At 48.3% G+C, this 278,305-nt stretch overlaps 2 protein-coding genes across 4 annotated transcripts; one reads left to right on the top strand and one right to left on the bottom strand.

Annotated features, from left to right (window-relative positions):
- Positions 1–4,727: 4,727 nt before the first annotated feature.
- On the top strand, positions 4,728–140,555 carry LOXHD1 (lipoxygenase homology PLAT domains 1; the record flags this gene model as incomplete). Of its 3 annotated transcripts, XM_081150176.1 has the most annotated exons (41): positions 4,728–4,857; positions 8,887–9,001; positions 15,286–15,366; positions 17,216–17,400; positions 38,146–38,244; positions 43,807–43,955; positions 51,379–51,502; positions 53,828–54,078; positions 55,162–55,297; positions 55,869–56,029; positions 57,038–57,124; positions 57,550–57,685; positions 63,760–63,914; positions 65,365–65,525; positions 71,127–71,203; positions 72,057–72,253; positions 74,633–74,825; positions 78,558–78,718; positions 80,938–81,400; positions 81,870–82,024; positions 83,380–83,513; positions 87,630–87,799; positions 88,552–88,656; positions 92,302–92,430; positions 93,570–93,734; positions 96,597–96,778; positions 101,397–101,513; positions 102,196–102,358; positions 105,680–105,834; positions 109,893–110,102; positions 110,223–110,358; positions 112,593–112,801; positions 113,607–113,792; positions 117,181–117,308; positions 118,467–118,584; positions 119,508–119,682; positions 121,321–121,506; positions 129,251–129,421; positions 133,400–133,532; positions 134,870–135,028; positions 140,075–140,555. In XM_081150176.1, 41 exons carry the CDS (start codon positions 4,728–4,730, stop codon positions 140,553–140,555), a joined length of 6,828 nt encoding a protein of 2,275 aa, XP_081006302.1. The 3 variants fall into 3 exon arrangements, with proteins under 3 accessions (XP_081006302.1, XP_081006303.1, XP_081006304.1); XM_081150177.1 differs by lacking the exon at positions 113,607–113,792; XM_081150178.1 differs by lacking the exons at positions 80,938–81,400; positions 81,870–82,024.
- A 5,735-nt stretch (positions 140,556–146,290) lies between these two features.
- Positions 146,291–236,079, bottom strand: ARK2C (arkadia (RNF111) C-terminal like ring finger ubiquitin ligase 2C). Its single transcript, XM_081150179.1, has 8 exons — positions 235,927–236,079; positions 165,434–165,749; positions 164,381–164,491; positions 160,117–160,246; positions 158,246–158,350; positions 157,818–157,913; positions 153,113–153,219; positions 146,291–152,606 (listed from the first exon to the last, which is right to left on the bottom strand). Exons 1-8 carry the CDS (start codon positions 235,985–235,987, stop codon positions 152,489–152,491), a joined length of 1,044 nt encoding a protein of 347 aa, XP_081006305.1. The 5' UTR covers positions 235,988–236,079; the 3' UTR covers positions 146,291–152,488.
- Positions 236,080–278,305: the final 42,226 nt, after the last annotated feature.

Below are 278,305 nucleotides of genomic sequence, written 5' to 3' on the forward strand. Positions count from 1 at the left end.
TTTCTTGGGCCCCTACTCTAGGCCAGGTTACTTTTGGCAGTACAAGGATGAGGAAGCACATGTCCTCTCTGCATTCACAGGACAGAGAGTCTGGCAGAGGCACAGAGGTAATCAAAAAAGCTCACAGCTCAATGTTTAATTGTAGACTGTGCTACAAAAGAGCATACAAGTGTGGCCGACCTGAGATTGAGCCCCGGAGAGCATTCCCATGGAAAAGGGACAGTGGAGATGACAGCAGAAGGGCGAGGAAGGTCAAGTTGTGGGGAAGCAAGTTCAGGCAGAGGGCCCTGTTTGGGGCGATAACTTTGGGACCCCAGAGGAAGAATAGAATGGAAAATAGATCGGGAGGGCTGGACAGAAGCAAGACCCTGTGGGAGAGGTGGGCCTTGTTAACAATTAAAATTTTTATTCTAATAGAATCAGGTAGCCCTTGAAGGAATTTTAAGGACAAGGAATTAGGTTTACATTGAAAAAGCTTCCCCTGGCTTTGATGTGGAGTGTGAGATATCTAGGGACCAGTTAGGAGGCTACTGGCGGTGACAGGACAGGATACGGTGTGGTGGAGAGGGAGCAGAGGGGACAGAGTTGGGAGCTCCCAGGAGGTAGAGTAAGTGGACAAAGGAGCAGATTCAGAGGTGTTCAGAATGGCCGTCAGGGAGTAAAGGGAGGTGTCCAGGATGACACTTTCTTAGCAGAGACACAGAAGGCTGAGACACCAGCCCCGCTCTGAGGATGGAATTGCTCAATGAAAGACATCAGAAAATACCAAATTGGAAGTTTCATTCAAGGCACAAAGCTGCAACGGATGCTGTTTCCCAAAGGAGGTGCTAGACCATGCACAAAATTTTCAGACAAATTAGCCGAAAACTAGGTAAACTGTTCTTGGGCCCTTCATGCAGATCAAAGATTATGAAGATTTGTCAGAGACTTGATAGAGTAGTAGATTTTTTGAAAAGGATTCCCAGCGCAGAGACCTGTGAGCCCCATCCTCAAGGTAGAGGGGTGGGGCTCAGTGCTACCTCTCCAACCCCAGGCTTAGTGGGACCACCCAGTGCGCATGCAGTTGGGGCAAAATGGTTATTTCCTGGTAATTAAAGTCTCCTGAAGAACCTAAATGTTTAATTAACAGAGGTCAAACCACATGATGCCAGTAGGGGGCGTGCGTCACCCACAGTTAAACTTGACTGGCATATTGTCCCTCAGCAGAACAGGGGAGGATCTTTTCTAGGTGAGGATGTTTAAGGTCAGAGATGCTTGCCCATGATGGGAACCTGTGTGGCTCCAAAGAACGAAGCTGCCCTAGGGATGTGAGTGCCAACTGCTGCCCAGATGTCCTGCATCTTCTGGGAGTTTTGAAAACTCCCTGTGCCCAGGCTCCATCCCAGATCAAGTGAATATGGATCTCCGGGGGTGGGGCCCAGGTATCAGCATTTTTGGGGGGTGGGGAATATCTTAATATCTTAATAGTGAACATTTATTTCTTTTATTTTTTGCATTATATAAACTTTTCTTTTAAACTAGCTATTTTTAAATCCTTACCTGAGGATATTTTTTCCATTGCTTTTCAGAGAGAGTGGAAGGGGGAGAGAGAGAAGAACATCGATGTGAGAGAGACACATCAGTTGGTTGCCTCCTGCACGCCCAGGGCCAGGGATCCAGCCTGAAATCAAGGTACATGCCCTTGACTGGAATCGAACCTAAGACCCTTCAGTCCCTGGGCTGACACTCTAACCACTGAGCCAAACCAGCTAGAGCTATATGCTATATGATCCAGCAGTTACACATCTAGGGATTTATCCAAAGAAAACAAAAACACTAATTCAAAACGATATATGCACTACTATGTTCATTGCAGCATTACTAGCAATAGATAAAATATGGAAGCAACCCAGGTGTCCATCATTAGACGAATGGATAAAGAAGATGTGGTACATATATACAAGGGAGTATTATTCAGCAATAAAAAAGAATGAAGCCCTAGTGTGTCTCAGTTGGTTGGAGCATTGTCCAGTGCACCAAAGGGTTGCAGGTTTGATTACCAGCCAGAGCACATGCCCAGGTTGTGGGTACAATTCCTGTTTGGGGCTTGTATGGGGAGGCAACTGACAGATGTTTCTCTCCCACATCGATATTTCTCTCTCTCTCTTTCACTCTCCCTTCCTCTCTCTGTCACGGGTGGTGAACGTCGGGCCCACTGTATATAGCCTTTGAAGTCATTTGAACTGGCCCTACCAAGGCAACCACAGGCAGGATTCGAAATTCAATAAATCTAGGAGTTTTTTTAATAGCTAATTTTAAGTTGATAATTTTGTATGGCCCGTGAATAATGTTATAAATACCCAAATGGCCTTTGGCGGAAAAATGGTTCCCCACCCCTGTGAGTGTAGATTAAAAAAACAAACATTCTCAGATGAAGATTAAAAAAAGAATTGAGTCTTGCCATTTGTGACAACATGGATAAACCTAGAGTGTATTATGCTAAGTAAAAAAGGCAGTGCATGTGGACTCCCGAAATGTCCTCTGCTCCAGGCCAATGGGCTCAGAATGGTATGGTTCTGGAACTCACTTTCCCAGTATATCATTTAAAGTGTGGTGTCTTGCCCGGCCGGGCGTGGCTCAGCGGTTGAGCGTCTACCTAGGATCCAGGCGATCGAGGTTTGATTCCCGGTCAGGGCACATGCCCAGGTTGTGGGCTCAATCAATGACTCTCTCATCATTGATGTTTCAATCTCTCTCTCTCCCTCTCCTTCCCTCTCTCTGAAATCAATAAAGATATATTTTAAAAAATAAATAAATAATAAAGTATGGTGTCTTCTCAGCGCATACTGTTTTTCTTGTGGACACAGCATGCTTTGTTTTAATGGCTGCTTTATAGATCTGCCGACCCTTCCTTCCTTCCTTCCTTCCTTCCTTCCTTCCTTCCTTCCTTCCTTCCTTCCTTCCTTCCTTCCTTCCTTCCTTCCTTCCTTCCTTCCTTCCTTCCTTCCTCCCTTCACTGAACAAATGCATATGGAGACTCTCTGTGTGCCAGGTGTGTTGTAGGTGCTGAGAGCCTTACATCGAGCCTGGGGCCGTGGTCCTTGCCCCTAGGGAGCTCATGGCTGGGAGAGCAGGGGGAAGGTGACAAGTAAACAGGCCCTTACAAGACAGTCCTCCCAGGAAATTGGGAGGATGCAGATGTTTCAGTCTGTCCACTTGTGGCCTCTTATGTGCTATTGTGGGCTGCGTCCCAGAGAGGAAGGAGGGCACAGAGGCTTGTCCTTGCATACGGGAGCTGAAGGAGGGTTTCTGGAACAATCTGAGATAACACTCATTAGCCCCTTGCACCCCCATTAGAAATAGCCATTAGAAGTCATAAGCATTTAGTAAGCCCCTATTGTGTTCCAAAGGCTCTCACTTCCTGATCACTTTTTCCAAGTGCTCAATATGCTTTACTGGGTCATTAGTATCCCCCTTTATGGGTGGGAGAAAGGCCTTGTCCAGGCCACACATCCAAGAGGTGGCAGTCAGACCCAGTTCTCTCCAATGAACTCATACCACCAGGACAGAGGGATGAGAGTTGCAAGTGGTTTACATAAAAATCTTACAACTCAGGTTGTAAGAAATCTTAATAAAATCCTAATTAAGTGTCTTAATAAAATCTTAATAAAGTAAAATAAGCAAGGAAGAGGAGTCTAGTGACCCTAAGGGAAGTGAGTGTCTCTTGCTGATTGAGGGTGGAGAGGGGCCTCTTGCTCTGACTCAGAATCCCCCCCTGGAACCACAGTGGCTCTGAGGGTTTTTACTATCTCATGTGAGGGGGCAACTGACAAAGGGGGAGCTCTTGTTGAAACAAATGCTGATTGATCTTGCCCGCCCTGTCTGGGCATTGTGGGGTCACCTAGGAGGAGGCAGGCTTCTCCTGCAAACTTGGCTCTGGCCTGGCAATGCTGTAACTCACAACTCAGTATATGCTTCGTAGGTGGTCTGAGTGCTGGTCAGAGCGGCACCTCTAAAGGGTAGCAGGTGTCCCCTGGCTGAATGGCCACTTCCAGAGGCACCAGTCTTCAGATGGAAGCAGAGAGAAAGAGAAAGAAGGAGCTGGTAAGAACCTCGCCTGCTCGGTAAGATGATCAGAGGTCATGAATAATGGAGAGAAATGGATGCCTCTGAGTCTTGGCAGCTTGGCTGACCTGGGGCACTGCCCTCCTCAAGAAGGTCCCAGGCCCGGGGACATCTTTCACAGCCTTTGAGGCCTGTGAGGCTAGGGGAATCTTTGTGGGGAGGGGCCACCATCTGCCTTTGGGGCTTCCGGAGGATTCCCAGGGGGCCCCCTTGCTGGGAGGCCAGGTGGGAAACTGATGCCAAGAGCTCGGTGTTACCTGATTCTCCATGAAGGGGGGAGAGGGGACTGGTGGGAGGGGCTGGGAGGAAGGAGGGCAGCCTGCTCTCAGTGCCCATGAATAAGTGATGAAGCCCAAGGAGAAACCCCAGGGCAGGTGCAGGAGGAGGTGGCCAGCCAGAGGGTGGCAAGAGAGGGGCGAGGGACAGGAAGGGCAGAGGCGAGACACTGAGGTTCGGCTCAGAGGCCAGCGTGAGGGGAACAGGAACAGCACTGTGGACACGGGGGTGGGGGGCCCAGCCAGACGTGGGCACCGGAGCTCAGGGAGAGAGGGCTGCGGGTCTGAGGAGGCGCAGCGAGGTGGCCACAGTGAGCCGACGAGCGCCAGGAAAGGGCAGCCGCCAAAATGATGCCCCAGAAGAAAAAGAGGAGAAAGAAAGACATTGACTTCATCGCCCTGTACGAGGAGGAGCTGCTGAACTACGACTCCGAGGACAACGAGGACGAGCTGGAGCACGAGTACTACAAGGCCCGAGGTGCGGGGGCCCGGCCCGCGGGCCAGGGCGGGCGGCATGGCACCCAGGGGCGTGGCCGGTGCTCTGTGGGAGGAATTGGAGGTTCCAGACCACCCCCTTTCTCACGGATTATCCTGCTGCCCCTGTGTCCTGGCCCTTGGAGCAGATGGCGCAGGCGTTACACCAGGCCCCCACTGCATGACAGGCAAGGTGACCTGCCCTTTGTCACAGCTTTAGTGGCACAGAATACACTAGAACTGCAGTGCCCACCTCTCCAGGTCATACAATCCCAGGAGCCCTTTTCCAGCCTGGCCTCCGTGCTTCATGCAGAGCCTGATCTGACCAGGCTGTGAAGGGGTATGGTGGGGAGGAGGCCTGACCCCTCATCGGATGCCCAGCAGGGATTGGGGACTTCTTTCCACTGTGGCTAGTGGAGATGGGGCCTCAGGCTTTTTCAGAGAGAGGCTATGGTTCATGGGTGAAGGCAGTTCCTCCAGACCCCAGGGCTTTGTCCTTTCAGTCTCATGGGGCGCATGGGAGCTGCTTTGAAACGCTCCACCTTCTTTCCAGGTAAACTCGAGAAGGCACATCAATCTGTCTCCTGAGACAGGGCACATGAGGGCAAGAAGATGACTCATTCCAGCATCTGAGATCAAAAGGGAACTCGGAGGCCCTTAGCAGCATTTCCAAGGCGGCCTCCTTGGAAATGTTGCTAATGGAGATGACGCAGTGGTGATGATGGGGATATTGATGTTGATGATGAAACAGTGTGGATGATGATGGTGGTGGTGATGGTGATGATGTGATGTTAGTGATGACGGTGTTGGCGATAATGATGATTTTGATGATGATATACCTACTATTTATAGAATGCATATCTTTCATCCAACTGTGGAAGTGTCTGCGAGATCAGTTATCAGAAGTGGAAATGCTAAGTCAGTGAATATGATTTTTGAAGACTTTGCTTTTATTTGATTTAATCCCTACCATAATCTTTCAAGGAAGAAATTATCCCTCTTTCAGAGATGAGGAAATTGAGGTTCAGTAAGAAATGTAGTTGAAACCACATAGCCAGGAATAGTAGAATTGGAATTTAAATACTGGTCCATTTAGTCCCATAGTTCATATTCATTTCATTGATTGCTTTGTTCACTCACTTATTTCCTTATTCATCCACCTAGGCAGTTACTTATTGGGCATCTGCCACTTACCAGGCTCTGTACTAGGAGCAACTAACTCTATGTTGCTGTTGACAGTTCTTTGTGCAGATGAGGGGACTTTATGAGTTGGGGTCTTCCCTCTGGAGTCAAACAGAATTTTGTGTTTTGCACAATATATTTGTCTTCCACAAGGTAGTTCTTTAGCTATCTAAATTTTTAATTTTTTAATTAAAATTTTAAAATTGAGAAATAATATATATGAAGCACAAAACTCATAAAGGTACAATGTGATGAATTTTTACATATGTGCATGCTTGTGTAGCTAACCACCACTCAGAACAGGACACAGAACACTTCCAACTTCCAGAAAGCTCCTTCCTTGTCCTTCCCAGAGGCACCAGCTTTCCTGATTCTATCACCACAGATTAGTTTTTTCTGTTCTTGAACTTCATATAAATGGAATCATGCAGTATACTTTTTGTGTATGTCTAGCTTCTCTTTCACTCAACATTACATCTGAGAGATTTATCCATGTTGTGACATTTTATATAGTTTGTTCTTTTTGCTGTTGTAGTTGTGTACTATTGCATTTTGTAAATGCATCACCATTGATTTAATGGTGATGAACTTGGGTAATTTCCAGTTTTTTAGCTATTATGAACAAAGCTGCTACAGATCTTGTATACATCTTTTGATGGACACATGCACTAATTTCTCTTGGATTTATAATTGGAATTAGAATTTCTGGGTCATAGGGTAGATATTATGTTTAGCAACCAGGGCTTATAACAATTTACACTCTCACCAGCAATGTATGAGAGTGCCAATGGCTCCACATTCTTGCCAATATTGTCAGCCTTTTTAATTTTAACCATTCTGGTGGGTATCTAGTACCATCTCATTGTAATTGTAATTTGTATTTCCCTGATGAATAGTGATGCTGAGCACTTTTCCACATGTTTAAGGCCATTTGGATAGCCTCTTTTATAACATGCCTGTTTAAGTCTTTTGTCCATTTTCCAACTTTATTGAAATATAATTTACTTTACAATGAAATGCCTCTATTTTTTTTTATTAAAAAAAATATCTTTATTGATTTCAGAGAGAGGGAAGGAGAGGGAGAGGGAAAGATAGAAACATCAATGATGAGAGAGTCATTGATCGAAATGCCTCTATTTTAAATGTGCTGTTTGATGAGTGTTGACACATGTATATATCTGCACAACCATTAGCACAATCTATATATAGAACATTTAAATGATCCCCCCAAATTTCCCTGTGCCCTCTCAGTCAATTCCTCTACTCCCAACCCCAGAAAACCATATTCTGCTTTTTGTTAAATAGATTAGATTAGTCTTTTCTAGACTTTCATATAAATGGTATTATAGTGTGTAATGTTTTGTGTCTGACTTCTTTGCTTAGCATAATGTGCTTAAGATTCATCCATATTGCACATGTCAGTAGTTCTTTCCTTTTTATTGTTGAGTAGTATTCCACTGTATGTTTATACCACAGTCTGCCTATTCATTCACCTGTTGATGGACACTTACGTTGTTTTCAGTTTAGGGTTTATGAATAAAGCTGCTGTAAACATTTGTGTGCAGGTCTCTGTGTAGACATGTTTTGATTTCTCTTGGGTATATACCTAAAAGTGGAGTTTCTAGGTTGCATGGTAAGTATATGTTTATTTTTTAAACAAATTGTTGCCCATTAAAAAATTGTATGGTCCTTTTTTCTTCTAGATTTGTGTGAATTCTTTATATCTTCTGAGTATGAGTCCTTTGTTGGATACATTCCAAGTATCTTCTAGTCTGTGGCTTACCTTTTCATTCTCATGATGGTCTTAATTTTAGTTAAGTCCAATTTATCAATTTTTTTTATGATTAGTGTCCTATTGAAGAAATAGCTGTGTACCCCTAAATCAACTATTAAGATAGTTTCTTCATCCCTCTCCTGTACCTCAGACTCTTTTTTCTCCAAACCAAGCATCTCCAGGCCTCTATATCTCCTCTTATGTAATGTGGTTCTAGAATTTTGGCCATGCTGGTCATTCTCCTGTGGACACTTGGCTTGGAAATGCCCTTGTGCATATGTAAGCCATGTGGCTAACACTTCAGGTCCCAGAGTTATCCAAGGGAGGGATCCAGGAGTTGTTTGCAGATCAGGCACCCCTGTGGTGTAGACTATGAAGAATTAAGGCTTTGGTTACCACAAGAGACAGAGAATCATGCAAACATACTGCTTCCTTTCTCCCCTTCACTGTGCCTTGATGTAGACCTTCATTAGAACTCAGGGCATAAAAGGAAAGGCATCCACAGCCAACACAACAAGCTTCAAGGGAACAAAGAGAGAAGAAATCAGTTCCCTTGCCAAAGAGAGAGACCCCCTTGGCAAAGCTCTGCACCACAGAGCCTTGGGTTGGAGTATCCTGAGATTAATGACAATGCCCAGGAGGTCATGGGAGGTGAGGGCTGGCAAGGCAACTGCATTGTGCAGAGGGCAAAGAGGAAGGTGAGAGATAGGTATAGGCTCTGAAGGTCATGTCTAGAAGGGCATCTGTATGCTGAGCTGGAAAGACCACAGACTGGGCATCTGGAGGCCTTGGGCTGGACTCCGGTATTGACACTGTATAATGTGTGACCTGGGTTGTCCCCTGCCCTACCTGTAAAATGAGTGTGCAGCATTAAGTGGAAGATTTGGGTCTCATAATAGGACTTGGTGTTGGTCTCACCCTGGCTCAGAAGATTGCAAGTTGTAGCAGGAGTTCATAGAGTTTTTTGTGGCTGGGCATCCCCTACAGGGCTGGCAGGATCTTTGGCTACTCCAAGCCCACATAAGATTCAGGCTGTTTTTCTGAGCTTGCCATCTGTCTTCTCCTTTCCTCCTCCAGTGTATGAGGTGGTCACAGCCACAGGAGATGTTCGTGGTGCAGGGACAGATGCCAATGTCTTCATCACCATTTTCGGAGAGAATGGGCTCTCCCCCAAACTCCATCTCACCAGCAAGTGAGTACCAATGGAGCCTGGGTCCTGGGCCGGTAGTCAAGGTTGATGTGATTCTGGAAGCCAGGGGAGAAGACAAGTGAGTCCACAGGCATATTAGTGGTGCGAGCCTCTGCTAACGACATACCATGTGTCAGCTGGGTCTCTACCATTGACTTCCTGTCAACCTTCCTTAGCTCCTGTCCTGATTTTTTGTGTACAGTAGTGCCTACTTTGGATTGTAGAATTCCCAAAAATTCATATTAGTTGTCCCTTGATGTGGGAGAATGAACACTCATGATCCAGAAGCCTGGGTCTACTTCCAGCTTTACCACTTAGTTGCCATGTAACTTTGGCCAAATCTTTTGCATCCAAGGCTTTGGCTTTCTCGTATATCATTGGACCTTTGGGGAGAGGATACAAGATCATGCATATGAGGGAGCCATGAGCTTAAACTCTGCACCTACATCTCACCCAGGCAGATTAAACCTGCCTGCCACTCGAGTCAGCACATGCATTACTCATGTGTGTATTTGTGCAGATGTGCTTGTGTGCACATCTGTGTCCTCTATTTCACTGTAACCCATTGAGGGCAGGGGATGTTCTCTTTTCTATTTGGTCCTTCCCCCACCACACATGTGCACACACAGACATACACAGTAACACTTAGCAGAATCGCTGAATTCCAGAGACGTCTAGGGCCTTACGGATGGTCTGGACAGCTGGCGCTCAGTCTGTGCTGAATGGCACAAGGGACTGATCATCTGGTCCTGGGCCCTCCCTATCCTTCCTTCCGCTGGGGCAGCTCAACTTTGAGTTGTTCTATCCACTGAGTTTCTGAGTCAGACTCTGTTTGCACCAAGAGCTCCACAGCCAAGAGAAATTTGAAAACCACTAGATCTAATTCAACCATCATGGGGAATCTGAGGCCTAGAGAGGAGCAGGGAGCAGCTCAAAGTCATGGAGCTTGTTGGTGGTAAAGCTGGTCCTCAAACCCAGGTTCTTGATGTAGACACTCTCCTTCAGCACGTGGCCTCGTGGCCCTGGCAGGTATGTGGGAGGCTCCCCTGAAGGCCTCCTGGGGCTCCAGGCTGTGACCTCTGGGGTTTATGGCTTGGCACCTCCAGGGGTGCCAGGGGAAGCTGTAGAGGGGTGGGGTCCACAGGCCAGGACATCCCCAAATTCTGGGCTTAGCAGACTGACCAGGCCCTTGTTGCGTGCTTACCTGAGTGTGGGCTGTGGGGTAAAGGCTACAGCGTCGAGGTTGGTGTAACATCCTGTTCTATCTGTTCCTGCAGAACAGGGTACGCTCCCCTGCAGAGTGACGCTCGTGTGGAGCCTTTCCCTCCAGTGACGGGGGCCCGGTAAAGAGCATACATGAAATGCCCATCCTCTTTGCCATGTGACCTCCCGGAGGGCTCTCCTCTAGGGAGAAGCCACTAGACCTTGGGGAGTAGGCTGAGTTGGTTTTGAGAGTCCCCAGCCTATCTTTTTTAAACAAAAAGAACCATTTTCTTCGTTCATGGTGGCTCCTTACTGTCTTTCGTTCTTTCACGCATCCAGTATCCTCAGACTCTTCTCCCTCCCCTTTTTCATTTGTCAAAATTACTCTCAGAAAGGGCCCCCGGGCCACCTTTTAGAACCTGGTGTAAAGGTTGGTCACTGGGAGTCTGAGTTCCACCTTCCTTCTCGCAAGTGTGTGGTGGGGAAGGAGAAAAGGCCTCATGGCAAAGGGGCCTCAAGCATGAGACCTCATGTAGGCAGCCAGCCTCTCCGGGCTAGCCCCACATGCAGGAATCAACAACCCACCCCGCAATTACCCCGCAGGTCTGCTGATGGTATCTCACATGTCTGCATCATGCTCCAGGTAGGGAAGCAGGGCTCCAATCTGGCTGGTCCTGAGGGCTCTGCAGAGCCATGGGGAGTGGTGGTTTCAGGGATGTGAGCATGTTTTGCAATATCAGTTGTATGCCCCGGAGAGGTGAGAGGTGATGGGTAGAGATGCCAGGCAGAGCCAGAGGATAAGGAGAGGCCTGCTTTATGCCTCCAATGTCTATCCGTTCTTTATAAATAGCCAGAGCTCAATGAATGATTTGGGATCAGTGTGGCTAGAGCAGAACTGTAATCTGGGCCTTGCATGGTTAAAAGGATTCAGATAAGAGAGGAACAGAAAGAGGGTACTTTAGAAGGAAAACAGCTTACAAAAATCTGAAGGCTTCAGGGCCAACAGCACAGGCCTGTGGGGGCTGGGAGGGGACCTACTGGCTACAAGGAGAGGCAGAGAGGAGGCAGGTCAGAAAGGCAGAGAGGACCAGACTGTAGAAGGTCTTGCTTGAAAGCTGATCAGTGGAGGCTCAACTTACTATGTGTCCAAGAAAGATTAATCTGACCCTGGTAAGCAGATAAATGAAGGAGGAGACCAGAGTCTGGATGCTGCAAGATCAGAGAAAATGTCTACAAAGAGAATTGCATAGATAAAATCCTCACCAAGACCCTTTCCGTTCAGGATGGAGACTTCCGGTCTGGGAGGGGAGCATTGTTTTCCAAGGAATTCCAGGTCACCCATCTAACCCAGATGCAGATGGCCACGGAGGTCACCGTGCTCTGTGAGACGTAGACACAGTTAGCTCAGACCAGCCCGCTGGTTCCCAAATCTCTCATCTCACTGTCTACTGCTGTTTCCTCCTCACTACACAGTGCCATCCCCAAACAAAGCCATGTGTCAACTGGAACCAAGCTTACACACACACACACACACACACACACACACACACACACACACACAGACTACCAGGCTTTTTGGAGCATTAGATTTCACTGATCGCTCGGGTCACCAGAGAGAGTTCACATGGCAGCAGGGTAAACAACTTGCAATGGAATATCATGCCCCTTAGTCTCAAAATTAAGCCACCACCTTTCCTGAAATTTCTCCCTGACCCGTTTCTCCACAGCCTCTGGCCATGTCTCTCACTCTTTCTTTCTCTCCTGCTTCTCCCACGTTCTTTTCTCTCTCTTCCCTCAATTCCTGCTCTCTCTTGCACCTTTTTTCCTAGGCCCCAGGAACTTTCACCTTCCAACTCCCAAATGGCTTATCAGAATATATTTTCAACACAAAATAATTCCTGCTGCAAGAACTTTGGTGCCTGTTGGTGGCAAAGGGTGTGACATGTTCATTTTGATTCCCCATAAGCTGACCTGCACCCTGACCCCCACATCAGTTAAGTTCCAACAGCCATGGCTCAGGGGTTTCCTTCTTCATCACCCAGGACTCCCCCAATTTTGGGTCACATGTTCAGAATATGGCAAAAGGATGGGATCTCATGTATCTTCTGCAGCATGGTTCTCTTGTTGAGAATTCACCCTCTGAGAGTGTCAGAGAATGCCTGGTATTTCAGCCTGCTGGCTCTGCCCGGTTGGTGGCTAAAATGCCCTGTGCAACTTGTAAAGGCTCCCCTGGGTGGGGACCCTTGCTGGGGGGGGGGAGGGGGGCTGTGTTCTGCCTTAGCCTTCACTTGCAGATCTACCAGGAGCCTTGGAGAAGACGCAGTCTCCCAGCAGGAGATCTGAAGTAGTCTATTTCAAATGTTTCCTTTGACCAGGTACCCCCTGTCCTTCGCTCTTTCCACCCCACCCCCAGTCAGTTTTCTGAAACCCACAGGCACTTGCATCTGATTCACCAGAAGGAGGAATTCGGAATCTGATCCCCAGTGGGCAGAGGTTGGGCCTTGTTAGGGATTATCCCGGCCCGTTCCCAAGAGAAGGGAGTCTGTATAGCCCTGCCTGAGTCCTTTCCTCTCCCTCCTCAAAAGAGAGAGACCCCGGGATGCAGAAGGCCTACCTCTTGTCTGCCAAGACAATGTAGGTCTCCATGAACACCGTGGACAATTGCTTTGTCCCCATGATCACCTGGATGGCTGCAGTGTGGTCCCAAGATGGTGTGGAGCCCCCGCCCGCCCCCAAAAAAACCCCATCCTCGATCTTTCTCCCCTGGTCTCCCCTCTTCCACCTTGCTTTCTAAAATTTGTTTTCCAAGTGATTATAAAGCACCATGGCCAAGCATTTAACAAACAAGCTGGGATGTACAAATCCACATTCCCTTTGGTCGGTGCACAGGGAATTCTGAAGGCATGGAGCCCCTTCACCAAGTGCAGCTATGGGTGCCTCTCTTCCAAGAGACTTGTCAGAGGTTCCTCAGAAAGCCGGCTGCTTTCCTTCCAAAGCCACACCTCATCCTTTCCTTTCCAAATCAGCCTCCTCTTCCCTTAATCATCTGCATTGGCTGTTTCCCAGATTCCACTCACCCTGAGAGCATGAAGCCAGCAAACCTCAAACTCACTCCAAAGACTTCACCGCAGGCAGCCGCACACTGGGTGGAGAGGGGGCTGCTGAGACAGGGGCTGTGCTTTCTTCATAATTACAAAAACAAGACCTGCTCCCTTTGGAAAACTAAAGAATATGTACAGGCCAGAATGAATAGCCAGCCCTTCACGTAGCCTTACCACCTAAACATGATATTTCTGTAGAGATCCCTCAGTCTGTACTGTTTTTAAATGAAGTTGGTGTCCTGTTTTATTGATTCTGTTTGTACATTCTATTTTAACCTGCCTTTTTTTAAAAGACTCCATCATAAACTTGTTTCTGTTTTGTGAAATCTTCTTTTATAACAGGATTTTTAATGGTTGCATAATATTCCATCATATGGCTTCCCAGGGTGACTGTTTCTTAGGGTATTTATTTGAGGTAAAGACTGTTGTCTATTTAGTCTAAAAATCAATTTTCTTGTTTCATATTTTATAACAGAAAACACCTAGTATTAATTTCCTTGTTTCCTACTCACATAATTCTGGTGCACAGGTTTGGTGTTCACATGTTTGTCCCAGTCATTTAACCACTGCTTTGACTGTGAAATAAAACACAATGTGTTATTATTTACCCCTGGACACGAGAGTCTGACAGGTGCACTCAGCCATCCTAGGAGTGGCCCCTGGTACTCAAGTGAAACTGAGGAGGCTCTGCCATTCTCTCCTCCTCCCCCTCTGTGCCCAGATTGCACCTTTGGGGGCTCTTTTTTCTCACAGGGTCACCTCAGTGTCCATTTCCATCTGATTGCATGAGTTCTGCACTGCTTTAGGGGAGCCATAGGCCCAGGTCGCATGAGGTTCCCACCACCGTAAGGAAACCTCTCCCCAGGGCAGAGTGTTTGCCTAAGTGGGTCTATTTTCAGAGTCACAGCTTCTGAGTCTCTAGAACCTTAAAAGCCTCTGTTACTGAGAGAGTTGGAGCCTTGTTGCCTTGGGGAGAAGACCCTCGACCTCTCTCTTTACTTGGAAACACATTAATGGCCAATAAACAGGCATGTATCTCTGTGCCTTTCTTTCCCCATGGGCTGTGCTGGTGCGAGATCCCTGGCCTGGAGTACGGAGGGAGGTCTGCAGCTCTCAGCCCCCTGTGGCGGCCTTACCGTGGGGGCAGGAGGAGCTTCGAGCAGGCCCTGGCTGGAACGCTGGGGTCCTGGCCCGCACAGAAGACGGAGCAGATGTCCACGTGAGATTCAGGCTTTCACTCCTGAAGGACTCCATGGTGAGGCTGCAAAAGCCCTCCTGTGTCTAAGCTGATCGAATCTAGGATGCTCCCGAGGCTGGACTCTCCTGAGCACCTCACTGGGGAACGTCTCAGGTGTACTTCCTTCTGTTCACACGATCTGCAGGATGCCAGATACACACTTCCTCACCGCCCCACTTCCCTGGTTATTGCCTTGGGTTGAGTATTCCCTTTCTTGTTGGAATGGCAGGACCATGGACCCCCACCCAAGGCCCGCATCCACTGGGGGCTGCCATTGCAACTCTCCCCAGCAAGAGTAAGGCAAGAAAGGAAAGGCCAGGAGGCCTGCAGACCTGAGAGCACCATGGCATCCATCACTCCTTCTTTCTTCCTCCACTGTCCCAGCCCAGAGCATCCAGAGGGCACTGGATCATGGCTTTGGAGAGCCAGGGTCTGGTCCCAACTCTGCAATCAACTAGCAGTTCAACTGTTTGTAACAAGGGGCTAATATTGCCCGTTATGCTTGCCTTACTGGTACATGACAAGGATCATGCTAACCTGGTGTGACATCAAGGAATGAATACTAACCTTCCTTGCCCCCTGCCTCTCCAAATCACATCAGAAAGGAATCTCAGAATGGGATCGGATGCTTATAGCACATCTCAGGAGGGGAACAGTGGAGGAAGAAGGGGAATGCCAGCTCTCGGCTTTCCTCCCGGGCCTGTGAGTCAAGTGCTGATTCTATGCTATGTACCTGTTCATTGCAGGAGCAAATCTGCCTTCAAGAAGGCCAACGTCGATGTGTTCCGGGTGAGAACCAACAATGTAGGCCTCATCTACAAAATCAGGTGAGAGTCTGGTGCCTGGTGAGGCTGGGATGAGATGGGGGCAAGTAGATTAGGAACTGACTTCCTTATTGACACTTGTGTCAATGACACTTGTGTTGATGACTCTCCTGGTGTCATCTGAAGAGAGACCAAAGGCCCAAATCTTTTCCTTCCACCCTGAGTAACAGTTTTCTAAACTTCTCCATTAGAGATTCAATTCTGAGTTAAGACAAGTTGAGACAATTTTTCACAAACTTGGGAAACGTGCTCCTAGAGACACTAGCACAGTGATTAGGAAGAGGCCGAGTCTAGACTGCCTCAGTTCAGATTCCTGCCCTGACATTTACTAGCTGCGGGACTTTGGACAAATTTAGTCTCCAAACCTCAGTTTCCTCATCTGTAACAGTGGTGAGTACTTGGTGAGTTGTACTTAGAACAGTAACTGGTGCACGGTGAACACTGGGTGAGTGTCAGAGATGCCAGGATGTCAGAGTGTTAGTAGGAAGATTCAAGATGTTGCAGGATGGTTTCTGACAGAGAGGGCCCCCAATCTTGTCTTGTGAGTGTGTTGGGAGGGATAACTCTCTCAGCCTGGTTGCAGAGGAAGAAGCTTCCATTAATCCTTTTTACACCCTCCCTGGACCCACCCCCACTCAAGTTCATGCCCATTTGTCAGAATGTCAAGATCATCTGTGGTCTGATTGCACCCAGACTAGGGCCTGTACAGGAGTCAGATGCCACCTCAGTTCAGCCTTGATTTTCATTCCTCCCACTAGGAAACATAAGACCATAAACTCTCTTTACTGGTAAAATAGGGACACATGAGGCCACTGGTACTGGTTGTGTGGGGAAGGGGTTACCAGCAAGGAAGAGGCTCTTACGGGGAGGGGGTTAGGAATAGGGTGTTAGTGTGTGGGGAAAGGCCACCACTAAGTTGAGGTCTTACTATGTGCCAGGCAGAGGCATGCATCCTGTGTATGTCATGTGTGTCATTCATCTGTTGGGGTTGTGGGCTGGCATGATCTGTGCTTGTCCCATTAAGACCTATAAGAGTAAGTAAGGTCTCACTGTGATGGGTAGGGATGAGATGCTTGTTGCAAAGTGAGATCATCCAGGGGTCACGTTCTGGGGAGGAAACTGGGACTGACAAGGATTGGGGGACTATAGGAAGTGAGGGAAATCATTGGGGACTTGTTTTGAAGAGTCTGGATCTATGCTGTCCTATATCGCAGTCTCTGGGCCACAGGTGGCTGTTGAGCAAATGAAAGGTGGCTGGTCCACATGTGTTGTGCGTATAAAAGTCACCAGGTTTTTGAAAACGTGGTACAAGAAAAAGAATGTAAAATGTCTCATTAATACATATGTACATGGTTACATGTTGAAATGATAAATGGATTAAATAAAAAGTATTATTAAAATTAATTTCACCAGTTTCTTTTTCAGTGTGACTACCAGAAAATACAAAGCTACATGTGTGGCTTGAACATGCAGCTCATGTGATATTTCTATGGGACAACACCAGTCTAGATGGCTATGGGGGATCGTCTGGTGGTGGGATTAAGGAGAATATCTGGGGAGTCCAGGGGTCTGGGAGAGGGGGAAAGCTCAAGACGGTGCTGCTGCAAGCACTGGCAATCCTGGGTGTTTTTTAATGGGAGGTAATATTTCCTTGCATGCGATGTAACAATGTAACATTCATTAATAAGCACATCTACCTTGCAAAGTATCCCCATTTGGTAGATGAGGAAACTGGGGTTTCAGAGGTAAAATGATTGACCCTTTCTTTGGAGTAAACATTTGCGTATTCCAGCACGGAAGGAGAGTCATCTCTGATCTGCCAATGATGGTGTGGGTGTCTGCTTCTGCCCAGGATCGAGCATGACAACACAGGCTCAAACTCCAGCTGGTACCTAGACCGTGTGATTTTGACGGACACGAAGCGGCCTCACCTCCGTTACTACTTCAACTGCAATAACTGGCTGAGCAAGGTGGAAGGCGACCGCCAGTGGTGCCGTGACCTGTTGGCTAGCTTCAGTCCCATGGACATACCCAGAGGTCAGTGTCAGGCTGACTCGCCCGCTGTCCCTTCCTGCTGGGGCTGGGCTCACCCAGGCCTCTGTCTTGCTCTGGGCAGGCCCATCTCCCCTTGCCACCCTCCAGGGTCTTCCTGTTGGCTAGGGCCCAGGTGAAGCCCCATCTCTTCCTTGTGGCCTTCTCAAGAGCAAGCTTACATGGGAAGTGGGGAAATGTAAGAGGACCTAGAAGCACAATAGAGGGATGGGAGGAGCCCTGAACACATCCTGTTGTTGATGGGTATCTACTGAGAGTCCCCTTGAGTTCAACGGCAGCGTTCCCTACCTTCCTATTCTGTTACCTTCCTTCTGGTGTCCAAGGAAGGTGAGTTACAGCCAGGGCATGGTGGATGGGAATCAGAACTTGCTGCTTCCAGCGCTCCACCATGCTGCTCCTGACTCCTGATTTTTATGAGTGAAACAACTTATTTCAAGTGCATATATGGCCAAAGGCCTTAAACTCAGTCATATTAGCTGAAGAGGAGGCAGAGGAACAAAGCATGTCCTATTTTATCTCCCCTATACCCCTTAAAGCTCTGACCTCACCTCACTCCATTGTTGAACATGCTTTTCCAAAAAGAGAATAGCACACATGAGTATATTCATCATCAAATAGAGTCATGCGCCATCGGAGGGAAAGGCACTTGGCAGCCAGAAGTGACTTTCCCAAGGTCACAACAGAAGGCTGACACGCCCCTTGGATTCTTCTTTCCAGCATGTACCCTTGGTCTCCAAGTTCTACCCTCTCTTGCAGCCCAGCTGGGCAGAAACAGACATATCCTCTGTCCCAATGGGCTTCAGCCCTGTTTCTCTTTCTGCCTCTGATTTCCTACCTATCAGCTGACCTTGAACACTTGCCTTGTTCTCTTTGATTACCATCATAACAACTTGCAAATTTATTCTTTTTTTTAAAAAAAGATATGTTATTGGTCTTTTATTATAAAAGCCAAATTTGATCATTGCAGAAAAATGAGAAAATAGAGACACAAACATGAAAAAAGAATACTTGTAATTCTATCACCTGGAAGAACATCTGGTAAAACAGGTGACATTTTTGTGCACTCATTTCTAGTCTTCTCTATGCATATATAGTTCGAAAGAATAAGCCGTAAGGAGGAGAACTTCGGAAAAAATCACCATTGAGAAAGAATTAATGTAATTCAGTGGTTCTTCAATTTTCCACAAGAATCATTCAGGGTAGTGTTTTCTTGTCTCTTAAAGGGAAGACAAAGACACCTGTTGATGCTGGGCCCCTATGCCTTTATAAGCTGGGGGGCACTAGGTTTTTAGTGTTTCCAAGATGGGTTCTGGAAAAAGGAATACAAAATGGGATACTGAAGTATTCAAATGACTGCATTGGTAAACAAAAGGCTAAGTTTCTTTGCTTTTCACCTGGAATTATATGAACTTGGTTTTTGATTGCTACCAGAGATCTTTGATGATCAAAACGGGAAAGACAATTATTTCTTTATCCATGCAGTTTGATAGGTAAAAATATTTCAAAACATGAGATGTGGGCAATAATAGAAGGAGAAGAGAGGAAAAGGGACATTTCAGTGTATATTCTACCCCCTTCCCAGCCTCCCAAGGGAGGGTGGATCCTTAGGTGGCCTTGTTCCTTCTCCCCACCTCCAAGGGCATCTCCTGACATTCTGGCTGAAATCAGCTGGAACTTTCTCTCATGCCTGCTCCTCAGGGAAGGTAGGTGTTCTAGGCTGACCGACTGACCCTTTGACCGAGATGATCAGCAGATAGCAGTGGAGGTGGAGGGGACTGGACCTTGATCAGGTTTCTAGATGGTTCATCCACAGGGAATCTCACATATCCTGCTTAAAGACACAGGCATGTGGGGAACTGACCCTACTTGGTGCAGAAGGTGAGCTCAGGAGCACTAAGACTGCTCCCTGGACCAGGACATCACCCTTACTCATGGCACATGCCTCACATTTACTATGGAGGTTACTTTTTCCTCTCTAGGCTTCTCTTTAAATGTAGTTTTTGGGAGAGGCACCCAACATATTTCTAGCATTTTGAGGTCAATGGCCTGGTCAAGACCCCCTCTTCCTTCATGGAGCCCACTGGGGAGAAGGTAGGCATGAGGAGTTTCCCAAAAAAGGAGGTAGAAGTTGATTAACTCCCAGTTGTATGGATGGAGGAAGCTGGAACCAAGTTAAATTTCTTAGTTGTCCTCAACTGGCTGGTAAAATTGCTGCCTCTGGTACCAGGATCAACTCAAATACTTCACCGTTTGGTTTTCTTTGGGGCTGATTGCCTGGCCTTGGGGATCTGTTGCTAGGGCCTGGGGAGCAGGGTTCGTGTGTCCCCTCAATCCATTGGAGGTTCCCATACCTCAGCCACTCACATTCTACCTTCAAGATTTTTGCATTATTTAAGACCACTCCCCTTATTATTTATTCTTCTTTAACTCACTTGTTGCAACTTTGTTAACTTGTACTTTTTATTTTATTTATTTTATTTTTAATTTTATCTTTATTGTTCAAAGTATTACAGGTGTCCCATTTTCTTCCCCAATTGACCCCCTCCACCTCACTACCACTGCTCCCCAGGCCTTCACCCCGCTATTGTCTGTGTTCATGGGTTACACATATATGCATATAACTTCTTTGGTTAATCTCTTCCCACCCTCCATCCCCTTCCCTCTTCCCTCTGAAATATGATCATCTGTTGCATGTGTCAGTGTCTCTGGATCTATTTAGTTTGTCAGATTCTTTTGTTAATTAGCTTCTTCTTAACAAAGACCCTTCAATATTTCGTGTAGTGCTGGTCTGGTGGTGATGAACTCCTTTAGCTTTTCCTTGTCTGAGAAGCTCTTTATCTGACCTTCAGTTCTAGATGATAGTTTTGCTGGGTAGAGTGATCTTGGTTGTAGGTTCTTGTTTTTCATCACTTTGAATATTTCTTGCCACTCCCTTCAGGCCTGCAAAGTTTCTGTTGAGAAATCAGCTGATAGTCTTATGGGTGCTCCCTTGTAGGTAACTAACTGCTTTTCTCTTGCTGCTTTTAAGATTCTCTCTTTGTCTTTAACCTTTGGCATTTTAATGATGATGTGTCTTGCTGTGGGCTTCTTTGGGTTCCTCTTGTTTGGGACTCTCTGTGCTTCCTGGACTTGTAAGTCTGTTTCATTCACCAGGTAGGGGAAGTTTTCTGTCATTATTTTTTCAAATAGGTTTTCAATTTCTTGCTCTTTTTCTCCCCCTGGTACCCCAATAATATGAATGTTGGGCCGCTTGTAGTTGTCCCAAAGACTCCTTATACTATCTTCATATTTCTGAATTCTTTTTCTTTTTGCTCTTTTGGTTGGGTGTTTTTGTTTCCTCATGTTCCAAATTGCTGATTTCATTCTCAGCATCCTCTACTCTTGATTCCCTGTCAATTATTTTTCATTTCAGTTAGTGTATCCTCCATTTCTGATTGGTACTTTATTATGTCACTGATGGTCTCACTTGTTTTCTTAATAGCTGTACTAATATCCTTGAGTATCCTTATAACCATAATTCTGAACTCTCTATCTAGTAGCTTGCTTGGTTCTATTTCATTTAGTTCCTTTTTTGGAGATTTCTTCTGTTCTTCCTTTGTAACATGTTTCTTTGCCTCCACATTTTGGCTGCTTCCAGGTGTTTGTTTCTAGGTATTAGGTAGAGCTGCTATTTCTCCTGGAATTTGTAGAGTGGCTTTGTATAGTAGGTGTCCCGTAGGGTCCAGTGGCCCAGCCTCCCCAGTCACCTGAGCTGGGCCTTCTAGGTGCTCCCCTGTGTGGGCTGTGTGCACTGTCCTGTTGTAGGTGAGCCTTGGTTGCTATTGGCGTCACTGGGAGGAATTGACCCCCAGGCCAATCGGCTGTGAGGACCAGCTGCAACGACAGCCAGAGAGCTGCTGTGCTGGAGACACCCCTATGGAGCAGGATTTATTTCAGTGGAGCTTTGGTGTTCACTGAGTGTGCCCCTTGAGTGTGTCACTCGTGGATGTGGTAGGGTTGTAATCCAGCGTGGTGGAGTCTGACCACCAGGTGCACTGTCTCTGGGGCCTCCTTGGAGGTGCAAAGTCAGCCTCTGCCAGTGCGTTGCCGAGGGTCACCCAGCGTGAGCTACACAGCAAACAGTAGTTGGCTGCTACTTGTGCTGGGCCTGCAGGTGCCCAGGAGAGGCCAAGCTATGAGCCAGTGCAGGCTGCCGCTAGTGCCAGGCCTGGGGCCACTTATCAAGCCGTATGGGGCATGCTGCTGCTTGTTTGAGAGATTTTAGGAAAGTCCTAAGCATGAGGCTAGAGAGACCACTAGAATAGAAAAGCCCCTGGAAATGGCCTGGATGAGCTGCAGGTGGGGAGGGGCGGGGCCTCTGGGAATCACAGGGCGGGGCCAAAGGTGGGAGTCACGTGCTGGCGATTCAAACATGGCGCCTGCCTGCCGGCTGTGTGCGGGGAGGATTCGCCAAAGGAGCCTTGGCCTCTGCCAGCCCTTCTGCCTGGGAGGAAGCTGCCCCTTCACCTCTTGCCCGGATCTCAGGCAGGTTAGTTCCCCCCCGAGTGTCCCGGGTCCTTTCCGACTGCTGCCCGGCGCTGGGCTCAGAGGGAGCGTCCGAGTGAGTCCGTGCCGGGCCCTTTAGAGGAGCTGCTGGGGCTCCCGCAGCCTCTGCGACCCTTAGAGACAGTTCCCGCTGGTTTCACAGCCCAAGGTTGTGGGGACGTCTCTTCCAGGCCCTGGAGCCCTGGGCTGGGGGCCTGCTGTGGGGCTGCGACCCCTCACTCCTCCGGGAAACCTCTGCCACCAAGATTCCCTCCTGGATTTAAACCGCGGCACCGGCTGTGGGCCCGCCGCCACGTCTCGGCGATTCAGCCCCGATCCGCCCGCGTCTCCACCCCTCCTCCGGTCTCGTTGCTCCTTCAGTTCCCTGGTTGTGGGGTTCCTGTTCAGCCAGATCTCAGGAGGCTCTGAGTGATGGTTGCTTTGCATTTTAGTTGTAATTTTGATGTGGCTGCGGGAGGCGGCGGGTGCAGCGGTTACTTACGCCGCCATCTTGTTCAAGGATCCTGTACGTTTATTTTTAAAGAACGTGATATCACTACCAAAAAAACCCTGTTATCATTTGCTCTAAATATCAGGTTTACATTTGTACATATTAAAATGAATATGGAACTCGAGATAACCCTTCTGTATCACCAGAAACATCCAGCATACTGCCAGGGGTGTGCAAACTGGCCTCGGGGAAAAGCTACCAGCCTTGATTTGGGAGGAAGGGAAAGCAGAGACCAGGAGGGACAGGAGGAGGGCTGGGAAGATACCTGGGCTCTCCTCTTCAAGAGTCCTTCCTTCACTTGCCACACCCCTGGGTGTGAGGAGGTGAGAAAGGGCCAGTAGAGGTTAATTACACAGATGAGTAAACTGAGGCCCAGGGAGGTGGTGACTCATTCAAGATCAACCAACCAGTCACTGATGGAGCTGGGACTACAATTGGAGTCTCCTAATCCTTGGTCGAATGTGCTTTTTACCTGCCTCTTGGGCAGGGCAAGACTAAGGGCGGACAGTCCAGCACCTCGGAGATGAGAGCCTGAAGGATCATGCCTAGGGATCATGGAGATCAGTTGGACCAATCTCCTACTGTCACAGGAATCCTTTCCATGATATCTCCACTGGTGGCCTCTCCAGCCTTGGTTTGAATCCAGCCTTTCTTGAGCGGTGGACAGCCCCAACCTCTCAGTGCAACCCATTCCACTATTAAGTAGCACTGGTTGTCAGAAAGATTGGCCTGAATATAAACCCCAGGCAGTCTCCCCAAGACTTCTGCTTGTCTGCTCCAGTCTCCCCTGTCACAACACAATGTACGCTTTCATGTCAGCCCCTCGGCTGTGTGAAGACAGGCTTCTCCCCTCTCAGCATCACATCCCCAGGTTCCTCAGCCTTGCCTCTTGTAGCATATGTCCAGTCTGCCTCCTGCGTAGTTCTGGTTCGTCATTGACTCTCAGGAACATGCCTCCTAGGTTAGAACCCTGTGTTCTGATGGGGCTCATCAGATCAGAGGGCAAGGCCACCCTGATTCCACTGTCCTGCTTTTTATTTTTATTATTGTAAAATACACATATTATTACATTCACCATCTTAGCATTTTTATGTGCACAGTTCAGTGGCACTAAGTAAATTCACAACGTGCACCATCCCCACCATCCATCTCCAGAACTTTTTCATCTTCCCAACTGAAATTCTGTACTTATTAAACAATCACTTCATATTCCTCTTCTTCTAAGCCCCCAGTAACCTTTATTCTACTTCAGGAGCCACATAGAAGCGGAATCATGCAGTATTTATCTTATTGTGACTGGCTTATTTCACTTAGCATAATGTCTTCAAGATTCATCCACATTGTAGTATGTTTCAGAATTGTATTTTCTTGTAAGCCTAAGTCATATTCCATTGTATGTATATAGCATATTTTATTTATTCACTCATCAGTCAGTGGACATTGGATTGTTTCTACCTTTTAGCTATTATGAATAATGCTGCTATGAACACTGGTGTAAAAATATCTCTTTGGGTTCTTACTTTCAGTTCTTTTGAATTTATACCCAGAAGTGGAATCACTGGGTTGTATAGTAATTCTATGTTTCACTTTTTGAGGAACTGTCGTATTGTTTTCCACAGCAGCTGCATCATTTTACATTCCCACTGGCAATGCACAGAGGTTCCAATTTCTCTACATACTTGCCAGTACTTGTTATTTTCTATTTTTTTAAAAAATAATAGCTATCCTAATAGGTGTGAGGTGGTATCTCATTGTGGTTTTGATTTGCATTTCTATGATTAGTGATGATGAGCATCTCTTCATGTGCTTATTGGTCATTTGTATGTCTTCTTTGGAGAAGTGTCCTTTTTAATCTTGGTTGTTTTTGAGTTTTAGGCATTTATCCAGTATATATTTATGAATATTAACCCTTCATTACATATGATTTACAAATATTTTCTATTATTCCATGGGCTGCCTTTTTACTCTGGTGATAGTTTGTGTTGATGCACGAAAGTTTTTAATTTTTATGAAGTCCAGTGTATCTAATTTTTCTTTCATTGCCTGTGCCTTTGGTGTCACATCCAAGAAATCATTGCCAAATCCAATTTCATGAAGCTTTTGCCCCATGATAAGAGTTTTCTCCTTGAGTGTTTTAGTTTTAGCTCTTATACGTATATCACTGATCCATTTTGAGATAATTTTTTATATGATATAAGGTAAAGTTTCAATTGAAGTCTTTTGCATGTGGATATCCAGCTTTCCCAGAATCACTTGTTGAAAAGACTGTCCTTTACCCATTGAGTGGTGTTGGCACCCTTGTTGAAAATCATTTGACCATATATATGAGTGTTTGTTTTTGGGCTCTCCGTTTTTTTCCATTGGTCTAAATGTCTGCCCTTATGCCAGTATGACACTGTGATTATTGTAGATTTGTAGGAAGTTTCGAAATTAGGATGTATGAGACCTTCAACTTTGTTCTTCCTTTTTAAAAGATTGTTTTGGTTGTTCAGGGCTCCCTGATGTCCTGCTTCTTTTAATGCAGCCTAAATTTTCATGAACTGTTTTTAACAGTGGCAATATACCATACTGACTTTGCAGTCAAAGGGCTCTTATTTACCTGGAAGAAAAGATGAAAATGCTGCCTGCACCCCAAGTCTTCAGTTCTTGCTAAGGACCTCAGGCTGCTGGAGAAACCTCTTGGATTCTCCTGACATTCCCGCTTGAGTCAGCAGGAGTGGGTATCCCAGTCTTGACTCGCTGGCTTCCTCTCCACATTTCAATGGAATGGTCCAGACAGACATCACACTTCCTAATTAAGACTCTCAGGCATACGTGCACACGAACAGGAAGTTAGCAGCCGTCCCTATGCTCGTCTCCTCTTAGAATGGTATCAGGGGTCCTGGCACTTTCTGGGGGCTGGGGATGTTGGTAGCCACTTTTTCAGAATGACAGCAATGGTTATCCCTGGGTATCAAACTGCTCTAGATGTGTAGTGAATTTTCTCTCCTGCCACCTGCCTCTTGGCATTCCCTCTATTCCCACAAATGCCTGACTTCCTTCCTGGAGGATTTCTTCCATCCTGTCTGGAATGGCTCACCCTCTTGACAACCCAGAATCCAGAGGAGCAGGATAGCTACATTGACATCTACACATGGATGTCAGCTCCTGGACAGAATCTAAGCACTGTCTCCAGGCCTTGAATTGGCCCATGATCACTAAGAGCTGCCGTTGGTGATGCCCCCCTGAGCTGCTCTTAGAGGCTGAGTCTGGGTAAGGACATGGTCCTTGTCCTCAGGATGCTCACAGTCCAGTGGAGGACACAGATTGCCATATACTAGGCACCATAAAGATAGTAGAGGGCATCACAGTTCAGAGCTCCATATCTCAAGTCATAGAGTCCTAGGTTCAAATCCCAACAATGCCATTTACTAGCTACATGACCTTCGGACAAAATATTTCTGTAGCCTGTCTTCATGTGCATATGCTTTATAATTAGTGTCTTATTTAAACTCCAGGGGACCCCTAGGTGGTAAGGTCTATTATTATCTCCACTTTGCACCTATGATGGAGATTGAAGTAAGTATGCACAGACAACCTCTCACCTCCTCTGTCGCCTCATCTCAGGCTAGCAGCTCCCATTTCTCTACCTGTTCGCTCAGATTGTGTTGGCTCCGGTGTCTGGCAGGCGGTGGCTCTGAACGCTGTTCTCTCCAGCACAAACCAACCATGAGGAGGTTTCAAGGGAAATGGGACTGAGGCTTGAGGGACAGGATGAGATACCGTCTCCCCACCTACTCCCAGATGGTGGAGCAGAAGCCAGATCACTGACAGCAGTTTCTGGAGTTCAGGCCTTGTCTCATCAAACCCAGCAAGGACCCAGTAGGGCCCTCTCTCAGGAGCCCCAAGGGCCTGCCTGACCTCTTCCTGGGTGGGTTCTCCTTGCTCCCAGACTTCTGTCTCAAGTCAGTTACAGAGAAAACCTACATTAATACATATGCTAGGAATATGCTAGGAATATGCAGAGGAAATATCAGGGCCAGCACCTCTTCCCCTTATCTGCTCTTTTTTATACTTTCCTTCAGTTTTCTCCATGCCACCCAAACCCACTGGGTTTAAAGTGCAGCCTCTCTAGAAAGCATCGCCTGCTCCCTCACCTTGGCTTCCCTTGCCCCTGAAAACTGAGAAATTGAAATCTGTAGCATCCACTGTAGTGCAGTGACTCTCAGTGAGGCTTCCCCACCCTAACCGTAGTCAGGGATGTGCAAGGAATCTCCTGGGCAGAGAAGAACTTTCTATCCTGCTCCCTGAGATTCAGACTCTCTCTGGCTGAATCACTGCCAGAATGAGTTACCGTGGCTGATGGGCTGGGTTGTAGCCCAGGTACTTTGAGATGGATAAATGGCTGAGAAACACCAGATCTCAGGGACTGCTATTTGCCTCTTTGGGTGCTAGCTACTTAATGTGTCTATCTGGTCTCCCCAGCTAGTGCAGACTCCTATGAGGGTAACACTTTCACTGGTACTTGCCAACTTGGTCATTGGGACTTAGGGACCTGGGTGAAGATGGGTAAGAAACAGGTTCGTGTGTGTATGGTGGAGGTCACGTGTAGACACACCCACTTATGAAGATCAGTAGAGAGCTGAATGGAATAAGCTGTACTGGAGGGAGGAGAGCTGACCTCTAGTCTCACCCCTCGATCACTGTGTGTCTTAGGTAAGTTACTCGTCCTCTCCAGGCTGCTCCTCATCTTACCAGAAGGTTGTAGTGGATGTTCTCTGAGGTCCTCATCTCACTAGCTTTCTCTGGTCTTCTGCTAGCTAAGCGTCTTCTCATCTCTACTGCTTGGCTCTAGGTGTCTCCTGTCCACTGAGTTCACTCCCCCTACCTTGATGTTGTCACTTTTGGTGTGACATTCATGGGGCAAAGCTCCTAGGTGCAATTGATAACCACTCTGCAAGTTGCACCAGCTGAGAGCACAGGATTACCCATCCCTTTCTTACCCGAGGGAGGCTCAGGGCACATTCTTGAGGCTGGGAGTGGGGCAGGGGTAGTATTGAAGGATGGGGGGATGGGAAGGAGAAGGTGGGGATGATATCTGAGTTAGACAAGGCAGGATAAGATGGTGTGATCTCTCTGGGTAGATTTGAAATGACCTGGTATTGGGTCTTGAAGGAGCTTGGGCCAGGGGCTGTCACCTGGTAGTAGGTGTGGGTTAGGCTTGTTTAGGGAAGACCCTGCCTGGCCTTCTCACTGTTGATATGATGTCATTTCCTGCCTTCTGGCCAAGTAATTGTCCCCATCCCAGAGCCAACCCACAAACCCTCCCACCTTGAAAAGCATTGAGATGATCACGTGGCTTAAATTAGTACTGAGCCCACACCACATTGCTCAGGGAAAGCTCTGCCAACTTGGCAATGAGACAAGCCTCTGAAGCCAAGAGCTGAGTTCCAGCTGGCCTGGGGGCTGTTCACACCCCAGGGCTGTCAGTTCCCAGGCACAACAGCTCATCAATGTTTCAAACCCAGATTCTGCCAACAGCAGAGAGGGCCTTTGCTCTCAGAAGGGCCCAGTTTGTGGTGGGTCCTGTTTCCTCCCCTGCCAGCTGGGACCTGCTCCCTAGGCCTCCTTAGGGATAAGCTTTTTTCTAAGAAGCATTTATCTTCTTTGGTGGATTAATAATAAATATGGCTGCGGCCAGTTTTATGTTATGCTCCAAAGAGATCGAGGGGCTGGTTGTTGGAGAAAAGAGAACTGTATACCAAATGGTATAGCCAGTGCTGGGGCCGAAAGCTGCCTGGAGCCTGGGAACAGGTAGAAATGGGATTGTGTTTGTCCGACACAATCACTGTTTCCATTCCTGGTTGTTTGATCAGGGTTATAATTTCATTGCAGCCGACACTGTGCTACACAGTGATTATCACACAGCTCCAGATGTGCACCAAAACTTAGCAAGACGATGTTGGGCACAGTGCCCAGGGTGCATTTGAAGAAAGGAAGGGACAAGAAAGAAATTGTGATTAATGTATTAGGGGCATGGGCAAATTGTGTTACCTGCAGTGGATTGCAGACCTGCCAGAGGACTGCATGGTGCAGAAGCAAATGCAGATTGAAAGCATCCTGGGTGATTGATGCAGAAAACTCCCATCACAAGGGCTCTGCCAAGTAAACTGACAGGCCTTAGGAAGAGGACTTGTTCCCAGATTTACTGGATAATACCAGAGAGTAATTAAATCATTAATTTAAAAATATAGCTCTCCAGGTCACAAAGCACATGGGACTATGCACCCTGAGTTGTAGTTCTGGATTTCCCACCCAATAGTCATGGGACCTAGGGCAGATCTCAGTTCTTCTCACAGTCTCAGTTTCTTCCTCTATACAGTGGGTGCACCAGCTGGCCTGTTGGGTCTTTTCAGGACTAGTAGAGTGTTTATCTTCACAACCAAGCAGAAAAGGATGGGTTTGGGGCCAGCCCTCCTCCACAGGACAAGAGGAGGATGGCTTTTGGTGCCCTCCCTTATGTTGTGGATATGCCTTCCCCATTTTGTCCCTCACCCACCCCAAACGTTATATTCTTCTGCATGAGCTCAGTCTCTGGACCCTGTACTCTGTGGTCAAATCCTGACTCTGCCACTCTACCAGTTATGCAAGCATGAGCCGATGCCTTAAGCTCTTTGCCTCTATTTCCTCATCTGCAAAATGGGGATAACGTTAATTCTCACTCATAAAGTGGTTGAGCTGATTAAATGGGGTAATAAATATAGAGGACTTAGTGCAGTGCTGGGCATGGAGTAAGTGCTCAGTAAATGATGTAAGTATCACGGTGGTTGTTGCTATTCTGATGTTTCCTCGTCTTCTACACTCAGGCTTGCTCTGACTCTGAGATGCACAGACTCAGGATTCTGGCTTCTCAGAATGGGAAAGGACTTTGGGACTACTTAGTGCCAGGCTCAGCCTCTAGAATCTGGCAGGCTCGTCTAGACAACTGGGAATAGACTCATGACCTTGATTGCAGTTGAAGCCTGCAGGAAACCTTCCTTCCCAATCCTATTCCCTCTCCCTGATATTTCTCCTTAATCCAGCTTGAGTGTTATCCAGGGCTCCCTGAGCTCTGGTTGCTGTGGGTGAGCTAGGAATCATTGTTTCTTAGAACCCTACGAGGTGGTCCTGGGCCCACGGACTCACAGCGGTGAGGGCTTCAGGGTGGGAAGAGCCGGGCCAGGATGCAACGCTCTCCTTCTCTGAACTTCACAGCAGCTTCCCGCCCACCCCATCTGCTCCCACGTAGCACTGCAGAAAATCATCACCGGAAAGAGTGGGAAGAAGAGATCTGCTTTGAATGAGGCCCCAGTGAAGAGTATCAGAGAATTTTAGAACCAAAAGGGACCTTATCTACCCCACCTCCATTTTATGGAGGAGAAAACGGAAGCCCAGGGAAGTTAAGGGACCCGCTCTTGGTCACCTGGGCTCAATATGCCAGCTCACGCTCCTCCAATGTCATTCAATGATTCATTGGGTGTTTACTGGAAATCTTCTATGCACCAGACCATATGTTCAAGGTAAATATGTAGGAACCTAGATTATACAGGGGAGAGAGTCAGGCCAATAAGTAATCACAGTGCAAAGGGAGAGAATGTTCTAAGTGAGGGATGACCAATGGAAGCCAATGGAAGCATAGAGGAAGGGGAACTAGGAGGGCTTCATAGATGAGGTGATGCCCAAGCTAAGACTTCACAGTTGAGAAGGAGTTTGCTAGGCTTCCATACAGAATGAAGGCACTTGGGGAACTGAGGGCTTTGATGGCACAGTATCTCATTCACACAGCTAGAAATAGGCCCTCCAACTCACAGCTTCACTGTGGCCTCAGCAGCCCGCTGCCCCCCTGAGACCGCTGCCTGTCACGTTCTCTTTTAACCCAGCAGCCAGGACCTTTGGGGAATGCATGAAATTGTATATTTGCCCTATACTTGGTTATTTTGATTTTCAAATATGTGTTTATAATAACCTTTTTTTTTTTCTATTTGTGGAAGCAGCACTTTCTCATTGCTGCTTTTGTATGTTGAAAACCCAAACATATAATACAGACATTGCCTTGGTCCTGATCCAGCTGTTGGTATCCATTCCAGCCACCTATGGTTTCCTACTTGACCCCTCCCTTGAGCTCTAAGTGTTGGCCAGAATGAGCCAAGTGAGAGTCACAGAAGGGGTTCCCACCTGCCTGGGGCTGGATGTCCACCTGGTGGCTCGTGAGCCTTTTTAATCTTCCTCCATTTAACCTCAGCTCTCCCTCCAGCCTTATAGCCACTTTGACCAGGTCAGAGGTTCCTGCTGCCAAAGCCAGCTTGAGGGTGTAAGAGTGGCTATTATGTGCACAGATTTTCCTTAGGTGTGTCTTATAGGCTAGCAAGAGTTCCAACAGCTTCTGGACTACAGAGAGCTTGATTTACTCAAGCACTGACTTTGGGTGACTTCAATATTCAGTTTTCAAGTACAAGGGAAAACATGGCTGTTGTTAAAAAAGATTTAAGTATAAATAAGCAATAATAATAAAAATAATAAAAAATTTCTGTAATCCCATCACCCAAAGATGATAATAGCTAATTTTTATTGGTCACTTAATCTAAGTCAGGCTTCTTTCTTTTCTGTCTTTCTTTCTTTCTTTCTTTCTTTCTTTCTTTCTTTCTTTCTTTCTTTCTTTCTTTCTTTCTTTCTTTCTTTCTTTCTTTCTTTCTTCCTTCCTTCCTTCCTTCCTTCCTTCCTTCCTTCCTTCCTTCCTTCCTTCCTTCCTTCCTTCCTTCCTTCCTCTCTCTCTCTCTCTCTCTCTTTCTTTCTTTCTTTCTCTATCTATCATCTATCTATCTACCTACCTATCTATCCAGCATCTATCTAGTCTTCACAACAACTCCAGGAGGGAGGTATTATTTCAATTTTATAGACAAAGGAAACTGAGGGATAAGGAGGATAAGAAATTTGCATATAATTGATGGAGCCAAGAGTAAACATAGAACCTTGAACTTAGTGACTATTTAGGCTAGCCTTGGAGACACTCCTGTTAACATTTTGGTAAATTTCCTTCCTGTTTTTTTGGGTGTGCATGAATGTGTTCAACACTACATATTGATTTTAAATGGTATTGTATTACAGTCAACTTTGTGACAAGGTTTTTTCACTTAATGCTATATTATAGCATTGAATAATCTTCTAAACCATTATTTTAAATGACTGCATGGTATTCCATAATTGGGTGAATATCATAATCCACCCCAGCAATTCCCCATTTTGGATAGTTTTAGGTTGTTCTTAAATTTTTTTTATTAACAATGCTCTGATAGACATCTTTTTTTTTAAAAAAAAATATATACCTTTATTGATTTTAGAAAGAGGAAGGGAGAGGGAGAGAGAGATAGAAACATCAATGATGAGAGAGTCATTGATCGGCTGCCTCCTACAAGCCCCCTACTGGGGATCGAGCCCAAAACCCAGGCATGTGCCCTGACCAGGAATAGAACCATGACCTCGAGGCCTATCAACCACTGAGCCACACAGGCCGGGCTGTGATAGACATCTTTATAGCTAATCTGTGAACACAGTTACTTCCTAGCCCAAACTAATTGTTATGCACAGAGATTGAATTGTTGGTTCAAGGGGTTTGCAGAATGTTAAGGCTTTTGACACATTACGTACCAGCCTCCAGGAAGGCTGCATGAAGCTCTGTTACTCAATGAGCGTATGAGAAGTGCTGGTTTTCCAGCACTATGGGAGGGTAAACTCCAGCAGCGGAGTGGACCCTGGGTAGAAAAGGGAAGAAATGGACTCAAAGAGGCCGGGGTGCAGGTGGAAGGGAAGGCTCTTCTGCAGAACGGCAGGAGTGGGAGCCAAGGAGAATGACTGAGGGGCCTGCAGAAATAGCTTGTGGGCTTGGTGATGAATTGGATGAGGGGGGTGAGCATGATGGGCTGAAAGGAGTGAAAGCTTATCTACTCCATGCTATGTTTCAACACCTGAGAACATCAGGCTTGCCTTGAATAGTTTCTTAGGAAAATACTAGCTGTATATTTATTTGGGGGTGATCAAGGAATAGAATGTTTTTTCTTGATTACCTCTTATGAGCAACTATTTAATGACTAAATGATGTTTTAATGGCGTTGTGTAACCGGGCTCAGTTGAGGTCAACCCATGGTCTGTTTGAGCACCTGTTAAGTGCCAAGTAAATGACACAGACCCCAGGAGCTCTGGAGTCAAACACTGCAGGCTTGGAAGGTGGGGTTCAAGCTAGACCCAGACAGTGGCAGTGTGGGTGAAATGACAGCTGAGAACCTTCGTGTCCAGTCCCTTGAGTCCAAGTTTGGGCTTCATCTTTTCTAACTGTGGGGACTTGGTTGACTTTCTTAGCCTCCTGCTTCCATTGCCTCATCAGTAAATGGTGACATTGGTAGCAATCAGGTCCGTGATGCTGAGGATTAAATGAGATAATAGGTGTGACTGGCCCATAGTAGGTCTTCAGTAACGATCAGAGGCTCTTATTATTTTTATAAGAGAGATTTGGGCCTCTGGACCTGAGAGAAGGAAGAGGAACTTTTGGGGGACAGTATGGTGGAAGGGTCATTGGTCAGTGCAGCATGTAGCATTGCTGCTCATCCTTGGGTTCCTCTGACCACCCCGTCCCCATACCTAGGTAGGCTTGAGTAGTCTTCCCCTGGCTAGGGGAAGCCAATTCCCCTCATCCTCCATCCCCAGGGCAGTCCCACTGAATTTCTCTCCTCCCACGAAGCACCTGTGATATCTCACTTCTCTGCGTCTGGCTCTCAGTGAGCGGAAGTGATGGGTGTCAGGGTGTGAGCCATTGCAGATTGGAGGGGGGAGGTGTAAAATCCAGCCCAGTCATCTCCTTCCTCTCTCTCCCCACTCCTCACCTGCCAAAATAAATAAAGCCACGATCTAATTACACAGGATCTGAGAATGGGTGAAAGGCAAGGGAAAGAAACTCCGTGAATCAGTTCACCACCAGTTCATTCATGATTCTCTGCTTCTTAAAAAAGCCCGGACCACGTGAGCTTCTTTCTCTGAGGCTCGAATGCTGGTGGTTGTGGGATGGTCCCTTCCTTGGCAAGTGGGATGGAGGCTTAGCTAACACAGTGTTTGCTTGACTTCTGTTGTCACGAACACGATGAACAGCTCAGCTGGCTCATCTGTGCATGTGGTACCGGGATTTGGGGGCTCCAGCCCCCTCATGGCTGTGCCTCCCCCCGCCCCAAGGTGGCTCTGTGGAGATGTGTCTTGTCGCTACTGTGTGCTGACTGTTCCAGACAGTGCAAGGGAGGCTGTGGGGGCGGCTGGCGCACCAGACGCAAGAGGCAGCTCGGGCCTGCCATTGCCTGTCTTTTCTGGAAGCCCACGCAGGCAGTTTCCGGCTGGCCTGCAGGGGACAGATTTCTTCTTTGGTAGGAGCAGCCTGTGCTTTGCCATGGGGCTGGCAAAGAAAAAATATAGGCAAGGTTGGGCTTGTGTATCCCTTGGACAGGGCAAGAAGGACACAGACCACCCTCTGCTGTGGCCTTGAGGCCGGCAATCTGTCTTTTTAAAATTTATTAATTTTTAAAAAAAATATGTTTTTATTGATTTCAGAGAGAGGAAGGGAGAGGGACATCAATGATGAGAGAGAGTCATTGATTGGATGCCTCCTGCACCCCCCATTGGGGTTCGAGCCCACAACCCAGGCATGTGCCCTGACCAGGAATCAAACTGTGACCTCCTGGTTCATAGGCTGATGCTCAACCACTGAGCTTCAATCTGTCATTAGGCTGCAACTAACTCTACCAGCACAGAACCTCAGCCCAGTTCTGGTGTTTGGAAGGCACCACATGATTAACCTAATCTCTGGTCTATATCCCTTATTGTATACTTTTCAGATCAATGCTCAAATTAGGTTGGCCTCTCTGAGCTCACACTGACCTTTAGTACAAGAAGGCCACTGCCTGAAAGGTAGGGTTGCTGGGTTTAGCTGTGCAGGCTGTGCACTGCACAAGTGTGTCTATGTAAGGAGATAGTTGTAGATTTTTGCATTTATTATGACAATTATCCAACAGATGGCAGTAAAGTGTCTTGAGGAGGGGATACTTTTTTCTCATTTGCACAGAGGCACTGTGTGGGCTAATGCTGGTCCTTCTGAAAGGCGAGAGAAAAATCAGTTCTAGGGAGGATTTTGTAACAGATAATATGCCAGATGGGTAAATCATAGGCCAACATTGGCTTGGGCAACAATTCCCATGATCCATTGTGAGGCTCTGTTTCTCCCATGCTTGCTCAGGAAGAGTGATGACCTCCTTGCTAGCCCCTCCTCCAAGTTGACCTTCCTTCTTCTCCTCATCTCTGCTCCTTGCCTGCTCTCAGCTAAGCAGTGAGTTGAAGGAACAATGCCTCAAGTTGAAGGACTGGTGCTTCCATCTGTCCCCACCTTCAGGAAACTCCAGCCCAGGGGCCTTCTCACTGGACTCGGGAACTACAGGCTCAGCTGAGGCACATAACATCATGGACTCAGGGAAAGCTGGCCCTACCTGCCCACACTAGGCACAGAACATGCTCTTCTCACCCCCTGCACCTCGACAGAGAAAGGGCAATAGTTCCCCAATCTTTGGAGCCTTGCACTGCTTAGCTAGTGGTTAGGATGTGCTGTGATGATCCTGCAACCAGCTGCTGACCACCCCTGCACCAGGAGGCTCTGCTCCCATTCCAGGCCACAGGCACTGAGTTGCCCACAGTATTCTACCTAGAAACACACACACCAATGCCTGAGAGCACAAGAGAGCTTAGGGCAGGGGCCGGCCAATTTGGCCATGGGCCAGACATCGCCTGCTGCCTGTCTTTGTGTGCACCTCAAGCTAAGAAAGGTTTTTACATTTTTAAAGGTTGAAAAAAAAAAATCAAAACAAGAATATGTCATGACACAGGAAAGTTATATGAAGTTTAAATGTCTGTGTCCATAAAGTTTTATTGGGACACAGCCATGTCCATGTGATTTTATGTAGAGTGTGTATGGCTGCTTTGGTGATACAATGGTAGAGCTCAGTAGTTGAGGCAGAGACCACATGGCCTGTAAGGCCTAAAATATTTACTATCAGGTACTTTACAGGAAAAGTTTGCTGACCCCCGGCATAGGGCATGGGAGGCCATGAGGTATTTGGGAAAGAGCCCTGGATTGGGAAACAAGAGACCTGGCTTTGAGCCCCTCTTGCATCTTTTAGCAGTTGTGTGACCTCGGGCAAGCCACCTTGCCCTCTGAGCCTCGGTTTCCTCATCTGTAAATGAGAATATCAACAGTACCTGCCCTCCTGTATCTTGTGGCCATTGTGTGGATCAGGGGACTTCAAGGACATGCTAGTGCCCTGTGAGCTGCAAGGCTTATGCGAATGTTTAGCATTATTTGCCCTAGAAGGTGGGTCAGCCCTGGCTTTCAACTATTCTTTCTTCTCCTCTTTCTCCCTTCTGGCCTCGGGGCAGGGCAGGGATTTTTTAAATCCTCATCAGAGGATATGTTTATGGATTTTAGAGAGAGAGGAAGGCGGGGGGGGGGGGGGGGGGGTTCGGGAAAGAAACACTGATCAACTGCCTCCCATATACACCTTGACCGGGGATCAAACCTGCAATCTAGGTATGTGCCCTGACTGGGAATCTGCCCCACAACATTTTGGCTCACGGGACAATGTTCCAGCCAACTGAGCCGCCCGGCCAGGGCAGGGCAGGGATTTTACTGGCCCTCCACCTCTCCCTCTCATTACCAAGTTCCTGTTACCAGGAGGGCATTTTACCCTCTCACCGATCATCAGATCTGGGGTAGATTCAACATATCAAGGCCCACTTGCCCTCATTGAAATTCTGACCACAGGAAATCGTGGGGCCCTCGCATGACCCGTGGGGAGGGAGGTTTGATGCACTGTGCTGACAGTTTGCCAACCGGAGAGAAGGGAGCCCTACTTTTATTCAGCTTGCTCTTTCATCGATATATGCACTTAATTGCAATTTAAGGTTGGCACGGGGCCCTAGGCTTTGCTTGGAAAATGGCAAATCAGATAGTGAGACAGTCTGGGGTTCTGCTTGAAGAGGAAATGTAAAAAAAAAAAGGGAGGGAGAGCAGTAATTTCATCAGCTTCATTGTCACTCTATGGGACCTTCTAAAGAGCAGCTGTGAGGTGTGGTACCCCGCCCCCAGTATGATTGAAGGTCATCTGACCTATGGGGATCCTGCCTTCTGCTCTCTACTCAGCCAACTACATGGGGACCTAGGGCCCCATTTTGCCATGGAAACATCTGAGAGTTTAGAAGACAGTCATTCTTCTGCCAGAATTGACTTCCTCCTGCACTGTGTTCACCTGTATTTCTGATCCCTGGGCACAGCCTTAGCCAGAAAGGCCTGGAACCTCCTTCCCACCTCAGCACTGTCTGGCCTCTTGATCCCTGACCTTGGCCATCTCCACATTTCCTCACTCTGTCCCTGATGCTCTGCTTCTCCGCATTTTCCCAGTACAAGGTTGCTGTGTGTTCCCAAAGCCCTGTGTGGGATCCTGCTTCCCAGGCCTCATCTGCACAGGCCTTGGGTACCTCCCCCATCTTCTAAGATGCCTCCTTCATCTCCTGGTTTCCCTCCTCAGTCTGCAGGGCTGCCTTTCCCAGTCAAACATCTTGGAATTGCAGATTCAAAAGGACCCTTAGTGTTCTCACATTCTCTCACCACTGGCGTTTTCTCTACAGTGACCCTGACAGATGGCTGTCCACCATGCGCTTGGCACATAATGACCATCTACGTGTCTCTAGGGACAGGAAACTCATTTCCCCAAGGGCACCCCATTCCTTGTTGCATAGCCTTAGCCACGAGAAGTGTTGCTTTTTGTGAGCTAAAATATCCTTCTTTATCATTCAACCTGCTAATTCAAATTCTGCCTTCTGGAATGATTCAGAATGTCTGCCACTCCTTCCACAAATGCTTCCCAGCCCCCTCATCCGTTCTCCTGCTTCCCTGTGCTCAGTGCCCTCTGGAGTCCTATTGTCCCTTCTAACTGATCGATGTTCAGCAGTGGCCTTCAGAGACTCCCCTGGTCCCCACCCCACTGTGGAATTACTGGCCATGGGACCCTGGGCATCTTACCACCCTGCAGAGGGATCTTGCCTCTATGTGAAGTTGAGCCCCGGACTGGTCCTTAGGATGTGAACCAAAACAAATGGTTCTCAGTGGCCCTGCCAGCAAAGGGAAGAAAGAATCTATCTTTCCCCTTAACCCTGTGGGAGGCCTCTGCAACATGGAAGACCATCAAGAGCAGGATCAACTCAACATGGTCAAGGTCTCCTGGTTATTTATTTATTTATTTATTTAGGTTTTTAAATATATCTTTATTGATTTCAGAGAGAGGAAGGGAGAGGGAGAGAGATAGAAACATCAGTGATGAGAGAGTCATTGATCGGCTGCCTCCTGAAGGCCCCCCACTGGGTATCAAGCCCCCAACCTGGGCATGTGCCCCTACTGGAAATTAGCAGTGACCGCTTGGAACCAATGTCAGACAACCTCTTTCTCGCTCAGTTATTGACAGTGATCATGACAATTCATGTATTACTAGAAGGAAGGGGTGTGTGTGTGTGTGTGTGTGTGTGTGTGGTAGTTACTTTGGGGCCTCTGTTCTCTCCTTAGGATCCTAATGAGCTGAGGCTTTCTCTGTTCTCATTCTCAGGTAACAGGTATGAAATTAAAGTATACACTGGTGATGTTATTGGTGCGGGAACCGATGCTGATGTCTTCATCAATATCTTTGGAGAATATGGAGACACAGGTAATGAGTTTGAAATTCTTTCTTCACAAACCACACCCAGAATTGCTTCTTAGGTGGGCTGTTTCCTACCTTCCTTGCAGAGGAAGGCAGCCCCAGTCTTCTCTAGGTTCTTCTGTGGAGGGTCTCTCTTCTTGCGATGTGGTTTGTCATGGGCTTTCCTGGGCAACAAAGTGCTCATTTTGTAAAATTTAAGTGTGTGATGTGTTTTCAGAATAAGGTGTGCTTGGGTTTTGGCTTGATTTAAAATTGTCCTGCATCCTAGAACAGATCCAGGTTCCACGTCATCAAGGAACTCATTCTTACTTACCCTCTTTCTCTCCCTAAGCTCCATGTCCATCTTGAGTTATATTTCAGGATGTGGCATGGCCTAATTCAGTGCAGTGGTTTGGGGCAGACCAGAATGGGGCCAGACATAGGATTAGACTTGGCCTCATAGATGGAGTAGGAACTGAGGACACAGACACAGCTACAGGTGCTGGGAGGAAATTCAGGGCAGAGGAACTGAGACAGGTGGCTCTGCCCTGCTTCTGCCAATTTAATGGAAGGCCATAGGGGTCATTAAAACAACTGAGACTTGTAAATTCTGGACACAATATATTAAAAAATTCAAAGTGCATTGCTGAGTGTATAAGGAAAAAAGAGAAGTCTCCAGGTGCTTGAAAAGAAGAGGGAACTTAAAATATTAGCTATGAATTGACTCTGTGGCTCTTGGAAAGAGGGAGCTTTCACATTCAACAATCTACATGGTGGATTTTATACCCATTTGAGGTCAGAAAATGAGATATTGGCCCTTCATGAGGCATGATATGCAAAATAAGAACCACACATAAAGCCAGGAGTCTTGGAGGTTCACAGGAACATCTTCAGTGAAAAAAGACCAGGAAAAAATTGCTTATCAGTACAGTAAACTTACCTCTGCAAGAGCTCTAAATTAAAAAGATAATTGTTGAGAAATTGATACCTTAGGCTTGCATCACATGTGGACTTGAGCTTTGATTTTACACTACAAGTGTGCTTTGGGGACTTCCTCTCCCCCAAATACAGAAAATTGGCTCCATGCTAGTAATACCCTTGAGAGCTTAGCAGAAGAATTGAGGTTCGTACAGATAAAGTACTGAAGATGAGTTCAGTTTCCAAAATCACAAAACACGCGCACAATTCAACATAGCTAAGCATCAATAGACACAACAAACAATGAGATTAGCAACACTCCCCACCCCCTTCTGAATTTCAGATAATAGAGTAACTTGAACAAAGCTATACCTTAAGTATTTTAAGCTGACTGTCAACATGAAAGATACAATTGAAGAAAATAACAGGCACTGTGAGAAATACAGCAAACAAATACAGGAAATGAAAATATAGTGAATAAATATGGTTTCTTAATGGATGGCTTAACCAACACAATTAGAAACTATTGAATAGAGAATTTGTAAACTTTAAGAGAAATATGAGCAAAATATTCAGATGTAGCAAAGAGAAAAGAGGTTGGAAAATATAAATGAGAGGTCATGAGACATAGAGAAGGGAGTAAGTTCTGATAGATGCTAAGCAAGAATTCCAGAAACAGATAGAATATGTAATAGGTGAGAGAAAATACTTGGAGAAAGAATGGTTGAAACTTCAAAACTGAGCAAAGATATGAATCTTCAGGTTAAAGTAAGAAAATGAGTCATTAAACAGGATAAATAAAAACATCCACATTTAGACACATCGTGGTGAAAACAAAGGCAAGAGAACAGAGTTTGATTCTGGCCAAGGGCTTATACCTCAGCTGCAGGCTCAATCCCTGGCCCCAGTGAGGGCACGTGCAGGAGGCAACCAATCTATGTTTCTCTATCACATTGATGTTTCTCTCTCTCTCTCCCGCTCTCTCCGAAAAGCAATGGAAAAAATATCCTCTGGTAAGGATTAAAAAAACAAAACAAAAAACCCCTCAATCCACCCAATAGAAGTCAGGAAACGAGGAAATAGAAGCAAAGAAAAGGCATGGCTGAAAGCAAAAAGTAAGATAAATGTATAAATAATCACAATAAGTAGAAATAAACTAAAACAATCAGTTAAAGGATATATACTCTCATATTAAATGAAAATAAATAAACCCAGTTTAAATATGTGATATAGAAGGGCTAAGAATAAATAAGATGGAATAAAGTATTCCAGGAACATATCAGCAACAGGGAAGAAGCTGGCATAGCTATATTAGCATCCATCAAATTAATCTTTAAGGGAAAACACCTTGTTAAATATAAAAGTATATTAGGCAATGACAAAAAAACCCAATAAACTTGGAAGATATAATAACTCTGAACTTGTATAAACTTAACAGCATATTCCAAAAATATGTGAAGCTAAAATTAACAAAATTATTGGAGAAACTTGATAATCATAGTGAAAGATTTTAATACAACACTCAATAATTAATAAGTTAAATGGATAAAAATTTAATATGGGTGCAGAAGACTTTAACTACACAGTTAATAAGCTTGATTTAATGGAAGTATGTAGATTCTTGCATCCAACTGTTGAGAACACACATTTTTTTCAAGCACATAATGATCAGATACTAAACCACAAAGCAAGTCTTAACAAACTCAAATGAGTCAGTATCATAGAGACAACATTCTTTGATTAGAAATAAATAAAATTAGAAGAAACTCTAACCTCTTACTCCATTTAGAAGCAAACTTTATTTTTCATCAAAAATAACCATCATTTACAAAATCCAGGAGAATATTCAAATCATTAGATCCAATGAGACAGAAAGTTTAACAAAGGTACTGGGTATCAGATTAATATGCAAAAATTAATAAAAACAAGTGAACATTTAATTTAAAAATATGTGATTTATAACAGCAATTATAGGTACATAAGAATAATTCTAACAAATGAGTTTTCTGGAAAAATATAAAATTTTATTTAAGGATATTCAAAAATACCTAAACAAATGGAGAAATATATTATTATGTTCATTCATGAGAAAAGACTCAAATTCATTACGAAGTCAAATTTTCCCAGGCTGTTCTATAAATACAATGCAATTTTAATCACACTCCAAAGGGCAATATCCTACAACTTAAGCTGCTATTAAAATTTATGTTCTTAAAGGACTATGTATTGCCAAGACAATTTTGAACATTGAAAAGTATATTAACAATATTAATAATATGGGGATATTTACCCTGCCAGATATTAAGACATTGCAGATCTCTAAAAACTGGAACAGTGTGATATGGATAGAGGACAAACAAATAAACCAATGGAACAGAATAAAGAATCTAGAAACACTCACAGAGGCAGTATTACAAATCACTGGGAAAAGAATGAAACAGCCAGTTACTGGTGTGCGAACAATTGTCTTACCGTATGACAAAAGATAAAGTTAGATTTTTTTTACCTTTCATCACATACAAAAATAACTTCCAGATGGGCTAAAGACTTAAATGTGAAACAACAGCTCCATGAAATTTTTAGAAGAAACTTTAAGACAGAGCCTTTTTTTAAATCTCATTTCAGGATGGAGTTTCTCGAACTATTCACTAAAAGGAAAATATTAATAAAGTCCATTAGAACAAGAAAAATGTTTGCAGGATAAAAGACACCATAGACAATGGAACAACCAGAGAAAGGCAACAAAATATATGAACAAAAAAATTACAGAACAAGATCTAAATTATATATACATATACCAATCTCTCAATAGATATGTGAACTATACATGCACACATATATGTTCAATCTCTCGAAATAATCAAGGGAATGCAAATTAAAACCACAATGAGATACACTGTACACACACTAAAAGAAAATTTAAACATATACATGTTAATAATAGTTGTAGAGAATGGGAACCCTCAAGCACTGCTGGTGGTAACTGATGCAGTACAACCATTTTGAAGGACAATTCTGCAATACCTAATACACTGAAGGTGAGGACACCCCAGGGCCCAGCAACTCTGTAGGTGTCTACTCAGAGCAGTTCTTACAAACGTGCAGCAGAAGGTAGGGACAAAAGAGCCTATTTCAGTGTTATTTACAATAGCAAAAAACTAGAAACAACCTAAATGTCCACCAGTACAAGAATGCTTCCATAGTAAAGTTTGCTTCATTCAATCACTAGCAGTTGGACTAATGAACCAAAGTTTCTAGCATCAACAGGGAAATCTCAAAAGCATAATATTAGCTGAACAAAAGCAAGCTGCACAAGGGTATGTGATGATGATGTGATGATGATAACGGGAACACTAGCAACAACCCCAGTCACTAACATAGCACTTGCTATAAGTGCTTCATTTATATAAATTCAGTTAATCCGCATGGTAGACCCTGTGAGCTGGTGCTATTTTATCGTCTCTATTGCATAGCTGAGGAACTTGGAATGGAGAAGTGCACTATGACACATTTGTGTAAAATTCTAAAACATAATAAATAGTATATTTTCTTTATGGATACACACATGTGTAATAAAAATGTATGGGCTAATGCATGCCAACTGAAGACAGTGTTTGAGGGAGCGAGTGGGGAACAGGGATGGACAGTGAGACTAGATCTATCTGTCATGATTTATTTCCTTTAAAAAAGAGAAAGGTCTAAGCAAATTAGACAAAATGTTAGCAACTGTATTAATTCTTAAATCTGGGTGGTAGGTATGTGGAAGTCATGTTATTTTCTATATGGTTGAATTGTTGCAATTTAAAATTTAGAAAAATTTAAAGAACTAAATTTTAGAAAAGAAGGGAGGCAGGATGGCATAAGCAGAAAGTTGGTGCTTAGATGGGGCTGGAAGGGTTCATATGACCTTCGACTTGGAACATAATAATGGAAAATTGCAAAGTAGAAAGAACAAGTTAGAATGAGTCCTAACTTAACTGTGTGACTTTCTGCAAGGTGCTCGACTTCTCTAAGTCTCAGTTTCTTCACCTGCAAGACAGAATTAATAGTACCTCCTTCTTGGATTATGGAAAAGAATAAGTGAGGAGGAAAAAATCCATGTTAAACAAACAGCCAAAAATCCATGATGATAGTTCTTATGGCTGTTTTCCAGAAAAGGAATCAGACATAAGGAAGTCCCCTGGCTGCTGTCAGGGCCCCTGCCACAGCACCTACACCCACTACTATGGCTGTGCTCCCAATTCAGAAGAAGCAAGGCGGGGCCTCAGTCTAGGGGTGGGGGTGCTGGTTGGTTTACTAGGATGGGGACTCCGAACTAAGACAAAAATCAGAAACTCAGTTATGGGCCCTGGCACCAGCCACACACCAGGCAGGTCTCTGCCTTGACTGGAAGTTGGACGGCTTTAAGGAGCACATAGATCTTAGAGTGAAGTTAGCCTTGTTGACTTTCAAAAACATTTAACTTTACTTTTAGAGCAGTTTTAGGTTCATAGCAAAACTGAGTGGAAGCTCAGAAAATGCCCACATGCCACCTGCCCTCCCACTACAAACCCTCCTCCCCTAGTTGACTTCTGAGACCATCCTTCAGTGGACAGATCGCTAAGGCGTGGAGCTGGCTCTTTCTGCTCCTCTGATCTCCTTTGTAATTTTCTTGCGTGTCTGTGCGTGCAGGGGAGCGGAGGCTGGAAAGCGAAAAGAACAACTTTGAAAAGGGAGCTGAAGACAAGTTCACGCTGGATGCCCCTGATTTGGGGCAACTGATGAAGATCACTGTTGGCCACAACAACAAGGGGAAGTCTGCAGGTTGGTTCCTGTCCAAGGTGGGTTCAGCTGCCTGTCTGTGATCCCTGTGCCCTGGGAGGGGGGATTCTGGCTCTTCAGAAGGTTATATTTCAGCCCTAACTTCCTTCTCATGGTCTATCTGCCTCCACTCTTCTGCCTTAGCCCGCTGGCCAACCATGCTGCCCTCCTCATATTGCCAAGACTTTGCCCATGTTACCGCCATCCTGGAAAGCCCAGTTCTCTCATTTGAAGCCTGATCATCCTTCAAGGCTCTGCCATGAAGCTTTCCCTGCCTCTGACCCACCAGAACCTCTCCCTCCTGCGACTGTTTATAACACTCCCTGCTTAGAGCATTCATTTGGCCCTAATCATAGGCGTTCTTGTGACTTATTTTGGGCTATTGCTTTATACCTCAAATTTCTGAATCTCAGGTTTTTCACAAAGTTACAAATCAAAAAGATGACAAAAAGGCTTCTGAGAAGCTAAAACATATCTGGTCCAACGTTTGTAAGGAAAGCTCATGCCCTTGGCTCTATATTGCTCTGCCCTCATTTTGAAGGAAAGAACCCTTAGACTCCCATGCACAGCCTAGCAGGGGTGGGGAACCTTTTTTCTGCCAAGGGCCATTTGGATATTTATAACATCATTCGCAGGCCATACAATATTATTAACTACCTGCATTTAAACCTATGGCAGAAAATTAGAGCTGTAAAGAGGCACTATAATAGGTAGGACCATTGAGAATTGTAATAAGGAGTCATAGAAGATATAAAAAGCCCAAAGAATATTAAAAATTGATGGAAGTTTGAGGTCATTTAGAAAATGGGCTACCAGCCCTTTGCATATATTTCCCTTAGTCACAAGGCTATCAGTATATTTCAGCTCATCACAGAATGATAGGAAAAGGTTAATGTATAATATATTTTTCAAAAAGATCTTATTTCTTGAAACAGAAAACCCTCAGATTTTTAACAATTTGACTACAGAGAATGAAGCTATCTGATAGTTGAGTTTTTGTTACTACTCAACTTCATTTATCTTCTTGTGTCAGTTAGAAAGGTATTTGGCTGTGAGTATCAGAAAATCAAAGTGCAATGTTAAACAATTAGGGGCTTATTTTCTCATCTCACATGAAACCAGCTGTGGTCAGCTCAGGGCTGGTGCAGCTGCTTCCTTTCTAAGACACCTGCTCTCTTGCTGCATCACCATTCTCAGCCCTGTGGCTTTCATCCTCCAACTTGTTGCCTCATGGTCACATGATGGCTGCTGAACCTCTAGCCATCTTATTCATATTCAAGGCAAGAAGAGAAGGGGAGACCAAAAGAGAAAAATATTTTTTTTCTGGTAAGCCTTTCCTTATTGTGAGAGAAACAAAACTCATCTTGAAATTTCTGCCTGCATTTCATTGGCCAGGAATATGTCATGTCACCACCCTGGCTGCAATGGAAACTGGGACATCAGGAGCTTAGCTTTCCAGTCTTTATAATAGAAATAGGCTATGAAAATGGTTATTGTCATGGATGTTGAGTGAACATCCTAGAGTGTTCTCTCCAAAACTAGCTTGAAAGTTCCTTAAGGGCACCTCCTCAGCGCTTGGTATGGGACAGGGCACTGAATCAGTGAAGCGAGGAATGGCCAAGTCTCCTTTGGAAAGGGGAGGGCTTGTCTGGCCCTTGCAGCAGCCATCCTGGTGCTGCACAGGATGGCAGGAGGCTAAATGCTGGTTGGACTGGAGAAGAAATGGAGCAGGAGTCTAGACTCCAAACACCCAGTGCACAGACAGAGGTGTGTCTTCAGGGAGGTTTCCTGTTCATCTGGGCAGAGGCGGGAGAGGAGGCAGGTGCGTTTTGTGACCTCAGCCAGGATGGGGCACAGAGCAGGTACCTGGAAGCCCAGTTCCTTCACCCTGGGGAGGAAGACAGTCTGGGTGAAAAACCAAGGTTTAGTGGAAAGAGCAACAAGGTGCACTTGAAGTCCAGGTGTGACCATGACACTGTCATTGCAGCTGCACTTCATGAGGCCAGGTTCCTTCTTGGTCACATGGGCCCACTCAGCCAGTGTGGCAGGTTCACAGCCCAGAACAGGACCTTTTGTTATCTTCATGCTCAAGGAAAGGGCAGCTTGGCAAAGTGTGACGTGTGGGGGTGAGAACATTTTTGCCCTCTGCAGCTTAAATCTTGTTTTATTGCTTTCTGAAATTTGACATTGAGGCCAAGCAGACTGTTGTTTCTTTCTGGACAACCTGTTTTATGGTTTGTTTGTTTGTTTGTTTTTTCAGCCAGGAGGCCTGCGGGACTTTTTCTTGATATTTTTCATTCTAAAGTCTTGCCAGAAAATGCCCAGGAGTAGGGCCGTTGGTTCATTCACCCCCCTCCCTCCCCATTAGAGAGCTCTGCTCTTCTGATTCTTTGGAATGGCATTTTCTCCCTCCCTCCCCTTTTCCTTTCTTTCCCCCTAATTACTGTTTGCTGTTCAGGAACTATTTGAAACCCAAAGGCCAAGCACACTGCTTTCAGTGCAAGATTGGTTATTCAATTTGGGGCCATAGTATGTACGTGGGTGAGTTCAGGGCCTGGTAGGCAGGTCCCCATCTGTCCCCCCAGAGTCAAGGGGGATGCTCCTCTCAAAGGTTCACTGGCTTTTCAGAAAAAGCCCTAACAGCCTATATTTCTTTAACTTAACCAAACCAAAATGCTCCCTGGGGATAAGACAAAAATAATTCAAGCATTTTGCAGGTCAGCGTGCCTGGATTTACTAGATATTTTCCTGAGGGAAAATTGTAATGAGAAAGGGGGAATGAGAGTCCTAGGTCTCAGGCAGGGTGTGGACAGGCTGAAAACCAGGGACTGGGGGAGACTCAGGGCCACCTCTGGCCACTTTCTGACTGTGCCAGGGGCAGCCATTGGAAGCTCCTGCCTCCCCCCATCGGGTATCCAGGCTGTCCCTCCCCTCGGTTCACTCTGATTGATCTGCTTGCCCTCAGCTCCCCAGAGACACCAATTAAAGAGGCTGTTAAATTGACTGCATTTCCAGATTTCACACGTGCTCAGAAAATGCTCCCATCTTCCAGGTTACCAGGCTGGACTTCACATGACAACCACTCCTGTGGTATTTGTGTTTAAGGCTTTGGTGGGACAATTCTAAAAGCCAGTATAATTAACCCCTTCATAGGTCGTCTCCCTCCTCTTCTGTCTAGTCAATGGCCTTTGTGTGTTTCTCAGCTGGGGCTGATAGGCCTCGGTGTGACTGACACATTCCTTCCCCCCCCCCCCCCCCCCCCCCCGCTCTTGGCCTGTTCCCCGGCTGACATCCTCCTTTCCCCAGGCCTTACACATGGCTTTGGTCCCCACATCTGGTTAACCCCACAGCTGTGACCAACTCAAATGGTCAGTTCAGTTCAATAATCACGTCAAGAGATCAACAATCACAAGATGGAACATTATGCTGCCAGTGGGCTTGCCCTTGGCCCATCAGCTTCAGTAAAGAGACTTGCTCAGGACCCCACAGCCTTTCTGTGGCAGGACTGGTACCTACCCCAGGCCCCTGGACTCCCAGTTGGATTTGTCTATTATGCCATGTGTTACAAAGTCCAGAATCGGGTGGACGGCCTGCTGCTTGCTGTGGGGAGTGTTAGTTAAACTGGCACCACTGGCTCTGATAGGAAGAGAGACAGAGGCTCATGGAGTGGAGTGCAGGGACCTTGAGAAGCCCAGTGTGCCCTCATGTTACCAATTAATATGCGATATTCAACAAACATTTACTGGGTGACTCTTATAGCCCAGGCCCCATGTTACCAACTGCAGCTGTTGCAATAAACATGGTCCTGCTTCTAGAGATAAGGCAGGTCCTTAAATCATTGCTTACTTGCTGTAAGGCAGGTTCTTACTGTAACCTCATACTTCAAAATTTCATGGGAAGTCTAGTTTTCAATGAACAAAAATTCTGTCCTTGGGGGTCCCACAAGTGCTGATCAGACCACGTTTCCCAGTTTGAAGGTCAGAATACAGAATGGCCTGACTTTAAGGCAAAGCAGGATGAGATGGGAGCCTTGAATACAAACAGATGTTGTGGGGGTGAGTCATATTCTGACTGGGCATCAGAAGAGACTTCAGGGAGGGTCCACTGGAGTTGGGCCATGAAGATGGGTAGCAGGGGCTGGGATGTTGAATAGATCTGGGCTGGGGACAGGGCTCAGAGAACTGAGAAGTGGTGTTAGAGGGCTGGGTGAGGGCAGGTCTTTACTGAATGAGGTAGCCTGAGGTGGTAATGAGGGAGTGGGTATATGGGTGGGTTTAGAGGAGAGGAAGAAAGTGTAGAGGAAGAAACGTGGGTATTAGGGATGTCACCAAATGCTGCCACTTACAGTTACTTCTATTTATGGTATGTTACAAATTATGTGACAGTATTTTGGTGTGTTGAGTCAAACTCAAAACATGTGGGGAAGGGCAACCCTGTGACAGGGAGGATAAGAAGATCCTACCTTCCTTTGCTGCCTCAGTTTCCCCCATAGAACATGCCCTCGTTCTTCCACAAGCCCAAGTCTCTTCTGCTAACTCCTGGATATTGAGATTTATTTCAAAGTGGGTTTGTAAGTTTCAGACGTTTCTCACTTTTTATCCTGTGTCAAAAGTCACCTGTCCTTTGTCCCCTGGTCTTAGAGCTCTAAAAGGTAACCACGATTCAATAGTGGTCCTCGGAAGGTGGCAATGGTTGCTTACAAGAGAATGCACCTGCGTTTTTAAGGGGAAGAGTTAAAACTTGAACACAGAGACTTGTTTTACATTCCTTTCCTGCCCCCGTGGCTGGTTCATGGAGGGCACACTGTGGGTCACTCGGGCTGCTCTCATCCCAGGGGCTTTGGCACACAGCGGGCAGGAAGACCCTTCAACCACCCAAGCTGCTCTGTGTGAGGGAGGAGTTTATTTCTTGTGCACAGAATGGGCCTCCCCCCAACCAGATTATTTATGTAAAATTGGTGGAAGTTATTCCAACATAGAGGAGGGAGAGCTGACATTCCACAAGAACTGAGAACTTACTGACTCCAAGGCCAATTCTATGTATTGGAGATGTGTTTACTCCCCGTCAGGGAGGGCACAAAGGTCCTGAGGCCCTGGGTCTGTTTGGATGTATCTGTGAACCATCTGGAAAGAAGTAGCCCCTGCTTAGCTCCATCTTTTGTTCCTCTTGTCCTGGGGTAGTTTATCCTTCTTGGCTTTTTGTTTTTGGTGGTCTTGCCTTGTGACTCAGCTGTGTCCCTGCTGCTGCACAGTACTGTGGCTGTCACCAAGGACAGGCTCCTTCCCTGCTGCCATCTCACCTCGAGGGGCTCATGACCCCTGGTCTCTCGCCTCAGGAAAGGCAGTGCTGTCTGTGGGCTGGTCTGCAGTCTGCAGGTGGGGAATGTTCCTCCGGGGGGAAAATAGCTCTTGTTTTGTTATTAGCTTATTGCTTCAGTCTGTCTGTCTGTCTGCCTGGTGCGTGCGTCCATTCTCTCTCTCTCTCTCTCTCTCTCTCTCTCTCTCTCTTCAGGTGTGCCTTGCTATCATTCATGGTGAAGGGTGCTTCTGCAATTGTCTTTGCCGTAACGACAGAATCCATGGAACAGTGGTCTGGAGGGAGCACCACCATTTCATTCCGTTAGCAAAAGCATGTCTTGAATTCTTAAAAGGGACTCCATGAAAACCCAGAGATGTCTGGGCAACTTGTGAGCAGAAGTGGGAAAGCTGCTCGCTCCTCCCTCAGAAGGGGCCCTTGGTAATGCCCTTTTAAGCAACGGGCTGAGCCGTGACCCCTACCTATCAGCAGAGGCCAGAATGCCCTTGAGAGAGCTCTCTGTCCCCTTCTCCCTGTACAGTCTCGATACCTGAGTGCCTGCGCCAGTTCCCACCTCATCCCACTTCTCTGCTCCTTCCCACTGTACCAGTCACCATTTGCCACTAGATATGCTCCAAAATGTTCCACCCTCCAGGAGCCAGCTTCCTCCAGCCTCGTCTTGCAGACTTTGAGACCAAGAGATGTCATAAATAATTGTCCCCATGTTTCAACATGCATCTGGAAAATTTCTGGAACTGTTCACAGACTTCTCTACTTTCTGCATCAATATTTAAGCTGTTCTTTTCTCCCTCGGCCTTTCTTGGCTTTTTGGTACTTTGGAAAGTCTAATTTGTAGAGTCTTGGTTGTTATTCAAGTATTCATTCCAGCGCCTCTTCCCTTTGTGGTCAGGCTATGCAAGCTAGTTTTGTCCTATAGAGGTAATTTAGTGGTACATTTATTCCTCAGATTAGCTGAACTTCTCAATCAGGAATTTCCATCAGAAACCAGACCAGTAGAAGCCCTTGACTGATGACATCTCTGTGAGCTGTGAGGGAGTTTCCTTTGCTCTTCAAACCTTGGCTGGTACCCTAGTCTGTGAACATTTGAAGACAGAGACGGTGAGTCTGTATTAGGCATATTAGTAGACTTGACAGCTCATCTGATAAACTAAGCCCTGTCTTTCTTTACCTCGCTTTTCCAACTCTGTGAGAGTCTGTAAGGGGGGTTAGGAAGCAGGCTGAAACCTGGCTCAGACCCTCAGTGACTCCCTGATCTAGCCTCAACCCTGGGAGATGAAAGCCATGAAAATGTGCAGATTGATGAGTTGGGAGAGGCTGGACTTCCATTGCAGAACCCCATGGGCTGTGCCGCAGCGGTCTCCAGGCACTCAGCTTTAAAAGTACAAACATTTTTACTTTCCCACTCCTGTCTGTCACCAGATCTTCTGCCTGCACAGTGCTATGACTGGAGGACACATTCTAGTTATTGACAATTTCACTTATTTTAGAGGGAATTTTCAGCTGGCTCTTTCTGGAACATTTTGGGAGGGCCCCTCAGCTCCTTGGTTATCTCTAGAGGACACCTGATCTCACCCTGCCAACTCAGCTCACCTGTGAGTGCCCCACAGGAAGCCTCATAGATGGCCGATTCCACCAGCCTCACTGTCAATGGCTGGCATTTTTTGACCCGATCACCAGATCCTAGGATTCTGGGTGCCTGATTTCAGGCTTGCAGTTCCCTTTGCATAGGCTCTACTTGTCACCAAGGTTAGAATCCAACCTTCATCAGGTAAGGAAGGTGACTATCTTGCTGTCTGCAAATCCAGGCTTACAGTTCTCACACCCCAGTCTCACAAGGCACATCCTGCCAAGTGTTTTGCATTCAATTTCAAAAAATGATCTGCAGCAGAAGAGGAAGCAATGGCTCAGAAATTCAAGTAGGGGGTAGTTGCCAGTCAGCCCTGTGTGACTCTCAATGTTTCGCAAGGTTTTCTTGGCAACAGGTGTGTCCTTGTGATGAGTTTTCCGTGGACCACTGAGAAGATGAGAGTGTATTCTTAGAGTACACTCAAGGAATGGAGGGTTTGAATTGGCTTGCCAGGTGCATCCTCAATGACACTTAACATTCCTTTCCTCTCTTTTTCTTAGATTATGATTGAAGATATTGCAAACAAAAGAAAATATGACTTTCCTCTGAACCGCTGGCTGGCCTTGGATGAAGATGATGGCAAAATCCAAAGGAATATCTTAGTGGGCGGAGCTGAGACCACAGGTAGAGCCAAAGAAAGAGGAAGCCCCACTGGCTAATATTTCACTTTCCGCCTGAGGCTCAGTGTTCTTATCTGTGGGCCTGGAGGCCTGCAATCAAGTGGGAGCCAACTGTGTCTTCAGACAACATTCCTCCTGCTTTTGAACTTGTTCTGTTTCTCTGAGCTGCAGTCTGGGGCTCAGTTGATGCCAGGGGAGAAGGGGAGATGCCCCTGAGCAGACACTAACTGCCCAGGGTAAAAGAAGTCATCAGTGGAATGAAGCCAGAGCTCCTGATACATGTGGGCATTTATGAGGACATTATTTTAACTCCTCCCAATATTGAGTACTTACTATATGCCAACCCTCTGCTAGGCACTTGACCCATTTCATCTCCTTTAATCCTCACAGAAGCCCTATAATATAGGAACTATTATCGTTACCATTTCACAGATGAGGAAACTGAGTCACACAGAAGTTAAAAGACCTGCCCAAGGTCCTAAGCTAGACTAGGCCTGCCTCCTAAATCTCTATGCTGTGTGAATTCCATGGCAAACCTGCAACTCTCAGCATGGAAGTTTATGGAAGTTCCAGAAAAACCTATGTAAATTAATGCACATATGAGAATGTGCTGTTACAGAACCTCCCATGGCTTCCACTGCATAGAGGATATGTCCAGTTCTGGGGCATAGTATACAAATTATTCCACAATTTGGCTCCAGCTCACCATATCAACAGGATCTTTCAACGCCATCTCCCACCACTTCCACACACTGTCCCTCTCCAGCCACCTCATCACACACCCTTCACTCTTTCCTTTACCTATACCCCCTCCTCATTCCCCCCTCACCCACCCACGTGCCTTCTCTCTCCCCTCCCTTCTTTGCTTGCCTGACTCCTGCTCTCTAACTTCGGAACATGCCTTCTTCTCAGCCTGTAATGCCATTTCTCTTCTTCATGTTTCCCAAATCCCTGCTTGCAGTCACTTCCTCTGAACCCTCCCCTACCTCCTCTAGACAGGACAATTCCTCCCTTCTCTTGTTCCGGGCATTCTGGGCAGACCCTGGCTGCTATGGTTCAGGACACCAAGAGTTCCTCTGCTCCAGTGCTGTGGCATCTTGGCCTGGCCTTACCTTCATTAGGTGTAGCACAAGTCATTTGTAACTAGAGTTTGCAAATTATTTTCCTAAAAACACACCCTAGAATGGATTTAACATAGCCCATTTCACCACGATGCCATTACTTGCCTCCAGTGGTAGAGGGAAGGGAGAAATGGCAGCCAGAGACTGGGAACTGCTGGGCGCTGAGGCCACAGGAGTATGTCTTGTGTGAGAACACAGTTTGTGTGTTTTGGAGAATAAGCTGGAGACCCACTCATTTAGGGCAGGGGCCTCTCCTTTTCACCTCACATTCTCCCAATACCTGGCATATCATAAGTGCTCAGTAAATGTTTGCTGACCAAAAGAAGATATAAAACTGTGAATGAATGATGCATCTATGTGCTATGCACGTGGTTAGCTTCTCAAAGAAGTTTGGGATCTTTATTTCTCTGGGGCCCAGAGGTGAAGATGGAGGTGGGGTAGGGCCAGGGGTAAGTAGGAGGAATGAACAAGGACCAATGTGCCATTGTCTTATACTCTAGGACAGAATGAAAGAATGAGGCCAGACCTTAGCAGAGGTTCCTGTCCAGTTGTCTGTCTTGGCGTTTTCTCTTACTCTGTCACATCTCAGAGTTTCACCTTCCCTTGCTGGCTCTCCCCCAGAGCTCCATCTCCTCATAGTGCCTCCTGACTGCCCCACACCCCACAGTGTTCTCTCCCTCCCCCAGTCTTCCCTCATGCCAGCACGTCAGCAAGTGAAAGAAGACATTAGTGCCCTCTATTCAAAGTTATATTTTTAAGTTATGAGCCAAAGAGCAAACTAAATGAATCAGATAGCCCTGAATATAAATCTCTATTAATGGAGTTGACTATTACAATTAAATTAGACATAACAGAGTTTATCCGGCAGCTATTAATAATAAGCACATGATAATTAACATTAATAATCAGTACTATTCTTAGCTAAGCCAAGTTCCTCCTCCCCTTTGTTAGCTTCCTGTGATTAGGCCCAGCAGCTTCCTGTAATAAGACCTGCCGTTTATCCCCAGAGGCAGATGCACTGACACACAAACTCTGAAAAAGATAAAGTGAGGTCAAGAGGCTGTCGTCTAGGGGAAGGGGACATGGAAATTGAGGATGTTTGGAGCAGGGAGACCCGGGAGGTGGCGGCCAGGTAGGGGGAAGGTGGGCACAATGTTGTCATCAGCTGGCACTGAACCCTCTTCTTCCCCCTCTTGTTTCCACACCAGCTGTCTCCTACATTGTCACCATCTTCACTGGGGATTTACCGGGGGCTGGGACCAAATCCAAGATCTACTTGGTCATGTACGGAGCCAAGGGGAATAAGAACAGTGGGAAAATCTTCCTGGAGGGCGGCGTGTTCGCCCGCGCCCGCACGGACATCTTCCACATCGAGCTGGCTGTGCTGCTCAGCCCGCTGAGCCGGGTCTCCATCGGGCACGGCAACGTTGGCTCCAACAGGGGCTGGTACTGCGAGAAGGTAAGGGATGCGCCCTCTCTTCCCGAACGTCTAACTACAAACTCGAACCCGCTTCCTGCTTCCTACTTCCTTTGGATCAGTCACTGAGCACGGGGCAATCCCTTTCACTGGGCCTTTTGGATGGCAACATGCCCATCCACCTTGTCTTGCTAGTGGTCAGGAATGGGGGCTGCTCTGTACGTGCACCCAAGGGCCAGACACGGAGCAGGCCATCCAGATGTGCTCGGCCGGTGGTTGTAGACTCTCCTCATTCCTGATGTGGTATTTTGCTTCAGTTTATAAATCTCTCAATCAAGTATTTTTAAATATATATTTGTATTGTGGTTACTTATGGTTTAAAGAATATACATAACAAAAGTGAGATACAATACAGAGAATTATAAAAAGAACAAAAGTCAATTTTGTCTACCACTGGACTTAAGAAATAGAATATTCCCAATGCTCTTGAAACTCCTCTGTGTCCTTCCTCAGTCATATAATTCTCTCTCTCCCAAAAAATCATACACTATTATGAATTTTGTCTAAGTGGATGTCGAGAGAAGATTTTATGGTGTTCCAGGAACTTTCCTTGGGACATCTATAATATGAGTGGCCTGGGCTAGACAGACTTCCATGTTCTAACCCATGAGTTTGGGACTCAGGTTCAGATGGAGAGGTTTAAGAGAGAAGGTTGGGTGAGGCTCAAGTCCAGAAAAGGGCAGTTTGTTTTTGTATTAAATTCCAGATATTAAATACCTTTCATGTGATTGGCCTTTTTTTACAAGACAAATATAGGGAATTAATTTAGTGTCCTAGTTAATTTGGTTCAGGTTGAGATTTTACAATGCGCATAAAGAAATACTGTGTTTGAAGAGGTTATTGACTATAGAGGAAAACGTTTGCAATCTGGGCTGGTAAATTGGAGGACGGGTGATACCTGTCTGGGAAGATTTCTTGGAGGAGGTATTTCTTGATCTAAAATGAGACAAGCAATGGGAAGAAAGTGTCATTCTTTCAGGGCCCTAATGCAGATGACCCTAAACGTGGGGCTGAGGAGGCTGCTGAGCATTGCAGGGTGTCCCAGCTTGTGGTCTGCTCCCCCAGGTGGTGATTCTGTGTCCCTTCACCGGCATCCAGCAGACCTTCCCTTGCAGCAACTGGCTGGACGAGAAGAAGATGGATGGGCTGATTGAGAGGCAGCTCTATGAGATGGTGTCTCTCAGGAAGAAGAGGCTGAAAAGTAGGTGGAAGGGGCCCAGAACCTGGTGACCTCTCAGACAGGGCCAGGAAAGGCCAGGATGTCAGGCCACTGGGAAAGAGCTTCAAGGGGGACCCACTCTTGCTTCTCAAGTCTCCTCTGGAAAGGAAGAGAGAGGTCCCCCCAGGGAGCTTAGTTCTCCAGGGTCTAGGCCACACACCTGGCCCCAAGGTTTATGCTCCAGTGTCCCCAAGTTGAATTAGCTGCCGTGATGGGCTAGATGTTAAACTAAAATGGTTCAACCCAGTGCGTTCTGAATGCACCAGACACAGGGTGGTTGGACTCAACCCTTCTCCCTATGTAAACACATGAACATGCTTTCTCCATTAAAAGAAACATTTGGCACCCTCTTTCAAATAGCAAGGAATCCTTGGCTGCCTAAAATTGGCACTTGTTATAACGGGCTCCTGAGAGTGGGACACACCTGTGTATAACCTGATCACCTTTCTTTGCTTCAGTCCTGATCACCTTTATTTGCTCTGCTTCCCCACCAGTACCATGAAAATCTCTTTACTTATTAAAGTTTTTGGTGAAACTTGACCTGTCTCTGCAGAATTCTCTTGGTCCCTGTGGGTCTGGACGACTGACTTAAAGAAAGCTGGTACCAACTCTCCCATCTACATCCAGATTTATGGGAAGAAGGGGCGGACGGATGAGATTCTCCTGAACCCCAACAACAAGTGGTTAAGACCGGGCATAATTGAGAAGTTTAGGGTAGGAGAGAAGTGTGACAGGGTGGGAGGGAGGAAGGAAGAAGGGGCATAAGAGGCATTGGCCATTCGGGTTTTCTGAGCCAGGGTTGCATGAGGTTTGAAGACAAGAAGGTACAATGGAGACTTAAGGTCCCTGTAAGGAGGGCCACCTTTGATCTATAGATAATGTATTAAATGGGGCGTGGTTTAGCTCTGGCCCTTCATCTGAATCAGACAGTCCAGAGCTAAGCCTGGGGGAAGCCAGTGTGGAATGGCTGTGAGCACCTGGGAGCCCAGCCACTTGGGGAATCATCGTAGCCCAGAGATCCTGAAGACAGTGTCAAACTGCCCGATCTGAACTGAATTAGAGAGTGAAGAGCAAATGTACGGGAAAGTGTAAATTTTAGAACATTTTAAAAGAAATTCAGCTTTAAAATTTCGGTATATATATATATAACTAGAGCAAGGCTTGTTTTGCCAACAGAAGTGCGGCACTGACCTTTAGGTAAGAATAATTTGTAATTTGCTGCTCTCTTCTCAGAGCACCCCACTGGTGCCTCTATTATACCACTCAGTTCATTGCTCTTTCTGTATTTGTCTTCCTGGCTAGACTGCAAGCCCCTAGGGAAAGGGCATGACTGCTATATTGATCTTTTTGTCTGTTTCAATGCCCAGCAGAGCTCTGCGGCTGTGGGCTTGTACTAATTTGCAGGGCTGCCATCTGGATTTTGTTCCTGGAAGTTTATTGCTTGGAAGATTTTCTTTAGTCTGGAACCTACTGTGGGTCAGTTATTTTTGTTCGATTTCATTAGCTCAGACTGAACCCTAGCTCTATCCGGCTAGTCGCCCTCACATGCCACTGGTTACAAGGGCATAAGAGGATATGGTATATGAGGATGGCTTGAAACAAACTCATCTTCATTGCTAAAGAAATAGCCCAAAGCAGGCAACCTCCAGCAGGGGGTCAGCTATGAGGATAAACATACTTCACTTGCTATGCTCACTCAAACCTTGTTATTTCTCACCGTAGTTTGAGCTCCCGGATCTCGGGATGTTTTACAAGATTCGGGCATGGCATGATAGGATGAGTCCTGGCTCTGGATGGCATTTAGAAAAGGTGAGATGCACCATCTTGGGGGTTGGGAGGTGGTTAGGAGAGAAGCCAGAATGGTCCATTTCTGATGAACCTGTCACATAAGTTTGCTTTGTATTTGTTTGGAGTGAGGTTGGGAAAGGGTTACAGTGAGACATGAATTTGGACACTGGACACAGGGACTTCCTGATGGGGAGGAGACCTCCAAAGTTGACTAAGAAAAGGCTCAGGTGTTCAGTTTTGACTTGCACTCTGCCCCAGCACCTGACTGCTAGGCAAATGTGAGGCTCAGGGGACCAGAGGGATAAGTATTAGTCTGGCACCTACCTTCCATAAGACTCTTCTCTAGGGAATGGCCTTGGCCTCCTTGAGATAGCAGAATGAGGACCACAGGGCATGGATGAATATCTTTGGTACACCCACTTGCTCATCCCAGGACTTCATTCCAGATGACCTTGATGAACACTCTGACCAAGGACAAATATAACTTCAACTGCAATCGCTGGCTGGATGCCTTTGAGGATGACAATGAGATCGTGAGGGAGATAACTGCAGAGGGTCCAACAGTGCGGAGGATAATGGGCAGTAAGTGCTTACCAACTCTCCATCCTGGGGGAGGCAGCAGAACACCTACTTGGTGCGCCAATGGGGGTCTGGCCAGTGAGCTGATAGTCTTGGCCACTGTGATCATCAGGCTTGCTGTGAGTGCCAGGGTGGCCTTAGAGTCCAGCCTCAAGACCATCTTGAAGGAGCCATCTCCAAAGCATGATGCCAGAGCTCTATTGTGATGGATGTGAGGGATGGAAGGGAGATTCGTGGGCCTTCGCATAGTTATGAGGGAATGAGAAGAATCTGCACTGAACGGTATTTCTCTAGAGCATCCCTGAAATAAAGGAAACATCCTCTTCAAATTATGCCTGAGATGTTCCCCGAAATAGAAGGCTGGATCTGGTAGCAATGCTTGGCTGCTCCTGATGGGTCCTCTATTTCTATTTAAGGCCAGTAGGAGAGGGACAAAGCTGTTAATCTGTAGTTCAGTATCCACATTCAAAGAGGTAAAGGGAGATCATTTTGCTTCTAGGTTATAGTAACAGAGTGTTGGCAAATACACAGCACATGTCCTGTCCTTTTTCTTGGCAGACATTACTGAGTGATCGCAGCATTCTCTGCCATTGAGTCTGAAATGAGCTTCATAGCCCTCAAAGAGCACACCAAGCAGACATTAGCAATTGATCAGAATTGGCACTTAATATAATTAACTTGTTTGTTATCCTCATGGTAGTTCTGAATTTGTTTAGTAGTAAAATAACATTGCAAATTTATGGAGTTAAGAATATATAGACAATGATGTCACTCATAGTTCTAGTAGCTCTTATAAATATTTCCATGGTGTCACTTAGGTGTTTACACATCAGTAGAAACTCTGTATATATTTGGTGAAATGATTTGAACAGAGTTAAATACTCAATAACAGAAATCCCAAGCAACAAATATCTAAAAAGAGATCAACCAGTCTGTTTATCTAATTAGGCAATGCTCGCAGTTAGCACTACTTTATGGTTCCTCTTTATTTTTAATTAAAACATATAGCTATAGAATATTTGTGCTCAAGGGCCCTTAAAATAGCCTGATGCAGATAAGGAAATTCTTGTCCCAGATTCTCAGTTAGTTAGAGATGGAGTTGGACAAAGAACAAGGTCTCTTGCCCTCCTGGGTTAGTGACTTTACCTTGCCTGTTCTCTTTCAGTAGTATTTTCTTAGAAACAAGGCAATTATCTCTGCGTAAATAACATGATTCTGCCCCAAATTGGGACTTTATGTAATACGTAGTCCACCAAGTCAAAAGTGCATCTGCTCTTACTTGATCTGTCCCCTTTCTGTGTCAGAATTGAGCCCACAGATATAAACAATGGGGAGGGAGTCTTGGAACCTAACCACTTTCTAAACCCTTCTAACCAACTGTCATGAATTTAGGACCCACGCATATCACTTTATTTTACTTTAATTATCCTTTAAAGGCCCTACCTTCCAAACACAGTCACATTCTGAGGTACTGGGGGTTAGGACTTCAACATGAGTTTGAAGGGGAACACAATTCAGCCAGCCTATAACAGATATTATCTCTCAAAGTGTGGTCAGGGACCCACCATATATCAAAATTGCCTAGAGTGTTTGCTAAAATGAAGATTCCTAGGCCCAACTCCAGATTTGCTGATTAGACTCTCCAAGGGTTATACCTGGTAATCTATGTTTTTAATCAAGCATACCAAGTAATTTATATGCATATCAAAACTTCAGAGCCTTTTTCCTGCTTCTTTCATCTGTATCCTGGTCCTTACCTATGGGGTTCATCTCCACCTCCCACCGAACCAGCCACTTCCCACTGCCTCACTCAGGATCACCCCACAAAGCTGTACCTTCTCTGAACTCCATGACCCTGCCTCTGACCCAAGATCCTGCCCTCCCAGCCCTCCCATGACCTTGGTGACACTACATATCACCCTTGAACTCTTTCCAGCCCCTTATTCCCCACATTGCTCCTCATCTGCCAGGAGCTGACCCGCCTGTGGGTGTGTGGAAGATGGGTTTTAGGGGCAAACCTATAAACAGTCATCCAGGGGGGAAAAAAAGAGGTTCTGAAATTGGGCAGGGATCAGATAGACTAGAGAGAAGATAAATTCAAGAACTATTTGGTAGCCTGGCTGCGTGTGGCTCAGCAGTTGAGCATCGGCCTAGGATACAGGAGATCACGGTTTGATTCCTGACCAGGGCACATGACCGGGTTGCAGGCTCGATCCCCAGTTAGGGGTGTGCAGGAGGCAGCCGATCAATGACTCTCTCATCATTGATGTTTCTATCTCTCTCTCTCCCTCTCCCTTCCTCTCTCTGAAATCAATAAAGATATATTAAAAAGAAAAGAAAAGAACTATTTGGTAGGACTTGGTGAGTGAATGCTGTGGAAACACAGTGGTGAGATAGCTTCCTGGTCTGGAAGTTGGGAGAGCTTGGAAGATGAAGTGGCATCTGAGCTAGGTCTTCATTGGGTAGGGGTTTGACCATGTGCCGGTTGCCTTCGAGGGTGCTTAGCAGTACTTTGGAGCCCATACCAACTTGGATTTCTTTCTCTCAACTGCTCTTTCTGATCCACATAAATTTCTCTGTTTGGAACACACCCCTGTCCCCACTTACCTCTACAGGAACTCAGATCTCCTTCCTTGGTCTGGATGCTTCTTTGTAACAGTAAGTAGAGCTGGTGGCAACATGCCACTTCCCCAGTTGATACCAGGGTATAAGGAATAAGGTGCAGGGCTTCCTGGGAATCCCTTAAGTGGAGTCTCACACTCATGTAACATGAGTAAAAACCAATTTAAAACCAATTCTCTAAGTTTGAAATTGTGTGTTCCTAGTTTACTTAAAAAATAAGGGCCAGTCAGAAAAACAATTAATGCTGAGTCTGAGAACCAAGGAGCTCTGAACTGATGAACGCAGACAGGGAGACATGGACAAAACATGCACAGGCTCATGATTTATTTCCTCCTTGCCGGTCCCTCAGGGGCTATGTGAGATGGTAAAATCAATGAGATCAGCTCTCGCCTGTGCGTATCTAGCAGAAGTGATTACATAGCACTGATGAGTGGGCAAGAGACAGCTGGACTGGAGTGCTGCAAGTCATAGTTTCTTGTTAATCAGGCTGAGCTGTAATTTTTAAATTAAAGTACAAGAGTCTGGTACTTTAAAGCCTTTTACTACTGATGGTTAGCAATATAATTTTTAAAAAATATGTTTTTATTGGTTTTTAGAGAGAGAGGAAGGGAGTGGGAGAGAGAGATGGAAACATCAACGAGAGAGAAACATATATCGGCTGCCTCCTGCATGCCCCCTACTGGTGATTGAGCCCTAAACCCAGGCATGTGCCCCAACCAGGAATCAAACCAGTGACCTCTTGGTGCATGGGCTGATGCTCAACCACTGAGCCACACCGGCTAGGCCAATATAATTTTTAATTGTCCACAGACTTCTTGCCAGTAAGGAGCTTAGGATCTCAGTGGCTTGTGGGCTGGGAGGGACCCCTAGAGAGGATTGGGACCCCTGAGAACATCCAACTGAACGAACCTTAGAGTTCTAAATGAGGAGGGCTGGAATTCATAGGCAAAGGGATTTCTCCATTCCCTCATCAGTTTGCTTCTGGAAATTGCTCAAAAGTTCCAGCTAAAAAGGCAAAACCGACTTTCATCAAAATTAAGATGGAAGCGAGGCTGATGTTCTCTTTTCCCTTCTGTGCTCCGATGTTTCACTCCAGTTAATGCCATTCATTCCTCTTACTGTCATTCTTTGCCTTTCCTTCTAACAAGTACTTTTGCTATAGACACTGTATCTTCATAGACCCACATGTTTAATGGTCAAATTTCTTTTCAGCTGTCTTTGTATCTCCAAATAAAAGTACATGTACTACTGGGGGGAAAAACACACACCTCATTTGTACATTGAATTAAACTTCCTGCTGATTTGTCTTTTTCTGGCTGTACTCCATCTTCATTTCGATGGATCATCAATGAGTAGTGTCCATTTTCAAAAAACTACAGCTTTATTGAGTTGCAATTTATGTACAATGCAATCCTCCCATTTAAGTATACAATTCAGTGGCTTTTAGTATATTGATAAAATCATGCACCCATCAGCACTATCAGATTTCAGAATGTTTTCATTGCCCCCAAAAGGTACCCTATTCCATTAGCAGTCACACCCATCTCCCACCTCACTCCTCAGTCTCTGACAGCCGACAATCTATTTTTTGTCTCTATAGGTTTGTCTATTCTGGACATTTTATATAAATGGAATCAGACAATATGTAACCTTTTGTGTCTGGTTTCTTTCACTTGGCGTGTTTTCAAGGTTCATTAACATTGTAGCATAGGTCAGTGTTTCGTTGTTTTATTGTTGAATAATATTTCATTGTATGGATATACCACTGTTGGTGGACATTTGGGTTATTTCCACTTTCTGACTATTATGAATAATGCTGCTATGAACATTGAGCACACATTTTTGTGTGGACATATGTTTCCGGTTCTCTTGGGTATATACCTAGAAGTGGAATTGCTGGCTCCAAGGTAACTTTTTGTTTAACTTTTTGCCCAAACCAAAAACCTAGGAATCATCCTTGATTCTGCTCTTTCCCTCAGTCACCTGTCCAATCCATCACCAAGTACTGTTGCTTCTATCTCAAAAATGCATGTCTAATCTATCTCCACCTTCACCACATCCCTAGTCCTAGGCACCCTCCTCTCCTTTCTAGACTACTGTAACTATTCCGCTAACTGGCCTCTCCGATTCACTCCTTCTTGCCCTACAATCAGCTTTCCACATGGCAGCCAGAATGCTCTTTAAAACATAGATCAGACACTGCCTTGCTTAAACCCCTCTAATGGCTTCCTGTTGCATGAAAAAAGCAAAACAAAACCAAAAAAAACAAGGAAGCCATACTTCTTACCTTGACCTGTCCCACATCACACGTCCGGCCCTTGTCCGCCTCTGGGCCTCATCTCAGCCCACTCTCACTCCCTCTTCTCTAGTCGCACTGCCCTTCCTCTGCTCCTGGTGGGCACACTGCTCATCCAGCACCAGGGCTTCGCACCTACGCGCACTCTCTCCTCAGAGCTCCCCGCAGCTGACTCCTGTCATTACCATCGAAACATTACCAGTTCAAACTTTATTTCCTTTACCAAGCTTCTCTGCACCTCTCAATCACCTTCCCCCCTCGCCGCACTCCCCACTTCTGTTGCACTCTGTCATCACTCCACAGATGTAACCCAGACATTTCCCCGCTCATAATTCGTTTCCGATTTTCCTGTCCATCCCTCCTCTCCACTCTTCCACTCTCGTGGAAGCTCCATGGGAGAGGAGTCTGTCTGTCTTGCTCACTGCTGAATTTCTGTACTTATTACGGCGACTCCCACCTACTAGGCTTCAGCAAACAGATTATTTTAGGTGAAAGATAAGGCTGGGATGTGCAAAGATGCGGGTCCACCTCCTTCGCGGTACATTTTCAACATAGGAAGAAACTGCCGCCCATCCCCATGGTGGCTGCATTTTGTGCCTCTTCTCTCTGCTTGTCTTCCTGACATGTCCTTAGCACTGGAGAGTTCTTAAGAGAAGCGGAGGCTCAGTTCTGGTTCACAGAGTAAAGATATCTTACTTGGGAAGACAGGACACACACAAATTGGAGAGAAACCTAAGGCAAAAAGGTCTACTGAGCTGGATGGAATCAAATGCCAAAATGTCTGAATTAGACCTGTGGTCCCCAAACACTGACAACTCCAGTCCCCTGGGGGAGCTTGTAAACAATGCAGTTTTAGGGGTTCCCACCTCTGGAAACTAAGACTTGGGAGGTCTGGAGTGGGGCTCGGGAATCTGAATTTGTATAAGTTTCCCAGGGGATTCTGATGATGGACTAGAATTGGGAATCTCCTGTCTGTCTAGGACAAGGATTTGCAGATATGCAGGGACTTGGGTGTAGGAGATGGGATTTGATAGCTGGGGAAGAAGCAAGTGAGCCCAGATGAGAGCTGGGGGAGGCCAGGCTTAGAGGTGGGGAGCAGCAGGGCCAGTGCTGGGGAACAGGGGCTGTCAGACAGTGGTGCCCTCTCTCTGCCTGCCAGTGGCCCGGTACCGTGTGACTGTCTGCACGGGGGAGTTTCCAGGCGCGGGAACAGATGCCAGCGTCTACCTCTGCCTTTATGGTGATGTGGGGGACACAGGGGAGCGGCTGCTATACAACTGCAAGAATAACGACGACATGTTTCAGAAAGGCAATGTAAGTTACAGCAATGAGCCACCCCCCACCCCCAACCCCACCCCATTCCTGAGCCCTGCTCTTCACTGCTCTGTTGAGCAGAGCTGACAACTGGAACTGAGCCATCAAAGAGGCTTGCTCTGGGTGAGGGGAGTGGGAACTAACATGCCTGACACCCACTGGGCTCCTAGGACTATCCAGCTGGGAGCTGGAGAGCCACCCTGGTGGGGTCGTGGTCCCCTCCCCACCCCTGAGCTCTGGGAAGAGGGCAGAGCAGAAGGACACTGGGGAGGTAGGAACAACATCTGTCTTTCCTCAGGGGTGAGCAGGCAGGGAAGGAAGCCGGGCACCTCGCCTGTGGACTGGCGGACACAGGCTAGCGGAAAGCTGGGGCATCTGAGGGCCAATGCAGGAACTTTGCACCCTCCACGAGGCATGGCCACTGGGAGCACCTTTTTTGTTTCCTTTTTGAAAAAGAAACCAGGAAAGACACTATACGTAGGGTGGAAGAACAGGATTCTGCTCCTGCCTCGTTCCAAATATACTGGGCAGTCCCCTTTGTTTTCTTAACTATTAAATGGGTTTACTGGGAGGCCGCGGGAGGTAAGGGGGCAGGAAGATCTGGGGGCAAAGCCAGCCTGTGGCCAATCATTCCATTCTTCTGAGCCTCAGTTTCCTCATTTCTAAAATGTGAGAAGAGATACCTGCCTGTGGCTGGCTGTTGTGAGGATTAGGGATGACAGATGCACTGCCCTGCCCTGCCAGCAGACCTGGCCCAGAACACATAGTAGGTGCACAGTAAGGAGTTGTTGCATGAGGCTCAGGTTGCGTGCCAGGTGAAGGGGATTTGCAGGCCTGTCCTCTCCTTCCTCTGATGCTCTTTTCTTGGCAAGGACAGGGCAAGGCCTGGAATGTGGGTGTAGGTCTCTCTCCACACTTTTATATTCTTTCCTTCTGTATCTCCTGACCCCTTTGTCCATTAACCCTGCCCTCCATGTTCCTGTCCCTGGAGGCCCTCAGGTATGCTCATGTAGACTTGGCACCTCTCTAGCTCCTACTGCCTTTCTGCTGCCTCACCGGCAGGCAAAGCTTGTAAAATACACAAGACCACCGGTCCCCCTCCCCACTCAATTCTAATCACTCCCCTTCTCGAAAGGGGATCAGTATCCTCCTATAGCAGGGAGTCTGAGGAGATTAGCCAAGGAATCAATTCATAATAAATGGTTAGTGCCTTCTGACAGCTTAACGTGTTCTTCCTCCAGGGGGATCTGCCTCTTAGGGGATCTTAGGGAAGAGTCATCTTTTATCCAAAAAATACAAATCTCAGTTGTTGAACTTGACATCGAATGATATTCCAGTGGGAGAAACTGGGGCTCTGGCTTTGCTGATTTCTGGGCCTGTTTCTTCCCTTGGCGTTTGGGTCCCAGGGGAGCCACTGTTTCACTGGCTTCGCTCTCCTCCCTCTTTGAAGGCCGATGAGTTCACCATTGAGTCCGTCACCATGCGGAAGGTGAGGCGGGTGAGAATCAGACACAACGGTAAAGGTGGGGGCAGTGGCTGGTTCCTGGATCGGGTGCTGGTGAGAGAGGAGGGACAGCCTGAGAGTGACAACGTGGAGTTCCCATGTCTCAGGTACGCGAGTCCTGCCTGCTTTTAATTTCCCAGCTTAGGTTATGGGCCCTAGTTTTGGGAAAACCTAGCCCTACGACCAGGACCAGGGAGCAAAATAGTGGCTTAGGGATGTAGTTGGTGCAGAAGAGAGATGGCCCTGCTGGTGGTGCTAGACCCCCCCCCACACACACACAGGTGATGACAGAGCAGTGTCCCTGTGTGGTGCCACTGTGTGTATTTAAGTTCCAAAATGTCAGCATTTTTTCATGATGAAATGTGACAATTTCAGAATTTAACTGAGAGTTACCTCAGAGAGTAACACTCTGAATCAGACTTCTGAGTCAAAGGTGTTTTCTACTTATATAGACTTCCAACCACATCTCTTCCCTGTTAGTATCTTTTAAGACACCTTACTCTGTTTTCATTACCTTTCCCCAGCTTACTAGTGAGGTAAAGTTTCTTTTCTTATTCCTCAAGTATTTGGATTTTTTTTTCATAGCCAGTTTGGGCTCCTCCTGACTTCTAGAAGTTCCTGATAGAGATTAATTTAATTTAATTATTTTAATATTTTTTAATCATTTTTTAATGCTCACCCAAAGAGTGAAGATATTTTTTCCACTGCCTTTTAGAGAAAGTGGAAGGGAGGGGGAAGGGGGGAGAGAGAGAAACATCAATGTGAGAGAGACACATCGATTGGTTGCCTCCCACAGGCACCCCGACTGGGGGCAGGGATCAAACCTGGAACCCAAGGTACATGCCCTTGTCCAGGAATCGAACACCTGACTCTCTAGTGCGTAAGCCAATGCTCTTACCACTGTGCCACCCCAGCCAGAGCTCATAGAGATACTTTAAAAATGAGGAGCAATATTCGTGGTTTTGTGTGCTGTCAAGTTGGCCCCCCACATTCACCTGTAGCAGCGTCTGGGAGGTGTACGCAATGTGCTTAATTTGAGGCTCAGGAGTGCTAGTCTCTGCAAATTCCAGGTCCAGGCTGGTCCTGCACCGGTGGATGAGGTGCTGTGTGTCCAAGCTCACTTCATTAGGGCTGGCCCAGGCTTCCTGACCGTGGCTGTGCTAAGACAGCCCAGCCATGAATACATTACTCTTTCTCCATCCACGTACACAAATGCGCTCAGGTGCACACACATGTAGTCAGACACACATTTGCCACAGCTGAATTGCTTACCACCCTGTGAGCCCAAGAAGAGCAGTTTCCATGCCAGGGAGGGCCATTGATGATCCCATGTGAAACTTTTGTGTCCATCACAAAGGTCTCTAAAGTCTTTTAAGTTTAACCACTCTTAATATCACAAGGGATTACATTGACTAGATAAGTAATGATGCACGCGGTTCCAAATAAGGGGAACTAATAGAAAGAGGCTCAGAGTTAGGGTTGGGGAGACCAGGGAAGGCTTCCAGGAAGAGGTAAAACTGGACCTGGGCCTGAAAGGAAGACCAGAGTGTGGATGGAAGGTGAGGAGAAGGGAGAGTGGGCCATCTAGGCCGGAGGAGTGGCATTTGGCACGGGGCTGAAGGGGGAGTTGAGGGGTGCCCTGACACAAGGAGAAAGCAAGAGGAGAAGGGTGGGGTAGGAGAGTTTGGTCTCTCCTTGGATCAATCACTGACTAGTCTGCCCCCTCCTGGACCTGGACGCTGCCTGGCTGGGATGCTGGATGGAGCTGCATTCATTGCTTTATTTCCATCCACTAAAAAGATATTTCTTAAGCACTTACTATACACCTGCTTCCTGTTCTCATAAAGTTTCTAGCCTAAAACATAAACTAAACAGTTGAATTTTAAAAACACCATAATTACAAACTGAGAAATGGGATGAGGGCAGTGCACAATGGTGGCGGAGCCTGGTGAGAGTGGCCACACTGAGACAGGGTGGGTTAGAGGTGGAGATGGTGGGTGAGGTCTGTCTGCAGAGGGGACATCTAGGCTGACTTCCTGAGGGACAAAAAGAAGAGTGTCAGAGGAAAGAGCTTGAGGGTTCTAGAACTCCAGTCAGACCAAAGCAGGTGGACAAAGGAAAGGGCCTCCAGGTGAGGTCAGAGGTGGACAGAGGCCAGTGTCAGGCAGGGCTTGGTGGGGATGTACCATTTTGGGAAGTTCCCTCTGGTTTCTGGGTGGAGGACAGGCTGTAGTGGGTCCAGCGAGGAAATAGGGAGACTGCTAGGAGCTTCTGAGGGGTCCATAATGATCTGTACTATTTTGCTAGAGCTGCAGCAACAACATACCACAAGTTGAGGCTTAAAGAACGGAATTGTTGTCTCACAGTTCTGGAAGCAAGAAGCCCAAAATCAAGGTGTTGGCAGGGCCATGCTCTATCTGAAGGAGCTCTGAGCAGGTTCTGCTCTGGACCTCTCTCCTAGCTTCTGGTAGCCACAGGTGTTCCTTGGCTTGTAGATGGCCACCTTTTCCCTGTGTCTCTTCACATTGTCTTCCCTCTGTACACATCTGTCTCTCTGTCCAAATTTCTCCTTTTTATAAGGACACCAGTCATTTTAGGTTAGGGTCCTACCTAAGTACCTCATTTTAACTTGATTCCCTCTGTAAAGACACTAATTCCAAATACTATCACATTCTAAAATGCTAGAGGTTAAGATTTTAATTTATTTGCTGGGGGGACACAATTCAACCCATACCATGGCAGCTTGGCCCTTGTTGGTGGCAGTGAAGGTGGGGAAAGAGCTACACCAAAGATGGAATCTAGAGGTAGGGTTCATAGGACTTGCTAATGGGAGAGAGGGGAATCGGAGGGCCCAGGCGCCTGCCTTTGGTAAGTGGGTAGATGTAGTGCTCTTTCCTGGAAAGGGAAGCCTGGACAGGAAGGGTCGAGAGGCGGGGCTGGCCTGGACTCTTGAGGTCTAGTTGAGGTGTGTTAGGTTTGAGAGGCCTGTGAGGTGAGTAGGTAGTCGGCCTTGAGAAATAAATTCAAGAAATGAGAGCTTAGAGATGAAATTTAAAGCCAGAGAAATGGGTGAGATCCTTTAGGAAGAATGTAGATAAAGGACATGGTGAGGATTAAGCCCTGGGATAGGTCAGGAAGAGGAGGGGGAACCTGGGAAGGGGATGAGGGGTGAAATTGTAGTGTCCACGCTGCCACATGCATGGTGCAGGGGGAGCTTAGGACCAGGAGTCCAGCCGCCTACCTGCTGTGTGTCTTTGGGAAAATGTCTTAACTTCTCTGGTATTCTGTGCCTTCTCAACCAGCATGTGTGTTATGGTGATGGTGAGGGTGAAATGGGGTTGCACTTTGAAAGGACCCAAGTCTGCTGCCGGTGATGCCGATGATGTTGACTGCAGGGCAGAACACGAGCTGAGGCCCCCCAAACACCCCAGAGCTCTCCCTTCCCCGAAATACTCCATGCACCTTTTAAAAAATGGATTCTTATATCTTGCTGGGGCATGTGGTGATGGCATTTGCTGACTCAGGACCCAGGAGAACTTTGAAGAGCCTGCGCTCACACATTGCTTCTTTTTTACCTGAGCTATTATTTTAACTGCCTGGGAGAGGGAAACAAACCAGGCCAATTTACCGAAATCTCCCTGCCAGGATCAGGGAGTGTTTTAGCTATGGCAGGTGTGTGTTGTGTGTGCATTTGTGTGTGTGACTGCAGACACATGCATACTGGCACATTCTTGTGAGCCCAGGGAGAGTCACAAAACCACCAGCGACTGGCTTGTCCATTTAGCAACAGTTGACTCTGAAACCAGGCTGAAGTGTTCGAAGCTGAAAGAAAAGGCTACATGTGGGAATATATATTAGTATCCTGCAAGTATTGAGGTGGAAACTGAAATGACAAGTCATGGTTTCCTTTGACAGCTGGGGATGGCCTGGGGATGGATAGGTGGTGGAGAGAATGGAGAGAGGTGGGATGTTCCTATGGCTGAGGGCTGGTTGATTTTCCATCCTTTCTGTCCCTCGGAATGCGTGGCCAGGGCTGCTTTCCACCCTTCTCTGCAGTCTCCATGTGTGTGGGAGATGCCAGCATGACTTCAGCAGCAGAGACAGAGGGGGAGGCTCCTAATGGGTTGATTTGAGGGGCTCTTGCCAGCAGTCTCCTGCTCCCAAATATCTCTCCCTTTCCCTTTGGTGCTGTCATCAATGCCTAGAATTCCCCAACTAGATCTTCATGTCTTAGAATAGCAAATGTTTTTTGATGTTCTAGATTCACAGCACCAAAACCCATGGGAAGTGTATCAACTTGGTTGTCAGCTAACATTTTAATGCTAGCTAACAACCAGCTGACAGCAAGGTCCGTGGGAATATAAGATAATGTGCTTGGGGAGGGAGGGAGGGAGGGAGGGAGGGAGGGAGGGAGGGAGGGAGGGAGGGAGGGAGGGAGGGAGGGAGGGAAGGCATGGGGCAACCACAGTACTGCCTGCATTGACCCCTGGGAGGGGGCAGTACATTGACCCTGAGAACTGTGGTTCGGTGCAACCTGAGCTCCGTATCAAGAGGGCAGGTGAGGAGGCAGTGCCTGGGCTCCCTTAGATACTCCTATGGCCTTGGAATTGCCCCCCTCTCAAAAGTATAACAGGAATGGGCTGCAAAAATAAGCACCAAGGCATAGGCAAATGGGGAGACAGTTGGTCAAGATGCAAGTATCTTGGTTTCCTCATTGCCCTGGAGAGCAACAAGGGTGTTTCTTCCACTCATCACCCCATATCATAGACCATCTTGAGTACGGGGGCTGAGACAACTTGTGCTTGTATGATTGATTTCTCAGACTGGGTCTCTGAGCTCACTGGGAACGGTGCTTTTCAGGTGAATTCGTCCAGTGTCTTTGCTGGGGGATGACCAGCAGAGAGCTGGGTCCATGGCCCACTACAGCAGATTGATTAGTCAGCTATCCAACTGCAGCCCTGCAGGGTCCACGCCAGCTCCTCCGTGTTGGCAAATCTCACGCATCCTTGAGGATTCAGATCAAAGCCCCTTCACCACAACCCTTTCTCCTTTCTCTAAATTCCTGTTGCACCTACTCTGGTCTAACATCCATCCCCATCTTGGTCTTCAGTGCCCTGGTCAGTCTATCCTGTCTTCTTAGCCAGACCGTAGGCCCTCTAAGGGCTGGGCCGTGTCTCATTTATCTTAGTGTATCTCCTCTGTGTTCTCCCCACCCCAGGGCGCTTAGCTCAGTGCCCTCACAAGGTGGGCTTTTGGGGAAAAGGTGGTTGTTTTGATGATAACGATGTCCCAGGTGTTCGTGGTGTTTAGGACAAGCTTGTTTACCATGATGGCCAAGGTCCTACATCGAGTGATCCTTCTACCTCTCCGGGCTCATCTGCCAGCACCTACCCTTTACTCACTGCAGTCCATCCACACTGGCGTTTGGCCAACTTACCCCAGCCTACATTGTTCCTTCCAGAATACGCCTCCCCTGCCCCTAGTTAACTCCTTGTCACCCTTCCAATCTCAGCCAAACATCACCTCCTCAGGGCAGTCCTCCCTCCCCAGACTGGGTTGGGATCCTCTGTTCTGTGCTCTAGTGGAACAATTTTCCTTTGCTTGAATCCCAAGTGCTGGTCTCCCTGGCGACTCTGCACAAACTGTGTGATGGTTGGTTGTCTGCCTGCCCCTCTCAAAGAGCTAACAGCCCCTCATTTGCCCACCAGGTGGCTGGACAAAGATAAGGATGATGGGCAGTTGGTCCGAGAGCTGCTGCCCAGCGACAGCAATGCAACACTGAAGAGTAAGTTGTCCGGATGCCCGGTGATGGCTGGGCCCTGGGCGCGACAGGCACCCCCCTTGGCTGCACAGAAGCAAGCCCTAGAGAAAGTTCCTGCTCTTCACTTCGTCCCTGGAGAGGGTGGGGAGGAAGAGGCTCTGAGGGAGGGTCTGGAAATCTCCTGTCTCTCCGAGCTGTGCACACAGACTCTGTGGCCCTGGGGCTGGGGCCGTGAGAGCATTTGGCCCTCTGTTGATTAGATCAACAGGAGCAATAACGCTAAAGCTAACCGGCTTCTCCTTTCCCTAGAGGTTTTGTCCTTCCTTGTGCACAGATGATGCAAACCTCCCTGGGTAGCGTCAGGGCAGTGTCCCACTTAACAACGGGGGGCTTTAGGTCCACATTAGGACTTCACTCCTGGCTGGCTACTGGCCAGCTGTTGACATCTTGAGCCAAACGCATAAGCTTCTGAGGCTTCGAACCCTCACTTATAAAGCCGAGGTCAGAACACTTAGCAATAATACTGTGTATAAAATGCACTAAATACTGTTGGCAAAGGTCGACGCTCCCTTTTCCTCAGGTACCTCGTCCATTAGACAAGAATTGCGTCCAGTCCTTTGTCTCGTCCATGTTAGTACTGCATGCTTTCCCGCTCTGACACGCTCACACGTGGGGGGCAGGCCAAGCAGGTGTCAGAATCTGATGTCGCAGATGAGGGGACTCCACAGGGATGAAGGGAGCCCTGTCCCAAGTCACAGGGCTACTTAGAGAAAGCAAGAGTCCCCCCTGGTTGCAGACCACCTTCCTGCTCCACGCTGCTTCCCGACAGCCCTGCACTAACCCCCTCCCTTCCTGCCTCCTGCCTCGAACTGTTCAGACTACCGCTATCACATCAGCTTAAAGACGGGGGACCTTCCTGGGGCCAGCACCGACTCCACAGTCTACATCAAGCTCTATGGGGATAAATCTGACACCATCAAGCAAGACCTTCTTGTCTCTGACAACAACTTGAAGGACTATTTTGAACGTGGCCGAGTGGACGAGTTTACCCTTGAGACCTTGAACATTGGAACTGTAAGTCTTCCGAGGAGCACATGGCAGCATCTCACCTGTTCCCCTGCATATATCTACCTACATGTGGATACACACACATACACGCACAGACACACACAATCACACCACACTTGTACACACAGATGAACTTATTTTGAAGGGGGAAAAAAGCCCATGTGGGAGTTAATGAGGTATATTATTTTCCAGCTATGCCCTAGAGCAGCAGAAGATATGTGAACAGTGGTTAAGCTTCCCGAGTACTCACTCTTTGGGGATGGGATGCATGTATTTAGTGGCTGTAGACCCACCATTTCCTTTACCTCTGTAGCCAGGACCAGTGAACCTAGGTTCCAGACACTGGAGAAGGGGACACTGGTGTGCAGGGAAGGAAAGAGGAGGACTGAAGAAAGGAGCTGAACACACTTCCTAGTTGCAAGCCTGAGTGTGGGTCAGTGTCATTCCCAGGAAGCGTGTTTCTGTGTACACCCCCAGGCCACATCTGAGAGATTCTGCCTTGGGAGAGGGGACCCGGGAGTCTCTCTCTGTCAGGGCTCCGGGAGGCCCTGCTGCAAGGGGTCTGAGTGCTTCATCTGGAGAAGCATGGGCCTAACTCCCTGGACCTGAGGTTGGAAATATTTCTAGAAACATCTGAGCTGGGCTTCGTGCTGCCACCTGCCCCTCTCAGGGTGTGGCTTGTGGAAATTCAGATGGCAACAAGGTTCCCATCTACAGCTCCACCTCTCCTGCTCCCTCCCCTCTGGGCAACCTCACCCTATTTCAGGTGCTTCATCAGAATACTCGCTGGGAAATGACCTCAGGTCAGTTGTGTATACCTTGAAGGCAATGAGCTTCTATCAAAAATTTTAAAATCAAAATGTATTTACATTTTAAGCTGAGTTAATAATTGTAGAGTGAAATGCTATTCCCTATTCTTAGGATTTCTAGCAGCAGCTGGAAGATAAATTGGACATCCAAGGGAAGGGGGAGGGCATCTGGGCCCTTCCTTGTATTTCTGAACCTCCCCCACTCAACAAGCAGTGTGACCAAGAGGTTAAGAGTGTGGGCCTGGGTCTACAGCCCAAGGTTTCCATTTACCCACCATGCGTAAATTACACCCACATGCATATAGTAAGTGCTCAGTAAACACTAGCTGTTATTCACTAGTGCTCCACGTCAATAACTATTGCTCCAAGTCAGGTGCTAGGTGTGGAATTGAAAGACAGTCCCTGCCCTTATTGAGCTTCCTGTCATATCAGGTAGAAGACACTTATCTCTGTCTTTATTCTTTCAGCAGTCCCTCCCCAGGACTGTCACAGTCCCAGCACCACCGAAAGACAATGAGGCTCTCCATGTCCCTTGGCATGCACCCAAAAAGCTCTCAGGCTGTTTGTACACAGTTGGTTTCCTCCCAATGATTGCAGGGGACCTGGCTACATGCACTCAGTTATGACAGTGTTTCCACTACCAGCTGCAAAGAGGCACTGGGTACTCATAACAGTGAGATCAGGTCTGACATGGCCAATTTTCTAAATCTGGTGTTTTGGCACCAGACTCATAGCTAACATTACCTCTCCAAACCATCCCAGGGTGAATCTGGGGGGCTGGAAGGGATCTCAAAGGCTATCTGATAATTCCGTCTGACATTAGAATTGCCCAGTAAACAACATTTCAAAAAAATGTAAAAGCAATTTGAACACTGAAGAGCCAAGTACATATAAGGATGGTAACCTGATCATCTATGTGATCATCTATGTTGCCTGTGGGCAAAGCTGTTACAATGTAAAATAGCAAAGCAAGTGAAGAACTGAGTGTTATTGGAAAGAAGAAAATGTTCCTCCGGTCCAAGAGGGAGAGGAGGAATTGGACAGAGAATGACAGCACCCTGAGAGGCTGTCCACATATTCTGTCACCTATAGGATGGATGTGTCAAAGAAGAAATGCAGAAGCACATGCACCAGTGTATTGTTTAAAACAAAACTAAGCCACATCAGTAACATGGCTACCAGACACAGATGGCTAATATTTGGCATGTTTGCTTTCTTTTGAAGTCACCTCATTATTATTAAGTGCATATTAAGTACCTGCCTAACATTACTAAGTATATACCTGAGCTTTCAAAGTTCATGCCACACCTCTTCCCCCACTTGCTTCTCACACCTTTCCTGGGAGGTGAGCTGGACTAAAGAGGAAGGAAAGGAGACTTGGGCAGGAGAGGTGGTGCTCTAGCCCACCAGCTGGCTGATGGCAGACAGGACTCAGACCCAGCTTCTTCCCTCACCTGAGGAACTGGAGGTGGGGCTGAGTCACAGTTTGTGCAGGTGTTTGGGAAGGTAGGGATGGAGGCATGGAGGTTTCTGGGCACCGACTCCTTGCTCACCTGAAGCTTGGGTTTCCTTCCAGATCAACCGGCTGGTGATCGGGCACGACGGCGCGGGCAGGGGTGCCAGCTGGTTCCTGGGCAGTGTGCAGATCCGCGTGCCCCGCCAAGGCAAGCAGTACACCTTCCCTGCCAACCGCTGGCTGGACAAGAACCAGGCTGACGGGCGCCTGCAGGTGGAGCTCTATCCCAGTGAGGTCGTGGAGATCCAGAAATGTATGGAGGTGGCAGGGGTGGGGATATCAGCATTATTTCTCTGTGAGGTGGGGTAGGGTAGAGGAAGGACTATGTGGCAACTTGGGTCTTGTCTTCAAGGGGGAGTCCGAGGGGAGAAAATGGGGGCTTCCAGTTGCCACTGGTACCATTTTCTGGGAGGGAAGAGGGCTCATTGTACAGATGGGGAAACTGAGGACTCATAGGATGAAACATTCTGTTCTTGGCTAAAGGCAGCAAGTGACTTCATAAGAAATGTACATTCTCAACCCTGTGTACAAGAGGACATAGTCCATGTCTTCCCCTGGGAAGACTGGCTGAGGAGATTAAGCTGTTTATTTATTCAATAAATATATATCAATGTTTCTCTGAGCCAGCACTGCCCTGGGCTCTGTCGGGGCAGCCATGAGAAAAATAAAATCCTGTCCTCATGGATTTTACATTCCACCAGGGGAAACAAACAATAAATATACACAACAATGCCAAGTAAGAGCTATGATGAAGAAAATGAAGCAGGCTGAGGGGGTTAGCAATGGCATGGGGGGGGGGGCCTTGATGGACAGGGTGGTGACATCTGTGAATGAAGGTGAAGTTCAGGATGATCAGCCACTCATTGCACATAATGCAAGAGCCATAGATTATGGTAGGGCTCAGAGAAACAAGAGGTTTTCTAGAGGGTCAGGAAGACAGTGGAACCAAAACCAGGCACAAAGAAGGTCACTTTCCTCAGCTCTGCATCTCTACATCTACCCTGAAACAACTTGCCCAAGGCTCACTTCCATAGGAAGCTCCCCCGAGAAGGAGCCCCAATCCAAACTCACCTCCTCTTCCGGACCCTTTGTGTCTTTTGTGTGTGCATTTTCTGTCCCCAACTAACCTGTGGGTTCCTTGAGGGCTGTGTCACATCACATTTTGTAGTGGTACCTGCCAGTGTGAAGAATCAACTCCTTCCCTCTTTTTATGAATTAGAACTCGATTTCCAACAGAGTAATACAGGTACTAGTTAACAGCAAAAAGGTGAAAGAGCAGGAGTTCCCTTCCCCCTACCTCATCCCCCTTCTTCAGAGGTAACGACTTTTAAACTGCTTTAGCTTTTTCTTCTGAAATTTATCTCCACACTTTAAATAATCTGCTTGTCAATTTCCTGATTTTTCAGCCATAGATTAGCTACTGACTCCCTACTTTGGGAGAGGAGGATTTAGGTCTTTCAGCACGTATGCATGTACATGAGTGCACGTGTACGCCTACACACTTCCCCTCCTTCAACCTTCAGTAAAATTAAATCAATATTCAATTTTTACCTTATTATGACTATGCAAATATCATTCACTGCTGAGATAGCTTCTATACAATGATTGTATTTCATCTTTTGTACAACTTTCTGGGTTTTTTCCTGGAGTTGGTGATAGCCTCGTTTTTTCATTTGCGTAGTTTTCTATACACCCATCTGTATTTCTATATACCCATCTATATGCCCACCTATCTATGTAAGTGTGCTTGGTCTGCCATAACAAAATAACACAGTCTAGGTGGCTTAAACAACAGACATTTATTTTCTCAGTTCCGGAGGCTGGCAGTCCAAGATCAAGGTGTGAATAGTTTGGGTTTCTTGTGAGGCCTTTCTCTTGCTTTGCAGATGGCTGCCTTCTTACTATGTGTTCACATGGTCTTCCCTCTGTGCTTGGGCATGTCTGTGTCCTAGGTTCCTCCTCTTATAAAGTCACCCATCATGTTGGATTAGGCTTTAACCCTAATAGCCCATTTTAACTTAATCACCTCTTTAAAGGCCCTATCTCCAAATACAGTCCCATTCTGAGATACTAAAGATTAGGGTTTCAACATATGACTTTGGGGAGACACAGTTCTCCCATAACACCACCTTATCTCCATGGCTCTAACAAAACTAAAAACTTGTGCATATGTTCAAACCCAACAGGAATCCTGTTGATTTCCTCTCTACCTCTTTCCTCCCCAACCCCTGTCTTAAGACATTTCTTTAGGAGCCTCTGTCCTGCTCTCTAGGCTGCCACAAAGCTGTCCTTTGGGGAATTCCTTTTTGCCATCTTTTTGGAAATTCCTCTTTTTTGGTTTCCCACTTCCTGGGTTTCATGTCTTCCTCTTCTTTGGTTTATTTCCTCATGTCAGTAGAACACTTTCTCCTGAGAAAAGGTGCATGGGAGAGAAATGTTGAGACTTTGCTGGTCTGCAAATGTCTTTCATCTACTCTCATAGTTGATCAATAGTTTGACTTGCTACGGAATCCTGAGTTGAACTCATTTTTCCCTTAGAGTTTAGAAGAAAATTTTCTACCATCTCCTAGCTCCCTGTGTTGCAATTGAGAAGTCTGATGCCATCCTGTGATCCAACACTTTGGGGCTTTTTTCCTCTCTAAGAGCTTATAGGATCCTATTTCTATCTCTGGCATTCTAAAATTTCATGATGTCTTCACTGCCTTTTGTGATTTTAGTTTCATCCATTGCTCTTGGAACTCATGGGCTTTTTCAATTGAGACACATTTTTTAGTTTGGGGACTTATTTTGTATTATTTCTTTGATGATCACCAACTCTCTGTTCCCTTTGTTTTCATTAGAACTGAACTCTTAGTAAGATATTGGACTTCCTCTGATTTTCTAGCCTTTCTAAAATTTGTCATTTTGTTCTTGGGAACAGATTTCCTTTTTGTTCTTCAGAGCTGTTCTTGACTTTATCCTTGCTGTGGAATATTCTATTTCAGCGACCCCATATTAATTTCCAATAGCGGGTTCTTGTTCTCTGATTGCTCATTTTGATTTGTCCTAATTTTGTATCATCCTGGCTGCCTATTGTTCTGAGAACCAAGGGACAGAATGGGGTTGGGGGTTCTCTCCATTCAGAATGTCATCTTTTACCGTACCCCCTATTGTCCATGTGCTAGCCCACCCTCACTCCCAGCTGAGCCTGGTATTTCTAGTTCAACTTCTTCAAACTCACAGCTAGTCCTGTTGTTTTCAGCCCCAAATTTCACACATTGCTATGGTAATGGAAGATCATCTTGCTGAAAATAAAAATCTTCACTTGAAAAAGAATATCATGTTATTGTCTTACAGCACTGCTGAGAGGGCAAGTCTTGTAACAGTCACTTTGAAATTTTATGGCCTCATAGTTCTGGAAGGCATTTCCCTCTCCACTGGGAGGTGCCCTCTAGTGCTGTGTACCTATAACACATTTTCACCCTCTAACAACTTGGTAAAGCCATCCTGAAAAATATAGACAACTCTGTGTGTGTGGATGTACCTGTTGGTATCATCTGAAACGTATATATATTTAAATAATAATTATAATTCCAAACCCTTGCCCTGTACTGAAAAAAGAAACAAACAAACAGCCTTTGCTTCCTTCTGCCCCATGGTGTGTATCCAGGGGGAGGCACACAACCGAGAGTGCCAGCTGGTGTATTGACTACTCCGCATTTCTGGTTCTGGAGGACACATGTGGTGCGGTGGATGACTCAGTTTTAGAGTCTGATTGCTTGGGTTTGCCATTCCTGCCACCTACTCAGTTCCTCTATGCCTCTGTTTGTCCACCTGTAAAATGGGGATCATAGTACTTACGCGTGATATTGATGAGAGAATTAGATGAGATGATGTCTATGAAGCACCAGACACAAGTACTGGCTTGGGAAATAATTTTTGTTACTATCGTTGCTATTGTAATGATTACTAAATGTTCTATTTCTCTCCCCACATGCCCACCCAGTGGTCCACTATGAGGTTGAGGTTTGGACGGGAGATGTGGGCGGCGCCACCACCACTGCCCAAGTCTACATACAGATCTATGGCGAGAAAGGCAAGACAGAAGTGCTGTTCCTCTCCAGCCGCTCGAAAGTTTTTGAGCGGGCATCCAAGGACACGTTCCAGGTGTGTGGGGGGAAGGCCAACAGAGGGCCCGGTGAACACCTGAAATGGAAGGGATTGGACTAGATCAGTGGTTCTCTGGCTTCTTATTAGAATCACCTGGAGAGCTTTAAGAAAAAATTGCTCCATACCCCGATCAGCGAAGTGAGAAATTTCTGGGGATGCTTTGAAAAGCTCTACCAATGATACTAATGTGCTGCCAGTTCTGAGAAGCGATGGAGTAGATAAATCTACTTTAGCAAATTTTGGCACTAGGCCTCTGGTTCTACAGCTCTGTTGGCCTGAGGACAGGGCCATGCGTCCCAGGCAGGATACTAGGAGGCCATGGGGTCTCGTGGTGGTGCTTTGAGTGCCCCTGGGCCCCAACACTCCCCTTTGAGTAGAGGAGAAAGGAGATGAGGATATGGGCATATCGTTAACAGGAGAGGAAGATGCAAGGATGGTGCTCTTTGGGGGACACATGAATATTTGATACAGAATATGAGAGAGTGTGTGTGTGTGTGTGTGTGTGTGTGTGTGTGTGCGCGCGCACATGCATTTGTATAGGGAGCATGTTCAGGCTGGTGCTCTGTGTGTATTTGTGTGACACAAGCAGCTGGGCCCTCAGCAAAAAGTCCTAACCCAGTGCCCAGTAGAGAAGGTCTGGGCTGAGCTGGGCCAGCGTTGCCGGTGTACAGAACGCTAGTGCTGGATGGGGCCTCACTGAGTCAACCCCTCCATGCACTGCTGAGGAGGTGGAGGAGGCCCTCGCCTTGTACCTCTGTGAGCCTCAGATTCTTCCTGGTTCAAACCTGGCTTTATAATACCTGCCTGGAAGGATCGAAATAGTCAGCGTCAGGCAAAGTGTTTGGGAAACAGTAACCAGTCATGGAGATGTAACAGAGCGGCACATCTAGATGCTGACCGACTGGCTGGGTATGGTGGATGCTTTCACAGCTGGGCAGACAGATGGGGGAGAGGGGACAGGAGCAGGTCTCCCTGGGCAGGCTGACCACAGGGACACTGTGACCTGGAAAAAGCTGGAAAGGAGATCCAATGTGCTGGGAAGGGACTCAGTAGGTCAGGAGCCCATCCCCTAAGTAGCTGAGAAGAAGAAATTCCTCTTTCCCAGGGATCCTGGGCTCCACTTGGGCTGGTAATTTTCTCACAAAGGTGGTTTTGGCTGCATTGTGGCTTTATTAACAGAGAATCAGAAGATCTGAGTTTTCGTTTTGGTCTGGGCTCCAATTATGGGACACTGTGCAACTCATGGGACAGTCCCGGGCCTTGGTTTCCCTGGCATGTAATTGGGAGAACTGGTGAAACTGGACTTTGAGGAGTGTCAAACACTGAGAAGAGGGCAGGTCAGCAGGATGCTGACAGACTGATGAGACTGGCAGGGGCTCCCTGAGTTTTGCAGGAGCCAGACCTCACCTCATTGTGAGGCTTAGAATTGAGCGGCTGATGGAAGGCCTAGGACCTGGTCCCCTGAAGAAAAGCTAAACTCACCCACACTGCCCTTTGAGCCTGTGCTGGGCCCAGTGGGGGAGAGAAGCGAGAACAAACGGCCCCTGCTCTTAGGAATTCCCACTTGGGAGGACAGAGGGCAGCTCATGTGGATAAAAAGGATGTCCATTCAGGCCAGGCCAGACCAGGCCAGGAGCTCGGCTAAGCTCTGGGCTCCTTCCGAGCTCTCCTTGGCCTCTGGCAGCATGGGTGAGATTTTTGTCTTTCAAAAATAACATTTTTGTGTGTGTGTCTTACAAAAGTCATATATGATTTTTAGGTCACTGAAAAGCACCAACTGACAAGTATGTAAAAGTTAAGCTCAGGAGCCTGAGCGAATAGGTTTTAGTTAGAGGTTGGAATAAAGGCACTCTGGTGAGGGAACTGTACAAATAAAGATGTGGAAACAGGAATAATAGGAGAGAGTGAGATGTGCGTGATTAGTGTGATGTGTGAGTGTTTGGGGGGGTGGGGGGGGAGGGAGAGAAGCAGGGAGATCACCTCAACCACCACAGGGGTTTAGAAGGAAATAAATGTGGGAAGGGGGGGCTAGGCAAGAGGTCCTGGAAGGCGGGCGGAGAAAGCAGGCTGGGTGTGCCCGAGTGGGAGCCGTGGAAGCCTCCGAGCTTGGAGGCCCCGAGCCTCTCTCCCCGTGACCCCGCACACCAGCCGGGCCTGGCCGTGCGGGGCGCGCGGGGAGGACGCCGGGCCACCGCAGTCACCCCCTCTGTGCGCAGCTGGAGGCGGCCGACGTCGGGGAGGTGTTCAAGGTGCGGCTGGGGCACACGGGCGAGGGCTTCTCGCCCGGCTGGTTCGTGGACATGCTGTGGCTGCGGCACCTGATGGTGCGGGAGGAGGAGCTCACGCCCGAGGAGGAGGCCCGCAGGCAGAAGGAGAAAGACAAGCTGCGGCAGCTGCTCCGGAAGGAGCGCCTGAAGGCCAAGCTGCAGAGGAAGAAGAAGAAGAAGAAGGGCAGCGACGAGGAGGGTGAGAGCGAGGAGGAGTCCTCGTCGGAGGAGTCCTCGTCGGAAGAGGAGGAGGAGGAGGAGAGCGAGGAGGAGGAGGAGGAGGAGCTGGAGCCGGGCATGGAGGAGGTGATTGAGGAGTACAAGTTCGCTCCCAACCGCTGGCTGGCGCGGGGCAAGGAGGACAGTGAAATTGTCGTGGAGCTGGCGCCCTCCGGCCGGTCGGGTCCTGAGCGTAAGCCTGAGCGGGGGTCAGGCAGCCCCCCCAAGGACCCCGGGGACCGGGCGCCACCTAGCTGTCCTCTCACAGGGAAGCCCCAGGGGCGGGCTCCCATCGTGGGTCCCAAATAGCTCTCCCGACACGGGTCTTAAACGCCACCATGGACAGGTCCCCGTCGGGGGTGAGCATTGCTCTTGTCCCAGGGCTCTCGGGAGGAGCCCTGATATAACTCAGCGATAGGGACATGCGGTAGGAGGGCTGATGAGGGTGAATTTCCCCAAGACTCATGACCTCTTGGGCTTTACCGCAAAAAAGAAAAAGTCTTGGGTAGAGAGGAGGGGCAAATTCGGTTCCAGGTCAGTGTAGATGGGGGGTATCTGTAGATACTTCCAGCTTCCACCACCCACCTGGGTCCCGGAGACTGAGTCTCAGGTGCACTCAGAGGCCTGGGTGTCCTCAATGTTTCATCTTTCTCTGTCTCCAGCCAACACCTACCAGGTGCAGGTTATCACGGGGAATATACCCAAGGCTGGCACCAGTGCCAACGTCTTCCTGACCATCTATGGCGAGGAGTACGGGGACACAGGCGAGCGTCCCCTGAGGATTTCAGACAAGTCCAGCAAGTTTCAGCCGGGGCAGGTAGGGTATGGACTTTCTGGCCCTTGGGTAAGTGATTGGGACTCAGAGAGAGGGAGCCCTCTGGTGGTTCCCACAATGACTGCTGTGTCCAGCAGTGAGCTTCGTCCAACCCAACCAGCTGTGGAAGTACCAACACTTTTGGTGGAGAGCATAAGAAAGGTACAGGTGGGGGTCCAGCTCCACGAAGCCCACAGGGACTCCCTCACTGGAGGTAGTTTGGGCAGCAGACACTCAGGTGCTGAGTAGGTGGAGCAGGGGTTCAGGAAGGAAGTGTGACCATAAGATGGTGCTTTGGTGGAAGGAGAGATGTAAATGGATGGCCTTGGTGGATGAGTATGGTGTAGATGTCCAAAGATGGCAGTGAGAGGTGTTCTCCGAAGACAGGACCTCAGGACAAAGATGTGAGAGTAGAAATGTGGAAGGCCAGTGTAGGACAGTGAGTCTTTGCTACTGGCTGCGGTTAATGCTGAGCCATGGTGGGTGCTGCCTCTAGGAAGCTTGATGGAACCAACCTAAGGGGTGTGGGGAATGAGGGCCTTGAAAAACTGGCTGAGGAACCTGACTGTATCCTGAGGCAATGAAGCCACAAAAGCTTTTGAGCACTGAAAGAAATGCACCCACTCCCTCTTCCTAGTGTAGTGGGAAAAGCATGAAAAATAAAGCTGTCATCTTTATCCTTAGAAATTGCACAATATCCTCTGGACAGAAGACTATACCTCATCTCACCTTTTCCATTCCTGCCCTCATCCTAAAGCCAGGTTCCTTCATCAACACAGAGGAAGAAAGAACTAAACCAAATTCCTTAAAATACTTCTGGCCTTATTACTAATTTATTTCAGAGACCCCTGGTTCTTCTTTCAACTCCCTTCCCATGACTTGAAGATCATGGTTTATTTCTGTTTCAGTACTTTCCTTGAAAAAGTATAGCTACTATGATCTGGGGTCAAAGAGTTTAAAAAGTTATAGCTAAGAAGATCTCATTCACTTATAGGGTCCTAGTGCCATCTGTTTCCTGTTTCCTCCAGTGCATATACATCCACTCGCACACATTCTGTCTTCCCACCTCAATAGCGAGCAAACCCAGTACTTCTGTTTCTGTAAGTCTCTTTGGACTTACACTTTAGCTCATAGTAGGTACTTGATTAAAATCTGTGGTCGAAGGGGTTTATGCACACATGTGCACACACAGCACGCACCCATGCAACAGCCCCCCCTCACACACATATCTCACAACATAAATCTGGGCGCCTCTTGCTGGTTTGGGTCTTACAGCAGCCTTAGGTCCTGGGAGGGTGAAGCTCGTGGCCAGGTGGGGAGGGTGCCACCCCTCTGAGTGCTACCTTGGCCCTTCCCAGACAGACACCTTCACTGTCTATGCCATTGACCTGGGGCCCCTGACCAAGATTCGGATTCGCCATGACAATGCGGGCAATAAAGCAGGATGGTTCCTGGACAGAGTGGACATCACCGACATGAACAACGAGATCACGTGAGTGGGGCTGGAGGGAAGGAGGGTAGGCCATGCCTGACACTAAGATAGTCTTGGAATGAGGGTTGAGGGTGGGGTGGCTGTGGTGTCTGAGGGTGGGGTGGGGAGGGCTGTGATGCCTGAGGGTGGATGTAGCAGGGGGCGTTGTAATGTGGGTTTGGCCCAATAACTAGCTAGGTGGGCATTGCCTCCCTCCCTTCCCTCTCATTGGGCAGCCCCCTGGAGCTCCTTGCCTTCTCAGGTAACAGTCTGGTAGAATGTCCAATCTGGTTCTCGAGGTCCATCAACTCAGAAGGTTAGGTTTTCCTTCCCTGCTAGACCTTCACTGGCCCATTCTCCATGCCCAGACTTAGTCACCCATACGTCCCTCCATGTATAAAGTGACTTCCAGAGCATTGTTCTAATATTTTAGACCAGGGACAAGCAAACTTTTTCTGTAAAGGCCAGATAGTAAATATTTTAGGCTTGAGGGCCACTTGGTCTCTGTCACAACTACTCTACCTGACCTTTGCAAAAGGAAAGCACCTGTAGATGACACCTAAGTGAGTGACTGTAGTTGTTCAAGTAAAACGCTATGGACACCAAAACTTGAATTTCATGTAATTTTCACATGTCACAAAATATTATTGTTCTTTAGATTTTTTCCCAACCATTTAATAATGTAAAATCCATGCTTAGTGTGTGGGATGCACATAAGCAGGTGGTGGGCAGCTTTAGCCCACAGGCCACAGTTTGCTGGCTCCTGCTCAGGAGTTACAGCACCTACCGGGAGCTAGGTTGGGATGGGGGTACTGTTCTCCCAACAAGTAAAGGAATCACCACCAAAGGAAGTGAAACTGCAGCCCCAGAATCAAATTGTGTCAGAACCAGGACCAGGACTCCAGCCCATCAATGATGAATCTGCTATACAGTATTTCTACCAATAGGTCACATTGCCTCTTGGTCAAAAGGAGCCAAGGGGCAATAGACATGAAAGAAGGCTCTGAGATGTGGTAGGGGGTGGGATGGGGAAGCAGAAGGGAAAGCAAAAAAGATCCTAAGTGGGTTGTGGTGCTGCCCAGGGCCTGCCAGTGCCTGGAAGGTAGTGGGCACCCAATAAATACATATTTGTTTAATTAAACAACTTCTTGGCCTTTAGCCTGTTGGAGCATGCCCTCTTCCTGGGCTCTCCTCTATGCAGGGCAGGGAGTGATGAAGCTCAGCCCATCTCCCACCTCCATCCTGCCCCAATAGCCCAAGATTGCTCCAGATGGGGACACTGAGGCACAGCTCACACATGGCCTGATGTCATGGATTTCCATGAGGTCATCGTGATGGTGCCAAAGAGCCATAAGACAACCCCAGAGCTGGGATCCAGGGTCCTGGCCTGGGGTAGATCCTCTGCCAGGAACTTGCCAGGTCAGCCTGGACAAGTTGCTCCATCCTCATGGACTTTCATTTGCTCTTCTGATAAATGGGCTTAATGATGCCAGCCCAGCTTACTTCCCAAGATGTTCTGAAAATCTAAGGCATTTAAGCCGAAAAGGATAAAGTGTTGCCAAAAACGTAAGGACAGGGACAAGCTGTGAACACCGCTGCTTCCCCTTGCAGCTCTGTTAGGGTCAGTTAAGTCTGCTCCATTGATTTAGCATTTCTGGGCCAGCCCAACAATTTTTAAGTTATTGCAGTTTTATAATCTATTTTTAATACCTGTCATTACCTGGCTTCTTTTTATTATTCTTTAAAAATATTAGCTATTCTTACCTTTTCAAATCAAGACATTAAGTGATTTTAAAAAAAACTCCTATTGGAATTTTTATTGTTATGCCATTAAATGTATGTATGGAGAACTGCATATTTAGAATATTAAGTGCTACCCCCAAGGTACACGTTTCCATTTACCCAAGAATTCCTTTAGGTATCTCAGTAATGCTTTATAGTAGTCTACACACAGCCGCTACACATTCCTGTTAAGTTTACAACCAAGTATTTTATATTTTTATCACTCTTGTGAATGGAACCTCCTCATTACTCATCTCTCCTTCTCTCCATCCTTTCTTTTTCCTTCCTTCCTCCACTCCTTTCTCCCCTCACCTCCTCCTCTTCCTCGCCTCCCTTTCTTGCTGGTGTTGTGGGTTTACATGTCTTTGTTTCCTTAGTATTGAAGCAACAGTAGGGGCTCTGTGATGAGCCGGCTCCAACCATTTGCAAGCCAAGGGGGACCCCAAGCAAAGCCTGCTCTGGGAGACAGACAAAATTATGGAAGTCCAGGGCCACAAAATCGGAGTAGCCAATCTCCTCTTTCTATTTTGGAGGGGTGCCATCTTCCCTGACAGTGACTCAGGCCTCCCATGACCTTGATTAGCTGATGATAAGGGTAAGTGAACATTACTTCATACCACTGCTGCCCTGGACCCAGTCACCTCCCTCCATGCAAACTGGATGGCCTTGACCTTCTCTGCCTCTTCAGAAGAGCATGAGTCAGATCCCCATCTCCCACCGTTACACCCCCTGGTCAAAGCCTCGTGATGGTCCCTCTGCTTCACCCAGGCCCTCCCGTTATCTACAGCAGTTTAGCCCTCAGGGTCATGTCCCTTCTCCTCTCAACTACCTGCTGAGGCTCCCATTTCCCTCAGGGAAAGACCAGAGCACTTCCGGTGGCTGCCTCACGTCCCCTTCTTATCTCTCAGTCCTGGGCCCCTCTCGCTCACTCCTCACTGTGCCTTGAACCCAACAGACATGGTCCTACCTCAGTGCCTTTTCATGTGCTAACCCCTCTCTCTGGCACTCTTTCCCCCAATGGCTCACTCTCATACTTCCCTAGGTAGGTCTCTGTTCAGGTGTCACCTGCTCAGTGAGCACCCCCACCCTGGACCTTTTATTCCTCCTCTCTGTTTTTCTCCATATCTCTTATCATTTAACCTACAATAAACTGCTATATTTGGTTACTGCTCCTCTCCTCTCCCCACAATAGAATAGAAGGTCTGTGCATAAGGTAATAACTCCATCTGTGAGTTTATTGCTGTATTCTCCCCAGTACTTAGAATCTTCTGAGTGCTTGGCACACGATAGGCATACCACAAATACTTATTAAATCAACTTATGAATAAAAGTTATACGTGATGTATTGAGTCACTCATTAATTCAACAAATATGCCATGCTAAGTGCGGGGGTGAGGCACAGGCTCAGACTCCCTCTCTGGAAAGCTGTGTCGATGCAGGAGGCAGATGCATTAGGGTGAATTCCCTTCTCTCCTACTCTTGACGTGTGTAGCTTTGGGGAAGTCACTCTGAACCCCAGTTTTTTAGATAAGCAATGATTAATATTTTACTACAAGTATGTCCCAGTGTTATGTAAGACATACTTATACTAAAACATTATTCATTGCTTATCTAAAATTCAAATTTCACTGGGAGCCCTGTGATTTTATTGGTTAAATCTGGCAACTCTTTAACACAGAAGGTAAAGAAACTTGTTCAAAGTCACATGACTCTAAGTGGCAGAGCCAGGATTCGAGCCCAGTCTGGCTCCAGAGGCGAGTGAGTCCTTAATTACCCCACTCTGCTGCCTCTCTCAGGCCTGGTCTGCCTTCTCTTCCACCCGGGCACCTCCACTGCCCTAGGCCTGGCCTCTACATAAGAAATCTTACTTGGACCTCCCTTCCTCACATGCCCCAGCCCTCTAGGGTGCCAGTTCCTTAGCCACATTCTTCGTACCTTCCAAAAGCAAAATTGGGTTGTTGCATTCAAATTCAACACTTCTGAGCACCTTCTATGTGCAACCCTCTCTGCTAAAGTAGTTCTGGCTAGCACGTTAGCTCCAGAAGGGGTTGGAACAGCCCCCTCTTCTTCTAGACACCTCCAATGTGACCCTGCTTGCGGGTCTGCTATGCTCCAGGCTCTGTTACACAGCCATTTTCAGTGGGCTGACTGGAGACGCGTCCCCATGTTTATTCTCTGCTAGAGGCAAGTGACATTACTGGGGTGACTACCAGGCTAGGTAGGATGGGGGGCTACGCCGTGGAGGGCAGACAGGGGAGCATTTGCCCTCCCGAGGGCCTCATTTCTCAGCCGTGACTACTCCTTCGGGGGACCTTTCCTCGGAGATGTTCCCAACCTCTCCTCATTCCCCCGCAGGTACTACTTTCCCTGCCAGCGCTGGCTGGCAGTGGAGGAAGATGATGGCCAGCTGTCCAGGGAGCTGTTGTCAGTGGATGAGTCCTACGTGCTGCCACCGAGCGAGGAGGATGAGGAGGGGGGCGGTGGTGAAAACAGCCCCCTCGACAGCATGGGCCTGGAGCAGAAAGGTTTCCTCAACTTGGGCTGATTTCTTCCCCCCAACACCCCTCCCCCTCTGCCTCTCCCCCATCCTAGGCCTCCCTCCCCTGTGAGCTCTGGGCACTTCTTCCTCTGGCATTCTACCTATACCGGCCTCTCACTCCCCCGTGGCAAGAAGGGGGGGGGTGAGCATATTCCCACATATCTAGCACAAGGCTGGGTATATACAATGCAAGGCATGGGGTGGGGTGGGGTGAGATGGGATGGGATGGGATAGGATAGGATAGGATAGGATAGGATAGGATAGGATAGGATAGGATAGGATAGTTGTAGCTGGTCCTGACATGACCTTGTATTCTCCCTTCCACGCATATTAGAGGATCTCAATACATTTTTGTCAAGACAAAGAATGAACTTTCAAGAGTTCTATGATGCTTGTGCTCCCTTCCTTGAAATTCAAATCCCTAAAAGTCTTTCAAACCTTGAGGAATCAGGCTAGGGCTCCTGGAGGATGAGCCTCTGACCCTCACAGTCACCCCAAGTCTCTCTTACAACTCTATTGGTTGAGGGCTTCCTGTGTGACTTGGAGGTGGGGGAGACCTCATCTCTACCTTCAGGAAGCTTCCAGACTAAAGGCAACTGCAGAGCAACACATCCTGCAAGTAAAGCGATTCATAAGAATGGTGAACATGAACATAGAAACAAACTCAGTATGTTTCTCTCTCCTTCCTTCATGGGAGGAGCAATCTGCCACTCACTTCTCCACACTTCTCTCCTGCAGACAAATCTACCACATTCCAAGTGACCATAAAGACCGGGGACAAGAAGAACGCGGGCACAGATGCCAATGTCTTCATCACGCTCTTTGGCACAAACGACGACACTGGTGAGAAAACAGTGCAGGTCTGAGGTTCACCCACATTGTCCCCAGGGAGACTGGAAGACTTGGCCAAAGGTTCCAAGGAAATCCTGGCCTTGTGTCTCTGTCTCTCTTAAAAAAGATCACCTTACCCTTTATTGTTTTATTGTAGTTTATCATGGGAAGTACACTTAACATGAGATCTATCCTCTTAGTGTGTACAATACATTATTGTTGGCAATAGGTATGTGTTGTACGGCAGATCTCCAGAGCTCATTAAACTGAAACTTTATGCTTGTTGATTAATAATTCCCCATCCCCCCTATCCCCAGCTCCTGGTAACCACCATTCTAGTCCTTGATTTTATGAATTTGACCATTTAGGATACCTCCTGTAAGTGGAATTAATGTTGTATTTGTCTTTCTGTGCCTGACATATTTCACTTAACATAATGTCCTTAAAGATGTTGCATACTGCAGCATGTCCTTGTTAAGGGCTGACTAGTATTCCATTGTATGTATATACCATATTTTCTTTTTTTTTTTTTTTTAAATATATCTTTATTGATTTCAGAGAGAGGAAAGCAGAGGGAGAGAGAGAGATAGAAACATCAATGATGAGAGAGTCACTGATCGGCCGCCTCCTGCACGCCCCTGACTGGGGATCGAGCCCGCAACCCGGGCATGTGCCCTGACCGGGAATCGAACCCCGATCACCTGGATCCTAGGTTGATGCTCAACCGCCGAGCCACACCCAGCCAGGCTATACCACATTTTCTTTATCTATTCATCTGTCAATGGACATTTAGGTTTTTTCCCACATCTTAGCTATTGTGAACAGGGCTGCAATGAACACAGGAGTGCTAATATCTTTTTAAGATCCTGATTTCAATTCTTTTGGATCTATACCCAGAAGAGGGATTACTGAATCATACGGTAGTTCTATTTTTAATTTTTAAAAGAACTTTTATACTATTTCCCATAGCAACTGTAGCATTTCACATTTGTCCACATTCCCACCAACACTTGTCTTTTGTTTTTTTTGATAGCAGCCATCCTGACAGGGTGAGGTGATATCTCATTGTGGTTTTGATTTGAATCCCCCTAATGATTGGTGACAGTGAGCACTTTTTCATTTACTGTTGGCCATTTGTATGTCTTCTTTGGAGAAATGTCTATTTAAGTCCTTAGCCCATTTTATAAGTTGGGTTATTAGTTTTTTGTTATTGAGTTGTAGGAGTATCTTATATATTTTGGAGATTAGCCCCTTATCTGATACATGGTTTGCAAATATTTTCTCCCATCCTGTAGGTTGCCTTTTCACCCTGTTGAGTGTTTCTTTTGCTGTGCAGAAACGTCTTAGTTTGATGTAGTCCCCCTTGTTAAATTAGTTTATGTTGTCTGTGCTTTTCGTGTCATATCCATGAAATCATTGCTAGGCTGATGTCATGAAGCTTTTGCCCTATGTTTTTTCTTAGTTTTACAGTTAGCTTCAGGGGTTATGTTTAAATCTTTAATCCACTTTGAATCAATTTTTGTGTATGGTGTAAAATAAGTGTCCAAATAAATTCTTTTACCTGTGAATATTCAGTTTTCCCAGAGGATACTGTCCTTCTCCCGTTGTGTATTCTTGCAGGCCTCTGACTCATGACAGATAGCGCACAACTAGCCTCATCAGAGAAAGGCAGTTCCTTTTTCCTTAAAAATCTCTGCGTGAGGTGGCTTGTCCACTTGGGTGGTGAGTGTTGCTTTCTTTGGAAAAGTGTGGCTTTCTTCCTAAACCTTACTAAGGCAGTCCTACTGCACCTCAGGGCAGAGAGCCCCCTGCCCTTTCTCCTGTCCTTCTTGCTGCCTCTCCAGCCCTAGATGTATGTGGAAGCCATGTGAATCATCTTCCAGGTAATGTCCTCACCCCAGGTAATGGTGACTGATCCTATGCTCAGTCTTTTTCCAGGTCTTTCTTAATGTTTTTACCATTTCCTGTGTCCTTCCTAGAGACATCACTCTATTTGCTTTTTAAAAGCATAACAAAGGGGTTTCCCAATCCAAACAGTGAGGGGTCTCTTCTCTGTGTCTTCTGCCAACTTTCTCTTTCTGTTCTAATGGTAGCGGTAACCCTAAATCTAACTCCACTCCAATAAGGAAAATGCTGGCTCTTTCCAACATCACAGCCAGTGGGGTCCATGCTACTCTTAATATGAGATGCTCAGGGAATTTAGAGTCATTCGATAGCCTCTGCCTAGGTACTCAGAGAAGGTGGCATTTAGTGCTGGGGTCAGCCATACACTTGGGCTACCTGTCCAGCCATTCTGTATGAGTTCAGAGTCAGTACCTCAAGTAATCATTATATTTTCTCAAAACCTTGTGGGTCCAGAGCCTTGTGCCAAACACCACTGAATAATGAATTCAGGGACCTATCCATGATCTTGGGGTGCTCATATTCTAATACAATGGTGTGGTGGTAGAGCATGGACTCAAGCTTGACTGATTGGCTTAAATGTCTGCCGTACCACTTACTATCTGTGTGACCTTGGGAAAGTTGCTTAACCTCTCTGTCCCCTAGACCTCCATTTGTAAAATGGAGATTAAATTAGTATGTGTCTTGTAGAGTTGTGGATTTAATGAAATTTAACATGCAAAATATTTGATACACAATGACACTCATAAACATTCATTATTCTTATTTAATAGATTAGGTAACGTACAATAAATGAATTAGGTCATAACTTACAAATGTATGTCATTGTGATAGTTACTGAACCATAGGCCATGGAATTGAGGCTCTCTAATAACTACTTTTATTTACCAAGGGATTTCTATGTGTTAGGAGCATTCTTGAGCACTCAGCAGTCTTCATCTTATTTAATCCTCACAATAGTTCCGTGGGAAGGCATCAAGACCACCCCTTTTGACATTTGAGGAGATCAAGTCTCAGAGAGTTAAGTAGTTTGCCCAAGGCCACCCAGATGTTAAATGGCAAAGCCAGGCATTGAACCAAGGTCTGGCTCATTTCTATGCTCTGTCTGTAATGAGTCTGTGAGTATCAGAAGACTTTCTACCTGGGGTGGGCTCAGAGCTGGGCTCGGGGGTAAGGGAGCTTGAAGACAATGTAGTGCATGTTGAGGCACGAAGGGATGGCAATGACATTGGGACTACTTCAAATTTCAAATTGATGCCACGGCAAGGTCCCAGGACAGGTTGCATATGTGAGATGGCTGGTGGGGGGGGGGATTGGAAGCCATCCCTTCCACATACCCCATCCTTCAGGGGACCCCCTGTTTCCCAGGGAGCGGGGGGAGGGGGATTTGTCACTGGCTCCTCCCCATGTGTAGAAATGTGAGGGGTATGGAAGGTGAGCAGACATGAACTTAGGGCCCCACCACTTTCTCCTGTATGATCTTGGATAAGGCACTTGGCCTCTTGGTGTGTCTCCTTTTCTTTAGATACAAACTGGAAGTAAAAATACATACGTCAGAGGGTTATTGCGAAGTTCAATAAAAAGATACACACCAAAATAAAATATGCCAAAGGTACCCAATGGATGGTAATTGCAGTCTAAAATTGATGAAAATTCAAAATTTGGTCATTATGAGGAAAGACTAAAAGGGATGAACAGACTGGGTTTGAAAGGTCTCAGCGCCAGCCAGTCATGTTGACGTCACTTGGTCGGCAGGAATGACCCTCCTGAAATCCTCCAAGACCAACAGCGACAAGTTTGAGAGGGACAGCATTGACATCTTCACAGTGGAGACGCTGGACCTGGGAGATCTATGGAAAGTCAGGATTGGCCATGACAACACAGGTCTGACTCCCTCCCCTCTGTTCCCCGCTAAGAACACAAGGACTACAGACAGGTCCCAATGGGTGTCCGGGAAAGAAGCTGGGGGAAATTTGGATGTCATCTGTCTTTCATAATGACACAACTTCTTAAATCCCCTCAGCCCAGTGGAGCCCTGGCTGCATACAGAGATTCTGATCTAATTGGTCTCGGGTGGGGCCTGGACACTGGTAATTTAAAAAACTTTTCTTAAATCCCTACTCCCAGTAATTTTAATGAACAGTCAGATCTGAGAATCCCTAATCTAGCCCAGTGGTTCTCAAATCTGAGTGTGTATCAGAACCATCTAGGGGACTTATTAAAACACAGATTTCTAGGTCCCATCGCCAGAGTCTTTGATTCAGTAAGTGTGAGTGGCACCCAAGAGTTTATATTGCTCACAAGTGAGGCTGAGGCTGCTGGTCTGGGGACCCCACTTTGAGAACCACTGATCTAGCTAATCCTTTCTAGAACCCACGGACACTATTGCCAAAGGATGTGCCCAAGTTTGTTTTCTCTGGGTAAAATTGGACTCATTCACTTGGTCTCTAAACCATGCCTTCTAAGCCTGTGAAAGGAGGCCCTCCTCCTTGCACCTGGAACTGAGGGACAGGGTGCTCTGCCTGGCTTCTGTTGCCTTTTTTAAGCCTGAGTTCTCCTTTACCTAGGAAAACATTGGTCCTTCACTGATTTCCCCTCTGCTTATGAATCACAGACTGAAGCCAGGGGGCTGGGAGTATCATCCCTGCCCTGGGGTGAAATTAGGGTCTTTGTTAACAGTCTCTCTTTGGCATCTCGGGGCTTCCTGTTTGGAGCGCCTTTCACTCTGGACAGTGTCCTCGCTTTCCTCCCCTCAGACTCTGCCCTCCTGCCATCTCTTCTCCACGCTCCTTTGCTCTTGCTAATTTCACTGACAGCAGCCTGCAGTGCAATCCAGCATTAGCTGGGTGCATGTTTCTACAGGAATCATTTTAACAACGCTGTGAGCAAAAGGGATGGCATGTTCATGGTGGAGCTGTAGGCATTGGCTGTTGAGTAGAGAAGGGCGCTTGGAGTCCCTGACGTTACCCATAGGAAGCCACCCTGTAGAAGTCCTTGATGGGTTGTGTCTCCTCTCTCTCCAGGCAAGGCTCCAGGCTGGTTTGTAGAGTGGGTAGAGGTGGATGCCCCATGTCTTGGAAAGTGCATGACGTTCCCCTGTGGCCGCTGGCTAGCCAAGAATGAAGAAGATGGGGCCATTGTCAGGGACCTCTTCCATGAGGAGCTTCAGACGAGGCTGTACACGCCATGTAAGAATCGTACACGGCAAGGCTGACCCTGTTTCCAGATCCTATCACCCGCCACTGCAACTCAGTTCCAATCCCTCCGCCAGTGTCCACTCTGAGCCAGGCCACCTTGGAGACCTGAGTCTCCCCAGGAAAGAAAATGTGGGACTTAATCTAAAGTCTACCAAAAAGTAGCTGGTGACAGCAAGCAGAGAGCCTGGGGCTCAGTTTCCCTGCCTGCAAAACAGAGATATTAAAGCAGCATGGTTGTAAGACCCCAAAAGGAAGGAAGATAGAGGTCTAACTGTGAGGAATCATTATCAGCCCCATCACCTGTCCCCATTTCAGCCATTACATGCTAGAGAAATCACCACTATAGATTTTATCCTGATTGGGGACAATTTAAAAAGAAGGCAAATTTAATTCATTTACCAGCTAAGGCAAAAGAGGAAGGGGAATAATTGGGTGAAGTTTTGGCACTTTCCCTCCTCTATCATCATCAGAAAGAATGCATTAAGTGTTTCTATACATACAGGTAAATACTAGATGCTGGAACTCAGCTGAAGTCAACCAAACTATACAAACCTGTCTGGATATGCTAAAAGCTAAACTAAACTCAGGGAGTACAATTTTTTTAAACAAAATAATCAGAGATATAAAAATATTTTCTCCAAGCAACTCATACTTAGTATAAATCAGTGATCAACTGGATTTTTAAATTTTTATTTTTTTGCCTACAGCAATTAAACTGGCAATGGCCAGATCGTCAAAATACTTTCTGGTAAAAGCCTAAAATAAAGAGACATTTTCTTCTAGTGAAGTCTTTGCATATACAAGGCAAATTATAGACCCAGCCTCTGCCCCTGGGATTGGCCTGCTGTCTAGGATGTGCTCTCAGGCTTGAGAGGTGCACACAGAGCTGGCGGTGGGATTGGGTGGGAACCTTCAGGATAAAAGTGCTTGTTTCTCCCTCCATTCCCTAGGACAGATCTTGCTCTTTACAGGAAAAAAAAAAAAAAGAATTTGTATGGTTTGACTTGTAATATATTCAGTTTCAGCCTAATATTAAAATTAATCCATCTACTCTTTGTCTTACACTCACATTTGTCAAAAAGGAAAAAAGGGAGCGGGCAGGAAAGACCTGACTTTTCGACTGATGAGCTATAGAGGCACCTTCAAAGTGCAGCTCTCCCCAGGCGGGAGCACAGAGAGCAGGGGTCTGCTCCTCAGAACCTACCTCCCTGATAGGAAAATGTCCTGGGGGCCCAAAGCCAGGGAGCTCCAGGGGCTCGGGGGCTGCAGTTCAGGAATGGTGGGAACAGGGCCCAGCCATCATCATTGGGGACCTAGAAGGAATCAAGGCAGTGCATCAAGGCTGCCCGATACACGTGAAACCACACAGTAGAGACATATAAATAAGGAGGGGGCTGCTGTAATGTCTGAACTTACAGGCTTCATGGGGGAGGTGGGACAGAGCATGGAGGCCTGAATGTCAGCATCATGTCATGTCAGGGCTGGGAGGAACCTTCGTCCTCAACCTATGTTCTGAGGATCCCAGGTAGTTGAAATGGGTGTTTGAAGGCAGTTGGTAGGAGGAGGGGAAGGACTGAGAAAGGTCATCCCCTACCTGCCAATTCATCCAGAGAAGCATCTTAGCTTTAAAAAGTCAAGTTTTTCCCCCAAACATTCTTTATAAATGTATTAATAAGAATTCTGCAGTTAAGGAAACTAAAAACCGCAGATCTGGTTAAACCCCCTCATTTTATAGGCAAGGAAACTGAGGCCCAGAGAAGTATAGTCACTTGCCCAAGGACACACAGCAGCAACTCAATGGCAAAGGCAGAACTAGAAAACAGGTAGCAAATTGGAGCCCAGACCAAGGACAATGCGGATGAAGGGTGGGCTGTTCCCGCCCAGATATTTCCAGGGCTTCTCCCACTGCCAACTAGTTCCAGGAAAGCTCAAATCCATTGCCAACTTCTCTGCTCAAGGCCTCACAGGCCGTAGACCATGGAGAAACCAAAGAGGACTGAGAAGAAGGGACCCTGCATGCTGCGGAGGGGCATCATGCCTGAGGGCCTGGAAGAGTCGGGACTGTGTTCCCCCTTGACCCACTGGGGAGGGCCCTGTTCAGGCCCTCGTGGGACCAGCAGTCACCTGCATAGGCGGTCCTCCCTGTGGCTTGTGGGTAGGCAGCCGTAGTCACCTCCAGGTCATGACAACAGCTCCCAGGGAGGTTGGCCACGCAGGATGTGGGGTCAGACACGTCTGGGTTCAAGTTCAAGTTCCACCACTGGCCGGCCCTATGATGTTCTGGGCCTTGGTTTTCTCACTTGTAAAACTGAGCACAACAGTACCTACTCCGTGGGGCCACTCTGAAGGCGAAAGGAGATAAGGAATGGACAGTGTTTAGTACGGAGCCTGGCGTGTAGCAAGTGCTCAGTGCATGAGAACTATCACTATCACAAGTGTCGGTACAGCAGTTCTATAGAAAGGTAACTATGATAATAAATGAAAAGCAAACTCTTTCTTGGGACAAGGCTGTGGCCACCTGTGGGGAAGCAACTTCTAAAGTGACTCCTTTCAAGGGTCAAGATCACAGGAGAGGGTACGTTTTCTCCTGAACTGTTCTCTATGTTTTCCTTTTTTTTTTTTTTATTGTGACCCATAGTAAGTATACACACTTATATACAAATACAACAAGTTAAAATGGCACAAAACATTTTACCTCACTGTGAAGTAACCACGTGAAGGCCCAGGTCCCTGGGCAGCAGCATCTCCCTGGGAAGCAGTCTGGGTGGTGGTGCTGTGAAGAGCTTGACCTTGTCCATGTTTGTTTTCTATTCTCACATCCCCTCTGGTTTTCCCTCTGTCCCCCACCCCCAGTTGTTCCTTACGAGATCACCCTCTACACCAGTGATGTCTTTGCTGCTGGGACAGACGCCAACATCTTCATCGTCATCTATGGCTGTGACGGCCTCTGCACCGAGCAGAAATTCCTGTGCACCAACAAGAGGGAGCAGAAGATGTTCTTTGAGAGGAAGTCTGCCTCCCGCTTCATTATGGAGGTATTTGGGTTCAGCAGGCTGCTGGGGAGCCAGGAATTGGGGGGATGAAGTGGGTCCAGAAGACCGGTAAGGAGGAGGAGCCCTGCGTCCAGAGGCAGACACATCTTTCACCTTGATGGACTGCTGTTAGTGAGGAAGACAGGCAGTCATCAATCTCTCTGGGCCTCAGTACATCTGAGAAACCAGAAGGATGGTGAGCCTCACCCTGTCCCTTCTGATTTGATGTCAGGATCAAAGGCCATAAGGAGTGGACAGGGCTTGGGGAGACTCCAGGCACAATTCCAAATCCACCAGGGCCGTCTCCAGTGCTACCAACAACAACAGACATGTATCCATGGGGAGAGCCTGGCTTCCAGACTTGCTCATTACATACTTGAGTCTCCCACTCATCCGCCAAGCTACAGCCAAACAACCTGATACAGAACACTCCATATGCTTCTCGGGGCTCTGGTTGGTTGATGTTTAATATGGACATAGGTCAAGGCACCTTGGTGTCCTGTACACTTCAACTCAGTGCCTTCCCTGTGCACTCGGTGTGTTAGATTGGGTGGGAGAGACAAGAGAAGGGGAGGACCCGAACTCTGCCTGTGAGGGTCTTGCGCTCCAGCTGGGGAACCCCTGCGCTCCACACAAAGCTAATGAGAGAGTCTGGTGATCATCATGATAACTGCTCCTGTGGGTTAGAAGGCACTGTCATAGGGCTTTTCCCAGATTAACTCAACCCTCACAGCAACTCTGGGCTGTGACTATCCCTGTTTGAAGACGGAGAGACGGAGACACAGAGTTTAGTAGCTCACGTAAAATCACACAATGAAGGCACAGAGGAAGCAGGATTCCAACCCAGGAAGACTGGCTCAGAATATGTGCTCTTAGCCCCTGCAGGACACTAGTCCATGGGGCGGAGGGCACAGGTGGGGCTGAAGGAGCCTGCTGTGGGTGTTCAGGGAAGGGAGAAGCTTCCTGGATGTGGCGGCTTTGAGCTGGACATGAAACTGGGCATCAGCAGGGACAAGGAGGGGAGATATTCCAAGCCAGGGGAACATGGTGGCCAAGGACCACAGGTCAAAATAACCACAGCATGTGTTTTGAGGTTTGGCCAGAGTGGACAGGAGGAGAGTGACATGACTAGGGTAGAGGACCAGATGAAGCAGGATTTAAAGGACACAACTCTAAGGGAGAAGAGCTGGAGCCTCAGGAGCCTGGACTCTCATCACCTTTGGAGATGTGGCTCTTATTTTCTGATGGGAAACAAAGTCCAGAGCCCCTTCCTTCTTCCCTGGCCGGTGTCTGTCCCCGGGGACTCCCTGCTCCCTCCCCACCTCCTCTGGGAGCAGACAGCACTTGTGGGAAGGTTGCCACCCTGGCGGAATCTCTTAACTAGGGAACTTCAAGGCTGATTCATTTATCCACACAGAACCACATCTCACCCACCCAAGATGTCGCGGTGCGTGAGTCATCCCAGCCTGCTGCCGTCAGTGGCTGGGCTGTGATGACACCTCAGCATGACTTCCGGGGAGTTTTATCAATGAAGTCCTCAGGAACAGGCAGCTATAATTTACCAGTCATTTGCTGCTATTTTTTTTTTTTTCTTTTTTCTTTCAAACCTACCTGGGTGTTGGGGGTGTACGAGAATTTGGACACACATGAAAAAGCTTTGCATCCCTTTCTCTCCATTTCTCTTTTTTGACTGATCTTCAGGTTAAGAGGATGAGCACTGGATTGCGAGCCCATAGACCTGGGTTCTGGTTCTGGCTTCACATCAGCCACTAGCTCATGAGCGAGCCACCCCGTCTCCCTGTGGCCTTATCCTAAGACATGGGAATTGGCTGGGAAAGTGGCAATAACAGCTCACACTTGTTGAGCCCTTCCCATGTGCCAGCCTTGTTCTAAGCACTTGATGTGTATCAACTCAATTAATCGTCATCGCCGCTCCAAGAGTTAGGTGGTATGATTATCCCATTCTACAGCTGAAACGGCACAGGAAGGTTAAGTAACTTTCTCATGGTGTCAGAATTACAGAACATCCGAGCCAGGGTTTCGACTCAAGCAGTTCAGTTCTAGAGCCTCCTCTGCTTAACTCTTTCACCCCTTGGAAGAATGCTAGGGTCTCTTCTGATTCTGGCGTATCTGAGTTATCCCTGAGCCCACCATCCATGGCCAATGGTCCCCTAAAGGCTTCCTTGCTCTCTGAGGGGTCATGGTGGAGATGGCCTCCCAGGCACAGCATGTGTGACTGGGTAGCTGAATGATTAAGGCTACAAAATACCGTCAAAGCAGAGGTCCACACATCTCACAGCTCAGAGATGGATGGGAAGGAGGAACAGGGGCCCCTGGACAGAGGGAGGGCAAATGAGTCTTCACCTCCCGGTTCTGCCAGGCAGCTCAGTGTCCTCAAGTGGAGATTCTGTGAGCCAAGGATTTCACCCATAGCCTCTGTGTTCCTCCCCGCTATGAAAGAACAAGGCCCCACTTTAAAATGTCCACTGATCTTTATTTAATGATTCAGAACGCCCCTAGGGGGCTTCCAGGTGACTCCGCTTCTCTGATGAAGCTGGGTGAGTTGGCAGGCGGGGAGCTGGGGCCTGAGGCAGGGTAGCAGAGGCAACAGCAGCTGGAACGCTTGTTAATTCATGGTTTCCAGCAATGTGGTGCCATGCTGGTCACCTAGAAGGACAGAATGGTTGACAAAAGAACCATGCCTGCAATCTTAGACCTAGAAGTGACCTCCAGGGGTTACCCTGCCCATGCCCCTTCCTTCAGCTGACATTAGCCCCCCCCCCCCCATTTTATAGATGAGGAACTTGAGGTCCTGAAGGTCAAGCAGTTTGCCTCGGATTACACAGCTCATAGGTGGCAGAGCCAGGGTTGCAATTGAGAAGGATGAGGGTGGGGTAAGAGTGGAGGAGCTTCTTCAGAAGGTGCTGACGGGCATCATCTGTGGGTGGATGTGTGAGGAGGGAGGAACCTGAGTGGAGGCTGCACCAGTTCATTCAGAGGTCACTTCTGTCTAGGGCTATAGAGGCCTCACATTTGATGAATGACTCAATCATTCAGATGCCACTCACTCACCAAGAGCCCTCACTCCCCCAGAGCTGACTATGCCATTTCCTGGTAGCACTGAGAGCTTGGTGGAGCAGGCCAGGCAGGCAGCTCTGCAGAGGGGCTCCCAGGAAACTCAAGTCTGCACACACACACACACACACACCCCTCAACACCCCCCACCACCACCACCAATTGTTGAATCAAACCTCAAGGCATGAATTCCATGGCCCAACCGTGAGCCAAGACACCTGGGTATTTCCTTTTCCCCCTATTTCCTCATCTATTTCTTACCGTTATTGCCCAGATGCTCATAAGGGTGAGGCAGGGTGTGGATGGATATATATAGCACCATTTCAGAGGAGAACATGACTCGGGAGGCTTGGGGGAGACCCAAGAGGCTCCTGGAGGCCCTGAGGTAGCAGCATGGTAGAGAGAGAGCCAGGGAGGCAGAGGCCAGCTGACGGGATGACTTTGCCTTGCCCTCGCTGCCTCCTTAGAGGGCTCCGAGAGAAGTATCAGTCATTCCCACTGAGTCCCTGCCCCGTACCCTGTGACATAGGCTCCAGGCAGGAGAGAGGAGAGATGAAAGCTCTTGAATTTCAGGGACTCACTATGGACCACACGTGTCAACAGTCAGTGGGGCTTTCACGCACCATCGTGGTTAATGTTCAACGCTGCATGTGAGAGAACCTGGCTGACTTTATCACACCCATTTTGCAGATGAGGAAATACTCATTCTTTCATCCTTTCAGTTAATACTTATTCAGTACCTGGGTCACAGGCTATTTCTAGGTTTTAGGGAGCCTGTCCTGTGACTTTCAGTGGTGGAGGAGAGGATATCACACAAATAAATGCCAGCTTCCAACTGTGGGAGTGCTCTGGGTTGGGCGGGGGGGGGGGGCAGTCTGTAGAATGCTGTAAGAACCTATTATGAAGAGATCTGACTTTCTCGAGGTGGTCAGGGGGCTTCCTTGAGGAAGTGATCCTAAAGCTGAGACCTGAATGAAAAGGTGGAGCAGACACTGGTTTAGGTAAACAAGAGGAGGGGTAGGTAAAGCATGTGCAAGGGCCCTGTGGTAAGAAAATGTAGTTTGAGGGACTGGAATTTGAGGGATGTAGAAGAGGAGTGGCTAGAGAAGGAAGGGGTTCTTAGGGGGCCAAGGAGAAGGTCAGGCTGGCAAGATAGGACATGGGCAGAACCAGAACTCATCTTCTGAAACCCAAGTCAAGTTCTCAAGCAGGAAATGAGCTGCTACAATGATAAGTCATGAAAGGCAGAGAGATGGGCTCCATCATGAAAAGAGGGGACAGCTTCCCAGAGGTTGATTGAACTGAGATGATTGAACTGAGACTAGGCTGATTTTACGTGGGGAGAGGGGAAGGGAAGCATGAACATGGCATGTGTAGAGGAGAGTGAGGTCTGGCTTGGCTGGACAATGGGGACATACTGGGAGAAAGTGACCCCTGGAAGTTCAAAAAGACTCAAGGCTAATGCCTTGGGGAGGCACGTTTTTGCTCAGGTTGTTCTTTCCTTGACCTGTCAGCCAACATCTGATGCATTTTCTCCTTTCCAAAGCTAGAAGATGTGGGAGAAATCATTGAAAAAATTCGGATTGGTCATGACAATACAGGCATAAATCCTGGGTGGCACTGCGCCTACGTGGAAATCCGCAGGCTCCTTCCAGATAAAGATGTGAGTGTCTGATTGATCTGTCCTCCTGTTTCTTTTGTCCCTTTCCAGAAGAGATTCAAGGCAGATTCATTATAAGAACCTACAGCCTTGCTAAATTAAAATAAAAATCTTCTGAGAAAAATTCCCCCATTTCACTCAGAGTGCAGAAGCCAACTCAAGTCTCGGGCAGAATCTTTTAGAACTTGGTTTAGGGGTCAAGGAGGAGAGTCTGGGCAGCTATGTCTCTGCTCCCCACCCCAAGGCCATACAGGCGTGCCCTTTCTGCTACTCAAGGTCAACCCACAGGAAGAAGTCCACCTGAACAACTTGGAAAGCATTCTGAAACTGCCGAATTCTAAATCTAGGAGGCAGCCCTCAGCCATGGCTATGGATATGAGTGACTTGGGAGCAATTTAAAAATACAGATCCCCTCCCCCTACCATTTGAATCTGAGTCTCCAGGATGGGGTTCAGGTATTTATCATTCAGTGACTCTGGGAAGCCTGGCCTTCAAGAACCAAACCCTGATGTGGTTGTGTAAGACTTGATCTGCTAGAATTAGGGCAGAGCTGTGGCTTTTGCATTATTTATGGGGCTCCATGACCCTTGTCCTTGGTCCCCAAGAGTGTTGGCATGCTGATGAACCACTGAAGTTGGTAGTTTCCACATTAAGGGCTAATTTTTCTCTTGTCTCCTCACCCCAGGGTACAGAGACTTTTACTTTTGCTTGTGATCGATGGCTTGCCACCTCGGAGGATGACAAGAAGACCGTTCGAGAACTGGTTCCTTTTGACATCTTCACTGAGAAATACATGAAAGATGGGTCCTTAAGGCAAATCTACAAGGAAGTGGAGGAGCCACTGGACAGTAAGTGTGTTGCCATTGCTTTCATCACCTCCCTTGTAGGGCACCTGCCCTGTGCCAGGCAGAGCCTTTGCACCCAAGGGGAAGAATCTATTATTATTATTATTTTTAAATATGTCTTTATGGATTTCACAGAGAAAAGAAGGGAGAGAGAGAGAGAGAGAGAAACATCAATGGTGAGAGGGTCATTGATTGGCTTCCTTCTGCATGCCCCCCACTGGGGATCAAACCCGCAACCTGGGCATGTGTCCTGACCAGGAATCGAACCTCGAGCTCCTGGATCCTAGGTCGATGCTCAACCGCTGAGCCATGCCAGCCGGGCGGAGGAGTCTATTATTATCTTCATTCCGTGGAGGGTGCAACTGAGGTTCACAGAGGTTGCATAACCTGCCAAACTTCACACAGCTAATAAATGGCAGGGCTATTCTTCAAAGTCTCGGCTGTCTCATTGCAAGGTTTGTATTCAAATCTTTCCTGGTCTGACAGTGTGATGATACATCCAGATATGTGTTCTCCTGTGCCTGCATTATCCTGGTCCTGGCTCTCTCTTTCCTCTTGGTTTATTTGGCTACGATCTGTGTGGCTGGTCCTCTCTGCTCTTGCTGGATCCAAGTGTTGCAACCAAGGATGAATCCGGAAGCATCTTGGATGAATCTGTGACTGGAGCTGCTGTGTATTTGTTCTCAGGGACTGGGTGCAGCTTCAGAGTGTCCAAGGTCATGGGCTTCTTTTCTGCTTGTGCCAGTTAACCTTGCCCATTCCTTAGGACTGTGGCTTTCTCTGCAGGATTTGCATCAGCCAGATCACACACTCTGTACTTCTTCCTTTGCTGTCATACCACCATTTTCTGGTTCTCTTCCTACCTCTCTCATGCCAAGTGGCATTGCTCCAGGCTCAGTCCTCAGCCTTCTCTTCTTTCTTTTTACACTGTGTGAGTGTGAGTGAGCACATGCACACACACATTCTTCCTGGACCACATGGATAGACTCACACCTCTGTTTGGACCAGCAATGTTATTGTCCATGTCCACCCCCATGTTATTTGCTGCTGGTCAGCTGTGACTAAGCTTTAACTATGTCAGAAATCAAATTCACCTGCAAAAAACAGACTTTGTGCCACTGATGACATACAAAAGAATACTTTTGTATTTTATCTTGGATACAAGATCTGAGATGCTCTGAAACCTTGGAAATCCAGCTTATATTTGTTGCACTGTCTTCTTGAAAAAAAAAAAAAAAAAAAAAAAAAACTGGAGTAAAGCCCAAGATTCCAGACCCCATATGGAGCCAGGGGGAAATAAAATAGCTCTAACATTTCCTTTAATCTGAGTTGCCACACTTAGAGATAAAAAAAAAAACACAAAAAAACAAGTGTTGCCTCAGTAATGTGCCTTTCCCTATGTATATCTTTTTCTCTGAATTTTCTTTGTTATTAAACCTGGGGGATCATTCCCTTTTTACTTGCATCCCAGAGGACACCCTGGAAAGCCGTCCCAGCGGCATCCTTGGGCTGCTCCGTATTAGCAGCATGCCGCAAACCTACTCTGTGCTTGGCCGTGTTTCTAGGGAAACATCTTCCCTCCGAGAGCTGTGTGGCCTGGGTGGGACGGGGAGGGAGGACGATCCAGAAATAGCCAGATTTGACTGCACAGCCGCATTGCTCAGCACCCAGAAGCTGAATCAGTTTTCCTAATTCCCAAAAGACGGAGAGAGCAGTGGGGGTGGAAGAGGAGGAGCAGGAAGGCCATTTAATCACAGTTCCTGGTGACGTGGCACCCCGCTCTGGGACAAGGGCTCCTAGAGAATATCCTGCCCAGATGCGGAGCAGGGCTGAATGCATAGCCAGGAAACAGATGGAGAGAAACATTGGGGTGCGGGGAGGGAAGGACAGTCAACTGTTAATGTCTAAACTGAGACAAAATTCCTAATGTTGCTCATGTCAGTATTAACCAGTCAGGCTTGGGTAACATTGACTTTTAAACACCAGAGAAGATTTTATTTTGTAAGGCAACCCGTGAAATGCTGATGGGATTCTGCACAGAGCTGAGTGAGGTGGGTGTGGGGGGCAGTGTGACTAGTCCTGGTTCCTGTCCTTGGGGGTGCAGCAGGCCTCTGAGAGCCGTTCTCACAGTGCACCTATGAGGTTCAGAGAGCAGAGTGCTGGGTGGGGCTATGGAGACAGGGAGGATGGGCAGGGAGAGGCTTGGAAAAGGGGGTGCAAGAAGGGTGGACCTCAAGTTCAGGTGTAAGTGTGTGACTGTGGTCTAGTCCAGGTGGACGTGTCCCCTAGGTGACAGGTGTGGATCCAGAGCACAGGAGGGCACTGGGATGGAGATACGGACTCAGGGAACTCACAGAAGTCAGCACCTAGCACTTGTAGGGCCAGAGCTGAAGGAAGTGGACAGAACCTGGCAATAGTGGCATGGGGTGGGGGGCAAAAGATCAGGAACCATAGAGCTGCTCAAGAAGGAGCCTCCAGAGACGCAGAAGGAGAGCAGGGGAGAAAATGCTGTGGAATCCAAGGGAAAATGAAAATAATAGGAGCCATTTGTGGGCATCAGTGTGTTCCATAACCATGGGTGTGAGCAATTCACATTCCTTCTTTTCTTCTTTTTTTCTTTTTGTTAATCTTCACCCGAGCATGTTTTTTCTATTGATTTTTAGAGAGAGTGGAATGGAGGGAGAGAGGAGGAGAGAGAGAAACATCAATGGGAGAGAGACACCCTGATTGGTTGCCTCCCGATCAAACCTGCAACCCAGGCATGTGCCTTTGACCGGGAATCGAATCTGGGCCGCTTCAGTGCTCTGGTCAATGCTCTAACCACTGGGCAACACTGATCAGGGCATAACCTTACTTTTCTAAATTTAATTAAATGTGGTTCTGAGCCCACTTGCAAGGTTGGTAAGAAAGTCCATCTCAGTTCCTACAGGGAGGGGGCTCCCTTTCCTAGGGTCTTGTCAGAATCCGAAGCTAGTGACTACGAAGTACACACAGGTCAGGCAGCTCCTGGGTCTTTCCCCCTGGAAGCCATGGGTGACTGGGTGGCTCCTGGTTGAGGGGTGCTGGGAGAAACCTCCATCCTTTGGGTCTTAGAGGCCTCCTGTGTCCAGATCAGATAGGTGAACTTCCTACTGGCGAATTCACGTGGAACTATAGCAGAATGTGTGTCATTGAGCAAATAAGAGGAAAACATTAACTCCTCCTAGAGGCCTGGCCCAGAAGCCTGATACCTCCTACAAATCCAGTTCCCCTAAACCTAAAGCGATGCCTTCCTTTTCTTCCCTTTGTCTGTTCCTCTGTCTGTCTGTCCATGTGCCCGCCCAGTTGTGCTGTACTCGGTGCAGATCTTCACAGGAAATGTTCCTGGGGCAGGAACAGATGCCAAGGTCTACATCACCATCTATGGAGACCTGGGGGACACCGGGGAGCGGTACCTCGGCAAGTCGGAGAACCGTACCAACAAGTTTGAGAGAGGAACGGTAGGAGGGGCACTCGGAGTTGAACCCCTTCTCTTCTCCTCCCTGGAGCCAGCTCTTCTTGGTCCCAAGGCTGTCTCAGAACTTTGTGGGGGTGTCAGGCACCCTTATGAAGGCATTTGCCCTTGCCTTTCCCCCTGCAGAGGGCTGGTCCTCTCTTTCAGACCTGGGTCCTGCATGTGGGGTGTGGGTGGGGCTTGAGCAAGCAAGAGGCCTGATTGAGCCCTGGGTCACTGGCTGTAAGGGACTGGGTCATCTTCAGAGCCTGCGGCCCACTGTAGGCGGGTCCTGAGTGTGGAGGTGGTACGTCCAGGGTAGTGAGGCTGCACCCACAGAGGCTTGCACTAGGGGCTGGAGGCTGGTTCTGCCATCAACTCCTCATCTGGTTGAATTTCTCTGGCCTCACTTTCCTTATCTGTAAGCTGAGGAGGCTGATGGGAATCACCTTAACCGTGTTGTGCAGAACCCTGGGCAGTACAAGGCCCTTGGAGCCATGGCAGGGTGAGGGGAGCAGACGGGCACCTTCTCCCCCCACACATGGACCCACTCTACCTGGCCTATTTATCGGGGTGCCAAGCAAGCCCTCTATTAAACAAAGTGCTCTGTGGCTAAAGAAGGGCTTGCAAACCATGCAGCCTGATGGTGCCTAAGGCCCTGCCAGCTCTGACAGTCTGTGGTTTTACAAAAAGGAAGAAATCTGTCCAAATGTCCCTTCCCACCAGCTCGCCTTCTGTCTCCCAGCCCACCTCCTCTCGCTCTTGTGCCCTTTCTGCCCTAACCCCTTCACTTGCTCCTCAGCTTCTTTTTCATCTCTCCATTCACCTAAATCTGCGGGAAATCCCACAGGCCAGGCTGTAGCCACAGCATGACCAGAGCAACATGATTGGCTCCTAACCCAACCTGTGGTCTTGCCTGTGGCCATGAGTGTATGGGGATTTTGTGCATCAACCAGTGGGTGTTTATTGGGGCCTCCTTAAGCCTGACCCTCAGCCAGCATGACCTTAGTGCTGAAACATTTGCTGCAGGTGAGGAGGGAGTTAGCTCTGGGACAAGGAAAGTAGGTGTCATCTAAGTGGGTGTGCAGCTGGCTGGTGACTCCATGAGCCAGTCCACCTGGGAGTAGCCTCACCATGACCACTAGGTCCCAGGGGAGTCAGGCCTGAAGGCTCCCATTCATTTGCTCCACCATACACATAAATTGTTTCCCTTTAGCTCTGGTTACTGCTTCTGAAGCAGGAATAGCAATGTGGTAGCTACTTAGACCGCTGGGCTGAAGAGCACTTTGCATCAGAGAGAAATAATTTCACACACACGCACACACACACACACACACACACACACCACACAGGCTCACTCCCACACACAGGCTCACACACACAGGTTCACTCGCGCACACACACACACACATGCACACACACAGAGGATATAATTTCCTTGCACTTGTAAGGTAGTTAATAGGAAGTCTATCTGTTTTGGAAAAATGGGATGCCAAAGGGGTCAAGTGACTCTTTTGGTGTCCCTGACTCTATAGTAGGGACATGATCACCAGGCTCACTCACATGTGCTGCTGTGGAATGTGGCAGTGCTGAGCAGTGGTCTGGCACCCAGACCTGTGGCTGGAGCCAGACCACCTGAGTTCAGATCCTGGCTCTGCTGCTGACTAGCTATGTGATCTTGGGCAAGTTACTTAGCATCTCTCTGCCTCAGTTTCCTTTGCCATATAACAAGTTAATTTAATTAAAACACATGAAGTGCCTAGAACTGTGCCTGGCATGAAGCAATCTTTTTGTTAGTACTGGGTGTTGGCAAGTCTTGGGATAGCACACCTTTCCCTGCCTTCACTGGTGCCTGGAGCAGATGACTGGTAAATGCCTGTAAGCAGCCCTGTGTGGCACACAGCTGACAGATACATTTTTGTTCGTGCCTATAGCCACAGAGCCTGGGACAGAGCAGGCACAATAAATATTTGTTAAGTGAACAAATGAATGAAAGTATACATGAATGTAATGCAATCCATTCTCCCCTGTGTGCAGTCAGATTTTCTTCTCTTAGCAATTGTGACTTCACAACAAAAGTTTTGCCTCCATTCTGCCCAATCCTTTCTCTTCCTCAATTCTGGTTTTGACATCTCATCAGGGGAGCTGCAGCCACTGCTGGCTCTGTCACTATTTATGTGACTTTAAGTTCACTACTGAGCATCTAAAAACTCCCATTTCTCTAACCACTTGCTACATAATCCAGGGGTTGTCCTTGACATCCCCGTCCTCTTAGCACCCCCTCCCCACCCACATCCAATCAATCACCAGGTCTTGAAGATTTTCCCTTCTAAATCCAGATGAACCTGGTCAACTCCATCTCTACTCAGTCCTTCCTTATCTCACCTAACTTATTGGACCAGCCTGACTCCCTGCTCCAGGCCCCTGAAATCCAACCCATCCTTGGATTTCCCCAATTAACCTGTTCAAAGCTGACGGAGTCACTCCCTCACTTCAACCATCAGGGGCTCTCCACCCAACCAGATCTGGCCTGAGCCCTCTATGGGATTCACAGCTTCACGGCTGCCAGCCCTGAGTGTGCAATGCCCCTTCCAGGCCCGTGGGCCCCATGTTCCAGAACACCCTACACTCTCTCCTCTCTCCTAATCTTCTCAAGGCTTTCCTCTGCATATGTGTCCATAGAAAATGTATAATGCTATTTTGTTTTAATTTTTTGCATAAGAGACATGTATATGCATGCTTCTTCAGCTTGCCTTTGGTATGCAATGGGACACTTTGGAATTCTTCTATGTCAGGATATTCAAGCATAAGTAAAGCTGGCCCATTCTTTGTAACCACCACACACATAACATTCCACACATGACACTGACATAGCTATTTAGCTGTTCCCCGAGCACTGAACACCCAATAGCTCCTAATTTTCCACTGTAAAAATGATCCTGCAACAGACATCCTTGCTCACCTATGAAAGTGTCCCCCCAGGACAGATGCAAAGAAGTGGAATTGCTGTGTCATAAGGTGGGCCCATTTTTGCTCTAATGAACTCAATCACTAGCCATTGCCCCAGGCCAGCATGAGTCCACACCTGCCCTCAGCCATGTACCATTCACCTGCAGATTCCTCAGCCTGAAGACTGACCTGCCCTGGCTGCCTGGAAGGCCCAGGCCCCCAGCTTCAGCTTACTGCCACCACCTGGAGAATCTTCCCAGCCCTGCCTCTAGTCCAACCACAGGTGGCTTCTTCCACTTCCGGGGCTGTCCCAGGAAGGAGCAGAGGTCATCTTATAGTATTTATCTCTGAGTTCCCAGGGCTCCACACAATGACTCAGCGCATCTTTCAGAAGAAAAGTGGGTGTCACTCAAGGTTACCTGCCCCTCCTCCCTAGGCTCCTACCTACCACAATCAACTTGTGCTTTGACTGCACTTTACCTAAGGCCTAGAGCTCCACATCTTACTGAATGCTCCCCAAAGAATCCAGTTACCCAAGAGTGTAATGTCACTTTCCTGAAGGTGTAATCAGGGACACAGAGGAGGGCTTTATGTCACACCCTACACAAAACCCTCCTGAACCACATTCCAGGTGTTGTCCCCTGCACTCCTCTCAGCCTTGCTTCCACCAGAGCCTGTAGCCCAGATGGCTGACTCCTCCAACTCCCTCCCGGCTTCCCCATGGGAAGCCCCTCCCATCATTCAGAAGGCTTCTACCTCTTCCTCAGCTCTTACCCTCCAGTCTCCAACCTGAACTCAACATAACTAAGGACGCCCAGTTACCAGGACAGGACAGAGCACCCTCCCCTGTCCCACCCCCCTCACACAGCTCATCAGAGTCCATCTTCCAGACACGCACGGGGATTTTCCCAAAGGATCTGGATTGCAAAACAAGGCTGCTGTGCAAGTGCAACCTTGGAACACTCCAGTCAGAGCTTTGGCCCTGGGGGGCTTCCCAGCTAGGAAGGTCTACTTAGCTCAACAATTGAGGGGTATGGGAGGTGCTGGATGGATGGGGGAGGAGTGGATGGAGATGGGGAGCACTCCCACCCAAGCCCCCACATCTGGACTCCCCAGGCCGACACCTTCATCATTGAGGCAGCCGATCTGGGCGTCATCTACAAGATTAAGCTCCGCCATGACAACACCAAGTGGTGCGCAGACTGGTATGTGGAGAAGGTGGAGATCTGGAACGACACCAACGAGGACGAGTTCCTGTTCCTGTGCGGGCGCTGGCTGTCCCTGAAGAAGGAGGACGGGCGCCTGGAGAGGCTCTTCTATGAGAAGGTGCGTGAGGCAGCGGGGGCTGGGCTCCGCCAGGCCTGTCACCATCCTCACCCCGGGGGAGGCCCCATGGGCGGAAGGTGCGGGAGGACGACCAGGCCTGGGTCCTGCTCTTCCCGAAAGGAGTACACTGGGGACCGGAGCAGCAACTGCAGCAGCCCGGCCGACTTCTGGGAGATCGCCCTGAGCTCCAAGATGGCCGGTGTGGACATCGCCACGGTCACCGGGCCCATGGCCAACTACGTCCAGGACGGCCGGGGTAAGCCAAGCAGAGGGCTCGGAGGAGGAACAGGCACGTGGGAACGTGTTTAAGATGTTCTCGGGCTGGCCAGGCCTCAGCCCCACCGTCGTCTGCCTTACTCCAAGCGCCGCATGGCACCGCCAAGTGGTGCGCAGACATTGGTGCCCAAGGGGCCTCGCTGGTGAGGGTGTCTAACTTGCTATCTAACGTCTTATAATTTACACACAGTTTTCATACCTATGGCCTATTTCCATCTCCACAACAACCCTCAGAGGTGAGAGGGCAGGGTTAGCCCCCTGTACAGATGGGGAAACAAAGGCTAAGAGAAGTTAAACTGATGATGCCCTTAATCCACTGACCCACCACCAGAAGGGTACCATGGTAAACTCTGCCCTTATCCAGACTCTCAGGATATAGATTCAGCCCAGGGTACCTAGTACAGAGCTAAACTGCAGCAGTGAGAATCCCTCGCATGTTAGTGGAGCATCACAGGAAGGAATTGGCCACGCAAACTGAAGGCATGATGTGGTGGAGTGGGGGGAGAAGTCCTGAGCTGGGTGGTGGTTTTTTTTGAGATTTAAGTTCCATTTCTGGTTCTGAAAATAATAATGGGGCCATGGACAAGTCACTCTTTGGCTCCTGTTTTTCTCTCCTCCAAAAAACAATATTGTAATCCCCTGACAAATTCCTTTTGCCAACCAGATTTTTGAGAAAGGCAGTTCTGTATTTCTCTATTGGACATTTAAATGTGCACTGCCTTTCTGTTCAGTTCTCTTAAGTGTAGAGCATGACACCACCATATTCCTCTCCAGGAGACCATGTGGTGGGTGTGTGGGGCTGGGCAGAAAGCATCAATCATTTTATATTCTACCTTCTCTCCATGTGAATAAATGACAGGAACTACAAGAAAGTGCTTCTCCTTAATTAAGTACTGTGCTCAACTTTGGAAAGGCTAACAGGGCTCTCTTTATAAAGATGAAACAAGGTCATGGGCAGGTACAGAAAACAATACAGGTAATCCTAGCTAGGAAGGTCTGGCTTGGAAACTTCAAAAAGATACAGATTGTACAACCATAACCCACTACACCAGGGCAGCCTCTTCTAAGTTATTGAGGAAGATGAGCTAGAAGAGTTTCCTACTTGTAGCAATTTGTACCTGTAAGTGACGGAGACCTGGAGATAGTGACTTAAATAATTGAGGGACTTTCCTTTTCTCTCATATAGAAGTTCAAAGGTAGGCAGTTGTTACTGATATAACAGCTCCAGTGAAGTCAGAGTCCTGGGCTCTTTCAACTTAATCACTCTGGCAACCTCACAAGTGGCTTCCATCCTAAAGGTTGCCCTTGGTTCCAAGATGACTGCTGGAGCACCAGCCATCACATCCACACCCCAAGCAGAATGAATGGAAGGATAAGAGTCAAAAAGGTGCTCCACCCTGTTGAGTCAGACCCTTTAAAAGAAATTTCCCCAACAACATCTGCTTACATATCATGACCACCCCTAGCTGCAAAGAGAATGAATACTGGGTGGGCAACTAGAATTCTATGCCACATTGCCTGAGCAAGTTTTCATGATTAGTCTGGTTTAGTGGATGGAAATGGATGTTTCCTAGAATTTTCATTTACCATGTTACATATATAATACTATTTTGTTGTTCTTCTCTACAGTCCTACTTTCGTGAGACCTTGGTTTTGCCAACCTCATTTTTGCTGACATAGTAAGCTTTTCAGGCATCCCCTGTACTTGGGGAAATATTATTGTTCTTACCCTACTTCAGTTAGTGCTAGGTGCAACTAAGTTTTGTGTGTTTTTTTAAATATATGTTTTTTGATTTCAGAGAGAGGAAGGGAGAGGGAGAGATAGGAACATCAATGATGAGAGAGTCATTAATTGGCTGCCTCTTGCATGCCCCCACTGGGGATTGAGCCCGCAACCTGGGCATGTGCCCTGACTGGGAATTGAACCATGACCTGGTTCATAGGTCGACACTCAACCACTGAGCCATGCCGGCCAGGTGCAACTAAGTTTTCATGTGGCAAGGACATTCTTTTTGCCCTTCACTTAGGAGTCACCAATTCCCTCACTCCTTGGAGAGCAGACACTCACCATAGATAAGTCACCAGTCTGGAAAGCTCCCTTGCACTTTGTCTCGGAGGCAGGGAGACAAAGTCTCCAAGCCTCATTTCCAACTCTACTCGCCTGCCCTGGTCCACCTGGCCTGTTATGAGGCTAGGCCCCCTGATCTCTTGCAGTCATACCCTACTATGTGTCAGTCACCACTGGGAAGCAGAAGGATGCAGCCACCGACAGCCGGGCCTTCATCATCCTCATTGGAGAAGATGACGAGCTCAGTAACCGCATCTGGCTGGACTATCCCCGGGGGAAGAAGGGCTTCAGCTGCGGCTCTGTGGAGGAGTTCTACGTTGGAGGCTTGGATGTAGGCGTCATCAAGAAAATAGAGGTGCTGGCTCCTGGGGCCTCGGGATGGTGACCACCCCCAGGGAAGGAAGAAGCTGACCTGTACATGGGTGGGAGGGGGAGTAGAGGGTGGGCAGAGAAACTGACCTGAGCCCCACCTCAGACCAGGTAGCAAGGGAAGACCTCCTGGCCTCTGTCATCAGCTTGAGTCACCCACCCCACCAGGCCCCAGTTTTCCACCCACCCAATGGGGATACCTTATGTATTAGCTTTCTATTGCTGTGTAACCAATGGCCACAAATTTAATAACTTAAAAGCACACAAATGTATTATCTCACATTTTCCTGGGTCAGGATGTGGTCTCATCTGAGGTTTGGGATCCTGTTCTAAGCTCACTGGTTGTTGGTGAAATCTATTTCCTTGTGGTTGTAGGACTGAGGCCTCCAGTTCCCAGAGACTGCCCTCATTCCCTGCATGTGACCCTCTCTGAAACATGTCCCATTTGTTTCTTCAAGGCCAATGAGAGAAGATGTCTTCTGCTTCAAATCTCTCTGACTTCTTCCATCTCTGACACCTAGACCCTCGTTTAAAAGAGCTCACCTGGTTAGGTCAGGCCCACCTAGAATAATCTTTTTATTAACTCAAAGTCATCTGATTAGAGACCTTAATTATATCTGCAAAATCCTTTCCCCTCATGGGAGGGACTTGGGTCAGTGAGTCCAAGCACATTGGAAAGAAGCACCGAGGAAGGAGACTGCAGAATGGGGAAGGGAATGCTGAGAAGGGCAGGGAGGGCTTCCTTTTCAGTTGTGCTCAGATTCTCACAGCCCCAATGTGTCCCCTCACAGCTGGGCCATGATGGGGCCTCCCCTGAGAGCTGCTGGCTGGTGGAGGAGCTGAGTTTGTCTGTGCCCACCCAGGGCACCAAGTACACATTGCGCTGCAATTGCTGGCTCGCCAAGGACCGAGGAGATGGCGTCACCTCCCGGGTTTTCGACCTCCTGGATGCCATGGTGGTGAACATCGGGGTGAAGGTATAGAGAGGGGCTGTGTGTGTGCATTGCACAGCAAGAGCAGTGCAAGTTGGGGTTGTGGAGCAGTAGGGAGATGGATGTGAGGGAAGCAAGAAACTCATCACTGGGGCACTGGCTGAAGCTGCAGCCTGGTATACCAGCCAGATGCACTTTGCTTGGAGCCAGGAGACTCAAGTCTCTTCTGGTCTCCTGCTGTGTGACCTTGGGCAAGTCATTTGGCCTCTCTGAGCCTTGGCTTTCTCATATAGCATATGGAAATAATGCTTCCCATTCTGTTCCATGTAAGATCTTAACTAATGCAATCATGAACAGTCCATGTGGAGCTTTGCAAAGTAATTGCTCTACATAGATGCTCAGAGTGGTTATTCTCCAAGTATGCTCCATCAACACCAGAGAGACGGTGATGGGGACAGATGGCATTTGGGATTCTGTGAGCCTCTGGGTCTCAGAGTGTAGTGAGAGCTGTCTGCGCAAGACCCCCCTTAAGTAGAAAAGGCTGGAAGGCAGGAGCTCTGCATTCCTGTCCTGGCTCCACCTCTATCTGGCCAAATGACTTGAGATGAGTTATATAAACTCACAGGTCAGTGCTGAGGCAGCAGGCAGGATGCCTGGGTGCTGGTGCCCAAGGAAACCTGGCCAGTTGGCAGCCCGGAGGCCTCTAGTTCATGTGACCCCACAGGCTTCTCTTTCTCTCTGAAAAGCTGTGGAGTCAACAGAAGGCTTTAGCTCTCATCGCTGCTCCTGCATCCAAACTAATGGGCTACTAGATTTAAGTCAGAAGCTGTCCCACAAAGGTAAGAAGAAATCACCCTGGACCTGAGTGTGCGCTGCTATATTGTCTATGGAAACAGAAGGAAGGGCTGAGTTATGAGCTGTAAAAACCTTGGCAGGGCCCAGTCAGGCATGGCTCAGCAGTTGAGCATCGACCTAGGATCCAGGAGATCACTGTTCGATTCCTGGTCAGGCCACATGTCCAGGTTGCGAGCTCAATCCCCAGGTGGAGGTGTGCAGGAGGCAGCCGATCAATGACAGCTCTCTCATCCATGATGTCTCTCTCTCTCTCTCTCCCCCTCTCCCTTCCTCTCTCTGAAATCAATAAAGATATATTTTAAAAAACAAAAACAAACCTTGACAGGCTCTAACCAGTTTGGCTCAATGGTTAGAGTGTCGGCCTGTGGACTGAAGGGGCCTGGGTTCGGTTGCAGGCAAGGGCACATACCTCAGTTGCAGGCTTGATCCCCTTCCCAGTCAGGGCACATACCGGAGGCAACCAATTGATGTGTCTCTCTCACATTGATGTTTCTCTCTCTCTCTCTCCCCCCCCCCCCTTTCTTCCTTTGACGCTCTTTGAAAAGTAATGGAAAAAGATATCCTTAGGTGAGGATTAAAAAAAAATTTAAAAACCTTGACAGGCAGGAGAGTGGATGCCTGCCCCTCCCCTGTGTGAGAGCCAGAGGACAGAACTTTCTACAACATAGACAGCCTCCCTCCCCTCCCCAAACATCTCCATCTGTGGCCAGACGGTCTGTGTGGGTGAGCACACAATTCATCCGGGGACCTCTGTCCTGACCCAGTTCCCAGCGTGCATGTGGGCGTGTGTGGGCCCGTGTGTGCGCCACCCCCAGCACGCATGCACACCCCACTCAGTGCAGCAGCAGCTCCCTCTGAGCTCTTTAGTCCATGGAAATCAGGACCCACGTCCCTGTTATCCATGTTACAAAAGAACACAGGTTTGTCACTTTACAAAGAACCACAGGATTCTTTGGGCTCGCCATCTCCCCATGATGTCTGATATCAGACAGAATTACAAAAGCCTTGTTTCTGTGTTTCTTTCTGGTAACACGCCAGCGATATGAAAAAGATGTGTCTGTGTAAAGGAGAGAAATATGAACACAGAGAACATGGGAGTCTGGGGGGAGCAGCCTTAAGGGGCCAGTCTCCTTGGGACCACGAAGCACTCATTTTGATCATTCGATTTTTCATGCCTGTCTGGATAAGAGCAAAAAACAAAAAATCAGCCTCCTTCTTTCATTCTCAATAGCTCTGTGCCCATCACAGACACCCTTGTTAGAGCTTCTAAGCGGATTTTCCAGGCAAAGCGAGAGGCTCTTCAATTACTCCCTCTACAAACCTGTCCTCTGGGCCAGGCCTGAAAATACTACTTCTAATCTTGCAGTATCATGGCAAAGGTTCTAGCTGCTGCTTGACAGAGCACAGCATCCAACAGGCATGATCCCTGTGATGAATAACTTGCACTCTGAGTTCTGAAGCCTCTGATTAGTGGGTACCAGGCACCTGCACAGGTGAGAATAAATACCATGTGGCGGCCATAGGGGACGGGAAGGGCGAGATATGTGCAAAGGAGATTGTTAGCCTGGCATTTTCTCGGCCATGTGTGCAAGTCTCTCCTGAACCTTTGGGGCCTAATTGCTAGTCCTTGGGCGCCTGGTGAGAGGGAATGGAGTAAGAAGCCAGGACTAGGAGACACCCCAGATCATGGGTGAAGATGACCCCTTTTGCCACAAGGCTGCCTCTCAGAGGAAGAACCAAGGCAGGGGCCTCAGTGAGGGTCCTGGGAAGGGCAGGCTGCTCCCACCCCCTCTGGTGGAGACAAAGGGAATATATCCTCTTTGCAGCAAACCTCAGGCAGAAGGGCAAAATCCCAAGTTAGAGAGAAAATCAGATGGAATAAGTGGTTGTCCCACTTCACAAGTGAATGGAGGCTGAGCTCCCTTAAAGGGCACCCCTGATGAGTTCCTCACTCACTGGTGTTCAGGGTGTTTGTTGGCTGCAGCATGAAGGAGGGACAGTCACCCAGAGCTGCTGCTGCTTCTTGAGGCCATACCATGTGGCAGGCCCGGTGCCTGTAGCTCTCACAACTCTGCAAAGTACTTGTCCCCATTTCACTGTAGGCAAAGCAGAGGCTGGCAAGGGTGGAGAAAGCAGAGGCTAGCAAGGATGGGGCCTCTGCCCATGTTCAACAAGTAGCAGGTGGTGGACCTGGAATTCAAATGGAGCTCTGGATGGTTGCCAAAGCCACTGTCCTGCCACCACGTGCTGCTAGGATGCATGGACTTAGGTTGGGATTTGGAATTCTATTCACAAAGGAATTGGTTAATGCTGGGACTCTTAGTCATGTTTCTGCTGCACACACGTTCTCTATCTGAAACAGAATTCCCTCTAGTACTAAACTGGGCACAGTGGGGGACATAAAGTGACAAGGTCTGACTCTTGCTTTCTAGTAATTCACAGTTGATTCAGGTAGAGGAACTCTTTTCTGAGCCACAGAGCTTGGAGGGAGTGTCATCTTGCCCTGGTGAGAATGAGGCAAGTCGATAGGGTTGACAGGTGAGGCCAAGGCTCAGGACCTGCATTCCTCTCATGGCAGGAGCTCTATGAAATGACCGTGTGGACGGGCGATGTGGTTGGCGGGGGCACCGACTCCAACATCTTTATGACCCTTTACGGCATCAACGGCAGCACAGAGGAAATGAAGCTGGACAAAAAGAAGGCCAGGTATCCAGGGGCCACCTCTGCCCCTTGCCCCTCACACATCTAGTTGTCCACTTTCTAGCCCCACCCTGCCCTCAACCAAATGAGTTGAAAGATGACTTGAGAGGAATCTCCAGTATGTGATATGAGCTCAACCAGGGACTGCTTGAATACCTCCTTCAGTTTCCACGTGACCAGAGGGACAGACTGGGCTTAAACTGGAGCAGGAGGGGTTTAGGGCAGATTTTAGGAGAACATTTTTACTTTTAATAATCATAAAGTGCACATGAGCAAGTTACCAACAGAGATTAGGCTGCACTGCTCTATGCCCCACTGCCTTGAAGACTAGAAGTTAGTTCTCGGTTTGCAGCATTTGCAGTCCCAGCCCCCGTGGCTGTGGCCTCTGTTTTTAAAAATATGTCTTGTATTCAAGAAGGCATGGCAATTGCCATGCAATGTCACATCTTCAGTGCCACCTGCATTACCCCCAGCATCTGGAATCAGTCAGCAGTCAAGCAATCAGTGAGCATTGAAGGCCGCATTATATGTGCAGCACTGTGGGAAGATCGTGAGGAGTAAGGATAGAGCATCTCTGAGATGATGAGGTCATTCAGCAGGAAAATTGTCATAGCAACAAAAGCAATGCTACTTTCTACTTTCCACTCTCGGGCCACTGCATTCAGTTGTGCAGACTGCATATTAAAAAATGTGAATGGCACCATCTAGAGTTGTGCAGTGCACACCCTGCCCCACCTTTTGTGGCAGCCCTGTAAAGCTTTGCAGGCATGAAATTCCTCTTACATTTCAAGTTGATTTCACATCTGTTTGGTCCTGTGACACTTCAGTGAGATTGCAGGGCTAGTGTCACTCTCCCCAGACTACAGATGAGGAAACCAAGTGTCAGAGAGAAGCCGGGCCTGCTTAGGTGGCTAACAGAATGAGATTAAGACCCAGAACTGTAGGTCTTGATTCAGGACCATTTCTACCAGTCAAACTCACTTAACCCAGTGTTTGGGGAACACATCTGGGGTGCAAGAGACAGGCTATTGGGGAGTGAGTGGGAACTGAGAGAGGCTGAGTAAAAGCCTGTTCTCTCCTTACCCTGAATCTGGTCTGTGACACTACCTGGGCCCCTCACCACAGCCAGCTTCCCTTTTCCATGCCCCTGCTCTCCACTCCCAGATTTGAGCGGGAGCAGAATGACACCTTCCTCATGGAGATCCTGGACATCGCTCCCTTCACCAAGATGCGGATCCGCATTGACGGCCTGGGCAGCCGGCCCGAGTGGTTCCTGGAGAGGGTAATGTGTCTGCACCCTCACTCTCCTTCCACCCACAGCCCACACCTTCTTCCTGCTCCTTGGGTTGTCAGTGAACCTTGATACAGTGCAAATGTCACCTTAGAGGGTTATTACACAAACCCAGCCTGTACAATCCAATAGGCCCCTTTGACATGAATTAATTCGAGAACGTAGTTTTATTTCTTTGTGTCCAGTCAAAATGGAATCAACTGCCAGAGAACCCAGCATGCACTGTAGCAAGCAGAGACTTGGTGTGGGCTTCTTGGAGGAAGTGAGTTGGGAGGAATGAGAGAGGAGCAGCAGGAGCTGGGACAGCAAGAGGCTCGCTCTGTGGTGGGACCTTTAAGCAGCACAGCAAGGGAGCATTGGTGTCCCTGTGATCACCCAGTTAGGTGGCTGCCTCTTTCTCCATCTTGGACCTCTACTTCCCCTGAATCAGTCCTCTCATCCCCCATCCACCGAAGACCCTCTGTCCCAAGCCCCCTTAGGGTCCCACACCCCTCTTCAGCCATTAGCGGATTTTTCTTGAGCCAATAATATGGTGCCCACTCCACGGACAATCTGGCCAACTTCAGTGCACTAGTTCCAGGTGTTTGTGGCTGACGGTGGCTTGGTTGGTCCATTTTCTGTCTTCCATTCAGCAAACATTTCTTGTGCACAATCTGGGAAACATGTTTGGACAAATTGTTTATTTCCAAATCCCTAAACTAGGGTAGTCATGGTGGGGGTTTCAGAACCTGAGCGAGGCACACAGGGCAGGGTCTTTGCCCAGAGAGGGTACTTTCCACGTGCCTGGAGTCAGAAGAACTCGTCTCAAAACTGGGATTCTGGGTCCTTGGGGTTCAGCCAAAAGCATTGAATTTGCCGATGGGAGGCTAGTGGAGGTGACGGAGGGTGTTCCCACACCGGGTCCTCTCACCCAGATCCTCCTGAAGAACATGAACACTGGGGACCTGACCATGTTCTACTACGGAGACTGGCTGTCCCAGCGGAAGGGCAAGAAGACGCTGGTGTGTGAGATGTGCGCCGTCATCAACGGGGAGGAGATGATGGAGTATACTTCTTACACCGTCTCAGTTAAGACCAGTGACATCCTGGGTGAGTCAGGGGTCCCCTTGCCATCTTCCATTCCCACCTCCCACTACCCTTGCCCCTCCTCAAGTTCTGGCTCAGGCCCTGGGCTCTGGTCAGGACTTTTTTTTAGATGGCCTTCCAAAAGTTAGTCAATCCAAGTCCTTTCCACAGTGTGTCACTTGCTGTCTGGATAGAAGTGTTTCCTCTGGGTGACTGAGTTGGCTCTTCTCCTTCCTCGGAGCAGTGGGGGAGAACATTATCGAGCAGCATGGTCAGCACTTTTGAAAATGAAGCTCGATGCAAAGGTCCTGTCTTCCTGCTGCCTCCCAATACCCCTCACCCAGGTGCCCTGCGTCTCAGACGCCCACGGGTTCCTTCCCACGTCCCTGCACTTGCCAACCATCTTCTGTGTGCCAGTTTTGGCCTAGGGTCTTAGGATGGAGATAGGGCTTGGGCCCTTGTGAGGTTGCTTCCTCATGGTCATGGAGCAATGACAGTGAGGCTCTATCAGCACATGTGCTGGGAACCCAGAGGAAGGCACCTTACCTAGATGGGGATAAGGGACAAGAGTCATGGAGGGCTTCCCAGAGTTGGTGCCAAAGTCTAGGCCAGAAAGCCACTGAGGCAGAAGGGACACCAGAGGGAAGGCCTTCCAAGCAAAAGCACTATTGTGTGTAAAGGCCTGGAGCTGAAAGGGAACGCACTCTCATCATGGAGGCAATGCCTCCGACTTACCCCCCACCCCACACCAAGCCTGTTCTCCAGGAACTATTGCAAGGAATCTGGCACACTCATTTACACTGATTGCAAATGGCTACTTTAGAATTAACCTGTTAGCCCTGTTAGGCCTGGTAGTTTGCATTTTCAACAGAGAAGCATTTAGCCAAAGAAATGAAGCTCTCATGGTAAAATCTCAGGCATAACAGATGGGTCCATACAACTGGTGAAGTTTGTTTTGGGCACCTGGTGAAGTTTGTTTGGGGCACCTCCCTTCTTCCTTTTCTCCTCACAATGGAACCTTTGCTCTTTTTGCATAAAGTTCCAAGTGTCTACCTGTTTTCAAGGCCCTCCATCCCCTCATGATGCACTCTCAGAAAATAATTGATAAGTTTATCAATAACCACAGTTTTTGATACACAGGGTGTGTATCAAATAAGCTCCACAGGGTCACCTCTTCCAGAAGCATTTTCTTTTTAACTGGGATCAATACCTCTATTTGGCTTAAACAAATGATATGAACTCCAGTGTAGTATATCAATGAGAGGTAGGTCTGGGGAACAAGAAACTTTCCTATTTCTTCTGAACTCACAGCGTGTGGGAGGAGGCCTGTATTTCTACACTGTAAAGCCAGTCTACATGGCATGCCTTGTAAGTGTGGGCGTATTTCCCCAAAACTAGGTGAATTCTTGTACTAAACCATTTACACTTGCTAACTGGGACTCCAGTGAGCCCACCAGCATGTACAAAGCCCAGAGCTAAACGAAGGATAGAGTAGGAGACCCAAGAGCTCCAGGACACTAACCAGCCCTTTCCAACCTCACCTTGGTCTCACTGACTCTGAACTTGCCCATATGCATGCCTGGCTCCTCCAAGGATGCCAAAGCAAGAGGGCTGAGTGTCAGAGAGGCCAGCACCCAAAGCCCTTGTCTTTTATGCTCACAGGTGCAGGCACTGATGCCAACGTGTTCATCACCATCTTTGGGGAGAACGGAGACAGCGGGACCCTAGCCCTGAAGCAGTCGGCCAATTGGAACAAGTTTGAGCGGAACAACACGGACACGTTCAACTTCCCTGACATGCTGAGCCTGGGCCACCTCTGCAAGCTGAGGGTCTGGCACGACAGCAAAGGTACCTCCCACTCAAGGTCAGGGTGGTGGAGAGGGCAGGCGTCAACTCTCCGCCTGAGCCCCTCCCCAGGGTGGCAGACAAACTAAAAAAGTCTGATTGCCACCATGTTGATGTTTCCATCAGTTAAAAGAGCCAATGTTTCTGGACAAGTTTAAAGATGAAGCTCAGTTCCTCCTGCTTTCTCTCAGGGTGATGAATGGTTCTTAGTTTTCTGTGACATTGGAGCACTGTCTTCCTAGTTCAGACATAAAAATTAAGAAAAAGAAAAAGGCTATATCACCAAATTTACTTCCCATGGATTTTCTATAAAGGATTGTGCTTGTTTATTTACAGTGTCGAGTCTAAAATTAGTCAGATTCACTTATAAATACAAAGGGTGGAATAGGATATAAGCGAAGCGAGAAATTTATTTTGAGCTTTGAAGTACCTGAGAAAACTTAGTCACATCTGTATGTGATGAAGTTCATGGTCTCAATGTCTCTTTGGTTATACTTTTGTTGTCTTCAGACCACAATGACCTTTTTTTTTTTTCCCCTCGCCTTGGGCATTTAAGTTCTATTTTACTTAATTAGAGAAGAATTGTTAAATACTAAATTTTACCTCTTTGAGATATACTGCTTTCTTAATTCTTACTGTTCTAATGCACCCTCCTATCTTCCATTGAAACTAGCCTCTGCAAAGCTGTCTGCTCAAAGCTTTCTCCAGTATTTCTGAGTCTCCCCACAAGGTGGCCCAAAGCCTTTCTGACTTTGTTTGTCCTTACTTCTTCCAAGTCCTACTGGTGACCACTATGTCTGTTGTGGTGACTGATGAAACCCGGCTTGGCCGTTGGAAACCTCTCTTCCTAAAAGAGCTGGACTATTTTGCTTTAACATGGGTTAGACAGTTAAATACTTTCCATAACAGAGAATAAGCTTGAATTAGGCACAGAGAAAATAGCCAGCCTTCAGAGCAATAAAATGACAAATATTTGCACAACAGTCTACAGTTTTCAGATCTCAGTGTGTCCATTTAGTCATTCATTTGGCAAACATCTACAATGTTCACTACATGTCTGATGCTCTGTTAGGTATTAAAGATAGAAACATTTGATCCTGACAACATCTTTGTGAATTACTACAGCAAAACCACTTTGCTATCTCTCTTTTCTACAACCAGAAAGTATGGAGTCCCTGTGAGGTTTGAATGTCTTACTCAGGAACACACATCAAGGACACAGGATACAAAATCAACATCCTGAAATCGGTGGCATTCTTATACACCAACAATAAACTCTCAGAAAGAGAAACTAAAAAAACAATTCTATTTACCATTGCAACTAAAAAATAAGATACCTAGGAGTAAACTTAACTAAGAATATAAAAGACCTGTACTAGGAAACCTACAGGACACTGAAAAAAGAAATAGAGGAAGATATAAACAAGTGGAAGAATATACCATGATCGCGGATTGGAAGAATTAATATCATTAAAATGTCCATACTACCCAAAGCAATTTATAGATTCAATGTAATAATTCCTGTTAAAATACCAACAGCATATTTCACAGATCTAGAACAAACATTTCAAAAATTTATATAGAACCAAAAAAGACCCCGAATAGCTGCAGCCATCTTGAGAAAAAAGAACAGAGTGGGAGGGATCACTTTACCAGACATCAAACTGTATTACAAAGCCACTGTAATCAAAACGGCCTGGTATTGGTACAACAACAGACATATAGATCAATGGAACAGAACAGAGACCCCAGAAATAGACCCACGCCATAATGGTCAGTTAATATTTGACAAAGGAAGCAAGAGCATCCAATGGAGTAAAGACAGTCTCTTCAATAAGTGGTGCTGAGAAAATTGGACAGGTGCATGCAAAAAAATAAAACTAGGCCACCAACTTTCACCATACACAAAAATAAACTCAAAATGGATAAAAGACTTAAATGTAAGTCATGAAACTATAAAAATCCTGGAATCCTGGAAGAAAACATAGGCAGTAAAGTCATAGACATCTCATGTAGTCAATTTTCACTGATACATCTCCTAGGGCAAGAGAAACTAAAGAAAAAAGAAACATATGGGACTACATCAAACTAAAAAGCCTCTGCACAGCAAAAGAAAACAGCCTCAAAATACAAAGGAACCCCACGGTCTGGGAAAACATGTTTGCCAAGGATGTATCTGATAAGGGGCTAATTTCCAAAGTGTACAAAGAACTCATATTACTCAGCAAGAGGAAGGCAAACAACCCAATTAAGAAATGGGCAAAGGACTTAAATAGACACTTCTCCAAAGAAGACATACAGATGGCCAAGAGACATATGAGAAAATGCTCAGCTTCACTAATCATCAGAGAGATGCAAATTAAAACCACAATGAGGTATCACTTCACACCTGTCAGAATGGCTGCCATCAACAAATCAACAAACGACATGTGCTGGCGAGGGTGTGGAGAAAGGGGAACCCTAGTACACTGCTGGTGGAAATGCAGACTGGTGCAACCACTATGGAAAACAGTATGGAGGTTCCTCAAAAAATTAAAAATGGAGCTGCCTTTTGACCCAGTGCTTCCACTTCTAAGAATATATCCTAAGAATCCTGAAACACTAAGCAGAAAGAATATATGCACCCCGATGTTCACAGCAGCACAGTTTACAATAGCTAAGATCTGGACACAGCCCAAGTGCCCATCAGTAGCTGAGTGGATAAAAGCTGTGGGACATTTACACCATGGAATACTACACAGCTGTAAAGAAGAAGGATCTCGTACCCTTTGGGACAGCATGGATGGACCTGGAGAGTATTATGCTAAGTGAAATAAGCCAGGCAGAGAAAGACAAACATCACATGATCTCCCTTATATATGGAATCTAAAGAACTTAATAAACTGATTAACAGAAATGATTCAATGACATGGAAGCATGGATCAGACTGAGGAATCTCAGAGGGATGGAGGAGGGCGGGTTGGTGGAGGGGGAGAGATTAACCAAAGAACTTAAAAAAAAGAAAGAAAGAAAAGAGAGGGACACAGCCAAGACAAACCCAGGTCTTCTGATGGCAGGTCTGATGCCCGTCCTGGTTCACCATGCTGTGTGCCAGTCCATCCTGCCATGCCATTCTACACCCTCACCCAGTCACTGTGCCAGTGGGTCAAAAAAGATGAGGAGATGAGTGCAGATTCTTCTACCTCTGTTCACTGTGTCCCCATATAGGATTGTTATAACCGTGTATGGAGGTGTCTTATGTAGAAAAGGGTGTAGTGGATGGGGGTGCTTCTTCCTCCCCTGTCTATTTGGATGTCATTATGAGTCTACGGGGGGAAAAAGTACTTGCAGAACATTCTCAAAATATCCCTAATCAATCTCTCCTTTTTCCCAAGAAGGTAACAAAACAAGAACCCTGAATTTTTTCCCACCCTCTCACCATCCATTGTCTTAGGACTAATAGCAGGTTGGGTGGTGGTTGAGAGTCTGATGCAATAACAAGGGTCATAGTCATTAAGACCATCTTCTGCTGCAGATAGCTCACAAGCTCAGGATGAGCCTCTGCCCATGACACTCAACAAATGGATCAGTCAAGACAATCACTTCAGTATTTAAATAGGCTGCCAGTGGCTCAGTAAAACTACCGAGCCCCATTGTGTGTGTCACCATAAGCCTTATGAAAAGGATTTAAAGGATCAGATTAATGGTGGGGTGGGAGGGGGTCTGCCAACCCTAATATCCATTGCAAACAGTCTCCTGTTGCAGTGTCCTCACCAAAGGCAAACCATTGTGTAGGAGTATATTCCCAGGGATTGTGCCCCTGCCAAAATCAGAAAGAAGCACATTGTACCCATGGGCTTCCAATCCTCTGCTGGGCTACCAACACACACCAACAAGATATTAGTACCCTTGAGGGCAGAGGGCCATGCAGAAAGAATCTGCCTCAGAATTTGCTGCTGGATAGAAAAGTATTCAAGGCCACTTGTCCAGGATAAAACACACCAAATCAGAATGCAGTCCCATCAGAGAGCCTGATGTCAGCAGGGTTAGCTGCAGCAGCTTAAAGTCCAGTGAGGCCAGGTGATCCAGAATTATATTCTCAAAGTGATAAACTCATTGCTTTAATTTTTGCAGCTGGGGCCTCCGTAGTCCTGCAGACAGTTAATTGGGGCTCAAAAGCCAACTATATTCCTCTACACAGAAAAAAATCATAAGAATCTAGACCTAAAATCATCATAGACTAGTTTCTGTCATAGCTCTGGACTTGTCATATAATTCCAGCCACTTGGACCTCATCCAACTCCCACCATGCACCCTGCAGTGATTACATCTCCCTGTTTGTGATTAGCAAACTCTGAGTCCTCACCTCCTCACTGAAAGTTCTTCCTATTTCCTTACCTAACCAGAACCCCTCCCAGAACAGTCATCATATTTGTAACTACATGCTTATTCTGTCTCCTTTATCTGACTATCATCTTCTCGAGTCCCATTGTCTTCCTCATTGTTCTTTCCCTAATATCTACCACACTGCTGTGATATAGTAGGGACTTGATATAGTTTTAATAGAATTTATTTATATCCCTGTTTCAGTCCCTCAGATCCATTCCTGTCTTTTTATGACTCAGTCACAGGGAACCTACATTTCTCCAGACTGAGTTTTTCCTTGTGCCTTAGGACTTTCAAAAATTGAGTTCCTGGCCATGAACTTCAGGGCCCTGACTAGGTCCTCTAATGCTGGTGTCAGTCTCTGACACTGACTGTGTGCATATCTAGACTTTCTCAGTTTTCTTGATGTATTTTTCTTCTATGCAAAAAAAAAAAAACCAAAAAACCAACAATTCCTTTTATCTCATCACTGTCAAAACCCTGATGGAAAGAGGTGGTTCAGCACCATGGACAGCTGCACACAGTTCTTTAGTTGCCAGGCTCTTCAAAGACCTTGATCCCTCCCTTGGAAAGGCCAAGACTATGGGATTGCCTTGGCCTCGTAATGGCCCTTTGACTTAAAGAAATTCTGAGTCATTGATATTATCTCTTCCCTTTGTAGGCAGAGAAACAGTCCTCCTCCGGTTCAGCCAGACTTTGGATCTGAAAGCAGAACCATGTCATTGGCAGGGAAAGGAACATTTCGGTATCCTCATTGAACCCAGGTGGTTGGGATATTAGCATCAGGAGAGGAACAGGAAGCCCAAGTTCTGTGCCTAACTTCCTCTTTACAGTAACTTTCTCCTCCAGGGATGGAAGTTTAAATGTTAATATAAGCTAAGACAGCTAAACATGTCCTTAAGTGCTCTCTATGCCACATTTTTTCATATTTAGTTTAAAATATTCAAGCTACATTATGCTTCCCTTGCCTAGAAATTTATGAGGACAACTATATTTTGTTTCAGAGTTTTCCACACACAAGAAAGTTATGGATCCTGAAAAATTACTGTGTAAGTCAGGTTACAAATGCTTAGTTAACTTAATAGCATAGCAATCTCTCTTTCCCTGAATCTACCTTTTAATCTTTTTTTGTTTATCCAATATTGGTTCTTTTTTTATTAAAACATTTTAAACATGTACAGAAGTGAAGGGAATATTATAATGAACTTCCACATACTCATCACATAGATTCAACAGTTATGATTTGTCATACTTGCCTTTTTACTTTACTTTCTTAGTTTCTTTCTGGTTGCTGGAAGATATAAAATCAAATTCTAAACCTCATGTCATTTTATCCCAAACCTAATTACCATGTTTCTCTTTTTAAAATGGACATTTTCTTATGAAATCACTGTGCCATTTTTACACTTAACAGTGTGTGTGTGTGTGTGTGTGTGTGTGTGTGTGTGTGATCCAATTTTCATCCTATATACAAATTTTCTTAATAACATAAAAATGCCTTTGTACTTTTGGTTTTACCTGAATCATTATGCAAACAAGGTCCACACAATACATTAGTTGTTATGTCTCCTTATCTCTTTTAATGCAGAGCAGTGCCTACTCCCTTTATTTTTCTATGCCATTAACTTGTTGAAGGAATTGGGTCCAGTGAGCTGTGGAATTTCCACATTCTGGACCTGTTTGCTTCTTCCTAATGCTGCCGCCTCTTTATTCCCCATATTTTCTACAACCTGGAAGCCAGCTCTCAAGGTTTGATTAGATTCAGGTTCAACTTTCTTTGGAAAGTATACTTCATAGGTGGTATCAGAAGTACTTTAAAATTGGACCTGTGTACTTCATATTACACCAGAGCAGTCCCACTCCTATTGATACTCACATGGAGTAGTGTATCCAGGGACTGTCAGCCTGATTGCTCCATTGTGAAGTTCCCCCATAAGTCTTCATCTAATGGCTTCATCCAGTGATGATCTATTAGGGTCACAAATGGTGATTTTCTAATTATCACTTCTTATCCACTTATCAGCTAGAATTCTGTTAAAAAAAAAAAAAAGTCTCTTGGGCTATTTGATTACTGTGAAATATAGTTCATAGAGGAAAATCAAGATAAATGATTAATCCTTCCCTTTAATTCTAGTTATACAGAGAGCTCTTATAATACTGAACAAATTATAACACAAGAGTGTTTATTTTCTAATTCATCTTGCTCTTCTTGCTTCCTCTGAAATGAATACTCTCCTGAAATGAAGAATTTTTTTAACCACAAAATGAATTTATATGTTTTCTCTTCACTAATATAAATTCATAGAAATGTGAAGGACCTCAGAAATAATCATCATCATAACCTGTCACACCACTGGGATTTCTCCCTATGTGTGGCCCTTTGGCTTTTTGAGTTCTCAAGGACATTGAAGGGTTGAGAGTAACTGAACCAGTGCGTGGTGCACACAGCATGCGGCGCACAGAGCAAATGCACATTGATTCATACGTGATGGCTATAATTTGAGGGGAACACTTCTAAAGAAATCCCTGCCAATTATAGTGGAAGCACCTGATTACTTGATATTAGGGCAATATGTGTCAGGTTTAGCAACACACCCTAAAGAAATAGCAGCTTATGACCCCTCCTGTGATTGTCAAACAGCAAATGTTCTCAAAATCATAACATATTTATTCAACACTCATTCAGCAAATACTACGTGCCAGTTGCTATGCTGGGGGTTGGGGAAACAAAAACAAGTAAGACCTGGTCCCTGCCCTCAAAAGCTCATGATCTGGGGAAAGAGGCACATGTAAACAAGGTGGTCAGGGAATGGCCAAGGCAGCTTCAGGATGCTGTGGGAGCAAGGAGGACACCTGATGCAGGCTGAGTAGGCAATGGGGAATGTTCAGGAAGGCTTACTGGAGGAGGTGATGCCTGAACTGATTCTATAAGGATAATGGGTGTGAGCAAGGTGGATACTGGTGTCAAGGAGTCATAGGATTTATCCTTCAACTTTATGAACTCCAAAAGGTCTATTTCTTGGGTCAGAGACCCCATTGTAAATCTGAGAAAGCAATGAGCCCTAGTCCTGGTAAAATGTCCCTGTATAATTAATTATAGCACAATTTCTCAGTACCCATAAACTGCTTAAATCCCATACACAAATCCTCTAAGGGTTCATGAACCCCAAGTTAAGGATTTTTTTTCAGGAGAATTATATTCTCTGGGCTACAGGAGCCCTCAGAGATCATCTAACCCAACCCTAATTTCATCAAAAAGGAGACCAAGGCCCAGAGAAGACAAAGAACTTATCCAGGATCAAGCAGCCAGAGAGGGCTGGGGGAGTGGAAGTCTGAGAGGGAAGGGGAGCACATTCATTTCCTTGCAATCTCTTTCCCACAGGAATATTTCCAGGATGGCACCTGAGTTATGTTGATGTTAAGGATAACTCTCGTGATGAGACTTTCCGCTTCCAATGTGACTGCTGGCTCTCCAAGAGTGAGGGAGACGGACAGACAGTTCGAGACTTTGCCTGTGCCAACAATGAGATCCATGATGAGCTGGAGGAGACCAGTACGTGGGGAAACCGGTGGGCTCAGCCTTGCTGTGATGCCTGGGCTGAATCTTCAGCTAAATGAGAATTAGCTTAGGAGGGAGGTGGGAAATGATGTTGACAAATCTAAAGAAGAGACTGTTACAGCTAGAGGGGAATCAGATGCCCAATGAAGGGAATACTGGTGGGAAAGTACATAAGTAAACCCCGAAGTGTTGCTTGATAAAACCCAGAGCAGCCAAGATACTGGTACCAGATCATGGCCCTGAATCTCAGGGACTAATTAAGTAGGAGCAAAATCCACCGGAGACAAGTTCACCCTGTCCTGAGGGCTGAGCTGGGAAGTTTGGTGTGAAGCTCTCTCTGGTTTATTTTTATATCATGGACTCCATCCAATTGATGCCTGTGGTAACAGCTGCCAAATCGAGCCTCCTTGGAAACAGAATGTGTGGGGGGAGCCAACATCTTCATCAGCCACTTTCTCTTTGGTGCTTTCCTCAAAGGATATTTAAAGGGAAAGAGTAATTGCTCCATAAGGTGGGTGACCATCAGGGAGTAGGGAGGTGTTTCTTCAATACAAATGCCAGTGTCTGGGTCCAACAGAGCAAAGAAGGCTTATCAAAGGCAGAGCCCAGTGTAAAGAAACTATTTTCCAACCTTAGTTATTAACATAACACTAGCTGTAGTAAGAGATAAACCCTAAATCTCAGTGGCTTACCACAACAAAATTTATTTCTCACTCGTGTAACAGTCTGGTGTTGGCGTTTGGCAGGAAGTCTTCCACACTGTGATTCAGGGACCCAAGCTCTTTTCATCTGTGTCTCTGCAATTTTCAACACCTGGCTCCCATATTTCTTGTAGAAGGGAAAAGAGAAAGCTTACTCCCTTACCTTCTCTAGCACAGGGACTTACTTTGTGCTGCGAGAACTAGTCATGTGGTTCCACCTCGATGCAAGGGCACCTGGGAAATGTAGTCCCTGGCTGGACAGCCCTTCCTAGCAAACACTACACTGCTGAAGGAAACATGGATCTTTGGTGAAAAGCCACCTACCCATCTCTGCCACGCCATCTAAACTACCAAATGACGAAATTAACTTCTTTGAGAGGTACTGAGCACTGATGTCCCTGGGAGCATTCAAACGAGGGCCAAGCACCCATTTGTCAAGTTATCTGTATGAAGATTCCTGCACTAATTTAGAGGGTGGACTCCCAGCTGCTGTAATTGCATGTACTGAGGAGTTACTGGGTGCCCGGTTTTAATTTAGCTGCTACAGTAATGCACACTGCTTTGTGACCCCTAGCTGATTTGTATCAACCTTTGTACATGTGTTAGTCTCTCTGCTCAACTGTAAGCTCCTAGAAGTCAAGGACAGAATCACTCGTGTCTGCAGCCCTCTGCAGCTCTGTAGGCTTTGGGACTTAACAGGTGTGCAGTTAGTTAGTACTCAGTGAACAGAAGAAGGTGCACTCCTTCTCCTTAGAGCCTCACAATCTTGTTAGAAGGAGAAACTTAAGCCCCTTATGCAATAGGAACACTTAAGCCCCTTACGCAGTGCCCAGATGAGCAACAGAGGCTCCTCAGGCTATTGGCGTTCAGGGGAGGAGAGATTTGTGAGGCTTGGAGCATAATCACTGAGTCTGCCTCACAGATTTCCTGCCTAACAGCTGCTAAGACCTGCGGGATTTGGGTTGGCAGGGAGATTGCAAAGGGTAGGCCGCATGTGTGTTAGTTCTAGAAGGATGCATATGAACTGGAGATGGGAGAGCAGGGGCCAGAGCCCAGGAAACACCGGATCAGTCTGTCTTTACAAGGAGCCTGCAGAGGGCATAGTGGCACCCTCTTACACTGCCCATCAGAGGACAGACAGCCACCTCTTTGTCCTCAGATGGAAGTTCATCCTAGGAGAACCAAGGATGCAGCTAGAGCCAAACAGCCAACCCTCAGCTACCTTTATTTAACCATTTGGCAAATACTTATTGAGCACCTACTAAGTGCCACAGCTTATTCTGAGTTCTGGGAACACATTAATGAATAAAACAGAGACCCTGCCCTGTAGCACTTACATTCGGTGTCTGTGACCCAGGGGGCACCTCTGGGCACCCAGCTTGTGAAAACAAACACCCTCTCCCACTTGAACAGAGTTTCGTATGTGGGAAGCGCCCCACACCCCTGTTTCCCATTAGGTCCTCAAGCCCCACTCCCTCCCCATGAGCCAGGGCACACCTCTTTCTCATGGGTAAGGAAAACAAAAAAGCCAGAGAGGTGAAATGACATACCCAAGGCCCATTGGTAGCCAGCAGGACCCAGGTGACCTGAGTCCCAGCCCAGGACTGTGAACCACCACAGGGAGTCTTGTCAGGTTGAGCCTGGCTGGCACTCCAGACTGATGGATTGCCCCAGTCCACTTATCCCCCTATTTCCTGCCTCTACCTCTGATGCTTGTTAGCAGTTCTGGAAGCTGCTTCCGGCCCTCTGCAAGCAGGTGTCACTGCACTTGATTCTAATGTGCAGCTGAAGCTGAAAACCAGTGGCAGTCTTGAAATAATACTGACGTCTAGGTCCTACCCCTAGAGATTCTACTGTAATTGGTAGAGGGTAAGGCCTGGACAGTAGGATCACATGCTCCTTTGTGCACGCACACACATGCGCACACGTACATGCATGCATACACACGGACATTCACACACACCTGGGAGGACATAAAGGTCTCTCTCATTGAGACGTCCTCCACCAGGGCCCATGCTTCCCTCTTTACAGCTCCCCATTTTCTATTCCCCCTCTCTTGAAGCCATGTAGGCCTGTCATCAGCCCAAATACAGTCCAGCTGATGGCCTGCTCCCCAGGGATGGAGATGTCACTGCTTTACCAAGCAGCTGTTAGAAAACAAGTCTTCATATTCATGTTCTTGACGCTTCCATCCTTTGGCAGTTCCAATGAGGTCAAGCAGAAAACTTCAGGAGAGGCTAGGACTCTTGGTTGTACGTGTCTGAACCCCAGCACTAAGCTGGCTCCAGCAAAATGGGTGTGTACTGGTTCCCAGAACTTGGAAGTCTGAGGTGGAGCTGGCTTAGACTTGGCTGTCGAGAGGCTGAGCGATTTCAGTGTTGTCAGTGGTTTTCAGTGCCTCTGTCCTCCTTTTCCCCTCACAACTGTTTCTTTCTCCACATCGTGGGAAGATGGCTTGCTGGCCACCCCAGCCCCACAGCCTTCTAGCTCAACAGCCTCCATGGAAGGGAAGAGAGTGTCCCCCAGAGGAAGATTCTGATTGGCCAGGCGAGGACTCTCAGCCCCATCCAAACCACATGGCAGGAGCTCCCAGAGTAGAGAACGGTCCTGACAACATGAGGTGGGGAAGGTGATCAGGCGTAGTAAGTGCCACATGCCCTCTAGAAGCCCAGCTGTCCTCGCCCTGCCACTCCTCCACAGCATCACGTGCCCTGCAGGACAAACACCTGCTTATTCAGCAGCTGCTCACACGACATGGCATTGGCTCCTCTCAGCATATTCTGGATTGCTTGTCCATCTCCCTCTGCAGATGCCATGCCCAGAGCACAGGCAAGATGTCAAGGGCGGTCTTCTCCCCGCTCTCTTGTCCTGCCACTTGAGCCACACTCATGCGTCCGGAGCTCGCTATTCTTTGCCTATGATCTTGCTTTGCATCTCAGGGGGTCATCTTCCTGGAGAGCCAGGCCCCCCAGCGTCTCTGGAAACCTGCTTCCTGGAGGCAGCTGTGGCTGTTGCTTCATTCCCAGCAGCTACCATGTTCCTCAGGCAAAGAGGCTGCTACTATAAATAAAAGGGAACATCATTCTAGCCCCCAATCAGGGCAGGTTCTATTTATAATGCCTCAATTGCGACCATTTTAACCTGCCCCCTCCCACGCCAGGTTTGGTCTAAGATCAAACGTAAGACTTGGAGGGAGCAGCCCTCAAACTCCTGCCCTGATGGTGGGTGCTGCTTCCGCTCCGCTGACCCTCTCCCACCTTCTCCACTGCAGCCTACGAGATCGTCATAGAAACAGGCAACGGAGGCGAAACCAGGGAGAACGTCTGGCTCATCCTGGAGGGCAGGAAGAACCGATCCAAAGAGTTTCTCGTGGAAAATTCTTCTAGACAGCGGGCCTTTAGGAAGTAGGAAAAGGGGAATGGGGGTGGGTGGGCTGGGAGGATCAACCCCAACAGTGGGAACATAAGCATATTAATGGGCTTAAACTGCAGGTGCTTATTGAGTACCTACTGTGCGCTGACTCCATGGGAGCTCCTAGGGAACAAAACAGGAGATTTATAAAGGGAAAGCTAGGAGGGGACTGCCATTTAAAGAGAGCTCACCATAAGAGACTAGAACTTAGTTATTCCAGCCACACACACACACACAAATGATAATTCCGTAATGTGATTGAGGTGCTAATTATCACTGCAATGGCAATCATAGTACAATATATGTTGTGAATTTAACGTGTTGTACACCTTAAATTTACACAATGCTATATATAAAATATAGTTCCATTTTTTAAAAGTTAATGGAAAGCTACAGCAACAATTAATTAATTGACTGATTAAAGAGACCTCACTATGCAGCAAGACCTAGAATCACTGCAGACATCTTCTGTCCCATGTCCACCCAGACAAGGAACTCACAGTCCAGTTGAAAAGAAAGACATCCACCCATAAAATTGCAAAAGAATCATAGAAGACAACATAGAATTAAGTTCTAGTGAGAAAGAAGAAGGGAAGAGAGCCTCTAAGATTCTTTATAGGAAACTCAAAATTGAGTCTTGTGTAAAGGGGCCTCTAGTCACCACTCCCGGTTGGCAGACACACCCTGGAAAATCTCACCTCCTCCCCTATATCGGAGCCTCCTCTGAGCTGCTCAGATGCCCACATCATCTCCCCACTCTCTCCAAAATCACTTAAATAAAGTTTCTCCCTTCCATAACCCACTCTACTCTTATTTAAACTCCCTCTATGTCAGGGTGAAGTATGAACTCCTTTGATTGGCACTTACAGACCACAGACTGCTGCACCCCACCTCCTTCCCATTGCATTTCCCTCACTGAACCCAACCTCCAGCCAAGCCAGCACTCCCCCAAGAAGTGTCTGCACCTCCCCATCCCACTCTTCCCATCCCATGGCTTTGCCAAGTCGGGTCCACGTCGGAGGACTCTTCCCTCCCTCTCTCATCCCACCACCCCCTCATCCAGGGTCCAGGGCCTCACCCGCCTCTCAACTCCTTGCGTTGTTACCATCCACTGGGACCAGGCAGTAGGCAGGGCTTTTTAATGGTGACAATTGTCTTCTCCCAAACGAGTCTGAACCCCTCAAGGAAGGAGGCCTGATGTGAGCTCTTGCTTGCTATTCTTTCCCTATTCCTCAGACCAAAGCCTGGAACACAGTAGGTACTCAATAATTGCTTCCTTCCTTCTGTGGGCATGGGTAGCTTTCACTGGCCACATCTTTATGTCCTGCAGGGGGACCACAGACACATTTGAGTTTGACAGTGTCTACTTGGGGGACCTTGCTGCCATCTGTGTGGGCCACCTTGCCAGGGAGGAACGGTTCATCCCCAAGAGAGAGCTGGTCTGGCATGTCAAGACCATCACCATCACGGAGATGGAGTACGGCAATGTGTAAGTATGTGCCCCCGGCCCTCTCTCCCAGCAGGAGACTGAGGCTGGACCATGGGCAAGACAGCATAGTGCAGGGAGGTGTCCCCTATGAGGAGTGTCAGGCAGGCGTACCGGTCTGGAGCTATCTGAACCATAGGCCTTTTATTCCATGGACTCTTTGGAGAACACCGAGCAAGTCAGACAGTGCCAGACAGCAGAGACTTTCCCTCTCCTCCCCTCCCATCACTGTGTAATGACAAAGAAATACAGTTTTGAAGCCTGCTGCTTCCATGGTCATAGTGAAAGGCTGCCATCTATGTGGGCAGGGTAGGGACAGGGACAGCTGGGGTAATGTCAGGGCCCACCTGCCTCTGAAGACCCTAAATAAGGAGCTTTGCATTTCCCCAGGGCCTTCCTGGGGATTCAGGCATTTTTGGAGGATTAAGAGTCTTAGTTACCTGGGTAACCATCCACAGTTATCAGTTTGTCTAATTAAAACCACTTGGTAACCAGTTGGAGACCAGAAAGAGCCTGAGGTTCTGGAAGGCAGGAAATATACTGCAAAGGAACCAGGGGAGGAGGAAGGGGAAGCTAAGGGCAATGCTTGCCTCAAGGAGGGTGAGCCTGAGGAGTGAGTGAGAGCCAAGGTCACAACTCATGCTGGGACACTCCCCCAAAACTGCTGCTGATCCCTCAAGACCTTTGTGTAGACTTTTGGGGCTGGCCCTGCCCATGGCCACACCTTTTACGATAAGCACACTAGACAGAAGCAGCAGCCAGGTGCAGGTCTGCCTTACCCAGGCAGGGCCCTCAGCTGCAGGCTCCAGCCTTCAGGAGCCCAAGCATCTCAATGCAGTCTGTCCATGCTCAACCTGAAGCCTGCAGACCCCTGGAACTGGCCCCCCTTTGGGAACTGGGCAGGAAAGGGTTCTGACTTTGGGACTTTTCTCTTAGCCAGCTCAGGCTGCCATAACAAAGTACTTAGGACCAGGTAGTTCAAACAACAGATATTTTTTTATCACAGTCTGGAGATTGGAAGTCCAAGGCCAGGTTGCCAGCATGGTTTGGGTTCTGATGAGGCCTCTCTTCCTGGCTTGCTGCATCCTCACTTGGCAGAGAAAGAGAGAGAGCTCTGGTGTCTCATTCTCTTCTTTTAAGGGCGCTAATTCCATCTTGGGGTCCCCACCCTCATGATCTCATCTAAGTCTAATATCTTCCAAAGGCCCCATCTGCAAATACCATTACATTGGAGTTAGGGCTTCAATATGTGAGTTTGAAGGGGACACAATTCAGACTATAGCTGCTTCCTTCTGGGGCTGCATTGCTATTTGTTGCTCTGTTAGAGGAGGACCAGCTGGGGTATAAGAGATCCTGTAGGAGTCACTAAGCATGGCTGCTTGGAGCAACACAGGTGAGGACTTGAGAGCTGGGACACAGAGGTCTTAGAAGAGTCAGTGACTCACCCAGCAAGCCAGGGTCAGGTCAAAGCATCTTCTGCAACCGGTTACTGTCTCCCAGCCACAGGGAACATGGTTGTTGATACTGCTCCTCCGCAAACCCCCAAAATAAACCAAACAAAACACTGCTAGATGATACAATAATAAAATAAAGTGGTCATCCCTTGAGTTAGCTTTAAATGGACAATGTTGGCTGTGAACAAGAGACAGCCAAAGATCTCAGCACCCGCCGCACCTTCCGGTCTCGGGTGGAGGGGAAGCGGAGGTCCAGCCCACCGTCCTGGGCTGAGCTGTGGGATTTCTCATCCAGTGGAAAGAAGCCGCCGCTCCCAGGGAAACCTCTTTTCCTCCACCTTCCAGAGTGTGGCCTTTTGTCATTTGTCCATTTGTTAGTTTGTTGACTGATGGGGAGCAAGGGATGTCCTAAGGGCAGGGCTCTTCCAAAAAGGGAGGGGGGTGCAGGGAGTCCAGACCCCTAGATACTAGAGCTGCCATAGGTAAGCTGTGTGGCCTCAGGCAATAGCCCATCACCTCACTGTGCCTCAGTCTCTCCTTCTGGGAGGCGATCTGATGCTCTCTAGAGTCTAGAGGTAGGGGAAACACAGCAGGGTGCCAGTCTGCAGGCTCTCAGAAGTCCTACTCTCACCCACTGCCTGTGTATGTCTCAAGCCTATGGTTTCTGGGGAAAGACAACCTCTCCCCCAGAAATATCACCTCCATCCAGAAGGGGGACTGCAGGCACGTTTAATCATTGTGACGATTGGCATGTCACCATTTTAGCACGTACTGGCATTCTGCCATTATAAAAGCCACTACATAGCCCTGTATATGCATCCATAGTTCCTTCCCAACCACCACATTAACTGTAATGTTTGGCTTTCCATGAGCTGCAAATGAATTTAATCTCAAGTTCTTATGGACACGATAATCTCAGATCTTCATCTTCCCACCTTTCCCAGCTCTGGCTCCTCAGCAGCAATGTGTGTTACTTCTCTGACCAGTTTGTTCTTGCCTGTCACTAACATCCTTAGGATTTTGGTGGAAGGACACACAGAGAGGCTTGTGTTTCTTTCTTTAAGACTCAAAACAGCTTCATTGTCCTATCCCAATATCATATATATATATATATATATACTGCATAATCATTATAAAAATTCAAATAATACAAAGAGAGAGTGTAAAAGATTCCCTAAAGCCCCACCATCTGAGGCAACCGCTGTGAGCATTTGGTAACTTCATTCTCTCTGGCATTTTCTAACATCTCACGTACACACTGTTCACAGAAGTGTGATCATATTCTATGTGTTTTTTCATATATTCGGTTTCTTTTGTGTTCGTTTCTGTGTTTGCCTTAACTCTTGCTGATGCCCTTCGCCTCCTTTCCAGCGGCAACAACCTGATGCATGTCCTCCCCCAGCTAGAGGTTTGACTCCACAAAGCCCTGAGGTCCCACGACTTGGTGATCTTATAATTATGTCTATTAGAAAACATCTCCTTATAGCTACACCAGGGAATATTTTTCAGCCATTAGAAATAATGAATTAAATATGTACCAGATGACTTGGAGCAAGTCCCAGGAAGGACTGTTGAGTGAGAAAAGCAAAAGATGGGAAAACGTGTATGGCATGATGCCGTTTTGTAAAGGGACACTGACGTCCCACGTGTGTCTATGGGTGTGGGTCTGGGCAGGGTTGGGTGAAATGGAGGGGAATTCGGCAAGATCCACCTGCAATTGTGACGGGTTATCTGAGGTGACCATGGGACGCTGACGTGGAAATGAGGGAGAAAAAAGGAGCTACTGCCAAGCAAAATGGAGTGAATTTAGAAAAACATGCATATGATCACATGATTTGTGCATTTATATAGAATTATGTATATTAGTGAGCATATGCATAAAGAAATACACTGTAAAAGAATCCTTAAACAAAGAATGCAAGTGTCCCACCCACTAAGAAAGTGTGCTTCATAACAACAATCCAGACTTATCAAGATAAATTGGGGGAGGACAGAACTCCAAACAGAATAAGGATGTCCTGTGAAGGGTCTTTAAATAGCTGGCTCTTCAGCAGCCGGGCAGGCTGGCTCTAGGCCCCGGCTCTGGGCCCCGGCTCTGGGTCACCTTGAGCAGTGACGTCCCTTCTCCAAGCCTTAGTTTCCCCATCTGTGAAATGAGATGATGATGCCTGCAACTCAGAGCTGTTGTGGGAGCTAATGAGATGCAAGAATGCAAAGCCCTGGCATTTAGTAAGTTTACAGAAAACCAAGTGTTTTTGCTGTTCTGGATTTTCATCTAAAATGGGTTTGATTTTCTACCCTGGGCATGCCCTCTCAGGGCTGCATTCCTGAATTCATTAGCCAGTGCCAGAATTGTTTATTTACAAAGCTGTTCAAAGTAGCAATTAGGAGTCAGAAGAAACCATAGCAGTTTAATCCAAACCTCTGCCAATGGGAAAAATCAAAGTCTGGGTGGGAGATGTGACTTGCCCAAGGTCACACAGATAACAGGGCTGAAGCAGACTCCAGCAGGCCTCCTTACATCCTATGCACTGTTTTTCTGCTGTGCCCTCTGACTTCCTCCCTGGTAATTATTGGACTCATTGCCAAAATTGGGGAGGTATGGGGCTAGGGAGGTGTTAGGGAGGGGATTTTCTGGTCCAAGACTATTTCTCTTGGCCCTGAACTTGCTTCTGCTTGTGGTGGCTTCTTCAGTAGGGGACTTTCTCTTAACCCTTGCACTCTGCAGTCCATGAGCATGTGTACACACACACACACACACACACACACACACACACACGTGCACACACACACAGTTCAACTCAGCCAAGTGTGAGGAATTTGGGAGCACATTCCATAGCCATGTTTCCACTTGGCTTTGGCTGGGATTGTCACTCTGAATCCTGCAGCTGCCTCTGAAGGTGACAACATCGGGTAAAAACATTCACCAGTCCCTTTGAGGGAGAGAGGGGATCAGCATAGCTGGTGTGGAGTGAGCTTAGAGGAGAAAGGCAGGTGACAGGTCAGAAAGATAAACACTGGGAGGATGGTGAAATCAAGTAGGGTCTTGCAGGCCTTTGTAAGGTGGCGATTTTTATGAAACCTAGGAAGCCATTGAAGGGTTCTGAGCAGAGGAATGACATTCTTGGGCTTATATCTCCACAGGGTCACTGGGCTGCTACATAGAGAACTGACCATAGGCAACAGAAGCAGGGAGACTGGGTGGAAGGCTGATATATTCCAGGTGGCAGATAGTGGTGACTTGGACCAAGGGGCAGCAGGACAGATACTGAAACACTGCCCACTTTTCCAGGAGAGCTGATTCTCCTTCTGTTGTAAAGAACAACATATTGGAATTGGCTGGTGGATAAGATATGGAGTGTCGGGTAAAAATAAGAGGAAACATTTTTTTAAAAAAGGCAACTGGAAGGATGGAGATGCCACTCTGTGAATGTTAAGATAAACAAGACTTACTCCTCATGTTTTAATGAAGACATTTCCAGCCCCCATATCCTATCACCTGGGAAGGAATCATTTATGAATGTCCAGGGGTCCTGGGAAAGGGTGTGAGCCTTGGCTGGTGTCACTGAGCTTCCCCACCCCCTCCTGCCCCCAGGTACTTCTTCAACTGTGACACTCTGATCCCCCTCAAGAGGAAGAAGAAGTACTTCAAGGTGTTCGAAGTCACCAAGACGACCGAGAGCTTTGCCAGCAAGGTCCAGAGCCTGGTGCCGGTCAAGTACGAGGTCATTGTGACGACAGGCTACGAGCCAGGGGCAGGCACCGACGCCAATGTCTTTGTGACCATCTTCGGGTCAAACGGGGACACGGGCAAGCGGGAGCTGAAGCAGAAGATGCGCAACCTCTTTGAACGGGGCAGCACCGACCACTTCTTCCTGGAGACGCTGGACCTGGGCGAGCTGCGCAAGGTGCGCGTGGAACACGACAGCAGCGGCCACTACTCGGGCTGGCTGGTGGATAAGGTGGAAGTCACCAACACCAGCTCCGGAGTGGCCACCATCTTCAGCTGCGGCAGGTGGCTGGACAAGAAGCGCGGAGACGGGCTCACCTGGAGAGACCTCTTCCCTTCCGTCTGAGGGCTGGAGGCCCTTCCTCCCAGCTTCTCACCAGCTGCTCCCAGCCGCACCTTCCCACCCCCACCTTGGCTTCTGGCAGCCTTTTCCCAAAGCCTCCTGGAGCTGAGACTGGGGACCAGAAGATGGCATGTGACACTATGGACCAGAACTTCACGGTCCTTCGGAGACTAGTGGGGTCCTGCCCCTCCCCAGTCTCCTGGACCTACAGGAATCATCAACACGTGTCATAATCCATGACTGCACAAAAATAATTCTTTGCATTTTCTTTTCCAATAACAGCGGTGACCAGGCTGAGACTGCTGCTGGGTATGGGTGGGAAGTTGAGCTTCACCCAGGGGATGGAAGTGAGGAAGAAGAGGCCATCAAGATAGTGTATTTTAAGCAAAAACTAATTAACACTTTTTTCCCAAAAAAGCTGGGCTAATTAAATTATTACCAACCACACCCCACAGAGAACTCAGCTAGACATCTGCTCACTAAAAATGGACCCTTTTCCCCAGTTTCAATAAATCCAGCGCAAACGGAGAAAAACATCAGGAGGAAGAGTTTTTACCTGGGTGGGAGAGGGTGGGGAGGGAATTTTGAGCTTGTGAAAAGATATGTGATTCTTTCCATCATTTCCCAGAGAACGCGTTGCCAAGTGCCTGCTGGTTGCCCCAGCCTGTGATAACACAGAGGAGACCTGAGCAGAAGGGATGGGGGCTGTGCCTGGAACAGCCTGGCCACTGCTGCATTGCGGCTGGGAGGGGAGAACGGGGCCTCGGGGCTGTTTAGCACCTACTGCCTGTGGCTCTCTGTGGGAAGTTGGACTGAGAGCTGCCCTCAAGGCGGTTGTGACTTTGATGGAGAAGCAGCAGGAGAACTGCACGCTCATGGCAAGTGCACCACCCCCTTGACTCCCCTCGCCACACAGTCCCTGACTGACAGTCACAAGGGGATCAGACATCACACAGCAAGAGTGCAGCAGAAGGGAGTGCCCCACTTCTGATTTTTTGGCAGTGAGGGGCCTGAACCCACGTCTTCCTATAGGAGGGCACCCCAGGAAGGGCTCCCACCACCCTGCTGTGTCCCCTGTGCCCTCCGGCCCATACAGGTGTAAATTCTTAGAAGGCTTCATGGCTCTGAGGCAAGTTTCAGGGAAGTCTAGGAGACTCTTGGAGAGCTGCCAAGGTCGAAAGCACTGGCTGGGTAGGCAGCCTGCCTGGGCGTGAGCCCCAGCTCCACCTCTCACCCACTGGGAGACCTTGGGCATGTTATTTCCTCTCTCAGGCCTCAGTTTCCTCATCTGTGAAACAGAGGGAATGATAGTACCTGCTCGGCAGGTTATTATGAGGGCTAAACGAGTCAATATGCCCACAGGTTTAGCCAGCACTTGCACTGAGGGGTGAGTATGCCCATCAGGTTAAACAAGCAGGACTCAAGGGGACTGTGCTGTGCTGGGGAGGAGTAATTATTGAACAGCTTTATTGTTCCTTTTTCTGTGGCCCGCTTCTCCCTCTGTCCCTGGATGGAAATTTAGGCAAGCCTCACAACTCTTCCGGACTCTCTCAGGTTGTAAAAAGTCCAACAACCACTTTAAGTCACCCAGTCCATCTCGATTCTGTAATTTAAATGTATGGCTCCAATATAAATTCCAAAATGTCACACTCAGAATTGAGTCCCCGGGGTGCTGCTGTGGTCAGCATCTTTCCCTCCAGACTGGCAGGTATTTGTACCCTTCCCCTCACTGCACTTGTGTGGGCTCTTTCTCAGTCCCGCCTCCCCCTCCACGGTCTTTTTTGTTTCAGATCTGGGACACCCTCAGCTGTTTCCCTAGGTTCCCAGGGCCTGGGCCATTTCCATCGTGGGCAGTTGCCCACAGTTCCACGCCCAGCCTGTGACCCTCCAACTATGAGCACAGCGTCCTCTCTGCTGTGCCGCGGCTGGGGCTGTTCCCTCTGCTTGAAGTCTCCTCGCTCCCCATCCACCCCTCCTCCCCACCGGGCCGTGAGGCCCATGCTGGGCCCGACTCCCTGCTGTACAGCGGGGCCAGAGAGGGCCTCTGACTCACTGAGTGGTCTACAGAGAAAAGCTGGGCTCGACTGGGCCATCTGACGCCCTTCACACTCTATGGAGGAGGTTCTGGGGAGACATGTATTGTGAGGGGGAAGAGATAGGCAGGGGCCTGGAGTCCTGGAGAATTCCACATCTGTCAGGCCGGTCTCCACAGCCCTCTTCTTAGGGCCAAGCACCACCTTTCTGGAGGGGTGCTGTTATATTGCTGAGGGCCCTACAGTCCTTTCTCTACCCAGGCTGAGCGGAGGCTATAGGTGAAGGTGAGAGAGAACCACTTCAAGGTCACTGGGGCGAGGGGAGAAAAGGTTGACTCCCTGCTGCACGCTCCTGTCACCTGGCTGCTGCCCCCATGCTTGTCCTCTGTGCTGAGGCAGGAATGAGGGACGCCCATGGAACCGCCAGGACGGGGCCTCCCTCCAAATCTCACCCCACGAGCCCCTGGCCAGGGTTCTGCCTTTCAAGTCTGTCTCTGCCCTGCAGGCCAACTCAGGAATCACCCTCTTGGCAGGGCCAAAAGCAAAGCTGAGATTAGGGAAAGCAAGCAAGGACCCTGGGTTAAAACTTGAAGGAGGCACTCAACCTCAGGCTTGTGCTAAGGCAGGCCTGGCACCTGAGAGCGAGGCCTCCCTCACCAGGGCACTTGCTTGCTTCTCCCTAGTCCTGGCCCTAGCAGAAAGATATTTTTCTACCCAAAGCTCCCACAAAACTATGTACCCCAACAGCCCAAATTCCGGGGCTGAGACCCAACAGCTAGCCATGGTAAAGGTGAACAAACCCTTCTCTTGCAAAGGTTCCCCTCAGCCCATCTCACCCCAAAGCCCCCGCTGCTGACAAAGCCCTTGGTCATTGATGGGATGGTTGGCCATGGGCCGGCGCTGCTGGAATGTCACCTCTCTTCCCACCAAGACAGAGCCCCCTCACTAGAGCTCAGGGTGAGGAAAACAAAGGAAGGTATGGTTTCTTCCTCCCCCAGCTCCTCCCTTCCACTCCTGCAGTCTTAGCCAGAACTGCTCATTCATACCCCAGCACTGACAGCTGCTGCCGTTGGCAGACGAGTCTTCTGTTTAAGGATGGCTTCTTGAGTGACAAGGTTTTACATCAGCTCCATTTTTCCTCACCTGATTTAGAGACAAGCCTACATGAAAGAATATTTGGAAAGAACCTCGATTGTACTGCTTTCAAGTAATTGCTAACCTAGTACTAAATAAGTATCTCCGGGGGTCTATATCAAAGAAAAGATTAAAACTCATTTGCAATTAGCACAAGCTATTTACATACAAACGGTTGTACCACAGTCTAAAAAACACTTTTGCTCTTAAGTGGGTTAAACAAAAGCCTTCTGTTATTATTTTCTCAGCTCTGGCTGAACAACCCTTTTCTTCCAAGATTTTGATAGAAGTAAACTCACGTCAGTTCAGATACAACCTTTATGAATCTGGTTACGTGGGGTCACACTAGATGAGGTCAGAAGTACTGTGGGTGCCCCTCTTCCTACACACCCCTGTGCCGCGTGTCCTCCTTGAACTGGCACCCGCATTACTCCCAGCCCCTTGGCAGAGTGTGGCGCCAGGCATCCACCACTGGCAGCACCCAAGTGCCTGAGCGAGGACCGGTAAAGGGCCTTCAGAAACAGGTGGAGAAGCTCGGCCTGGGAAAAGGGAAACAGAGCCTGTGGGAAAGAAGGAGGTTTGGGACAGATGGGCTTTGAGAGTGAATGCCTTTTGAAATGAGGAAAGAGCATTTTAGCCCTAAATTTAACAAGGGAAGTTTGGGTAGTGGCACCTAGATGGTGGGGGAGGTGGTGTTGATTATGAGCTGGAAGGAAGATAAGACTGTATTTCTGGCCTAGGGGGTCTCAGTGGGACCTGGGAGTGAGGTGAGGATAGTGTGGTGATTAATTTTATGTGTCACTTTGGCCACTGGGTGCCCAGATTAAACATTATTTTGAGGTGTGTCTGTGAGAGCATTTCCAGGTAAGACTAGCACTGGACTCCGTGGACTCAGTCAAGTGGATCAGCCTCCCCAACATGATTGGGCCTCATCCCATCCACTGAGGGCCTGAATAGAACAAAATGTCAGAGGAAGGGAGAATTTGTCCCCTTTCTGCTGCCTGCTTGAGCTGGACATCGGTCTTCTCCTGCCCTTGGACTAAGACACCATCGGCTCCCCTGGTCTTTGGGCTTTTGGACTCAAACCAAGTTACGCCACCAGCTTTCCGGTCCTCCAGCTTGCAGATGGCAGGTTGTGGGACTTCTCTGCCTCCATAATCACAGAAGCTAATTCTTTCTGATGATAAATCTCCAGATAAATAGAGATATCTATATCTCTATCTATCTATCTATCTATCTATCTATCTATCTATCTATCTATCTATCTATCTATATCTATCTATCTATCTATCTATCTATCTATCTATCTATCTATCTATCTATCTATCTAATCTATCCATCCATCCATCCATCTATCTACCTATTGGTTCTGTTTCCCTGGGGAGCCCTGACTAACACAGACAGACTCTGTTCCTCCCTAACTTCCTGGGGGTCTTCATGGTGACAGTCTACACGGTCACCAACTACACAGAGGATGAGCCTGCATATTTTCTGAGAAGTCCCTTTCCTTCTGGGCACTGCAATAGGAAAGTGGGGATTAGGAAGGCTACATTTGTCCACGTAGGGGGCAGGACAAAATCCATGGAAAGAACCACTTCACCAGCCCCCAAAATAGCTCAGGCCTTTCCTCCTATGGGAACCCAAGGATAATGGGGGGTGGGGTCTATAAATAAAGACCCGAACTGGAAGGAGCCTAGTCTACTGTCCACATGTTTGCCATCAGAAACCCAGGGAAGGGCTGTGTCTTTCCCACATCCACATGCTGGTTAGCGGTAGGGCCAGGACTAGCGAGCCCTGATTCATGGATCAAGAGACATAGTTGGAAATATGTGGAAAGTGACAGACAGCATTCAGGATCATCTCACTTGAACAAAAACTGGAGATTTAAATATTCATTAACCTAATGTAAACTATGGACTTTAGTTAATAATAATGTATGGATTTTGGCTCATCAGTTGTAACCATGTACACACTGAGGCAAGATGCGACTAATAGAAGAAACTTGAGGGCTTGTGGTGAGAGAATATATAGGAACTCTGAACTTCCTGCTCATTTTCTGTAACCCTAAAACTGCTCTAAAAGTGAAGCCTGTTACTTTTATAAGTAGTTCATTAATATGGGTTCTGTTTGCAGTCTATGAGAGCAAGCCATCTTTCGGTTCACTGACCCACACACACCTAGAACAGGCTCTAGACGCTGCTGAGTGTGCGAGGTGCGCTCTTACAAAGGAATGAGAAACCCATGCCAACGGCCACAAAGCACAGGCCTGCTCCCCTGCAGGGAAGCCGAGGCGCCCTCCAGGTCAAAACACAGGGTAACGTTTGAAGATTGACTAAGAATGGGAAATTTTCCCTTTCAGGGACATAAAGTTTAGGAAGCAGGTTAATTAGAGGTTTGGTTCACAGCATAGGACAGACTCTTTGGAGGAGGGGAGGGGAAGGAATGAGAAGGGAAGCAGATGAAAGACGGGGAGGGAGGATGAGGTTTGGACAGACAGAGTCTGGAGAGGCTTTCTCCGGACACGCCCGGGTCTGCACAGAAATAAGCACCCTGCACGAATGAGGTGTAGTTAGCAATGCAGTTCATTTTTATTAGTTATAAATAAAGTACAAAAAATCCACCAAAAGTGAATCTAAGCATTTACACAATTCCTAATGTCTCCGCCTTTTCATTGATGCACTATTGCTTTAATATTCATAATAAATATTCTTCTAGCTTTCTGCTATAAAATAGTCTATGTAGCAAAATGTTGCACAGCACAACAGAACAGAACAGCAGGAGGATTACAAAAAGGACAATCAACACTGAAGATAATCCTTTCACTTACCAGGGGCAACCAAATTACCCCCTGGAGGGCCTGGTGCCGCTGGCTCCACAGCTGAGAAATGAGCTGCAGCCAAGGCCAGGGGTGGGGCTGGGGCAGGGGGCAGCTGGGGTGAGGAGGGGTGGGGGCACAGGCCAGCCAGGGCAAGGGGCCCCTTCCCACTTTGACCCTGCAGAGCAGCATAAGGCATGTCTGCCCAGGAGCCTTGCCAGGAGGGCAGTGTCTGCCAGGCCCAGCAGTGTGGTGGTCACGCGCCCCCTGGGCGACTCCGCAGGCCGTCTCCAAGAGAAGCAGAGCAAGGCTCCAGGGCGGAGGCAGAAAGGGAAGCTGGGCAGGCAGCAGGCAGGAAGCCCAGGGAACGAGACCCATAGTCCAGCCGGAGCCAAGTTGGGGCTTAGGAACCATGCACGGCCCAGCCACTTCTCCAAGCCTGGCCAGGCAGTGCGGCGGATTGGGCGTCTACTTCCTCCCCCATCAGCACCATCCCAGGGGGCCTCATGTGCAAGGTGGACTTCTCCACCAGGCAAGGCAGTGATGTCAAGAGGCAAAAGGAAAAGATGGGCTGGAAGGAAGGGGAAGGAGGAGAAGAGGGAAGAGGCAGACATGCAGAGAGCACAGGAGTGATCCTCCCACTCTGGGCCAGCCAGGGTCCGAGCCCGCTCAGAGGCTTCTTCTGGGGCCATGGACCTCCTCTCTCTCCTTTCAGCTCAAAGGCATCTGAGCTCACAGCTGCGCCAGGCCTTGAAGCCACTACTTCCCCAAACCCTCCCTGGCACTCCTCCTTGGGGCAGTGAGACTGGAGTCCCCACCCCCATCCTCCACAGCAGCCCCTGCCCACAGCCCCATGGAGCAATGGCAGAGAGTGAAAGAGGCGACACTAGGGAGGAGAAACCACGAGTCTAAAACCTGTATCCCAATCTGTCAAGGGTGATACCTCAGCAACAAAGCCTCCAAGAGATGATAAAATGGGGTGCCAATTCCAAACACTACCGCTTGGAGCTCACCCCATCTCCATAACTAACAAGACGTGGATCTCAGCTCACTCTCAAGGGACCGACAAACCTTGTGAAAGTACATGTCCCATGTCCAGGGATGAATCTACCTGTCCTGCCTCCCTGTCACCCCCAGGCTGCTGCATATAAAAGGACAAAAGCCCTCCGGATGCCTCCTTTGAGCAGATCCACTGGATACATTCTCAGTGTACTCTCTTCTCTCCTCTTTTCTTTCCTCTCCTTCCTTCCTTTCTTCTCTACAGAGAGGGTGAGATAGAACAGCATGGTGGTCTCCCATGAGATCTATATCATAGTATCTCTGAGTCTGAGGGACCCTAAAGGCCCCCCAGCTCACCTCCCCCTTCCCAGCCCAGAAAACTGGGACTCAGGGAAGCCAAGTGACTTGCTCAAGGTCACAGGGAAGTTGGCAATAGAGCTGGTCTGAAAACCAGAGCCTCCTAATCCCCAGTCCAGGGATCCTTCTAATAAATCAGGTTCCTGCTGGTCATGTCCAAAGGAAACAGTGTAGAACCAGAGAGATTTGGAGCCCAGGTGGAGAGAGTGACCTCCAGTGCCCCCAGACGGTCAGAGGATGGAGGCAAGGTGGGCTGAGGTTGTGGGAAGGGCGAGGGAAGAAGGAAAAACAGGTTAATGATAGGGGGTGAGGGGGGCAGGGGTAGCAAGTGAAAGGATTACCCCAGTCTGCTGACGAGTGCAAATTATATTCATATATGTGCTAAATACAGTCACTATATTGGAGTTTTTCACTAGATCACAGCATACAGAATCAAAGGTTTGCATTTCGTATGGAATGTATCCAAAGAGGCCAGCACCACAGTAGGACAGCTTGCAATCACACACCCTGATAGTTTGGACAAAATAAAGTTCGCAGAATTTTATTTAAATTTTTTTTTGTATTCGTAGTTGTCATCGTACCAATGCATGCAAAGCATTCCACTCCCAGAAACAACGCCAAAATGAGGTAATAGGAGTAATAAAAAAAATTAGTATCCTTTCTAAATAAATAAATTATAATTAAAAATGCAAAACAACTATAAAAATAATTAAATAAGAACCCACGATATCTACAAGTTAGTCATAAATTATGATTGTTAAATATAAGGCATTTAAACTCACAAAACCCTGTAAACTAGCAACGTGCCATGTTTTTTGTTTTTTGTGGTTTTTTTTTTTTCATTTTTGTTTTTCTATCAGCTGAAATCGCTCTAGCATTTGCTCTACGCGCGCAGGAGATGAAACACAAGGGGGGGACCTGACAGACGTTGCTACAGCCCCACGCGGGGAGTGTGTGTCCCGCCGGCTGGCGGGGGGCTTGGGGGATTTCTTCAGGAAAAAAAAAAAAATCTGGTGCTTTTTCTTCACCATTGAAAAAACTGTGCTTGTTCATTAGGCGTAAAGAGTTAAGAATACTTGCACGGAGGCTGGGAACATTTGCAGAAGAGGAGCTAGAGTCCTGCCACAGGTGGTGGGCAAGGGCTACAGGGCCCAAGGGGATCCGGGCGAGTGGAGAAGCCCGGTGCCCCCGCACTCTGCCCTTGCAGGCCGGGCTTGTGGCGTTGGTTTCGTGATTGGTGTCCTCAGTGGACCCCTGCGGCCAGGACTGCGCTGTGGCGAGGAGGCCCAACTTGATCCTGGGGCAGCTCTCGCCCCAGAAGGCACTCATGCGTCTCAGTCAAGAAGGGGTCTGAGTCCCTTGAGTTGAGCAGAAGGAGGAGGCCGGGGGTCTCCTCTCCTGGAGGTGGTGGGTGTGAGATGCTGAGGCCTGAGCCTGCCTCTTCTCCACTCTTGCCGGGCTCCCAGACAATGGGGGAGGGGGCCGTGAGGGAGCAGAAGCACAGACCCCCTGTCCTCTCTTCTCAGCTGGACAGCTGCCCCGTTGAAGGAGCTGGGAGGTGCCTGGGTCCAGGTCACCTCCTGTGCCCACCTGCAGGGTAAGAGGGCCCCAAAGAGATGGGGAGGGGAAGGAGGCTTTAGGCTCAACCTCCAAAGCCAGCGGAGGACCTCTTCCCTCCAGGTGGTCCCCACCCACCCCAGTCAGTGCCTAAAGTTAGCCTGGGGCACTCAGGGAGCCTGCAGGTAATTGGGAGGAAGAGGAGACGACATCCCACTCTCAGCCTCTAAAACAGATATTGGTGCCCACAGCAAGTCATTTCAATAGCTCAGTTGGCACACAGCTCTAATGACTTGAATGATGTGTTGATGTCAGGGAGGATCAGAGAATGTGAGTGTTGGAAGGAAATTTAGCAAGCATCCAATCCAACCTCCTCTGTTGCAGCTGAGGAAACCGAGGCCTGTAGATATGAAGGCAGGTTTCTAGCACTACCCACCTTGTCAGTGAAGAGCCAACAAACACTGGAGCCTAGGACGCCCGCTCTTGTCCCATCTGGCCTCCCCACTGACTCTACCTGCTAGCCTTACAAGCTGGCCTTAGAGAGAACAGGAGCCCAAGACTGAGGGGGGTGACCTTCCCTAGACCACCCTGGCTGCCTGTGGGTCAAAGCAGGGTAAGAATTCCCAACTCTCCGGGACAACTAGTAACCAGCTTTTCCCCAAAATCCTGACTCAGAAGTACTTTCCACACTGGTGGGTCTCCAGCCTTTAGCCCTAGAGACACTGTTCACACACTGGAATCACTGAAGGGGACAAGGTCATGTTCATTGCCATCAACCCTGAATTAGACTATTCACCATTTTGCACTAATCTTTGTGTCTCAGCTCCTTGGCTACAGTGTAATTTCCTCAGGCGGGGATATTGTCTTCTTTGCTATTGCCTGTCCCAGCACCTGAACTGGCAGGCACTCAGGAAAGATTGCTTTAGTCTAAGATCCTTGTGCAGCCCTCCCACCAGAAGCACCTCCCCCACTATCTGCCTGCAGGTGTCCAGAGCAGCCATCCCTCCACCTGACAGCTCCAATTGTGCTAGAAGGTTCCACCTCAAGCCAAAATCTGCCTCCCAGTCATTTTTACCCATTGGTTCTGGTTTTACCCTTTGTAGCAGCAGTGCAGACCTCCAATTTCCTAATCTTACAGAATTTCTTCATATATGTGATAAATATCCTGGCCCCCCTAGTCTTTTCTTATTGATATAAGGGTATTGCGACTGGGGGCGGGGGGCTTTGAAGGTAGTGCAAATGAAGGAGAGGAAGAGGGGAGGGGTAAAGGAAGAGAGCAGAATTCCAGCTGAGCTGGTGTTTTCTGCCTATAGATAAAGAAAGTTGGGTTGGGGTTGGTGGTTTTGGTGGAATTTGGTAGGTTTTCCTATATCTATCCCTCTGTTCTCCCATCTCTCTGCTCTCTTTGAGGTTCAGAAAAACGGCGGGGTAGTGCAGAAAGACACACTGTGTGGTGTCACCTGGAACTTCCAGGTCTGTCTCTCCTACCACCCCCATCCCTAAATCCTAAGGAGGTTCCCAGGAGAAAGCATAAATGTGTTGGGCTGATAGTATTAATCCTCACAACAGCTGGGTGAGGTAGAGGAAGTGGAAATGGAGAAACACTGTTGTTTCTCCCCACTCTAAGGAGAAGGAAACTGAGGCACAGAGAAAGAAAGGGACTTGCCCAAGGTTATCAAAGAGTCAGAGAAAGAGCCAGAGGCTAGGGACACAGTGCCTCCCAAACCCAGCCAACAGGATCTCATGGCCAGGGCCATCTCCAAGGGACTTCATCAAGATTTGAGTCATCCCTAAGGAAGCTCAAGTCTTCTTCAAGGTCCACAGGATTTGACCTCAGCCCTCAGTGTTAGCTGAGAGCATTTTGGCCAAGACCAAACATCCATCACCTATGCTAACTTACCTTCATCATCTGGTTATTTATTTATTTATTTATTTATTTATTTATTTTGCATAGGGAGGCAGTGGCCAAATTGCTTCTTTGTGACAGGGCATGAGCAGGCCGAAAGGAAGAAGTTGGCTTGAGCAGGGGCATCCTGGCTCTGAGGAATCTGTGACAATTTTAGTTGAAGGCTAGCCCCTCCCTGGTTCAGTGTGGAACTGGGGGGATGGCTGGAGCTAAGTAGATGGGCTCTGGAACTGGGGATCCCTCTCTCAAGACAGAATTCTCTTACCTACTCAAACTCTACCTTCCCAACCCTGCCGGAGACCCTCAGAGGCCCATCTAAGACCCCATCTGCTCCTTCCCTAGTCCTACCCTCTCTCAGACTCCCCCTTCCATGCTCCGTGCATTGTAAACATGAGAAAAACCAAAGCAAAGGGAAAAACCAAAACGGAAACCAAAACAAAGACACCCCCCCGCCCCACCTCCCAACCTGGGTGGAAAAAAGTATCTTTTTTTTTCATCGTAAACAGGATTTGGCTTTTTCTTTTTTCACTTTTGATTCCTTTTCCCTTTTCTCTCATAAAGACGGGAAGATTTGGGCTGTCGTTGGTTGGTTCGGTCAGGCACCAAAACAAGAAACTCAATGAGAAATATTTGGTGCGAATTCGGTAATAGCGACATGTCCACCACAAGATGACTAGAGCACCACACACAACATTTTTCTTAAGCTAACATGCTCTGGCTGCCATCCACAGAAATAGCTAGAGACCCCTACATGGTTTCTACGTGGCCGAGAGGTATATATACAATCCTTCAAAGGACAGGATTGAGGGGCCGGTCTGTCAGCTAGGCCTTCAGGATCACGGCTAGATTCTCAGCAGCGTGGGCCCCCCCTTCCCACCCCTGCTCCGGGCACGGCCAGCTCCCTCCCTCCCGCGCAGCGAGGCAGATAGGGACAGTCACCACTGTGGATGGGTAGGTCCTCCCCAACCCTTCCTTCCCTCAGACACTGATACCACCAACTCTTCTCTCCACAAAATGTGCCTGCAGGCTTTTCCTCTACGTCAAATGGCTCAGAAGGCAAAGTTTGGCTGCAAGGGCTATGGCCGTGGAGGGACCTGGTGAAGGAAAATGGGGTGTCCACTGGCTGATTCCTTCCTCAGCTGTCAGCTCCCAATTGTGTCTCAATGTCCACCCGGCAGATGGGGCATTTCTTGCTCATGGCGAGCCACTGGTCCACACACAGTTGGTGAAAAAGATGCATACATGGTAGGCGCCTGGAAGAGAGGGGGCGAATCAGAGGAATGGCTGAGGGGAAGGGGCCCAGGGCTGGGCCAGAAGCTGAGGGATAATGGCTACTCAAGGGGCCAGGAGACTCACACCCAGGACTACTAGGGGTCGGGCCATAGAGGGTCTTGGGAGTTCTATCATGGAGTGAGGCTGTGGCTGGGATGGGAAGTCACAGCAGGAAGGAGAGCCCCAAACTCCTCCTTCTGCACGAAGCCCTCAGTTCAGCCTGAGACAAAGCCATGACTGTCTTAGACCCATCCAGGCCAAGTATCAGGCTGTTCTCTTAAACTTAGTATCATCCACAGGCACCACACATCTAGAACGTTCCACACCCCACCTTCCTAGAACAACCACAAAGCCCACTGTGGCACACTTGGTGCGCGCGCGCACACACACACACACACAAGCAAGCCTTACCCCAACACACAGCACATGACTGGTCACCAATACCCACGAGGGAAGGGAGAGGGAATCCAAGAGGCCAGCTTCCTACCTCACATCTTCTCCATCTTCCAGCATAGACAGACAAATTGTGCATTTCTCATCTGTGTCTGACTCCTCCCCCTCTTCCTTCTTGCCCTTGCCATCCTGGGGTCTTCTCTATGAGAAGCAAAGGAGGAGCATTTGTTAGCTGGAGCAGACTCACCTGGTGGTCACTGTCTTTCATCCAGTCTTCCCCCTCCCTTGCAGCCTCTTCCCCCACCCCCCTCCTCCAGTGAGACAGTCTCTTTTTAGCGCCTAAGTAATATCCAGACTTCTCTATGCTCTTCCCAGACCCTTCTCCCTGCCTAATCTCCAACCCCTCCTCCTTGCTGCAGAATTCAGAGGGTTAAAAGCCAAGTGAACTTTATTATTGTTGTTCCAGTCAATTCATGCCCCAGGCATAAACTTTATACTGTCCTAGGAGCATAGAGTTTGGAAAGGAATTGAGTGCCAATGAATTAATCCTTGGCAAACAATGGCTGTGCATAAACAACTTTACCTTTTCTGTTCCCCTTATTCTGTCCACTCATCCTTACACCCTTTCCAACCTAGATCCCTGCCTCCAGGCTTCACTCATTCATCCATGTTTCCTTCCTTCCTTCTTTCTTTTTTTTTTCTTTAAATATTTTTATTGATTTCAGAGAGAGGAAGGGAGAGGAAAAGAGAGATAGAAACATTATTGAGAGAGTCATTGATCGGCTGCCTCCTGCACGCCCCCTACGGGGGATTGAGCCCACAACCCGGGCATGTGCCCTGACCTGGAATCAAACCATGACCTCCTGGTTCATGGGTCAACGTTCAACCACTGCACCACAACAGTCAGGCCCTTCCTTCTTTCTTTCTTTCCTTTCTTCCTTCCAGTTATGAATATCTATTCATTTTTCATCCATTACTAGATAAAGAAAAAAATCCTCAACCTGGTATTAACATCTGTAATTTGTACCACAGTTATTTTATATTGTTGGATATCTCTTCCTATCCAAAAAGTTCTTTTAAGATAGGCACTAGTTCCAACATGAGATTAGTCATGTAGGCACTCTGTTTATACTTTGACTTTAATTATTCTGTTTTAAATTCTATGATAATTATTTCAAAATAGTTAACGACTATGTGGGAAGTTTCAAGTTCTTCAATGGCACGGACCATAGCTCACTCTTCTTTAGGTATCACCCCACCCTTGGCCAAGTACAGGTACATCACTGATGCTTAATTCTGGGGAGGAAGGAATATAATCAGTGAATGTTTAAAAAATATATTAAAAAGTATGCCTACCTTTTATGTTCCCATCTCCATGCTGTGCTGTGAAACAGTCTGATAATACCCATGGGAAGAAAACTAGCCCTTCGGTCCCCTCTCCAGGAATAAGCAGACTTAGAGGTCATTTTGCAGAGAGAAAAATCTGGAGAGTCCCAAAATGAAGACACCCAGAGAATGACTATGACCTTGGGGCCAGGCCTAGATAGAACCACTCTGGTCCCTTGTCCCTGGTCCTAAGCTCTGGAGTTTCCTAGTCTGATTTTTCTGGAGAATACTATAACCTCACTGGAACATATAAGAATGCCCATGCCTTCTGCTCTAAGCCTCCCTGTGCCCTATACCCCACTGCAAACCCCACCAGGTGGTTGCAATAATTTCCCTCTTATCGAGAATCCAGAAAATCAGAATTACATTCTGAGTCCCATATAATTGTCATGGCTTTTGAGGATGAATGGAGTCATGATGACCTGCCTGCCTGAGAGCCTATTTGTGTTTGCTGGAGGAGTGGCCTCATTTTAATCAGTCCTGAGAAAAAAGAGAAGTTCAATAAAGGATACCATTAAGACTCAACCAACTATTTGCTTATTTTCTATTGTTTTTTCCACAATTGTTTTATGATTTCCTTTTCATAGTTAATAATTTTAACTTATTATTTATACCTTGTTTTACCACATCTAACCTATATTTCTTTAAACCATTCTCTTTTCAAAACTCTGTTTTAATCTTTTAGGTTTTCTGGTTTTTGTCTTTTCATTATCTATGCAAGTTTTATTTTAACTAACTTTTTTTCAGAATTTAATGAATTTAATATTTATTTTATCTCTGTTGCCCTTATTTCTCATTTTCATTAACATTCCTTTTCACTTTGATGTTACTGATTTCAGTTTTATATTGTTTTCATATCTTTTCCCAATTCTTACTCTTTATATATTTTTTATTTAATTATATATTTTTCTGTATTTTTCATTTTTATATCCTTACTATTTTAAAATACCGTTTTTTGTTTTATATGATTTTACTCTCAGTTTAAATTTTTAAAGTTTATTTTTACATTTCATGTGGGTCTTAAACTTTATCATTTCTCATTTTTAAATTATTCTTATTGCTTTTTTATAATATTTTTATTCCCATAATTCTCCCTTTATTCTCATAAATTTTTAACTCAACTCTTTATCTCATTGATTCAGTCCATTTTTCCTTTTCATCCTTTGTATGTGTTCTTTTCTGTCTTCTCAGGGCCTCTTGCAGTGAAGGCAGGTGGAGTGTGTGGCCCTGGCAGGAGCAAGCACACCCTGGTCAGAAGCTGCTCCAGGCTCCTGAACATGCCTCATTCCCTTCCATGTTCTTTTCCAATAACCTGAAGCTCTCTCTCCAGAGAATGATCATTTCCTCTTTTAGCACACTATCCATGTCTGACACATAGTAGATACTCAAATGTTGGTTGAAATCACTTATGGCTAAAGTCAGTGCTTCTACAAGGAGGTACACAGACCAAGATTCATGGTCTTTGATGTTGACCACATAGGCTTAGAACAAGTGAGCTTCCCATCCAGGGGAGAGCAGTTCACCATTGCTGAGCACTTACCACTTACGTGGCACTGTGCTGAGCTATGTAAGTGCACTGTCCACTGAATCCTCAGAGCACTCCACATGGTAGCTACTAACATATCATTCCCCCTTTAAATTCAAAAAGCCAGGGGAGGGGGCCAGAAAAGCCAACTAAGTTGCCCAGAGTTACACAGTTATAGGTGGTGGTTATTGACAGAATGTCTGTCTGCCCCTGCCTCCGCCACAATATTCAGATGTTAAATCCCTAACCCCCTATGTGATGATATTATGAGGGAGTCTTTAGGAAGTGATTAGGTTTAGATCAAGTCACTAAAATGAAGCCCAATGATGGGATTAGTGCCCTTATATGAGGAGAAAAAGACACCAGAGCTTCCTTTCTCCATATATGAGGATAAAGCAATAAGGCAGCCATCTGCAAGCCAGGAAGAGAGCCCTGGCCAAGAACCAAATCTGCCAGTGCCTTGATCTTGGCTTAAATGTCACCCAGTCAATGGCATGTTGTTATAGCTGCTCAAACTGACTGAGATAGTAGTAAAACTGAAATTCAAAACTGTCTGGTTCCAATACCTAAGTTCACAAACCCTGTATCCTAGGGCCTCGTGAGGAGGTGAAGATGGGCCCTGGCTTGACCACAATGAGTATGTTTCTGCTCTAAGTTTCTTAGTACTTGTCAAACCTTTAATTCTTAAATTTTAAAAAATTATTTATTCGTTTGTTTTCATATCAGACTTTATTTTTAGAGCAGTTTTAGTTTACATAAAAGTTGAGTAGAAAATACAGTGTTCCCATTTCCCTCTGCCTCTCAACACAATTTGCCTTATTATTGACATCTCTCATTAGTGTGATGCATTTGTTGCAACTGATGAACCAATGGTGATACACTATTATTAACTGAAGTCTGCTTGTTTACATTAGGGTTTACTTTTTGTGTTAAACAGCCTTATGGATTTTGACAAATGCATATTGTCATGTATCCACCATTAAAGTATCATACCAAATAGTTTCACTGTCATAAAAGTCCCCTGTGAATTACCTATTCATTCTTCCCTCCCTCTCTTGAAGCCTCTGGAAATAACTGATCTTTTTATTGTCTCTAGTTTTGCCTTTGAAATCATACAGTATGCAGCATTTTCAGGATGGCTTCTTTCGCTAAGTAATATGCATTTCAGGTTCCTTTGTGTCTTTTCATGGCTTAATAGCTCATTTCTTTTTTACATGGGATATTCCATTGTATGGATATACCACAGTTTGTTTATCCATTCACTTATTGAGGGACATCTTAGTTGCTTCCAGTTTTTTTTAATTTAATTTTTAAAATTTTTCACTCAGATTCCTGACCTCTAATCCTACCTCACATTCCTGGTGATAACTCTGGGAAGTCCACCTCTGTAGGCTTAGGATAAAGCCTGTGAATCTGTTGCTTTAAAAGCTCCCCCATATGATCCTGATGCTCAGTGAGAACTGGAAATGTTGCTCTGAAGCCTCAGTTGCCCATTCGTCTACATATGAGACTAGAGTTGGAATTCTTTTCTAAGGCAAGTCTTAGCCTTCAGTGCAGGTGCTTCCTTGCTCAGCCACTCAGATACTAACATTCATTTCCCTGTGCACCTTCCCAATATACCCACTCACAAGTCCACATGTGCACACATACCCATCCCCTTCCCTACTGATGAGAGGCCACCATCTCCCCTCCTGGTCACACCTGACAGAGGCAAAGGGGAAGATCCCGGGACGGTATCGCAGCTTCAGAGCATCTAACCAGAACAAAGGCGTCTAGATTTTGGACTGTGCCCTCTGTGAACAACCAGGCCAAGGTCAACTAGATAACCTCTGCCCCCCTCCTCCCACCCTCAGCCCTACTATGCAGGCTGGCCTACTGGCTGACTCACCTTCTTGTACTTGTGGGGGAAGGTGAACCTTTCAATGGTGTTCTGTACAGCTCCCCGAGTCACATTTCCCAGCCTGTCCTCGAGCTGCAGAAGCTCCTGCAAAGAGAAAAATGTGGACGTGTGCACTCGTCTGCAAAGGCACGTGTACACACGTGATAAGGCACAGAGGCACTGAGAGGTGTTAGCAGGCGGCGCTCACACTGCCATCGAGAACTTGTCTGAAAGAATGAAATACCTCTACTCGCTCTCTCTCTTTCTCCCTCTTCCTCTCAACCCTCAGGCCCCTCTTACCCCACTCGTGTCCTACCCACCAGCAGGGTAAAAGGAGAGAGGGCATGATAAATGGCAATGATGAATGGCAATGGCTTCTCCGCCAACCCGCTGGAGCCGGGCTGGCAGGAGGGCTCCCAGGCAGAGGGGGGGCATACCTCGTAGCTCTCCCTCACGGCAGAGGTGTGTCTGCTGGGGTTCAGTCCTTGGAGGGCGAGGAAGTGAAGCTGAGGGTAAGGGTAGTTTCGGATTTCATGGACGACCTGTTGGGGAGGAAATGCCTCAGGTAGGACTCAAGGCTTCATGATCCCAGCTTCCCCCTCCTCCTCCCATTACCACCAATCTGCACACCCTAAGAAACTGTGGACGGAAGTGCCATTGTTCCTGCTCCTGGTCTCCCTCACCTCCTCAAGAACCAAGCCTGCACTGGACCAGCCCCAGAAAGAAAAACAAAATCAATAAAGTAACAGCTAGCCTGATGGGGCATTTATTTCATGCCAGGCACTGCCCTTCACATAACTAACAAATGTAATGATTTGTAATGTGGGTGCAATTACTATCCTCGTTTTACTGATAGGGTTAATACGACACAGAAGTAAGCGGCCCAAGTTATGCAGCTGAGTGGCGCAGAGCTGCCATTTCAAACACAGGCAGTTGGGGGGCAGAGGCAATTCCCTTCCCCTCGACTCCACACTGTCCGACCAGGGTGGGGCAAGAAAGGGCACAACATTGAAGGGGGCAACAAAGGACTTAGTAACCAAGACCAAAAATATTTTCATGCGATATTTTTTTAAATCAAAATTAATGTAAGGTATCCGTAATGAACAAAATGTCAAATTTTTCAATAAAGAGAGGATCTGCCCCTGTACTTGCCTGGGGCTGCCTTACCCACCCTGCCCTGGCCCAGGTGGGGGTCAGAGGGCCAGGTGTCAGCTTAGCTCCTCATCTCACTCAGTGCGTGATTCTGGCCTGTTACTTAATTTCTCTATGCCTCAGTTTGCCAACTTGTAAAATAGGGATATTACCCTTTCGTGTGGGGTTCTTGAGAGGCTTAAAGGAAATAATTCATGTAAAGTGCTTAGAACAGTGCCTGGTATGCAGTAAGTGCTCAATAAATGTTAGCTTTTATTCTCAGGAAATGGTGCTTTATAACACGAACCATAGGGCCTCAGAGCTAAAGAGACTAACTGCCAAGATTACTGGCCCACGCCCCCAATTTTACAGATCAGGAGACTGAAGTGCTGAACGGTGGAGGCAGAGGCAAGTGCAGGCCAACTGGAACTGTGCTTTGGGCCAGCAACGTGAAGAAGCTGCCTGGGACTAAGAAGATTTTCAGTCTTTTGCTACTTTATTATTGTTATTATTATTATTATTTGCTACTTTTAATGGAACATCTTCACCTTTATTCCATGCAGCTTGCCATGCCCCTGAACCCAACCTGATCCTTTTGCAGTGTCAGCACCCTGCAGTGAAGGGAAGCCCAGCCCCCTGCTGAAAGCTGACTGGATCAGCAGGCCAGGCCCAAGGGCCACCTCTGGGTCTCTTCTGTTCCTTACATCAGTCCTGTGAGATGAGCCAGGTAGGTGTTTTCACCCCATTTCACAGGTAAGTAAAACTAATGCCTAGAGAGGTACTGACCCTGAGAAATTCACTAAGTGTGGTCATACAAGTTCCAGGGACCTCCCTGCCTGCTCTTAGCCCTGAGCCTTTCCCCACAGTCCACACCTTCCACCTTCCCACTCAGTCCTTTCAGCAGCACGAGCTTCTAGTCCAACAGTTGCCCTCAAGCCAGAGTGGGAATAGGGTTGGGGGGGAGGGGAGCAGTTGGCCTGCCTGGGAGCAGGACACAGGGAGCAGGATACACAGAGGAAGACACAGGGAGTTGGACACGGGACTCAGGGAGCAGGACACACAGAGCAGGACACATGGAGGACACAGGAAGCAGGACACAAGGGATCTGCAGGCCTCAGCCCACCATGTCCCCCAACAGGCAACAGGAGTCAGCTTCCTGGCAGAGCCCCTCGCTCACCATCTGCGTGGAGGAGGAGTTCCTGGGAAAATGGTGCATTCGAGGCGTCGCTAGGTAATGCTGATAGTGCTGAGGGATGGGCCGCACCTGGAACTGAGCAGGACTCAAGCCGGCGTCCACACTGAGATCCCTGCAAGGACACAGCCACAGTGAGCCACAGGTGGGTGACTCAGCCGCCAGGTTACAGAAGGAACTTCAGACATCAAGCCGTCACAAACTGCCAGAGCTGTAAGAAACTAGACCTCAGCTTACCCGGCCCCTTTCTTTACAGAGATGAAAATGAGACTCAGAGAAGAAAAGGGTTCTGCAAAGTCTGCAGAGGCTAAGACAGTCACAACCTCATACAACTTCTTGAAACTAGTGCACCTAAGCACCCTCCCAGGACACAGCCCACCCCAAGAGAAATGCTAAGAGAAAAATGCAAATATGACTGGTTGGAGTTTTGGAGCAAAGACAAGGTGGAGGGGGAGGCAGAGGCCTGGAGAAAACAAAAGGAACTCGACACCTGTGAGGACAAGTTATCCTGGACCATACCCACCACCTCACTCCTAAAAGTATAGGAAATTTTATTTTACTTAAAAATTGATCCGTGAATGCAACTGAAGAGGAACCAGGGCTCCTTCGAAAAATGACTAATTTGGGGCCTAGAGAATGAAATGTGAAAAATGAGATTGAATGAAATATTTTGTCATAACTGAAAACTGCACCAGGGTCATGTCAAAACTATCCTGAAGGGGTTGCAACAGGCCAGAGTTTGGACAATTTGCATGTCAACGAGCGTAACTGCAATAGATTGAAACACGTCAAACAGGTACAAATCCAAGAGAGTGAGATGATGCTAAAGAAAATTGGTTCCTTTGAAGGATGGTAGGGAACTAACTCCTCATTTTGAAAACTAGTAAATAAAGGGGGGAAACCAAGCATTTATCTTGCCTTTCTTCTGTTAACTATACTTCAGGGTAACCAAGTAGTTGATGAAGGGGAATTTCTCTTTATAAAAGTTTTCTAGCTAATAAATGAGTACGGAATGATTGAATTATCTGTCTCCTTTTTGTATACCCTAAAGAAATAAAGGATCTTGCAGGCAAAGATCATCAATTGCTACTAACATCTCAAAAGGAGAGACAACCAGCTTCCTGCTGGAAAAAAACGCCACCACCTTTAAAGTTATTTTTTCCAAAAAATAAGAGCTAAACCTGAATCTGCTCAAGTCTTGATTTAAGTGCCAGTGTTTGGGGAACATAGGAAACTGAGGAACATTGTAAGTGATAGCACCAGAGTGTGACCAGCAAAATCCAGATAAGAGGAGCTGCAGAAAAAGTACCTGATGTCTTCAATATATTACATATGGTATTAAAGGAATTTCTGCTTCCAGCCATGATAAATATATAATATAATGTACATATTCCTGTATTTTCTATATATATTAGCCTGGATCCTTGGAGTAATTCCTGATGAGTATGTCCTTTGGGAAATAAGTTAAACTCTTTTTTTCTTAAACATCAATCTGAACTTTGTCTTCTGCTGTCAATGGCCTTGGAGTGTGGAGTAGTCTGGCTGCGCCACTGAACCTTATGTACTTCGCACAGAGCTTGCTCCAAAAGTGAGAGTCAGGCAGCTTTGCTGAGGCAGAGCTGCCTGCAGGGGAAGGAGAGGAGGAGGTTCTTGTCCTGCACACACCACCCGTCCCAGATCCAGGTGCCTGGAGGCCTCCGCTTGGGCAGGGCTAGGCTTGGGTGGTGGCGCAGGGTGCTGTCTGCACTGGGGGTCAGAGTTGGGACTGCAAAGCCAGGACTAAGTCATAAAGGGAGCATGCTGAGGATGGAGACACTGGAGCAGTGGCTCAAGGTCAGGGTCAGGTTATCGCGTCTGGGCCAGAAAGGGAGCATGCGTCCTGGTTGAGAGAAGCTGCTTGGGTAGAATTAAAATATCCTAAAGAGGGAAAAGCCTGGGGCTGGAAAAGGGCATTTGTAGTGTCTTAATTCCTGAAATTATTTAGGACAGAATTCAGTGGTTTCTGATGGTTCTCTTAAAGGAAAGGGGGTGGGAGGGCGTTGCAGACACACTCTCCCCACCTCCTCCCTCCCACGGCTCCTCGGCTCCTTGAAGAGGGTGAGAGGAGCCCCTCCTATCATTCATTTCCTGCCATCTCATTTCCAGACTGTGCTTCTCCTGGCAGAAGATGCCTCCCTGGAAAACAGGGGCAGGATGCCATTGGCATGATCACAGTGACAAAAGGCCCCTTGTCACAGGAGGCTGGCCCTTGCTGGAGCAGAGCTAATTACAAGGGAGGAGAAACGGTTGCCTCCTCCTCTGGAAAGGGCTAACTACTTGGGAAGTGGGGACAGAAATGGGAGGAAGGGCCCAGGAGTGGGCTCCAGTGGGATCAGGACAGGGGCCTCCCAGCATCCCCTGCTGGGGCACGGACCAGCGTCTGGGGCCTCAGTCTTCACGTTTCTCCAACAAGCAGGGGCCAGGAATGCAGAGTGATTGAAATGAATGAGAAAGGTGAGGAGATTTGGCTAAATAAAGAAAGTAGCCAAGGCCAATGCCTGCACTGCTCCTCCTGACATCTCTCCAGGACAATTCTCACCTGTGTCACCTGTCCAGTCCCATTTGCCACGTTGGAGCCCATGTGTTTATTCAGATCTTTTAGCTGTATGCAAGGGCCCTGGGTACCCCATGTGGGCTGGATTGAATTAAACTGGATTGACTTGATGCTGAGGGACAGAATTCAATCCAAACTGCAATTAAATCTTCCTGATTTGAATCTGCTAATTAGAAAAAGCTGGGCTGAAGTCAGCCGCCATGCACTCTATCTTTAAAGGGAGTGTTCAATTTAACAGAGTGTACCGGAGAGCCAGCAGGGGCTAGGGACATCAGAACGTGTCAAAACAACTGTTTCCTGTGCTTGGAAGCACCATTCTCTTTCCATCAACCAGAACAGCCTTTTGAATCATGCCTAGGTGTCCTGTCCTAGGTCGCCCCCAAAGCAAACCTTGGCTAAGCCAATCTGTGTGACTAAATGGCTGAGAAATGACACAACTGCACTGCTATTTTGCTTAATAGTCCTCCTTCTCGTTGAGGTTTTTCTGGGGTTTTGTATGTTTGTTTCTACATTTAAAAAAAAAAAAGTATTTGACCTCAAAGTTGCAAGAACAGCACAGAGAATTCCTGGATACCCTTCACCCAGATTCACCAAGTGTTAACATTTTTCTATTCTACTGCATTTTTCTCCCCCGCACTCCCTGCATACATACATACATATATACACACACACTTCTCCATGAATTTTTTTCTGAACTATTTAGAAATAAATTGGGCCCAGCTGGCATGGCTCAGTGGTTGAGCACCGACCTAGGAGGTCACAGTTCGATTCCCGACCAAGGCACATGCCTGAGCTGCAGGCTCGATCCCCAGTAGGGGGCGTGCAGGAGGCAGCTGATCAATGACTCTCATCATTGATGTTCCTGTCTCTCTCTCCCTTCTTCTCTCTGAAATCAATAAAAACATATTTTTTAAAAATAATAAACTAAAAATAAAAATAAGTTGCAGGCATGATGCCCTTTAGCTCTAACTACTTCAGGGAACTGTATGTCTTTTTCAAGTGTTTGGGTGTTCAGGTCCAACTGGAGTTTAGATCAACCCTCTCCTCAGCTAAAATCAGTCTGGTGGGACTGAGAATCTAAAACCAAGCAACACTACATCCTAGGTCAACAAAGACCTCCGTCCCAAATGCAGGAGATTGCAGGAAGACTTCACAGTGGCCCAGTGCCAACACCACCCTCAACCTCTCTCCCCAGCATCTTCCGAGTCCTTGCCTCCAATATGGCCGGCTCTGCCTCCTTACTGGCATGCCCTGGCTCTTCCCTGTGGATTCCTTGAGGTTCACTCTTTCCAGGAAGCCTTTCCTTACTACCCTAGCTCCTGAGACTCTTCTTTCTGCCTTCTTCCCAAGGACCACTGGTTTCTAGCCCTCACTGAGCTTGGGAAATATTTTGTATCTCTGTCCCCATCTCCCCAGCAGAAGCAGGAGCACTGAGCCCCAGTCTGGGCACATGGGAACCCAGCCACATCTGAGGTCATTGCCAGACCCAGGCCCAGTAGGGGGCCATCTGGCCCTGAGGGTGACTGGAGACAGGGGCAAAGGCTGGGGCTTGAAGACCAGGCCTCCTGCACCATTCAAGTGAAGGAAACAGAAACTCCATGGATCAGGCAAGACCCTCTACCCACCATCCCTCTCCCAGGGACCCCAAAGACTCACCAGTCAGTGCCCTCAGCCAAATACCTGGGCTGAGGTGTCTGGAGTTGGTGGCCGAAGTCAAAGCTGGGGTGGAGTCGATGGGGATGGACAGACACTCGCTCCTGACTCCGCCTGCACCAGAAGGGAAGAAGGGCCCGTGGCGTCAGCGCTGCCAGGGCCAGCCCAGCTTCCGGGAGCTCTGAGCAGCCCCAGCCAGCCTACGGAGCAGTGGGCTTTGCACTCCCCAAATTCTGAGGAAGCTTCCCAGCTGAGCAGCAGCCAATAACTCAGACATTCCTGCTCTCTCCGGCTGCCCACTGTACTGAGGCCTCTTCCTGGGTTTGCTGCAGGTCACCTGCCCCACCCAGGCTCTCTGTCTCTTCTGCGCCCTCTCCTACTCCCCTTGTCCTTGGCGGGCTGTCTTCAAGACACTCAGATCTGTCTCCTACAGGCTCTCCCACCTCTGTACACCCTTTGTTCCCACCATGCTCTTCTCTCCTTCACCCTTCTTCACACTCTTCCCAGCTTTCACAGGCCAAGTCAAAGCCACCTCCTACAGGAAGGCCTCCCTGAACACTCTAGTTATGGTGACCTCTCCTCCCTCTAACCCCCTATAACATTCACCCTGTCCCAGGCACCCAACCCCTACAGTTATGGATGTTTATGGCCTTAGAGATCATCTAGTCCAGAGGTTTGAAAAGTGTGCTGCCAGCACCTCTGGGAATTCCTTCAGCCGTGTCCTTTGGTATTCCTTAGGGATCTTGAGTTCTAGAACCAGGTGATCAGGAAGCTACTGGGAACATGAATGGTTCCTGGTCAAATCTCCCACAACATGCAAAATTCCACTGTAAGCATCACCAGTTACCCAGCTCTTGTCCCTGTGCCTGGGCAATGTGACAGGGACACACACTAGCTATGAGGGAGCCCATGTGGAGTCAAGGTAGTGCTCACTGCCTGAAATGAATTCATCTAACTGGAGCAAAAGCTGCCTCTGCTCAGACCTGCTTAGTGACTATGGTCCTGCCCTTGGCCCAGGCCCTGTCCCACCCCAGGCCCGCCCCAGGAAGCACCCACCTGGGGTGCGAGACGAGCCTGCGGTGCTGGGCTTCCAGGAGCTGCTGCTGCAGGAGGTATTGCTGGTGCAGGGCCTGAGGTAGGAAGGAGGGACCTGTGACGTCCTGGAACTGCAGGGTGGGCAGCGGGGTCAATGACTGGTGCAGGGCGCCGCTGTGCTGGTGGCCCGGGGCCATGTGGGCGCTGAGGCCCGGCTGCGACTGCACGGGGTGGGCCAGGGGGAAGTCGGGCGTGAGCTGCTGCGGCTGCGGGGGACCCAGGTGGAAGTGGCGGCAGGAGGTAGCGTGAGGATGCTGAGACCTTTGAAAGGGGGCACCTGGAGAGGCAAGGACAGAGAGAAGGCTCCATGAGAACCAGCACTACCCCCCTCCCCCACAGACCCTGTCACCACCCTGGGGACACCCTGCAGCTGGTGAAACTCAAGACCTTCATTAAAACACAGCAGTGTCATCACTTTTATATCCATATGGTCATCTTCAATGCGGCCAAGTAAATGCCCTGTGCCTTATGTGTTGGGGAGGAGAGGGGTGCTTTCTTTAATGAATAGATAGGCATTCTTTTAAAAATTAACAAGTTGCCCGGCCGGGCATGGTCAGCGGTTGAGCATTGGCCTAAGATCCAGGAGATCACGGTTGGATTCCCAGTCAGGGCACATGCCCGGGTTGAGGACTCCATCCCCAGTAGGGGGCATGCAGGAGGCAGCCGATCAATGATGACTCTCTCATCATTGATGTTTCTATCTCTCTCTCTCCCTCTCTCTGAAATCAATAAAGATATATAAAAAATAAAATTAAAAATAAAAGTTAACACACTTGTTAGAAGGGTTTTAAGGTCTCTGAGGCAGATTGGCTTTCTGGAGTTAAACTCCTCCCATGCAGCCTCTGACCTCACTACCTTTTCTAATAGATGCCACGTAGAGAACACTGAGTCCAGCCTAGCCAAGCTCTGAACTCCACCAAAGCCTTGGCTAGCCAGGACCTAGCCCATAAGGAACTCTCATTTCCAGAGAGAAGACAACCAGGAGTTGTTTTCCATGCAGTTTTAAGAAAAAAAAACTAACCACACAAATATAATTAAACAATGTGTTATAATATTATAACTTATTTAAAAGCAACCATTTCTAGGAATAAGCTGGACTCAGGCAACATTTAATTGAGTCTCCATTACTTTTCTAAATAAAATTGACCTTGATGACAAGCAGGCCTTACAAATTCTCCAGGAGCAAAGATGTAGCTCTCAGCACTGGAGTCCTTCAGTAAAGCCAGAAAGAGGACTCGGCCCTTCAGGAAGGTTTGAGGAGGCTTCCTGCTAAACAGGACAGGTTCAGCTCCTTCCCAAACCCCGCAGAAAGAAGAGCAAGGGAATAAAAAGCAGGTAAACAGCAAGGACAGAAAGAACAGGAGAGGTGACATCAGCAGGTAACAGATGTCAACGGATTTTTGGAAGCTGGAAAGCAGATGGAGGAATTAGCAGAGCTGAGAAATCAGAAACCGAGCTCCAACCAAAGAGACAGTAAGCAAGAAGGGGGACAGACCTTGCCACACGTGCCGAAGGGGTCAGGAGTTGGAGGCTGTGGCTACTGTGGAAGGCAGGGGAGAGGCCGCAGCTGAGAACCTCTCCGGCAGGGGAGGCCGATTACAAGTCTGTATGAGGAGCAGTTCTGCCTGGGGCTCCTCCCCTCACTTTGACATTTTGTGAGGAAACTGAGCCAGACAGGCTCCAACAGAAGAGAGCAGGGTGCAGCACCATGCTCCAACTGGGCGGCAGGCAAACGCCTGTGAGTGGATCTTTGGAAATCCCTGCCTTCTTCTGCCACTTGGTTCTGAAAGAACTGTCACCCAGGTGCCCCTTCCCTGCACCCTCCACAGCCCTGGACTGGAAACTGGTCCCAGAAAGAGCTCTACAGATACTTCTGGTTGGGAGTACCCCAAGAAAATGGCTGGGTCCCCACTGGCCACTCTACAATGAAGCTAGTAAGTTGCAAAGTCCATACGTCCAACTTCTGGAAGCTTTCAGTGACCTATTCTTCAATATGAACATATAGCCCAAGGGTGATCAGTCTCTTGAGGAAGATTACAAAGTGAAGCAAGAGAAAATATACAAATATTTTTAAAAAGGAAGAAAATGAACTCAGGGGAACTGAGGTAATGCATGAACCAGGAAAAAATAAACTTTAAAGCACTATCATTAATCTCTTCAGAGAAATAAGATGTTGGATCCATGAAAAAAACAAGTTCTTTTCAAAGGAGCAATAAAAAAGAGAGAGAGAGAGCTCTTGGAAATGAAAAATATAAGAGATGAGGTCTGAAATTCAACAGAAGGGTCAGAAGGAACACTGGGAAATTTCCAAGGAAGTTGAGCAAGGTGATAGGAACTGGAGAAAAAGGGTACCAATAGTGAAGGGTCTAGTCAGAAGGTTCTGCGTTGACTAGTAAGGAAAAAAGAACAAAGGAAACAATGGGGAGAAAATAATATTACGAAAAATATTTCCCAGAGCTGAAGGTCTGAGCTTCTAGATAGAAAAGGCCTCTGAGTGCCAGGAAAATAGATGGGGTAGGTGGGGGAAGAACCCCACACCAAGGCATCTGACTGTAAAATGTCCACACCATGGGGGCAAATTGATGATTCTAGCACCTTCCAAAGAGAAAACAAACAGGGGCCACACAAAGGGTCAGGAAGCAGAGTCACAGGAGATTTTTCAAGAGCAACATTGGAAGCTTGAAAACAGTAGAGCAATTGCCTTCAAGGTCTTGAGGGGGGAAAAGAGATCTTTAATGTAGGATGCTATGCCCGGCCCAACTATTAATCAAGTGGGAAGATAGAATTAAAGCCATTTTCAAACATGCAGGGTCTCACAAAAATTAACCTTCTCCTTACCCTTTCTCAAAGAAACCCGGAGAGAGAGGAACAAAGAAACTGGGGACGAGAGTGACACCTGAAAGAGACGGGGTTTCCCAAGCACACAGCTGTGCAAGGGCTCCAGCAAGCATTTCAAGGGGAGCAGGAGGGTGGGTGCTCCAAGAGGGTATGTGGCAGCGGGCAGATAGAAACCAGAGGGTTACCAATAGATTTGGCCACATGAAAGTAGTATTTGGAGGAATTTTACAATTAGATAATTTGGTAAGAATTTGTAAAAACGTCACAGACAGCAAGACAACCAAAAACAGTGAGGCAATTGTGACCTCCAGGAAGAGAAAAAGTTGCTCAAGAAAGTGTAACTAGTATGCACTGCTCGGCTCAGCAGTGAACAATATTTATTACTATTAAGCGAACACTAATAAGCTGCAGAACAGAAAAGGACATTTCTTCCGTAATAAGAAGAAAATAGCCACTGTCAAAAATGGAAAATCAGCAAAGAGCAGTAAAAGAATTTGTTTAGAAATTTACTCAGTAATTTATATTTCAGGAAGTACATATCACTAGAAGAGTCGGGAGTGTTGAGCTTCAGGGATTAGGACTGTGGTGGGGAGGTCAAGGGTCAGACAATCACTGTTTTACTAACTCCTATATTGGTGCTATTCAACTTTGTAGATGACATGCATGTCATTGATAGTTTTTTTGTAATGTTTTAAAAATAAATATTTGCAAAACAAAAGAAAAAAAAAAGAATTTCTGACTGCCCTCAAATGAGCCAGAAAAGAATTCTCTAGAACCTTAATTGCCCTCTGCCTCATGAATTCTGGCTTTGATGAGTGCAGGGGCTGGGCCTGATATTAAAGCTCCATTCTCCTGATCCCTACTAACCCACCAATTCCTCCCCGGGCCGTCCACGCTGTTCTACTCAAATCTCCAGGTGTGCCACGCAAATTCTCACCAGGGGCCTTCGCTCAGTACCGTCCCCATCCTTAAAGGTCACCTCTCAGCTCTTCTGAAAATGCCTCCCCTGCCCACCAGCCCCAAGGCGCCTTTCTCCTCCGAGTTCCTGCAGAACGCCTGTCTGCAGCGCTCATGGGCACCCGGCAGCCGCTACCTTGAGCTGCTTCTCCACACTCTCCACCCCCAGGAGGCTGAGCTTCGTGCCTTACAGTCTCTGGATTCCCACACGCCTCCCTCGGAGCTGGCATTCAGTGAAGACCTGGTTGACTGACTGTTGGAGGGACTGAGCAGAAAACAGTGGCTCACAGGGATGGAGGCACTGAGGCTGGTTGAAGTCAAACTCGTTTGAAATTGAATGGGAAGGAGAACGGCAAGGAGGGCTCGGTGAGCTCTGGGTTTTAAAGCTGTGGCTTGGCAGGGCAGGGCAGGGCAGGGCAGGCGGGGCTGGCCAGAGTCCTCCCCCTTGGGATCTGGTGGAGCCTCTCTCTCCGCCAGGGAAAGCAGGGACATCTCTTCCACAAGCCCCTCTTGCCACAAGGGTGCCCACCCTGCAAGGGGGAGCCTTCAGGTTTGTACAGGGGACCTTCAGAAAGAGGAGTCCCTTAGCCTGGAGAGGTGGCCACTCTCCTGCAACCTGTGCCCTCAGGGCTGAGATACCATTGATTGCAAGGCTCACCATGAGCTAAGTAACGAATTTAGGGAGTGGGGAGAAGGAAGGGTCTCCCAGAAACAAACAAACAAACAAAGAACCACACTAAAGAAACACATCAAGTGTGAGACACAAGTTCGTTTTCCGCAATGTGAAGAAAAACTCGTGCATCTTAGAATTCAGGAAATGGATGCTGCCTGCTAGCACCCCCTGAGGGCTGGCTGCTCCAAGCACCTTCAAGCCTGGGGCATGAGGGGGGTGGGGCAGGCTGGGGAGGGAGCCCAGGAAGAGCCTTGCACAGCTGGGTGAGGGGAAGCCCACAGGGCGGGGCCCCCTGATGCCCACCTGGCACACACCCAACATAAGAGGTATTCCACAAGTGCCTGGGGACTGGTGGCTGATTCATGTCTCTTGGGCAGGGAGCCCGAACAGGCTGACAGCTGGAGTGAGTGAATCAGAGGATGGAAGAAACTACAGGGCTTCACGGGAAGGAAAGGTAAGGAGAAGCAGAGACCTCGGGCCCAGGGCTTTTTGCAGGTGGGTGGAAATAACAGTGACGGAGGTCCTGAGTCTCTGGAAGGTTCATTGATAGGGGATTTGAACCAAAGTCTTTCCTGGGAGCCAATTGTGGATGAAGGGAGAGGGCAGAGCCAGGGAAAAGGGACCTCCCATGAAGGAGGGTGGTGCAGAAATGGGTCCAGGACACCCAGAGGACACACAGGCCCATCCATGGTTTCCTCTGGCCTGGGATGGGGGGAATGGAGTCAAGGGGGTGCAGAGAAACCTCAAAGTGGGGCCTGGGCAGGAGCAGAGAGGAGCCAAGCCAAGAAATCAGGTGCCAGAGACGGTAGCAAGACAGCAGAGCCAAGAGGCGTAACTGAGCCTTCTCCTAGCAGGCAGCCTCCTGAGCTGCAGGAATATTCTAGCTGTCTTCTCATCTGGACCAATGTGGTCACCCCGAAGTAAAGTGGCTTTATTCTCAAGACTCCAGGGCTGAGAGCAACCACTTTCAAGCCCTCAGATGAAGAGAAAAGGGAGGAACGGGTCATGTTGTGGAGCAAGGACAAGGGTGGATGCCTCCAGCAAAAGGCCGGCACAGAGTCCCTGTCGCAGGCCCACCAGCCAACCAGGGCCAAACCTCCCCCGCTCCTCCCAGGGATGTGGGACCCTGGGAGAGTAGGGTGGGAATCAAAAGTTCCGGGTCTCCAGGGAAGCCAGTCTGGCGTGTCCCATCCTCCCCAGGCCAGTTCTCAGGGTGTCAGGTTCCTGCTGTCACTCAGCTCAGTGACCCAGCATCACACTTCCTCACAGTTGGGGGCAGAACAGGCCTCGGGAAGGAGAGGGGGTGCTGGAAAGGCCAAAGGGACTGCCTCCCAAAGGCTCCAGGGTGGTATGGGGAGAGAGGATAGTGGGGGGCAGCTAGCTGGCCTGCCAGGGGCAGGAAGGTTCAGGCTTGTCACTGCTGAGCGCTTCCTCAAAGCTAGAGCTGGAGTCAGATGTTCCTCCTTTCTGAAAATCCAGCTCTCAAGTTGTAAAGAAAATCAGTCTTTTGAAAAGTAAGTATCTGCCCACAAGAGGCCAGTGAGGAAGGCCTCCACTACCGAAGAGGCTTTCAGAGCCAGGCAGAGTTATCTGTGTGAGGGCTCTGTCCTCGGGGTCAGGGTGCCTCACTTCATCATCAGATCTGGGCAGGACATCAGACTTCTGCAGGCCCAGCTTCCCAGACACATGATCCAGTGATGACACTGGGTCCTCCACATCCGTTAAAATCTCAGCTGGCTGGGACCACAAACACCTTCTGGCCAGGCCTCTCATCTTGCTCACAGGAAGATGTTTGTGAACTGAATGTTGTGACAGCCCCAGGCTCCCACAGCTGGGGAGCCCAGACCCAGGTCTCCTGCCCCCATCCCCTATTGAGACTCACTTTCCCTCTCTCCTCTCCCAGATCCCCAGGGTCCTTGCCTGCCTCCAGGCCCACAATGGCCATTCTGCCCCTGGTCCTGCTACCCTACTTTGCTGGACAGCTGCATCCTGTCCAACCTTGACTACCCTGAATTATAATCTCCCAGTTGGATCAATTCCTCTCTCCACTGGACTTGTGGCATTTGCCTGTGATCTTAGCATTTTACTTGTGGACAAATTTTACCTCTAGTAATAAACTGTGAAGTGAGTGTTTTCAGGGCAAATACCATGGAGTAAATGTCCTTTGTTCTTGGGGAGAGCAGCTTAGGAGTCTTCCCAGAGGGGAAGGAGGGGGAATGAGAGAATGGAAGAGAGAGCAGAAGGGGGAAAAGAGGAAGGAAAGCAGGAAGGAAGAAAAGAAAAGGAAGAAAGAACTCTATTACCTTTAAAATGTTAAGTATCAAATTATTAGCTCTTAAGGAAATATGGTTCTTCATGGAATAGTCAAGCTAAATGAGGCTCAGAGATTGTGTAACCTTCATTCCACAGATGAGGACCGCAAGGCCGGAAAATGTAGGTGGTTTATCCTGTGCTCTCGAGTGGTTATGTCTGAGTTGGAGCTGGAGCCCAGGCTTCCCAAATCCCCAGTGCAGGGTGCACTCCCCTAGCCTGCCTTTTCAGAGTCCCCTCTCCCTGCACCCAGCTCCTCATATGCCCACATACGTGTACACATGGTACTCCCAGAGAGAAATCCTCCTGCCCAGAAATACATGCCATGGCCCTGGTGGTCCCACCTTCCCTCCCTGTCCCTCATTCTTCCCCTGAGCTCCCCCAGGATGAAGCAGCCATTTAACTGGCAAGAGACCAGCTGCTGGGGCCTATGGGGAAGGGTTTTGAATCTGTTCTGTGGGGGATGCTAAGGAACACCGTGGTAAGATTGCTGAGGCTCAGTCCAGTCCACCTTGCCCAGTGGCCCCAGGCTTCCTCCCTGGCCTAAAAAAATGCCCAGAACTAGCCCCAGCTTTATGGAGAAGGCCAAGGTGTTTCTAGCCCATTGGGTGCCTCTGTTGCAAGGCAATTCCTACGGGGCCCTTAGAAATCCTCATGCAAAAGTCTATGTTTAGGTCATACGTTTCACAGGGTTTAACTGATGAAAAGCATGGAAGAAACTTCTGGGGTACTGGCACCAATTCTTGACACCTCATATTAACAGGGACAGGGGAAAACTGGAGATGATGATGGAGTCCAGGGTTGTTAGGAGACAGTGTCTGATGTGAGGAACAGCTGAAGAATCGGGTGTGAGCAGGGACAAGGAGACTCTGGGTCGGGTAATAGCTGCAGGCAAAGGGATCAAGCTCATTTTGGTAGATTTAGATCAAATAAGGAAGACATTTCTTAAAATGTCACTTTGTTCCGAAGTTCCTCATCATTGGGGATGTCCATGCAGAGGCCAACTAATTGTCCTGCAGAGGAGTGTGGACACGAGTGTGGATGGTCTGGAACACCTCCAGGTCCCATTTTAAGCTCACCATGAGATGATACAAATTCACTGCAACATCCACCTTCTGCCTGATCATAGGCCAAACTGAAACACTGGCCTGGATGATGCAGGAAAGGAGAAAGGGGCATAGTAGCAATGAGTACTCAGGGCCTAAGTCTGGAGTCCTGAGTCCAGGTGCAAGGAGGAGATGCAAGCCACAGGCAAGTGTCCAAAGACGGGCGCCCTGTTCTACTCAGTGTGACCCCCCAGGAGCTTTCTCTACGGGCTGCACTGATACAACTCAGAATTCTGTTTCCTGCATCTTCTGAGCCTCCCAATGGCCCACACTGACTTTGCCAACCTGGGACATATCCAAGTTCCATGTGACTAGATAGCACATCCTTTGTGATCCATGCAGATACAGGCTGCTTGGGGAGGTAATACAGGAAATATGGGGGAGAGGCTTATTGGGGGGACCAGGAGTCTTGAATGGTGGGACCAGGAGTCTGGGGTATACTTTATGAGTTAACTGCTTGACTACAAACCAGACAAATCAGAGATGAAGAATATGGAGAATGGGACATTTGCCCAAAACCCGAACGTCCTGGGCTGTCCTTCCTGGCTTCCTTACCTACCCCGGGTAAATCAGTTTAACCTCATTTGCTCCAGTCTGATCAACCTCAAGAGGCCTATTCCCTGGCTTGGCTCCTTGGGTTGGCAGAGGTCTGCTTTCCTCCAGTTCCATAGTTTGGTTCCCTGACCAACAGAGGACATATAGGCCCAGAAAAGAAGTGATATGCCCAAAGGGATTCCTCACACCCAAGAGCAGCTTTGTGAATGCTTCCCCAGGGCTGGTCTTTGATCTCTAACAAAAACCTCAGCTTCTTCCAAGGAAGTGAATTCCAGACTCTCATGACACTGATGGGAGGGGACATTCATCCTAAGGAAGCCTACTTGCCCATGGGCATGAGATAGTGAAACAGCAAACTCCCAGCAAGCAGCAAAGGGCCAGTATTTGGCTCCAGTTGCTGTTGGGGGCCAGGGGTAAAGGAAGGGAAGAGGGTGGTGTCCGTTAGAAAAACCCCGTGAGTAATTGGACAGTCTTCCAGGCATCATCCATTCCAGAACATACCTTTTCTCCATCTGACGCCAAAGAGGTTTATAAAAACATTCCCACCATAGTCAAATGGTCAGAAGATTTCACTCCGTAAACACAGGACCTGGCTCTGTCTCATTCACCTAGATCCCTGGTGTGTGGCACAGATCTGAACACATAGTAAAAACTTGCTGGCTGAATGCATGGACGGACGGATGAATGCATGACTATGAAGAGTGAACATGTAGGAAGTAGCATCTTGGAAGTATGCAGAACAGCTGCCTCCCAGCATCCAGCACTGGTTTGCATGCTGGCAGAGAAGCAAATATAACCAAAGGGGCTGGAAACACTGCTGACAGAAAGACCAGAATTCTTTCAATGAGTATCTGGGCCCAGTCACAAATCCAACAGGGACTGGGGTGGCCCAGAGCATGAGAGGGTCAGTGCAAATCACAACCAACTAACCCAGAAGAAAAAGCGGTTTCAAAGCCAGAACAGAACCCTTCTAAGGACGGCAGGGTCTGCCCTGCTGGTGGCCTTGATAGCAAACCGCGTATAGTTCCTCCTAGGTCATGAGCTCAGACATTCTCCTAATATTCTTGATAAAAACTCAAGCAAGTTTTTTAAAAAGAAAATCCCCAAACCTCAACAACTTTCATGAAGTGGCAGGGCACTCACATTAGCATTGCTTGGTGCCCCAAATGGGAAGACTACGTTCAGAAAGCCACTTAGACCGGGTCTCTTCCTCCTGAGGTATGCAAGACACACGTTCCACTTACACAAAGGCCCTGTGAGCACGGTAGACAAGCCTGAGGGTGACACCATCCATCTGCCTCCCGTTGTCCCAGGGAGAACTACAAGTTCTACACACCCGCGCCCTGCTCCAAGCCTGGCTCTCAGGGCCCATTCACTCTGAACTGCCATGGAGAGAAGTTTAGACAGTGGCTTTTCTCAGGAACTGTTATGTTTTGGCAAGATCACATCATGAAGTTATAACGTGGGATTTCAGACAGCAGCCAGTGAGTCTGGGCACTGTGGGAGTTCCTGGCCTCCCCATGCCCCTGAAATCAAATCACATCAGTGGGAGGGTATCCATTTGCTCTCAGAGGAAACCAGAAGCAATTAAATCAGATTCCCAACAGTTATTGCTCATGGACACCTCGGTCAACACTCTGGGGTATGTAGGGTGTGTGTGTGTGACAGAGACAGAGAAAAGGCAGAGAGAAGGGGTTGAGGGAGGACATTGGATGAAATATTGAGAGAGGAAAAAGGAAGACAGGAGAGAGAAAAGAGAGCAGGAAGGGAGATAATAAGAGAAGAAGGAGGGAAGAGAAGATGCCTGGGAAAGGCAGAACTATTGGTGTCTCAGAACTGGCAGAGCCCAGACACCTAACCAGAAGCCAGAAAAAGCCCACCTCAAGTCACTTCAAGTGACTGTCAGCCCCTTGTCTGCCCTGGCTTGGCCTGTGACTGCACTTGCCTTCCCATACCCAGTTGGCCCTCCCTGGGCAGTCCTGGTCCAGATGTGCCCCATTCATTCAGTTCATTGCTTTATAGCCTGCATAGTTATCATTTCAGGTCAGTGTCCCTTCAACCAGGTCACCCCAGCTGGACCGAAAGCCCCTGCAGGCCAAGACTGTGCCTGCTCCCATGGAAGTCAGCCCTGGGCAAGCCCTCAGGAGGGCAGCTGAGGCACCTGGCTTTCTAGTTCTTGGCTACAGCCTTCTGATCTGCAAAATGAGTGTGCAATGCCTCACCTGCCCACCTGGCAGGGGGACACTGTGAGACCCCAACTGTGAAAATGCCTTACAGAGTAGAAATGCTTCTCACCCTCCGCTGGGCCCAGCCCAGCGCTGGCTGCAGAAATGGGGCTCAGAGAACACCCACTCCTTGAATATCCCCTCTGTCCCCATCAAGCCCAAGCATGGTCTGGAGTGAAATGCCAGGCAGGGGAGAGTGCCCAGAGCACCCAGCAATAGGCCACCCCAGGGCTCCCTGCCAACAGAAGCACCCTGGCTGGCCTCCTACTCCTGAGATGAACCCAGGAACCAGAGAGATTCACGGTCCAGTAATAGCATGTACACTGGAGCCAAAAGTTCTCCAGAAGGAAGTCAGCGGTTTGGATTAAGCATTGCTCTCTCTCTCTCTCTCTTTCATTCCTGCTTAAGATGCAAATTCCCCCAAGAGAGCAACATGTTAAATCCGTAACATTCGGCATGAATGAAGTTGCAAGGCTTTCTGTCTGTCCGGAGAGAATGGAGAACCAAGGAGATGGTGAGTGAGGTGGCCAGGCAGGGAGACAAAAACTAAATGTATCCCCTTCACAGCTCTGCCCCAGCATCCTGAGAGCTGAGATAGCCAGACAACAGCTGTTTTCACATGTATTGATCACATGTATTGATTAGTCAATTGCGTTTGATTTTGAACTTGACTTACCCACTCACCAAATATTTACTGCAAGCCTATTACGTGCCAGGCAATGTTCTAGCTGCAGCTGTGAATAAGTAAAAAGTCCCTGTCCTCATGAGACTATGGTCAAGTCCTGTACTGTCAAGGGTAGTCACCACGAGTGTTCAGCATGTGAAATGTTGCTGTCAGTCTAAAATAGTCACAAGACTTCAAAGTCTTAGTACCAATAAAGTAATGCAAAACAAAACAAAACAAAAAACACCTAACAACTTTGCAAATTACTTATATGTGGAAATTTAAAATTTTGGATATATTGAACTAAATAACGTTTATTATTAAAATACATTTCACATGTTTCTTTTTACTTTTTTAATGTGGTTGCTAGAAAATTTTAAATTATATATGTGTCTTACATTACATTTCCATTGGATAGCACTGGTCTAGACAACAAGCAGCTATACAAGAAAATATGTCATTTATTGATGATGATGAGAGCCATGGAGAAAACAGAAGCAGGGAGGAAGACAAGTGGGGGGAATGTCTTAACTTGAGGTAGGACGGCCAGGAGAACTTTCACTGAAAGGCTGAAGGCTGCATAAAGAGCTGAAGGAGCATGAAGGTGTCAGGGGAAGAGCTTTCCAGGCAGACTGAACTGCAAATTTACTGGCCCTGTGGTGAGAGCGTGCCTGGCATTTTGAGGAACTTTGGAGGCCAGTGTGGTTGGAGCAGAGTAAGATGAGGGGCGTGCTGGGCATTTAGGTGAGATGGATGCTGGGGGCTTGGGAGGACAGATCATGCAGGACCTCATTAGCTGTTACAGGATGTTAGCTTTTACTCCGAGAGAGATTAGGAGCAAAAGGAGGGTAGCTGAGCAGAGAAGTGACAAGACTATTCACTTTGGCTACTGTATTGAGAATAAGCTAGAGGGATAAAAGGAAAGGAGCAAGAGAGAGGCGATGGTTTCTTGGACCAGGCAGGGCAGGCAAAGGGCAGAGGGAGGAAAGGGTGGTCAGATCCAAATTATATGTCAAGGGGAGTGGTGACCAGATTTGCTGATAGATGGCACATGGAACAGGAGAGACAGTGGACAAGGACCCCAGATATTTTTCCTGAGGATCTAGAAAATGGTGTTGTTGACAGCAAAAGTGGCTCCAATTTTTCCACTCTGGGTATGCACATTCCTTGCAAGGTAACTTTGAAGCTCATCAAGAGGGAGGGTCTATTTTTCCAACCCTTGAATCTGGGCTTGGTCGTGTGACCAACTTTGGCCAATAGAATGTAGTGGAAGCGACATCATGCCCATTTTGAACCTGGGCTTCACGAGACATTGCTGTTCCCTCTCTCTCTCTCTCTCTCTCTCTTTCTCTCTCTCTCTGACCCCTGCCTCTACATATGAACAGGCCCAGGCTAACCTGCTGGACAATGAGAAGCCACATGCAGCAGAGATAAACTGTCCCAGATGACTGTAGAGGATGTAGACATATGAGTGAGCCCAGATAAGACCAAAAGAACTTCCCAGCAGAGTTCTTTGAGCCCAACCCAAATTATTAACCCACTGAATTGTGATCAGAATAAATGGTTGTTGTCTTACATCCAAGCTTTCGAGTGGCTATTATACAGAAAAGCTAACTGATACAGATGATGTTGCCATTTATTGAGGTGCAGACTCCATTTTGAGTCATACTCTTATTGTTTTGAATGAGCCTGGATGCTTGGAGAGCAAAATCCTTGTCTTTTCTCCCTGCAACATCCAGAGCACCCTCAGGAGAGGGCTGGGTGGAATCTGGGTGCTCACTGCGCCCCTACTGGGTGGATGACTCCTTAAGCACAAGCTGTGTCCCTTCGTCACCCTTCCCCCCACAAAACCAGAGAGCTTTAAATGCCTCCTGTCCTCTGCCTGTTGCTCCCTGGAGGGTTTGCAGCTGAACCTTGATTTCCTAGAGCTTTCATCAGCAAAACACCAGAGAATTGAAACCCACAGTTTGGTGTGTTTCCTTGAGAAAGTGAAGCACTGATTTTTAGCCTGTTTTGACCTCCCACACCCAGGCTTTACCCAGATGTGCTGGCAAATAGACAAATGAATTGTTTTGAGTCTTTGCTCCTCTCCGCCCCCATGACATGTTAATTAGCAGGGGAAATGCCAACAGCAAAGTCAAAAAGGCTGAAGACAGCCCCCGGCCTTGAATAGCCAGCTGGTGTCACACTGGGCATCCTGACTCTTCCATCCAAGGTTGATGTCCATTTCCTGGGCTTCAGAAACTGTTTTCTGCCTCCCTGCTCATCTTTCCTTCACCTCAGATGCTCCAGATACCCCAGGAACTTCACTTCGGACTTTCTTGGATGCTGACAGTAATATCAGTGCATCACCTCACCGCTTAAAAAGTGTTTCCCAAATTCAGCTCCACAATCATCCAGCACAGTGAATTATGGAAAAAATCCCCATTTTAGAGATGAAGAAACTGAGGCTCAGAGGGTTAGACAGACTTACCTAATATCACTTGGCCCAGGGCTGGGAACTTGGAGTCTGGGTTTTTTATTCCAAGCCTGTCTTTCTTGCACTGTCAGTACCATCAAAATATGTTCTCAATAAAGGGCCAGGTACACTGAGGAGGGGGCCTCTTATGCAAGTTGCCGGTAAGGTTACCATCTTAGGTGTCACATGGATATCTAACTAGTGTCAGTTAAACTCTGGCTAAATCATTCAGGCCCAGGAGAGAGGGCACTTGGAAGAGACACGGGGGCTCTCCTGGGCCCTGAAACTGTCCCTGCCCCCACCTCCTGAGCTCCAGGTGTCATCTGAAGCCAGTGGGGTGTCCATGAGCCAAGAATAAAGGTTCATCTTGCCAGGTTCTTTAGAGGCCCTGCAGGACTTGTGGCTTAGATCAGGCCCTAGTCCCACATGCAATCTCCTGCAGCCCTGGTGGGAAAGCGTGCTCCCCCTTTGCAATACTAGGGCAGCACAGAATGAAGATGTTTATTGGCCAGAAGGGCCCCTGATTAACCTACTATGACCTCTCACATGGTCCTTCCCAGATACAACTGTACCCCTTCCTCTCCACTAGTGCAAGGTAGCCACGAGGAGCAAAGGTTTCCACATGCTGTGTTTGCCCTTCTGGAGTCTGTAGGGGCAGGGAGGTGGGGCTGTGAGCACATGCTCACATACCTTGGTATCTACAACCTGTCCTGTGACCTGCTGGGATTAGTCAGACCAGCCTACACAGTCCTGGTTTGCCAGGCCAATTACCTTTTATGAAATACCTGTTCTATATCCAACACAATATAGAGGAAGTGAGGTATTTTTCCTCAGGGAAGCAGTGGGGTACATCTGCCGAGGCGTCAGGAACATTGCATTCTTAATCACTCACTTGCTGTGTGGCTTCCAGACCTGCAAAATGGGCATAAGGAGACAGCCATCTCCACCTCCGGGACTGCGGTGGATTCAGGTAAGATGTGCGGGGGTGAGGTGCTTTGAATAGTGCACAGTGACCTATACATATGAGGCCTGGTATTAATGATGTTATAACAAACATTTATATGCGAGGAACCTGAGGATGCTGCAATAGCTTGAATTAAATGGTGTGGTTTAGATCATAGTATATGTGCAGCAAAAGTAAATACGCAAATGATTTCTGGAAGGATCCATGAGATCTGACAACCGTGATTCCCCCATAAGGAGAGAACCTGAGTGGCTGGGGCAAGGGAAGGAGGGGTATATGATTTTCTCTGTATATATACATCTGTTTGTACCATGTTCATATGTTATGTGGTTTTAAAAATATACTGAGCAGCTTTAAAAAATAAAATAATAAAAAACATAAGCATAGCAAAGTGGAAACTGTGGTCAATCTTCAGTGTTGCTCTGCCCATTCCTCATCCTCCCACCTCCCAGGGTCCCAGGGTCTCCCACAACTGTCTCTATCTCCTCTCCCCAAATGTCAGCTTTCCTTCCCTCCCGAATTGATGGTAAGTAAACTGAGATGCAAAGAAAGTAAACAACCTGCCCCAGGCCTCAGGCTAATGTAAGGTGAGTCTGGGTTCAGTTCCAGAGAGCTCTGCAGAGTCCAAAGCCCGAGCATGTGCTCCGGCTCCACTTAGAACCTATGACTCAGAACTGCTTAGAAGGCCAAGGAAGGCGCTGCCGTGTGTGAGCTCAGGCTCCATGGGACAGGCATACTTTGGGGTGAAGAGGGTCTTCCGGGGCCCCTCAGATGTCACCACATGTCTACATCTGGCCAAGGCTGGGCTTGAACGATGCTGCTTTATAGATGATGCTTTGGGTGTGAACTTGCGCAACAGGGCCCTTGGAAAGGGCCGGGGAGGACGCATTATTCTAATCCCACTCCAGAGAGAAGAGGTCTTGGCAGGGTTTCCAGCTGGCAAGGTTTTAACCAAACAATTTTGAAAACTGAGTTCAAGACCTGTCACCTGAAGCAACACACTATAACCGAGTGCCACAGAGCCTAGCCCCCCCTGGCTAAAGCGGGAATATACCTGGAACACCTCCAGCTCCTCAAAGGGTGGTTGGCGGGGGCGGGGGGCTGTGTTGTTTGAGGATGAAGCATCCCTCAGTCTTTGCATTCAAGGCCTTGGCACTTCTGGGGTGTTTTGAGGACCCTCGTTAGGGAGACAGGAAGGATCTGCCAGTGAACTTGGCCAGAAGCTCCCCTTTGAGCCTCTGTGTCCTTTGCAACAGAGCACAGTGACTCCTACCCCACAGGGGTGACATCTAGAGCATGGAGGGTGTTCACTCTGTATTGGCTGCTGATAGCATCTCCATTTCCATGACAGCTCCAGCCAGAGGTGGCCTTGTCGTTCTCCAAGAGTCGGGGGTAGTCAGGGCCACCAGCAATAGCCCTTCCTGTCTTCCTGGAGTCCCCTAGAGGGGGAATATTTCACAGCCAACCTGTGGCTCAGAGGACCCTGAACCGGAGGCCGCAGCTGCTGGGGGGAGCTGGGAAGAGCAAGTGCAGCAACTGAGAAGAAACAGACAAAGGAGGCAGCCTCATCAGCAGTGTGCCTGAGAGCGCTGGCCTCCCTGGAGCCCTCCCACCACCCTGGGCTGCACTCGGTGTGGGGATCAGCTCCCAGCAGGACGCTGGACAGGAGGGTGCCTGCTCTCTGCCCTGACTCCCACTGTCTTCAGAGCCTGACAGGCAGCTGTGAGCTGCTACCAAGAGTCAAAGACAGTAGCAGGCGGCAGACAGGCAGGGACATGTTTGCCTGCAGGCTTAGTGCTGAGCCTCTGGCGCTGCCAGGCAGCCAAGGGCCTAGAGCTGTGGACCCGCTTCTGGCCAGCGGGGCAGCCAGCAGAAACCAGCATATGTTCCTTTGACCCCACAGCCCCTGAAGTCTACCCTTCCCCAAACTGGGACATGTGGTAGTGGCAAGATTCATGGGTGGCTGTCCAATGTGATATCTGATTTTGAAGGATGGGGTGGGTAGATTTAAACCCCAGGAGGGCGGGAGCTGCTTTTTGATTCCCAAGGCTCAGAGATGAGCCATTCTCTCCCGCTGAGCTCAAGATCTGCACTTGGGGAAGAGAGGGCGTTTAAAAATAGCACAACTGACTTGAATATCTCTGCTCTCTGCCTGCTGCAAGTCATATCCAATTACTCTGCTGACAAGAGGCTTTTAGCCCAGGGAAACTGGCATTCTAGATGTCACTCCAGGGGGCTGGACACCATGGTCCCCAGCCCCTCCTTCTCCCTGGGGGCATCCAAGGGTCTGGGAGAAAGGGACCAGAAGATCATACCCACACATGGCCCAGTCCCAGGCCATAATTCAGACATGTCTAGCTACTTGGCAGAATCTGGTTTCCTTGAACAATTCCCCCTTCCCCCCTTTGTTCACATTGGGTGAACAGCCCACATATCTGACCCATGCCTGAGATTCCACCAGTAGAGCTTCACGCCTTCAGAATGTAAAGACTTTTTCAAGATTCTCCACTAAGATCCAAGTGATCCTCCCTGGGATGGGTACTTAATCACATTTGGAGCACAATAGAATGTAAACTCCATGAGGCAGGCCCTCCACTGTCTGGCTCACTGCTGACCCACAGTAGGTGCTTAACCAAATGTACATTGAGATGAATGAATCCATAATAAAGGGGACTTGGCAAGAAGATGCCCATGGCTCCATGCAACCCCATCTCAATGGCAAGGGTAAGAAATAATCAACTGACCCAGAAGCACATGTCCTATTGATGATGACACGTGGCATCATCTCAACCAAAAAGGCCAAACGCAGAAGCCTTTTGTCTCTTTCCTTTCTCCAGCCAACTCCACTGCAGTTATCTTCCAGCAAGCTCGCCCAACCCAAAGCGACTTGCCAGTGACCCTGTTAAACCAGCAAATGCTAGAGCCGAGGCTCCCTCCTGCAAGGCCTCAGCCCACCTGCTCAATGCAGCTGTCTGTTTCTTCCTTAAACTCTTAAAATGATTGAATGCTCAGGGAATGCAAACTAAGAGAGCTGTCATGGGGTGGGGGGCAGGGGGTGGAGGGTGCTTGAATCCATTGGGCATGTTTTGCCTGTCTTGTCTATGACACTTGTGACTTTCCACCCAATGCTTTGTCACCAGAAGCCTTGACTTAGCCACTTCCCCAGGGTGAAGGCAGGGTCTTGGTCTTGTGCCACCCACACACAGCCTGCACCTGCCATACACTGGTGCCCAAAAGATATTTGATTAATGAGTATGAGTATGTGTGTGTGTGTGTGTGTGTGTGTGTGTGTGTGTGCAGGGTCCTGTAAACATTACAAAGACAGACACATGTAAAGAATCCAGGGATTACTTGCTGACCACTTCCGTTAACCTGGACAATTGAGGCAATGATGCATAAAGTGAGCTCACCATGTGCCATGCCAGTGACGAGAATGGGAGGAACAAACAGCACTTCCATTCACTGGGTGGTGTTTACAATTCCTTTTTGACAAATTTCCATTTGTCTGGGAGGCCCTGCCCCTCAGTTAAGCCCGTGATGGTTACCAATGATAGCTCTGAGTGTTTCCAGGCATGGCTCCAAGTCATGACCAAGATTTAAGCTCTACCAGCACCTTCCTGGGGTGAAATTGCCATTAAGTATCAGGAGCCTTGTTAAACTAAGCATGATGATCCTTCAGCTGAGGGCGATAAGCAAAACCCTCGATGGTGGGTTTGCCTTCAGTCTCACAGCCTAAGCAGTTTTGACCTTCACCATAACACACACAACTGGCTGGCTTCCTTCCCCCTCCTCCACCCTGGCTGTGGGAAGCCAGGTGTGTGTACACAGAAGTTGGAATGATGACAGTTGCTGGCACATCACTGGTAAGACATTGGACACCGGGAACTCTCTCATTCATTCATTTTCATTCTTGCTCTCTCCCTATCTCAAATTAGGGATTGCTGGACAGCAGAAACACTGAGTGCAAGGAAAGGAGATACAAGTCGAGCCCAGCTAATTAGGTGCCTAGGGAAATGGGACATGATGTAGCTTTAGAGGTGGAAGATGTGTTGGAAGGATCACCCAGACATCCCACCTACCACCCCTCACCACATCAGTAAAATATCAGGGCCCACAACTTGGCAGCAGGATTATAATGTGGTGCAACCTCTACGGCCACGTATATCACAAATACACAATCCCTGTCAGCTGGCAACGCTCCTTGGCATCCCACAGATAAATGCATACAACTCCATAGAGATATATGTACCAAATGTGCACTGTAGCTTGTAAGCGCAAAACACTGGAAACAACCAAATAGGGTCCATCAGTAGGGGAACGTGTATTCAGGGAATATTGTGCAGCCACAAGAAAGACTGACCATGATCTTCAGGATGCCTTGAAGTGAAGAAAGCAAGAAGCCTGAAAGGCCCCTCAAGAACATTAACTACGAATCCTTCATTCTATAAATGGGGACGCCAAGGCCCAGAGTGAGCAATGAGAAAGGCACCACCCTACCTTTAGGCTCCCCGCCCCAGTACTTAAGTATTCAGGGCCAGACAACTCTCTCTCCTTCAAATCCAAACTTACAGTGTCATTATTTTAGTTCATTTCTCCTGCCCTGCCTAAACTAAACTAAGAAGGAGTTTGTCACCACCCTTCACCTGCAGATGTGCCCCAAACCTCCAAGAATCCTTCGATCTCCTTCCTTCTCTCCTCAGAAGACCACACCTGTCGAATGGAACTTGCTTGTTCTGCATCATGGTGGCTGCTCCCTAGGACGCCATACTGTCCTGGTCACGGTTTCTCATATCACTGTGCCTCTTCTTTTCCCCCTTAAGTGAGAAATAAACTTGGAGACAGCCCTTTCTCTTGGGGCAGTGGAGGAGGCATCAACCACCTTTCTCCCCATCTTGAAGGCTTCTAGTAAGAATGATGGCTGGCATTTGTACTGTACCCACTGCGTGCCAGGCACTATTAGGTGCTTCCCTTACACTGGCCCATGTAATCCTCAGGACTCCGTGGTGTCGCTATGGCTGTTATCCCCACTTACCATGAGGAAACCAAGGCACAGAGAGGGCAAGCACTCTACCCACAACAGGGACAAACTTGAAGTAGGAAATGGCCCTGAGGGCCTCTAGGCAGTGAAAAGAGAACTGAGACTTGAATCAGAAATCACAACTCCCACAAGCCAGTACAGTGACTCATAAAACAGATAAAGGGCACAGCGCAGACTATCTAAATTCAAGTTCTTTTGACAACCGCTCACTCACACCCATGTGTTTCAAGATAAGACCGCAGACAAATTGATCTGACAGCAATTCCAAATAGACTCGTGTGTTCTAACAATATGACTTCCAAGTGTTCAGCAACCCGCTAGTTCACCAGCTCTGACGAAGACCATGCTCTAGTTAAGGCCAGTCCCCAGGCTCCCTAAGCGCCTCCTTAATGACCCTCTGATACGCCCCGCAGTTTCCCTTGATGTGGGCTCTGCCCTGCTGTGTTTGGCTCCAGGTGTATTCCTGGTGGTCTTGGCTGGTGGGCTTTAACGGGATAAAACTGGGCTTGGAATCCAGGCAGTCTGGCTCTGTGTGCTGAGTGCTCCACTTCTACTGTCTTCGTGGGTGCCATGCACCATGCTGATGCAGTCGGGTCAGCCTGAGTCCAGCTCTGGCTCAGGGTAGGAGGGAGGGAGGAGGCAGAGCACCCTCCATTTCCTCAGTGCCCTCTTCACTTTTCCTTAAAGCAGAGCCAAGAGTCCTCCAGCTCCCCTTCCCCTGAATCAGCAGCCTCCATCGCAGCACCTGTATCAGCTACCTCCATGGCTCTCTCCTCCCTGCAGGTCAGCCTCCACCCTTCACATCTGACCCTAGCCCACCACCCCTGCCTCACTGAGCTGCATCCAGACCTCCAGACATACTGGAGCTTTTCTACCTCCAAATATGTTCCCAGGCTGGTTCCCCAACCTGAAATACATCCCCTCCCCCAACACCCCAACATCCATCTGCAAAGACTTCAAAGCTCAGCCACCATCCCACTTCCCCCAGGAGGGCTTTCTCAACCACCTCGTTGGATCCTTGCCTCCCTGAATTCCTGAAGGTGCCACCAGTCTGTGCTTCTCCATAGGCAAGGCTTCCCCCAGTAGCCTGTGACATTTATGATGATGTAATGCCTATGATGTCACCCAACTTTTTCCCCGGGTGGACCCTGTCTCCCCAACTGGGATATATATGCCTCCCAGGCAGGAGATACCTGATATGCCTCAAGGCCAGCTCCCAGCCAGTGCTTTCCTGCTCTTAACTTTTGAAATCCAGCTATGAATAGCAGCTGTGATTCATTTGTTTCCCATGCAAACCTCTGCTGGAGTTGTAGGTCTGGAAATGGCCTCTGCATTAGAAAGGATTAACCTTAAACTTCAAAAAAAACTAAACTAAACAAGACCTCATCTGCCAGGGGAGACCATCTAGAAGGAAGTACCAACAGGTTAATATGGTCCTGCTGGGTGATGGGAGCAGGAATGATTCATAAAGACAATATATACCAAAGAGAGAAAGCACATGTGAGCCAGCCATCGGCCCCAGTGCTTGAGTGGACCATCAGGATCCTGCTTGGAAGGGAGGCTGGTTCCTCCCAAGAGCTGGGTGGATCTGAAGCTGGATGCCTAGGCCAGAGCTGATCCCCCACCCTGTGGGGCGAAGGCTGCACATGCCCTGGAGAGGGAGGCAGGAGGCCTTGTCACTGAGCCCAGGACTTCAAAGAGATCACAAACACAGGGAATTCAAGGCCAGTCAAAGGAAGCCCAGCAGTATGCCATAGGATGCAATTTATAGTCCCCGTTTACCCCCAGGAGGTGGGAGAGGAAGGGGCAAAAGTCAGGTTCCAGAAGGTTTCAGATAACTTAAATAAGAGCTCCATAAATAGTCATTTTTAAAGGGGAACTGGGCTGTTCAGGGACAGAATGAGGGTGACGTCAGGAAAGACAACCGCCTTCGCCTCTTCTATCGCTGGGTGTCCCCATCAGCATTGGGATTCTAGGATAGATGGGCCAGTGCTGGAGCTGCCTGACACCTGCCCTCAGGGCCCACTCCTGGGTGCCAGCCAGGCCCTGTCCCAGGGAGGGCAGCTCAGTGTGGGACAGGACAGGAGCATAAGGGGCCCCAAGATCTGGCCTCGTTGATGTAGGTGAGCCCTGTGGCCAACCCTCTGTGGCCACACTTGTAGCCAGGGCACTGAGAGCTTCCCTTGCCCCAGATCTTTGTGCTCCAGTCCCTAGCCTGTCACTGCCTGGCCGAGTGACCCTAGGCAAGCCAGGCCGTCATTTGTACAAGCCAGGTGAGAGGCTTGCTACGGATTCTTCTACTTTTAACACTACTCCACTTCAAGGCTACCCTGCTCTGTGTTTCCTGGAGCTGGAATGTTCGAGGACAGAGGGCTGCAAGTCCTGAACCTCTGGGGCCAGCCCCTGCCAGCACTCATGTGTCGGTAACTATTAGGAGCCACCCCATATGGCCACTTGACTAAGGAGCTGTTACTCTGCGTCAGGCATTCAGTCCCCTGATGGTGGCTGCTTTCCCAGGACGCTGAGAGGGGCAGAATTTATGCAGCAGGAGCAGTTTGTGAGTGGCAGTGGGTGAGTAAGAGAGCACGTGTGTGAGAGTGTGTGTTCAAATGAGTGACTGTATGAATATGTACAAGTGTGTGGGTGAGTGTATAAAGGTGTTCACTCCAGACAAAAAGTCAACACAGAAACAGTGACCCTAAATGGCACACTAGATCAGAAGGATTTAATTGACATTTACAGAACATTTCACCCCAAAGCCGCAGAATTTACATTTCCCTCAAGTGCACATGGGTCATTCTCAAAGATAGATCCCATGTTAGGACACAAAACAAGTCTCTGCAAGTTCAAGAAGATTGAAATCATATCAAGCATCTCAGATCACAATGGCATGAAATTAGAAACCAACTACAGTAAAAACACTCAAAAACATTCAAACACCTGGAAGCTAAATAGCATGTTATTAAACAATGAATGGTTTACCAATAAGATCAAGAAAGAAATCAAAAACTTCCTGGAAACAAATGAAAAGGACCACACAACAACCCCAAATCTATGGGACACAGTGAAAGCAGTCCTGGGAGGGAAGTTCATAGCACTACAGGCCTACTTCAAATAGCAAGAAAAATTTTTAGTAAACTATCTAACCCTACAACTTAAAGAATTAGAAAGCTCCCCTGTGAAGCCATCCAGACCAGGGCTTTTGTTTGCTGGGAGTTTTTTTATTACTGCTTCAATTTCATCAGTTATTAGCCTATTCAGGTTTCCTGATTCTTTCTGATTCAGTTTTACATAATCTCACTCATATGTGGAACCTAATAAACAAAATAGATGGAGGAACAAAATAGATCCAGAGACATAGACACATGGAACAGACTGACGAATCTCAGTGGGAAGGTGGGAATGAGAGAGTGGGTGGGGAGAGATTAATCAAGAACTTATATGCAGATATGCATAACCCTTGGGCCCAGACAATAGTGTGGGGGAGGCTTGGGTGGGGCAGATACGTGGCAGAGGGGATCAATGGAAGGGAAAAGGGGGGACATCTGTAATACTTTCAACAATAAAGATAAATTTTTTATAAACAAATAAATAAATAAAGGTGTTCACATATGTGTGGTATGTATGCGAGTGTGTGAATGTGTACAAGTGTGTGGGTGAGTGTGTAAGGGTGCACATGTGTGTATGAGTATGTGTGTGTGACTGTGTGAGTGTGTGCATGTGAGGGAAGCATGTGATGTGTGTGGGTGAGTGTGTAAGGGTGCACACATGTGCACATGCACAGGCAGAATCTCACTCTGGCTGGGAGAGGGGGAATGTTGGTTCAGAAGGAGGTTTATTTAGAGGAAGGTCTTACATATAAATAACTCTAAAAAACAGCTACCCTCATAGCAAAGTGACCCCAAATCTCTCCCACCAGCCCCAGACCTTAAGAAGCTCTCTGCCTGACTTTTCCACATACACCACAGACCCAAGCATTTCCCTCTTGCTGTCTCTCTCTCTCTTCCATCTTTCTGTTCAATCTTTCTCCCACTTCCATTGTTTCTGCCGCCTCCCACAGTCACCCTCCCATCACACCACTGCATCCTTCTGCTTCCACTGAGTCTACAGCCCTCGTTGCTCCAACCCGGGTCACTGCTGTACCCTCACTGGCCCCACCTGCCGTCTGGCCCACCCTGCCCTGCCCACTCTGGCAGCCGCCTTCCAGGTGCTGGCCCATTGGCTTACAGAGCTCTGTGGCTCCCAGCAGCTGTGCTGACTACCTCTCTGGGCAAGGGCACCTCCCAAAAGTACTGCTATTACTGGGGGGCCCTCAGAGCTAAAGAACTGCTAACTCTCAGCTAAGACACTCAACAAGTCACTCAACCTCTCTGTGTCCTAGAGAGCAACAACCCAGGCTGACATATGAACACAATAGATATGTTTAAAAATAATAGACTCACCTTATGAATCAGATACTACATAAAAAGGAATTCTATGACGGACCTCATCCTCCCCCCAGAATGGGTTTTGCAATAATACACTTACAGTTAAGTTCAGCTCTGAGTACAGTGTAAAGAACATGGACTTTGCAGCTGCACAGAGCTGGGTGTGAATTCGGCATGCATTACAGAGCCATACCAGCTGTGTGACCTTGGGCACCTCACTTAACTTCTCTGAACTTCTCAGCCTCAGTGTCTCCAACTCAAAAACGGGGCAATCCAGGTTTGGTGAGGGTGAAATGTTATGAAGAATACTAAACACATTGCATGTCTGACACAACATAAGTGCTTAATACCCATTAGTTTCCCTCTGTCACCTTCTCTCCTGTCCTTGACCTACATGCATCAAATTACTTAGTGAGAATTCATTAGATTAAGCTAAAAAGAGTGAGGAGCTGTCTAGCACACTCACCAAACCTATATCTTCCAACTGCATTAAATCATTGTGGAGCACAGGGGACGCCTGGCAAAAGCTACATCTTCCAACTACATTAAATCATTGTGCAGCGCAGGGGACGACTGGCAGATGTGTCGTGAGGCCGGCGGAGCAGTTCTCGAGGAATCTAGAAGCTCAGCAGAGGGCCAGACATTTCTGACCACAACTGTGTTTAAATTGTCCCACAAGGAAAAAAGATGAAACCCAGAAATGTTAAACTGGAATATAAAACACCTTGACAAATTTTTAATGGATTTTTAAAATGGTTTGTGATCACTTAAAATGGGAGGGGGAAGTGAGGGGGTACTGATCTTCACTCGGGGCCAGTGGAGATCCCTGAAGAATGAGCTCTGTGACCAGGTTACCCAGGTGGGGAGCTGAAGACGCCAGAGCATAATGGAGCAGATTTTCACCAGGCATCTGGCATCTTGCACAGGGACACATTCAATAAATATTCACTGAAATGAATGAATCAGAAAATTGAAAAAGACTGTTATGAACTGTTTATAGATATAAATGAGAAATGTAGTCTGGGTGATAGATACTACACTTAGGTAAATTGGCCCAATGACTGTTGATTAATGTCAACCTATAGGAAGGGGGAGGGTGGAAAGGAGAGGAAGGAAGGGGGGAGGGAGGAAGTTAAGGAGGGAGTAGGGTTCTCTCCAGGGCACACCATAGGCGTCTGTGCTTGGCTTTGGCCTGGTCCACATTTCTGTCAGTTATTGACTGAAGACCCACAGCCAGGCTTATCAGATTTAAATAGATTCTAATCTGGGAAAGACAGACATTTGGCTAGGTGACAGACTCTGGCTTCCATGAGATTCCAATGGCTTAGTAGTATAGACAAACCAACAAGATGAAATATTGAGACCAGAGGAGGTGCTGTCCAGCATCAGAAACACCAGGAAGTTTCACAACACATGGGAGCACTGAGACAGGTCTTCACACCCCAGAAAGTCTGTCCCTTGGCAGAGGAACACATGCCTCCTCTACAACTCAGGAGAGTGGAGCTCAGTCAGGGCTGCCAGTTAGAAAATAAAAATAAAGTGTGCCAGTTCAATTTGAATTTCAGATAGAGTAATTTTGAGTATAAATATGTCACAGGTATATACACATGTGAAAACTCATCAAATTGTACACTTTAAATAGGTGCGGTTTATTGAGCATCAGCTATACCTCAATAAGTCTTTTTCAAAAAGGAAGGAGGAATGGATTGCCTTGCAACATGCGAGGCCCCTCCCAGGGAAAGTTCAGTCCATATCCTCCGGGGGGTATTGAGGAGAGGTTTTCTGAGTTTGCATCAGATCTGTGGTTTTCTGTTTATTTTCTGTGACTAGGTCTTAATGAGAGCCCCACCATACAGAGTGGATAAGAGCTGATGCCCCTCCCATAGTGGAAAGACCCCACCCTGGCAGGAGGCGTGTTGTCAGCTGGACTCCTGAACCCAGGATGTGCCTTCCTGCTCTGTTTGGGGACCATAGGAAGAGATGCCTCCAAGGCCCCCTCAACTCTATTGTCCCATGGCTCCAGGAAGTTCCATGGAGACACTTGAGCTCACAGGTTGCCACAATGATTTGTACTCACTTAAAGGGCAGCTCTAAAGGTGGCTGACATGGGTTGAAGAGGTTTGGTGGGAAGATGGCAAGATAGAATGGGACCCAACTCTCTCCATGTTGCCTTCACTCTGTCCTCCGACTCAGGTGTGGGCTGGCGCAGCCCAGCCCTGAGTAGCAGGGTAGCCACGGGCAAGTCGCTTTGCCTGTCCAGAAGAGGACAGGGGATTTGCTCAGGCCCCTTTGTGCCCTCGTTACTTGTATCCACTGTAGAATTTAAATACAAGGAAACTTCATTCTTAATTGAACGACACTGAGACGTATGAACAAAGTTCCACAATAAGGAAAAAAAAGTCCTCAGTGACATGGGAGGCTGGCAAAATAGAGGGTGGAACGAAATGCTGTGTGACGCCCTCTGACTTCGGCTGGAATTTGGTCTGCTGGCCCAAGGAGTCCGGTGTGGCCTACACGGCTGAGGTGTCTAGGTGGCTCTGGGATGTGCCTGGGCTGGTGCAAGCGGGGAATGGCTCTCTGGGAAATGGACCCATGTCCCCGGGTCCTCACTCTCAGACAGGGCCTCATGGGCCAGGCTTTGTCCTCACCTCTGAGCAGGACCAAGCAGGCCTCTGGGGACCCGGGCCCAGTCTTCCTGTGTCTTCGTCTCCCCTTAGGTTCCCAGCCCATGTCCATGGCCCTGGGACTCAGTCTGCGTAGGACACACCCCTCATTCTTTCATGGGAGGTAGGCCTCCCAGCATTTCCAGTACAAGGCTCAGCTCTGATGGTGGCAATCCTTGCCTCTTAGTGGCTTCAGCCACCCTGTATCCCATTCCCACCCCTCCCACCTGCCCAGCCCAAACCTGCTCTCCCCAGCGAACCCAGAAGGGGTGAGTTGTGAATGCCTCCCTGAGCCTAATCCTGAGACCCTTTCCAGCCTATGACACTAACAGAAGACCAGGAAGGGGAAAACGCACAGTGGAGTTGCAGAATTTAGCCATTAAGAGCACAGTGACAGGGCTGCTGGGAAACTGGCACAATCCAGGCTATGTTCAGACCTAGGGACAGAATGTCCCTGAGAAATCATCTGACTCGGGCCTGCCACACTAAGAGGCACATTGACACAACAGGGAATGTTCACGAGAACAGGGGGGCATTCTGAGTGCCTAGAAACGGCATCATATAGACAGTGCTGCTCCCCATCTCTCCTCTTTCTCTGTCCCCCAAAACATGTGACATGGAATCAGAGCCAGGTCACACAATCTTACAAACTGCCCATTAACAGACTGAGGGTCCCTGTTTTATTTGTCAGAGAGGGGACGGGGGCCCTAATCGCATTCTTTTAATGGGCTGGGGAAAAGCCATCGGAGCCCTTAACAAAGCTACATCTAGTCACTGAGGACCTGCTGGCTGCCCAGTCCCTCTTCTGGGGGACACAGAGAACTGACCACTCAGGTCTCTGCCCCGGATACAGAAACTAGCCAAGCCTAAATAAAAAGACTGCACCCAGGGATGGCCACATGGTCAGAGTACCAGGCTCAGAGAGAGGGATATAGACATGAAGGTCAGAAATATCAGGCCCATTCTTAGAAGTCAGAGCTAAAGAGGGAGACCAGGACATCTAGCCAGGAGAAATGGAACCAGGTGAAAGCTAAGAGATGAGGTTCCTGGGCTGAGCGTGAGGGGCCCTAAAAGTCAGAGTTCCCAGCACCTCCAGGGTCTGAAGATCAGGTCATTCAGGGTGAAAAAGCAGGGAGCACTCACCCCAACTAGGAGCACTGAGCAGAGGGAGAGGGGATCACTGCATTTGGGATATTTGGCCTCTCCTGTCACAGGGACCAGATTAGTTGGTGGTAACAGTTTTAAGGCCACTAGTCTCCATAGTGCCTCTGGGAGTGGACTTCATGCTCTCAGTTCAACAGCAGCAGCCATGCTGGGTCTCCTGCAATTCAAGACCCACTAACCCCATGGTGCCACCCCAGTTCACTCCTCTCCTTTAAACTTTCCCTGACCTCCCTTCTGCATGTCCCTCCACCCCTACAGTTACAGCCACACCATCTGACACTTCATAGGATACCGTCTGGCATTGCTGGCCAGTGGACTCACCTATGCCAGATTCTTGTCCCCACCACCTTGGGGCAGGGGGTTGGGTTTCTTCTCCTGACCAACCATGGTTCCTGGCAACGGTTCAGGCCACCTGATGCATACTTGACATTTAACACCTGTTCTCCTGGTATTGGCTCTTCCTTCTTCCTTCCTCCCACCCTGCCATTTCCCCATGACCACACACACACATACTCCACCTTGCCCTAAGTGGCTGACATAGTGCTCCTGCTCTCAGTCACCACTGAGAAGCCATGCACAGTGTCTGATATTTCCTGATCTAGAAGGAAGCCCACTTTCCTGCCACACCCAGGCCCCTGGGAAAGGCTGGAAGGAGAGATGAGAGAGGAGAATGACATCCCATTAAGGCCCCTTCACTCCTCTTCCAAGCTGGAGGGCAGGAGGAAGGGATGCCTGGCCCCCTTGGCCTACATGAAGCCTGGAATCCAGGCTGGACCCTGGGAGGCGAATCTGGCTGACTCCTGGCAGAAGGCAGCAGGCAGCTTCTTGTTTCTAAGAATCTGGGGCTTTGAAGGGCTTCTCCCATCCCTGCCACCTTACACAGAGAGCATTGTGGTGAATCTCAAGCATGGTCTCAGATTTCCCCTCCAAAGCTCTCAGGCTTTCAAAGGGAAAGGGGAGCCAGCAGGCTGTGGAGACACCCACTGGATTTGGTTAACTGAGCCCATTGGAAAATCAGCGGAAAATCAGCAGAAAATCCACCCAGCCCACAGGGTGCCAAGAACTTGGGAAGTTTCCAGAGGCTCAGGCTCTGCTGTGCCCTTCCTTGGATGGCCCAGGGTGTCACAGTATGGGTGTGGTTTGCAAGGCCAGCACTACCACACTGTCTGGGTCCCTGATCCTGAGTGCCCCATCTATCATGCCCAACTTTTTGTTCAAAGTCCTGAGAACAATCCAATGTCAGGGACACCTGGCAGGGATGAAGGAGGGAGTTCTTTCAGTCTTGGGTTGTGAGCTGGTGCAAGGGTTGGGACACAGCTCTGGATGCCCTGGCCAGGGTCTTGTTTGTATCCCTGAAAGAGTACCTTCCTTGGTGAAATCAAGGCACGCACTTGACCACTTTGGGCTCCTGTTTTCTCCCTGTTTAAAGTCTATCCCTCTGTAGAAGGCCATGCCTCACCATCCCTAATCACTTATACCTAAGTGAGAAGTTCCTAGAATTAGGAAATTAGTGAGTCTGGTTTGCAGCAGGGTGTGCACCCCTCAAGGGCAGCTAAAGGGAAAGATTGGAGCAACTGAGGCGAGCTCTCCCAGCTTTCTGCAATGGTAAGAGCCAGCCCCAATGGAGCCGCCTAGAGCCCAGCCAGACAGCATGCACCTTACCGCTTCTAAGGCTCCCATCAGCCAATATTCAGAGCGGTTAAGTAACTGCACAGCCATTAAATGGCACAGACAAGTTTTGAACCCAGATCTGTCTGACTCTAGAGCACATCCAGGCAAGATGAGTTCTCAGGACTTTCAGGTTCTTCAAATCGTATCCAAGGAGCTGGGCTGGCAGCCTGCATGCCCACATTGGCTGTCTCTGAAATCGCTTTCTGCTTTAAGGGTCTGCTTTTGGGTAGCTGAACCCTGGGATTTCAGAAGTCCTGGATGATGGAGACTGGAAGCCCTTCCCCTTTGGCCTTTGTCTCCACAACAGCAGCTGTCTGAGGTCTCTGTCTGCTCCCATTCAGTGGGCCCTGGGACACCCCCATGGACCTGCTTCCTCTGGACTTCCTCCAATTTTTGATGTCCTCACTTCTCACCCTCCAGCCCTACACTCAGGTGGCACTGGAAGCACAGCTTCAAGGGGACTTTGGCACCAAAGCTTGGATATCATTTCCTCTATGAGTCCTGGCATACTGCAAGTTCTGTACAGATTCCTTGTGCACAGAGCTAAGTGCTGTTTCCATACTGGATTCATTCCCAAAGGTCTCTGCTGTCCTGAGGACAAGCTGCTTTCCTGACTTCAGGGGGTGCCCTGGAGCATTGGGTTCATGGTGGAGGGGTTGGTTTTAATGCAGATTCCCCCCCCAACACACACACACACACAGCCACTATGGGACTTTCTAGAAGTGTGGCCTAGTTATCAGTCCTTTTTCACAAGTGCCTCAGCTGGACACTGAAGTTGAGAACCACAGGTCATCAAGGAACTTGTCTGCTGAACTAACCAGACCAGGGTCCTGTGCTTATGAGGCACATCGAAATATCACTGCAGGGAGACTACCAGAAATCCCTGTTTCCCTGGCCTGGCTACTCTCCCAGGTTGCCTCACTACCTGTCCCCTGGGGGAAGCTGAGAAATTAATCAGATGGGATGTGTTGCAGAGTGCTGGGTCAGTGCCCCAAATATCAGTGTCCTTCCTGTCATGTGCTGACATTTAGCTGCTCCTCTAACACCCAAATCTTACTCATCAGAAGGTGGAGTGCTCCCAAAAGCACCTAAATCCAGTCTGGGGAGGGTAGAAAAAAAGAAGAGGTGGGGGGGAGAAACTAAATGTTCCTCTGAGAGCTTCATGTCTGGGCTCCCATCCACACCCCAGCTCTGTCTATCTACTGAGAAGAGACTGCCCACTTAACTGATGGCAACTGGGGGCAGGGAACAGGTCATTTTCTTTGCTATTCTCCCCTACCTGCCTGCTCGGCATGAAATGAGCTCTCAGTAATTACCTGTTGGATGGATGGATGGTTGGATGGAAGGAAGGAGGAAAGAATCTGGGGTTAAGACATGAGATACCATAGAAAGAGACCTGAATTCCAGTTCTGGCCCCAGTACTTACTGGCCTTAGAAGGAAATTGATACTAACCCCTCCGATCCACTGCTTCCCATCAAACAATGATGGTTCTATTGTACCTACCCCAACTCCATCAGAGTGGGAGTTTGTGTCTCAAACAGGATGACTACACATAAGGTGGTACTTGGTAAGTAGTCAGATTGTATAAATGTCAGAGATGATGGTGATGGTGATGATAACGAGGATGATGAAAGAGGAGCCGGGGGTGTCAGAGCCCACGGATCCTTGTACGTGGAAGCCTTTCGTTCAGCCTGCCTGGCCACTGTGGGCACTGAGGCAGCCAGGAGGAGGAACCCTGGCATGGTGGGTACCCAGCAGCATTCCCTTCTCACATGAGAGCATTCCCTCTGAACTGATGGGCCAAGCATTTGCTGCCAAAGCCCGGTGAGGCTGTGGGTGGACCCCAATACCTCCTTTTTTGGCATAATAACTGAGAGGGAAGCCCAGATGACCTGGAAGCTCCCTCCTGTGGACAAGGGGTCCACGGAGCCAGAGTGGCAGAGCTGACAGACACCGCCATGAAGTCATCTAGCCCCATCCCCTCATTTATGGAGACAATATTACAGTCTTATTGGCACATATTAATAAAGGCAACTCCTCCAGTCCCAGACGCCTCACCAGGTTCAGCTGAAATACTTATCACTTACAGAGGGGGTAAAAGTCACTCTTCCAAGAAGGCAAACACTGATTTATTAATTAATTACCTCCAAGGGGTCCTGCCAAAACTGCAAAAGTGGATGAAGAGGGTGGGAGTGAGTGGCAGAGAAGCTCTGGAAAGAGGTGGTGGTGCTCAGCTCACACCCAGAGGGTGAGAGCTGACACCTTCAGATGAGTGGCTGTGTGCATGCATTTAGATTTTCTCTCTGTGCATTTTAAAACAAGGCTTGTTCCTCCTTCCACCCATCAGCAGAGAGGATCAGAATCTGGGAATTTAGAGGCTCCAGAGGCAGTTCTCTGTCCACCAGGTCAGCAGAGCCAAAACAGAAAGCTTCAGTCTCAGCCTCAACAGTCTGTGCATCACCTTCCTCTTCAGAACCCCTCACTGTGTGCACATACACACACACACACACACACACACACACACACACACACAGAGTGTCTCCCTAGTGCCCAGGGCCTCCAGACAAGACAATCTGTCATAGTCATTTACATCCAATTGTGAAGGTGTGCCACCATGTTCAAATCCCTAGAGAACATACTATGTAGCTCTCATTTCTGTGCAATTTGATTTAAGGCCCAGGAAGCAACCCTTTAATTGCTGGGGAAGGATGGGCTTCTGCTGGCATCACCCTAGCAACCATAGTTAGAGACAAGAGCTGGCACCAGTGTGGTGAGCAGGACCCCAGAGAACATATGCCAGTGTTGGTTGGGCTACCTCCCATTGGAACTATAAAAGATTTGCCAACCAAGAGGTTGAAGGGAGCCCTGGAGACCACTTGGAAATCTCAGAGGGGAGGGAGTGGGGTCCCTACCTGTACATGTGCTGTCTGTGCTGGGCACAAAGATGTCCCTCGAGGGATTGAGTGGGCTGAAGCAGCCGTGTGTGTGCCCTGGCCCTGGCTGTGCCTACCAGGGGTAAGGAGAGGCATTTTCTAATTCCTGCTGAGGTGCAGAATGGGCTAGCCTTGGTTCCAAGTGAAAAGGAGTGGAAGGTAAGGATGGCTCCCTTATACTAGGTGGCTGTGCTGCTTCACAGAGCATCTCAGTGAGTGGATTTGCTTATATAGGAGGTATTATGTGTGGGCCTGTGTGTGTGTGTGTGTGTGTGTGTGTGTGTGTGTGGTGGGGTAATATGTCCATAGGAAAATTCAAGGGAAAAGCAATGGATATGGGAAAGGACAGAAAATAGAGGCCACAGCTGTTTCAAGAAAGATGCTCTCAAGCCCCAGCTCTAGGCAGAGCCCTGAAGGAGAGAGTCCCTGTGATGAAAGGAAATGGAATCCCACCCACACATCAGCCTGCAGCTCCTCAGGAAGATGAGGCACCTGCAAGGAACCCCAGGTGAGGTCTTGAGCACCCCCACCCTCTGGGACTCATGTCCATAATAAAGTGCCCAGAGTTCTGATAACCAGAGTGGAGTTCTAGATGGGGTAGGAGTCAACCAAGTAAGTGAAGGCAGGGCCAGAAGAGGTGGGAGGTGGGCAGTGGGCAGTGAGTGGCCTTGGACTGGGAAAACCCTTTTGTGCCATCCAGTCCTGGGCTCTCTCTGGTTGGAATCCCTCAGTTTCACATCCTGACTACTTCCGCCTGCTGTTATGAAAAAATATCCAAAACTTTGACATAAGGCGTAAAGAAGACTGTGCCTCCTTTCAAAGTCACACTGGAACACTGTCTGATAGCCCTGCCTCAGGGCCACCTGGCTTTCTAGGGTAGTACAGCCGCTTGACTCACTGCTGACTATTGGTAGAGCCCAGCCTCTGTAAAGTTAGACATAATCCTATGAAAATCGATAAGGTGCAGGTAATTTTGGTCCAGTGGAGAATGTAACACCAAAGGTGTGGCTTTATTACCTGCTGGACATTAACTAGCTTTGTATCTAATTTAGCAATCTTATTTCAGCATTCTTTTTTCTTCATAATGTGTATGTGTATATATAATGTTTTAATTCCTCTTGTTCCCTCGTTAATGACTTAAATAAATCTTTGACTCATGCTCGCTGTGTATTTGTAGGAGGATCATGTTTTTAACATTTTGAAAATGTGACACTGTCTTCAGCCCGCAACACTGACCATCTCCCCCAGCTAGATGGGGCCTGGCTGGGCAGCCAGGGTCGGCCCGAGTCCCTCACCCAGCCGGCCCCTAGGCTCGCCTGGGCTGGGCCCTCGGCCTGACCCTGCCTTAGCTCGGTGAGAGGAAGGACACGAGCTGGGTCCCTGACCTGGCAGGCTGGGACGTGGTGAGGTTCCAGACCTGGGGCGGAGATGGAGACACCTCAGGCTGTGCCGCCTCACCAGGAGGAGGCCTCTGGCTTCCTTGCCCTGCGCACGGAGGAAGTCACACTGAGGCCACCTCCTGGGCTGTGGTGGACATCAAAGGAGATGGACAATGGATAGAGGATGGTTGGAAAAGCTGAAAGCGGGGGACATGCAAGTTTCAACACAGCCTGCTGGATTCGAGGTGTAGGCAAAATTTTATCTTCAGCAGTTGGTGAAATAAACAATGGGAAAACAAGACACTGATGTTAGATGAATGTAGTCATTAATTAATTGGCAAACATTAAATGACATACAAGAGGAAGGACTCTTTAAAAAAAAAAAAAATCTCATCTCTGGAATCCACAGGTTTGCAGAAACCCATACCCAGCAGGGGCTCTGAGCTCTGAGGACAATCTGAAGCCCAAAGCCTGCGGGTGGGGCCCTAACAGCATCCATCTGGTGGCCTCCTGCAGTGCTCCCTGTCCCCCCCCAGCTGCAGACTTGAGGGACCCCTGCTGCCGTGGGGCCTGCCCTTCTCAGGAGGAGAAAGAGTAGTCCAGGAAGGATCTGTGCCACTAGGGACCCAGCTGCTCAGCTGCCAAAAGCTGTGTTTAAAATCTTCGCAGCCTCTCATTTAAAAACCAAACCTCCCAAAGCCTCCCAGCTCCACTGAGGAAGGCAGCAAGGAGAGTCTGCACCGGCCACAGCTCTCTCCCAGCGCCTCTGGAAGCTCAGAGGCAGGGTCCTGGAAGAGCACCTTGCCTGCGAGGCCTGAGGGAGGGGCAGGCACAGCAGGTGCCTGAGCTGAGTCCTAGGGCAGAGAGCCAGGGAAAAACTCATCTCTCCAAAAATACCTTCTCATGGGTGGTCCCTGAAATCCCGCCACTGGTGTTTTGTTCCTGAGAATCTTAAAGGATGTTTTCCCCTCTAGGAGGCCTCTCTGGAAATAGGAGGACCCTGGGAGGAGCCTAACATTGATGCAGCTGAGAGCCCAGGGAGCACTGGGCCAGGAACAGCCTGGGCAGGGGCTGTGGGAATTTGGGCCCAGGAAGGAGGGATGGGAGGAGGCCACAGCACTACCTGGGCCCAGGTCACTCTTTCCTGGGGCTGGACCTGCCCTTAGACCTCAGGCAGGAGAGCCTGTCTCCTCAGAGACAAGTCTGGATGGAAAGCTGGCGTCGGTGTGGATGTGCCTGGCCTTGTCCCAAACTGGGCTAGCAGTAACAGCATCCCTCCTCACTTCAGAACAGCTTGGCTTCCCTTCCCTCATTCCATGGGGAGGAGGGTTGACAGTGGTGTCCCGTTTTACAGATGGGGAGACTGAGACCCAGGAAAGTGTAGAGCCCAAGGCTGTACCACACTCTCATACCTACACTCCCACACAGAGTCAAAGATGTTCTCTGTGACTGATTCGTTTCTGAGAGAAAGAAACCCAGGCCAGGCTGGGGTTGCATTCTGTGCAGGTCTCCTTCTGTCCCTTCACTTCCTTCCCCACCATGAGGCTGGCTCTGGGATTTGCTAAGACTTTGGGGAGGAGGGTTGGGGAGAGTGTTATGGGACCTGACCCAAGAGGCCAGCCCTCACCTCTGGCCCCTCTTTTCCATTATCTGTTGGGGGCCACTCACAAGCATCCAGGCCAGGGCATGCAGGCTGGGTTCAGAGCTCCGGGATCCCAGAGACTGGGAGTTGGGGGACCTCAGAAGGCACCGCACCCAACTCCCACCCATGGGACTCCTCAGCCCCAGCAGCGAACAAAGCATTGCCCTAAGGCAGCAGGTTCAGGAGCCTGGGGACCTGAGGAAAGACAGGCCATTGGGGCACGATAAAAGCGTCTCGCAGATGCCCGCTCTGACTATTACGGCTGCTGTTGGCCTTGATGGTGTGGTTGACCGCGTCACTACTACTTTTACTTCCTTCTCAGTGAAACCAGGAACAAGTTCCTTGGGCCTCCTTCAGTGGACACCTCTGCACACCCCAATCCAAGCCAAAGGAGAGAAAGGAAGACAGCCCTGTGGACACCCACCTCCAGGGCCCCAGCCCAGGCAGCGCCAGGCTGGCCACTTGAGACCTTGTCCCCTCCCAAAGGTGCACGTGCAGTGACTCAGGCTTCCATTACGGTCCCCACGCTGCCCGGCAGTTGCCTTTCCCTTCGCCCTTTCCTTAGGAGTCATCAAGTCAAAGGTGGCAGAGCTGAAAGGCAGTGGAAAGACCCTCCTGCCCCACTCTCCTTCTTTATGGAGGAGGAAACTGAGGCCCAAAAGCAGGAGTGGAGAGGGAGGCAGAGGTTCAAGGCTCTTCCACCTGCCCCTTGAGAGTGGGAGGGGAAGTGAGCTCTTTTTAAAAAGCTTTTAGCAAGCTAGCAGTTTAACCCAACAGCACAGGTCATTGATGGGGAGAATTCGAGACCAAGGGTTGGGAGGTATTTCAGAGTAGGGGGTGGCCTTCGCCTTTGGACCTTCTTCAGGTCTCTGCTCCCTCCCATTTGAGATGAGGCCAGTAGGCAGGGCTGGTGGCAGAAACTTCCCAGTGGGCCAGGGCCTTGAGGAGAGGATCACCCCTCTTGCAGTTAGAAGCTCAGGAGCACGTACTCACAGGGCAACATCTCCTGAAGGGAACTTGAAACAGACCCTTCGCCTCACACTCCTCCTCCCTGTGGTTTGTGGTTCTGAAGTCACATCCTTTAGGTTCAGAAAGCTCTTTGGCTCCCTAGGGTGGCTGGCTACACTGTGGCCACCCCTGGAGAGGCCTTGCCTTAGTGGTGAGCAGGGAGGGCCCTGGGCAAGGAAAAGAACCTGAAAGGTGGCCTAAAGGTGGAACCGTGCTCTAGAGGACCTCATGGAAAGAGGTGGAAGGAGAAAAAGATGAAGACTAGTGCTGCTGTCCAGATCACTGTGTGACCTCAGACAGGCCACTCAACCTCTCTGGGCTTATTCCCTCATCTATAAAATGGACAAGGTTTGAGGGGGTGTCCTCAGAATCAGAAACTGGCAGCCTGCCCTATGAGAGAGATTTGCTCTCTTAAATTTCAAGTTACATTTAAAGGAGAGGGTTCTATGTTTGTCAAAGTAGAGATAAGTGGGGTCAATAAGCTTAAACACCTCTGGACTAGGTGCCCCCCAGTAGAGAGTAAAGAGAGTTTTCTTTGATTGAGTGAGTGACTTGCCAGGACCAAGGCATTTATTGGCTTATGCCACTCCATCTGCCCAGAGTGCTCTCAACTTTTCATTATCAAACTCCTACTCATCCCCCAATGCCCGTCAAACACCATCCCCTCCTTGAAGCCTTTGTGCATCCCCCATGCATCTGCCCCCAAGCAAAATTAATTTCACCCTCCTCTTAGCTAGCATACATTTGGCTCATGGAGACTTCATACATGTTTTCCTCTCTACTCGATAGCCTCTCACCAACTCCCCACCTCAACCACCTGACAAAATACTTCTGTCCTTCTAGTCACCTTTCTTATATCACTTCTTCCCAGAAAATTTCCTCTAACCACTCCCAGCCCCAGACGTGAATGAGCAACCCTCCTGTGGGCTCTTGTGACACCTCCACGCACAGTCATTTTGGAGCACTGTTGATACTGCCTTTCTTTTAAAAAATAGACTTCTTTTTTAGAGCAGTTTTTGGTTTGATATTGCCATTTATTTGTCTGCCTTCCTCACTGCACTGAAAGCTTCGTATTCTGTGTGTGTCTAGCACGTAGCAGGTTCCAATAAATACCTGTTGCAGGGGAGGGAAGGAGGGAGGGAGGGAGAGATGACATTCACTATCAGTCTCGAATTTCCAGCTTGGTTTTATGAAACTTTATTCTTTTCATTAAGGGCTGTTTACTAAAGATGTAATTAAATGGGATGCATTTATGCCTCCTTCAGATCTTTCCTAGAAATGTATTCATAATGTAAAATAACCCATTGTTAGTCCACGTGCTGACTTGGGGCTAGGCTGCAGTGGCCACAGTCTTAGTGCTTATCTAGTGCATTGCCGCCTCCCCCCAGTGGCCTGGACGCTCTCTAGGGGCAGGGCCTTGGTTTTGCATCGTTGAATTCCTCCCAACCCCTCCACATGAAAAATCCTTAACTGACTCTCGCTGAATTAACTTCAAATGAACTGAACTGAGGCCCCCAAACAAATTCCTTCCCAAGTCACAGGCCATCATTTTGCAACATCCTGCAAATTCTGGTCTAATATTGCAGTGCACAGGTGGGCCCTGGGGTCCCATCTGGAGGCTTCAAAAGACCCCTGATAAAAATATCTCCCCAGGGGCTGCATCTTCCTTTCCTTCAAGCCTCTGCTCCTCCTCTTTACCCACCAGGAGCAAAGCTCAGTGCTAGGAGGGCCGGGACTGGGCTGTGGCTTCTCCCTTGTCCTTACTGTGTTGTGCTGGGCATGCTTCTTAACCACCCTGAACCTCAGTTTCTTTGTCCAGAAAATGGGCATGCTAACACTTACCTCACAGAGATCCTTGACACACAGAAGCCAGCCAACTAACGTAGTTTCCTCCCGCTTATATGTTGATCTTAGAAAGGACTTAAAGTGGAAAGGCAGGATGGGCGATGGTTTTGCTGTTTAAAAGCCAGGGGACTGATGGCAGGTACACGGTGAGGGTAATGCTCAGAGTGGCCAGTGCCTGCTGTGGCTGTGCAGGCTGTTCTAAGCCCTCTGTGTGTTCTCTCTCATTTAATCCTCATGCTAGGAGATATTACCATCCCATTTTATAGATAAGGGAACAGAAGCTGAAGGAGATGAGGTAACTTGCCCCAAATCCCAGTCTCATAGAAGGAAGAGTCTAAGCCAGTTTTGTTGTTTCTCTAGCTCTTAGCCCAGGGCCTGGCACACAGTGGGTGAGTCAGTGGCTGCCATGGTGGAATTAGGGGGTGCCCCAAAGGTACTCTACTCCATGTGCTGCTCCATCCCAAATGTCACGCCTACCTTGCATGTTCTAGAGTTTGAAATGTTATGTGCTCCTGACCTTCACATGGAACTGCCAGGAGCCAAGAGGCATCTGGTGAACCTAGAGCTCCCCGGGAGAGTAAACCCATGTGGCACTAATACTACAATTAATACCCACAAGGCACTGAGGACATGGAACTCACAACGAGTAATTTTTGATGAAAGAGAACAAAACTGCCTGAAGCCCATCTATAGATGAGACCAGTGGGAACAGAACAGAGCGTGGTCAGGGCAGCCTGGAAAGAGCCCGAGGCTCTGAGGGCATGGAAAGCGGAGGAGGAAAGGGGACTGGGGGATGGATGGGAGGGGAGGCTCCCGCCAGGTCCTGGAAGAAACGCAGACAGATGCAGATAAACCCAGCCTGGGGGAGGTTTGCAAGAAAAACCCCAAATCCCCCTAGTTAAAGGACGCTTTTAGCTTTCTCTGGTGTTAGAAGAGTCTGGGGGTCCTGGCTGGAGTCAAGATGAGAATGCTTAAGAGGAAAGCAGGAGAGGAAGGAGGGAGGTGCAGAAGTGGAGGGACATCAGGCCCCTTGGTGCCAACACGTGGTCCACCGTCAAACAAATCCACTCCTCTCTAGGACATGGCCAGCTGGGTGCCCAAAAGCTCCTGCAAAGGGTCTCCAGGAACACAAAAGTCAAGGTGTGGGGTCCCCAGTTTCCCCCAGTTCAGCCAACTCTGCTCTCGTGTGCCTTATTTACTGAGCTTCCAGGTGAGGTTTTGTTTGGGGAAGAAGAAAGCTGAGAGAGAATTCCATGGCCTTTTTTTTTTTTTTAATTTAAAAACTAAAGAATTAGAGCAAAAGATAAGGCATAAAGCTGACTGGCTAGGGAAGGAATTTCTGACACATGGTACAACATAGGCGAACCTCGAAGGCAATAACCTAAATGAAATAAGTTGGACACAAAAGGACAAATATTGCATAATTCTGCTTACATGAGGTTCCTGGAGTAGTCAAACTCATGGAGACAGAAGTAGAAGAGAGGTTACTAGGGGTGGGTGGGGTGGTGAGGAGACTGGGGTGTTAGTGTCTGTTGGAAACAGCTTCAGTTGGAGAAGATGGAGTTCTGGAGATGGATGGTGGCGATGGTTGCACAACCATGTAATGGACTTCACACCACTGAACTGTGCACTTAAAATGGTAAATTTCCATTTTAAACTGTGGACTTAAAATGGTTAAAATGGAAATTTTTTATGTACATTTTACCACAATAAAAATTTATTGGAATAAAACAATTTTAAAAGAAACAAAAGCCCTCTCGCTGCTGCACAAGCTGCCTGGGCCCCAGTTTTCCTGACTGTGAGGAGGGCTCTCAGGAGGCACTTTGGTGGGGAGGGGAGATGGGGGACCAGGATGACAAGAATGCCCCTTCCTGGCCTGCTCACACTGGGAAGAAAAGAGCACGAGGAGTAATTAAAACACGAGGGGCTTGAGTTTGCCATGGGAACCGCAGCACGGGGGCCACACATGCCTTTTGTGGGAGCCACTGTCCATCTGCTTCTGGGAAAGCAGGCAGCTGCCGGAGTCCTCAAGGGCATGGGGCTGGGAGCTGGGGGCTGAGGCCTGGAGTCTGGGGGCTGGGGGTTGAGGCTTAGGGGCTGGAACTGAGGCCTGGAGGCTGGGGGCTGGGGGCTGAGGGGGCAGGAGCAGGCCCACTCCTGAGCTTCCTCAGGGCATGATGCAGATGACAATTCCTCCCACCCCTTAGATGCTAAGGAGGGTCCAGTCCTGGCCAGAACCAGGGAAGGCTATTTGCACATGTGTCTGCTCTGGGGGTGATTGGCAGGCTGGCATGGAGCCTGTGAAGCCTCTGTTAGGGTGCCTGGCCTCAGCCTCAGCATCTGCAGGGCTTTACTAAGCCCTCTGTATCCTCGACATTGCACTCTCTTTTATCACTACATCACTTTAAATTGGGTCATCAAAGGCAACAGACACTATCTCAGTGACCTGCTCTGGGAGGCATCAACCTGGCCAGTAGCCCCAGGCAGGGCCCTGTGGGCCCTGGGGAGTCAGGAGACCTAGACAGAGGCCCCCACTCACTGGGCAGTCCAGCCCAGTCCCTCACTGCCCTGGGCCTCATTTTCCTTACCTGCCTGGCAGGTCAGCCGCCCTCACAGGTGGTTGTCAGGATGCAAGAAAGCCTGCGTGACGCTCTTTGGAAATGTGCATTGTGATTAGTCCTGGCCTTCGACTGACATCACCATTCCCCAGAGGCCAAGCGCTGGCCACGCTAGACTGAGAGCCACGGTATGAAGCTCACTGCCCTGGAGGAGACCACACACTTGCAGGGGCCGGGTGAGTGGGGCAGGAAGCTTGGGGTACATGAGAAGGATGAGCAGGCCCTCTGTCCACTCATTACCTTTGGAGTTTTAAGTCCACATCCTACACACACACACACACACACACACACACACACTCTTCCTATTTCAGAGCAGGAAGCCCCCCCTCGGCGGGGCTGCTGGTGCCCTTGGGAGGCTGTGGAGGAAGAAGGGAAAGCGGAAGGGCGCAGGGGTGAGAAATCTCACTTTCCCTGTGCCCCGGGAGGCCTCCTGGACACCACGCAGCCCTTACATAACAGCACTGCAGTGTGGTCAGAATAAAGGGCGCATGTGGATTTTGTCCCTCTTGAAATGTACAGGGTTTAACAAGTGTGGATAAAACAGCCTGGCAGAGGCAACAGAACCTTTTGTTCCTGTAGCCAGAGCAAGAGAAGGCTGGGTCCCTAGCCCTGCCTCCCCTCCACCGGCCTAACAGGAGAACTTGAACCTCTCAGGCCAGCCCTTCCTGGGACTGTGCCTGCCTGTTACCAGGGTAACATGAGCTAGTTCTACAGATGGTGGCCCTCTCCTTTAGGACCTAAACAAGCTAGAATGTGGGGTGAGCTGGGAGTGAGCCTGAGGTGCCCCACACAGGGAATGGTGGAGGTAACAATGGTGTCCTTACGCCACAGAGCATTATTTCCAAGCTGTCTTGTGCACAAGGCCTCTAGGAGGGGCAGTGGCAGGTCTACGGCTCCCAGCACCAAGGCAGAGAGAAATGAAGTGACTTACTAAGGATGCCCAGCAAGTGAGTGGCGGGGTCAGCACCACAATTAGCTCCCCCACTTTCCGACCCTAGCTCTTGATCACCATGCTCTGGAGGACCCCATGTGAGAGCTGGTAGCTTCTACAGTACCCCTGAACTTGGCATTGTTGAAGCAAGGCAGACAGTCCAGCCTTCGAGGGCCTGCCAACCAGCCCACAGCCACTGCCCTCGTGGTGCACTCCTGTGTGGATATTTGTCCCTTTGTTCCACCCTAAAGGAGCTCTGCCTCTCCTCAGGATGCCTCCTGACATGGCCCATCCAGGACTCTGTACCCAGCTCTCAGAAATGACATGTGGTCAAGTCCAGCTCATTTTGCACCAGCACTTAGTAAACAGCTGTTGGGTGAATTAATATGAGTAAACAAACATAAGGATATTGAGGTTCAAAAAGATGAAGTGACTTGTCCAACGTCACATAGCTAGTGCATGGCAGAGCAGGGTTTAAATGCAAGCAATCTCCCTCTAGACTATCCCTCCAGACTATAATTCCGACCATCATGCTGAACCCTCAGCACAGGTCACGCCACTTCTTTATTCACAGCCAGGACTTGGTGCACGGTAAGCTCTTCAAGACCCCCTGTGTGACTGAGAAGACCAAACTCCAGGGAATTGTCCTGAACACAAAACTACAGAACTGAATGCCTCTGGGGGAAGGTCCGGCTGGCTTCTGTTTGATAGCTGATGAGGCCAGGACAACACCCATGACAAGATTTGATCAAGGTGACCTCGGTACCCTGGGCCCACCAGGAAGCTGGGAGCACTCATGGGCTTCTTTCAGCTCTTCTACCCCATGACTAGGCCCTGTCCTGAAGTCTGGGTTTCCCACCTGATGGCCCTTGGGGTTTAGGGTAGTGATGTGGGCAGGGGGCGGGGTGATAAAGGAAGCAGATGGAGGAAGAGTGAATGAATTAACCAACATCTTTTCTTCTCTGTTTTGGACCTCACACCCCAAGACAATCTCAGCCAACATGAGGAAGGCCCAATCTGCACCTTTAAGATGAACTCACTTAGTGAACTTCCAATAAACTTTTCCAGGGAGGGATTTCTTTGCACAAGCACATGGGCTCATGGAGGACCAGGGAAGCAGACAAGGCCTAACACAGTCATTTTCCACTATCAGATTGTACCAAAATTACCCAAATAGGTTCTCACTCAGTAGCTCTAGGGAGGGGCCCAGAAATCTTCATGTTTAACAAGCCCCCCATGTAAGGGCGCTGCCAAGGGGACCACATTTGAAGACTTGCTGACCTCAGGTAGTGGCTCTCCAAACTAGTCATCAAAATCTCATGGCAAAGTAATTAAAAATATAGATGCTTGGCCCCATCCCAGACCAGATGCAGTATGCATAAAAGAATAGAGCCCAGTGATCTGAATTGTTTAAAACACTGAATTGATGCCAACGCTTAAGAAGGCTTGAGAACCAAATCTCTAATCTGACGTTTAAGGAGGCTGAAGTCTGGTATGGACTGAAGTACAAAGTCACAGAAGGCTGGTGGGGAAATTAAGGCCTATTTGGTAAAGTGTGTTGCCAAAGGTTATACTAACACAACTTGCTCCATGCTGGAAACTTTAGGTAATGTGGGTTTTGAGGCTCAGGTTGGGGGCAACCTTTTCATTGAAACTGCCTGATTATGAGGACACCAGACAATGGGTCCAATCAACCCATCTGTCATTCACATACCAATTCTCCCCTGCCACAAAGAGTGTCAGAACAAGGCTTTGGCACCAATTCATGGAACAGAGAGCCACCTTTCCTCCAAGTAGGAGCCCATGTCCCTTCCAGGTCACTGCTATGGGCAAACTGGTCTCCGCCAATCATGCTAAACAACAATGCAGCCCTCTAATTTGAGCTCAGGTCCTGAAACCCCCTAAATTGCTTACTTTTAAAGCAGAAGGAGACCCCAGGGGTCATCTGGTCGACCCAACATCTGGAGACAGTTGAACCAGTTGAATAGGAAACTAAATCCGAAAAGGTCCTTGGAAAACCCCCAAAACTCAGGGTCTGTAAGAAGAGATTCCACATCCCCCAGCAGATGGGCAGCCTGGAAGGAGCCTTTCATCCACCCAACTCGTGTCTTCCTGTTGTGTTTGCTTTATAAGGTCCACAGTGCTGTTTTGCTTTGGTGATTTATTTCCTTTTTCTTGGAAATTAAGTATATGATGAATTTCTCTTGGTGTGAACCCCAGAAGCCCAACAGGAGAGGACTGGGCCCAAAGCCAGTTTCAGAAAATCTATTCTTTCCAGCAGGGCACAGAAGGCTTTTGCTAGAGTTGCATTTTCACTCTCTAAGACTGTTTTGTTTCCTCTCATTTTCCTAACCCCTAGCACAGCACCTGACATATATTGGAAAATTCAGAGGTGTGTGTTAAGTAAATGAATGAATGTGTGAATAAATGAATAAGTGAATGAATGAGTGAATGAATGAATGAATTGACCTAATCTCAGGACTAGGAAGGGTAGAGAAAGGTCTCAAGACAGAGCTACACATAAACCATTCCAGAAAGGAACAATTTCCTCCAGTTTAGAAGCTTTTCAAAAGTCCTACTATTTCTGTCATGACTCCAGCATTTAATAACCACTGTGCTATCAAGAAGTTCTCCTGGAATCTTCCAGAAGACACTGATGGTCTCTCACACTTACTAAGAACATGAGGAAACCAAGTAGCAACTCTCCATGACCCCTCACCAAGTTCTCAAGGGTTTATCATAAAATGAACTACGGGGGTCTGAGGGAGCATTTGGGAAAAACACAATGTCCTCTGGGGCTGGGCAAGGCTTGAGGAGGAGGAGGGGGTGACACTGTCAGTTGTTCCCAGCTCATTGCTCCCTAACGTTCCAGAGAGCATAAACCTGTATCACAAGAATTAGCTCTTAATTAGACCCCCAACTTGTAGTGATCCTCCACTGTTTGTTCACAAGCTATGGTGTTTCCTTTGCAAATGATTTCAACTTCCTTCAGGGCCACCACCTTGCTGGATACCACTTCTGTAGTCATTCCTCTCCTTCGCCCACATTCTGCACCCTCAGGAAAATTTAGCCACAAAGTTAGAATCCCCGTTACTAAGCGAGGATGTGAAAACCCAAAAGTGAAGTGAGATAGATGTCCAAGGTCACAAAATGCCCTGGTCAGATTTCATACTCAGGACCCTGCATACTAAGAGTCAGCATCCTACCCTGGCTGGTGTGGCTCAGTTGGTTGGGCATCGTCCTGTGCACCAAAAGGTTGCCAGTTCAATTCCCGGTCAGGGCACATGCCCAAGTTGTGGGCTTGATTCCAGGTAGAGGATGTGAAAGAGGCAGCCAATCAATGTTTGGCTCTCACACTGATGTTTCTCTCTCTCTCTCCCCCTCTCCTTTCCTCTCTCTAAAAATCAATAAAAATATTTTTTAAAAAGAGCCAGCATCCTTGTGAAGAAATAACTACATATGTTCACTCAGCAAAGAAAAGGCTCTTCCAGGGACTTCTGGACACAGACATAGGTCATCCCAAAGCAGAACCCCTGGACCCTTGACCCTATGTGACCCTGAGTCAGAGGTGAGGGGTGGTTGACACAGAACTTGGGTTTCTGAAAAGCCCACATGGGAGCCTCAAGGCCTGGGCTTGCACCACTTGCCATCTAGACTCTTGCCGCCCAAACCCTCCTCCCCTCTCACCCAGGCCTGGTTCCAACTCCACTCCCCCTCCTCTAACAAGAAGGCAGGAAGCTGCCCGGAGAGGACATGGCTGGAGAAGCAAGGGAAGGAGACAGAGTAAGAATATCTGAGAAAATCAGAGACTCATAGATCATTAGAAGCAAGGGGAGTCCCAGAGACCTCCAACCCACCCACCTTTTCTTGTCACTGGAGAGCCTGGGAGGGACTCAGCTGCGACCAGAGGGCCCAGCTCTCCTGCATCCTGGGCCATGGCTCTCCTCCACCATCCACCATCTGAACAACCCTGAAGTTCCAGGAATCCTAGCCAATCACTCAGCTGCTTCCAGAGGCCTCCAGCCTGTAGAGCACAGAGGAGCTGGGAGGAATCCATGCAGTCTGGTTCTCCTGGTGCTGCTACGCTCCCAGGGACCATGTGGTCCTCAGCAAAGGCCACCCCCAACCAGTACATGAAGACAGGTTGTCAGAGGCCTAAGAGTAATCCTTTGAAACCACCAAAGGACGCTCCACATTGCATCCAGCCTCTCTTTGGCCACCTCTAAGGAAAACAAAATCCAATTATAAACCAGTCCTAAAATCTAGGCATCAAGACATAGATGAAGGAGGATTTCTTACAATGAGGGGTGGGTGGGGAGTGACCTGAAATCACATGTGCAGGGCAGATGCCACCTAGTAAAGGTCCTCTAGGGGCCCCACAAACTGAGCCTCTCTGCAGTTACATGTTCTATATCCTCAGAGCTTTTTCTTTGAAGCTTTACTAGACCACACTCAAACACATTTTGGCTACCTATGGAGGTTTTTTGACCTAAGCAAACTTCTGGTTGGGGAGGAAGCAGGAGAACCTGGGAGACCTTCTGTCCCTAGGAGAGTGGCTCAGGGAGCAGTGCCTGGGCCTCAGGCTCTCTGAGAGGTGAGTATGGAAATCACACTCTCATTGGTGCCACAACTATTTCATGTGACCTCTTCAATTCCACTCAGAAAATCCAAGGAGACCCAGGACAAAGAGGCATGTTCCCTGCCCTCAAGAACCTTGCAGCTAGACTGGGGGACAAGGCCAGCTCACTATGACAGAGGGTCATAGCTCCTCTACCAGCCCATCAGCCCCCATGGGCTGGACTGGGACTCGACCACCTGCTCTTCCTCACGGCCCCTCCCCTGGGCCCACAACAGGGCTACACACTGGGTAGGCATCAACCACACACGGCAGGAGTGGATAGGGCGAATCCTGATTTGTGGACACCTTAAGTTGAGAAGCAGCAAAGGCCCTGGGAGAAGCCAGGCCCAGGCATCTCAGCTCCTGTGAAAGCTGGAGCTTTGCAAACAAAGACAGATCTGACCGGGAACACTGTGGTGTGCTCCTTTCAATATTTTTAACCCCTAAAATAGAGCCATCTATTCTGTCAGGATAGGAGACTTGCCTTTGCTTCCTCTTTAGCCAAAGGTGGTAGGAGAATTTAAGAATGCTCACCTTTAGGGCCACATTCAAAGCCCAGAGAAGGTGTTTTCTTGGCTGACAGCAGAGCAAAACCATGTTTATTCAGACCCCTCTGATTTAGAATGTGTTGTAACTCCCATTCATTTGGTCAGCAACTATTGATTGAGCATTTACTATGGGTCAACCCTGGACCAAGTGATGGGGATACAGCTGTCAAAACCCCTGCCCTTGTGACCTTCCATTGTGGTGGCAGCAGAGGCCCCCCTGGTTTGACTCAACACTCTTTCTGAGGTGTGGGAAGATGTCCATAGACTCCATACAAGAGCCCTGGCGTCTTGCTTGCCCTTTGCAACTATCTTGTTCTATGATTTTTTCCCCTTTCACGACTTAGTCTCCACCTCTGCTAGAGAGAGGGGCTGAGTGAACACATCTCTATAGTCCTTCCAACTCTAGTAAGCTGTGCTTCTGTGACTTAAAAAAAAAGGAGCAGAAAAGACCATTGAAAAGAAAAAGTTGTCAAGCACTTTGAACACACCTACCTAAGTACAATTGAGTGTGGTGTGGTTGTCACAGATCTCTTTTATTGTTCACCTAAGCAGTTTCCCATAATCTCCCGGGCGAAGGCCAAGCTGCTCTGTGTCTGTACGTAACAAAGCTTCGAGGCTTTCACTGATTCAAATGAGTTAGGAGTGGCTGTGCCGTCATCTGTTTGGGTGGCTTCCATGCTGCTTTTCGGGGTTTTCAAAAACAGAACATGAGTCACAAGGAAGACGTCCAGGATAGAGCTGCGTCATTGTTAAGGAGTGGGCCCAACTCCTGGGGCCTGTGGGACCTCTCCACACACCTCCTGCCCTCAGCCCACGGCTGGAAGGTGGGCATCTGGGGAAAATTCCTTTTAGGAGTGCCCTGAGGCTGGCTCTCAGACAGTAAACCCAGGCTTAAGGAATCTCAGGTAGAAACCAAGGAAAAATGTGGCTTCCTCAAGGATACATCCTAAAGGTCCACTTGGTGCGCCTGGCCTGGTGGAGAAGAGACTGGCCTTGCGGGGGGGAAGCCACTGCCCCTGAACCCTTGTCACCTTGGACCTGCTCCCAAGCCTAAAGCTTGGGGTCTCCTCACTACACCCCCTATTTTTTAGTGGGGAACCAGACTGAAGGGGGTGTCTTTGGCAGACCAATTACAGCTGAATTTGAGCTCTATTTTGCTTGCAATCTGTAAATGCCTTTGAGATCCTTCGGGGACATAAATGAGCTATTATCTTCAAAGCTGCCCTACTTCTTAATTTCTTTAAGTGGGGAAACGGGGCATGAAATAGATAATAGGATCATGGAAATTTGAGCTAAAAGGGATCTTCGAGAGCATCTTACCCAACCCCCTCATTTGCTCGTGAAGGGGAAAAAAAGGCTGGGGGGGGGGGTTAGAGATTCATTCCCCCAGGAGCCAACAAAGGCAGGGGAAGGAGGCCTACGGAGCCTCCTAGCTCCCACCTGGGGAGGGGCAGGCCTTCGCACCTAGCCCATCACCCTACGGCGAGGCAGGCTCTTCCCCACACAGTCATTTACTTCACTCTCCTTCCATAGTCATGTATATTTAATAACAATCCCGAGAATAACATTAAGAGGAATTAAGAGGACCAAATGGAATAAGTATGACAATCCTTGGGGGGGTCCAGAGGAAACTGTGGAGGGCCACCAGGTTGCTGGGTACAAAAGAGGAGCGCCCTGCTTTCACTGTGTGCACCATCTGCCTTTAGATAGTGTATTGTGTGCCTATAATGCCCAGCCAAATATTTGTATACATATACACATATACCTATATATATAATTTATCATTATAAATAGATGAAATTAATATTCCTCTTCTTTTTTAAAACAGCTAACTGCAGGGATGGAGTGAGAAGAAGCCAGCTCAGAACATCAGAGGACCTCTCTCGGGAGATCAAGAAGCTAATCCAACTGGAGTGCAGCAGTGTGGGGCTGGGTGGGGTGGCAAGGCCCTTTCTACCGGGCGTCAGGAAAACACGCTCATACCCCTGCTTTGCCACCAGCTAGTGGTGTGAATCCAAGCAAGTTCTTTCCTCTTCCCAGCTATTTCCCACCAGCTGCTCACTGAGGGGCAGACTGGAGTCTCCAACTTTTTCTAATTGCCTAGACCTTCCTTGAAATGCAGTGTCCCATGGAAGCCCACTTCAAAAGCAGATGAGAGGTCACCTGCTGTGGGCTGAAGCCCTGCCCCTGGGCTCCTCTCTCCTCCACAGCTCTGTGGTCCTCAGGGAACCCAGAGAGCTGACTGAACACCTCAGGGCTGACAGAATTCAGCCTCCTCCCACCCTGAGCACCCTGGATCCAGCCTGACTCCTCCAGTGCCCAACTCTACTGGCTCCACCCCATGCAGAACTCCATACCCCACCTCTTATGCCTGTAAGAAACAGTCCTGGGGGAAGGGCAGGCTTCTCCCATCACAGCCCACTCCTGGCCCCCAAGGAAGCTCAGACAACTTTCCTAACACATGGGTCCTTTGCCTAGTGCTGTCTGGTGCTTTCTTCCCAAAAGAGAGGAAAGGAGGCCAGGTTGGAAAGCAGGTTTTGCCACTGAAATGTCTTTGAGAAAAGTACGAGCAACCTGGGTCTCAAGGGTTTGTTTGTAAACGAGTTGCTTGGAATTCCAGTTGCATTTTCCTGAGGAACCTTAGGTTCCCAGGTTAGCCCATGGAAGCAGTTAAGACTGCTCTCCCAGTTGGGCCTGACCACCAAAATAGTCCCAGTCTATAGAACACCCTCTGTTCTTCCACAGCTGGCCGTGAACTCACTACCCCTCCTCTTCCCATCCCAGCAGCGAGAGTGAAGACCCCCAACAGCCTCAGCACCCTTGGTGGAGAATGAGGGTGCCATGGAGGAAAGGAGGCTAGCCCTTGAATGAACCACGTTGGTGGGAGGACCGTGCTTCTATTTGGAGGAGGTGGAAGCCCCACGATGGATTCATGGTGCAGCTCATGACATGCTGGACCTAGAGTGTCCTCATCAACTGAAATACTAAACGTGACAACTATGGTGGAGGCCGTGAGTTATCCCCCAATATCCATCTTGCTCTCTTTCTATAGTAATAGAATCTCTCATTCCTTAGCTTGCCATGGCTGTCTGGAAAAAAATACTTTCCCAGCTTCCCTTGAAGCTTAACGTGACCATGTGTGTGACTGAAATCTGTCCAGCAGGACCTAAATGGAAATGGTACATACAATTTCTAGGAAGAGCCTTAATTTCAGAAAGCATTCCCATCCCTTCCTCTTCTGTATTTGCTGGAATACAGACACAAGGGCTGAAGCTTTAGCAGCCTTCTTGGGCCATGAGTGATTTGGGGAATGGAAGTTAGGAATGGCAGAGCAATTAATAGAAGGAGCCTGGGTCCCTGACACTATAGGGTGCCACAATAGCCTTGGGTTGCTACTGCCAGACTTCTTCTATAACAAGTGAGAGAATTAAACTGTAGATTTTAAATCAAATCAAATGCTAATTTAATACAATGGTCTTTCAGATGGAGTCCATCTGGGCTCTCTGGGCTGTTTTTACATCCCCTTTGCTCTCTATACCCCAACCACACCAGACTGCTCTCTATTTCTAGGACAGGCCATGAGCACTAGCCTTCAAGATGCTATTCCCTCTGCTGAGAACTTTTCTTCCACCCTTTGCCTGGCAAACTCCTCTTTATACCACCTCCTCCAGAGGACTTTACCTGACCCCTGAACCAGCTGAAATCCTGGTTACACCTCCTCAGAGCTGCCAGTGCCCCAACCATTTGTAGCATTCAGCATTGTGTAAACTCTTTATATATGATCCACCTTTCCCAGCAGACAGACCTGCACGCAGGGAGCAGCCTGTCTTGTCCACCCTGCATCCCCTGGGCCTGGCACAGAGCTCAGATTGCCGAGCAGGAGCTCAGATTGTCGGCTGAATTGAAGTGCATAATCCTAGCTTCTTGACAGCCATTCACATTTCCCTTCCTTGTAAGCTTTATGAAGGGGTTACTACTATCTCTACTTTACAGAGAGAACAACTGAGGGCTGGAAAAGGCAAGTACCTACTCAAGCTTTGCCTCAGCTCAGTGACAGTGGTAGCCCCTGAACCCAGTCCTCCTGACACAGTGGTGTCTGTGAAGGGCTGGGGGATCTGGGTCTCTGCAGGGACAAGGTCTGACGGTGTGACTGGCAGGTGTCTCTCATTTTGCTGTGGTCTTTCTTTAAATCAAAAAAATATTTTTTGCATGCTCTGAGCAGACCCTCTCTAGGCACTAGGGATACAGTGATGAACAAGTCACATGTCGTCCCAACTACAGGTTTCTCCTGAGTGTAGAGGAGGAAAGGAATAGGAAACTGGTTAATGTGGGCATAGAAGGAGCGGAAGGGATTATTTTGGGTGTTTGGAACCTGTCATCAAAGGCCAGAGACTCTGGGCTATGGGGATATGTGTGAGCTCATCGCAGAAACCCAGGTGACAGTCACCATACCTGAAGGCCACAGCCAGCTGGAGTTGGAAAAGGTCGCAGCGGAGGGCTGAGCACACCCACACCCCCATCGCTTCCTTCAGGAGAGGATGAGTTACCTTTAGGATGCGCCGCAGGCTTCGTAATTGCTGTGGCCTCATTTTGCTGGACTCCGTTCTAGAAGGGGCTCTGAGGAGGCCCGTAGAGCCTCTTTCCTACGGCAGTGTGTGCTTCGTGCGTCCCTGCCTCTGCTGTCTTTCACTCACTCGCTGTGAGTGAAAGCACACACTCTGCCCTCCTCCCCATGTACTTGGATCCTCCCAAACGATAGGGATTTTCCCCTTCCTGAAGCCTGCCCTGCCCTGCCCACCCCAGCCTGCAGCGACCATGTCCCCTTGCCTGAATCCTTGCAGCCCTCGCAGGCTGTCCAGGTCCCTGGCCTGCAGGTTTCATCCTTGTTGTGGGTTGAGTTGTGTCTCCTCTCCTCCCAAAAAGATACCTTAAAGTCCTAGCCCACAGAAGCTGTGAATGTGACCTAATTTGGAAACAAGGTCTTTGTAAATGTGACCAAGTTAAGATGAGTGGATTACAGCAAGCCCTTATGCAATGGCTGGTGTTCTTACGAGAAGGCCACACGGAGACAGAGACACACAGGGAGAATGCCACTTGATGACAGAGGCAGAGACTTGAGTGATATGTCTACAAGCCAAGGAACTCCAAAGATTGCCAACAACCACTGGAAGCTAGGAGAGGCAAGAAGGATCCTTCCCTAGAGACTTCAGAGAGAGCATGGCCCTGTCAATACCTTGATTTCAGACTCCCAGCCTCCAGAACCGTGAGAGAATAAATCTGTAGGTGTGAAGCCACCCAGCTTGCGGTACGGTGCTATGGCAGCCTTAGGGAACCAATATCATCAACAATGTCCTCTCTGCCTGACTGGATGCTGACTCCCAAGCATCAGGGGGGGGTCTTGCGTCAGGTACCCAGGTATCAAGTGAGAAATGAGTGCAGAGGGTCCTGAGACGCCCCCGGGAATTCCTTCAGAGCCATCCAGGGTTCTGACAGGAGCTGGGAAGTCCGCATGCCATCACACCCACGCCCTCCAGCCCAGCCCAGCAAAATGAGGTCTTCCCTGCTGCTCTCTCCTGACTCACTATTCTGCTCATGCCTGACCTTTGTTACATGTCACAATGACATATATATCTGTGGGTCTTTTGGTTCCTCCCAGTCACCTCCACTAGACTGTGAGCTCCAAAGGCAGGGACACATGGGTTCTGTTCAAGACCATGCGCGGTGATGTCTCGCACAGCGCTTGACCCTGGAGGAGTATGAACAGTCGTTGCCTCTGGGGAGGGACCTGGGTGAAGGTGAAGTGGATGGGGGAGCAGGAGATAAACTTTTACTGTTCAGCTTTGAGTCTTCCATACTGTTTACATTTCCCCTCGTGGGTCTTTCTACTTTAATGACAAAACAACTAGCTTGTATTTTAAATTTACAAATACATAAAAATACAGATTCCTACCCAAGAGAGGTAGCTCTGTTGTGGAACATGGGAATATGAGTTTTTGCAAGCTTCCCAGGCAGCCCGATGGCAGGTGTAAAAAGTGGACCAAGCCATTTGTCCCCATCTGAAGTCAACGCTGCAGCTCAAGGCACAGAATGTGGCCTTTCTAACCCAGGCTGTCTGGCCCTGGAGGAAGCTGCTCTAGTCTTTGAGGTCTCAGTGTCCCCTGAGTATAAAACTTCTGTCACATGACCAGATGTGACCAAGGTCTAGGACGAAGGCAGGGGGTCAGGGGAGAAGAGGTGGCACTATGAGAGGAGCAGATACAGTGCCACTGAGAAGGGCTTGGGGAAGCGGAGCCCTGGAAGGTGGTGCTGAGACCCCAGGAGCCCTCCTGACCCTCAGCTGTCTGCATCTTGTTCACTGTTGGATCATTGGTGCTTAGAACATGCCTGGAACAGGATCTGCCCCTCAATCAGCATTTGTGGAATGAGTGAGTGAATGAATGAATGAATGAATGAATGCAAGGAAGATAAGGCAATCTCTTTTTTAGCTTCTGCACCATTTCTAGCACAGAGTAAGGACTTTATAAAAACTTAAGTAATGAAAGAGTGAATGAGGAGGAATGGTGGAGATAGAGACCTGGGCTTGCATTGAGCCAGCCCCATCCTAGCTTAGGGCCAAGGGCCATGGCAGCCCTGCCAAAGATGAGCCCTGTGGTCTTGTCTCAGCAGCTTCCCATGCCTGCAGCCACCATAGAGACCCTTCTGTGTCATCATCATCTATGTAAGTCAGATACCCCACGTGGTGGGGCTGTACAGGGTATTAGGTGCTGGGGTCCTGCAGGCACAGTGGGGCCATGTGAAGCCCTGGATTGCAGGTGCAATGGTGGGTTTAGGGAAGGTCTTGGGGGGACAGCTTGGTACATGAGCCACCTTTATTTTGAGTCTCTGTCACCAGATTGAAACTGACAGCCTACCCAATAAACCAGCCCCACTAGGCAAGGACATAAGCATCTCCATAGTAAGTTATCAGATTCAAGAGTTCTGGTCCCCATGAGTTAAGTTTGATGACTGGGTTAAGTGTGCCCAAAACATCTGATACAATCTTAGGCTACATTAATGGAAGTGTAGATTCTCGGTAACGGGAGGTGTCCGATGGCGTTCATACCAGCTACCTTCCCATTTTATGGGCTTTGACCAACTGAAGTTCATCAAGGCAAGTGTCCTGGATGGGACCCAAGGCACTCAAGGAGAAGGGACTGGGAATGTTTGGCCCGAAGTATTCTCAAAAGTGCCCAAGAGAGCCCTACAAAGGCTGCCGAGAGGCGAACCAGTGGTGGGAAGGAAAGGCCAGGGCCTGGGAGGCAGAGGATATAAAGCTGTCATCCTGGGGCAAGCCCAGGAAATACAAAAGACAGGCAAGGGGCAAGGCTGTCATTCCAGGGGCCACTGACCTCCATCAGAGCAGGACAGGGGTTATGTGTGTGAGTCAGGCCCTCTTGCCCCACAGTGACCTCTCCCACTGACCTGCAGTGACAGGACCTGCCAGGCCACAATTGGAAAAGGATCCATTGCCTTCTGCTCCAGAGGCCCGCAGGAAAATGCACCCACCCCTCAGAGGAAGCCTGCTCAGGTGCATAGAGTAAGAGGACCCCTTTACCATCTCATATTCTCGTGGACCCCAACCCAACACACACAGGTAGTTTTACTGTCAGCTGAGGGATGCGGTGTCTGTGCCTGCAAATTCGTGGCTGGGCCCTGCCCCCAGGTCACAGAAGGAACCTCGCTGATCTATGAGCTGGATTTAAACCCAAGGCACAGTTTCTAGGTCGTGTAACTTAAAACTGCCTCTTGCAACTCCTCCGTTTTCTTGTCTTTCAACTGGGTTTTTAAAAGTTCACCCAAAGATCAATATAAGATGACAGAGATGACACCTATAAAGCGCCCAGTGTGATATTCATGAACTGAGGTTTCTCTCCTGCTTGGCAGGAGGGAGGGGGAGCACCATGGGTGGAAGGAGACAGCTTCTGCCAACTTCACTATTTTGCTCAAGACCCAGCCTCATTCTTTGCCAGCCCTTCTCCTGTCCCTTTCTCTTCAGACATCAAGCAGAAGGGAGCCTATGCTAGGAGCAGGGGAACCTGGAGGGCACAACTTAGGCCTGTCCACAGCCCTCCCCAGCCCTCCATAGATCAGGATTATAATACTATCAACAATAAAAAATAAGAAATAAATTTTAACTAAAAAAACTTTAAAAAGTTAAAAGGGCTCCTTGAGGCAAGGGTGTACCAGGCAGACGTCTTCTAAGAAAACTCCAGACTCGGGGAAGTCCCAAGTCCCACCCCAGAGATGATACCTCTCTGGAAGGCTGAGAGAATCTGTATTTTAACGGGCTTCCAGATGATTCTTACTTGATGTAGACTCTGGAGTTTGAAGCTCCTTGGCCAGGTGATGTCCCAGGGTGTCTCTCCCAGCACGGATGGCTGTGGTGCCTGCCATCAACCATCTGGTCTGCAGACCTGCCCACCTGCCAGGACGTCCCTCTCTTGCAGGTTGCCAGCTCAGGGAGCTCCAGGCCTCTTGTCTCAGCACCACTGGTGCCTTCCATGATTTATGGCTGTGACTCCCACACACACTCCGAGAACAGGAGAGCCCAGTGCACTGTGCACAAATTAAATCCAGCCTTCCTCTCCTCCCAGGTAATGGGCCCATCTGATGATAGAAGAGCTTATAAACAGCTATCGTCAAATTAATCTCAATGTTGGAGAAATAATAGTGGCCGTAAATAAGACTGAGTGTGCCTGGCTCACCAGCTTGTTAGGACACTTTATAAAACAGGGCAGCAACATTAATATTACACCGTCTCTTTAATTCCCCCAGCCACCTGGTGCAGAGACTGAGCACTGGTTGTGGAGTCTCCAGGGCAACAAGACCACTGCTCAGGGTACAAGAGGAAACCCCAGTGAAGAAGGGTTGCTGGCCAGTACCTGGCCATACCTCTTCTTCTTTCACCTCTGCCCAAACTTTCCCCATAACCACTGCGGGGTTCTCAGGGTTGGGGGGACACCGGCCATGCTCACTCTTGCCCATGCCCCTCAGGCAGCCTCCCCACCTCAGTGTCCCCTCTGTCACTTCCTACCAATATGGACCTCACCCTTCAACCCTGGCTTGAGACCCACCTCCTCCATGAAACCCTCCAAACCACACAGCATCCCAAAGGGACTTTGCAATGTTTGTTTTCTCCATCACCAGGCTATTACAGTGGAGACCATAGGAAATCAGCTGTGCCTCCCTCATGAGCCCAGACAGACACTGCCCCTTCTGGACCCCAACATAGGTCAGTGCAGACAGCGGAGGCCTCAGGAGGGTGACAATTGGGTGAGACAGGCCCCTGCTCTTCAGCAGGCCTGGGTCCCTTAAATTTGTATTTCCTGAGATAATGTGTGTAGAAACTATGGTGTGTACCTGTGTGTACATGTGTGTGTGAGCAGCATGTGGTTAATTGTGCACATACTTGCATCTGTGAATGTGTGTACATACTATGTTCTGATCTACTGTGTACAGATATTAAATTAATGAGTGTATATGCTGATACCGTAAGTGGCTGTAGATTGTATACGGATGTGGATTACATGGGAGTTGTGTTGGGGTGGGTGTGTTTCAGGGATGAGCATCTGGGTGCACTATTCTGTGAACATCAAGTGCTACGTGGACTGTGTGCAGTGCGTCAAATGTGCTAATGTGCTAATATGAATAGGGACTCCAAGACAAGGGTTTAATGTGCAGCTGGGGGTTAAGGGCCATGGAGGCTCCCAGCTGGTAGGGAGAAAGCCCATCATCAAGGAATCTGGGCAAGGTCATGAATAGAAGAAGGCGGGAGGGAAGCACTGAGCAGAGTGGGGCTTTGGTACAAGGCCAGACCCTCCAGCGGCTGAGCGCTCCCTCCGCAGCTGCCTTAGCTTCCCCGCCTCTGGCAGAGACTGCCCTGGCTGGTCTGCAAGGGCGTCGCTGAGAGTGAGTAGTTGGCTCACCACAGACCTCTGACCTTAGAGTCTTCTCTGGAGTAGGGAAGGATGGCACTCCTGGAAGGAAGGCTAGGGGAAGGGGGCCTTCAAGACAGGCAGTCACCAACCTATGAGCCACCTTTCATGGCCTTTCTTTCAATCAGTTGCCATTTCCCCTCAGTATAAGGGAGTTGCTTTTGGGCCAGTGTTGAGCTAGATGACCCAGGGCCCAGGCCAGCATTTCCCAAACTGTTCTCCATGCACCAAGTTCAAGGCATGTTTCTAGGAGTGTCACACACACACACACACACACACACACACACACACACACACACACACTTTCTGTGTTCAGATAGTTTGGAAAAATGCTACTGAAGCAGAACCAAAAGGATTTCTTTATTGTGGGACTTATCAGAGCCTTTAATTTGTTAATATGAATTGGGATTCTCCAAGGCAACGGTATAATGTGTAGTATTTTCCAAGTTGTTGGAACATGTAACTCTTTTGCACAAACAACTTTTAAGAGCTCAGGGGGTCCTGGTGTTTGGATGAACAGTGTGGGAAATGCTGCCCCAGGCCCCTACTTCAAGGGTCAACTCAACACTCCCATCTCCTGCATCCTCTGGGTCTCCCAGACACCACAAACCCCTCCACTTCCCCTCCTCTGAACTCCTCCCAGACCTCCCAGCAGTAGGCCATGATAACCCTATTATGATGATGATGATGATGACTATGCCTTCTCATTGTTTCATAAGGGTCTGTCAAGACTCCAGCCTTGTTTTCGAGATCTCTAAGGGCAATGCCCAGATCTCATCTTTAGTCCTTAGCTCAAGACATTTGGAGCTCTGGGTAGATTGTGTGCACTTTTGACAAAAGCCAATCAACCAGCAGCAATGCTGGTCAACAAGCAGCACTGCTACCTTGACAATAAGAAGTGACAAAGCCCCAGCTCCCTCACAGGACATTAACCTCCTCCCCATGTCCCCTCTGCAGCACTCTGCTTCTTAGCCCACCCTGTGCCCCTGAAGCCCCTCTGCCTGCAACACCCTGGTCAACCCCATGCCTCCTTAAAGACTCAGCTCAGCATCAGCCCCTCCAGGTACCCCCTCCCCCAGGACTGCTCCCCCAGGCTGAGAGAGCACCCAGCACACACCTTGGAGCATACTTTCCGATTGTGCATGTGTCTGTTTCCCGCCAGACTGAATCTCTTTAGGGCAAGTAAAGCGCTTAGGAGAGTGCCTAGCACAGAGCAAGTGTGACAGAGCGTTTGCTCTTGTTATTATTACCCCCAGGTCTCCAGTGCCCGGCACGGTGTCTGGTCCAGTGCAGATGCTCAGTGCACACTGGTTGGATGAGCTGAATAAATCCAAGATCAAATCTGAGCCTCATTATAAGCCTGTTGGGTTATAATGGAATTGTTCCCGTTTTACAGTTGAGAACACTGAGGCTCAGCGAAGTTTTTTCCTTCCCTTTTGTTCCCCTTACCAAATTCAAAGTTCCTCCTAGGAGCAGGCGGGGGGATTCTGCAAGTAGAAACTTCCTAGTAGGGAGCACATACAATAAGAGCAGCCCTGTACTCGGTGCCAGGTGTCATGGTGGCTGCTTTACATGCGTGTCTCACTAGGTCCTCACCCAGCCTGGCAGGTCAGAATGAGTACCTCAATGCCCTAGGAGGGTTGCCCATTTCTGAGGGAGGCCATTACCCCTTGGACAGCCTCACCCTCTGCACAGCTCTCCCAAGAGACAGCGAGTGGGCCCATGGGGTGCTCAGGTAGCCCAGCTGGGCAGAGGAGTAGAAGAGGAGACAGAGTTCCAGGGGAAATCACCAGGGCCAGGGGGGATGGCAGGGAGGAAGGGACTGGAATGGGTGGGATGACAGTGAAATGAGAGAGCCCAATGCTCCAGAAAGAAAAGGAAAAATCAGACAAGGCGATCGCCACAGGACTCTGAACATTCACCTCTTGGATTAGATCTGGGCTTACATGGGGAAAGGGTCAGCAGGGAGCAGACCTGATAGCTCTCCCAGGCAGCAAAGCTACAGATCTCAGAACAGCTCCAGTTCTGCCTCCTCTGGGAGGCCCTCCTGATTTTCCCAGGCCTCAGTGACCTCTCCCCATCCCATGTGCCAACCCTAGCCAGCTGGCCCCCCGGCTGGCCCACACTGTCTAGTCATTGTGACCAAGGTTTGTTTGTAACTTAGTCCATGTGTTCTTCACCCACTTCAGGTTACTTAGGGGTCTCCCCAGCTAAGCTGTGTGCCAGGAGCTGTCTGCACCTCCGCTGCCCACAGCCCAAAGTAGATTCTCAGTAATTTATGCAATGAAGCTAAAATATGCCCAGCCCTTTCCTCTCTGTCCCCTTTGCACTCCCTTAGGACCTGTCGGACTGTTCCAGGTCCAAACAAACAGGGATATATGTGCGGGGGGGGGAGGAGGGCAAGTTGGGAATGGCCGTCTTTTGCAAAACACCTCCCAGGATTTTGTGTGCCATGTACTCTACTGTAACTCTCTTTCATCGCCTCCTCCCATGACACTGGTATTAATGATTATCTCAATTTTTTTCTCATGAAGAGACTGAGGAGGAGTCCAAAGTCACCCGGCTTGTAGGTGGGTGGTAAGGCCAGGAGTTGAACCCAAGACTGCCTGATGTCAAAATGTGTACATTTCTTGCAAGTACTTAGTCTCCCGCAACCATCCTCAAGAAGCCCCAGGAAGTGCAGCCTGGTCGGGGAGCAGGCCTCAAAGTCAAAGGGCCCTGAGTTTCTGTTTGGGAAGATGAAGATATTTTGGAAATAGAGATGACGGTGGCACAACATTGTGAATGGACTTAAATACCACTGAATTGTACAATATAAAAATGGCTATATTGGCAAATTTTATGCTAAATATATTTTATGACAGTAAAAAAGAAGACAGCCCTAGAGTACCAGGGACAGCCCCTGCTGGGCATCTCATTTTCATCCTTTGACCTTCCCCTTGGACCCTCGCTCTCAGCTCTGGCCCTGGCTCTGCAGACTACAAACACGTGGATCAGCCACCATACTGAAATCCCACCCTTCTCCCTCTGCCCAGTTAAACCGCGCCACCTTCAGCCTCACCCATAAGTCCCTGCTGGGACTGCTGGAACTCGGACTGCTTCCCACTGGCCTTGAGTCAAGACCCAAGAAGAGCACTGAGCCTCAAGAGTCAACAGACCAGGTCCCAATCCTGTCGGGGCTCTTGGGAGCTGGCCTGGTGGCTCCAGCCACTGGACAGACTTGGGTTTCTAGTTTTGTGAATAGAAGGCATTGGGCCACCCAGAAGTGCTTCTCACACTTCCTCAGAAGTGCCCAAATGCCATAGAGGTGTGAAACGACCCCAGCCATAGGGGCATGGCTGGGACTGGCCTGCCCAAATGAAATATGTCATCGAAGTTCTATGTTTTCACTCAAAAGTTTACGCAAAATTTGCAACTGGTGACATCAGAGTTCCTTGTTTAGTTTAATATAAAAATCTCCTTTTCCCCAAATTTAGCAGTAAAACAGGAAACCAGGCTGTGTTTATCCTATGGGGTGGAGAGGCTCTTTTTAGCCCTGAGCCGAGGTGCTGCTCACTGTCTGTTACACAACTGTCCAGTCTCCCCTCTAGTCTGGATGCTCCCCCCCCCCATGGTCAGTCCCCTCAAGACAGGGCTCTGCGGGTCCTAGCACAGGCTTGGTGAGTACCTGGAGAGGAGCAGCACCCGCAGAGGAGTGAGAGGCAGAGCCTGTCTCTAGCTCCCTCCCCGCACCTTCCCATCCTTTCTGCCGGGCCTTCTCCACCTCTCTCCCAGAGGAAGCCTGCACTGGTCAGGGACCCTTCAGGATGGGATGGGGACAGAATAGGGACACGACATTCCAGGTTCACGTCGGGGCTTCTACGCTACCTTCACCTGCCCAGGTGAGGGCAGGTCTGCTGTTGCTCCCTTCACCCCACATGGCCTCTCTTCCCCTCCCCCCTCCCATCATCCCCGTCCCATTCTTCTTGGTGGACAGACAGCTGGATTCCTCGATCCTGGCGGGGCCCAAGTTCCCTCCCATGGCCTGTTGCTGCCCTTCCGCTACTGCTCTAGGCAGTGACAACCTTGCCCCCTGGGTACCCCTGCCCCCTGAGCACCCCTGACTGGGGCAGCCTCAGTATCTCCTCAGCCAAAGGAAGTCAGGCAGGAGCTGCCTGCCAGGCCCAGCCTCCCTCAGAAATGCAGACCAAGCCCCCCCCCCCCTTCAGGCCTGACCTCCACCTAAGCCGGCGGGGAGTGTGTGGGGGGGGGATGTGAGTCCACCAAAAGCGGCCAAGGCCAGGGCCCACCTACCCTGGTTCCAAAAAGGGCTCCTGTGAATGCGGGCTCTGGCCAGCTCGGTTTGTCCCTCTCCGTCAGCGCCGAGCTAGGCTCATACTGCTGGGCAGTGGGTGACCAGCTATGCAAGCAGCCTTGAAAAAGAGGCCTGGCCTGTGGGCTCAGGTCTTCCCCAGTCACAGCCTCAGGCGGATTTATCAGCTCTGGTCAGCAAGGCCACGCCTCATGGGTGGGGGTGTAGCTCTGACAGGCCCAACAGCCTTTCCCTGCAGTGCATTCCAGCTCCCTCCAAGGATGCCATGGCGTTGAAGACCCCAGTGGTAGCGCCACCCTTTGACTTAAGGAAGGCCAGTGTCTCCAGCCCTGGGGTCGGGGTGAGCATATTAACCCATCAGTGCCCACAGAGTTTGGGAGCAAAAGCAATTGTTCTAGAAGTAGGGTGGTCCTGGGGGACAGGTGCACTGCGGGGCCCCTAAGGAGCGGGAAAGGGGTGACATGGAGGCCTGGCAGCTGTGCAGGAGAGCCAGAGCTAAGCAAGCTGGCAGAGGAAGGGGGTTATCTTGAGAGTGCCTCCACCCCCTTCCCACCCACTCACAGTCCCAGAGGGGGAGCAGCAGCTGTTGGAGAGCTTCCTGCCCTTCCTTGAGACAGGTGTTGGCTGAATTCTCACTTCCTCCCAGTCTCTGAGAGCTCCACCCACCCCCTCTCCAACCGCAGTCTGGTGCTGAGTCAGCAGCCACCACTTACTTTCTCTCCTAGGCTCTGGAGGCCAGGGCTGCACTGCCACCACCACCTTGGGACAAACCACCACGTGGATGACTTCCTGGAGGGCTGTCTGTTTCTCCTGACCCGCAGGGGACATACACCTCAGGAGGCCCCATCAGGAAACAATGATATCCCAGGGAACTTCTTGCTCAGAGGCCAATCAAGAACAGTGAGGCCAGTGAGCAGGACCTACACTCAGCTTGGGCCCCCATGGAGTCTGTGCTCACTGCCCTGGCACAAGCCACCAGGAGTAACTGCCGCTCCCCTTCCCTCCCGCAGCACAGCAACCGGCCAGCGGAAGGGCACGTGCCTATCCATTGAGCACTAAGAGCCGGGGCTGCTGCCCAGGGAACAGGCAAAAAGAACAGAAATGAAGAAATCACAGCTTTTTAGAGCAGGAAGGGGCAATTAGGACAATTATATCCCTTGGCAGATAGGAAGTGCAGGCACGAGCAGTCAGACCTGGCCAACATGTCACAGGGGTGACTGGCAGAGTGGGACTCGAAGACCAGACTGTACTGGGTGGCCCACTGTACTGGGTGGCCTGTCTGAGAACTACTTTGTGAATTATTGTTACTGTTCCCTTTGTTTGACTTCTCACTTTGTTTCATATGCATTACTTCATGTGACACCATTTCACTGATGGAGAAACTGAGAGCCAGTGGAGGAAGTTGACTTGCTCAAGATCACAGTGGAAGTTTGTGGCAAAACAAAGACCAGAACCCAGATCTCAGAAGAGTTTATCCAAATCTTCATTCCCCAAGCTCTCTCTTATCTCCCCTGCCCCTCACCTATCTGGGTCTGTTGATGGAAGAGGCTGATGGTGGGCAGAGGCATGACCTGTTCCACTAACCGGTTACCTCCTCCCAAACAGCCCAAGGGAGGTGGTAGGCAGGCCAGCACTGAGTAGCCCTGCAAGCCAGGACCTTTTGAATACCTCAGAAGCCACCGAGCCCTGTGTGCAAAGCCACCATCAAGTGGAATATTATGCTGTCATTTTAAGTGATGCTTGTGAAAATAACATAGTAAAACATGAAAAGGCTTGTGCTTACCCAGTTCTGCTTGCTTCCTCTTACAGGAAGGCCCCTTGTACCAATCTTCCTTCCCATCCCTGAGACTCCTGGTTTGGGCTCTGTCACCCCTGGAAGCCTGCCATGGCCTCCTCCTTGGCCTCAGCCCCTTAGGATCAATCACCCCTGTGTCACCAGCTGCCAGAATAAGTTGTTGAAACAGAACTCTTCCCAGAGAGCTTCCAATGGCTAACGGAGCAAGTCCAAACTCTAAGGGAGCTCCCAGAGGCCTTCAGAATCTGGCTTTAACATCTCTTCCCGACTTTTCTCCCTCATTCTCTGGACCTCATGCTGCTTAATTGCTGGAGTTGTGCTCTAGAAAGAATCATTCAAAGAGAGACCAATGGTTCCAGTGCATCCTGTGGCTGTGCAATGCAACAAGCCTGAACACATGCCCCTACACACACACACACACACACACACACACACACACACACACCTCCCTCTTCATATGTACTTTCTGTTCTTGTCAATCCAGAGCCACTGGCCTTGGCCAAGGTCTTACTCCTTTCCCATTCCCCACCTGGAGCTCCTCCCTCCCGTATGCACACCACTCTTTGAGGCACATCTCAACCCCACCTCCTCAGCAAGGTCATCTCTGACTTTATTTGATCCCTGAAGCCAGTAAATGCCTACAGTTGTGAGGAATGGGTGGCAGCCACCTAGCACATGCTAGGCACCTACTGTGTGTCAAGGGCCTTCAAATAGTTTAGAGAAACCTTATCAGGCAGGTATTATGAAGGTCATTGTTCAGATGATACTCAGAGCAGTAGCCTAAGTTCACCCTCCCAGTTCAAGACTGGGCAACTACTCAACCCCTGAATTGCTCCAAGCTCTTTCCACCTCACCAGTCAGGATGTCCTTCTATCCATTTGGGCACTTAGTCACAGAACATCTTAGACAGCATTTGGTTTTCTGAGCATTCATCTCCCAGCCTCAGCATGAGCCTCAGGAGGGCAGGTACCCAGGTCCTAGGTTGTTTTCATATCCCCCTTTGCTTGGACCCAAGTAGGTACTCAATAAATACTCATTAACTAAATGAACAAACAACTGAGTGAATGAATGACTGACTACATGAAGGTACAGGCCATGTGAGTGGTTCAGATGTGGGGTTATGAATGTTTGCTTTTAGTTCTTAAGTCACCTAGAAAATCTGAGTCTCTCTTAGATAAGCCCTCCCCTCTAGCTGCCTTCCCTCCCAATTCTCTTAGAAATATATTGGTTCATCTGTGGCTAAACCATACAGGAAATTAATAAATACTAATTCAAATTCATACTATATTAAGCAAGGAATTTTTAAAGAGCTATTTAGATCCATAGAAAAACTAAGGCAGAAGGGTCTTGCACATTTGTGCAACAGTGGTCTAGTAGGACTGAGAGATCTACAGTTACTCCCTGAATTGGAGTCAGGGCCTGTGTCTCCTGGTCAGGAAAGGGGCCCCAAACTGCACTTGGATCCTGCATGGAGCTGTTGCTTCCCTACCCCAGAAAACCATTAGGTTTTCCAACGTGACACTGCAGCCTTCTTATTTAAAGATGGGAAAGACATTGGAGGGGGGTGGTCAGTGGGCAAGAGGTAAGCAAACTGCAAAAGAAAGAGAGGTGACCCAGTCTCTGTCATTTGTATGTTAGGGCATTGAGACTCTTGGTGGCCTTTTCCCCTAACCTTGAATGCCATAACCAGTATTTATAAATAATGGTTTATGGGAAACGATTATTTAAGACAACTCATCAATTAAGTGGGCCTTATCTGATGCTAGTTTCAAGAGAGAAGTTCTCCTGTTCAGAAAGAGGATCTGTGAACAAGAGCTGTGTTCCATCTTATTACAAAGTCTATGGTATCAGTTCTACATAACAGATGGCCTTTCCAAAATCCTGGAGTCAAAAATTATTAAAACAGATATATGTCAGATGGTTGAGAGAGTAGATATAAAATACAATAGCTTTGTAATGATTGGATCTTCCAGTCCGGGGGGGGGAAAAAGGCTCCTTCATATGAATGTTTTAATTCTGAAAATCTGGGTGAAAATACAGGATGCATTTGATAAGATGCTAAAACATTTCTTCCCATTAACCTACTAATTTTCTATATTATTACTAGGTTACTAAACCACCCTCAAAATGTATTGATCAAATAATTCTGACATACATAACACTAATTTAGAAAAATAAAATCTTGGAGTTGGTTAATATTGATCAAATGAACCACAGCTTCCTAGGACAAAGATGTGGGTGATCACCTGATTTGGAGTAGTTTTATTATTGTTGAATTTGGTTTGAGGGTGGTTTATTTTATTTCTTAAACTAGGTACAGAATTAAAAGTTTCATGTAAACCAAAAATGAAAGAAGGAGGAGGCGTAGAAAAGAAAGAAAAATCCTGGAAGACCTGCATATCTCTTTTTGTACAACTACAGCATGAGCTCCACTGGGGACATCCATGTGTGTCCATGTGTCACAGTAAATCAGCTCAGCTTTCCCACCCCGGCTGGGGAGAGCATGAGAACAAAGGGCTGGAGCCGCAAGGGCAGCCATGGGGGGAGAGGAGAGAGTCCACCAAGCCACAAAGACTGCAAGGAAGCACTGTGGTCAGGCAGGGGTGCGCCTGCCCAGGAAGGAAATGCTGGCAGAGGGGCAGAGGCAAGCCCCGGAGACAGCCCAGAGGAGAGAGGAGGAGGCATGTCAGCCCAAGGAAAAGCGGCTCCAAAATGATGACCCTTTGAAGGAACCATGAATTTCTTTAATCAACTGATTTCCTTGAGTCTAAAACGCCTCATTTAGCAAGGCTTGTTCTGGGTTGAAATTGAATAGGTGTAATTGACAAATGCTTGAATTTGGGTTCCACTCGGAGGGGGGAAAAATACCTCTCCACTGGTTTCTCAAATGTAATTATGGATAAAGATACATTTTAAGGACTCTTCTTCCAATTCGATTTCCATATAGGTCCAGGCTTCCCTCTTGATCCCCCCTTTCCCCCAAAACACACACACACACACACACATGCGCTTAGACAATGCCAAGAGATCTGGCTTTCTTTCTCAAGAGAGGCACTAGGGCCACAGATGAGGCAGCTGTCAGGGACTCGGCTATAATCAGCTTTAACTGGCTCCCGGCCTGCAGAGGGCACAGACCCTCTTATTCCTGTGCTAACAGGTCAGGCTGCTGGCCCTGGGATGAATGCAGGGGTGATCTGAATTGGTTTCTGTTTCAAACATCTTCCTTATGCAGGATCTCAATGCAAACCTTACATTGCCAGTCCCAAGAATGTAAATATGCACACAGAAGAGGGTACTTTAAAATTCCAGATCATGGCTTCAACTACATGTAACATGTCCCCCCTCCCCACCAGCATGATTTAGAAGGACAGTAAATCAATGAGACAGTAAAAGGAAAAGTTAAAACACAACTGAAAATGGGTTTTTCAGGCAAGTCTGAAATGCTACAAGATTGCTAGTTAAGAACAGTATCCCTTTTCTCAACTTAAGTGTTATATCCCCTTCTCTTCACCAGCATCACAAACCGAGTGACGTGTAACTTGGAAACCAAGATGAAATGTGGAGGCTGCTAGCTACACAGGTGGCCAAAGATAGGGGTTCTCTCTAGCAGTTGAGCTGTTTGGGTGTGACAGGACAAGTGACCCCTCCCATCACCTCAGAGGTCTATTGTAAAAAGATACGGACCGGTTGAGATTAAGGTCACCGTATCTGCACCACAAAACAAAAGAAAAAAGTTTAAAAAAAAAAAAAAAGGCATTCACTCGAATCTTACAATGGGAGGTGGGAGTGGTGGGTGGGTGAGGGTGGGGATAGAAAAGCAAGGGGGGGGATATCTAAACAGCAGGATACGACAATAAATGGGGAAACAGCAAGAGAAAAAGCACACTAGGTTAATATAGGAAACTAGTTCTTTATTGAGAGATTGTATATTAGTATTAGTGGATTCTGTGTGTAACAATGTTGTCATGCACACGATACAAAAAAAAAGGAAAAAAGGAAAAAAAAAAAAGGCTGGGCCCACCATGCTTCGAAGGGCAACAGAACAAAAGCAGCGTACAATGAGCAGATGGCCCGGGCTACACGACCACAGTACGGTTCAGCAGGGTAACATCTCTAACCGAGCGCTGTACATTGTCAACTGGGGGATGTAAAAAAATACAGATCATGCTTTAGTTTTAGTACAAGAAAAGGTGAAAAAGATACACAACCAAAAGGATATCTGATACAGAAAAAAATTACCCACAAAATAAGAACAGGAAGTAATTCAGCACAGCAGAACACGCTATCCCTGTTTAATGGAAAACCATTTTGCTGGGGATTCTTTCTGTTTCCTTCTCTTATTCCCCGCCCCTCTTTCCTTTCAGATTGCCACATGGCAATCTGGGGAGGCCGCTTGTGACTTTATTTTGGAAGGGCCCTCGAAGTAGGGGCCTTATTCTTTCATGATCGCTCTGTTTTGTTTCAAGCAGGTCTGGCCGGTGAGGCGGCAGAAGGAAGCCGGCTGTTAAAGGGGCAGCTCCGAGGGCCAGGGCAGATGTCCAAAGATGCTCTTGACATTGTACCATTAAACAATTAAGACACCGTGGGCCATGGCTCCCCCTTAAGCCAGGGATCTTGCTGCACCAAATTTTCAGAGGTTATAGAGTAGCAGCAGCTGTCATGTCATCAAGATTTTCATAGGTATATATTTATTATTTTTTGCCTCCCACTAAATGTGACCTGGTCACTTATGCCTGGGTGCTGCCAGAAAGGTAGCTGATGGCCACCCAGATAAGTGGGAAATGGGGTCCTATGGCCTCCAAGCCAAGGCAAAAGGAATCCACTTAACAGGGATTTACAGTGCAATGTACTCGGCTAAACAAGATGAAGATACAAAAATGGTTATTTCTCTACATCTATTCTGAAATGGCCTACATCCTATATTACTACAATGGAAACTAAAAAGAACAGATTTAAGCTTGCAGACTATCTAATAGTTTTACAAGAAGATTGTGGTTTAGGACCTTGTTGGGTTAAGCATTAGTATCCTCTATCGGAAGGTCATGAATTCTTATCACATTGTGCTAAATTTTACCCACAGCCCAGTCACTCTCAGCCCTTGAATTTCCTGTGGGCGTGTTTGCCATGAAAGTAAACTTTCATCCAAGGGCAGAATTTTTTTGTTGGATTTTTTTGGGGGGTGGGTGGGGGTGGGGGAAGGGGATATTAAAAATAAAATTTAAAGGCAGCTGAGCAATTTGAATTTCAAAACATGGACTCGGCATCCTGCAATGGTATTTAGAGATCGGTGGTATTAATGAGGATGATAATGATTTAATCAGGATAATTATACTTTCAGGCCCAACATCCTTCTTAATCATTTTTGAATTTCTGCCTAGTGAAATGTTCCACACCCGTTTTCAGAGGAAATGCCAAGTAATAAGACATAATTGTGATTTGGGGGAGGGGAGGTTGGCATTTCAAGGAAGACCTCATCCAGCCCCCCATTCCTATTCCTCACACACCCACTCCACCACCGCCCCCAAGGGCTAAGCTGGCCTGAGATAGGGGATACTGCCGCTTAAATAGCAATGCCTTCCTCAGATGGAGACAGGAGATGGTTAAGAGGGGTGTCACAATACAGCTAAATGCGGAGGCAGAGGGTCACAGCGCACACAGCAGCGAGTTGACCATTCACTGAGCTACACAATGAAGAAAAAAAAAGATTTGATAAATGCAGAATGTCATCATTCTATCATCACACAAAAAAAACTGCGGTTCAAACAGGCCTAAGAGGGTCAACCTTGCCTTTTAGGTTCTGGGGAGAAGCATGGGGTTGGGGACAGCTGGGCTGGAAGAAAGAGGGCTGGGCTTCCTTTCCCTCGCCCAATCGGCCCCCGGGGCGCACTAAAGCGCTGGCCCCTCGACCCCCCCCCCCCAGTCTTGGTGGAGGAGCCCTGGTAGCAGAGGGAAGACATCATTCTGTGCGTGAGGGAGGAGGAGGGGGAGGGCCTTAGCCAGCAGGGATTTAAGCAGACGTGGAGTGGGAGAGGATAGAAGAAACATTTCCAAGAAGAGAAATGTGAGTCCAGAAGCAGAATACAAAAAGAATAAAAAAAAATGAATCTAAATGCATCTCGGATTTGCTTGGGGAGGTGGGAATTTTTGATTAAAAGAAAATGGAAGAAATGGGAGGGGGGGACTCGAGCTATTGTAGCAGAATGTGAGGGAAAGGGATGTGGGGAAGGGGGCGTGCAAACACTCCCCACGTACCACAGTTAAAAACAAAGCCGGCGCCCGGCCTGCAGCCTGGTCAACGCCTGCCCGGCAGCGGCCTGGCCTGGGGCCGCTCACCACCTCACCCTCACACTCGGCAGCACCCAAGGGCCAGGCCCCCGGCTCCGCCTGGGCCCGGGGGTGCACAGCAGTGCACGTCTGACTCTCCGAGGCGCGCGCACTCTTGCACACACACTCACTCACACACACACACACACTCCCCAAGCATTTGGAACCCGCAAACGCAACTGTCATACAGACAATGGGGGGAGGGGGAGAGCACAGGGAGACACACAGGAAGGGTTAAAGGGAGAAAAGGGTGGGCTGGGAAATCGTGCAAGTGCCCGAGAGGGTGGGGGCTGGGGCTCGGGACGGGCCGATACCAGATCGCAGCTACCCAGCCATCGGTATCAAGGGCCAAAAAAAAATGAAATACGAACACAAATAACACAAAACACACATGTACCTCAAAAAAAGCAAATCACAGAAAACCAAGTATGTTTCCACGCACACGAACACACGCACTCGCGCGCGCACACAGTCGTGGTATCTCCGCCTTTCGATCACACAGGGCTAGGAATTAGGGGAAGGGGCTGTGACTTGGGGGGACTGCGTCCGCCGCAAAGAAGAAAAAATGGGGCTGGGGAGGGAGGGACTCAGATTCGCCAAACCCTAACTTCACTGCAAAAGCTCCCACGAGGGCGGCCGCTCCCACACTCGGGGGCCCCTCCAAAAGGGAGCGGGGAGAAGCCACCGCTCGCCCTGCAGCCCCGCGGGCGTGCCCTGAGCACCCCCGCCTCCCCCGGTGCCCGCCCCCGCTCCCGCCCCGGTGCCTGCGGCGATCCACGCTCCGAAGCGGACCCCGAAAAGAAAAAGCGATACCTCTGTTTCGCACAGAGCCAAACACTGGAAGCACGAGATAGCCGACGTGGACCAGGACCATCCTGGCTCCTCGCGCGGCGGCGGCGGCGGCTGCGCGCGGGCCCTTTGTGGCGCGGCTCCGGGGCGCGGGCGCGGGCGGCGGCGGGGCTGCGGGAGCCGCCGGGGCGGGAGGCGGAGCGCGGGGCGCGGGCGGCGGCGGGGCGGCGGCTGGCGGGGAGACAGATGGCCCATGGAAAGGCTCCCTTCCCGGCCCCTCTCGACATTCAAAGGCGCTGGGGCCGCAGCTGCCGCCACACAAAGGCGCGCGCAGCCAATGGGAGCCGAGCGCGGCGCGGCGCGGCCTCGCCGGAACCGCGGGGGACAGCGGGGACCGCGGGCGCGCGGGTGGCGGGGGGAGGGAGGGTGACGGCTGAGAGGGAGCGGGCGGCCAATCGCGGTGGCCTGGGGCCCGGCGCGAAGGGGTGGGGCGGGGGTCAACCCCGGGGGACGCGTGGAGCCCGGCGCGGATCCCTGGTCGCCCGCAGGCCGGAGCACGCGGGAGTGAAGCGTCCTGCACACAAAATCGGGCGGCGTGCACACGCAACCTGCACACACCGAGCGGGACGTGCACTCAGACGTGTGGAGGTGCGTTCGTGCGCGCGAGGAGACAGGCACGAGAGCACCAAGTGCACGCGACCCGGAGGTCCTTGCACATTGCACACGGGTCACTCGGGGACTTGCGCGCGGAGGCTGGCGCACGTGCCCAGCCTGACTGCGGGCACAAGCGAAGCTGGAAAGCCGGCAAGCAGCCGCACACGGAACGAAGGCAGTGTCACACAGACATGCTCACACCAAAAGCCTTGTTAACGCAGGAAGCATGCGTGCCTGCCAAGAACACATTCCCAAAGACACACAGAGGGGACACACGAAATGCAGATATGTACACAGTGTAGATATGACGCTCCCTGGCTGTCGCACAAAGCCGGCAATAATCATTTGTTGAATTGAAAGCCACTCGTCCACGGAGGTATGTGCACACATTCCGTACAGAGACACGCTCACCCAGAAAACCCAGTCATTCGGCCAACGTTCGCCCCACTCTGACACAGACACAACCAGCCATGTGCACAGACACGCCCACTTCCACAGCAGGCAGGTACACACACGACATCAGGGCAACCAGACTCTTCACAGTCACACGGGGAGGCACAGCACGCTGTCGCGTGTGGCCTGCGGCTGGCCTTCCAGGTACAAGCACGGCAGAAGCAAAGTCGCCCTGCAGCCCTGGTGGCAAGTGGACTGCTAAGACCGGTCCAGCCCACCTGCTGTGAAAGCTCCCAACAGGGCCCTCAGATCAGGTGGCAGGGCACACCAAGGCCACACCAAGGTACGCTTGGGGGTGGGCAGGGTGGGAATCCACAGGGGAAGACAGAGGCCATTTCCTGCATTGGGACTTGTCTTCAAACCCCTTTCGCTCCTTTATTTAATGAATCTGGTAAAAGTAGATGGTAAAATCACAGAATGCGGAAGAAATCTAAATTCAACCCAATCTGCCTCCCTTTTAGAGATGAGGAAAAGGAGGACCATTCACTGAATACACGTTGTGCTTGTGTCAGGGGGAAGGACGGTGATGCAGATCCTCCTGAGACCCCAACCCTCACAGCCCAGGGGGGCCTCTACAATGTAAATGCAATCACCATAATGCCTGCCAGGCACAGACACAGCCTAGGGTGCTAGGGAAGGGACAACTAAGAGGGCCCCTAGCCCAGGGGGCTGGTGGTAGTGAGGGAAGTTGGAGTTGACTCCAGGAAAGTGACTTCTAAGCTGAGACTTGAAGAATGAAGAACAGAAGCGAGATGAGGCAAAGGAGAAAACTTCAAAGGGAAAAACCATAGCCTAGTTTTGCCAAGACAGTTTCCATATTCCCAGTGGCAACAGCAGGGCAGGATCCCAGTGCACATCTTTCTGACACAAACACATACATTCTCTTCCCCACCCTAAACACCCCCAGCTGCCCCCAGAGAACTCAGGGATGAAGGTCACCAGGGGAGACTTCCCAATGGTCCCAAGCCTCACTCTAGATCATTTCAACCTAATCCTGCCACCAACTCTTTCCTTTTTCCATTACCTGTCAAATAAACACAATGTCACCACCATTAAAAATATTAAAAATGAAAAGACTGAACTAGTACCTGCCTACTAGAATTTTTTCCTGTTCTATTTTAAGCTTTGTCAATATGCTTATATATCAGATTCATCATCATAATCTGCATATTTTTTATCCTGCTTTTTAAACTTAAAACTTTACCAGAAATTTCCCTGTCCTTCTACATAATTATCTTCATAATTTTCATTTTAAGTGTTTTCATAGTATTCCAACAAGTGAGTGTATTGTGAAATTTCTTAATTATACTCTATTCCTAGACACTTAATTTGCTCCATTTTCCATTACTTGCAGATTGTACTTCATGCCTATGACTTGTTGCTTTTGTTAAACTATAAGCTGAGAATCAACTTCTAGGATTGGTTTTCTTAAATTGACAGGTGTGGAAAACTTGATGGCTCTTGCCACATGTTGTTTTATAAAAATATTAAACCCAACATTGCTACCAGCAATATATAGTGTGCTGATTCCTCTGCAACCTTGCCAGCTTTTGGTGGGTATTGTTTTTGTTTGTTTGTTTGTTTGTTCTTTCTTTTAATCTTCCCTAAAGAAAGGTCACAAAGGCTTATGACTACCCAAGCTGACCTTGACTGCAGAGTGCCTGGGATACACACTCTGAAATCAGATTGCGTGGCTTGACATTCTGGCTCTGCCATTTGTTACTAGCTTGGACAATGTATTCAATGTCTCTAGGTCTTGGTTTCAAGATCTGTAAAATGGGCATGACTGCAGCAATCTTCCTCATAGAATTCATATGAGGACCAAGTAAGTTAACACCTGTAGAGTACATAGAATAATATACCTGGCTATTCAGCTCTTAGTTCTTTCCCCTTTCCTTGTCTCTCTCCCCTTGTCCACTGCCTTTTGCCCTCCCGTTCCTAGTTATAATTGCCTAGTTATTGCATTTAGTGTAAGTTATACCATAATATGGAACGTCCATCAGACAAAAGCAATCATCGAGGAACAGGCCAGCCCCGTAAACCAAGGGAAACCCACCTACTAACTGCATCCTTCATATTCCCATGTCAGAGAAGCACAGCAGATGCGCACACTCACCAATATACTGACATTCACACACAGGCATGCACCTCCTGCTAAGAAGGAATCACTGTGGATTAGGAAGAAGAGCTTCATTTTTAAGGAAATTTTGGGTAAACACGTACCATTCCTCAGCCTCAGCGCACTGACCTATCTAATGGGGATAATACTAATCCCTGTAAACCTTCCTCAAAGGTTCGTTGTGCGAATCAAATGAGAAGATGGCTATGGAGTCTGTAAATAATGCAGAGAATTCTAGAATCGTAAATACAGTGGTGTCTCCAAGAATGAAACTTAATTATCATCTTGCCCGTCCCTGTTTAACAAACGAGGAGACTGAGGCTCAGAAGTGGGGTTATGAACAAGGTCGCAGCCATTCCTGGCTGAGTGAGAACTGGAATCCACATTTCCCATCACACAGCCCAGTATTGCTCCTACTTTTCATCTTCTTCCATGGTGCTGAGACGACTGTTTTCCACTCCCACTCCCATTAGTTGAAGTGCACAGAAGTAAAGCAGATTCTTGAGAATAGAAAGATTTGTAGGAATAAGCCATTCATCGGGGGGGGGGGGGAGTTCTTTGTATATTCTTCCCACTCCCTGACAAAACCAATACCTAGAGCATGTTTGCAGGCTTAGCATGTAAGACTAAGGAAGAAATATTTTAAAAAATGAAAGGTGAAGGTCAATCTATAATTTCTGATCCAAAATGGAGAAACATGACCCATCCTATAAGGTAGAAATAGCACTGTCAGCTTGAACCATGCCCCACACTTTGGTGTCTCACTCTGTCTCCACTCTGACCACCTGCAGAAAGGCTCCTATAGAGCGAAGCCCAGAAGCATTTGTTTCAAGAGCCCAACATCAGATCTGAGGTAGGACCACCATTACCCTTTAATCAACAAATGGAAATAAATCTTGTCATGTAGACAAGAAAATGTTTCCATGACTGAGGACAGAATCCTTGCTCTTCTCCAGGTTGTGTTCGCATCAGGTAGATACAGTTTACAACATCAGTACAAGCAGCTGTGCTTCAATCAGTGCACTCCTGAGATTGGTATCAAACAGCCCTCTGATAAATATGGTGGGGGGGGGGGGGTCTAGGTGCAGCCTGCTGCAGAGGAGGCAGGGCCCCAGGCACTGACAGTCACTGGGGAGTCAGGGCCTAATCACAAAGAAATGAAGGGGGATTCAAGAGGGGCTGTCCATAACCAGGAATGATGGGGGGTCAGAAGAAAGTTAAAGTGGCACAGAAGGAGAGGACCCTAAAGGGTGGGTCCATTTCTAATAGGCTGAGAAAATGGGAAGACACTGAGCCAAGGGGGCAAAACATGAGCAAAGGCCCAGAAGTAAGTGTAGGAGGAGTTGGAAAGAGGCAAAAGGGGGAGGGAAAGAGAAGGGGAGGAAATGGGAGGGAAGGAGGGAGGAAGGGGGCTACGGAGGGGGAAGGAACTGACCGGGAGAAGCAGCAGCTTGGGTTGAGTGAAGCTGTAGGAGGGAGCTCAGTGCCCTGCACTGAGCTGGAAGTTTGGGATGTGGAATGGACAGGAGCAGTGAGGACTAGATGCACACTCACCAAGCAGAGCCTGTGTGCCAGGAACTGCCTCAGCACTCAAACGGGGACAGCCCCCAGGAAATGAAGTGGAACCTGGGCCCATGATCCTTCTCCACTGTGACCGAAAGAATGTCTGAGCACCTGGCTGCCCAGGTTCAAGGCTGAAGACCCCAGACCCCCTGGCAGTGAGGTGGGGTCCTGTGACTGCGCCCTGGGAAAGGAGTGGAAGCAGGAATGGTGTAGGATGGCTTTCTTAGGAAACAGCTGTTTTTGAGGATGCTAGGAAATCATTTAAAAACAAACAGCTGATAAATAGAAAGAATCAAGTGTGTATCTTGCCTTTCCTTCTAAGAACTCTATTTCAGAATAAAGAAATATTTGGTGAGGGCAAGTTCATCTTTATAGAAGTATTGACTAGTAAATGAAGAAGAAATGATATAATGAAAATGTCATCTTAATGAAATGATAGTTCTAGCCAATGACCATCAATAGCAGTTAATATCACCAAAAGAGAGACACTGAGAAAAGACTCGCCTCCTGATAGAAGAACAAACCAGCACCTAAGAAGTAGTCTTTACAGAAAATGGAACCGGAACCTAATCAAACCTCTAGACTGAATTCCCAATTGAGAGAAAGCACAGGAAACAGAAAAACACATTAAAAGATACTATTGGGGTTCAATTAGCAAAGTCCAGATGATGGAAACTATGGGAGAAATATTTTCTTCATAAAAATAAATTATGAAGGAAAAAGGAGATGGTTGGGGAATGTATAGAATCAAAGGGGACATGTTAACCAAGTGCAATATTCAGGCTTTTGTGAAATATGATTAGAACAAATAAGCTATAAAAATAATTGGAGAAGCCCTGGCTGGTGTGGCTCAGTGGGTTGAGCATAGTCCCTTACACAAAAAGGTCACCGGTTTGATTCCCTGTCAAGGCACATGTCCAGGTTGTGGGTTTGATCCCCAGTCGAGGTGCTTGTGGGAGGCAACCAATTGATGTTTCTCTCACACTTTGATATTTCTTTCTCTCTTCCTCTCCAAAAAATCAATACAAACATATTTTAAAAAAATAATTGGGGAAATGCAAACACTGGCTAGATATTAATGATATTAAAGAAATGTTGGTTTTTACAGATGGGATAATGGTATTTTGGTTATGTTTATTCAATATTTGCAGATGCTTTACAGGTGATAGTAAATGATGTCTGGAAGGTTCTTACCTCTCCCCGCGGGAGGGGTATAGATGAAACAAGATTGGCATTGAGTTGCTAACTGTTGACACTGGATGAAGGATACATAAGGGTTCATTATATTACTCTCTCCAATTTTGTTTATATGTGGTTAGTTTTATGTGCCAACTTGATTGGGCTAAGGGGTGCCCAGAGAGCTGGTAAAACATTATTTCTGGGTGTGTCTGTGAGGCTGTTTCTGGAAGAGATGAGTAAATGGATTGGTAGACTGAGTAAAAAAGATCACCTCACCCATGTGGGTGGGTGTCATCCAAGCCACTGAGAGACTCAATAGAACAAAAAGGCAGGGGAAGGGTGAACTCACTCTCTCTGCTTGAGCTGGGACACCCGTCTTCTGCCCTGGGACATGGGGGTCCTGGCTCTTGGGCCTTCACACTTGGACTGGAACTTAGACCATTGCTCCCTGGCCCTTCAGGTTTGGACCAGAGCTCCACCGTCAGCTTTCCTGGTTCTCCAACGTGCAGATGGCAGACCACGGGACTTTGCTGTTTCTGTAATCGTGAGAGCCAATCCCTTATAATGAATCTCCTTCTGTTTATCTCTATACATACCCTATTGGTTCTATTTCTCTGGAGAACCTTGATTAATACAGTTTATATCTGAAATTCTTCAAAAAGCAAAGTAAAAACTAAAACACAACAAGACAGCTGGCAGGCGTCCTTGCTCTCTGCGGGGACACAGAAAGCTATTTCCTCTGGTTGGGCAAGTTAGAGAACGGTGCATCTTCCTCGTGTTCCTCACAGCCCTGGGCTGGGAGCTCGGGCTGACTCTGTCCCCACTCGCCCCTCAGATTGTCGCTACTCTGCTGTACGAAGGGCTCAGGGCCACAGGCTGCTCCAGCTCACCAGCCCCAGCCTTCCTACGAGAGAAGTAAACTCCTATCTTGTCTGCACCTCTGTGGGACGAGTGTATCTAGTGAGGTGGATAGGTTAGCTCTTGCTGCAAAGATATTACGTAATGAAGAGTTCTGAAATCACAGAGGCACGTAACAGAGGCGGCTGCGGTGGTTCTCCTCAGGCCCGTCTGCTCCACATGTCTGTCATCCTCTGGCTAGCCAGGACATGCTCTCCTCCCCAGGCCAGTGGAAACTTGCTAAGGCGTGCCAGTGACAGCGGCTTACGCAGCAGCCCGGTGAAGCCAAGGCCCGGGGTGAGTTAAGGAAACAGTGGGTGGTTTTATTTGATGGGAAAAGCATGTGGAGCACTGGAGGTCTCTGAGTAGAGGAGTGAACTGATCAGAAAGAGTAATCTACACACAAAATGAACGGGGTGACAGTAGATTCTAGGGGCTGGGAAATCAGGGGCCTACATCGTGGAGTGGGATTGAAGGTCAAGCTAAGAATGGCACACTGATCCTGATTGCAGGGGTGTGAAGGGGGAACAGAGGACACACCTGACATTTTTCAGGGAAGAGAATATCCCGTGGGCACTTCTCCCCTTATGAAGATATAATATTCCAAAGGTGGTTCTCACACCCAATTGTTCCGAAATCCAAAGTGATTATATATACTCATTTTAAAAATTATTCTTTCTTATTGCCTTTGTAATGATCTGTCACACTGTCGGCAATGGTGGCTGCTCAGTGCCTATCTGTTGGCAATGGGGAGCCACTGTGCGTTCTTGAGCAAGTGAGTGACTTCAAAAATACTCCTGCTCCTGCTGGCCCTGCTGCTCTGAGCCTGCTGAGGGAGAACCAAAAGAAATATCTAATCCAACAGGAACTGAGGAGTTTCTTTTTTAAAAAAATTAAAAATCCGATTCTCTGGACAGCATTTTGATCCTCAGCCTACTTTCGGACTTTGCAGCCAGCGTCTCACTGGCCTGCAGTGAACTCTGCGTCAGTATTAGGTGATTCATCCTTCTGGAGATGGGGCCTGAGGAAAGAGATGCGTTGTGGAGGTGAGGCAGAGTTTAGGGCCTGAGGCCTCACTTGTGCAGAGCTTCCCACTGTGTCCACTGGCCTTTTCTCAAGTTGCTCTTTGACCCTCCCTGCAGTGGGCACGGTGACTGTGCTTGTTCTCATTTCATGGGTGGGGAAACTGAGGCTCCAAGAGGTTAGGTGACTTTATCTAAGTCAAGGGCAAAGACTCACACCCAGGTGTGCCTCCTAGCCCTGGTCGCTCCACCATGGGACACCATTGTTGGCATCGTGGCACTCTCTGTCCCAACCCCTAGAGGCCAGGCTGGCCCACACCTCGTTGGAGGTGTTGGCCTCACTTTACAATGGAACTTGAGGGGCCTAAGATTCCTATCCCCTCAATATTTTCCCCAAATCAGGCACACTGCCTTCAAGTGCCGCCATCCCTCACTTCTTTGGGTTTAGTGGTTGAACCAGTAAAACATTTTGTTCACTGGTTAAAAATGTGGCCTTGGGACAAAGCATTAAATGTTCAAGTAAAATTATGCACGAGCTGTCCCTCCTCACCTGTCAGCCCTCCAGAAGCTGAGTCTTCCCACAGCTCAAGATGCGTATGCTCAGCCCTCCTTAGCATGTTTACCACGTCTGCTAACTTGACCTCCAGAGCCTTTGTCTGCCTTTCCCCTCTCCTGAGCCTCTTGTCCCCACTTCTCTGGGTGGTCTCTGTGCCTTGGATCAGACTCCAAAGACAGAGTTTCAGGTGTGGGCCAGGCCGAGGGGTGGATTTGTGAGGCCTGATGGTCCTTAAGATAAGGAAAGGGGAGGGAAAGGCTTAGGGCAGAGGCCTGGCTCCTACCCCCTAAGGGGCCTGGAGAGAGGTGGGAAGAGGTCAGGGCCAGCCAGACCTCCTGGGGATGTCCCCTTGCAAGGCAGATGTCGTCCAGCCTTCACCGCACAATGTGTTCAGGTTGCATCATTAGGACTGGATTGATGGTTGATTACCAATAATAACTGCTGCAAAGCAAAGCCAGATGGGGAGTGTTCAAATTGAATGAAGAAGGAAATGAGCTGCCATCCACAGGGAGAATGCCTTCATGGGGGGCCTCAGATCAGAGACTCTCAGATCCAGAAGACACAGTTCACAAAAGCCAGTCCATCCCAACTCAGGAAGGGAATCTTCATTGTAGCATCACCCACGAGTAGTCATTCAGCCTTTGCAAAAGTACTTAAGGTAACGAAGGACTCCTACCCTCATGTGTCTGTCCTTCTGGGCCGCATCTACCCATCTTTACATCGAAGGGGTCATCCAAATGCTCTCCAGAGTCCCTGCCTGTTCTAACACTCTGACCTTCAGATGCTTAAACCTTGTTGGGCATCTGACCCAGAAGTTTTGCCCTTCAATGAGGCTACAGCTCAAGGGAGCTCTGCAGTGCCTGGCCAGGGGTCTGCAGCATGTTCCTCCCAGGGGCTTTCAAACGAGGCTGCTGCGAGAGTGAGTCCCAGCTTACTACCCAGCCCGGGGGAGGCATGAGACACCTGGAAACCACCTGAGGTGAGAACACAGGGGACCTGAAGCCATTTCCTGGCAGGACACAGTCTGGCAGGCCCAGGACATCCAGGGCAACAGAGGTGGAAGTGAGGGTGCTTTGTGTGTATGACGGTTTAGCTAACAGAGCCATGGTGGTGTTTGATTTTTGTTTCAAAACTCCTCGCTCCACCACATAGTCCCACTCCCTGTGGTCTTACTCCATACCCAGACTCGCACATCTCACATTGCATATGCCACTGAGGGTGCTTGAATTTGCCATTCCTGCTTCAACCTTCTGCCAGGAGGCCCTCCCCCTGCTGGCCCTCTCCTCTCCCTGCCTCAGTATGAGGCTAAACCAGCCTTGGGTTTGAATTTTGCATATGTTCTTAAATCCCTTCATTGGCCTTGCTTCCTGCAGGGCCTGGCCAGTCTGTATCATTTTTGTTTCCTTACGTTGTCTAATAGAAGGTACAAACATTCTCAACCTGAGAAAGGCCTGAGCCTCACATCTTTGTTTTGTAGTCAAATATACATAACATCAAATTTACCACTTGGACCATTTTTAGTGTACATTCATATAAATTACTTTCACATTAACATTTAGCGCATTCATAATATTCTGCAACCATTGCTACCATTTTCCAAACTTCTACATCTCTTCAAACAGACACTCGGTACCCATTCAGCATCCCCCTCCCCTCCCCCCAGCCCCTGGCCGCCTCTAATCTACTTTCTGTCTCTGTGCATTTGCCTATTCCAGGTACCTCACATAAGTGAAATCATATAATCTCTGACCTTTCATGACTTACATATTTCACTTATCATAATGTCCTCAAGGTTCATCCACACTGGAGCATGTGTCAGAATTTCCCTCCTTCTTCAGGCTGAATATTATTCCATTGCATGGACAGGCAACCTTTTGTTACCCAGCCATCTGTGGGTGGACATTTGGGTTGCTTCTACCTTTCGGCTGCTGTGAAAAAGTTGTGATGAACCTGAGCTCACAAACACCTCTGTGAGTCCCTCTTTTTGATTCTTTGGGGGAAATACCTAGGAGAGGAAGTGCTGAGTCAAATGGTAATTTTACATTTAACTTGTCCAGGAGCCACCAAACTGTTTTCCTGCACCTTGCTTTTAAATCTACAAAATAGCCCCACTACTGTGAAGCTTCAGTCTCCAGCTGTCTCCCCATCTCCTATATCAAAATAACAAGGCCCTCCTCTGTGCTCCCAGGCACCTATACATATGACAATGCAGCCCTTGTCTTACTGGCCTCTGATCATTGTTTGCTGGTGTCTAGGCTTGAAGTGCCCTGAGGGCAGGGACAGGGTCTTCTCCAGCTCATGTTCCCAGAGCCTAGTATGTGTGCTCTTGGGTCAGGGTCCGCCAACAATGAAATGAATCTGCGTTTATTTGACTGGCGGGTGATCAGTTGCTCATTCATTCACTGACTAGCTGCCCGGTTGACTGACTGGCTGAATAGACACAGCACTCTTTCTATTACCTCTGCCAAATCACACTCTTTTGTTCTTGGCTGGAAAAGGGATACTCATTACCTGTATACCTGTGAAGTGATTAAGTGTGGGCTCAGGATCCAATGCTTACTAGCTGTGCTGCCATTAGAAAGTTTTGCAAGCTCTCTGAGCCTCAGTTTCTTCATCTGTATAATGGGGATAATACCACTACCTACCACAAGTGGCTGGTGTGCAAATTCAAGGTAAAATGCTTAGCACAAGGCTGGCCAAGGCAAGCCCCATCCATGGCCAGACACACTCAGTGGTAGCATCAGGAGAATCCTGCTTAGTCTCTTTCTGCTCGATGCCTCCTGCATCTTCCTGGTTTGGTTTCAACACAGGGGAATGGGGTTGCTGTGACTGCCTTTGACTGCTCATGACCCACCTTGAAGTTGACCCAGCACCAGCTGCCCCAAGCAATATTCTCTGTTAGGCAAGAAGAGAGGCCATAGCTATTGGGTGGGCACCAACAGTGTCCCATGAATTACACCGTCCCTCAGGGAGAGACACAGGCCAAAGACTGCAGGCTCCAACATAAAGGAGGACACTGTCATCAGGAAGGAGTTGACCTGACAGACAAGAGTAAGCCCCAGTTCTGAAAAGAAGGAACGTGGGCCCCAAAATAATCAGGCTTCAGAAGACAAGCATTTGAATAAAGACCAGAAAGAACCATGTCAGCATCTTTCTAAGGTGTGGGCCACCCTCCCTGCCATCACAGCACCTGCCCACATGGACACCAAAGCAGCTCTATGCTCACCCAGGCGGCTGGATTGGGTTGCCCTTGGCCGTGCCTGGTTGGACTCCATCCCCTCTCACCAAAGCAGGACCCACTGGTCCACCTTAGCTCCCAGTGAAAGAGCTGCAGGTCTTTGAGACTCAGAGAGGCCTGGGAGGAGGGGGATGGGGGGAGGGGACTCTCTCCCTAGGGAACCTGTCCTTACCTCACAGCTGCAGCAATGTGAGAAGCAGCCCAGAAGGAAACTAGCCTAACTGCGAGGCCACAGAGAGATGAGGTCAACAGAATTGAGGCCTCTGAAAGAATCTGATCACTTGGTAGAATAATCAGAGCATATTGGGAGATCCGGCAAAAATTACAGATTGAACACACACCTGAGTTTGTTCCCTTCCACAATTCACTAAAACTAATTTGAAAAAACTTTTTTAAAAACATAAACCTACAAGGACAGGGAAGACAGGAGAGGATATTGCAGCAACAAATTTGAAGGGGCTGGAAAGCAAATGGACAAGAGGTAACTGGAAATGCACAGCCCCAACGGAGCTGAATCCTAAGTCAATGGGGGAAAACTGGGAAAGGATTCTATGCCACTGCAGAATTCTCAAAGGGCTCAAGAGCTGACTGCAATGGTATCCTTGGAACTGGGAGTAAGGGGGCTGCTGAAAATTAAGAGATTTGAGAAGCACTCCATAGTGTTGGGCATCTGGCCCCTTCTCCATCAGTGCAGGGAGTCTGGAGGTTTATTCCCTACAGAAAGTAAAACAGTCTTTGGGCAGGGAATTATTACAGCCCCCTCCCCAAGTTCTCCCCAGCTCAGGCTCCACAACACTGGCACCTGACATTTGCCCTCCAGATAGGAGAACAGAAAAGAACTCTCTGGGCATTTGATTATCCTAAAAAAAAGACCTAAGTAAAGACATTGACCCAGTCCTGGCTGGGTAGCTCAGTTGGTTAGAGTGTTGTCCCAATAAGCAAAGGTTCTGTGTTTGATCCCCGGTCAAGGTACATATAAGAATCAACCAATGAATGCATAAATAAATGGAATGACAAATTGATTTTTTTTTCTCCTCTCTCTCTCTCCCTTCTCTGTAAAAATAAATTTTTTTTAAAGACATTGACCAAGAGGCAAAGGGCCCACCAAAATCATCCTACAGTGAAGCTCACAGAAAAAGTGCCCTACTCTACATTCAGTTTCCAATCAGCATTTTGGTTCCTCACAGCCACCACACTCAATCATAAGCAGACACCCTGAGGTTACCCGACTTCCCAGAAAAGCCTCTCTCATAGAGACCAAATGACCTGGAGGCAGCAGACACTGCAGGAAGAAGGGAGGGAAATGTTTTAAGATCATTAATGTCCCCAGAGAAATAAGAGGAGATGCTGCATACTAAGAACGGAATGTTGTTTTTAAAAAGAAACATTTAGAGAACAAAAAAAGACTTCTTGGAAATAAAAAACATGAGAGCAGACATGCAAAACTCAATGAAGGGTTGGAAGATGGAGTTGAGGAAATCTCCCAGAAAGGAGAACAGACAAATACAAGGAAAACCCAGGAGCTCCAGGGTCAGAATGAGAGAGAGAGACATAGAGAAGAACACAGAGCAAATGGAGGTGATTAAATCAGTCTCAAATAATTTAAGGATATTTCCCCACCTGGAAGAACGTGGGTTATAGAGCTGTTGTAAACATGGGTCCTTGTGGGTCTTTACCTCTGACATGCACCAGGGTTCAAGGAGAGTTTCACAGCATCTCCCAGTAAATGGTAAGGAATAGTCTTAACTGGGAAAAAGAAAAAACAACAACCACCAGGCCACAGTCTGTAAGAAAAGACATGGAGACAGGGGGTGAGAACTCCTGAGTCTCACATCATTCCATAGAGAAGTGTGTTGGGCCTGGGTGCTGCTGGGACAGTGTGAGTCTGGTGCCAGTGGAGGGGCCCCACTCTCACTGGGGGTCTTTCTTTTATAAGGAACTGTAGGAAAGCAGCCTTGTCAAGGGGGTGATAATAGGCTACTGGGCACCAGGCAGATTGGATTCAGGTTACCTGATGTTTGCATTTGTTGGGTAATGCCAACTGCCCAGCATCTGGTGCCTTTGGAGTCTGTAGGAATTTGTAGGTACACCCCAGGGCCCCACTAGGGAAGGGTGGGAGAGAGGAAGCTTGCGTTCCTGTAGGAAGCTAAGCTTAGGGTGTGGTTCCTCCTACAAGGAGATGGGCACCCTGAGGTCCAGCTGGCTTAAGTCTAGGCAACCCAGAGTCTTTTTAATAATTCTGCACCATGCAGACTGAATAGTCCACTGAGCCTCTGGTGTCATGGCTAAAAACAGTCCCATTCCAGTGCACATCACTGGAAATTTTCAGAACCCTGAGGACAAGGAGGAAACCTTCCAGACTTCCAAGGAGAAAAGCACAGGTCATATATGAGGAATCCCAATGGATTTGAACCTCTCGGAATTCATAATGGTAGAGAAGATGATAAAGGAAGGCCCTCGTCATTCTAAAAGAACACAATTTCCACCCAGATTCACTATCAGACAAATTATCAATAAAGTTGGGAGAGTGTTGTTGTTTTTCCAACCATGAGAAGTCTCCAAAATGACCACTCCAGACCTTTTTTTAGGAAACTACAAGAAGTTGTTCACCCCTAAAACCAAAAAAGAGGGTTGCAGGAAACAGATCTAACCAAGTGCAAAACCAAAGGAATTTCGTGGAGGAGGATGGAGGGAGGCCGCAGAGGAGCAGTCAGTGCAGACCGGAGTGGCCATAATTATGCCCTTGCTGTTAGACCCCCCTGTTCCCTGACGATGTGCTTTACCAAAGCAAGGGAGCAAACCAAGGAAGAGAAAGCTGTGAGGTCCGGGACACACAGGCCACCGACTCCAAAGAAAGGCAAAGGGAATTTCAAAGATGACTGCAAAATGAAGTCCCAGGATGACAACTGGATGGCAGAGAGAACAGCAAGTCCCGATGGGAGGACAATGAAAGTCTCCAGGAGGGCCACCTCCAGGAAAAAAACAAACTGGGCATGACAGATTACCTCCTATGATTGGCCTTAGGGAAAACTCTACTTGGAAAGAACATGCGATGGGTGCAGAGGAAGTTGAGCGCATGAAAACAAAACAATTACTAACTTCAGGAAAAACTAAAGCAAAAAATAAATAAACAATAACATGCATTACAATGCTCAGCTGTGAATAATTTTTAAGCATAATAGGCATAATAACTAGACTCTGAATGCTGATTTAAACAAAAGTCATAAAATAACCACATTGGATGGATGGGGAGGGGAAGGAGAAAATACTGGTGTAAGAACACTAAGCCTCATCTATCATAATAAGAAATCAATCGATAATGCCCATAATTAAGCAATCAAAAGATGACAAACAGCATAGGTATATTCTTCAGACATATAGAAATAGGTAAATTCCAGAAAAAATAGGTAATAGAGTCTGGTGGTTGCCTTGAAGGAAGAGAACTGGATAGAGCAGGAAACTGACTACCACATTATGTCATAAGCCTTTTAGTATTCTTTAATTTTTTAAAATGTGTGTATATATCATGTTGACTTTTTAAATTAATTAAACAAATACAAGCATAGCAATATTGGAAGGCTATGACTTCGGAATTTTTCCAATGTCTGATTTGACTAACTGACTTGTAAACACTGTACAAAGACTCACAAATTTGCTCTTAGTTAATAGCTTTGGGTCTGTGATTCCCCAAGACGATGAATGTTTTCAACACACACAATAAGCATTTGTGGAGTGAACAAATGAACCGAAAAGCCAGGGAGTCACCAGAAGCAAAGCATAACATACTCATAAGAACCCAATGGACGCTGGTATTATGTCACAGAAGCCATTTGTTAGGGGTCAAGGCAAAGATGACTGCACAAGAGCAGGCAGCCTCTTGGTGGGGATGGTGGAGACCCAGGAACCCCCCCCCCATAGGAGGTCCCATTGTCCCAATTCCAGACCCACATGGGACAACTAACCCCAGGCATGGGTGCCTGTGTATACAGGGTTTGGGGCTTTGTTAGTGGGTCTCCTTTGGTAGAAAGAAACCAAGAGTCATCTAAACCACCTTAAGAAAAGTGACATGATGATCAGGAAATGTGAGGACTGAAACGCATGGGACAGGACAGACTGGGAAGCTACCAGAGGCAGCTTCCTCCTAAGGAAGTTGGTCTAGCTGACTGGAAGATGAGAGGTTCCGTGGAGGGAAACTGAGCCACCCAGACAACTGCCAGACACACGAGCAAGGCTGCTGTGGACCCTCTACCTTGGCCAAACTCCAGTTGAATGCAGGTGCCTAAGGGAGCCTAGGGGAGAAAGCAGAAGAGCTGCCAGCCAACCCACAGAATAATGAGAAATAATTAATCAGTATTGTTTTACACCACACAATTTTTGGATGGTTTGTTCCATAGCAATAGATAACTGTTATATCAAACTAGTTGTCACTTGGGGCAACTGGAGCTCGACCTTGTGGGGGAGCCCTGGGAGACTCTATAGAATATGTCTGAAAGAGCTGGGGTATTTATTCACCGATTTACTCAGCAATTCTCCTTCTGTCGTATTTTGAAAGCTGATGCCAGGGGCATGAACTCTCCAGCATTTTTGGTTTTCCCTGCACACAGGCCAAGCATGTTCCTGGGGCCAGAGCCCTATACATTATCCCATTAAACAGACTGTGGTAATGAATGCAAGGGGGTCTGGGCAGGGCACTGACAGAGCCTTCTCCAATCCTTTTTTCAGAAACTTCTTTCCTGTTTAATCAGCAAATCAGTGTCTGTTGCTTGCATCCTGGAACTCTGGCTGATGAATATATATCTCCATTCTAGTCCTTCCTGGCTACCAGCTGATCTGGCCCCTCTCTATTCCACAGTCCAAATTCTGGAGGCAGCCAAGCAGGTGGCTCTACACATCTCCATCGCTTCTGATGGGCTGAGCTCTTCTAGCCAGATGGTCACCAAGTGGCCTGCACATAGGCTTCCTGCAATCAAGGGTCTGCCTGGACCAATCAGGGCTCAGTTACTTCCCTGAGCAGGGCCATTGAGTGTGTGCAGGCACCATGACTGGTCTGCTCCAACAAGGTAAGGAGAGGTATTTGTGTCTAAATTCCTGCCCCTGCCCTATCTCACTATGGGAACTTGGCCCATTGTTCCCCAATTCAGAACTTCTGAGGCATAGAGCCCTCTGTCCACCCACCATGGAGGAAGAGTAAGGAGTTCCTGGCACCCAAAATAGTTGCCCCATCCCCCAGACTCCCCAAGGAGCCGCCAGCCTCCTGATGCCACTTAGAAATGAGATGCATACCTGAACTCCAAATTGGAACCTGACATGCATTTTTCTCACATAAACCCCACCTTTAAATGTTGACCAAGTTGCAGGTAACATTGCACTGTTAATGATAAACTTCAGGAACATAATGAGTTAAACAGAAATTTGTGGACTGGCCTGAAAAACCAACCACCATTTATAACTTGGTTTCTATGGGAAAATGCATTGAGTTCCAAACAACTGGCTCACATAGAGATTTCTGGAACACTGCCTGGTCACAATGTTGGGAACTGTGGGTGGCTTCTCAGTATACCCAATTAACACCGTTAATAGTGGGTTCTCCCTCCAGGTTTGGAGAGGTCTGAAGAAAGGTGTGGGATACTCTGGGCAACCCTGTGGAGCACCCCACCCGTTCCTTCCGAAAGGGATGGAGCTCATGGCCACCCAGAGTACCATTCCTGACAGTCTCTGCTTGCATGCTCCCAAGACCAAGAAGCTTTTCAAACAGAAATTTTGTAAGGCCAACAATTCTTTCTTATATTGAACTGAACTATGTTCTCTTTCTCCCACGCCAATTCCACCCCTGCAATTTCTACTCATCCTTCAAACCTGGTTCAGGTTTTAACTTCTCTGTGAAGCCTTCCTTAACTCCCATCTTTCTTCATGTTAGAGTAATGTTAGCTGCTGTAACAAATAAGCCTCAAATGTTTTAGACTGTATCCCTCCTTATCATAACGGGGGGCTTAGTCAGCTTGGGCTGCTATAACCAAACCCCACAGATTGGACAGCTTAAACAACAAGCATTTATTTCTCACAATTCTGGAAGCTGGGAATCCTGTGATCTAGTGCTGGCAGATTTGGTGTCTGATGAGAGCCCACTAACTGGTTCATAGACAACCGTCTTCTCACTGTGTGCTCACATGGCAGAGATCAATCATCTCTCATGTCTCCTCTTATAAGGGCACTAATCTCATTCATGAGAGTTCTACCCTTAAGATCTAATTACCTTCCAAAGAGCCCACCTCCTAACACCATCACATTGGGGTTAGGATTTCAACATACGAATTTGGGGGATACAGATATTTCAGTCCACACACAGCAGTGGGTATTTCTAGCTAGCACTTCCCATCTGGTGATTTCGGGTCCCAGGCTCCTGCCAACCTCCTCTTGGCAGGTGGGAAGGAGAGCAGGGAGAAGACACACCTGCCTCTTAACAGCCAACACTTACCTGGAATCACTTCTACTCAGTGCCATTGGCAAGAACTAGTCATATGGCTCCATCCAGATGAAGAGAGAGGAGAGGTCTGAAAATGTGATCCGTAGCTAGACAGGCATTATAGTGACAACTATAGGCCAAGGAAGCAGAAGCACCGAATTTTGATGGACATCAAGTTGTCTCTCTTCCTCTCTCTGTTCCTCTCTCTCTTTCTCTCTGTGTGTCTCTCTTTCTGTCTCTCACACACACACACACACACACACTCCAAGCCTGCTGTCAGCAGGTCCATAATTCCCAGCCAGTCTACATGTGTTAAGCAGTACACTGAGCTCAGTCTTATTGAGGCAAAAGAACTGGTCAATCTCCCTCCTCTAAACTGACCCATGTGTCCCAGGGCCACAGGACACAAGGGAGAGGGGACGATTAACGCTCCCAGAAATCCTTCCTCCAGCTGGAGACACAGTAGGAGCAAAAGCCTGTCTGATAAGGGCTAGAACTACCTGCAAATGTACAGACTTGAGAATGGCCCTGAGGACTCGCTGTCCTAAAATGTTCCTTATTGCCAAATGCCAGCAATTCCACCGTCAGAGCAGCCCAGCATGGCTAACGGCCAAGCAATAATCACCCGCACTTACTATGGACCAGCATTGTTCTGAGAACTTCACACTGTTAACTCGACTTCCACACTGATTGAGCTAATTGTGCTATATAATGCAGATAGGAGGAACTTTGAGGCGCTGAGGTTAAATCACTTGCCCAAGGTCACAGAACCAAGATGTGGAGGAGCAAGGCTACAATCCCAAATTCTGGCTGCAGAGCCAGGTTCAGCCAACCACTAGACCCCTCAGTCCTTTGCACTTCATTGTAAAGTCACCCTAGCTCTTTTCATTCAAGCGGAGGTGGAGAGGGAAGGGAGCATGAAGACTGGAGGCCGAGTTGAGCTCCTCACTCAGCCTGGATGTCCCACAGAGCAGCATCTGCATGCCCTGCAGTTCAGGACTCTGGGCCCTCCCCTGCCCCCTGCTCAGCACTCTCCAGTTGACTACCTGTCACCAGAGCACAAAGAGCAGCTTCCAGCCTGGGGGACCCTCCTATGAGGAGGTCCCTAGGCAGGGAAGGGGAAGCTGACCCAAGCTAGAAAAGCCAAGTGGCTTTTCTGTTGGGGCTTGCAGCTAATTCCCCAGCCCAAGTGCACCAGGAGGAATTTGGCAGGAGGTTCTTGGATCTCATGAAGTCTGTCCAAGAACTTCAGATCAAAAGCTCCTGAACTAAATAAGTGCCCAGATTTTACAAGTCCCCACAGAAACCCAGGCCAGGTGAGAGAAAGCAACTTACCGAAGGTTGCCAGCAGGCTAGTGGCACTCAGGTTCCTTTAAGGCTGTTTATAGTCTGGCTCCCATCAACCTTCACTACTTTGCCTCCCACTACTCCCCGACACAGACAAATTAGCCTCCACTCAGCACACTTGACCTTCTCCAGGCTGTCCTCCAGCCACTGCTCCCCACCCTTCTGCTAAATACCCTTCTCCTTTTCTAACTTTCAAACCCTCTTCATCAGTGTCAAGGTTGGCTTCAGATGCATGCAAGCGGCCCCCTGCTTCCCCACTAAGAGCGCTCAAACACCAAAGGTACAGTCTCTCTGGGTAAAGCATGTCTGGGAGCAGAAAATACAGTGTTCTGGTTTGATGTGTGAAGTGCTGAGGGTTTGCTGAAAGTGTGTTAATCCGAGTGGCATGCTAGTATTAGTGGGGAAGAAATTTTAATTTATTGAGTAGTTTATAATCTATCAGGGTTAAAATAATTATGTTTTTGTTATGTGAAAAAAAAAAACTTTCTGAGATAATAAATAAAATTACCCCGTATCGGAGCCCTCTTTAGACAGTTGGTGCGTGGTTTCTACAGGGAGTGATCAGGGATGATGTATGGTCACTCCACAAGGTCATCAGGCACCCAGGCTCCTTCTGACGTTTTTGCGCATCCTCAGTGTGCACAGTCTATACCCAAGGTTGCCCCATGGACCAGGATGACCACCAGGAAGCAGAAAGGAGAGCCACACCTCCCCCATGAGTCACTTCTTTTTTTAAGAACCTTTTCCAAGGAGTCCCACATACCACCTCTGCTGCATCTCACTGATAGAAGCTGGGCTCCTGGCCACATCTAACTACAGGGAGGCTGGGAAATGTAGTCTTTAAACTGAGCACACTGCTCAGGATTCTGTAGCTAGGGAAGAGGGGCGGGATGGATGTTGGCCAGGCAATCTTCAGCCCCTGCCACACCATCTCTAAAGCCCACTCCATTCAGTGAAGCCTTGCCCACCCAGTCCCAATGGCCAGTGGTCTCAGCTCCCTATGCAACCTTCCAGTCTATGTCTAAGCCATTTACTTTCCAATTCCAATCTCCAGCTGTTTTTAAAATATCTTACTGCTATTTAAATGGTTTTGTACGAGATATCAAAGTTTGTGGAATGCAGCTAAAGTAGTGCTTTGAGAGAAATTTATAACACTAAATGCTTTGATTAAGAAAGAGAATCTCAAATTAGTAGTCAGCTTTCACCTTAATAAACTAAAGGGAAAGAGCAAATTAACCCAAAGCAAGCAGAAGAAAAAATATAATTAAGAGCAGAGATCAATAAAACCAAAAACAGAAAAACAACAAATAAAAATCAATGGACCCAAAAGCTGGTTCTTTGAAAAGGTCAATAAAATTGATAAACATCTAGGGCCTGATCATAATGAAAGCCTATATCTCTTGAGCTTTCACTAGATCCTAGGTGCCTTCTCAGCATTCAGCATGCATTATCTTATTTAATACTATGATCCTCTGAAGATGGGACTCCTGTCCCCATTTTATAGACAAGGCACAGAGGCTCATCAAGGTTGCATATTGCCTGTGGTCACACAAGTAAACGGGTGATAGATGTGAGACCCCGAGGCATGCAGCCAGGCCAGCACCCGAGCTCCAGCTTTGGAGAAAATAGGAGGTGAGTCAGAAAAGCAAGGCTGGAAATGTGTGGAGAAAGTAGGCAGACACTGGAAATGCTAATGCAAACACTTCCCGGCCATCTCTAACTTCTGTTCTCTTGGTACCAGTCCTGGCCCAGCTGAGATGTAGAAGAAAATGAAGTTTATTTAGGATTCCTCCTCTTCCTCCTTCCCTCCCTCCCTCCCGTCCTTTTTTCTTTCCTTTCTTCCTTCCTTCCTTCCTTCCTTCCAGGGGTCTGCTTCCCCGCAGCAGGGAATCCCGACAGGGGCTCTCAGTGGCTTCGATCACAGAAAGCTGCATAATAAAAGATATTGCAGGGCATTAAAGATCCTGTGTGTATCTACACAGGAACTTCAGACATTAGGAAGTGTGGTGAGCATGTTCCTCTGTTCCTCCAGTGGGAAGGGGTGCTGCCCTAAAGTGAGTCCCCAGAGACTGGGTATAATATGTGCAATTTCACCCTTCCCCATCCCCAGTTAAAACTACAAGTGCCCTGGGAGAGAAAGCTTTGTAATCAAGCCCAGGAAAGAACAAGTTTATGAGATCCTCTTAAAAGTGATGAAAGGCGGGGCCAAGCTGAGGGCTGGGGGTCCTCTGGGGAAACGGAAGCCTGTGGTCAAGAGACACAAGGCCACAGATGGGGAGGTTAGAGGTGGTCTGACTTCACCCTCCCTTGCTCCCTCCTTTGGGCTCCTGGCCAGTACTGCTGACCTGGCTTCCCACCTCCTCCCCTGTCCTGGCCAGTGCTTGGCCAGATGCCCTGGCAGAGCAGATTAGGCCCCTCTCTCCAGCTCACAGGGCCATCCTCAGATCCTCAGCTGCTTGCACAGCTGCTCTTCCTCACAGCTGGGGCCAGAACTCCAGGGGCTCAGAGCTCTCAGAGAGACCCTTCCAGGCCTGGAGCCCTACTTTCTCCCTGCACAGGGCTGACACCCACGAGGAGACCCAAGAGGTAGGAGGTGGTAGGTGACCTCTGTTGCATGAGAGCAATGCAATTTGGAGGCAGTCACTGGGAGGGACAGAGTTTCTGGAGAGATGTGTTCTTAAAGCCTTCCTGGCCCACTAATATGTTTCCTAGGAATGCCGTAACAAATTGTGTAAACCTAGTGGCTTAAAACAAGGAACATTTAATTCTCTCACAGTTCTAGGTGCTGGAAATCCAAGATCAAGGTGTCAACGGGGTGGTACTCCCTCCAGAAGATCTAGGAGAAAATCCTTCCTTGCCTCTTCCAGCTTCTGGTGGCTCCAGGCATTCCTTGGCTTGTGGCCACATCACTCCAATCCTTGCCTGCATCTTCACCTGGCCTCCTCTGGTTCCCTGTGTCTTCTGTCTTCTTCAGTCTCTCTAAGGACCCTTGCCATTGGATTTAAGGCCCACATGGGTAATCCAGGATGATCTCATATCAACATCCTTAACTTAATTACATCTTCAAAGACCCTCTTTCCAAATAACGTCATATTCACAAGTTCCAATGGGCGGACATATCTTTTGAGGAGCCCTTGTTAAACCCACTGTACCCACCAACTCCTGTGGGCACCTCAGAGCCTGATCCATTTCCAATGGATCCTCCAAAGGCAGGTGACCTTTCCTTCCACTTTGCTGGGGAAAAGTACCCAGTGTAGTTATTCATAGTGTCCCCTTCCACTCTCACAAGTATTGGAGACAAATTCCCTGGTGACACTCCTCCCAAGACACATTGACACTCCATGTCTCACTCCATCCCTCTGTGCCCAGCCTGGTAGCAAGGCAAGTCCTGTTCCATTCCAAGCTCCCTTCTTCTCCATTCCTTCCAGGCACCTGCAGGGAGGAAGTTCCAGTTCTGACTGCAGTCCGAGTTGGCATAAATGCCAAGGTGCATGTCCAAATGCCCCACTCTTATGACAGTCCAGTGGAAAGTCAGCTAATTAAACACCAAGGGCAGTCTCATAATGGAAAGAGAACCTGGGGGAGAAGGCAGGGGAGACCAAGGAAGTTTTATTAGTGACCAGGGCAGTGGCTTCCATGCTATGCTCTGAGACTGAGGGAGGTCCCTCGGGGGCAGGGATGGGAGAGGGGACCCAACCCCCCTGCTTCAATCAGAGCATCTTTTTATTATTTTGTCAACAGGGGTTCTGACAGCAACATCATAATGTGAACATCCCTGGGGTGGACGTCAGGTGCCTCCCTATGCTCACCCCAACACTACACCTGGCCTGAGTGTCTAGACCCAGCCCACTGTCACTTTCATTTGGTGAAGAATGAGCTGACCAGTCCCTGCCCTTGTTTGACTACAGGAAGAAACCGAATGATCAGCACAGGTGCAGAAAGTGTCCCCCTGAGCAGGGCTGACTCCCTCTTGGAGGATGGAGGGGAGGCCAGGAGTTCCAGTAAGAAGTGGCCCCATCCCACTCAACAGCAATCCCCCTCGCTTCTCCAATGGGGTCCTCTCCCCGCCCTCCCCTCCCACAAGCAACACCCACGAGCAAGGCTGAGCCCCCCTCGCTGTCCTTGAGAAAGGCCTCGTTCTGTCTCCAGGGTCCCTTGTGCACTCCCCCTGGCTAAGTTACAATCCTTGAAACATGCTGAGAAGGTTTCTTCTGTTTCTCACACCACGTGCACAGCTGTCACCTCAGTCTATCACGCACACACCAGCGAGGCAGGGACTTATTGTAAAGATTTGGAAACTGGGGCACAAAGAAGAGAAAGTCCCATGGCATGGCTGGGGAGAAGTGACAAAGTACTACCTGGAGCCCTTCGTTCTTCATTCATTCAACGTTTGGGAGAGGCGGTGGGTAAGGGCAAGATTTCAGAGTTTGGCAGACCCGGATTCAAGCTATCCCCAAAATAACCAGCAGCATGACCTCGGGCAAGTAATGCGACCTCGCTGAGCCCCAGCTTCCTCGTCAGTAAAGTGGGAACAGATTGCTCCTGTCTCAGTGTCGTGGCGACTAGATGAGGTAACGATGAAAACTCTTAGCACAGTGTCCCTTGTTTGGTTTAAGTGCACACACATGAGGGCTTGTGTTTTTCCTTTATTTAACTTTAATTTTGAAATAATTTCAAACTTATTTAGGAAAAGTTGCAAGAATACTTCTGTATGTCTTTCCCAATAACAAGAATATTCTTTTATGGAACCACAGTATAATTTCCAAATCTGGGGAATTTGATCTATTGGATGTTCCCTAGTTTATTCAACCAAACTCTTGTGCTCTGGCGTTTAGGTCGTTTCCTATAGTCCTTGATCACAAATCATGCTGCCATGATCCCTGAATCCTCATGTATTGCTGAGGTGTATATTCAGGGTAAGTTCCTGCAGTGGGGCTCCGGGTGGAAGGGTAAATGTACTCGTGGTTTTCTTGGGTGTTGACAATTCTTCATGGGGTGGTGCTCTTGTGCGTCCCCACTAGCGATGTCTAAGATGGTTTATCTCCCCACACCCTCGCCAACCAAGGGTTAGTCAAGCTATTGACTTTTTGCCAATCTTAGGAGTGAGAAACGGTATCTTAGTGTAGTTTTATTCAGCAATTCTCTAAATATTCTCATATGTTTAAGGGCTATTTTAGTTTGGAATTGTCTGTTCATATCTTTTGCCCATTTTTCTATAGAGTTTTAAATCTTTTTTCCTTCAGTTTTTAAACACTGTATATATTATGGATATCTCTTTTTATTATGACTGTGTAGTTGCTACCTCCTCTGTGTCAACACCATACTAAGGATCTTACACCTGGAGCAGTCAAGTTTAGAAGAACAGAAGTTTGACACAACATCATCCTAAAAGTTGTAATAGAGACATGAAAAGGTAGGAGCCCTAGCTGGTTTGGCTCAGTGGTTAGAGTGTTGCCCGTGGACTGAAGGGTTCCGGGTTCATTTGGGGCCATGGGCACATACCTCGGTTGCAGGCTCCATCCCTGCACCTGGTTGGGGCTCATGCAGGAGGCAACCAGATGATGTGTTTCTCTCACATTGATGTTTCTCTATCTCCCCCTCCCACTCTCTCTGAAAAGCAATGGGGAGAAAAAAGGTAGGAGAAACTTTTCTGCCTGATGAAATCCAGGAAGGCTTCACAGAGGAGGTGACCTTTAGAAAGCTACCAAAACTGCAAAACACAGAAAAGCAAACAGGCACAGGTGGGAGAGAGGAGGTGGCCTGGACCCCAGGGTCCTTTCTGGTACCTCTGACATAGACTTAGAGGCCAAGCTCAGAACCCTCCCACCCAGCCCTCTTCCTGGGCCACTCCAGTGTCCTTTCATGGAGTCATACTCCTGCCTGGCCTGCCACAAGTGCTCTTATTTACCCAAGTTGGTTAGATTAGTGGGACAGTGGATATGGCCCTTTCCTGCTTTAGACCCAACTGCCCGGCTGTTTCAGGCACAACTGGCCTTGCTGTCTTGTTTGTGGGCCTGATGACATCTGTGTGTGTGAGAGAGAGAATGACAAAGAGCAAGAGTGAGTGTGAATGGGGCACGTGCCCAGGAACACCCCAGAGAAATGTAATCTATTACCAGGAGGTCATGTTTCCTCCATATGCCTGCAACCTGTGGGTCTGTAGTTAAAATGAGCTCTCACTTTCCCTCCACCAGCTGAGACTCCCACCACCCCAGGCTGGAGAGGATTCACAGTCCTGTCTCCCCTACCTCTCTACCAGAAAGGAAGGAGACTCATGGACTGGCTGGGCAGGGAGGGCCAGACCTATCAGAGACCTGGCCTGAAGTGGTCAAGGAGGACTTCTAAGCAGACATAGGGTCTGAACCAGACTGTGAAAGTTCAGTGGGCTTTAGAGAAGCTAGAAAGGCAGTGGGGAGTGTGAGCAAAACAAGGGAAAACCAGGGACCCAGCAGTCGACACAGAGTGCACACTGAGGAAGGTCCCCAGCAGCTATGGAGACATAAGTTGAGACAGACCCAGGAGGGTTAGGATGGGTGTAGCTGGAGTAGTAGTGAGAGCATGTAAACTGCTGTGATAAACAGATCCCACATACAGAAAGGCTTGAACACAGTAGAAATCCATTTCTCATGTCCCATTCCAAGACACAGTCCAAGTCTGGTCAGGGAACCACTTTCTTCCATGTGGTTCCCCCATTAGTGACCTAAGGCCTTATTGTGTGGTAGAAAGAGAACCTGGAGGAGGCATGCTCACTGTTTAAAAGCCCCAGCCTAGAAGTGACACGAGTCATTTCCACTCACACTCTAGGAGGTGGTGGCCACCCCTCCAGGTCCTTGGGACCCTGAGCCCTTTTCCTCTAATGGGCCCTGTTGGAGTCATAATATCCCGGCCCTTCCCTTGCTGACCATGGCCTCTGCAAAACTGAGCCTGTTCTCCTGAGTCCTGTTCTGGTGTTTGCTGTTCTCCACATTTTCTGGTGACCAAGGCTGCAATCTGGGGCCCTCTTCACTGACAACTTTGGACCCTGACAACCCCCTACACGCACATTTGCATGTGCCTGCACACGGACGCATGAGTGTGTGCGAACTGGCCAGCTCAACAGGAGGCCCCAGGCTACCCTCAACATGTGCACCTAGAGGAGCCTCCAAAGGGGATCTGACTCCTACAGAGCATGAAGAACATTGCCCTGCTCCAGGAGCAGCCGCAGCTCTTGGGCTTATTCCCTTTCAATGGTGGTGAGAAAGGCTAATTAAGGGAGTGTGACCGGGAGGATAGTTTTACCTGTCCCCCTACAGATCAAAGGCCACAAATCAGCTGCCCCTGCTTCCAGAGAAAAGATTTCCTGCTCAGCCTTGTCAGCCTCTGGTTTTGTGCCTCTGGCTTCTAGCACTCACTTCCTCCAGGAAGCCTCCTGGATTAACACCCCCTGACCACAACCTCCCATGCAAAGCCTCAGTGAGGGCTCATATATTTAGTTCATGTTTGATCTATGGAAGGTTCCAGCATCATTTAGGCTCCAGGAATCCTCTCCCTCATTATAATACAACTCTCTAGAACAGAGTGTGCACAATTCTTCACTCTCATTTCTTCTTTTTTTTACAGGTTCAGGTCCCACAGTGGAACTGTTCTGTACCTTCACCTATTCAAAGTCTGGATTTCACAATAGTGCTGTCAAATGCACTGATGTGGGGACAGAGTGGCCAGTGGTTGCTCATCTGTGATCGGCCCCACAATGCTCCTTTCCTTCTTATACCCAGAGAGATATTTTCTCTGTTTTTAACTATGTTTTAAAGAAAACATTGTATCTGTCCTTTGTTCCTTGTTCTGCAAGCTTTGAAATGGCTTTTGGACAAAAGAAAAAAAAAACTATTCCCTTAAGAAATTATTAATCAATACATTTCCAATTTTTGAAAATTGTGTGTACTTTATGTTTTCATGTGAAAAATATACATGTACAATAAATCCAAACTTTATTCCCAGAAGAAACATTCAGAGGTGATATGTAAAGACTTTTCCTTCCTTCCTTCCTTCCTTCCTTCCTTCCTTCCTTCCTTCCTTCCTTCCTTCCTTCCTTCCCTCCCTCCCTCCCTCCCTCCCTCCCTCCCTCCCTCCCTCCCTCCTTCCTTCCCTCCTTCCTTCCTCCCCTCCTCCTCTCCACCAGCCCCCTCCATAGGACACCTATCAGGTTTAATATTTTGTCCCAGGAGCAGGGAACACGCTTGTTTGGACCATATATCACCTTAATTAATGTAAATGGGTTGTGTTATGGATCTCACTTGCTGGTGTTTTTTTCCCTGGGCTCTGTTTTAAGCTCCTCCATTTGACCGTCTGTACATCAAATCTGTTACTTCTGATTGGGGAGGCAGAGGACAGATCTGAGGAGAGAACAGGGAGGCTGGAGGCCAGCACACAGGACTTGCGGGGGTCCAGGGGTTTGAGTTATCTGAAAGTGCACAGCCTCAAGGCCCTCAAACATTACATTTGTCTAATCTAATCTCCAGCAGGGTCCAGCTTCTTAGCCACACTTACCAAACAGCTGCTGCGGCTGCCGTGTGTCCAATGTCCATCCAATTAAGCTTGGATTAATTCCAGAGGTGTTGGCCTTTGTTGGGGGTGGGGACAGGGGAGATTGGGGGTGTCCAGCAGGCATTGGAGGGGAAAGGAAGGAGTGAAGGTAGGGACAGGAGGGATACTACAGAGGTGGGGGTGGGGGCCCACTCATTTCATCAACTCAGCTGGGCTCTGGGAGCTGTTTGTAAAGCACTTCCTGTCTGTCCCTGATCCCTGGGCAAAGAAGGCTGTAGTGTCGGGGTTAGATCTTCATTTTTGGCCCTTTCCCCCCAGCTCTCAGGAGCAAGAAACAGAAACTTCCAGGGAAGGGCTATGGACCCCAGGGTTTGGGGCACAGTACACCTGGCCCTGGGTCCATGCCCAAGCATCCAGGAGCCAATCTAGCAGGGTGGGCAGCAAAGAAGGCCCATCCTCAGTCCCCACTGCTCACTTGCCACAGGCCCTGCAGGAGTTGGACAGAGCTCTGAGTTCAAGTGCTGGCTCTGCCCTGACTGGCTGGAGGAGGGGAAGGGTGGGGGGTGGGCCTTGTCGTGGTTAAGGAGACCCTCCTTGTAGAATGGCCTTACATCTCAAAACTGCTTCCCCAGTCCTAGGGTCCCACAGAGGCATCTCAGGGAGGATGTCAAGCCCCCAGACTGTGCCCAGTCTGAGCACTGGAGTGAGAGCATTGGAAGAAAGAACCTGCTGCCATCTGAAAACCACTACAAGGAGTAGCCCTGTCTTAAATGAAACACATTCCTTAACAGCTTCTTGAAAATGAGTTTGTTAACCCCTTCTCTCCTGAACAGGCCCTCTGGCAGTGTGAGGGCCTGAGCACCTTGGGAGAGGAGGGAAAGGGGGAGGCTGGGAGCTGAGTAACAGCCTCCCGAACAACACCACCACGGTGCCAGAGACGCCCGCCAGGCGCCTCCCCACCCCTCCCCCAGCCTCCTTCTCTGGTTCCAGGCTTCCCACCTGTTCCTGCTGAAAAGGAAACTCTGCAGGGCAGCCCCCAGCTCCCTGCAGGAGTGGGGACGGGGGACACCGGAGACTGGGTCCCCAAACCGGTCTCCCAGCCCCAGACAAAAAGGAGCGGCCCCTGCTGCGCTGAAAGGAGATATGTCCAGGCTGGATTTCAGGACAGGACTGGCCTTTGGCATCCCGCCTGAGGGAAGGGACTCTCTTCTCTTCGCCTTTGGCCGATGGCAACGTGGGAGGTGACAGCAGGGGCTAACGTTTTTGAGCTTCATTATTTTCATTTTATAGGTCAGCAGGCAGATTCCAGGGTCACATGGCAGAGCGGCCGTGGCGCAGGGATTCACCGGGCAGCTGGCCGCGCCGGGAGCACCCGCAGCACCCCCAGGAGCCCGCCTGCGCCCCCACGGCCTCTCCCTTACTCCCCTGAGCCGCCGCAGCCGTGGTTCGCATCCCGAAAGTGGGTATCGGATTTGCCTGGGAGGCTTTCCAACATAAGCCTGGCCTCTCCCAACTTGGACCTGTACCATAACAGGCTGGGGTGAGGGGCGCGGCCCCCCAGTGACTCCTGCCGCCCCCGCCGGCGCCCGGGCCTGGACGGCTGGGGACCTGTGCCCGCCAGGCCGCTGGGAGAGGCCCTCAGCCCCAGGGCACGTTGCAAAGGATTCCGCTGGCTTCCTCCCCGGGACCCGCGGGTCAGGGGGTGTCCATCCCCGAGCTGGAGGAAGGGTGCCGATGTGATCGCAGTCAGGCGTCCAGCGCCGAGAAACGTGGGTGCAGCGCGGAGAGAGGGTCCCCCGAGACTGACCGTCCAGCCTCTCCGCGGCCTGGCCCAGCCCCGCAGGACCGCACCAAGCCCAGCCTGCGGCTTGCGCTGCTTATCCCGCCCACTTTGCATGGGTCTGAACATTTCTATGGTTAAAAAAGGGGTCGTTTTTCCCCCAGATGGTTTGCAGTAAGGATCCAATGAAATAGTGGATGCCATGTGCTTTGCCTCTGCAGGCGCGCGGGGCGATGGCAGGATTAACTGGCTCATCTCTTTAATTCTGCCTGGAGGAAGGTCTGGTGGAAGGTCGGGCACCAGCCCTGACTGGCGGTGACGCACAGGCCCAAAGACCGGGTCGCAGATGCGCAGGGCAGGACAGGGGGCTGACGCTGACACAGCGGTGTTTTATGGGGGGGGGGGGGGGGGGGGCGGGGAGGCCTCTGTAGCAAAAAGAACACAAAATTACAAGTACAAAATTAGTACAACTATGAACATTCACCTAGAATGAGAAAAGAAAGCATAGCAAATTACAAACGTTAAAAAGCGGAGACATACCACAAATATCACAAAACCCACAAAAATAACCTAACATTGTTATTCATTTACAGCCCAATCCACATCTTTCATACTTTTCTTCTACATGTTTTCGGCTGCATCCTCTTGCCCCTTCTTTGCAATTTTTTTCCATAGAGAAAATAGAAAGATATTCTAGTCCTTCCTCAAACACGGTGGGTCCAGATTTGTTTTATTTATGATGGATAGTTTAGAAAATGTTCGTGCTTACCAAACAGTATTGCTGTAGTCATCTAAATGTTTAGGTTTGTTGCTAAACTTGGGGAAATCTGTATCTGTTTCTTTGCATGTGGGCTATAGGACTTAAGGCCATTTCACATTCTCTTCTTCAAATCAGCCAGACATTTGAACACAAAAATCTGATAAATTCTATTTCACGGGATTCCCTTTTTTAAAAGAATAATAATAATAATAATAATAATAATGTGTATGAATTATGTTTAAAAAATTTATTCATACTGCTTGTTAAAGATGGTAACAGACCTTACTCAAGGGAGGCTACCAGGGTTTTTAGTAAGGGAGAGAAATCAGGCTTAATCCAAGGGAAAGTGAGACTTTGTAGGAGCAGGGCTGAGGTTGGTGAGTGGAAAATTACTAAGAGGAAACGTCAGGAGTAAAGGAGGGATTCTGGCTAAAGTGACCTACAGGCTTCTTCCTGAAGGCAGGCCCAGGTGATCTCACATCATGGGGGGGGGGCTGAGGGTGATTAGATATGGGGGGGTGGGATTCTGGCTAAACTCACTTAGTAGGATTCTTGCTAAATTTGGAATGTGGAAGCCCAAAAGTGAGGGCCTCGGTGAGAAGACAGTTCAGATGAGCCTGGCTAGAGTTTGGTCAAGGAGAGAATCTTTGTCAATTATAGGATTGCATTTGCTTTTTTTTAAAAATATATCTTTATTGATTTCAGAGAGAGGAAGGGAGAGGGAGAGAGAGAGAGATAGAAAGAAACATCAGTGATGAGAGAGTCGTCATTGATCAGCTGCCTCCTGCACTCCTCCAACTGGGGATCGAGCCTGCAACCCAGGCATGTGCCCTGACCAGGAATTGAACTGCGATCTCCTGGATCCTAGGCCGATGCTCAACCACTGAGCCACGCCCAGCTGAGCTGCATTTCCATTTTGAATAGGGATCGATGAGAACCAAAGTTTCTGATTTTATGTATTGGATAGTCAGAAGAATGTTCCCCAGACTAGCTCTGGCTCCATCATTTCAAACCTTATTTTTCCCACACTACCTGCATGTCCCACCCTGTATTTATCTTTTTTCTTTCAATCGGGGCCAGGGATCAAGCCTGCAAATGAGGTACATGCCCTTAACCGGAATCGAACCCAGGACCCTTCAGTCTGTGGGCTGACGCTCTAACCACTGAGCCAAACCGGCTAGGGCCCACCCTGACTTTTTGTTCTTAATTAGCTGAGTCCTTAAGTGCCAATGACATACTCTTATTGTGCCACCTCTCCCCACATGTGCTTCCTCAGGCTCTGCAATGACAATTGGGCCCGTAGCCTGCTGCTACCAGGGACAGCTCTTTGATATCGATGATCTCATCCAGTACTTGGGGGAAAACTGTTCATATTGTTACAGACCTCACCTAACTGTGCATCCGCCTGCTCACATTTCTCTCTCCTGTCCACAGAGAGCATGGAAAACTTCCTTCAGTGCATTGCCAAGATCTCCTTTGTTTTTCCTACCATGCTGATAATAAATATGTTGAATGAATTTTTTTAAAATCATTTGTTAATGAAAGTCACTGGGAGATTGGTTTGACATGATTTAATGCATTAATTCGGGAACAAGCATGGCTCACCATAACGTGCTCCCAGACCATCTGCTTAATAATTCTAGAATGCTGTTGAGTGACATTAAGATTACATCCCAGGAATCATACTCTCTTTTTGAAAATCAGAACATTTTGCTCCGTCTGGCTGGTTAGGCCTTCCTCTCTTCTTTAACCCATCCTACAGATCCTGTCTCCACAGGACATTCAGGATCATTCGGTGGCTCTGCCCTTTCCTGAACTCCTGTAATCATTCATAACCAAAATGAAACAGCGGCAATGGTAACAGCTACCACTTATTAATAGCGAGTGTGCCAGACACTTTGCTAAAGGGCTTTACATACTTTATCACATGTATCACCTAATTATCACTGCACCATACTTTCGAATATATACAATTAAAGTTTCAATCACTTAAATAGCAGGTGTTGTTATTGTCCCCATTTAGCAGATGAGGAAATTGAGATTCAGAGGTTAGTTTCCTTCATTGCTCATAGTCCCTCAGCTGGTGAACCTCCCTGGTTTGCCTGGGTCCGAAGTCTGAGCTCTAGTTACCTTACCTTCCAGGTATTAGCGTCTGTGTCACACAATCCAGCCCTTCATTTCATGCCATTCTCATATTGTTTCTGGGGCTTTCATCTTCATATTCCTGACACCTCCTGAGTAGCGCCTAACGTGGCCATAGGTACACAGTTAGTGGATCCTTAGTGGTTAAGTGGCTTTTCTTGAGCAATGCCCCAGTCCCACCGCAAGCTTGGTGCTGGCAGCATTTGTCGTCTCCACCAGCAGGCGCTGGGCGAAGCTACCTTGGAAAGGGCTGGGCAGGATGCACAGAGGACCCGGCCCAGGAGTCTCCACCTCTCACTGCAGGATGAAGGACAGACCACATCACAGAAACCAGAGGGATGTACCCAACCACTGAGACACGGGGAGTACAACACTGTGAGAATTTTCCACCTTCTGTTCTCCCCCACTGAGCCCCTAGGGGCTGAGGCCCCAGCTGATAATTCTGATAATCTAATTCTCAACCAGACCTTCCTGGATGGTAATTAAATTCTGTGTTTTCCTCCCAACCCAGTCAGGGGCCTTACCCCCACGTCTGTTTTGCAAAATTCTGGGTGAGCAGTGTGGGAAGGGCAGAGGCATGGAGACCCTCCTCGGCCCGCAGGCACTTATATTCCTTTTGCCACAGGTGCAGGACTGATGACAGGACTGAGTGGCACATCCGTGATGGCTGTCCTTTCCAGGACAGTCACTGTGGTTAGGAGAGCTTCGAAGAGGTGAGCCCTGCAGTGTGTTTGGGGAGGAGAGGGATGGGATGGAGAGCAGGATTCTGACAGATGAGGAGGAAAGACAGAGGTAGGGACAAAGGCCTGGACACAGGAAGATGCACCACACAGTCCAGTGACAGGACGTGAGCCTGCCTTCAACCAAGGAATGACCAAAGTACTCAAACAGTGCCTGGGAGTATGTGTGCAGGGAGGGGGTGGGGAGTCCACTCTCACCTCGCCTATCACTGGGCCTCTGCCTATGGAACAAACAGAAACCTGGGGCTAGAGCTGGGGCTAGGGGGCTGTGCCCCAACTCAGTACATGGGCCACCTGATTTGTGCAGCCCAGAAATGGGACATTTCCTTATCTCCAAGTCCTGCCTACTTCACCCTTCTATCACCCCTCTGCCAGGCAGGCCACCATCACATCTGACCAGCCCCTCCCTGATCACTCTCCCCCAGCCCTGTTGCTTCTAGTACATTCTCCACACACATCTGCACATGGCCACCCCACACCCGATTCCCGGGTGACTTCCCAGAGCCTTTACATCCAGAGTATGGTGATAAAGCCCTCTGTGACTTTGTTTCCCATCTCTCCAGTGTCATCCTCTTGTCACACAAAGTCCCCACGATTTCCTGCCTCATCTCCGAGCCTTTAGCTCAGTTTATAATTACAACCCCCTCCCAACAGTAATAAGCAACATTTCTTCTATGTGCTTAATCCTCATGGGAATCCCACGTGGATGAGGAACAGAGAGGTCAAATGACTTGTCTGTGGTCACACTAGCTAGTAAGGGCTCAGCAGGATTAGCACCCAGCAGGCTTGTCTCCAGAGCCTGGCTTCTTCACCACTGGATGGCAGTCCCTTTGAACTTTCTATCGCCACTAGCAGCCCCTCCACATCCCCCTCCACCCCATGTTCACTGGCAAGCCCCCGGCACATGTGAAGTTTCTGCCTGCATGACACCCCTCTAGGAAGCTTTCTCAGCGCCCCACACCCTGGGTTGGGGTTGGGGTTGGGGCATGGGGTCCCCTACTTTGCTGCACGTTGGAATCACGTTGGAATCTCTTGTAAAAACTACTGATGCTTGCATCCTGCTCCCTGACATTGTGATTAAATTGGTACTGGGTGCCCCCCAGATGACTGTAAAATACAGCAAACTCTGGTAACCACTGGTAACCATTCCCAAATTGGAGTGGGCGTCAGCATCCCTGGGAGGGCTTATTGAAAGAGACAGCTAGGCCCATCCGCCGGGTTTCTGATCCTGCACATTGGGGTTAAAGCCACTGAGCTAAGCAGTCTTCCAGGTGCCCACGTGTTACCAGATTGCCCAATGCTAATCAACATCTCCACCCTTATCACCGCCATTGTAACTGTCTGTGTGCTCCTGGGCCACCTCTGCCGGGCCCAGAGCTTTCTGCTCAGTTATCTTTGGTAGCGGGTGTCAACACGTGTTGGATCATTGAATTCATGAGATACCAGGCAGGCTTCTGCGGTGACGGGCACTCTGCAGCAATCTTGTTTCTGAGGACCTGTTGTTATAACCAGTGCTGTCCTTTACTGAGCTCAGAAGGGTAGAGTAAGTCGCCGCTGAGGCCACATATGGAGAAAAGGCAGAGCCCAGATTCCACGCCGCAGCCTGGCTCCCAAGCCGACACTTCTAACGGCTGTACTGAGAGGCCCTTTCCTAGGTGACCCAAATCCCCCCCACACACATACACACACTCCCCCAACTTAGACTCCCATAGGGTTTGTGAGCACAGGACTCCATCTATTGGTGAGTGTGAGCAGCATTTTTTAAATCACTAAATGTTGGGCAGAACTGAACAAACTAGAAATAGATCAGAGCGTATCCATGTAGTAAGGATAGGTATTGCTTAGAAAAATACATATGTGCGTAAACTACACTGATGTAAAATGCTGGTCCAACTGTGGGTCTTGGTCAAAAAAGTCAGCCAAACCCTAGCGTAGAGCAAAGGCCTCCACCAAAATCGCCCTGCGGCTGAGACGCAGACGGAGTTGAGCGAGGCCGCCCCCTGCTGGGCGCCGCCAGCACTGCACCAGAAGCCCTCAGCAGCACTAGGGGTGTGGTGTGGGGAGGCGGGACCAATTTTCTCATGGGACCAGATCAAAATACAAAAATTAATGAATGAATGAATTAAACAAAGTGTTCATTCATTTTAATTTCCAAAATAAACACTGCTCTGGTTATCAGTCCCACACTCAGTCCTCACTTCGTCAAATCGTGTCATCTCCCCGGGGAGAGCTGAAGCTCTTGAGGGCACCTTGGGTTCTTCTACATCCCACTGAGACCACACGGTGAGGTACAGTGTGGGTGTTCGGCCCTCACTTGCTGACTGGTTAACCAGCACTAAAAAAGGAAATTCTCTTGAGTCACCAAACATTCAGCTAATGATTCTGAGCACCCAGGCAAGAAATGTTGAGGCTCGGGTCTTTTTCATGTCGCAAAAGCAAAGGGGACAGTGGAGTCTGGAACGCATTAAGTAGCTACTATGAGGCAGGTGTTCGCAGATCCTGTTTCATTAAGTCTTTGTTCCTCCCCTCCGTCCTCGCTTTGCAGATGAGCACACCAAGGCTTAAGATCACAAGGCTGACAAGAAGGGGAACAAGTTCTAGAAGCCGGGCCTTCTGACTTCAAGGCCAGTCCTCCCAAGACCAGAGGAGGAGGAGGGTCAGCGAGGACCCTTTTCCCCACAGGGCCTCTTATTCGCCTCTAGCTTTGTTCTGCCTTCTCACTTCTCCCCTAACTGTCCCTGGAAGAGCTAATCCCTTATAAGGTGAGAAGATGTGGGGCCTCCCTGGTCTAGGGCGAGTAGCTGCAGTGGGTTTGGTCATAAACCTCAGAGGTCCCCAAACGCTAACTCCTAAATTTGTCATCTGACTTTTCAAGCACACTTTCATCATTTTTAACATAACAACCTTCTTTTTGGAATCGAATAGGAAGCTTTTCGGTCATCTGTGCACTGTGATGGTTTCGGTGCTCTTGTCTGTGGGTGGGGAGCTCAGGGGGGCTGAGTAAGCAGAGGAAGAAGGGTTTGGGGATGAGGACAACTTGCGGGAAATAGATGAGCCATGAAGGGCAGAGGAAGAGCAATGTGCTCACAAAATGGCACGAGGGTGGGCACTGCAGGACCCCAGGCCCCATCACATTCCCAAATGCTTGGTGTGAGGTGGTTTTGTAGAACAAAAGAAGGGTTTCATGTCCAAGTTTAAATCCATGGCAGGACAGAGAGCACAGAGCAGGACAGGAGCCAGGAGGCAGAGGTGGCCCCGGAAACCTAACCCCCAAGTCCACAAACATCTGGAGTTTCAGCTGACATCTCAGGGAAACCTGAGTTTCCGCAATGGCCTTGTGCTCACCTCTGGACCATGCCAGGCAAGAAAAATGACAAACTTCCCAAGGTGACTCTTGGGAGAACAGAGCATACAAATCACAATATATAATAAGCAACCATATAGAATCAACCCACAAGTAATTATTAATCACAAGCCTCTTACCTCATTACTCTCCCCTTACGTGCTGCAGACAACCATCTCTTGGACACCCAAAGAACAGACGGCCCCAGGTGAACCCCTCAACAGTGTGCATAACCATGTCCACCCTTGCCTCCTTCCAGCTTCAGAAGGAAGGCTTCCTCAGTTCACCAAGTTAGTGCACCTGTGCTCTGGGGTTTGGCACCCTAGATGTCCCTGGGCTCTCTCTTCCATCAATCATCCCATTTGCTGTATCCCTACTGGTTCTTCAGCAGCAGCATATACAGGATGTTTGTCTTTACAGTATCTTTTTAAACTCTTCCTCCAGTCTGTAGCTCCTTCTAGCTCATCCGAACACCCCTTCCCTTCTTTCACCTCAAAGCTCCTGGAAAGAGTCTGCACTTGTCTTCACTGCCTTCCGGTCATGCCTCCCCCCACTCCAAACTGACTTCTGCACTACGTTGCTCGTAAGCAAAGGTCCTTGTTGCTAAACTAAATAGATGGTTATGGGCCCCTGTGTCCCCAGACCCCTCTGCAGCACTGACCTTCTGGCCCTCTGGCCTGGGGAAACTCTAGCTTTCACAGCACCACTCCCTCCTGGATTTCCTCCTACCACTCTCACTGCTCCTTTTCAATCTTCATAGAACAGTTTTTCAACCATTGGCATTTGGGGTGGATAATCCTTTGTTATGGGGATCTGACCCAAGGACATGCTTAGAGAAGAGGAGGGAGGGAGGGAGGAAGGGAGGGAGGAAGGAGGGAGGGAGGAGAAAGGGACAGAGGGAGGGAGGGACATCCCTCAGTTGCCCTGGTATGTGCCCTGACTGGTAATCAAACCAGCAATCTTTCCATGCACAAGTCGATGCTCAACCAACTGAGCCACTTCGGCCGGGCGCATTTATGTATTTAGATGCTCATTTTCTACCCTCAGATTTTTTGAGGGTAATGGACATGTTCTACTGGAGACAAATACCCAGAGTGTCTGGGGATGTCAGGGAGGCATTCAAGGCCCTTTGTCACATGGCTCCCAACTATATCTCCAATTTACTCCCCACTACTCACCCTTTACGCAACTAGCAGTTCACCTATTGAGCCATGCTTTCTTTCTCACCTAACTGCTTTCCCTGAGCTTTGCGCCTGGAATGACATCCTCACACCCTCCACTCTCTACTTCCCTTGATCCCACAGTTCCTCAACATCCTGCAGACCTAGCTCAACCATCACCCCCTGAACGAGCTCTTCTCCCATTTGTTCATTCACCCCAACACTGCCTTATGGAGCCTTCTCTACCCCCTTTCTGCATTGAGCTTAGTGCTTGTCAGGCTTTGTGACAATGGTTTGTGACACCAGACGGAGCAAGTTACTTGATGGTGAGGACTGGCTTCCAGTCACCTAGTTACCTTTGTGTCCCTGGGGTCTGGCTCAGTGCCTAGCACGTAGCAAGTGTTTACTAAGTGTTTGCCAAACCAGTAAAATTTGCACGGTACAAAGGTAGCAAACTGGCAGCCTGCAGGCTAAACCAGGGCCGCAGACAAGTTTTCTTTGGCCCACACACCTCCTGGCGGAGCTGGACCAAGTAGGATTGATCGGGTTGCAGGGCGGGTGAGGCTGATGGCACAGAACTGGCCTTCATTCCCTTTGTTGACTAACCAACCAGAGAGATGTACTCAGGCAATGCACCAGGCCAAGGATACAAGCGACCACAGCTCCCTGGGGTGCACTCTGTTCCTTACAGCAGAGACTCACCTGCAGCTCCAAAGTCTCAGCAGCCTGTACAGAATGAGGGTGGGAGCCCCAGAAAGCCCCGGGCCCTCTGCCTTTTATCCCATGCCAGAAGGACCCAGGGGATGGGCCGTCGGAGGAAGGGGACAGCACAGGCCTGCCCTATTTTTATTTCTTCCTGTTCCAACAGGTCTATTCAAGCTCTACATTCAGAGGTATGACCATGGCCACACAAGAACGTCTACAAATCAGAAATTTCACATTTATATTTTAAAAATCCAGACTTGTTTTCTGTTGAAAAACCCATAGATCTGCCAACATCAAGCCTGTACTCTTATGGCAAGGGATGCAGCTTTCCCCTGTGGACAAAGCACATGCTCTCTCCAGCTGGCCAAGCTCCCCGCTTGTCTGGCCCAATGCATTACTTCCATGACTGGCCTTGCTCCTGTAGTCACTTGGGTCCCTAACTTCTAAAGGGCTTTGAATCATCCTATGCTATTCTGTTACCTTACGCGATTGCCTCATCCCCATCCTGGTGGCAGGCCTGAAAGTAATATCCCTTCATACAGATGAACAAAGCGAGATCCAGAGAGGTGAGTGACCTTGGTAGGCCACGCAGCTGGTTGGCAATGAAAGCAGGACTCAAATCCAGATCTTGGGACTTTTTTTTTTACCACTCCATGCCAGTTATCATATACCCAAATGGTTGTTTGCTTGCTTGAAAGTACTTCACTTCTGTTTCCAGAATGCTGCTGTGAAACTGTCCACAGCCTACAGACAAGTTTTATTTGGTGTACATGCTTCCTAGCTGAGCTAGCCAAACAAGGACCAGTGCAGGGCTGGCAGGACTAATGGCATGGACTTGGCCTCCATTCATTTTTGCCTTATAACAATCCCACATGGTGAGTACTATTATCCCCATTTTATGGGTGAGGAACCTGAGGCATACAGAGGCTAGGTGAATGCAAGACTGATATTCTGATGTTATACACTAGTTTGGTTCTATCGGTTGTTAAAATAATGACTTTTTTTTTTTTTTAATATATCTTTGTTGATTTCAGAGAGAGGGAGAGGGAGATAGAAACATCAATGATGAGTGAGTCATCGATCGGGTGCCTCCTACACGCCCGACTGGGGATCAAGCCCACAACCTGGGCATGCGCCCTGACCAGGAATCAAACTGCGATCTCCTGGATCCTAGGTCGATGCTCAACCGCTGAGTCACGCCAGCTGGCCCGGTATGACTTTTTTTTAATCCTCACCTAAGGATATGTTTTACTGATTTTAGAGAGAGGGGAAGGGGAAGAGAGAAACATCTATTGGTTGCCTCCCATATGCGCCCCCACTGGGGATCGAACCCACAACCCAGGTATGTGCCCCTGACCAGGAATCAAATTGGCAACCTTTCGGTGCATGGAACAATGCTCCAACAGAGCCACACCTGCTAGGGCTAAAATAATTACATCTTTAATTGCAGTTGACAAACAGCTCTTGCCCTCAGCCTCTACAGCACGTTCCCCACCACCCCGTGGCTCCCCCAGGATCCGCAGCCCAGTAATGACTGGGTTACTCCCATACCTGCCACAGGAGCATGTGCCAGCCTCATTCCCAGTGCTAGTTATGGCTGGTTGGCGTCTGTGCTGAGGCTTTGGAATATTTCACTGCTGAGTGGTAAGTTCACATTTTTAATGGTACACTTAAAAAGTTATTTCAGAGAGAGGTAGGTAAAGGGATAGAATCATCAATAATGAGAGAATCATTGATCAGCTGCCTCCTGCACGTCCCCTACTGGGGATCAGCCCGCAACCTGGGCATGTGCCCTGACCGGGAACCAAACCCTGACCTCCCGGTTCATGGATTGATGCTCAACCACTAAGCCATGCTGGTTGGGCAACTGCACACAATTTTAATGTCACAATAAACAAATGTACTCTGCCAAAAGCCCAGAGAGCTTATCAGAATCTAGCCATCTACTTTGGGATGTGGAAAATTACTAAATGGATGAAAGAGAAGAGGTACTACCCAGTACTGCCTCAAGCCAAGGTCCCAACCCATTTTCTGCCCCAGTACCTCAGCAGCAACAGTGACAGTGACTTTCACAGCTCGCAGCAGATCACAGGGGAAAGGAGCACATGCTATGAGAAACTGCCCCAACCCCTCCCAGTGTGACTCACTGCCCAAAGGATGCAGTTAGGGCCTCTTGGCAGGATATCTGCTGTCAGAAACGGTCCCCCGGGGTAGTTGCAAACTTTCTGGGCAAAAGCCAGGGTCAGGTCCTAGGAGCTCACAGGCTATGGTCCTGACCTTGCCCTGAGGGCAAGCACTCACATTTCAGTGGGCAATGGTTGGTTTCTTTCTGAATAATTTTCACCCTGGGGTGGCAGGTTTGAATAGCATGGAAACCTCAGCAAGTCACATTTCTTCACAGAGGGTAGGTATGGGCAGTCTGTACTCAAGTGAGGAAGTTGGTCATTCTTGTCTTCAGTTATTGTCATATTGGTCTCCTGAGTCCCTTTTCATAGCTGGGTTGCAACTTCCTACCCTTTAATCCTGTTATCTAAACCTAGTTTCTGCAGATTAACAGCTGAAAGCATGGTACCCTCAATTCTAAAGGTAATTGGCATTTTTTATAAAAGCTTTATTGATATATCATTCACCTACCATAAAATTCACCCTTTTAAAGTATTCAATTCAATGGTTTTTAGTATATTCAGAATGGTGTACCATCACCCATGGAATTTTAGAATATTTTCTTCAACCCCCCCCCCAAAGAAACCTCTTACCCATTAGCAGTCACTCCCTATTTTCCACCTGTCCCCAGCCCGTGGCATCCACTAATCTACTTTGTTTCTATAGATTTGTCTATTCTGGACATTTCCTATAAATGAAAAAAATACATGGTCTTTTGTAATTGGCTTCTTCACATTTTTCAAGTTTTACCCATGCTGTAGCATGTATCAGCACTTCATTTATATTATGGACAAATAATACTCAATGGCATGGTTACAGGACACTTGGGTGGTTGCCACCTTTTGACTACTGTGAATAATGTTGCTATAAACATTTGTGTACAAGTTTTTGTGTGGACATGTTTTCATTTCTTTGGGGTGCATACCCAGGAGTGGAATATGGTAACTCTGTTTGACCATTTGAGGAACAAACCATTTTCCCAGATGGCTGCGCCAGTTTGCATTCCCCCGAGCAATGTGTGAGGTTCTGATTTCTCCTCTTCACGGCCATTTGTTGTTTAACCTTCTGATTTTATCTGTCCTTGTTAAGTGTGAAGTTGTATCTCATTGCAATTTTGATTTGCATTTCCTTGATGACTAATGATGTTGAGCATAGTGTGTTATGACGAATTGTGTGTCTTCCTTGGAGACATGTGTATTCAGATCCTTTGTCCATTTTTTATTGTTAAATTCTAAGAGTTCTTTGTATATTTTAATACATGTCCTCTATCAGATATAAGATTTCCAAATATTTTCTCCCATTCCGTGCGCTGTCTTTTCACTTTCTTAAGGATAGCATCCTCTGAAGTACAAAATTAATTTTGATAAAAGTACAATTTATCAAATTTGGTTTTTGCTATTGCTTGTGCTTTTGGTGATACATCCAGTAAGTGCTGAAGGCACCTAAAAGGAATCAGCTTCAGATCTTACCCATTCCGACTAATACCATCTGGAGAGTCATAAAGAGCTTTTATTCTTTCTATGTGAGGCAGAGAGAAAAATTAATTTTATTATGAAATATTTAAGATATACATAAAGGTACAAAGAATAACATACA

This window comes from Miniopterus schreibersii (genome assembly GCF_964146895.1).
Source record: "Miniopterus schreibersii genome assembly, chromosome: 10".
Taxonomy (NCBI): domain Eukaryota; kingdom Metazoa; phylum Chordata; class Mammalia; order Chiroptera; family Miniopteridae; genus Miniopterus; species Miniopterus schreibersii.

Excerpts from the sequence above, each read along its gene's own strand:
- ARK2C (XM_081150179.1), bottom strand. The coding sequence starts at position 235,987 with ATGGTCCTGGTCCACGTCGGCTATCTCGTGCTTCCAGTGTTTGGCTCT. Across the intron at positions 165,750-235,926 it reads TGGCTCTGTGCGAAACAGAG|GTGCCCCCTTTCAAAGGTCT; the intron begins GTATCGCTTTTT and ends TTGCCTCTCCAG. Across the intron at positions 153,220-157,817 it reads TCCCCCACAAGTACAAGAAG|AGAAGACCCCAGGATGGCAA; the intron begins GTGAGTCAGCCA and ends TGCTTCTCATAG.